This window comes from Oncorhynchus masou, chromosome 31 (assembly GCF_036934945.1).
Source record: "Oncorhynchus masou masou isolate Uvic2021 chromosome 31, UVic_Omas_1.1, whole genome shotgun sequence".
Taxonomy (NCBI): domain Eukaryota; kingdom Metazoa; phylum Chordata; class Actinopteri; order Salmoniformes; family Salmonidae; genus Oncorhynchus; species Oncorhynchus masou.
Genome location: NC_088242.1, coordinates 102008673 through 102297030, shown reverse-complemented (window position 1 = coordinate 102297030; position 288358 = coordinate 102008673). Strand labels below are relative to the sequence as shown.

General features: G+C 43.2%; 2 protein-coding genes and 1 non-coding gene across 3 annotated transcripts; all 3 read right to left on the bottom strand.

Annotated features, from left to right (window-relative positions):
- Window positions 1-49415: 49415 nt before the first annotated feature.
- Window positions 49416-50695, bottom strand: LOC135525088 (keratin-associated protein 16-1-like). The gene is made up of 2 exons (XM_064952842.1): window positions 49894-50695; window positions 49416-49846 (listed from the first exon to the last, which is right to left on the bottom strand). Exons 1-2 carry the CDS (start codon window positions 50693-50695, stop codon window positions 49416-49418), a joined length of 1233 nt encoding a protein of 410 aa, XP_064808914.1.
- atp10a (ATPase phospholipid transporting 10A) lies at window positions 50626-222621 on the bottom strand. Its single transcript, XM_064952702.1, has 21 exons — window positions 221868-222621; window positions 194148-194352; window positions 180759-180844; window positions 165903-166009; window positions 165015-165146; window positions 162733-162863; window positions 155779-156031; window positions 152584-152807; window positions 146352-146546; window positions 136322-136886; window positions 112619-112722; window positions 108150-108276; window positions 101308-101492; window positions 96273-96624; window positions 90156-90232; window positions 79961-80086; window positions 76543-76743; window positions 75212-75292; window positions 62997-63101; window positions 58060-58247; window positions 50626-53092 (listed from the first exon to the last, which is right to left on the bottom strand). Exons 1-21 carry the CDS (start codon window positions 222284-222286, stop codon window positions 52060-52062), a joined length of 4896 nt encoding a protein of 1631 aa, XP_064808774.1. The 5' UTR covers window positions 222287-222621; the 3' UTR covers window positions 50626-52059.
- Window positions 109261-109336, bottom strand: trnaa-ugc (transfer RNA alanine (anticodon UGC)). The gene has a single exon. It is a non-coding gene; the product is annotated as a tRNA-Ala (tRNA).
- Window positions 222622-288358: the final 65737 nt, after the last annotated feature.

The window sequence follows — 288358 nt, the reverse complement described above, 5'->3', positions numbered from 1 at the left end:
ATAGAGACAGTAGATCTAGCTGGTCTGTCATATTATAATAGAGACAGTAGATCTAGCTGGTCTGTCATATAATAGAGACAGTATATCTAGCTGGTCTGTCATAATATAATAGAGACAGTAGATCTAGCTGGTCTGTCATATTATAATAGAGACAGTAGATCTAGCTGGTCTGTCATAATATAATAGAGACAGTAGATCTAGCTGGTCTGTCATATTATAATAGAGACAGTAGATCTAGCTGGTCTGTCATATTATAATAGAGACAGTAGATCTAGCTGGTTTGTTATATTATAATAGAGACAGTAGATCTAGCTGGTCTGTCATAATATAATATTATTATTATATTATTATTAGCTGGTCTGTCATAATATAATAGAGACAGTAGATCGAGCTGCTCTGTCATATAATAATAGAGACAGTAGATCTAGCTGGTCTGTCATATTATAATAGAAACAGTAGATCTGGCTGGTCTGTCATATTATAATGAGACAGTAGATCTAGCTGGTCTGTCATATTATAATAGAGACAGTAGATCTAGCTGGTCTGTCATATTATAATAGAAACAGTAGATCTAGCTGGTCTGTCATAATATAATAGAGACAGTAGATCTAGCTGGTCTGTCATAATATAATAGAGACAGTAGATCTAGCTGGTCTGTCATATTATAATAGAGACAGTAGATCTAGCTGGTCTGTCATATTATAATAGAGACAGTAGATCTAGCTGGTCTGTCATAATATAATAGAGACAGTAGATCTAGCTGGTCTGTCATAATATAATAGAGACAGTAGATCTAGCTGGTCTGTCATAATATAATAGAGACAGTAGATCTAGCTGGTCTGTCATAATATAATAGAGACAGTAGATCTAGCTGGTCTGTCATATTATAATAGAGACAGTAGATCTAGCTGGTCTGTCATAATATAATAGAGACAGTAGATCTAGCTGGTCTGTCATAATATAATAGAGACAGTAGATCTAGCTGGTCTGTCATAATATAATAGAGACAGTAGATCTAGCTGGTCTGTCATAATATAATAGAGACAGTAGATCTAGCTGGTCTGTCATATTATAATAGAGACAGTAGATCTAGCTGGTCTGTCATATTATAATAGAGACAGTAGATCTAGCTGGTCTGTCATAATATAATAGAGACAGTAGATCTAGCTGGTCTGTCATAATATAATAGAGACAGTAGATCTAGCTGGTCTGTCATATTATAATAGAGACAGTAGATCTAGCTGGTCTGTCATATTATAATAGAGACAGTAGATCTAGCTGGTCTGTCATAATATAATAGAGACAGTAGATCTAGCTGGTCTGTCATAATATAATAGAGACAGTAGATCTAGCTGGTCTGTCATAATATAATAAAGACAGTAGATCTAGCTGGTCTGTCATAATATAATAGAGACAGTAGATCTAGCTGGTCTGTCATAATATAATAGAGACAGTAGATCTAGCTGGTCTGTCATAATATAATAGAGACAGAGATAGAGACAGTAATAGTAGCTAGATCTAGCTGGTCTGTCATATAATAGAGACAGTAGATCTAGCTGGTCTGTCATATTATAATAGAGACAGTAGATCTAGCTGGTCTGTCATATTATAATAGAGACAGTAGATCTAGCTGGTCTGTCATATTATAATAGAGACAGTAGATCTAGCTGGTCTGTCATATTATAATAGAGACAGTAGATCTAGCTGGTCTGTCATATTATAATAGAGACAGTAGATCTAGCTGGTCTGTCATATTATAATAGAGACAGTAGATCTAGCTGGTCTGTCATAATATAATAGAGACAGTAGATCTAGCTGGTCTGTCATATTATAATAGAGACAGTAGATCTAGCTGGTCTGTCATATTATAATAGAGACAGTAGATCTAGCTGGTCTGTCATATTATAATAGAGACAGTAGATCTAGCTGGTCTGTCATAATATAATAGAGACAGTAGATCTAGCTGGTCTGTCATAATATAATAGAGACAGTAGATCTAGCTGGTCTGTCATAATATAATAGAGACAGTAGATCTAGCTGGTCTGTCATAATATAATAGAGACAGTAGATCTAGCTGGTCTGTCATAATATAATAGAGACAGTAGATCTAGCTGGTCTGTCATATTATAATAGAGACAGTAGATCTAGCTGGTCTGTCATAATATAATAGAGACAGTAGATCTAGCTGGTCTGTCATAATATAATAGAGACAGTAGATCTAGCTGGTCTGTCATAATATAATAGAGACAGTAGATCTAGCTGGTCTGTCATAATATAATAGAGACAGTAGATCTAGCTGGTCTGTCATATTATAATAGAGACAGTAGATCTAGCTGGTCTGTCATATTATAATAGAGACAGTAGATCTAGCTGGTCTGTCATATTATAATAGAGACAGTATATCTAGCTGGTCATTCATAATATAATAGAGACAGTAGATTGAGCTGGTCTGTCATATTTTAATAGAGACAGTAGATCTAGCTGGTCTGTCATATTATAATAGAGACACAAGATCAAGCTGGTCCTTCATATTATAATAAAGACAGTAGATCTAGCTGGTCTGTCATATTTTCATAGAGACAGTAGATCTAGCAGGTCTGTCATATTATAATAGACAGTAGATCAAGCTGGTCTGTCATAATATAATAGAGACATAGAGACATAGAGACAGTAGATCGAGCTGGTCTCTCATATTATATTAGAGACAGTAGATCTACCTGGTCTGTCAAATTATAATAGAGACACTAGATCTAGCTGGACTGTCATAATACAATAGAGACAGACCAGCTAGAGACAGTAGATGTAGCTGGTCTCTTGTAATATAGTAGAGACAGTAGATCTAGCTGGTCTGTCATATTATAATAGAGACAGTAGATCTAGCTGGTCTGTCATATTATAATAGAGACAGTAGATCTAGCTGGTCTGTCATATTATAATAGAGACAGTAGATCTAGCTGGTCTGTCATATTATAATAGAGACAGTAGATCTAGCTGGTCTGTCATAATATAATAGAGACAGTAGATCGAGCTGGTCTGTCATATTATAATAGAGACAGTAGATCTAGCTGGTCTGTCATAATATAATAGAGACAGTAGATCTAGCTGGTCTGTCATATTATAATAGAGACAGTAGATCTAGCTGGTCTGTCATATTATAATAGAGACAGTAGATCTAGCTGGTCTGTCATATTATAATAGAGACAGTAGATCTAGCTGGTTTGTCATAATAATATAGAGACAGTAGATCTAGCTGGTCTGTCATAATATAATAGAGACAGTAGATCTAGCTTGTCTGTCGTAATATAATAGAGACATAGAAACAGCAGATCCAGCTGGTCTGTCATATTATAATAGAGACAGTAGATCTAGCTGGTCTGTCATATTATAATAGAGACAGTAGATCTAGCTGGTCTGTCATAATATAATAGAGACAGTAGACCTAGCTGGTCTGTCATATTATAATAGAGTCTAGATCTAGCTGGTCTGTCATATATAATAGAGACAGTAGATCTAGCTGGTCTGTCATAATATAATAGAGACAGTAGATCTAGCTGGTCTGTCATAATATAATAGAGACAGTAGATCTAGCTGGTCTGTCATATTATAATAGAGACAGTAGATCTAGCTGGTCTGTCATATTATAATAGAGACAGTAGATCTAGCTGGTCTGTCATAATATAATAGAGACATTAGATCTAGCTGGCCTGTCATAATATAATAGAGACAGTAGATCTAGCTGGTCCGTCATAATATAATAGAGACAGAGAGACAGTAGATCTAGCTGGTCTGTCATAATATAATAGAGACAGTAGATCTAGCTGGTCTGTCATATTATAATAGAGACAGTAGATCTAGCTGGTCTGTCATAATATAATAGAGACAGTAGATCTAGCTGGTCTGTCATAATATAATAGAGACAGTAGATCTAGCTGGTCTGTCATATTATAATAGAGACAGTAGATCTAGCTGGTCTGTCATATTATAATAGAGACAGTAGATCTAGCTGGTCTGTCATAATATAATAGAGACAGTAGATCTAGCTGGTCTGTCATAATATAATAGAGACAGTAGATCTAGCTGGTCTGTCATAATATAATAGAGACAGTAGATCTAGCTGGTCTGTCATAATATAATAGAGACAGTAGATCTTGCTGGTCTGTCATAATATAATAGAGACACTAGATCTAGCTGGACTGTCATAATATAATAGAGACAGACCAGCTAGAGACAGTAGATGTAGCTGGTCTCTCGTAATATAGTAGAGACAGTAGATCTAGCTGGTCTGTCATATTATAATAGAGACAGTAGATCTAGCTGGTCTGTCATATTATAATAGAGACAGTAGATCTAGCTGGTCTGTCATATTATAATAGAGACAGTAGATCTAGCTGGTCTGTCATATTATAATAGAGACAGTAGATCTAGCTGGTCTGTCATATTATAATAGAGACAGTAGATCTAGCTGGTCTGTCATATTATAATAGAGACAGTAGATCTAGCTGGTCTGTCATGGTCTGTATAATATCTATAGAGACAGTAGATCTAGCTGGTCTGTCATAATATAATAGAGACAGTAGATCTAGCTGGTCTGTCATAATATAATAGAGACAGTAGATCTAGCTGGTCTGTCATATTATAATAGAGACAGTAGATCTAGCTGGTCTGTCATATTATAATAGAGACAGTAGATCTAGCTGGTCTGTCATATTATAATAGAGACAGTAGATCTAGCTGGTCTGTCATAATATAATAGAGACAGTAGATCTAGCTGGTCTGTCATAATATAATAGAGACAGTAGATCTAGCTGGTCTGTCATAATATAATAGAGACAGTAGATCTAGCTGGTCTGTCATAATATAATAGAGACAGTAGATAATAGAGACAGTAGCTGGTCTGTCATAATATAATAGAGACAGTAGATCTAGCTGGTCTGTCATAATATAATAGAGACAGTAGATCTAGCTGGTCTGTCATAATATAATAGAGACAGTAGATCTAGCTGGTCTGTCATAATATAATAGAGACAGTAGATCTAGCTGGTCTGTCATAATATAATAGAGACAGTAGATCTAGCTGGTCTGTCATATATATAATAGAGACAGTAGATCTAGCTGGTCTGTCATAATATAATAGACAGTAGACAGTCATAGATAATAGAGACAGTAGATCTAGCTGGTCTGTCATATTATAATAGAGACAGTAGATCTAGCTGGTCTGTCATAATATAATAGAGACAGTAGATCTAGCTGGTCTGTCATATTATAATAGAGACAGTAGATCTAGCTGGTCTGTCATAATATAATAGAGACAGTAGATCTAGCTGGTCTGTCATATTATAATAGAGACAGTAGATCAAGCTGGTCTGTCATAATATAATAGAGACAGTAGATCTAGCTGGTCTGTCATATTATAATAGAGACAGTAGATCTAGCTGGTCTGTCATAATATAATAGAGACAGTAGATCTAGCTGGTCTGTCATATTATAATAGAGACAGTAGATCTAGCTGGTCTGTCATAATATATAGAGACAGTAGATCTAGCTGGTCTGTCATAATATAATAGAGACAGTAGATCTAGCTGGTCTGTCATAATATAATAGAGACAGTAGATCTAGCTGGTCTGTCATATTATAATAGAGACAGTAGATCTAGCTGGTCTGTCATAATATAATAGAGACAGTAGATCTAGCTGGTCTGTCATATTATAATAGAGACAGTAGATCTAGCTGGTCTGTCATAATATAATAGAGACAGTAGATCTAGCTGGTCTGTCATATTATAATAGAGACAGTAGATCTAGCTGGTCTGTCATATATAATAGAGACAGTAGATCTAGCTGGTCTGTCATAATATAATAGAGACAGTAGATCTAGCTGGTCTGTCATATTATAATAGAGACAGTAGATCTAGCTGGTCTGTCATAATATAATAGAGACAGTAGATCTAGCTGGTCTGTCATAATATAATAGAGACAGTAGATCTAGCTGGTCTGTCATATTATAATAGAGACAGTAGATCTAGCTGGTCTGTCATATTATAATAGAGACAGTAGATCTAGCTGGTCTGTCATATTATAATAGAGACAGTAGATCTAGCTGGTCTGTCATAATATAATAGAGACAGTAGATCTAGCTGGTCTGTCATATTATAATAGAGACAGTAGATCTAGCTGGTCTGTCATAATATAATAGAGACAGTAGATCTAGCTGGTCTGTCATATTATAATAGAGACAGTAGATCTAGCTGGTCTGTCATAATATAATAGAGACAGTAGATCTAGCTGGTCTGTCATATTATAATAGAGACAGTAGATCTAGCTGGTCTGTCATAATATAATAGAGACAGTAGATCTAGCTGGTCTGTCATATTATAATAGAGACAGTAGATCTAGCTGGTCTGTCATATTATAATAGAGACAGTAGATAATATAATAGAGCTGGTCTGTCATAATATAATAGAGACAGTAGATCTAGCTGGTCTGTCATAATATAATAGAGACAGTAGATCTAGCTGGTCTGTCATAATATAATAGAGACAGTAGATCTAGCTGGTCTGTCATATATAATAGAGACAGTAGATCTAGCTGGTCTGTCATATTATAATAGAGACAGTAGATCTAGCTGGTCTGTCATATTATAATAGAGACAGTAGATCTAGCTGGTCTGTCATATTATAATAGAGACAGTAGATCTAGCTGGTCTGTCATATTATAATAGAGACAGTAGATCTAGCTGGTCTGTCATATTATAATAGAGACAGTAGATCTAGCTGGTCTGTCATATTATAATAGAGACAGTAGATCTAGCTGGTCTGTCATAATATAATAGAGACAGTAGATCTAGCTGGTCTGTCATATTATAATAGAGACAGTAGATCTAGCTGGTCTGTCATATTATAATAGAGACAGTAGATCTAGCTGGTCTGTCATATTATAATAGAGACAGTAGATCTAGCTGGTCTGTCATATATAATAATAGAGACAGTAGATCTAGCTGGTCTGTCATAATATAATAGAGACAGTAGATCTAGCTGGTCTGTCATAATATAATAGAGACAGTAGATCTTGCTGGTCTGTCATAATATAATAGAGAGAGTAGATCTAGCTGGTCTGTCATAATATAATAGAGACAGTAGATCGAGCTGGTCTGTCATATTATAATAGAGACAGTAGATCTAGCTGGTCTGTCATAATATAATAGAGACAGTAGATCTAGCTGGTCTGTCATAATATAATAGAGACAGTAGATCTAGCTGGTCTGTCATAATATAATAGAGACAGTAGATCTAGCTGGTCTGTCATAATATAATAGAGACAGTAGATCTAGCTGGTCTGTCATAATATAATAGAGACAGTAGATCTAGCTGGTCTGTCATATTATAATAGAGACAGTAGATCTAGCTGGTCTGTCATAATATAATAGAGACAGTAGATCTAGCTGGTCTGTCATAATATAATAGAGACAGTAGATCTAGCTGGTCTGTCATAATATAATAGAGACAGTAGATCTAGCTGGTCTGTCATATTATAATAGAGACAGTAGATCTAGCTGGTCTGTCATAATATAATAGAGACAGTAGATCTAGCTGGTCTGTCATAATATAATAGAGACAGTAGATCTAGCTGGTCTGTCATAATATAATAGAGACAGTAGATCTAGCTGGTCTGTCATATTATAATAGAGACAGTAGATCTAGCTGGTCTGTCATAATATAATAGAGACAGTAGATCTAGCTGGTCTGTCATAATATAATAGAGACAGTAGATCTAGCTGGTCTGTCATAATATAATAGAGACAGTAGATCTAGCTGGTCTGTCATAATATAATAGAGACAGTAGATCTAGCTGGTCTGTCATATTATAATAGAGACAGTAGATCTAGCTGGTCTGTCATAATATAATAGAGACAGTAGATCTAGCTGGTCTGTCATATTATAATAGAGACAGTAGATCTAGCTGGTCTGTCATATTATATAATAGAGACAGTAGATCTAGCTGGTCTGTCATAATATAATAGAGACAGTAGATCTAGCTGGTCTGTCATAATATAATAGAGACAGTAGATCTAGCTGGTCTGTCATATTATAATAGAGACAGTAGATCTAGCTGGTCTGTCATATTATAATAGAGACAGTAGATCTAGCTGGTCTGTCATAATATAATAGAGACAGTAGATCTAGCTGGTCTGTCATAATATAATAGAGACAGTAGATCTAGCTGGTCTGTCATATTATAATAGAGACAGTAGATCTAGCTGGTCTGTCATAATATAATAGAGACAGTAGATCTAGCTGGTCTGTCATAATATAATAGAGACAGTAGATCTAGCTGGTCTGTCATATTATAATAGAGACAGTAGATCTAGCTGGTCTGTCATAATATAATAGAGACAGTAGATCTAGCTGTTCTGTCATATTATAATAGAGACAGTAGATCTAGCTGGTCTGTCATAATATAATAGAGACAGTAGATCTAGCTGGTCTGTCATATTATAATAGAGACAGTAGATCTAGCTGGTCTGTCATAATATAATAGAGACAGTAGATCTAGCTGGTCTGTCATAATATAATAGAGACAGTAGATCTAGCTGGTCTGTCATAATATAATAGAGACAGTAGATCTGTCATAATATAATAGAGACAGTAGATCTGGCTGGTCTGTCATATTATAATAGAGACAGTAGATCTAGCTGGTCTGTCATATTATAATAGAGACAGTAGATCTAGCTGGTCTGTCATATTATAATAGAGACAGTAGATCTAGCTGGTCTGTCATATTATAATAGAGACAGTAGATCTAGCTGGTCTGTCATATTATAATAGAGACAGTAGATCTAGCTGGTCTGTCATATTATAATAGAGACAGTAGATCTAGCTGGTCTGTCATATATAATAATATCTAGCTGGTCTGTCATAATATAATAGAGACCGTATATCTTGCTGGTCTGTCATAATGTAATCGAGACAGTACTCTTGCTGGTCTGTCATATTATAATAGAGACATTAGATCTAGCTGGTCTGTCATAATATAATAGAGAAATTAGATCTAGCTGGTCTGTCATAATATATTAGAGACAGTAGATCTAGCTGGTCTGTCATAATATAATAGAGACAGTAGATCTAGCTGGTCTGTCATAATATAATAGAGACAGTAGATCTAGCTGGTCTGTCATAATATAATAGAGACAGTAGATCTAGCTGGTCTGTCATAATATAATAGAGACAGTAGATCTAGCTGGTCTGTCATATTATAATAGAGACAGTAGATCTAGCTGGTCTGTCATAATATAATAGAGACAGTAGATCTAGCTGGTCTGTCATAATATAATAGAGACAGTAGATCTAGCTGGTCTGTCATAATATAATAGAGACAGTAGATCTAGCTGGTCTGTCATATTATAATAGAGACAGTAGATCTAGCTGGTCTGTCATATTATAATAGAGACAGTAGATCTAGCTGGTCTGTCATATTATAATAGAGACAGTAGATCTAGCTGGTCTGTCATATTATAATAGAGACAGTAGATCTAGCTGGTCTGTCATATTATAATAGAGACAGTAGATCTAGCTGGTCTGTCATAATTTAATAGAGACAGTAGATCTAGCTGGTCTGTCATAATATAATAGAGACAGTAGATCTAGCTGGTCTGTCATAATATAATAGAGACAGTAGATCTAGCTGGTCTGTCATAATATAAATAGAGACAGTAGATCTAGCTGGTCTGTCATATTATAATAGAGACAGTAGATCTAGCTGGTCTGTCATAATATAATAGAGACAGTAGATCTAGCTGGTCTGTCATAATATAATAGAGACAGTAGATCTAGCTGGTCTGTCATATTATAATAGAGACAGTAGATCTAGCTGGTCTGTCATATTATAATAGAGACAGTAGATCTAGCTGGTCTGTCATATTATAACAGAGACAGTAGATCAAGCTGGTCTGTCATATCATAGAGACAGTATATCTAGCTGGTCCGTCATATTATAATAGAGACAGTAGATCTAGCTGGTCTGTCATAATATAATAGAGACAGTAGATCTAGCTGGTCTGTCATATTATAATAGAGACAGTAGATCTAGCTGGTCTGTCATAATATAATAGAGACAGTAGATCTAGCTGGTCTGTCATATTATAATAGAGACAGTAGATCTAGCTGGTCTGTCATATAATATAATAGAGACAGTAGATCTAGCTGGTCTGTCATATTATAATAGAGACAGTAGATCTAGCTGGTCTGTCATAATATAATAGAGACAGTAGATCTAGCTGGTCTGTCATATTATAATAGAGACAGTAGATCTAGCTGGTCTGTCATAATATAATAGAGACAGTAGATCTAGCTGGTCTGTCATATTATAATAGAGACAGTAGATCTAGCTGGTCTGTCATAATATAATAGAGACAGTAGATCTAGCTGGTCTGTCATATTATAATAGAGACAGTAGATCTAGCTGGTCTGTCATATTATAATAGAGACAGTAGATCTAGCTGGTCTGTCATAATATAATAGAGACAGTAGATCTAGCTGGTCTGTCATAATATAATAGAGACAGTAGATCTAGCTGGTCTGTCATAATATAATAGAGACAGTAGATCTAGCTGGTCTGTCATATCATAGAGACAGTAGATCTAGCTGGTCTGTCATATTATAATAGAGACAGTAGATCTAGCTGGTCTGTCATAATATAATAGAGACAGTAGATCTAGCTGGTCTGTCATATTATAATAGAGACAGTAGATCTAGCTGGTCTGTCATAATATAATAGAGACAGTAGATCTAGCTGGTCTGTCATATTATAATAGAGACAGTAGATCTAGCTGGTCTGTCATAATATAATAGAGACAGTAGATCTAGCTGGTCTGTCATATTATAATAGAGACAGTAGATCTAGCTGGTCTGTCATATTATAATAGAGACAGTAGATCTAGCTGGTCTGTCATATTATAATAGAGACAGTAGATCTAGCTGGTCTGTCATAATATAATAGAGACAGTAGATCTAGCTGGTCTGTCATAATATAATAGAGACAGTAGATCTAGCTGGTCTGTCATAATATAATAGAGACAGTAGATCTAGCTGGTCTGTCATATTATAATAGAGACAGTAGATCTAGCTGGTCTGTCATATTATAATAGAGACAGTAGATCTAGCTGGTCTGTCATATTATAATAGAGACAGTAGATCTAGCTGGTCTGTCATAATATAATAGAGACAGTAGATCTAGCTGGTCTGTCATATTATAATAGAGACAGTAGATCTAGCTGGTCTGTCATATATAATAGAGACAGTAGATCTAGCTGGTCTGTCATATTATAATAGAGACAGTAGATCTAGCTGGTCTGTCATAATATAATAGAGACAGTAGATCTAGCTGGTCTGTCATATTATAATAGAGACAGTAGATCTAGCTGGTCTGTCATAATATAATAGAGACAGTAGATCTAGCTGGTCTGTCATATTATAATAGAGACAGTAGATCTAGCTGGTCTGTCATAATATAATAGAGACAGTAGATCTAGCTGGTCTGTCATATTATAATAGAGACAGTAGATCTAGCTGGTCTGTCATATTATAATAGAGACAGTAGATCTAGCTGGTCTGTCATAATATAATAGAGACAGTAGATCTAGCTGGTCTGTCATAATATAATAGAGACAGTAGATCTAGCTGGTCTGTCATATTATAATAGAGACAGTAGATCTAGCTGGTCTGTCATATTATAATAGAGACAGTAGATCTAGCTGGTCTGTCATATTATAATAGAGACAGTAGATCTAGCTGGTCTGTCATAATATAATAGAGACAGTAGATCTAGCTGGTCTGTTATATTATAATAGAGACAGTAGATCTAGCTGGTCTGTCATAATATAATAGAGACAGTAGATCTAGCTGGTCTGTCATATTATAATAGAGACAGTAGATCTAGCTGGTCTGTCATGTATATAATAGAGACAGTAGATCTAGCTGGTCTGTCATATTATAATAGAGACAGTAGATCTAGCTGGTCTGTCATATTATATAATAGAGACAGTAGATCTAGCTGGTCTGTCATATTATAATAGAGACAGTAGATCTAGCTGGTCTGTCATAATATAATAGAGACAGTAGATCTAGCTGGTCTGTCATATTATAATAGAGACAGTAGATCTAGCTGGTCTGTCATATTATAATAGAGACAGTAGATCTAGCTGGTCTGTCATATTATAATAGAGACAGTAGATCTAGCTGGTCTGTCATATTATAATAGAGACAGTAGATCTAGCTGGTCTGTCATAATATAATAGAGACAGTAGATCTAGCTGGTCTGTCATAATATAATAGAGACAGTAGATCTAGCTGGTCTGTCATAATATAATAGAGACAGTAGATCTAGCTGGTCTGTCATAATATAAGAGAGTAGATCTAGCTGGTCTGTCATATTATAATAGAGACAGTAGATCTAGCTGGTCTGTCATAATATAATAGAGACAGTAGATCTAGCTGGTCTGTCATAATATAATAGAGACAGTAAGTCTAGCTGGTCTGTCATATTATATTAGAGACAGTAGATCTAGCTGGTCTGTCATATATAATAGAGACAGTATTTCTAGCTGGTCTGTCATATATAATAGAGACAGTAGATCTAGCTGGTCTGTCATAATATAATAGAGACAGTAGATCTAGCTGGTCTGTCATTATAATAGAGACAGTAGATCTAGCTGGTCTGTCATATTATAATAGAGACAGTAGATCTAGCTGGTCTGTCATAATATAATAGAGACAGTAGATCTAGCTGGTCTGTCATATTATAATAGAGACAGTAGATCTAGCTGGTCTGTCATAATATAATAGAGACAGTAGATCTAGCTGGTCTGTCATATTATAATAGAGACAGTAGATCTAGCTGGTCTGTCATAATATAATAGAGACAGTAGATCTAGCTGGTCTGTCATATTATAATAGAGACAGTAGATCTAGCTGGTCTGTCATAATATAATAGAGACAGTAGATCTAGCTGGTCTGTCATAATATAATAGAGACAGTAGATCTAGCTGGTCTGTCATAATATAATAGAGACAGTAGATCTAGCTGGTCTGTCATATTATAATAGAGACAGTAGATCTAGCTGGTCTGTCATATTATAATAGAGACAGTAGATCTAGCTGGTCTGTCATAATATAATAGAGACAGTAGATCTAGCTGGTCTGTAGATCATAATATAATAGAGACAGTAGATCTAGCTGGTCTGTCATATTATAATAGAGACAGTAGATCTAGCTGGTCTGTCATATTATAATAGAGACAGTAGATCTAGCTGGTCTGTCATATTATAATAGAGACAGTAGATCTAGCTGGTCTGTCATAATATAATAGAGACAGTAGATCTAGCTGGTCTGTCATATTATAATAGAGACAGTAGATCTAGCTGGTCTGTCATAATATAATAGAGACAGTAGATCTAGCTGGTCTGTCATATTATAATAGAGACAGTAGATCTAGCTGGTCTGTCATAATATAATAGAGACAGTAGATCTAGCTGGTCTGTCATATTATAATAGAGACAGTAGATCTAGCTGGTCTGTCATATTATAATAGAGACAGTAGATCTAGCTGGTCTGTCATATTATAATAGAGACAGTAGATCTAGCTGGTCTGTCATAATATAATAGAGACAGTAGATCTAGCTGGTCTGTCATAATATAATAGAGACAGTAGATCTAGCTGGTCTGTCATAATATAATAGACAGTAGATCTAGCTGGTCTGTCATATTATAATAGAGACAGTAGATCTAGCTGGTCTGTCATAATATAATAGAGACAGTAGATCTAGCTGGTCTGTCATAATATAATAGAGACAGTAGATCTAGCTGGTCTGTCATAATATAATAGAGACAGTAGATCTAGCTGGTCTGTCATATTATAATAGAGACAGTAGATCTAGCTGGTCTGTCATATATATAATAGAGACAGTAGATCTAGCTGGTCTGTCATATTATAATAGAGACAGTAGATCTAGCTGGTCTGTCATAATATAATAGAGACAGTAGATCTAGCTGGTCTGTCATATTATAATAGAGACAGTAGATCTAGCTGGTCTGTCATATTATAATAGAGACAGTAGATCTAGCTGGTCTGTCATATTATAATAGAGACAGTAGATCTAGCTGGTCTGTCATAATATAATAGAGACAGTAGATCTAGCTGGTCTGTCATATTATAATAGAGACAGTAGATCTAGCTGGTCTGTCATATTATAATAGAGACAGTAGATCTAGCTGGTCTGTCATAATATAATAGAGACAGTAGATCTAGCTGGTCTGTCATAATATAATAGAGACAGTAGATCTAGCTGGTCTGTCATAATATAATAGAGACAGTAGATCTAGCTGGTCTGTCATATTATAATAGAGACAGTAGATCTAGCTGGTCTGTCATATTATAATAGAGACAGTAGATCTAGCTGGTCTGTCATAATATAATAGAGACAGTAGATCTAGCTGGTCTGTCATATTATAATAGAGACAGTAGATCTAGCTGGTCTGTCATAATATAATAGAGACAGTAGATCTAGCTGGTCTGTCATATTATAATAGAGACAGTAGATCTAGCTGGTCTGTCATATTATAATAGAGACAGTAGATCTAGCTGGTCTGTCATATTATAATAGAGACAGTAGATCTAGCTGGTCTGTCATAATATAATAGAGACAGTAGATCTAGCTGGTCTGTCATATTATAATAGAGACAGTAGATCTAGCTGGTCTGTCATATTATAATAGAGACAGTAGATCTAGCTGGTCTGTCATAATATAATAGAGACAGTAGATCTAGCTGGTCTGTCATAATATAATAGAGACAGTAGATCTAGCTGGTCTGTCATATTATAATAGAGACAGTAGATCTAGCTGGTCTGTCATAATATAATAGAGACAGTAGATCTAGCTGGTCTGTCATATTATAATAGAGACAGTAGATCTAGCTGGTCTGTCATAATATAATAGAGACAGTAGATCTAGCTGGTCTGTCATATTATAATAGAGACAGTAGATCTAGCTGGTCTGTCATAATATAATAGAGACAGTAGATCTAGCTGGTCTGTCATATTATAATAGAGACAGTAGATCTAGCTGGTCTGTCATAATATAATAGAGACAGTAGATCTAGCTGGTCTGTCATATTATAATAGAGACAGTAGATCTAGCTGGTCTGTCATAATATAATAGAGACAGTAGATCTAGCTGGTCTGTCATAATATAATAGAGACAGTAGATCTAGCTGGTCTGTCATAATATAATAGAGACAGTAGATCTAGCTGGTCTGTCATATTATAATAGAGACAGTAGATCTAGCTGGTCTGTCATATTATAATAGAGACAGTAGATCTAGCTGGTCTGTCATAATATAATAGAGACAGTAGATCTAGCTGGTCTGTCATAATATAATAGAGACAGTAGATCTAGCTGGTCTGTCATATTATAATAGAGACAGTAGATCTAGCTGGTCTGTCATAATATAATAGAGACAGTAGATCTAGCTGGTCTGTCATAATATAATAGAGACAGTAGATCTAGCTGGTCTGTCATATTATAATAGAGACAGTAGATCTAGCTGGTCTGTCATATTATAATAGAGACAGTAGATCTAGCTGGTCTGTCATATTATAATAGAGACAGTAGATCTAGCTGGTCTGTCATAATATAATAGAGACAGTAGATCTAGCTGGTCTGTCATATTATAATAGAGACAGTAGATCTAGCTGGTCTGTCATATTATAATAGAGACAGTAGATCTAGCTGGTCTGTCATAATATAATAGAGACAGTAGATCTAGCTGGTCTGTCATAATATAATAGAGACAGTAGATCTAGCTGGTCTGTCATATTATAATAGAGACAGTAGATCTAGCTGGTCTGTCATAATATAATAGAGACAGTAGATCTAGCTGGTCTGTCATATTATAATAGAGACAGTAGATCTAGCTGGTCTGTCATATTATAATAGAGACAGTAGATCTAGCTGGTCTGTCATAATATAATAGAGACAGTAGATCTAGCTGGTCTGTCATATATAATAGAGACAGTAGATCTAGCTGGTCTGTCATATTATAATAGAGACAGTAGATCTAGCTGGTCTGTCATAATATAATAGAGACAGTAGATCTAGCTGGTCTGTCATATTATAATAGAGACAGTAGATATAGCTGGTCTGTCATGGTCTGTATAATAGAGACAGTAGATCTAGCTGGTCTGTCATATTATAATAGAGACAGTAGATCTAGCTGGTCTGTCATAATATAATAGAGACAGTAGATCTAGCTGGTCTGTCATATTATAATAGAGACAGTAGATCTAGCTGGTCTGTCATAATATAATAGAGACAGTAGATCTAGCTGGTCTGTCATATTATAATAGAGACAGTAGATCTAGCTGGTCTGTCATAATATAATAGAGACAGTAGATCTAGCTGGTCTGTCATATTATAATAGAGACAGTAGATCTAGCTGGTCTGTCTATAATAGAGACAGTAGATCTAGCTGGTCTGTCATAATATAATAGAGACAGTAGATCTAGCTGGTCTGTCATATTATAATAGAGACAGTAGATCTAGCTGGTCTGTCATATTATAATAGAGACAGTAGATCTAGCTGGTCTGTCATAATATAATAGAGACAGTAGATCTAGCTGGTCTGTCATAATATAATAGAGACAGTAGATCTAGCTGGTCTGTCATATTATAATAGAGACAGTAGATCTAGCTGGTCTGTCATATTATAATAGAGACAGTAGATCTAGCTGGTCTGTCATATTATAATAGAGACAGTAGATCTAGCTGGTCTGTCATATTATAATAGAGACAGTAGATCTAGCTGGTCTGTCATAATATAATAGAGACAGTAGATCTAGCTGGTCTGTCATATTATAATAGAGACAGTAGATCTAGCTGGTCTGTCATAATATAATAGAGACAGTAGATCTAGCTGGTCTGTCATATTATAATAGAGACAGTAGATCTAGCTGGTCTGTCATATATATAATAGAGACAGTAGATCTAGCTGGTCTGTCATATTATAATAGAGACAGTAGATCTAGCTGGTCTGTCATATTATAATAGAGACAGTAGATCTAGCTGGTCTGTCATATTATAATAGAGACAGTAGATCTAGCTGGTCTGTCATAATATAATAGAGACAGTAGATCTAGCTGGTCTGTCATAATATAATAGAGACAGTAGATCTAGCTGGTCTGTCATAATATAATAGAGACAGTAGATCTAGCTGGTCTGTCATATTATAATAGAGACAGTAGATCTAGCTGGTCTGTCATAATATAATAGAGACAGTAGATCTAGCTGGTCTGTCATATTATAATAGAGACAGTAGATCTAGCTGGTCTGTCATAATATAATAGAGACAGTAGATCTAGCTGGTCTGTCATATTATAATAGAGACAGTAGATCTAGCTGGTCTGTCATAATATAATAGAGACAGTAGATCTAGCTGGTCTGTCATATTATAATAGAGACAGTAGATCTAGCTGGTCTGTCATAATATAATAGAGACAGTAGATCTAGCTGGTCTGTCATATTATAATAGAGACAGTAGATCTAGCTGGTCTGTCATAATATAATAGAGACAGTAGATCTAGCTGGTCTGTCATATTATAATAGAGACAGTAGATCTAGCTGGTCTGTCATAATATAATAGAGACAGTAGATCTAGCTGGTCTGTCATATTATAATAGAGACAGTAGATCTAGCTGGTCTGTCATATTATAATAGAGACAGTAGATCTAGCTGGTCTGTCATAATATAATAGAGACAGTAGATCTAGCTGGTCTGTCATAATATAATAGAGACAGTAGATCTAGCTGGTCTGTCATATTATAATAGAGACAGTAGATCTAGCTGGTCTGTCATATTATAATAGAGACAGTAGATCTAGCTGGTCTGTCATATTATAATAGAGACAGTAGATCTAGCTGGTCTGTCATAATATAATAGAGACAGTAGATCTAGCTGGTCTGTCATATTATAATAGAGACAGTAGATCTAGCTGGTCTGTCATAATATAATAGAGACAGTAGATCTAGCTGGTCTGTCATATTATAATAGAGACAGTAGATCTAGCTGGTCTGTCATAATATAATAGAGACAGTAGATCTAGCTGGTCTGTCATATTATAATAGAGACAGTAGATCTAGCTGGTCTGTCATAATATAATAGAGACAGTAGATCTAGCTGGTCTGTCATATTATAATAGAGACAGTAGATCTAGCTGGTCTGTCATAATATAATAGAGACAGTAGATCTAGCTGGTCTGTCATAATATAATAGAGACAGTAGATCTAGCTGGTCTGTCATAATATAATAGAGACAGTAGATCTAGCTGGTCTGTCATATTATAATAGAGACAGTAGATCTAGCTGGTCTGTCATAATATAATAGAGACAGTAGATCTAGCTGGTCTGTCATATTATAATAGAGACAGTAGATCTAGCTGGTCTGTCATAATATAATAGAGACAGTAGATCTAGCTGGTCTGTCATATTATAATAGAGACAGTAGATCTAGCTGGTCTGTCATAATATAATAGAGACAGTAGATCTAGCTGGTCTGTCATATTATAATAGAGACAGTAGATCTAGCTGGTCTGTCATAATATAATAGAGACAGTAGATCTAGCTGGTCTGTCATAATATAATAGAGACAGTAGATCTAGCTGGTCTGTCATAATATAATAGAGACAGTAGATCTAGCTGGTCTGTCATATTATAATAGAGACAGTAGATCTAGCTGGTCTGTCATAATATAATAGAGACAGTAGATCTAGCTGGTCTGTCATATTATAATAGAGACAGTAGATCTAGCTGGTCTGTCATATTATAATAGAGACAGTAGATCTAGCTGGTCTGTCATAATATAATAGAGACAGTAGATCTAGCTGGTCTGTCATAATATAATAGAGACAGTAGATCTAGCTGGTCTGTCATATTATAATAGAGACAGTAGATCTAGCTGGTCTGTCATAATATAATAGAGACAGTAGATCTAGCTGGTCTGTCATAATATAATAGAGACAGTAGATCTAGCTGGTCTGTCATATTATAATAGAGACAGTAGATCTAGCTGGTCTGTCATATTATAATAGAGACAGTAGATCTAGCTGGTCTGTCATATTATAACAGAGACAGTAGATCAAGCTGGTCTGTCATATCATAGAGACAGTATATCTAGCTGGTCCGTCATATTATAATAGAGACAGTAGATCTAGCTGGTCTGTCATAATATAATAGAGACAGTAGATCTAGCTGGTCTGTCATATTATAATAGAGACAGTAGATCTAGCTGGTCTGTCATATTATAATAGAGACAGTAGATCTAGCTGGTCTGTCATAATATAATAGAGACAGTAGATCTAGCTGGTCTGTCATATTATAATAGAGACAGTAGATCTAGCTGGTCTGTCATAATATAATAGAGACAGTAGATCTAGCTGGTCTGTCATATTATAATAGAGACAGTAGATCTAGCTGGTCTGTCATAATATAATAGAGACAGTAGATCTAGCTGGTCTGTCATATTATAATAGAGACAGTAGATCTAGCTGGTCTGTCATATTATAATAGAGACAGTAGATCTAGCTGGTCTGTCATATTATAATAGAGACAGTAGATCTAGCTGGTCTGTCATAATATAATAGAGACAGTAGATCTAGCTGGTCTGTCATATTATAATAGAGACAGTAGATCTAGCTGGTCTGTCATAATATAATAGAGACAGTAGATCTAGCTGGTCTGTCATAATATAATAGAGACAGTAGATCTAGCTGGTCTGTCATAATATAATAGAGACAGTAGATCTAGCTGGTCTGTCATATTATAATAGAGACAGTAGATCTAGCTGGTCTGTCATATTATAATAGAGACAGTAGATCTAGCTGGTCTGTCATATTATAATAGAGACAGTAGATCTAGCTGGTCTGTCATATTATAATAGAGACAGTAGATCTAGCTGGTCTGTCATAATATAATAGAGACAGTAGATCTAGCTGGTCTGTCATATTATAATAGAGACAGTAGATCTAGCTGGTCTGTCATATTATAATAGAGACAGTAGATCTAGCTGGTCTGTCATAATATAATAGAGACAGTAGATCTAGCTGGTCTGTCATAATATAATAGAGACAGTAGATCTAGCTGGTCTGTCATATTATAATAGAGACAGTAGATCTAGCTGGTCTGTCATATATAATAGAGACAGTAGATCTAGCTGGTCTGTCATAATATAATAGAGACAGTAGATCTAGCTGGTCTGTCATAATATAATAGAGACAGTAGATCAAGCTGGTCTGTCATATTATAATAGAGACAGTAGATCTAGCTGGTCTGTCATATTATAATAGAGACAGTAGATCTAGCTGGTCTGTCATAATATAATAGAGACAGTAGATCTAGCTGGTCTGTCATATTATAATAGAGACAGTAGATCTAGCTGGTCTGTCATATTATAATAGAGACAGTAGATCTAGCTGGTCTGTCATATTATAATAGAGACAGTAGATCTAGCTGGTCTGTCATAATATAATAGAGACAGTAGATCTAGCTGGTCTGTCATAATATAATAGAGACAGTAGATCTAGCTGGTCTGTCATAATATAGAGACAGTAGATCTAGCTGGTCTGTCATAATATAATAGAGACAGTAGATCTAGCTGGTCTGTCATATTATAATAGAGACAGTAGATCTAGCTGGTCTGTCATAATATAATAGAGACAGTAGATCTAGCTGGTCTGTCATATTATAATAGAGACAGTAGATCTAGCTGGTCTGTCATATTATAATAGAGACAGTAGATCTAGCTGGTCTGTCATAATATAATAGAGACAGTAGATCTAGCTGGTCTGTCATATTATAATAGAGACAGTAGATCTAGCTGGTCTGTCATAATATAATAGAGACAGTAGATCTAGCTGGTCTGTCATATTATAATAGAGACAGTAGATCTAGCTGGTCTGTCATATATAATAGAGACAGTAGATCTAGCTGGTCTGTCATATTATAATAGAGACAGTAGATCTAGCTGGTCTGTCATAATATAATAGAGACAGTAGATCTAGCTGGTCTGTCATATTATAATAGAGACAGTAGATCTAGCTGGTCTGTCATATTATAATAGAGACAGTAGATCTAGCTGGTCTGTCATATTATAATAGAGACAGTAGATCTAGCTGGTCTGTCATAATATAATAGAGACAGTAGATCTAGCTGGTCTGTCATATTATAATAGAGACAGTAGATCTAGCTGGTCTGTCATAATATAATAGAGACAGTAGATCTAGCTGGTCTGTCATATTATAATAGAGACAGTAGATCTAGCTGGTCTGTCATATTATAATAGAGACAGTAGATCTAGCTGGTCTGTCATAATATAATAGAGACAGTAGATCTAGCTGGTCTGTCATAATATAATAGAGACAGTAGATCTAGCTGGTCTGTCATAATATAATAGAGACAGTAGATCTAGCTGGTCTGTCATATTATAATAGAGACAGTAGATCTAGCTGGTCTGTCATATTATAATAGAGACAGTAGATCTAGCTGGTCTGTCATAATATAATAGAGACAGTAGATCTAGCTGGTCTGTCATATTATAATAGAGACAGTAGATCTAGCTGGTCTGTCATAATATAATAGAGACAGTAGATCTAGCTGGTCTGTCATATTATAATAGAGACAGTAGATCTAGCTGGTCTGTCATATATATAATAGAGACAGTAGATCTAGCTGGTCTGTCATATTATAATAGAGACAGTAGATCTAGCTGGTCTGTCATATTATAATAGAGACAGTAGATCTAGCTGGTCTGTCATATTATAATAGAGACAGTAGATCTAGCTGGTCTGTCATAATATAATAGAGACAGTAGATCTAGCTGGTCTGTCATATTATAATAGAGACAGTAGATCTAGCTGGTCTGTCATAATATAATAGAGACAGTAGATCTAGCTGGTCTGTCATATTATAATAGAGACAGTAGATCTAGCTGGTCTGTCATATTATAATAGAGACAGTAGATCTAGCTGGTCTGTCATATTATAATAGAGACAGTAGATCTAGCTGGTCTGTCATATTATAATAGAGACAGTAGATCTAGCTGGTCTGTCATATTATAATAGAGACAGTAGATCTAGCTGGTCTGTCATATTATAATAGAGACAGTAGATCTAGCTGGTCTGTCATAATATAATAGAGACAGTAGATCTAGCTGGTCTGTCATATTATAATAGAGACAGTAGATCTAGCTGGTCTGTCATATTATAATAGAGACAGTAGATCTAGCTGGTCTGTCATAATATAATAGAGACAGTAGATCTAGCTGGTCTGTCATAATATAATAGAGACAGTAGATCTAGCTGGTCTGTCATATTATAATAGAGACAGTAGATCTAGCTGGTCTGTCATATTATAATAGAGACAGTAGATCTAGCTGGTCTGTCATAATATAATAGAGACAGTAGATCTAGCTGGTCTGTCATAATATAATAGAGACAGTAGATCTAGCTGGTCTGTCATATTATAATAGAGACAGTAGATCTAGCTGGTCTGTCATATTATAATAGAGACAGTAGATCTAGCTGGTCTGTCATATTATAATAGAGACAGTAGATCTAGCTGGTCTGTCATATTATAATAGAGACAGTAGATCTAGCTGGTCTGTCATAATATAATAGAGACAGTAGATCTAGCTGGTCTGTCATATTATAATAGAGACAGTAGATCTAGCTGGTCTGTCATAATATAATAGAGACAGTAGATCTAGCTGGTCTGTCATAATATAATAGAGACAGTAGATCTAGCTGGTCTGTCATAATATAATAGAGACATAAAGACAGTAGATCGAGCTGGTCTGTCATATTATAATAGAGACAGTAGATCTAGCTGGTCTGTCATAATATAATAGAGACAGTAGATCTAGCTGGTCTGTCATAATATAATAGAGACAGTAGATCTAGCTGGTCTGTCATATTATAATAGAGACAGTAGATCTAGCTGGTCTGTCATATATAATAGAGACAGTAGATCTAGCTGGTCTGTCATATTATAATAGAGACAGTAGATCTAGCTGGTCTGTCATAATATAATAGAGACAGTAGATCTAGCTGGTCTGTCATATTATAATAGAGACAGTAGATCTAGCTGGTCTGTCATAATATAATAGAGACAGTAGTGAGCTGGTCTGTCATATTATAATAGAGACTGCAGATCTAGCTGGTCTGTCATAATATAATAGAGACAGTAGATCTAGCTGGTCTGTCATATTATAATAGAGACAGTAGATCTAGCTGGTCTGTCATAATATAATAGAGACAGTAGATCTAGCTGGTCTGTCATATTATAATAGAGACAGTAGATCTAGCTGGTCTGTCATAATATAATAGAGACAGTAGATCTAGCTGGTCTGTCATATTATAATAGAGACAGTAGATCTAGCTGGTCTGTCATAATATAATAGAGACAGTAGATCTAGCTGGTCTGTCATATTATAATAGAGACAGTAGATCTAGCTGGTCTGTCATATTATAATAGAGACAGTAGATCTAGCTGGTCTGTCATAATATAATAGAGACAGTAGATCTAGCTGGTCTGTCATAATATAATAGAGACAGTAGATCTAGCTGGTCTGTCATATTATAATAGAGACAGTAGATCTAGCTGGTCTGTCATATTATAATAGAGACAGTAGATCTAGCTGGTCTGTCATATTATAATAGAGACAGTAGATCTAGCTGGTCTGTCATAATATAATAGAGACAGTAGATCTAGCTGGTCTGTCATATTATAATAGAGACAGTAGATCTAGCTGGTCTGTCATAATATAATAGAGACAGTAGATCTAGCTGGTCTGTCATATTATAATAGAGACAGTAGATCTAGCTGGTCTGTCATAATATAATAGAGACAGTAGATCTAGCTGGTCTGTCATATTATAATAGAGACAGTAGATCTAGCTGGTCTGTCATATTATAATAGAGACAGTAGATCTAGCTGGTCTGTCATATTATAATAATAGAGACAGTAGATCTAGCTGGTCTGTCATAATATAATAGAGACAGTAGATCTAGCTGGTCTGTCATAATATAATAGAGACAGTAGATCTAGCTGGTCTGTCATATTATAATAGAGACAGTAGATCTAGCTGGTCTGTCATATATAATAGAGACAGTAGATCTAGCTGGTCTGTCATAATATAATAGAGACAGTAGATCTAGCTGGTCTGTCATATTATAATAGAGACAGTAGATCTAGCTGGTCTGTCATAATATAATAGAGACAGTAGATCTAGCTGGTCTGTCATATTATAATAGAGACAGTAGATCTAGCTGGTCTGTCATAATATAATAGAGACAGTAGATCTAGCTGGTCTGTCATATTATAATAGAGACAGTAGATCTAGCTGGTCTGTCATAATATAATAGAGACAGTAGATCTAGCTGGTCTGTCATATTATAATAGAGACAGTAGATCTAGCTGGTCTGTCATAATATAATAGAGACAGTAGATCTAGCTGGTCTGTCATATTATAATAGAGACAGTAGATCTAGCTGGTCTGTCATAATATAATAGAGACAGTAGATCTAGCTGGTCTGTCATATTATAATAGAGACAGTAGATCTAGCTGGTCTGTCATATTATAATAGAGACAGTAGATCTAGCTGGTCTGTCATAATATAATAGAGACAGTAGATCTAGCTGGTCTGTCATAATATAATAGAGACAGTAGATCTAGCTGGTCTGTCATATTATAATAGAGACAGTAGATCTAGCTGGTCTGTCATATTATAATAGAGACAGTAGATCTAGCTGGTCTGTCATATTATAATAGAGACAGTAGATCTAGCTGGTCTGTCATAATATAATAGAGACAGTAGATCTAGCTGGTCTGTCATATTATAATAGAGACAGTAGATCTAGCTGGTCTGTCATAATATAATAGAGACAGTAGATCTAGCTGGTCTGTCATATTATAATAGAGACAGTAGATCTAGCTGGTCTGTCATAATATAATAGAGACAGTAGATCTAGCTGGTCTGTCATATTATAATAGAGACAGTAGATCTAGCTGGTCTGTCATAATATAATAGAGACAGTAGATCTAGCTGGTCTGTCATATTATAATAGAGACAGTAGATCTAGCTGGTCTGTCATAATATAATAGAGACAGTAGATCTAGCTGGTCTGTCATAATATAATAGAGACAGTAGATCTAGCTGGTCTGTCATAATATAATAGAGACAGTAGATCTAGCTGGTCTGTCATATTATAATAGAGACAGTAGATCTAGCTGGTCTGTCATATTATAATAGAGACAGTAGATCTAGCTGGTCTGTCATATTATAATAGAGACAGTAGATCTAGCTGGTCTGTCATAATATAATAGAGACAGTAGATCTAGCTGGTCTGTCATATTATAATAGAGACAGTAGATCTAGCTGGTCTGTCATATTATAATAGAGACAGTAGATCTAGCTGGTCTGTCATATTATAATAGAGACAGTAGATCTAGCTGGTCTGTCATAATATAATAGAGACAGTAGATCTAGCTGGTCTGTCATATTATAATAGAGACAGTAGATCTAGCTGGTCTGTCATAATATAATAGAGACAGTAGATCTAGCTGGTCTGTCATAATATAATAGAGACAGTAGATCTAGCTGGTCTGTCATAATATAATAGAGACAGTAGATCTAGCTGGTCTGTCATATTATAATAGAGACAGTAGATCTAGCTGGTCTGTCATATTATAATAGAGACAGTAGATCTAGCTGGTCTGTCATAATATAATAGAGACAGTAGATCTAGCTGGTCTGTCATAATATAATAGAGACAGTAGATCTAGCTGGTCTGTCATATTATAATAGAGACAGTAGATCTAGCTGGTCTGTCATAATATAATAGAGACAGTAGATCTAGCTGGTCTGTCATATTATAATAGAGACAGTAGATCTAGCTGGTCTGTCATAATATAATAGAGACAGTAGATCTAGCTGGTCTGTCATATTATAATAGAGACAGTAGATCTAGCTGGTCTGTCATAATATAATAGAGACAGTAGATCTAGCTGGTCTGTCATATTATAATAGAGACAGTAGATCTAGCTGGTCTGTCATAATATAATAGAGACAGTAGATCTAGCTGGTCTGTCATATTATAATAGAGACAGTAGATCTAGCTGGTCTGTCATATTATAATAGAGACAGTAGATCTAGCTGGTCTGTCATATTATAATAGAGACAGTAGATCTAGCTGGTCTGTCATAATATAATAGAGACAGTAGATCTAGCTGGTCTGTCATATTATAATAGAGACAGTAGATCTAGCTGGTCTGTCATAATATAATAGAGACAGTAGATCTAGCTGGTCTGTCATAATATAATAGAGACAGTAGATCTAGCTGGTCTGTCATATTATAATAGAGACAGTAGATCTAGCTGGTCTGTCATATTATAATAGAGACAGTAGATCTAGCTGGTCTGTCATATTATAATAGAGACAGTAGATCTAGCTGGTCTGTCATATTATAATAGAGACAGTAGATCTAGCTGGTCTGTCATATTATAATAGAGACAGTAGATCTAGCTGGTCTGTCATAATATAATAGAGACAGTAGATCTAGCTGGTCTGTCATATTATAATAGAGACAGTAGATCTAGCTGGTCTGTCATATTATAATAGAGACAGTAGATCTAGCTGGTCTGTCATATTATAATAGAGACAGTAGATCTAGCTGGTCTGTCATAATATAATAGAGACAGTAGATCTAGCTGGTCTGTCATAATATAATAGAGACAGTAGATCTAGCTGGTCTGTCATAATATAATAGAGACAGTAGATCTAGCTGGTCTGTCATAATATAATAGAGACAGTAGATCTAGCTGGTCTGTCATAATATAATAGAGACAGTAGATCTAGCTGGTCTGTCATAATATAATAGAGACAGTAGATCTAGCTGGTCTGTCATATTATAATAGAGACAGTAGATCTAGCTGGTCTGTCATATTATAATAGAGACAGTAGATCTAGCTGGTCTGTCATAATATAATAGAGACAGTAGATCTAGCTGGTCTGTCATAATATAATAGAGACAGTAGATCTAGCTGGTCTGTCATAATATAATAGAGACAGTAGATCTAGCTGGTCTGTCATAATATAATAGAGACAGTAGATCTAGCTGGTCTGTCATAATATAATAGAGACAGTAGATCTAGCTGGTCTGTCATATTATAATAGAGACAGTAGATCTAGCTGGTCTGTCATATTATAATAGAGACAGTAGATCTAGCTGGTCTGTCATAATATAATAGAGACAGTAGATCTAGCTGGTCTGTCATAATATAATAGAGACAGTAGTCTGTCATATTATAATAGAGAGCAGGATCTAGCTGTCATAATATAATAGAGACAGTAGATCTAGCTGGTCTGTCATAATATAATAGAGACAGTAGATCTAGCTGGTCTGTCATATTATAATAGAGACAGTAGATCTAGCTGGTCTGTCATAATATAATAGAGACAGTAGATCTAGCTGGTCTGTCATATTATAATAGAGACAGTAGATCTAGCTGGTCTGTCATATTATAATAGAGACAGTAGATCTAGCTGGTCTGTCATAATATAATAGAGACAGTAGATCTAGCTGGTCTGTCATATTATAATAGAGACAGTAGATCTAGCTGGTCTGTCATATTATAATAGAGACAGTAGATCTAGCTGGTCTGTCATATTATAATAGAGACAGTAGATCTAGCTGGTCTGTCATATTATAATAGAGACAGTAGATCTAGCTGGTCTGTCATAATATAATAGAGACAGTAGATCAAGCTGGTCTGTCATATTATAATAGAGACAGTAGATCTAGCTGGTCTGTCATAGTAGATCTAGCTGGTCTGTCATAATAGAGACAGTAGATCTAGCTGGTCTGTCATAATATAATAGAGACAGTAGATCTAGCTGGTCTGTCATATTATAATAGAGACAGTAGATCTAGCTGGTCTGTCATAATATAATAGAGACAGTAGATCTAGCTGGTCTGTCATATTATAATAGAGACAGTAGATCTAGCTGGTCTGTCATAATATAATAGAGACAGTAGATCTAGCTGGTCTGTCATATTATAATAGAGACAGTAGATCTAGCTGGTCTGTCATATTATAATAGAGACAGTAGATCTAGCTGGTCTGTCATATTATAATAGAGACAGTAGATCTAGCTGGTCTGTCATAATATAATAGAGACAGTAGATCTAGCTGGTCTGTCATAATATAATAGAGACAGTAGATCTAGCTGGTCTGTCATAATTATAATAGAGACAGTAGATCTAGCTGGTCTGTCATAATATAATAGAGACAGTAGATCTAGCTGGTCTGTCATAATATAATAGAGACAGTAGATCAAGCTGGTCTGTCATAATATAATAGAGACAGTAGATCTAGCTGGTCTGTCATAATATAATAGAGACAGTAGATCTAGCTGGTCTGTCATATTATAATAGAGACAGTAGATCTAGCTGGTCTGTCATAATATAATAGAGACAGTAGATCTAGCTGGTCTGTCATAATATAATAGAGACAGTAGATCTAGCTGGTCTGTCATAATATAATAGAGACAGTAGATCTAGCTGGTCTGTCATAATATAATAGAGACAGTAGATCTAGCTGGTCTGTCATATTATAATAGAGACAGTAGATCTAGCTGGTCTGTCATAATATAATAGAGACAGTAGATCTAGCTGGTCTGTCATATTATAATAGAGACAGTAGATCTAGCTGGTCTGTCATAATATAATAGAGACAGTAGATCTAGCTGGTCTGTCATAATATAATAGAGACAGTAGATCTAGCTGGTCTGTCATATTATAATAGAGACAGTAGATCTAGCTGGTCTGTCATATTATAATAGAGACAGTAGATCTAGCTGGTCTGTCATATTATAATAGAGACAGTAGATCTAGCTGGTCTGTCATAATATAATAGAGACAGTAGATCTAGCTGGTCTGTCATATTATAATAGAGACAGTAGATCTAGCTGGTCTGTCATATTATAATAGAGACAGTAGATCTAGCTGGTCTGTCATAATATAATAGAGACAGTAGATCTAGCTGGTCTGTCATATTATAATAGAGACAGTAGATCTAGCTGGTCTGTCATATTATAATAGAGACAGTAGATCTAGCTGGTCTGTCATAATATAATAGAGACAGTAGATCTAGCTGGTCTGTCATAATATAATAGAGACAGTAGATCTAGCTGGTCTGTCATATTATAATAGAGACAGTAGATCTAGCTGGTCTGTCATAATATAATAGAGACAGTAGATCTAGCTGGTCTGTCATAATATAATAGAGACAGTAGATCTAGCTGGTCTGTCATAATATAATAGAGACAGTAGATCTAGCTGGTCTGTCATATTATAATAGAGACAGTAGATCTAGCTGGTCTGTCATATTATAATAGAGACAGTAGATCTAGCTGGTCTGTCATAATATAATAGAGACAGTAGATCTAGCTGGTCTGTCATATTATAATAGAGACAGTAGATCTAGCTGGTCTGTCATATTATAATAGAGACAGTAGATCTAGCTGGTCTGTCATATCATAGAGACAGTATATCTAGCTGGTCTGTCATATTATAATAGAGACAGTAGATCTAGCTGGTCTGTCATAATATAATAGAGACAGTAGATCTAGCTGGTCTGTCATAATATAATAGAGACAGTAGATCTAGCTGGTCTGTCATATTATAATAGAGACAGTAGATCTAGCTGGTCTGTCATAATATAATAGAGACAGTAGATCTAGCTGGTCTGTCATAATATAATAGAGACAGTAGATCTAGCTGGTCTGTCATAATATAATAGAGACAGTAGATCTAGCTGGTCTGTCATATTATAATAGAGACAGTAGATCTAGCTGGTCTGTCATATTATAATAGAGACAGTAGATCTAGCTGGTCTGTCATAATATAATAGAGACAGTAGATCTAGCTGGTCTGTCATATTATAATAGAGACAGTAGATCTAGCTGGTCTGTCATATTATAATAGAGACAGTAGATCTAGCTGGTCTGTCATATTATAATAGAGACAGTAGATCTAGCTGGTCTGTCATAATATAATAGAGACAGTAGATCTAGCTGGTCTGTCATATTATAATAGAGACAGTAGATCTAGCTGGTCTGTCATAATATAATAGAGACAGTAGATCTAGCTGGTCTGTCATAATATAATAGAGACAGTAGATCTAGCTGGTCTGTCAAAATTTAATAGAGACAGTAGAGCTAGCTGGTGTTCATAATATAATAGAGACAGTAGATCTAGCTGGTCTGTCATATTATAATAGAGACAGTAGATCTAGCTGGTCTGTCATAATATAACAGGGGCAGTAGAACTAGCTGGTCTGTCATATTATAATAGAGACAGTAGATCTAGCTGGTCTGTCATATATAATAGAGACAGTAGATCTAGCTGGTCTGTCATAATATAATAGAGACAGTAGATCTAGCTGGTCTGTCATAATATAATAGAGACAGTAGATCTAGCTGGTCTGTCATATTATAATAGAGACAGTAGATCTAGCTGGTCTGTCATAATATAATAGAGACAGTAGATCTAGCTGGTCTGTCATATTATAATAGAGACAGTAGATCTAGCTGGTCTGTCATAATATAATAGAGACAGTAGATCTAGCTGGTCTGTCATATTATAATAGAGACAGTAGATCTAGCTGGTCTGTCATAATATAATAGAGACAGTAGATCTAGCTGGTCTGTCATATTATAATAGAGACAGTAGATGTAGCTGGTCTGTCATAATATAGTAGAGACAGTAGATCAAGCTGGTCTGTCATATTATAATAGAGACAGTAGATCTAGCTGGTCTGTCATAATATAATAGAGACAGTAGATCTAGCTGGTCTGTCATAATATAATAGAGACAGTAGATCTAGCTGGTCTGTCATAATATAATAGAGACAGTAGATCTAGCTGGTCTGTCATATTATAATAGAGACAGTAGATCTAGCTGGTCTGTCAAATTATAATAGAGACAGTAGATCTAGCTGGTCTGTCATATTACACTAGAGACAGTAGATGTAGCTGGTCTGTCATAATATAATAGAGACAGTAGATCAAGCTGGTCTGTCATATTATAATAGAGACAGTAAATCTAGCTGGTCTGTCATATTATAATAGAGACAGTAGATCTAGCTGGTCTGTCATATTATAATAGAGACAGTAGATCTAGCTGGTCTGTCATAATATAATAGAGACAGTAGATCTAGCTGGTCTGTCATAATATAATAGAGACAGTAGATCTAGCTGGTCTGTCATATTATAATAGAGACAGTAGATCTAGCTGGTCTGTCATAATATAATAGAGACAGTAGATCTAGCTGGTCTGTCATATTATAATAGAGACAGTAGATCTAGCTGGTCTGTCATAATATAATAGAGACAGTAGATCTAGCTGGTCTGTCATATTATAATAGAGACAGTAGATCTAGCTGGTCTGTCATATTATAATAGAGACAGTAGATCTAGCTGGTCTGTCATATTATAATAGAGACAGTAGATCTAGCTGGTCTGTCATAATATAATAGAGACAGTAGATCTAGCTGGTCTGTCATATTATAATAGAGACAGTAGATCTAGCTGGTCTGTCATATTATAATAGAGACAGTAGATCTAGCTGGTCTGTCATATTATAATAGAGACAGTAGATCTAGCTGGTCTGTCATAATATAATAGAGACAGTAGATCTAGCTGGTCTGTCATAATATAATAGAGACAGTAGATGTAGCTGGTCTCTCGTAATATAGTAGAGACAGTAGATCTAGCTGGTCTGTCATATTATAATAGAGACAGTAGATCTAGCTGGTCTGTCATATTATAATAGAGACAGTAGATCTAGCTGGTCTGTCATATTATAATAGAGACAGTAGATCTAGCTGGTCTGTCATATATAATAGAGAACAGAGATAGCTGGTCTGTTATATTATAATAGAGACAGTAGATCTAGCTGGTCTGTCATATTATAATAAAGACAGTAGATCTAGCTGGTCTGTCATATTATAATAGAGACAGTAGATCTAGTTGTTCTGTCATATTATACTAGAGACAGTAGATGTAGTTGGTCTGTCATATTATAATAGAGACAGTAGATCTAGCTGGTCTGTCATATTATAATAGAGACAGTAGATCTAGCTGGTCTGTCATATTATAATAGAGACAGTAGATCTAGCTGGTCTGTCATATTATAATAGAGACAGTAGATCTAGCTGGTCCGTCATAATATAATAGAGACAGTAGATCTAGCTGGTCTGTCATAATATAGTAGAGACAGTAGATCTAGCTGGTCTGTCATATTATAATAGAGACAGTAGATCAAGCTGGTCTGTCATATATAATAGAGACAGTAGATCTAGCTGGTCTGTCATATTATAATAGAGACAGTAGATCTAGCTGGTCTGTCATAATATAATAGAGACAGTAGATCTAGCTGGTCTGTCATATTATAATAGAGACAGTAGATCTAGCTGGTCTGTCATATTATAATAGAGACAGTAGATCTAGCTGGTCTGTCATATTATAATAGAGACAGTAGATCTAGCTGGTCTGTCATATTATAATAGAGACAGTAGATCTAGCTGGTCTGTCATAATATAATAGAGACAGTAGATCTAGCTGGTCTGTCATATTATAATAGAGACAGTAGATGTAGCTGGTCTCTCATAATATAGTAGAGACAGTAGATCAAGCTGGTCTGTCATATTATAATAGAGACAGTAAATCTAGCTGGTCTGTCATATTATAATAGAGACAGTAGATCTTGCTGGTCCGTCATATTATAATAGAGACAGTAGATCTAGCTGGTCTGTCATAATATAATAGAGACAGTAGATCTAGCTGGTCTGTCATAATATAATAGAGACAGTAGATCAAGCTGGTCTGTCATATTATAATAGAGACAGTAGATCTAGCTGGTCTGTCATAATATAATAGAGACAGTAGATCTAGCTGGTCTGTCATATTATAATAGAGACAGTAGATCTAGCTGGTCTGTCATAATATAATAGAGACAGTAGATCTAGCTGGTCTGTCATATTATAATAGAGACAGTAGATCTAGCTGGTCTGTCATATTATAATAGAGACAGTAGATCTAGCTGGTCTGTCATATTATAATAGAGACAGTAGATCTAGCTGGTCTGTCATAATATAATAGAGACAGTAGATCTAGCTGGTCTGTCATAATATAATAGAGACAGTAGATCTAGCTGGTCTGTCATAATATAATAGAGACAGTAGATCTAGCTGGTCTGTCATAATATAATAGAGACAGTAGATCTAGCTGGTCTGTCATAATATAATAGAGACAGTAGATCTAGCTGGTCTGTCATAATATAATAGAGACAGTAGATCTAGCTGGTCTGTCATAATATAATAGAGACAGTAGATCTAGCTGGTCTGTCATATTATAATAGAGACAGTAGATCTAGCTGGTCTGTCATATTATAATAGAGACAGTAGATCTAGCTGGTCTGTCATAATATAATAGAGACAGTAGATCTAGCTGGTCTGTCATATTATAATAGAGACAGTAGATCTAGCTGGTCTGTCATATTATAATAGAGACAGTAGATCTAGCTGGTCTGTCATATTATAATAGAGACAGTAGATCTAGCTGGTCTGTCATAATATAATAGAGACAGTAGATCAAGCTGGTCTGTCATATTATAATAGAGACAGTAGATCTAGCTGGTCTGTCATAATATAATAGAGACAGTAGATCTAGCTGGTCTGTCATATTATAATAGAGACAGTAGATCTAGCTGGTCTGTCATAATATAATAGAGACAGTAGATCTAGCTGGTCTGTCATAATATAATAGAGACAGTAGATCTAGCTGGTCTGTCATAATATAATAGAGACAGTAGATCTAGCTGGTCTGTCATATTATAATAGAGACAGTAGATCTAGCTGGTCTGTCATAATATAATAGAGACAGTAGATCTAGCTGGTCTGTCATAATATAATAGAGACAGTAGATCTAGCTGGTCTGTCATAATATAATAGAGACAGTAGATCTAGCTGGTCTGTCATATTATAATAGAGACAGTAGATCTAGCTGGTCTGTCATAATATAATAGAGACAGTAGATCTAGCTGGTCTGTCATATTATAATAGAGACAGTAGATCTAGCTGGTCTGTCATAATATAATAGAGACAGTAGATCTAGCTGGTCTGTCATATTATAATAGAGACAGTAGATGTAGCTGGTCTGTCATAATATAGTAGAGACAGTAGATCAAGCTGGTCTGTCATATTATAATAGAGACAGTAAATCTAGCTGGTCTGTCATAATATAATAGAGACAGTAGATCAGCTGGTAGTCATATTATAATAGAGACAGTAGATCTAGCTGGTCTGTCATAATATAATAGAGACAGTAGATCTAGCTGGTCTGTCATAATATAATAGAGACAGTAGATCTAGCTGGTCTGTCATATTATAATAGAGACAGTAGATCTAGCTGGTCTGTCATAATATAATAGAGACAGTAGATCTAGCTGGTCTGTCATATTATAATAGAGACAGTAGATCTAGCTGGTCTGTCATAATATAATAGAGACAGTAGATCTAGCTGGTCTGTCATATTATAATAGAGACAGTAGATCTAGCTGGTCTGTCATATTATAATAGAGACAGTAGATCTAGCTGGTCTGTCATATTATAATAGAGACAGTAGATCTAGCTGGTCTGTCATAATATAATAGAGACAGTAGATCTAGCTGGTCTGTCATAATATAATAGAGACAGTAGATCTAGCTGGTCTGTCATAATATAATAGAGACAGTAGATCTAGCTGGTCTGTCATAATATAATAGAGACAGTAGATCTAGCTGGTCTGTCATAATATAATAGAGACAGCAGATCTAGCTGGTCTGTCATATATAATAGAGACAGTAGATCTAGCTGGTCTGTCACATATAATAGAGACAGTAGATCTAGCTGGTCTGTCATATTATAATAGAGACAGTAGATCTAGCTGGTCTGTCATAATATAATAGAGACAGTAGATCTAGCTGGTCTGTCATAATATAATAGAGACAGTAGATCTAGCTGGTCTGTCATATTATAATAGAGACAGTAGATCTAGCTGGTCTGTCATATTATAATAGAGACAGTAGATCTAGCTGGTCTGTCATAATATAAATGAGACAGTAGATCAGCTAGTCTGTCATATATAATAGAGACAGTAGATCTAGCTGGTCTGTCATATTATAACAGAGACAGTAGATCAAGCTGGTCTGTCATATCATAGAGACAGTATATCTAGCTGGTCCGTCATATTATAATAGAGACAGTAGATCTAGCTGGTCTGTCATAATATAATAGAGACAGTAGATCTAGCTGGTCTGTCATAATATAATAGAGACAGTAGATCTAGCTGGTCTGTCATAATATAATAGAGACAGTAGATCTAGCTGGTCTGTCATAATATAATAGAGACAGTAGATCTAGCTGGTCTGTCATATTATAATAGAGACAGTAGATCTAGCTGGTCTGTCATAATATAGTAGAGACAGTAGATCTAGCTGGTCTGTCATATTATAATAGAGACAGTAGATCTAGCTGGTCTGTCATATTATAATAGAGACAGTAGATCTAGCTGGTCTGTCATAATATAATAGAGACAGTAGATCGAGCTGGTCTGTCATATTATAATAGAGACAGTAGATCTAGCTGGTCTGTCATATTATAATAGAGACAGTAGATCTAGCTGGTCTGTCATATTATAATAGAGACAGTAGATCTAGCTGGTCTGTCATAATATAATAGAGACAGTAGATCTAGCTGGTCTGTCATAATATAATAGAGACAGTAGATCTAGCTGGTCTGTCATAATATAATAGAGACAGTAGATCTAGCTGGTCTGTCATAATATATAGAGACAGTAGATCTAGCTGGTCTGTCATAATATAATAGAGACAGTAGATCTAGCTGGTCTGTCATATTATAATAGAGACAGTAGATCTAGCTGGTCTGTCATATTATAATAGAGACAGTAGATCTAGCTGGTCTGTCATATTATAATAGAGACAGTAAATCTAGCTGGTCTGTCATATTATAATAGAGACAGTAGATCTAGCTGGTCTGTCATATTATAATAGAGACAGTAGATCTAGCTGGTCTGTCATAATATAATAGAGACAGTAGATCTAGCTGGTCTGTCATATTATAATAGAGACAGTAGATCAAGCTGGTCTGTCATATTATAATAGAGACAGTAGATCTAGCTGGTCTGTCATAATATAATAGAGACAGTAGATCTAGCTGGTCTGTCATAATATAATAGAGACAGTAGATTTAGCTGGTCTGTCATAATATAATAGAGACAGTAGATCTAGCTGGTCTGTCATATTATAATAGAGACAGTAGATCTAGCTGGTCTGTCATAATATAATAGCGACAGTAGATCTAGCTGGTCTGTCATATTATACTAGAGACAGTAGATGTAGCTGGTCTCTCATAATATAGTAGAGACAGTAGATCAAGCTGGTCTGTCATATTATAATAGAGACAGTAAATCTAGCTGGTCTGTCATATTATAATAGAGACAGTAGATCTAGCTGGTCTGTCATAATATAATAGAGACAGTAGATTTAGCTGGTCTGTCATATTATAATAGAGACAGTAGATCTAGCTGGTCTGTCATAATATAATAGAGACAGTAGATCTAGCTGGTCTGTCATATTATAATAGAGACAGTAGATCTAGCTGGTCTGTCATATTATAATAGAGACAGTAGATCTAGCTGGTCTGTCATATTATAATAGAGACAGTAGATCTAGCTGGTCTGTCATAATATAATAGAGACAGTAGATCTAGCTGGTCTGTCATATTATAATAGAGACAGTAGATCTAGCTGGTCTGTCATAATATAATAGAGACAGTAGATCTAGCTGGTCTGTCATATTATAATAGAGACAGTAGATCTAGCTGGTCTGTCATAATATAATAGAGACAGTAGATCTAGCTGGTCTGTCATATTATACTAGAGACAGTAGATGTAGCTGGTCTCTCATAATATAGTAGAGACAGTAGATCAAGCTGGTCTGTCATATTATAATAGAGACAGTAAATCTAGCTGGTCTGTCATATTATAATAGAGACAGTAGATCTAGCTGGTCCGTCATATTATAATAGAGACAGTATATCGAGCTGTTACGTGTTAACACAATATTGTTAATCAACCAGGTTGTTACTGAAACCCTTATAATATAATAGTAGCCTTATTTTTTATTAATGGCAATTCTGATTCCTAGGGTTGTTTTCACTACATACTATGGGATATTGGTGCTATGTCGGATTTGATGAGGGTTGCCAGATTGGAGCAAAAAAAATCAGAATTTGTCTTTTTTTTGTGGTATCGATGAAGGTATTTGATTGGGTGAGCTGATATAACTTGTATCATTATTACAGGGCTGTGAAACCCATGGCTTCAGACTGAGCATTTCTCACCATTTATTTACGGCATTTTCCAATTTATAGCAGGCAGTGTTCATGTATTTACAGTAGTGTGTTGATTAGTTATTGCTTTCTTCAGTGGAAATACAGAATATGTATAAAAATGCCAAATATACCAAAAGCTAAAATACTATTTATTTAACCATGTTAAATCATTACTGAAACATGACTACAAACTACAAACATTTAACCAGTTGAAGATAATGAATACATGACAACTAGATACAAATATTTAATTAAAAAAGAGTTAGCTATAACATGACTACAAACAAAGTGTGTGTGTGTATATGTGTGTTGGTGGGGGTGGGTATGTATGTATCATGGTGTACATTATAATTTCCCATCATAAAATGTATTAAAATACCTTCATCAATACCACAACAACAAAAAATAAAACAGAAAAACCTGTATTTTTTCTCCAATCTGACCACCCTCAGAACATTTGACATAGCCTTGTATAAAATGCATTATGAAAGAAATGGTGTAATGTACACAAACAAGTTGAGCCTTGTATTAAATGCATCAGGTAGAAAATTGTGTAAAGTAGGCTCCACGAAATATGTGTTAAGAAAATCGCGTAGGCCGACAAGTGACTACAAGTGCACCAGAATCCCAAAGTATGAAGGGAAAAGAAGCATAGAAAACAGTATTGGGGTGAATAAAAAACAAATCAATGTAAGGCTACTATTATACTATAATTACTGAGGTGACAACCTGGTTGATTAACAATATTGTGTTGTTAACACATTTGTTTTTTATAAACTCAGCAAAAAAAAGAAACATCCCTGTCTATCAAAGATAATTTGTAAAAATCCAAATAACTTCACAGATATTCATTGTAAAGGGTTTAAACACTGTTTCCCATGCTTGTTCAATTAACATTAAACAATTAATGAACATGCACCTGTGGAACGGTCGTCAAGGCACTAACAGCTTACAGACGGTAGGCAAATAAGGTCAGTTGTGAAAACTTAGGATACTAAAAAGGCCTTTCTACTGACTCCGAAAAAACACCAAAAGAAAGATGCCCAGGGTCCCTGCTCATCTGCGTGAACGTGCCTTAGGCATGCTGCAAGGAGGCATGAGGCCTGCAGATGTGGCCAGGGCAATACATTGCAATGTCCATACTGTGAGACGCCTAAGACAGCGCTACAGGGAGACAGGACGGACAGCAGATCGTCCTCGCAGTGGCAGACCATGTGTAACAACACCTGCACAGGATTGGTACATCCAAACATCACACCTGCGGGACAGGTACAGGATGGCAACAACAACTGCTGAGTTACACCAGGAACGCACAATCCCTCTGTCAGTGCTCAGACTGTCGGCAATAGTCTGAGAGAGGCTGGACTGAGGGCTTGTAGGTCTGTTGTAAGGCAGGTCCTCAACATACATCACTGGCAGCAACGTCGCCTATGGCCACAAACCCACCATCGCTGGACCAGACAGGACTGGCAAAATGTGCTCTTCACTGATGAGTCGAGGTTTTGTCTCACCAGGACTGATGGTTGGATTCGCGTTTATCGTTGAAGCATTACACCGAGGACTGTACTATGGAGCGGGATCGATTTGGAGGTGGAGGGTCCATCATGGTGTGGGCCGGTGTGTCACAGCATCATCGGACTGAGCTTGTTGTCATCCTTCCTCATGTGGTACCCTTCCTGAGGGCTCATCCTGACAGCATGACAATGCCACCAGTCATACTGCTCATTCTGTGCGTGATTTCCTGCAAGACAGGAATGTCAGTGTTCTGCCATTGCCAGCGAAGAGCCCGGATCTCAATCCCACTGAGCCCGTCTGGGACCTGTTGGATTGGAGGGTGAGGGCTTGGGCCATTCCCCACAGAAATGTCCGGGAACTTGCAGGTGCCTTGGTGGAAGAGTGGGGTAACATCTTACAACAAGAATTGGCAAATCTGGTGCAATCCATGAGGAGGAGACGCACTGCAGTACTTAAAACCCCGTCACCGGGATCAAAATTGACAACATCCTGTGATGTTGTCATCCGCGCCAAATTCAAATGACAAAATCGTAATATTAATGCAGCTGGTGGCCACATCAGATACTGACTGTTACTTTTGATTTTTACCCACCTTTTGTTCAGGGACACATTATTCCATTTCTGTTAGTCAGAAGTCTGTGGAACTTGTTCAGTTTATGTCTCAGTTGTTGAATCTTGTTATGTTCATACAAATATTTACACATGTTAAGTTTGCTGAAAATAAACGCAGTTGACAGTGAGAGGACATTTCCTTTTTTGCTGAGTTTATAAATAAATGTGGCAAAAAAAAAAAGACCGTTGCCCATCATGCATTGCTCAAATAACTTTCAAAAGATTATACTGAAGTTTGCCATCCCCCAAAAAGTAATTTCCTACAAATTCAGTCACACAAAATTGCACAAAATCTGCCTAAATACTTTTTGTACATATATATATAAAAGGGATACAACTTCTCTGCCACTGGAGCACCAGAGACCCATCCCAGATGGCACCCTATTCCCTTGATAGTGCACTTCTCCATAGGGCCTGTAGGGATGCCCATAGGACTCTGTTCGACTGGAGTACACCACTATAGGGAATAGGGAGCCATTTGGGATGCAAACCTTTTCGTCCCTGGGCTCAACTGGAATATGGATGGTCACATTGTTCCCCAGAGAACAGATACAGTGACTTCAGAAAGTATTCCACTTGACTTATTCCACATTTTCAGCCTGAATTCAGCATGGATTACTTTTCTTTTGGATTCCCCATTTTTACACAACACCCCATAATGACCAAGTGTAAACAAGTTTTTAGAAATGTTTACACATTTTTTGAAAATGAATTTAATAATAATATCTAATTCACATAAATATTCACACCCCTGAGTCAATACATCTTACAATCATCTTTGGCAGTGATTACAGCTGTGAGTATTTCTGGGTAAGTCTCGAAGAGCTTTGCACATCTGTATAGTTCAATATTTGCCCATTATTATTTTCAAAATTCTTCTTGACTTTCAAACCGATTTCAGTCAACTGCAGCTGCTCTGCTCAGAATTCAAACGCATCATCGGCATGTCATGTGTTGCTGACATGCTGTGTTGTTGTCTTAAATCTCTCTTTATGTAGTGTTGTCTCTTGTCATGATGTGTGTTCTGTCCTATATTTAAATTTATTTTGAATCCCAGGCCCGCGTCCCCACAGGAGGCCTTTTGCCTTTTGGTAGGCCATCATTGTAAATAAAAATTTGTTCTTAACTGACTTGCCTAGTTATAAAATTAAGGTTAAAAAAAAATACAAAGTTTGAGCCAAATGATGCCTCGTTCCTGGTTCTTCATGCGATGTGTGAAGTGGAATGAATCTGGGAGAACATATGCTACAATCCCCCTGAATCAAAATATAAATAAACAATATGACAATCTGCATACACATGCTCTTATTTTGTATCAGTTTTAAACATTTATTTTGAATTATATTGTGACAATTAAAACAAACAAGGTAATAAAAAATTATCACCAGAAGATCAGACAGACGGACAGCGAAACAATAACTGATGCACATACTGCATGAAGAACAACCCCCACATGAAGGTAAGAGACAACACAGAATGATGCCTTTAAAACAAGACCAGAACACTTAGAACAGAACAGTAACAATCATGTGAACAAGACAACAGTAACAACCATGTGAACAAGACAGCAGTAACAACCATGTGAACAAGACAGCAGTAACAACCATGTGAACAAGACAACAGTAACAACCATGTGAACAAGACAGCAGTAACAACCATGTGAACAAGACAACAGTAACAACCATGTGAACAAGACAGCAGTAACAACCATGTGAACAAGACAACAGTAACAACCATGTGAACAAGACAACAGTAACAACCATGTGAACAAGACAACAGTAACAACCATGTGAACAAGACAACAGTAACAACCATGTGAACAAGACAACAGTAACAACCATGTGAACAAGACGACAGTAACAACCATATGAAATGTAACAGGGAAAGAGTTACTTCTATGCCCTATTCCCTATATAATGCGCTTCTGATAAGAACTCTGGTTAAAAGTAGTGCACTATATAGACCAGGCATATGCAACCTTTGTCCCAGAGGGCATCAGCCACTTCATGTTTTTGATTGAAACGAACTGGAAGACCAGGTGTGATGAATTTAGGTAATCATGGATCAATTAACTCATTAGCTTAGTGTGGTGTCTAGTTGGAATAAAATCCTGCAGTACCTGCAGCACTCCAGCAACAGGATTGTCTCCTCCTGGTGTAGGGTCCAGGAACAGGGTTGTCTACTCCTGGTGTAGGGTCCAGGAACAGGGTTATCTACTCCTTGTGTGTAGGGTCCAGGAACAGGGTTGTCTACCCCTGGTGTAGGGTCCAGGAACAGGGTTGTCTACCCCTGGTGTATAGGGTCCAGCAAAAGGGTTGTCTACCCCTGGTGTATAGGGTCCAGGAACAGGGTTGTCTACCCCTAGTGCATAGGGTCCAGGAACAGGGTTGGTGACAGAGACAGAGGGAACCTGGCAACAGAGACGGATGGAACAGAGAGGGAGGGAACTTGGGAACAGAGACGGAGGGAACCTGGGAACAGAGACGAAGGGAACAGAGACAGAGGGAACAGAGACGGACTAACCTGGGAACAGAGACGGACTAACCTGGGAACAGAGACGGAGGGAACCAGGGAACAGAGACGAAGGGAACAGAGACAGAGGGAACAGAGACGGAGGGAACAGAGACGGAGGGAACAGAGACAGACTAACCTGGGAACAGAGACGGACTAACCTGGGAACAGAGACGGACTAACCTGGGAACAGAGACGGACTAAACTGGGAACAGAGACGGACTAACCTGGGAACAGAGACGGAGGGAACCTGGGAACAGAGACGGAGGGAACCTGGGAACAGAGACGGAGGGAACCTGGGAACAGAGACGGAGGGAACCTGGGAACAGAGACAGACTAACCTGGGAACAGAGACGGAGGGAACCTGGGAACAGAGACGGAGGGAACCTGGGAACAGAGACAGACTAACCTGGGAACAGAGACGGACTAACCTGGGAACAGAGACGGACTAACCTGGGAACAGAGACGGACTAACCTGGGAACAGAGACGGAGGGAACCTGGGAACAGAGACGGACTAACCTGGGAACAGAGACGGAGGGAACCTGGGAACGGAGACGGACTAACCTGGGAACAGAGACGGACTAACCTGGGAACAGAGACGGACTAACCTGGGAACAGAGACGGACTAACCTGGGAACAGAGACGGACTAACCTGGGAACAGAGACGGACTAACCTGGGAACAGAGACGGACTAACCTGGGAACAGAGACAGACTAACCTGGGAACAGAGACAGACTAACCTGGGAACAGAGACAGACTAACCTGGGAACAGAGACAGACTAACCTGGGAACAGAGACAGACTAACCTGGGAACAGAGACGGACTAACCTGGGAACAGAACAGACTAACCTGGGAACAGAGACGGAGGGAACCTGGGAACAGAGACGGAGGGAACCTGGGAACAGAGACGGACTAACCTGGGAACAGAGACGGACTAAACTGGGAACAGAGACGGACTAACCTGGGAACAGAACAGACTAACCTGGGAACAGAGACAGACTAACCTGGGAACAGAGACAGACTAACCTGGGAACAGAGACAGACTAACCTGGGAACAGAGACAGACTAACCTGGGAACAGAGACGGACTAACCTGGGAACAGAGACAGACTAACCTGGGAACAGAGACGGAGGGAACCTGGGAACAAACAGAGACGGACTAACCTGGGAACAGAGACAGACTAACCTGGGACTAACCTGGGAACAGAGACGGACTAACCTGGGAACAGAGACGGACTAACCTGGGAACAGAGACGGACTAACCTGGGAACAGAGACGGAGGGAACCTGGGAACAAACAGAGACGGACTAACCTGGGAACAGAGACAGACTAACCTGGGAACAGAGACGGACTAACCTGGGAACAGAGACGGACTAACCTGGGAACAGAGACAGACTAAACTGGGAACAGAGACGGACTAACCTGGGAACAGAGACAGACTAACCTGGGAACAGAGACGGACTAACCTGGGAACAGAGACGGACTAACCTGGGAACAGAGACGGACTAACCTGGGAACAGAGACGGAGGGAACCTGGGAACAAACAGAGACGGACTAACCTGGGAACAGAGACAGACTAACCTGGGAACAGAGACGGACTAACCTGGGAACAGAGACGGACTAACCTGGGAACAGAGACGGACTAACCTGGGAACAGAGACGGACTAACCTGGGAACAGAGACGGACTAACCTGGGAACAGAGACGGACTAACCTGGGAACAGAGACGGACTAACCTGGGAACAGAGACGGACTAACCTGGGAACAGAGACGGAGGGAACCTGGGAACAAACAGAGACGGACTAACCTGGGAACAGAGACAGACTAACCTGGGAACAGAGACGGACTAACCTGGGAACAGAGACGGACTAACCTGGGAACAGAGACGGACTAACCTGGGATCAGAGACAGACTAACCTGGGAACAGAGACAGACTAACCTGGGAACAGAGACGGACTAACCTGGGAACAGAGACGGACTAACCTGGGAACAGAGACAGACTAACCTGGGAACAGAGACGGACTAACCTGGGAACAGAGACGGACTAACCTGGGAACAGAGACGGACTAACCTGGGAACAGAGACGGACTAACCTGGGAACAGAGACGGACTAACCTGGGAACAGAGACGGACTAACCTGGGAACAGAGACGGACTAACCTGGGAACAGAGACGGACTAACCTGGGAACAGAGACGGAGGGAACCTGGGAACAGAGACGGAGGGAACCTGGGAACAGAGACGGAGGGAACCTGGGAACAGAGACGGACTAACCTGGGAACAGAGACGGACTAACCTGGGAACAGAGACGGACTAACCTGGGAACAGAGACGGACTAACCTGGGAACAGAGACGGACTAACCTGGGAACAGAGACAGACTAACCTGGGAACAGAGACGGACTAACCTGGGAACAGAGACGGACTAACCTGGGAACAGAGACGGACTAACCTGGGAACAGAGACGGAGGGAACCTGGGAACAGAGACGGACTAACCTGGGAACAGAGACGGAGGGAACCTGGGAACAGAGACGGACTAACCTGGGAACAGAGACGGACTAACCTGGGAACAGAGACGGACTAACCTGGGAACAGAGACGGACTAACCTGGGAACAGAGACGGAGGGAACCTGGGAACAGAGACGGAGGGAACCTGGGAACAGAGACTGAGGGAACCTGGGAACAGAGACGGAGGGAACCTGGGAACAGAGACGGAGGGAACCTGGGAACAGAGACGGACTAACCTGGGAACAGAGACGGACTAACCTGGGAACAGAGACGGACTAACCTGGGAACAGAGACGGACTAACCTGGGAACAGAGACGGACTAACCTGGGAACAGAACAGACTAACCTGGGAACAGAGACGGACTTTACACTCCTATCCAAACAAACACAGTCAAACAAAATGTACTACTGCATCGTGTCTGTTTAAAAAACATTAAGAAAAAAGATTCATTTATTTGTTATCCTTCTCAATTAACTGAACAATATGATGAAAATGTATGAAGAAATATATTTAATTCATCCAGTGTTAAGGCACACTTCCTGGCACATAAAGGAACATTTGATAAAGGCTGGTATGATTTATGAAAAGACAAAGGCAGCAAACAGTCGTTTTAAAAACATCAAGAAAACCATAGACTGCTTAAAACGTCCCTGCAATTCAGGAACACACACTTCCTTTATGTGTATTTGGCTTAAAGAGAGCATCACAATATGGACACTGACAACACTTTTGAGATGGTTTACCTTCATCTAAACTGAATAATATAATAACGTTGAGTAACAAAAGATTTGGCTTTGGTATGGTTGCAATTAACTCTTCCATTGGTATGGTTGCAATTAACTCTTCCATTGGTATGGTTGCAATTAACTCTTCCATTGGTATGGTTGCAATTAACTCTTCCATTGGTACGGTTGCAATTAACTCTTCCATTGGTATGGTTGCAATTAACTCTTCCATTGGTATGGTTGCAATTAACTCTTCCATTGGTATGGTTGCAATTAACTCTTCCATTGGTATGGTTGCAATTAACTCTTCCATTGGTATGGTTGCAATTTACTCTTCCATTGGTATGGTTGCAATTAACTCTTCCATTTCAATATTCTACAAGACAAACAGGAACATGTTTTGTTGTTGTAAGAATGTCACACAGAATCACCCATTTTACATCAACTGTGAAAAGGAAACCATCATTCAAAAATAGTTAAAAATCCACTTCTTGGTGTATTTTATGACTTGTTACAGAGTTCCCTGCATATTGGAATGTGACAGTTGATTACATTGAGGCTAAAGTAGGAAAACTAGCATCCACTTTGCAGCGATAATCTCAATAGCTCTAACTAATTAACTTTTAGTTCTCAATGGTACCCTATTCCCAATAAGTCCTGGTCAAATATAGGTCACTATACAGAGAATAGGGTGCCATTTGGGACACAACAACAGGTAACTCATAGGGGAAGACACAAGCAAGGAAGCAAAACACCAAACTAAATCTAACTTCTTTAGGAAAACAGCCCTAATGTTGGAAACAAACATCATTATGTTTTCATCCAGAGTCACGTGTATTTATTTTCTAGCATACTGTTAAAGGCACATTGCTTCTGAAAAGCAGACTCCTAAACAAGCAGGTAGCATTGGCTGCATCAAGTCATGCATCAAGTCCTGCTCACAGTACATTAAGGAGGAACACTGAAAGGCAGGAACCCTAGCGGTTAAGAGTGTTGGGCCAGTAACCGAAAGGTCGCTGGCTCGAATTGTTGTCCAGAGTTGTCCAGGGTCACCATCATTAATGGCTGATATCCCAGGCCTTGACCACACTCTGAGGCTGTGTCTCAGGGGGAGTTGTCCAGGGTCACCATCATTAATGGCTGATATCCCAGGCCTTGACCACACTCTGAGGCTGTGTCTCAGGGGGAGTTGTCCAGGGTCACCATCATTAATGGCTGATATCCCAGGCCTTGACCACACTCTGAGGCTGTGTCTCATGGCTGATATCCCAGGGGAGTTGTCCAGGGTCACCATCATTAATGGCTGATATCCCAGGCCTTGACCACACTCTGAGGCTGTGTCTCAGGGGAGTTGTCCAGGGTCACCATCATTAATGGCTGATATCCCAGGCCTTGACCACACTCTGAGGCTGTGTCTCAGGGGAGTTGTCCAGGGTCACCATCATTAATGGCTGATATCCCAGGCCTTGACCACACTCTGAGGCTGTGTCTCAGGGGGAGTTGTCCAGGGTCGCCATCATTAATGGCTGATATCCCAGGCCTTGACCCACTGACTCTGAGGCTGTGTTAATGGCTCAGGGGAGTCTTGTCCAGGGTCACCATCATTAATGGCTGATATCCCAGGCCTTGACCACACTCTGAGGCTGTGTCTCAGGGGAGTTGTCCAGGGTCACCATCATTAATGGCTGATATCCCAGGCCTTGACCACACTCTGAGGCTGTGTCTCAGGGGGAGTTGTCCAGGGTCGCCATCATTAATGGCTGATATCCCAGGCCTTGACCACACTCTGAGGCTGTGTCTCAGGGGAGTTGTCCAGGGTCACCATCATTAATGGCTGATATCCACAGTTTAATAATGACCACACTCTGAGGCTGTGTCTCAGGGGATGTCCAGGGTCGCCATCATTAATGGCTGATATCCCAGGCCTTGACCACACTCTGAGGCTGTGTCTCAGGGGGGGATTGTTAATGGCAGGGTCACCTGATCATTAATGGCTGTCACCACATTAATGGCTGATATCCCAGGTTGACCACACTCTGAGGCTGTGTCTCAGGTCACCATCATTAATGGCTGATATCCCAGGCCTGACCACACTCTGAGGGGAGTTGTCCAGGGTCACCATCATTAATGGCTGATATCCCAGGCCTTGACCACACTCTGAGGCTGTGTCTGTTGTCCAGGGTCACCATCATTAATGGCTGATATCCCAGGCCTTGACCACACTCTGAGGCTGTGTCCAGAGTTGTCCAGGGTCACCATCATTAATGGCTGATATCCCAGGCCTTGACCACACTCTGAGGCTGTGTCTCAGGGGGAGTTGTCCAGGGTCACCATCATTAATGGCTGATATCCCAGGGACCACACTCTGAGGCTGTGTCTCAGTTGTCCAGGGTCACCATCATTAATGGCTGTTCCCAGGTCCAGGGTCCACCATCATTAATGGCTGATATCCCAGGCCTTGACCACACTCTGAGGCTGTGTCTCAGGGGGAGTTGTCCAGGGTCACCATCATTAATGGCTGATATCCCAGGCCTTGACCACACTCTGAGGCTGTGTCTCAGGGGGAGTTGTCCAGGGTCGCCATCATTAATGGCTGATATCCCAGGCCTTGACCACACTCTGAGGCTGTGTCTCAGGGGGAGTTGTCCAGTTGTCCATGGCTGTACCAGGCGTCACCATCATTAATGGCTGATATCCCAGGCACTTGAGGCTGTGTCACACACCTCATTAATGGCTGATATCCCAGGGCTCTGAGGCTGTGTCTCAGGGGGAGTTGTCCAGGGTCACCATCATTAATGGCTGATATCCCAGGCCTTGACCACACTCTGAGGCTGTGTCTCAGGGGGAGTTGTCCAGGGTCACCATCATTAATGGCTGATATCCCAGGCCTTGACCACACTCTGAGGCTGTGTCTCAGGGGAGTTGTCCAGGGTCACCATCATTAATGGCTGATATCCCAGGCCTTGACCACACTCTGAGGCTGTGTCTCAGGGGAGTTGTCCAGGGTCACCATCATTAATGGCTGATATCCCAGGCCTTGACCACACTCTGAGGCTGTGTCTCAGGGGGAGTTGTCCAGGGTCACCATCATTAATGGCTGATATCCCAGGCCTTGACCACACTCTGAGGCTGTGTCTCAGGGGGAGTTGTCCAGGGTCACCATCATTAATGGCTGATATCCCAGGCCTTGACCACACTCTGAGGCTGTGTCTCAGGGGGAGTTGTCCAGGGGGGGCCTTGACCACACTCAGGCTGTGTCTCAGGGGGAGTTGCCATCATTAATGGCTGATATCCCAGGCCTTGACCACACTCTGAGGCTGTGTCTCAGGGGGAGTTGTCCAGGGTCAGGCCATCATTAATGGCTGATATCCCAGGCCTTGACCACACTCTGAGGCTGTGTCTCAGGGGAGTTGTCCAGGGTCACCATCATTAATGGCTGATATCCCAGGCCTTGACCACACTCTGAGGCTGTGTCTCAGAGGGAGTTGTCCAGGGTCACCATCATTAATGGCTGATATCCCAGGCCTTGACCACACTCTGAGGCTGTGTCTCAGGGGAGTTGGGATGTGCAAAAAATACATTTCCAATTCACATGTTTAATAATACAGTCTTGTACATGTGTGAAATAGAAGAAATAAACCCCCACCTAATTATTCTTATTAATAAGATTGAAGAGCAACGCCACTTTGGTACACAGTCAATAGGTTACATAGCTGAGGGGATGGATACGAAGCAGAACAGTAGCTCTGTGCTTCCCCTCCTATCAGAGAGAATAAACAAACTGATAACAGAAAGCCTGTGGTCTTGCTCTCTGGTTTCAAACAAACCCCTCCAGCATTCACATAACGGACAGCTTTCTTCCAAAATGATAATACACACAGAAAGTCCAGTTGTATAAACTCTATTCTCAATGTTTTTTTTTATATAAAGGCCCAGTGTAGTCAAAAACGTTTTTTACCAGCCAGTTTAATAGGTACAACACCATGTTCACAAAAGTGGATCACAACGGCAGCAGACACAACGGCAGCAGGCACACCGACAGCAGACACACCGGCAGCAGGCACACCGGCAGCAGGCACACCGGCAGCAGGCACACCGACAGCAGGCACACCGACAGCAGGCACACCGACAGCAGGCACACCGGCAGCAGACACACCGGCAGCAGACACACCGGCAGCAGACACACCGGCAGCAGACACACCGGCAGCAGACACACCGGCAGCAGACACACCGGCAGCAGACACACCGGCAGCAGACACACCGGCAGCAGACACACAGGCAGCAGACACACAGGCAGCAGACACACCGGCAGCAGACACACCGGCAGCAGACACACCGGCAGCAAACACACCGACAGCAAACACACCGACAGCAGGCAGCAGACACACCGACAGCCGACCGCAGACACACCGACAGCCGACCGCAGACACACTGGGCAGCAGGCACACGGGCAGCAGACACACCGACAGCAGACACACCGACAGCAGACACACCGACAGCAGGCAGCAGACACACCGACAGCAGACACACGGGCAGCAGACACACGGGCAGCAGACACACGGGCAGCAGACACACCGGCAGCAGACACACCGGCAGCAGACACACCGGCAGCAGACACACCGGCAGCAGACACACCGGCAGCAGACACACCGGCAGCAGACACACCGGCAGCAGGCACACCGGCAGCAGACACACCGGCAGCAGACACACCGGCAGCAGACACACCGGCAGCAGACACACAGGCAGCAGACACACAGGCAGCAGACACACAGGCAGCAGACACACCGGCAGCAGACACACCGGCAGCAGACACACCGGCAGCAGACACACCGGCAGCAGACACACAGGCAGCAGACACACCGGCAGCAGGCACACCGACAGCAGACACACCGACAGCAGACACACCGACAGCAGGCAGCAGACACACCGACAGCAGGCAGCAGACACACCGACAGCAGACACACGGGCAGCAGACACACGGGCAGCAGACACACGGGCAGCAGACACACGGGCAGCAGACACACGGGCAGCAGACACACGGGCAGCAGACACACGGGCAGAAGACACACCGACAGCAGACACACCGGCAGCAGGCAGCAGACACACGGGCAGCAGACACACCGACAGCAGACACACCGGCAGCAGACACACCGACAGCAGACACACCGACAGCAGACACACCGACAGCAGACACACCGGCAGCAGACACACCGGCAGCAGACACACCGGCAGCAGACACACCGGCAGCAGACACACCGGCAGCAGACACACCGGCAGCATTTTACGTCAGAATATGCTAAACGACCTAAGAGACTATGAGCGTGATATGATCGTCAGTGCCAGGCACGCCGGATCCAGTATCTCAGAAACGGCTGCCCTCCTGGGCTTTTCACACATGACAGTGTCTAGGGTTTACCAAGAATGGTGCGCAAACAAAAACATCCAATCAGCGACAGTCCTGTGGGTGAAAACAGCTCGTAGGTGAGAGGTCGAAGAACAACCGTGCAAGCTAAACAGGCGGGCCACAGACAGACAATTAACGACACAGTACAACAGTGGTGTGCAGAGCAGCATCTCGGAAACGCACAACTCCTCGGTCTTTGTCACGGATGGTTCTATTGCAACACCGGGTTCTACTCCCATCAGATAAAAACAAGAGGAAGAGGTTCCAGTGGGCAACAACACTGGACAATTTGAGGAGTGGAAGAATCGCCTGGTCGGGTCGAAACACGATTTCTGTAGTGTCATGCTCATGGCAGAGTCAGCATCCTGCCTGGTCTCAATGGTACAAGATGGCGCTGTGGGGAATGTTTTGCTGGCACACATTTAGGTCCCTTGATACCAATTGAGCAAAAGGATTGAACGCCACAGCATGTGACCATTGTTGCTGTCCAAACCCAATAGAGTATCTTTGGGATGAGAAGGAACAGGCCGCTGGCAGCATGAACGTACCGTCGTCCAATCAGCAGCAACTATGCGATGCCATCATCTCAGCATGGGCTGTGGAATGTTTCCAACACCTTTTAGAATCCATGCCCACAAAGAATTCAGGCTGTTCTGGAGGAAAAGGGGGGTCCGACTCAGTACTAAATGGGTGTACCTAATAAACTGTCCGGTGAGTGTATATTTCCATACTATGATATTGCAATAATACTGTGAAATTGTGAAAATTATAATAATGCCCTTTTAGTGTAAAAGCTGTTTGAAAAGACCGCCTTAAATTTCCGCCTGTTTTGGTGGGATGTCGTTTTGACCTGCCTGGTGACATCACCATGCGGTAAATTAGTTAACAGACCAATAAGAAAGAGTTCCAATATTCTCTCTATGCCAATAACATCTAGTTTTCAGTTTTCCCCTCCCCACTAAGACCACTCCCAGACAGTCCGAGCTAAATTCTTGCTTGAGAAATTGATATTTTTCTTTTTGACCCTTTTAATTGAAAACAATCACAGTTAAGGTAGTTAATTGTTACCCAGAAATGACTTGATATGGAGATGAAAGCGGCTGCTATTGGACCTAAAACATGTACATGAATAATGATGATAATAACTTTGATAAAATAAATCCTCTTGAAAAATAAAATTCAATAGAGCTATCATGTAAATCTGAGAAGAAGAATACATAGATATTAAGGCTATAATACATCATAGAGAGGTGGTTTGGAGCCACACGTTTTCTTTAGGACAGGTGGGCGTGGCCTGGGGGTGTTCTGGTCTGTCTGTAGGAGGGAGGAGCCTGTGGTCAGGTGGTCTGTGTGGCGTAGTGTCATGGTTCTCATAGTTCCATCTGTAGGCTGCAGACTGGGAACCATCAGCAGGGGGCAGAGTCAGTTGGATGGTCTCTGACTGGGTTGTGGTCAGAAGGGGTGTGGAGGTGATAAAGCTGGACAGATTTAGGTCCGAGGGATCAAGAACAGTAATGTCCTGACAGTCATTGTCCTGGGTGAGAGGAGCCTGAAGGTAATCTGGCCCGGCCCCTGCTCCAGCCATACTCCCAGCCCCTGCTCCAGCCATACTCCCAGCCCCTGCTCCAGCCATACTCCCAGCCCCTGCTCCAGCCATACTCCCAGCCCCTGCTCCAGCCATACTCCCAGCCCCTGTTCCAGCCATACTCCCGGCTCCAGCCATACTCCCAGCCCCTGCTCCAGCCATACTCCCGGCTCCTGCCATACTCCCAGCCCCTGCCATACTCCCAGCCCCTGCCATACTCCCAGCCCCTGCTCCAGCCATACACCCTGCCTCAGGCCGAGGAGCTTCTTTGGCTTTGGTATAAGGCAGAGTATCAGTCTCTGTGGAGGCCAGTGTGTACTGATCATCATCTTCAAGCCTCCTCTGACTGTCTCCAGGACTGCCAGAGCCCCAGCCCTTCCCCTGATCCTTCCCAGCCTCATCCCCCCGTAAGGACAGGTCCAGACGGCCCTCAGGACTCTTGGCCTGGCCCCTGGTGAAGCTGTACTGGTTTTGGGTGGAAGTGGCCCTGTGGCTGCAGTCTTTAGTCAAGGGTCCAGTGAAGGAAAGTGAAGACAGGAAGGGCGGTCTGAGATGCAGAAGTGACCCGGCCTGGACTCGGCTGAGACTGAGGATGTTTCTACGGGTGTCACTGGGCAGTTTGTCCAGCTGCCTGCCGACCTGGACTGGAGTGGGGAACAGAGAGCTCTGACACGCCCTGTAGAAGTATCTGAATGGAGAGCGAGAGAATGGAGAGGAGAAATGAGTCAGTGTGAGCCCTAAATGAAACCATACTCTCTATATAGTGCACTACTGAATAGAGTCCTATGGGCTGGCTACTTTTGAATAGAGCCTTATGGGCTGGCTACTTTTAAATAGAGCCCTATGGGCTGGCTACTTTTGAATAAAGTCCTATGCGCTGGCTAATTTGAAATAGAGCTCTATGGGTTGGCTACTTTTGAAGAGCCCTGTGGGCTGGCTACTTTTGAATAGAGCCTTATGGGCTGGCTACTTTTGAATAGAGCCCTATGGGCTGGCTACTTTTGAATAGAGCCCAATGGGCTGGCTACTTTTGAATAGAGCCCTATGGGCTGGCTACTTTTGAATAGAGCCCTATGGGCTGGCTACTTTTGAATAGAGTCCTATGCGCTGGCTACTTTGAAATAGAGCTCTATGGGTTGGCTACTTTTGAAGAGCCCTGTGGGCTGGCTACTTTTGAATAGAGCCTTATGGGCTGGCTACTTTTAAATAGAGCCCTGTGGGCTGGCTACTTTTGAATAGAGCCTTATGGGCTGGCTACTTTTGAATAGAGCCTTATGGGCTGGCTACTTTTGAACAGAGCCTTATGGGTTGGCTACTTTTAAATAGAGCTCTATGGGTTGGCTACTTTTGAAGAGCCCTGTTGGCTGGCTACTTTTGAATAGAGCTCTATGGGTTGGCTACTTTTAAATAGAGCTCTATGGGTTGGCTACTTTTGAAGAGCCCTGTTGGGCTACTTCTAAATAGAGCTCTATGGGTTGGCTACTTTTGAAGAGCCCTGTGGGTTGGCTACTTTTGAAGAGCCCTGTGGGCTGGCTACTTTTGAAGAGCCCTGTGGGCTGGCTGCCATTAGGGACAAAGTCCCAGACCAGACAGACCAAACAGACCACCATAGTCCCCGTGCCCAAGAACACTAAGGTAACCTGCCTTAGTGTATGTAGTCATGAAGTGCTTTGAAAGGCTGGTCATGGCTCACATCGACACCATTTTCCCAGAAACCCTAGACCCACTCCAATTTGCATACCGCCCAAACAGATCCACAGATGATGCAATCTCTATTGCACTCTACACTGCCCTTTCACACCTGGACAAAAGGAACACATACAGTTGAAGTGGGAAGTTTACATAAACTAGTTTTAATGACTCCAACCTAAGTGTTTAACCACTTCACAAATTTCTTGTTAACAAACTATAGTTTTGGCAAGTCGGTTAGGACATCTACTTTGTTCATGACACAGGTAATTTTTCCAACAATTGTTTACAGACAGATTATTTCCCTTATAATTCACTGTATCACAATCACAGTCAGAAGTTTACATACACTAAGTTGACTGCGCCTTTAAACAGCTTGGAACATTCCAGAAAAAAGATGTCATGGTTTTAGGAGCTTCTGATAGGCTAATTGACATAATTTGAGTAAATTGGAGGTGTACCTGTGGATGTATTTCAAGACCTACCTTCAAATTCAGTGCCTCTTTCCTTGATATCATGGGAAAATCAAAAGAAATCAGCCAAGACCTCAGAAAATAAATTGTAGACTTCCACAATACTGGTTCATCCGTGGGAGCAATTTCCAAATGCCTGAAGGTACCACTTTCATCTGTACAAACAATAGTACGCAAGTATAAACACCATGGGACCACGCAGCCATCTGTCTCCTAGAGACGCCATCTTTTTCCTAGAGACGCATTCTGTCTCCTAGAGATGAATGTACTTTGGTGCGAAAGGTGCAAATCAATCCCAGAACAACAGCAAAGGACCTTGTGAAGATGCTGGAGGAAACAGGTTCAAAAGTATCTATATCCAGAGTAAAACGAGTCCTATATCGACATAACCTGAAAGGCCGCTCAGCAAGGAAGAAGCCACTGCTCCAAAACCGCCATAAAAAAAGCCAGACTACGGTTTGCAACTGCACATGGGGACAAAGATTGCACTTTTTGGAGAAATGTCCTCTGGTCTGATGAAACAAAAATACAACTGTTTGTCCATAATTACCATTGTTATGTTTGGAGGAGAAAGGGGGAGGCTTGAAAGCTGAAGAACACCATCCCAACAGTGAAGCACGAGGGTGGCAGCATCATGTTGTGGGAGTGCTTTGCTGCAGGAGGGACTGGTGCACTTCACAAAATAGATGGCATCATGAGGACGGAAAATTATGTGGATATATTGAAGCAACATCCCAAGACAGTCAGGAAGTTAAAGCTTGGTCGCGAATGGGTCTTCCAAATGGACAATGACCCAAGCATACTTCCAAAGTTGTGGCAAAATGGCTTAACGACAATAGTCAAGGTATTGGAGGTATTGGAGTGGCCATCACAAAGCCCTGACCTCCATCCTATAGAAACTTTGTGGTTAGAACTAAAAAAGCATGTGCGAGCAAGGAGGCCTACAAACCTGACTCAGTTACACCAGCTCTGTCAGGAGGAATGAGCCAAAATTTACCCAACTTATTGTGGGAAGCTTGTGGAAGGCTACCCGAAATGTTTGACCCAAGTTAAGCAATTTAAAGGCAATGCTACCAAATACTAATTGAGTATACGGCAACTTCTGACCCACTGGGAATGTGATGAAAGAAATTAAAGCTGAAATAAATAATTCTCTCTACTATTATTCTGACATTTCACATTCTTAAATAAAGTGGTGATCCTAACTGACCAAAGACAGGGAATTTTTACATGGATTAAATGTCAGGAATTGTGAAAAACTGAGTTTAAATGTATTTGGCTGAGGTGTATGTAAACTACTGACTTCAGTTATATGTGAGAAGGCCCTCTCTGTTAATAATAATTATTTACAACCCTCCCATTATTATTTACAACCCTCCCATTATTATTATTTACAACCCCCCATTATTATTTACAACCCCCCATTATTATATACAACCCCCCATTATTATTTACAACCCCCCATTATTATATACAACCCCCCATTATTATATACAACCCCCCATTATTATATACAACCCCCATTATTATATACAACCCCCCATTATTATTTACAACCCCCCATTATTATATACAACCCCCATTATTATATACAACCCCCCATTATTATTTACAACCCCCCCATTATTATTTACAACCCCCCATTATTATTTACAACCCCCCATTATTATATACAACCCCCCATTATTATATACAACCCCCATTATTATTTACAACCCCCCCATTATTATTTACAACCCCCCCCCATTATTATATACAACCCCCCATTATTATATACAACCCCCCATTATTATATACAACCCCCCCATTATTATATACAACCCCCCATTATTATTTACAACCCCCCATTATTATATACAACCCCCCATTATTATATACAACCCCCCATTATTATATACAACCCCCATTATTATATACAACCCCCCATTATTATATACAACCCCCCATTATTATATACAACCCCCCCATTATTATTTACAACCCCCATTATTATATACAACCCCCATTATTATTTACAACCCCCCATTATTATTTACAACCCCCCATTATTATTTACAACCCCCCATTATTATATACAACCCCCCATTATTATATACAACCCCCCATTATTATATACAACCCCCCATTATTATATACAACCCCCCATTATTATATACAACCCCCCCCATTATTATATACAACCCCCCATTATTATATACAACCCCCCATTATTATTTACAACCCCCCATTATTATATACAACCCCCCATTATTATATACAACCCCCCCCCATTATTATATACAACCCCCCATTATTATATACAACCCCCCATTATTATATACAACCCCCCATTATTATTTACAACACCCCCCATTATTATTTACAACGCTCCCATTTTATATTTCTACTTTGCACATTCTTCCATTGCAGATCTACCATTCCAGTGTTTTACTTGCTATATTGTATTTATTTTGCTCCTTTGCACCCCATTATTTGTATTTCTACTTTGCACATTCTTCCACTGCAAATCTACCATTCCAGTGTTTTACTTGCTATATTGTATTTACTTTGCCACCATGGCCTTTTTTTGCCTTTACCTCCCTTATCTCACCTCATTTGCTCACATCGTATATAGACTTGTTTCTACTGTATTATTGACTGTATGTTTGTTTTACTCCATGTGTAACTCTGTGTCGTTGAAATAAAAAATATAAAAAATAAATAAATAATCAACATTCTCTGTATTTGATATGTGTCGAACTGCTTTGCTTTTTTGCCTACCTGGTTAAATAAAGGTGAAATTAAATAAATACAAAATAATCTATGCAGTCATTTTAACTCTACCTACATTACCTCGACTAACCGGTGACCCCACAATTGACTCTGTACTGGTACCCCTTGTATATATATGCCTCGCTATTTTACTGCAGCTGTTATTTGTTACTTTTCTTTTCTTTTCTATTTCTTTACACATATTTTTCTTTAAACTGCATTGTTGATTAAGGGCTTGTGAATAAGCATTTCACTGTGAGGTCTACTACACCTGTTGTATTCAGCATTTCACTGTTAGGTCTACTACACCTGTTGTATTCAGCATTTCACTGTAAGGTCTACTACACCTGTTGTATTCAGCATTTCACTGTAAGGTCTACTACACCTGTTGTATTCATCATTTCACTGTAAGGTCTACTACACCTGTTGTATTCAGCATTTCACTGTGAGGTCTACTACACCTGTTGTATTCAGCATTTCACTGTAAGGTCTACTACACCTGTTGTATTCAGCATTTCACTGTAAGGTCTACTACACCTGTTGTATTTGGCACGTGACAAATAACATTTGATTTGACATACACAGAGACAGACACACCAGACAGCGCACTGCGATAGAAATACCAGCTCCTTGGAATAAACATGAAAGGCTGTCATTAATAACATAGGACTCTTAAACAACAACCTGCACATCCCACATGTTCTCTCTCTCATACACACTCACACACCTCCCCCTTACTAACCTGGGCAGCAGGGCGGCTACAGGAGTGATGACACAGAGCAGGTAGAAGAGCGGTTCCCCCAGCAGTCTCTGCATGGTCCAGTAAGGGTTGGAGGGGGAGTAGCATGTGGGACAGGAAGCGTTGTAACACAGAGCCACAGTAAAGAACAGACCCACACTGAAGGTGATGGACACCCAGTTCATCCACGTCTGGAGGGAAAAAGAGGGGAGAGGAGGAAGAACAGGGAGAGGAGGGAAGAGGAGGGAGAGTACAGAAGAGAAGGAAGATGAGGGGAGAGGAGGAAGAGGGAGAGGAAGAAGATTAGGGGAGAGGAGAAAGAAGAGGGAGAAGACAGGAGAGGAGAGAGAAGACAGGAGAGGAGGGAGAAGACGGGATAGAAGGGAGAAGACAGGAGAGGAGGGAGAAGACAGGAGAGGAGGGAGAAGACAGGAGAGAAGGGAGAAGACAAGAGAGGAGGGAGAAGACAGGAGAGGAGGGAGAAGACAGGAGAGGAGGGAGAAGACAGGAGAGGAGGGAGAAGACAGGAGGAGGGATAAGAAAGGAGAGGAGGGAGAAGCGGGGAGAAGACAGGAGAGGAGGGAGAAGACGAGGGGAGTGGCGGAAGCGGAGGAATAGAGGAGAGAAAGAGGAGGAAGAGGGGAGAGGAACAAACGGAATTAGAGACTCAAAGCCAGATGAGTACACAGGATGCCAAACCACTGACTGACTATCCACCTACCTCGGATTGGTTCAAAGCGATACGCAGTGTGACGCGGTGCAGTGTGACGCGGTGCAGTGTGACGCGGTGCAGAGTGACCCGGTGCAGAGTGACCCGGTGCAGAGTGATGCGGTGCAGAGTGACGCGGTGCAGAGTGACGCGGTGCAGAGTGACGCGGTGCAGAGTGACCCGGTGCAGAGTGACACGGTGCAGAGTGACGTGGTGCAGAGTGACCCGGTGCAGAGTGACGCGGTGCAGAGTGACGCGGTGCAGTGTGACCCGGTGCAGAGTGACGCGGTGCAGTGTGACCCGGTGCAGAGTGCCCGGTGCAGAGTGCCCGGTGCAGAGTGACTCGGTGCAGAGTGACCCGGTGCAGAGTGACGCGGTGCGGTGTGACCCGGTGCAGAGTGACGCGGTGCAGTGTGACGCGGTGCAGAGTGACCCGGTGCAGAGTGACGCGGTGCAGTGTGACGCGGTGCAGAGTGACCCGGTGCAGAGTGACGCGGTGCAGAGTGACGCGGTGCAGAGTGACCCGGTGCACAGTGACCCTGGTGCAGAGTGACGCGGTGCAGAGTGACGCGGTGCAGATGATTGCAGAGTGACGCGGTGCAGAGTGACGCGGTGCAGAGGCGTGGTGCAGAGTGACCCTGTGCACAGTGACCCGGTGCAGAGTGACGCGGTGCAGAGTGACCCGGTGCACAGTGACCCGGTGCAGAGTGACCCGGTGCAGAGTGACCCGGTGCACAGTAACCCGGTGCACAGTGACCCGGTGCAGAGTGACCCGGTGCAGAGTGACCCGGTGCAGAGTGACCCGGTGCAGAGTGACCCGGTGCACAGTGACCCGGTGTAGACAGTATACAGAACGCACCAGCTGGACCGTGGGAGTGAAGGAGGGAGTACCAACTGTCAGCCTGATATACAGTCACTGACGCTGCAGTCTTCTGGTTCAATCTAACCAACGAGGGCTATATATGATTTAACAGTCTTCTGGTTCAATCTAACCAACGAGGGCTATATATGATTTAACAGTCTTCTGGTTCAATCTAACCAACGAGGGCTATATATGATTTAACAGTCTTCTGGTTCAATCTAACCAACGAGGGCTATATATGATTTAACAGTCTTCTGGTTCAATCTAACCAACGAGGGCTATATATGATTTAACAGTCTTCTGGTTCAATCTAACCAACGAGGGCTATATATGATTTAACAGTCTTCTGGTTCAATCTAACCAACGAGGGCTATATATGATTTAACAGTCTTCTGGTTCAATCTAACCAACGAGGGCTATATATGATTTAACAGTCTTCTGGTTCAATCTAACCAACGAGGGCTATATATGATTTAACAGTCTTCTGGTTCAATCTAACCAACGAGGGCTATATATGATTTAACAGTCTTCTGGTTCAATCTAACCAGCGAGGGCTATATATGATTTAACATATATGATTTAACAGTCTTCTGGTTCAATCTAACCAACGTGGGCTATATATGATTTAACAGTCTTCTGGTTCAATCTAACCAACGAGGGCTATATATGATTTAACAGTCTTCTGGTTCAATCTAACCAACGAGGGCTATATATGATTTAACAGTCTTCTGGTTCAATCTAACCAACGAGGGCTATATATGATTTAACAGTCTTCTGGTTCAATCTAACCAACGAGGGCTATATATGTTTTAACAGTCTTCTGGTTCAATCTAACCAACGAGGGCTATATATGATTTAACAGTCTTCTGGTTCAATCTAACCAACGAGGGCTATATATGATTTAACAGTCTTCTGGTTCAATCTAACCAGCGAGGGCTATATATGATTTAACAGTCTTCTGGTTCAATCTAACCAACGAGGGCTATATATGATTTAACAGTCTTCTGGTTCAATCTAACCAACGAGGGCTATATATGATTTAACAGTCTTCTGGTTCAATCTAACCAGCGAGGGCTATATATGATTTAATGATTTAACATATATGATTTAACAGTCTTCTGGTTCAATCTAACCAACGTGGGCTATATATGATTTAACAGTCTTCTGGTTCAATCTAACCAACGAGGGCTATATATGATTTAACAGTCTTCTGGTTCAATCTAACCAACGAGGGCTATATATGATTTAACAGTCTTCTGGTTCAATCTAACCAACGAGGGCTATATATGATTTAACAGTCTTCTGGTTCAATCTAACCAACGAGGGCTATATATGATTTAACAGTCTTCTGGTTCAATCTAACCAACGAGGGCTATATATGATTTAACAGTCTTCTGGTTCAATCTAACCAACGAGGGCTATATATGATTTAACATATATGATTTAACAGTCTTCTGGTTCAATCTAACCAACGTGGGCTATATATGATTTAACAGTCTTCTGGTTCAATCTAACCAACGAGGGCTATATATGATTTAACAGTCTTCTGGTTCAATCTAACCAACGAGGGCTATATATGATTTAACAGTCTTCTGGTTCAATCTAACCAACGAGGGCTATATATGATTTAACAGTCTTCTGGTTCAATCTAACCAACGAGGGCTATATATGATTTAACAGTCTTCTGGTTCAATCTAACCAACGAGGGCTATATATGATTTAACAGTCTTCTGGTTCAATCTAACCAACGAGGGCTATATATGATTTAACAGTCTTCTGGTTCAATCTAACCAACGAGGGCTATATATGATTTAACAGTCTTCTGGTTCAATCTAACCAACGAGGGCTATATATGATTTAACAGTCTTCTGGTTCAATCTAACCAACGAGGGCTATATATGATTTAACAGTCTTCTGGTTCAATCTAACCAACGAGGGCTATATATGATTTAACAGTCTTCTGGTTCAATCTAACCAACGAGGGCTATATATGATTTAACAGTCTTCTGGTTCAATCTAACCAACGAGGGCTATATATGATTTAACAGTCTTCTGGTTCAATCTAACCAACGAGGGCTATATATGATTTAACATATATGATTTAACAGTCTTCTGGTTCAATCTAACCAACGTGGGCTATATATGATTTAACAGTCTTCTGGTTCAATCTAACCAACGAGGGCTATATATGATTTAACAGTCTTCTGGTTCAATCTAACCAACGAGGGCTATATATGATTTAACAGTCTTCTGGTTCAATCTAACCAACGAGGGCTATATATGATTTAACAGTCTTCTGGTTCAATCTAACCAACGAGGGCTATATATGATTTAACAGTCTTCTAGTTCAATCTAACCAACGAGGGCTATATATGATTTAACAGTCTTCTGGTTCAATCTAACCAACGAGGGCTATATATGATTTAACAGTCTTCTGGTTCAATCTAACCAACGAGGGCTATATATGATTTAACAGTCTTCTGGTTCAATCTAACCAACGAGGGCTATATATGATTTAACAGTCTTCTGGTTCAATCTAACCAACGAGGGCTATATATGATTTAACAGTCTTCTGGTTCAATCTAACCAACGAGGGCTATATATGATTTAACAGTCTTCTGGTTCAATCTAACCAACGAGGGCTATATATGATTTAACAGTCTTCTGGTTCAATCTAACCAACGAGGGCTATATATGATTTAACAGTCTTCTGGTTCAATCTAACCAACGAGGGCTATATATGATTTAACAGTCTTCTGGTTCAATCTAACCAACGAGGGCTATATATGATTTAACAGTCTTCTGGTTCAATCTAACCAACGAGGGCTATATATGATTTAACAGTCTTCTGGTTCAATCTAACCAACGAGGGCTATATATGATTTAACAGTCTTCTGGTTCAATCTAACCAACGAGGGCTATATATGATTTAACAGTCTTCTGGTTCAATCTAACCAACGAGGGCTATATATGATTTAACAGTCTTCTGGTTCAATCTAACCAACGAGGGCTATATATGATTTAACAGTCTTCTGGTTCAATCTAACCAACGAGGGCTATATATGATTTAACAGTCTTCTGGTTCAATCTAACCAACGAGGGCTATATATGATTTAACAGTCTTCTGGTTCAATCTAACCAACGAGGGCTATATATGATTTAACAACTCCAAATGACTTGATTCACTGGAAATTCAGAAAGGCTTTTATTCAGCCCCCCAAAAAACTATGTCCAAAACTCTTCATTTAGTTTTCAAATTAATTGATTTACAAAGTAGCCCATATTCAAAATTTTGTAATTGAGGCTTTGAAAGTACTTGAAAATAAGTTGATTTAGACAATCAGTAAATTCATAGGAGTGTGTTCTTACCCAGGTCTTGGTCTCCAAGCCCAGGTGTATCAGTATAGTAAACAGAGCCAGGGTGGTGATGGGGGTTCCCCAGGTCAACAGGTCCACATCAGAGTCAGCATAGGCCTGGAGGAGATGGGCAGACAGACAAAGGGATCAGTGGTCTGTGTGTGAGAGAGAGAGATAGTAGAAGATGTCATGACAGGGTTATTACATATATGTTAAGTTCATCCATCAAAGTGCTCCAAAAGAAACCAATCCTAACTAACACAGTAGGGTATAAAGTAACCAATAATAACTCACACAGTAGGGTATAAAGTAACCAATCCTAACTAACGCAGTAGGGTATAAAGTAACCAATCCTAACTAACACAGTAGGGTATAAAGTAACCAATAATAACTCACACAGTAGGGTATAAAGTAACCAATAATAACTCACACAGTAGGGTATAAAGCAAACAATAATAACTAAAACAGTGGGGTATAAAGTAACCAATCCTAACTAACACAGTAGGGTATAAAGAAACCAATAATAACTCACACAGTAGGGTGTAAAGTAACCAATAATAACTCACACAGTAGGGTATAAAGTAACCAATCCTAACTCACACAGTAGGGTATAAAGTATCCAATAATAACTCACACAGTAGGGTATAAAGCAACCAATAATAACTAACACAGTAGGGTATAAAGTAACCAATAATAACTCACACAGTAGGGTATAAAGTATCCAATAATAACTAACACAGTAGGGTATAAAGTAACCAATCCTAACTCACACAGTAGGGTATAAAGTAACCAATAATAACTCACACAGGAGGGTATAAAGTAACCAATAATAACTCACACAGTAGGGTATAAAGCAACCAATAATAACTAACACAGTAGGGTATAAAGTAACCAATCCTAACTAACACAGTAGGGTATAAAGAAACCAATAAGAACTCACACAGTAGGATAAAAAGTAACCAATAATAACTCACACAGTAGGGTATAAAGCAACCAATAATAACTCACACAGTAGGGTATAAAGTAACCAATAATAACTCACACAGTAGGGTATAAAGTAACCAATAATAACTCACACAGTAGGGTATAAAGTAACTCACACAGTAGGGTATAAATAACCAATAATAACTCACACAGTAGGGTATAAAGTAACCAATAATAACTCACACAGTAGGGTATAAAGTAACCAATCCTAAACACAGTAGGGTATAAAGTAACCAACTAACTAACACAGTAGGGTATAAAGTAACCAATCCTAACTCACACAGTAGTATAAAGTAATCACACAGTAGGGTATAACCAATAATAACTAACACAGTAGGGTATAAAGTAACTTAACCAACTAACTAACACAGTAGGGTATAAAGTAACCAATAATAACTCACACAGTAGGGTATAAATAACCAATAACTCACACAGTAGGGTATAAAGTAACCAATAATAACTAACACAGTAGGGTATAAAGTAACCAATAATAACTAACACAGTAGGGTATAAAGTAACCTATAATAACTAACACAGTAGGGTATAAAGTAACCAATAATAACTCACACAGTAGGGTATAAAGTAACCAATAATAAACACAGTAGGGTATAAAGTAACCAATAACACTAACTAACACAGTAGGGTATAAAGTAACCAATAATAACTCACACAGTAGGGTATAAAGTAACCAATAATAACTCACACAGTAGGGTATATAAAAGTAACACAAGTAGGGTATAAAGTAACCAATAATAACTAACACAGTAGGGGTAACTCACACAGTAGGGTATAAAGTAACCAATAATAACTCACACAGTAGGGTATAAAGTAACCAATAATCACACAGTAGGGTATAAAGTAACCAATAATAACTCACACAGTAGGGTATAAAGTAACCAATAATAACTAACACAGTAGGGTATAAAGTAACCAATAATAAACCAGTAGGGTATAAAGTAACAATAATAACTCACACAGTAGGGTATAAAGTAACCAGTAATAAATAATCCTCACACAGTAGGGTATAAAGTAACAGTAGGGTATAAAGTAACCATAATAATAACTACACAGTAGGGTATAAAGTAACCAATCTAAACACAGTAGGGGTATAAAGTAACACAAGTAATAACTCTAACACAGTAGGGTATAAAGTAACCAATAATAACTCACACAGTAGGGTATAAAGTAACCAATAATAACTCACACAGTAGGGTATAAAGTAACCAATCCTAACTAACACAAGGGTATAAAGTAACCAATAATAACTCACACAGTAGGGTATAAAGTAACCAATCTAAACTCACACAGTAGGGTATAAAGTAACCAATAATAACTCACACAGTAGGGTATAAAGTAACCAATAATAACTAACACAGTAGGGTATAAAGTAACCAATAATAACTCACACAGTAGGGTATAAAGTAACCAATAATAACTCACACAGTAGGGTATAAAGTAACCAATAATAACTAACACAGTAGGGTATAAAGTAACCAATAATAACTCACACAGTAGGGTATAAAGTAACCAATAATAACACAGTAGGGTATAAATAACCAATCCTAACTCACACAGTAGGGTATAAAGTAACCAATAATAACTCACACAGTAGGGTATAAAGTAACCAATAATAACTCACACAGTAGGGTATAAAGTAACCAATAATAACTAACACAGTAGGGTATAAAGTAACCAATCCTAACTAACACAGTAGGGTATAAAGTAACCAATAATAACTCACACAGTAGGGTATAAAGTAACCAATCCTAACTCACACAGTAGGGTATAAAGTAACACACAGTAGGGTATAATAACTAACACAGTAGGGTATAAAGTAACCAATAATAACTAACACAGTAGGGTATAAAGTAACAATCTAACTCACACAGTAGGGTATAAATAACCAATAATAACTCACACAGTAGGGTATAAAGTAACCAACTAACACACAGTAGGGTATAAAGTAACCAATAATAACTCCAATAATAACACAGTAGGGTATAAAGTAACCAATAATAACTCACACAGTATAAAGTAACCAATAATAAACACAGTAGGGTATAAAGTAACCAATAACTAAACACAGTAGGGTATAAAGTAACCAATAATAACTCACACAGTAGGGTATAAAGTAACCAATCCTAACTCACACAGTAGGGTATAAAGTAACCAATAATAACTCACACAGTAGGGTATAAAGTAAACACAATAACCTAACTCACACAGTAGGGTATAAAGTAACCAATAATAACTCACACAGTAGGGTATAAAGTAACCAATAATAACTCACACAGTAGGGTATAAAGTAACCAATCCTAACTCACACAGTAGGGTATAAAGTAATAAACACAGTAGGGTATAAATCCTAACTCACACAGTAGGGTATAAAGTAACCAATAATAACTCACACAGTAGGGTATAAAGTAACCAATCCTAACTCACACAGTAGGGTATAAAGTAACCAATAACCAATAATAACTAACACAGTAGGGTATAAAGTAACCAATAATAACTCACACAGTAGGGTATAAAGTAACCAATCCTAACTCACACAGTAGGGTATAAAGTAACCAATAATAACTCACACAGTAGGGTATAAAGTAACCAATCCTAACTCACACAGTAGGGTATAAAGTAACCAATAATAACTAACACAGTAGGGTATAAAGTTAACACAGTAGGGTATAAAGTAACCAATAATAACTCACACAGTAGGGTATAAAGTAACCAATAATAACTCACACAGTAGGGTATAAAGTAACCAATAATAACTCACACAGTAGGGTATAAAGTAACCAATAATAACTAACAGTAGGGTATAAAGTAACCTAACTCACACAGTAGGGTATAAAGTAACCAATAATAACTCACACAGTAGGGTATAAAGCAACCAATAATAACTAACACAGTAGGGTATAAAGTAACCAATCCTAACTAACACAGTAGGGTATAAAGAAACCAATAAGAACTCACACAGTAGGATATAAAGTAACCAATAATAACTCACACAGTAGGGTATAAAGTAACCAATCTTAACTAACACAGTAGGGTATAAAGTAACCAATAATAACTCACACAGTAGGGTATAAATTAACCAATCCTAACTCACACAGTAGGGTATAAAGTAACCAATAATAACTCACACAGTAGGGTATAAATTAACCAATCCTAACTCACAGTAGGGTATAAAGTAGGGTATAAAGTAACCAATAATAACTCACACAGTAGGGTATAAAGTAACCAATAATAACTAACACAGTAGGGTATAAAGTAACCAATAATAACTCACACAGTAGGGTATAAAGTAACCAATCCTAACTCACACAGTAGGGTATAAAGTAACCAATAATAACTCACACAGTAGGGTATAAAGTAACCAATAATAACTCACACAGTAGGGTATAAAGTAACCAATAATAACTCACACAGTAGGGTATAAAGTAATCAATAATAACTCACACAGTTGGGTATAAAGTAACCAATAATAACTAACACAGTAGGGTATAAAGTAACCAATCCTAACTCACACAGTAGGGTATAAAGAAACCAATAAGAACTCACACAGTAGGATAAAAAGTAACCAATAATAACTCACACAGTAGGGTATAAAGTAACCAATCCTAACTCACACAGTAGGGTATAAAGTAACCAATCCTAACTCACACAGTAGGGTATAAAGTAACCAATAATAACTCACACAGTAGGGTATAAAGTAACCAATCCTAACTAACACAGTAGGGTATAAAGTAACCAATAATAACTCACACAGTAGGGTATAAAGTAACCAATCTAAACTCACACAGTAGGGTATAAAGTAACCAATAATAACTCACACAGTAGGGTATAAAGTAACCAATCCTAACTCACACAGTAGGGTATAAAGTAACCAATAATAACTCACACAGTAGGGTATAAAGTAACCAATCCTAACTCACACAGTAGGGTATAAAGTAACCAATAATAACTAACACAGTAGGGTATAAAGTAACCAATAATAACTCACACAGTAGGGTATAAAGTAACCAATAATAACTCACACAGTAGGGTATAAAGTAACCAATCCTAACTAACATTTACATTACATTTACATTTAAGTCATTTAGCAGACGCTCTTATCCAGAGCGACTTACAAATTGGTGAATTCACCTTAAGACATCCAGTGGAGCAGCCACTTTACAATAGTGCATCTACAGTAGGGTATAAAGTAACCAATAATAACTCACACAGTAGGGTATAAAGTCACCAATCCTAACTCACACAGTAGGGTATAAAGTAACCAATAATAACTCACACAGTAGGGTATAAAGTAACCAATAATAAGTCACACAGTAGGGTATAAATCAAACAATAATAACTAAAACAGTGGGGTATAAAGTAACCGATCCTAACTAACACAGTAGGGTATAAAGAAACCAATAATAACTCACACAGTAGGGTGTAAAGTAACCAATAATAACTCACACAGTAGGGTATAAAGTAATCAATCCTAACTCACACAGTAGGGTATAAAGTATCCAATAATAACTCACACAGTAGGGTATAAAGTAACCAATCTAAACTCACACAGTAGGGTGTAAAGTAACCAATAATAACTCACACAGTAGGGTATAAAGTAACCAATCCTAACTCACACAGTAGGGTATAAAGTAACCAATAATAACTCACACAGTAGGGTATAAAGTAACCAATAATAACTCACACAGTTAATAAAGTAACCATTTAAGTCAACAGACGCTCTTATCCACAGTACAAAGGGAATTCATAAGACATCCAGTGGAGCAGCCACTTTAAATAGTGCATCTACAGTAGGGTATAAAGTAACCAATAATAACTCACACAGTAGGGTATAAAGTCACCAATCCTAACTCACACAGTAGGGTATAAAGTAACCAATAATAACTCACACAGTAGGGTATAAAGTAACCAATAATAACTCACACAGTAGGGTATAAAGCAAACAATAATAACTAAAACAGTGGGGTATAAAGTAACCGATCCTAACTAACACAGTAGGGTATAAAGAAACCAATAATAACTCACACAGTAGGGTGTAAAGTAACCAATAATAACTCACACAGTAGGGTATAAAGTAATCAATCCTAACTAACACAGTATAAAGGGTAGGGTATAAAGTATCCAATAATAACTCACACAGTAGGGTATAAAGCAACCAATAATAACTAACACAGTAATAAAGTAACTCACACAGTAGGGTATAAAGCAACCAATAATAACTCACACAGTAGGGTATAAAGTAACCAATCCTAACTCACACAGTAGGGTATAAAGTAACCAATCCTAACTAACACAGTAGGGTATAAAGCAACCAATAATAACTCACACAGTAGGGTGTAAAGTAACCAATCCTAACTCACACAGTAGGGTATAGAGTAACCAATAATAACTCACACAGTAGGGTATAAAGCAACCAATAATAACTCACACAGTAGGGTATAAAGTAACCAATCCTAACTAACACAGTAGGGTATAAAGTAACCAATCCTAACTAACACAGTAGGGTATAAAGTAACCAATCCTAACTCACACAGTAGGGTATAAAGTAACCAATAATAACTCACACAGTAGGGTATAAAGCAACCAATAATAACTAACACAGTAGGGTATAAAGTAAACAATCCAAACTAACACAGTAGGGTATAAAGTAACCAATAATAACTCACACAGTAGGGTGTAAAGTAACCAATAATAACTCACACAGTAGGGTATAAAGTAACCAATCTTAACTAACACAGTAGGGTATAAAGTAACCAATAATAACTCACACAGTAGGGTATAAATTAACCAATCCTAACTCACACAGTAGGGTATAAAGTAATCAATAATAACTCACACAGTAGGGTATAAATTAACCAATCCTAACTCACACAGTAGGGTATAAAGTAACCAATAATAACTCACACAGTAGGGTATAAATTAACCAATCCTAACTCACACAGTAGGGTATAAAGTAACCAATAATAACTCACACAGTAGGGTATAAAGTAACCAATCCTAACTCACACAGTAGGGTATAAAGTAACCAATAATAACTCACACAGTAGGGTATAAAGTAACCAATAATAACTCACACAGTAGGGTATAAAGTAACCAATAATAACTCACACAGTAGGGTATAAAGTAATCAATAATAACTCACACAGTTGGGTATAAAGTAACCAATAATAACTAACACAGTAGGGTATAAAGTAACCAATCCTAACTAACACAGTAGGGTATAAAGTAACCAATAATAACTCACACAGTAGGGTATAAAGTAACCAATCCTAACTAACACAGTAGGGTATAAAGTAACCAATCCTAACTAACACAGTAGGGTATAAAGTAACCAATAATAACTCACACAGTAGGGTATAAAGTAACCAATCCTAACTCACACAGTAGGGTATAAAGTAACCAATAATAACTCACACAGTAGGGTATAAAGTAACCAATAATAACTAACACAGTAGGGTATAAAGTAACCAATCCTAACTAACACAGTAGGGTATAAAGTAACCAATAATAACTCACACAGTGGGGTATAAAGTAACCAATCTAAACTCACACAGTAGGGTGTAAAGTAACCAATAATAACTCACACAGTAGGGTATAAAGTAACCAATCCTAACTCACACAGTAGGGTATAAAGTAACCAATAATAACTCACACAGTAGGGTATAAAGTAACCAATAATAACTCACACAGTAGGGTATAAAGTAACCAATCTAACTAACATTTACATTACATTTACATTTAAGTCATTTAGCAGGCTCTTATATACAAAGTGAATTCACCTTCTGACATCCAGTGGAGCAGCCACTTTACAAACTGCATCTACAGTAGGGTATAAAGTAACCAATAATAACTCACACAGTAGGGTATAAAGTCACCAATCCTAACTCACAGTAGGGTATAAAGTAACCAATAATAACTCACACAGTAGGGTATAAAGTAACCAATAATAACTAACACAGTAGGGTATAAAGTAACCAATCCTAACTCACACAGTAGGGTATAAAGTAACCAATAATAACTCACACAGTAGGGTATAAAGTAACCAATAATAACTCACACAGTAAGGTATAAAGTCACCAATAATAACTCACACAGTAGGGTATAAAGTAACCAATCCTAACTCACACAGTAGGGTATAAAGTAACCAATCCTAACTAACACAGTAGGGTATAAAGTAACCAATAATAACTCACACAGTAGGGTATAAAGTAACCAATCCTAACTAACACAGTAGGGTATAAAGTAACCAATAATAACTCACACAGTAGGGTATAAAGTAACCAATAATAACTCACACAGTAGGGTATAAAGCAAACAATAATAACTAAAACAGTGGGGTATAAAGTAACCAATCCTAACTAACACAGTAGGGTATAAAGAAACCAATAATAACTCACACAGTAGGGTGTAAAGTAACCAATCCTGACTCACACAGTAGGGTATAAAGTAACCAATAATAACTCACACAGTAGGGTATAAAGTAAACAATAATAACTCACACAGTAGGGTATAAAGTAACCAATAATAACTCACACAGTAGGGTATAAAGTAACCAATAATAACTCACACAGTAGGGTATAAAGTAACCAATCCTAACTCACACAGTAGGGTATAAAGTAACCAATAATAACTCACACAGTAGGGTATAAAGTAAACAATCCTAACTCACACAGTAGGGTATAAAGTAACCAATAATAACTCACACAGTAGGGTATAAAGTAAACAATCCTAACTAACACAGTAGGGTATAAAGTAACCAATAATAACTCACACAGTAGGGTATAAAGTAACCAATAATAACTCACACAGTAGGGTATAAAGCAACCAATAATAACTAACACAGTAGGGTATAAAGTAACCAATCCTAACTAACACAGTAGGGTATAAAGTAACCAATAATAACTCACACAGTAGGGTATAAAGTAACCAATCTAAACTCACACAGTAGGGTGTAAAGTAACCAATAATAACTCACACAGTAGGGTATAAAGTAACCAATCCTAACTCACACAGTAGGGTATAAAGTAACCAATAATAACTCACACAGTAGGGTATAAAGTAACCAATAATAACTCACACAGTAGGGTATAAAGTAACCAATCCTAACTAACATTTACATTACATTTACATTTAAGTCATTTAGCAGACGCTCTTATCCAGAGCGACTTACAAATTGGTGAATTCACCTTCTGACATCCAGTGGAGCAGCCACTTTACAATAGTGCATCTACAGTAGGGTATAAAGTAACCAATAATAACTCACACAGTAGGGTATAAAGTCACCAATCCTAACTCACACAGTAGGGTATAAAGTAACCAATAATAACTCACACAGTAGGGTATAAAGTAACCAATAATAACTAACACAGTAGGGTATAAAGTAACCAATCCTAACTCACACAGTAGGGTATAAAGTAACCAATAATAACTCACACAGTAGGGTATAAAGTAACCAATAATAACTCACACAGTAAGGTATAAAGTCACCAATAATAACTCACACAGTAGGGTATAAAGTAACCAATCCTAACTCACACAGTAGGGTATAAAGTAACCAATCCTAACTAACACAGTAGGGTATAAAGTAACCAATAATAACTCACACAGTAGGGTATAAAGTAACCAATCCTAACTAACACAGTAGGGTATAAAGTAACCAATAATAACTCACACAGTAGGGTATAAAGTAACCAATAATAACTCACACAGTAGGGTATAAAGCAAACAATAATAACTAAAACAGTGGGGTATAAAGTAACCAATCCTAACTAACACAGTAGGGTATAAAGAAACCAATAATAACTCACACAGTAGGGTGTAAAGTAACCAATCCTGACTCACACAGTAGGGTATAAAGTAACCAATAATAACTCACACAGTAGGGTATAAAGTAAACAATAATAACTCACACAGTAGGGTATAAAGTAACCAATAATAACTCACACAGTAGGGTATAAAGTAACCAATAATAACTCACACAGTAGGGTATAAAGTAACCAATCCTAACTCACACAGTAGGGTATAAAGTAACCAATAATAACTCACACAGTAGGGTATAAAGTAAACAATCCTAACTCACACAGTAGGGTATAAAGTAACCAATAATAACTCACACAGTAGGGTATAAAGTAAACAATCCTAACTAACACAGTAGGGTATAAAGTAACCAATAATAACTCACACAGTAGGGTATAAAGTAACCAATAATAACTCACACAGTAGGGTATAAAGTAACCAATAATAACTCACACAGTAGGGTATAAAGTAAACAATCCTAACTCACACAGTAGGGTATAAAGTAACCAATAATAACTCACACAGTAGGGTATAAAGTAACCAATAATAACTCACACAGTAGGGTATAAAGTAACCAATCCTAACTCACACAGTAGGGTATAAAGTAACCAATCCTAACTAACACAGTAGGGTATAAAGTAACCAATCCTAACTAACACAGTAGGGTATAAAGTAACCAATCCTAACTCACACAGTAGGGTATAAAGTAACCAATAATAACTCACACAGTAGGGTATAAAGCAACCAATAATAACTAACACAGTAGGGTATAAAGTAAACAATCCAAACTAACACAGTAGGGTATAAAGTAACCAATAATAACTCACACAGTAGGGTGTAAAGTAACCAATAATAACTCACACAGTAGGGTATAAAGTAACCAATCCTAACTCACACAGGAGGGTATAAAGTAACCAATAATAACTCACACAGTAGGGTATAAAGCAACCAATAATAACTAACACAGTAGGGTATAAAGTAACCAATCCTAACTCACACAGTAGGGTATAAAGTAACCAATAATAACTCACACAGTAGGGTATAAAGTAACCAATAATAACTCACACAGTAGGGTATAAAGTAACCAATAATAACTCACACAGTAGGGTATAAAGTAATCAATAATAACTCACACAGTTGGGTATAAAGTAACCAATAATAACTAACACAGTAGGGTATAAAGTAACCAATCCTAACTAACACAGTAGGGTATAAAGTAACCAATAATAACTCACACAGTAGGGTATAAAGTAACCAATCCTAACTAACACAGTAGGGTATAAAGTAACCAATCCTAACTAACACAGTAGGGTATAAAGTAACCAATAATAACTCACACAGTAGGGTATAAAGTAACCAATCCTAACTCACACAGTAGGGTATAAAGTAACCAATAATAACTCACACAGTAGGGTATAAAGCAACCAATAATAACTAACACAGTAGGGTATAAAGTAACCAATCCTAACTAACACAGTAGGGTATAAAGTAACCAATAATAACTCACACAGTAGGGTATAAAGTAACCAATCTAAACTCACACAGTAGGGTGTAAAGTAACCAATAATAACTCACACAGTAGGGTATAAAGTAACCAATCCTAACTCACACAGTAGGGTATAAAGTAACCAATAATAACTCACACAGTAGGGTATAAAGTAACCAATAATAACTCACACAGTAGGGTATAAAGTAACCAATCTAACTAACATTTACATTACATTTACATTTAAGTCATTTAGCAGACGCTCTTATCCAGAGCGACTTACAAATTGGTGAATTCACCTTCTGACATCCAGTGGAGCAGCCACTTTACAATAGTGCATCTACAGTAGGGTATAAAGTAACCAATAATAACTCACACAGTAGGGTATAAAGTCACCAATCCTAACTCACACAGTAGGGTATAAAGTAACCAATAATAACTCACACAGTAGGGTATAAAGTAACCAATAATAACTAACACAGTAGGGTATAAAGTAACCAATCCTAACTCACACAGTAGGGTATAAAGTAACCAATAATAACTCACACAGTAGGGTATAAAGTAACCAATAATAACTCACACAGTAAGGTATAAAGTCACCAATAATAACTCACACAGTAGGGTATAAAGTAACCAATCCTAACTCACACAGTAGGGTATAAAGTAACCAATCCTAACTAACACAGTAGGGTATAAAGTAACCAATAATAACTCACACAGTAGGGTATAAAGTAACCAATCCTAACTAACACAGTAGGGTATAAAGTAACCAATAATAACTCACACAGTAGGGTATAAAGTAACCAATCCTAACTCACACAGTAGGGTATAAAGAAACCAATAATAACTCACACAGTAAGGTATAAAGTCACCAATAATAACTCACACAGTAAGGTATAAAGTCACCAATCCTAACTCACACAGTAGGGTATAAATAATAACTCACACAGTAGGGTATGAAGAAGCAGACCAGGCTTTGGTAGAAGGCATCTATCATGGTCATCCAGAACATATATGGCTTGTATTCCTGAAACACAAACATGAGCATTTCACATCATAAACAACACGCTCAGAGCAGCAGCCACCAAGCAGGTGTGTTCTAAAACAGAACCAGCTGGGTATGGTGTCCCTGTTGGACCACAGCCAGCTGGGTATGGTGTCCCTGTTGGACTGGAGCCAGCTGGGTATGGTGTCCCTGTTGGACCACAGCCAGCTGGGTATGGTGTCCCTGTTGGACCACAGCCAGCTGGGTATGGTGTCCCTGTTGGACCACAGCCAGCTGGGTATGGTGTCCCTGTTGGACCACAGCCAGCTGGGTATAGTGTCCCTGTTGGACCACAGCCAGCTGGGTATGTGTCCCTGTCCGTAGCCAGCTGGGTATAGTGTCCCTGTTGGACCACAGCCAGCTGGCTACCTGTTGGACCACAGCCAGCTGGGTATGGTGTCCCTGTTGGACCACAGCCAGCTGGGTATGGTGTCCCTGTTGGACCACAGCCAGCTGGGTATGGTGTCCCTGTTGGACCACAGCCAGCTGGGTATGGTGTCCCTGTTGGACCACAGCCAGCTGGGTATAGTGTCCCTGTTGGACCACAGCCAGCTGGGTATGGTGTCCCTGTTGGACCGTAGCCAGCTGGGTATGGTGTCCCTGTTGGACCACAGCCAGCTGGGTATGGTGTCCCTGTTGGACCACAGCCAGCTGGGTATGGTGTCCCTGTTGGACCACAGCCAGCTGGGTATGGTGTCCCTGTTGGACCACAGCCAGCTGGGTATGGTGTCCCTGTTGGACCGCAGCCAGCTGGGTATAGTGTCCCTGTTGGACCACAGCCAGCTGGGTATGGTGTCCCTGTTGGACCACAGCCAGCTGGGTGTGATGTCCCTGTTGGACCGTAGCCAGCTGGGTATAGTGTCCCTGTTGGACCACAGCCAGCTGGGTATGGTGTCCCTGTTGGACCATAGCCAGCTGGGTATGGTGTCCCTGTTGGACTGTAGCCTATAATTTCCACTTGTTGTCTATTCCATTTGCACAACAGCATGTGAAATTTATTGTCAATCAGTGTCGCTTCCTAAGTAGACAGTTTGAGTTCATAGAAGTGTGATTGACTAGGAGTTACATTGTGTCGTTTAAGTGTTCCCTTTATTTTTTTGAGCAGTGTATTTACTTTACACATCAACGTGGCTGTTCGGACCTCTGAGTTCTGCTCGTTCATGTAGAGCTAACGTAGTTCTAATCTAACACTAGTTATGAACACCATATCATCTATCACTAGTTATTAACACCTCTGAGTTCTGTCCGTTCATGTAGAGCTGAGGCAGTTCTTGGAGGGTCTCTGAGGATACATCTTTATCCAGGGTCCCGGTGATGAGTTGAGGGAAGGCAGAGAACATGAGGTTGAAGAAGATCAGATACCACTGGTCTATCATGGCTGACCCAGAGAAACCACAGTAGAACTGGTACCAGAAGATCAGCGCTACGAACATCTGGGGAGGACAGAGAGGGAGATGGGGAGACGAAGAGAGGGAAGGAGAGAGAGAGGGAAGGAGAGAGGTAGGGAGGGGAGAGGAAGGAGAGAGAGAGGGAGGGCGAGGGAGGGAGGGAGGGGGAGAGGAAAGAGAGAGAGGGAGGGTGAGGAAGAGGGAGAAGGACAGAGAGAGGGAGAGAGAGGAAGAGCGAGAAGGAGAGAGAGAGTGAGGGAAAGGGGGAGAGGTAGAGGGAGAAGGAGAGCGAGAGGGAGAGAGAAGGAGAGAGGGAGAGAGAAGGAGAGAGGTAGGGAGAGAGGAATAGAGGGAAGGAGAGAGAGGGAGAGAGGAATAGGGAGGGAAGAGAGAGAGAGAGAGAGAGAGAGAGAGAGAGAGGGAGAGAGATGAGTCGACTGACAGAGGTTCTACAGCTGTTCAGTCTGGGGGCTGGAAATAAATGTACAGCTCTTTCAGGGTACCACTGCAGTCTCGGCCCGGACCAGTCTCGGCCCACTGCAGTCTCGGCCCGGACCAGTCTAGGCCCGGACCAGTCTCGGCCCGGACCAGTCTCGGCCCACTGCAGTCTCGGCCCACTGCAGTCTCGGCCCGGACCAGTCTCGGCCCACTGCAGTCTCGGCCCTGACCAGTCTCTGCCCTGACCAGTCTCGGCCCTGACCAGTCTCGGCCCACTGCAGTCTCGGCCCACTGCAGTTTCGGCCCACTGTAGTCTCGGCCCACTGTAGTCTCGGCCCGGACCAGTCTCGGCCCACTGCAGTCTCGGCCCGGACCAGTCTCGGCCCTGACCAGTCTCGGCCCACTGCAGTCTCGGCCCGGACCAGTCTCGGCCCTGACCAGTCTCGGCCCGGACCAGTCTCGGCCAACTCACAAATTCAGAACTATATTTCTAATGCTGATTGATTTGTAGATTTGGGCCTTTTTTTTGTGTGACCAACTTTTAATTTAGTTTGTCATTTTACAGAATCGGGTAATTGATGTCTTCACTACTATTTTACAATGTAGAAAAACCCTGGAATGATTATCTGTGTCCAAACTGTTGACTGTTTTGTGTGACGTCATCTTCATAAGTTACACTGCCAGAGTTGCTGAAAAAAATAACTGCCTCCCAATAGCCAATGTTTGCCCATTAAATCGCTACTGACTGGCTGTATCTTGCTTGTTGACATACTGTGTACGTAGAGCTTGTCTAAATAGCTGCATGCAGGCTAACTCCCCTCCTGAAAATAATATTGCCTGTCATGCTTACGTTTGCTTCGATTACTGTTCAAGACAAAGAACTACAAAATGGCAGCAGAGTCACGGAGTCAATGAGCGCTGAGCAGAAAGGACTCGGAGAGGGGGGAAGAGGCCAGCGGATCGAAAAATATGTATATCTTTATAGAGAAAATGACAGAAGTGCAGCTCATTTATCCTGATGATGTTGGCGGTTTCATGTCTGTTTATTCAATGTTCTTTATGACGAGGATCTGTTCTGTATGTGAACCTGTATAACTATGTACAGTTGAACATTCAATACCTGATCGCCATATCAAGCCAAGTTGATTTAGTGTAGGTTGTTAAAAACAGGGCCAAAAATACACATACAGTTAAAGTCGGAAGTTTACATACACATTAGCCAAATTCATTTAATCTCAGTTTTTCACAATTCCTGACATTTAATCAAGGTCAAAAATTGCCTGACTTAAATCAGTTAGGATCACCACTTCATTTTAAGAATGTGAAATGTCAGAATAATTGCAGAGAGAATGATTTATTTCAGCTTTTATTTTCTTTCATCACATTCCCAGTGGGTCAGAAGTTTACATACACTCAATTAGTATTTGGTAGCATTGCCTTTAAATTGCTTAACTTGGGTCAAACATTACGGGTAGCCTTCCACAAGCTTCCCACAATAAGTTGGGTGAATTTTGGCCCATTCCTCCTGACAGAGCTGGTGTAACGGAGTCAGGTCTGTAGGCCTTTTTCAGTTCTGCCCACAAATGTTCTATAGGATTGAGGTCAGGGCTTTGTTATGGCCACTCCAATACCTTGACTTTGTTGACCTTAAGCCATTTTGCCACAACAATGGAAGTATGCTTGGGGTCATTGTCCATTTGGAAGACCCATTTGCAACCAAGCTTTAACTGATGTCTTGAGATGTTGCTTCAATATATCCACATAATTTTTCCTCCTCATGATGCCATCTATTTTGTGAAGTGCACCAGTCCCTCCTGCAGCAAAGCACCCCCACAACATGATGCTGCCACCCTCGTGCTTCACGGTTGGGATGGTGTTCTTCGGCTTGCAAGCATCCCCTTTTTCCTCCAAACATAACGATGGTCATTATGGCCACACAGTTCTATTTTTGTTTCATCAGACCAGAGGACATTTCTCCAAAAAGTACGATCTTTGTCCCCAGTGCAGTTGCAGACCGTAGTCTGGCTTTTTTTATGGCAGTTTTGGACCAGTGGCTTCTTCCTTGCTGAGCGGCCTTTCAGGTTATGCCGATATAGGACTCGTTTTACTGTGGATATCGATATTTGTACCTGTTTCCTCCAGCATCTTCACAAGGTCCTTTGCTGTTGTTCTGGGATTGATTTGCACTTTTCGCACCAAAGTACGTTCATCAGTAAGAGACAGAACGCCTCTCCTTCCTGAGCGGCATGATGGCTGCGTGGTCCCATGGTGTTTATACTTGTGTACTATTGTTTGTACAGATGAACGTGGTACCTTCAGGCGTTTGTAAATTGCTCCCAAGGATGAACCAGACTTGTGGAGGTCTACAATTTTTTTCTGAGGTCTTGGCTGATCTCTTTTAATTTTCCCATGATGTCAAGCAAAGAGGAACTGAGTTTGAAGGTAGGCCTTGAAATACATCCACAGGTACACCTCCAATTGACTCAAATGATGTCAATTAGCCCATCAGAAGCTTCTAAAGCAATGACATCATTTTTGGGAATTTTCCGAGCTGTTTAAAGGCACAGTCAACTTAGTGTATGTAAACTTCTGACCCACTGGAAATGTGATACAATCCTTTGACCACCAAATGTCAGCAGTCATTTCCTGTTCATTTCCTGACTGTTCTCAATGTTGTATTGAACCCCAGCAGACGATCGCAAGTCCAAACATTACTTTTAGCTGTGTGTGTGTGTGTGTGTGTGTGTGTGTGTGTGTGTGTGTGTGTGTGTGTGTGTGTGTGTGTGTGTGTGTGTGTGTGTGTGTGTGTGAGAGAGAGACTCACAGCGTTCTTGTAGAAGAAGTACAGTATCATGTTGGCCAGTCTGGAGTAACACCAGTGACCATGGACCAGCAGGAGCTTCTGAAGGTTCCGGAAACGCGGTAGGGCAAAGTCGCTAGCCATCACAGCCTGTAGTGAGAGAGACACACAGAATACTCAGAGAGAGGGAGAGACACACACAGAATACTCAGAGAGAGAGAGACAAACACAGAATATTCAGAGAGAGAGAGACACACACAGAATACTCAGAGAGAGAGAGACAAACACAGAATACTCAGAGAGAGAGAGAGAACACACAGAATACTCAGAGAGAGAGAGACACACACAGAATACTCAGAGAGAGAGAGAGACAAACACAGAATACTCAGAGAGAGAGAGACACACACAGAATACTCAGAGAGAGAGAGAGAGACACAAAATACTCAGAGAGAGAGAGAGACACAGAATACTCAGAGAGAGAGAGACAAACACAGAATACTCAGAGAGAAAGAGACACACACAGAATACTCAGAGAGAGAGAGAGAGAGAGAGAGAGAGACACAAAATACTCAGAGAGAGAGAGAGAGACACACAAAATACTCAGAGAGAGAGACACACACAGACTACTCAGAGAGAGAGAGAGACACAGAATACTCAGAGAGAGAGAGACACAGAATACTCAGAGAGAGAGACACACAGAATACTCAGAGAGAGAGAGACACACAGAATACTCAGAGAGAGAGAGAGACACACAGAATACTCAGAGAGAGAGAGAGACACAAAATACTCAGAGAGAGAGACACACACACAGAATACTCAGAGAGAGAGACACACAGAATACTCAGAGAGAGAGAGAGACACACAGAATACTCAGAGAGAGAGAGAGACACACACAGAATACTCAGAGAGAGACACACAGAATACTCAGAGAGAGAGAGAGAGACACACAGAATACTCAGAGAGAGAGACACACAGAATACTCAGAGAGAGAGACACACAGAATACTCAGAGAGAGAGACACACAGAATACTCAGAGAGAGAGAGACACACAGAATACTCAGAGAGAGAGAGACACACAGAATACTCAGAGAGAGAGAGAGAGACACACACAGAATACTCAGAGAGAGAGAGAGACACACACAGAATACTCAGAGAGAGAGAGACACACACAGAATACTCAGAGAGAGAGACACACACAGAATACTCAGAGAGAGAGACACACAGAGAGAGAGAGAGACACACACAGAATACTCAGAGAGAGAGAGAGAGAGAGAGACACAGAATACTCAGAGAGAGAGAGACACACACAGAATACTCAGAGAGAGAGACACACAGAATATTCAGAGAGAGAGACACACACAGAATACTCAGAGAGAGAGAGACACACTCAGAATACAGAATACTCAGAGAGAGAGACACACAGAATACTCAGAGAGAGAGAGACACACAGAATACTCAGAGAGAGAGACACACAGAATACTCAGAGAGAGAGAGACACACAGAATACTCAGAGAGAGAGAGACACACACATAATACTCAGAGAGAGACACACAGAATACTCAGAGAGAGACACACAGAATACTCAGAGAGAGACACACAGAATACTCAGAGAGAGAGAGAGACACACAGAATACTCAGAGAGAGAGAGAGAGACACACAGAATACTCAGAGAGAGAGAGACACACAGAATACTCAGAGAGAGACACACAGAATACTCAGAGAGAGAGACACACAGAATACTCAGAGAGAGAGAGAGACACACACAGAATACTCAGAGAGAGAGAGACACACAGAATACTCAGAGAGAGAGAGACACACAGAATACTCAGAGAGAGAGACACACAGAATACTCAGAGAGAGAGACACACAGAATACTCAGAGAGAGAGAGAGACACACAGAATACTCAGAGAGAGAGACACACACAGAATACTCAGAGAGAGAGAGACACACAGAATACTCAGAGAGAGAGAGAGACACACACAGAATACTCAGAGAGAGAGACACACACAGAATAGACACACAGAATACTCAGAGAGAGAGACACAGAATACTCAGACAGAGAGACACACAGAGAGAGAGAGACACACAGAATACTCAGAGAGAGAGAGAGACACACAGACTCACACACAGAATACTCAGAGAGAGAGAGAGAGAGACACACAGAATACTCAGAGAGAGAGAGACACACACAGAATACTCAGAGAGAGAGAGACACACAGAATACTCAGAGAGAGAGAGACACACAGAATACTCAGAGAGAGAGAGACACACAGAATACTCAGAGAGAGAGAGACACACAGAATACTCAGAGAGAGAGAGAGACACACAGAATACTCAGAGAGAGAGACACACAGAATACTCAGAGAGAGAGACACACACAGAATACTCAGAGAGAGAGAGAGACACACAGAATACTCAGAGAGAGAGAGAGAGAGACAGACAGAATACTCAGAGAGAGAGAGACACACACAGAATACTCAGAGAGAGAGACACACACACAGAATACTCAGAGAGAGAGAGACACACAGAATACTCAGAGAGAGAGACACACAGAATACTCAGAGAGAGAGAGAGACACACACAGAATACTCAGAGAGAGAGAGACACACAGAATACTCAGAGAGAGAGACACACAGAATACTCAGAGAGAGACACACAGAATACTCAGAGAGAGAGACACACAGAATACTCAGAATACTCAGAGAGAGAGACACACAGAATACTCAGAGAGAGAGAGACACACAGAATACTCAGAGAGAGAGAGAGACACACAGAATACTCAGAGAGACAAAATAGAGAGAGACACACAGAATACTCAGAGAGAGAGACACACAGAATACTCAGAGAGAGACACACAGAATACTCAGAGAGAGAGAGACACAGAATACTCAGAGAGACACACAGAATACTCACACACAGAATACTCAGAGAGAGACACACAGAATACTCAGAGAGAGAGAGACACACAGAATACTCAGAGAGAGAGAGACACACACAGAATACTCAGAGAGACACACAGAATACTCAGAGAGAGACACACAGAATACTCAGAGAGAGAGAGACACACAGAATACTCAGAGAGAGAGACACACAGAATACTCAGAGAGAGAGAGACACACAGAATACTCAGAGAGAGAGAGAGACACACAGAATACTCAGAGAGAGAGAGACACACAGAATACTCAGAGAGAGAGAGACACACAGAATACTCAGAGAGAGAGAGACACACAGAATACTCAGAGAGAGAGACACACAGAATACTCAGAGAGAGAGACACACAGAATACTCAGAGAGAGAGACACACAGAATACTCAGAGAGAGAGAGACACACAGAATACTCAGAGAGAGAGAGAGACACACAGAATACTCAGAGAGAGAGAGACACACAGAATACTCAGAGAGAGAGAGACACACACAGAATACTCAGAGAGAGAGAGAGACACACAGAATACTCAGAGAGAGAGAGAGACACACAGAATACTCAGAGAGAGAGAGACACACAGAATACTCAGAGAGAGAGAGAGAGAGACACACAGAATACTCAGAGAATAAGAGAGAGACACACACAGAATACTCAGAGAGAGAGACACACACAGAATACTCAGAGAGAGAGAGACACACAGAATACTCAGAGAGAGAGACACACAGAATACTCAGCGAGAGAGAGAGACACACAGAATACTCAGAGAGAGAGAGACACACAGAATACTCAGAGAGAGAGACACACAGAGAGACACACACAGAATACTCAGAGAGAGAGAGAGAGAGACACACAGAATACTCAGAGAGAGAGAGAGAGAGACACACAGAATACTCAGAGAGAGAGACACACACAGAATACTCAGAGAGAGAGAGAGAGAGACACACAGAATACTCAGAGAGAGACACACACACAGAATACTCAGAGAGAGAGACACACAGAATACTCAGAGAGAGAGAGAGAGACACACAGAATACTCAGAGAGAGAGAGACACACACAGAATACTCAGAGAGAGAGACACACACAGAATACTCAGAGAGAGAGAGACACACAGAATACTCAGAGAGAGAGAGACACACACAGAATACTCAGAGAGAGACACACAGAATACTCAGAGAGAGAGACACACAGAATACTCAGAGAGAGAGAGACACACAGAATACTCAGAGAGAGAGAGACACACAGAATACTCAGAGAGAGAGAGAGAGAGACACAGAATACTCAGAGAGAGAGAGAGACACACAGAATACTCAGAGAGAGAGACACACACAGAAATACTCAGAGAGAGAGAGAGAGACACACAGAATACTCAGAGAGAGAGACACACAGAATACTCAGAGAGAGAGACACACACAGAATACTCAGAGAGAGAGACACACACAGAATACTCAGAGAGAGAGAGAGACACACAGAATACTCAGAGAGAGAGAGACACACACAGAATACTCAGAGAGAGAGAGACACACACAGAATACTCAGAGAGAGAGAGACACACAGAATACTCAGAATACTCAGAGAGAGAGAGACACACAGAATACTCAGAGAGAGAGACACACAGAATACTCAGAGAGAGAGAGAGAGACACACAGAATACTCAGAGAGAGAGACACACAGAATACTCAGAGAGAGAGAGAGAGAGAGACACACAGAATACTCAGAGAGAGAGAGACACACAGAATACTCAGAGAGAGAGACACACAGAATACTCAGAGAGAGAGACACACAGAATACTCAGAGAGAGAGACACACAGAATACTCAGAGAGAGACACACACAGAATACTCAGAGAGAGAGAGACACACAGAATACTCAGAGAGAGAGAGACACACAGAATACTCAGAATACTCAGAGAGAGAGACACACAGAATACTCAGAGAGAGAGACACACACAGAATACTCAGAGAGAGAGAGACACACACAGAATACTCAGAGAGAGAGAGACACACAGAATACTCAGAGAGAGACACACAGAATACAGAGAGAGAGAGACACACAGAATACTCAGAGAGAGAGAGACACACAGAATACTCAGAGAGAGACACACAGAGAGAGAGACACACAGAATACTCAGAGAGAGAGACACACAGAATACTCAGAGAGAGAGAGACACACAGAATACTCAGAGAGAGAGAGACACACACAGAATACTCAGAGAGAGAGACACACACACAGAGAGACACACAGAGAGAGAGACACACACAGAATACTCAGAGAGAGAGAGAGACACACAGAATACTCAGAGAGAGAGAGACACACAGAACACACAGAATACTCAGAGAGAGACACACACAGAATACTCAGAGAGAGAGAGACACACAGAATACTCAGAGAGAGAGAGACACACAGAATACTCAGAGAGAGAGAGAGACACACACATAATACTCAGAGAGAGAGACACAGAATACTCAGAGAGAGACACACAGAATACTCAGAGAGAGAGAGACACACAGAATACTCAGAGAGAGAGAGACACACACAGAATACTCAGAGAGAGAGAGACACACACAGAATACTCAGAGAGAGAGACACACACAGAATACTCAGAGAGAGAGAGACACACAGAATACTCAGAGAGAGAGAGACACACACAGAATACTCAGAGAGAGACACACAGAATACTCAGAGAGAGAGAGACACACAGAATACTCAGAGAGACAGAGAGACACACAGAATACTCAGAGAGAGAGAGACACACACAGAATACTCAGAGAGAGAGAGACACACAGAATACTCAGAGAGAGAGACACACAGAATACTCAGAGAGAGAGACACACAGAATACTCAGAGAGAGAGAGAGACACACAGAATACTCAGAGAGAGAGAGAGACACACAGAATACTCAGAGAGAGAGAGACACACAGAATACTCAGAGAGAGAGAGACACACAGAATACTCAGAGAGAGAGAGACACACAGAATACTCAGAGAGAGAGAGAGACACACAGAATACTCAGAGAGAGAGAGACACACAGAATACTCAGAGAGAGAGAGACACACAGAATACTCAGAGAGAGAGAGACACACAGAATACTCAAAGAGAGAGAGAGAGACACACAGAATACTCAGAGAGAGAGACACACAGAATACTCAGAGAGAGAGAGAGACACAGAATACTCAGAGAGAGAGACACACACACAGAATACTCAGAGAGAGAGAGAGACACACACAGAATACTCAGAGAGAGACACACAGAATACTCAGAGAGAGACACACAGAATACTCAGAGAGAGAGAGACACACACAGAATACTCAGAGAGAGAGACACACACAGAATACTCAGAGAGAGAGACACACACAGAATACTCAGAGAGAGAGAGACACACAGAATACTCAGAGAGAGAGAGAGAGAGAGAGACACAGAATACTCAGAGAGAGAGACACACACACAGAATACTCAGAGAGAGAGAGACACACAGAATACTCAGAGAGAGAGAGACACACAGAATACTCAGAGAGAGAGACACACACAGAATACTCAGAGAGAGACACACACAGAATACTCAGAGAGAGAGAGACACACAGAATACTCAGAGAGAGAGAGACACACAGAATACTCAGAGAGAGAGAGAGACACACAGAATACTCAGAGAGAGAGACACACACAGAATACTCAGAGAGAGAGAGAGACACACAGAATACTCAAAGAGAGAGAGACACACAGAATACTCAGAGAGAGAGAGAGACACACAGAATACTCAGAGAGAGAGAGACACACAGAATACTCAGAGAGACAGAGAGACACACAGAATACTCAGAGAGAGAGAGACACACACAGAATACTCAGAGAGAGAGACACACAGAATACTCAGAGAGAGAGAGACACACAGAATACTCAGAGAGAGAGAGACACAGAATACTCAGAGAGAGAGAGACACACAGAATACTCAGAGAGAGAGAGAGAGACACAGAATACTCAGAGAGAGAGACATACACACAGAATACTCAGAATACTCAGAGAGAGAGACACACACAGAATACTCAGAGAGAGAGAGACACACAGAATACTCAGAGACACACAGAATACTCAGAGAGAGACAGAGACACACAGAATACAGAATACTCAGAGAGAGAGAGACACAGAATACTCAGAGAGAGAGACACACAGAATAGTCAGAGAGAGAGAGAGACACACAGAATAGTCAGAGAGAGAGAGACACACAGAATACTCAGAGAGAGAGAGAGACACACAGAATACTCAGAGAGAGAGAGACACACACACAGAATACTCAGAGAGAGAGAGAGACACACACAGAATACTCAGAGAGAGACACACAGAATAGTCAGAGAGAGAGAGACCCGACAGATGTGGATGTAAGGACATCTCCATAGATAACGGCTGTTTCCTGCTGTTTGGGGTGTTTTAGTGTGTGTGTGTGTGTAGTCAGGGGGGGGGGATGAGGCTCTGAATCACTGCTGTTTGGGATGTTTTAGTGTGTGTGTGTGGGGGGGGGACATTGCTGATTTTAGGATCTAGTTTCAACCTCCTGCCAAATGTATGACCATATTAGAGACACATATTTCTCTCAGATTACACAGACCCCCCCCCCAATAATTTGAAAACAAATCCAAATTTGGTAACCTCCCATACAGTTGAAGTCGGAAGTTTAGATACACCTTCGCCAAATACATTTAATCCTAGTAAAGTTTCTCTGTCTTCGGTCAGTTAGGATCACCGCGTTATTTTACAGATGTGAAGTGTAGAGAGAATGATTATTCTGTTCCGACAGAAACCACCTTCATTGTGACGGGCCTGAATGTGTCTGAACCGTCCCAGTGCTTCTCCTTCCGATAGGGCGCTTCCCCCTTTAATTACATTTTAAATTGCCAGCATCAGCTGCACAAAAAGTGGGGTTTGTGATGGTGGTGTGAATGAGGAAGTGTTCAACCCTCAGTTCCGAAGCTTCTTCACTCCGTTTGTTTTGTTGTATTTCAAAGTGCTGCTTTGTAGCCTTGTCTCAAGTTTAACCAGGATCGGATCATTGCCTCCTTTGGACTTCACATCTCAGTTGGTCTCTGCTGATTCTTCGTGGCCTTTTCTCCGCTGGAGATCTGTTAGCGGATCGGATTGTCTGACTGACCGACTGACTACTACTTTTTAGCACACGGTATTTAATTTGTTTGAGTGTGATTTATACCGTATTGATTTGTGGTCAGTTGCAATTGAAGACTACTGCGATATGATACTTTATGGTTGTGTGGTAAAAGAGTTTGACATTTTGATTGTATGATTAATACTGGGTTTACGCTACACTTGTATGAACGGACAAACATTGCGTGACGAAGGTCACTTGAGTTCCCTGAACTCCTTTACTGGGCTGGACTCTTTTAGGCCCGAGGTACAGGACATTTCTGGAGGAACCAGAACTCATTGTTATATTATTATATGTGTGTGTAATCATTGATGTTGTTTCCAATGTTTTAAGGGTTTATGAAAAGTATATTTCCATCCTGACTTTTACATAAGTCCTTTGTATTGGTGGAGACTTGAAGGACCAGATGGGACTCATTCCCTCCCAAACTAAAAGGACAAATCTATATTTTCTCTGGTCGGCACCACCCATCTGTCACCACCCATCTGTCACCTCTAACAAACAATAACCTCAAGTCACAACCGTTCCACCATGTTCCCTCCCTTCCTCCTGTCCTTCCCCCTGTCCTTTTTCCTGTCCTTCCCCCTGTCCTTTTTCCTGTTTCCCCCTGTCCTTCCTCCTGTCCTTCCTCCTGTCCTTCCTCCTGTCCTTCCTCCTGTCCTTCCTCCTGTCCTTCCCCCTGTCCTTCCCCCTGTCTTTCCTCCTGTCCTTCCCCCTGTCCTTCCTCCTGTCCTTCCCAGTCCTTCCTCCTGTCCTTCCCCCTGTCCTTCCTCCTGTCCTTCCTCCTGTCCTTCCTCATCCCTCATTCCTTTATATATTTTATCATCCTCTCTCCTTATCTACTCCTCCTCTTCCACTGTGGTTTTCCTCCTCTGTCCTCTCTCTTCCTCTGTGGTTCTCCTCTGTGGTTCTCTCCTCTCTGGTTCTCCTCCTCTCTGGTTCTCCTCCTCTCTGTCCTATCTTCCTCTGTGGTTCTCCTCCTCTCTGGTTCTCCTCCTCTCTGTCCTATCTTCCTCTGTGGTTCTCCTCCTCTCTGGATCTCCTCCTCTCTGTCCTCTCTTCCTCTGTGGTTCTCCTCCTCTCTGGATCTCCTCTCTGTCCTATCTTCCTCTGTGGTTCTCCTCCTCTCTGGATCTCCTCCTCTCTGGTTCTCCTCCTCTCTGTCCTATCTTCCTCTGTGGTTCTCCTCCTCTCTGTCCTCTCTTCCTCTGTGGTTCTCCTCCTCTCTGGATCTCCTCCTCTCTGTCCTCTCTTCCTCTGTGGTTCTCCTCTCTGGATCTTCTCCTCTCTGTCCTCTCTCCTCTGTGTTTCTCCTCCTCTCTGGATCTCCTCCTCTCTCCTCTCTGGATCTCCTCCTCTCTGTCCTCTCTCCTCTGTGTTTCTCCTCCTCTCTGGATCTCCTCCTCTCTGGATCTCCTCCTCTCTCCTCTGTAGATCTCCTCCTCTCTGGATCTCCTCCTCTCTGTCCTCTCTCCTCTGTGTTTCTCCTCCTCTCTGGATCTCCTCCTCTCTGTCCTCTCTCCTCTCTGGTTCTCCTCCTCTCTGGATCTCCTCGTCTCTGGATCTCCTCCTCTCTCCTCTGTAGATCTCCTCCTCTCTGGATCTCCTCCTCTCTGGATCTCCTCCTCTCTCCTCTGTAGATCTCCTCCTCTCTGGATCTCCTCCTCTCTGTCCTCTCTCCTCTCTGGATCTCCTCCTCTCTGTCCTCTCTCCTCTGTGTTTCTCCTCCTCTCTGGATCTCCTCCTCTCTGTCCTCTCTCCTCTCTGATTCTCCTCCTCTCTGGATCTCCTCGTCTCTGGATCTCCTCCTCTCTGGATCTCCTCCTCTCTGGATCTCCTCCTCTGTCCTCTCTCCTCTCTGATTCTCCTCCTCTCTGGATCTCCTCCTCTCTGGATCTCCTCCTCTCTGGTTCTCCTCCTCTCTGGATCTCCTCCTCGCTGGTTCTCCTCCTCTCTGGATCTCCTCCTCAGTCCTCTCTCTTCCTCCTTGTCTCCCCATCTCTCCTCCTCCCTCGGCTCCCCCCTCTTTTCCCACTCCTCATCCCCTCCTCATGCTCTCACTGTCTCTATAGTCTCTCCTTTCTGTCTCCACCTCCCACCCTCCCTCCGTCCTCTCCCCCTTTAAGGCCCAGCTCATGTTTCTCTTTACCTGCATGCCCTCTTGTCCTGAGATGCCGACGCCCACATCAGCCACCTGAATCATGCTGACATCATTAGCCCCATCACCTGAGATTAATGAGATGGGGGGAGAGAGAGAGAGGGGAGAGAGAGGAAGGGGGAGGAGGGAGGGAGGGAGAGGGGGGGGAGAGAGGGGATGGGAGGAGGGAGGGAGAGGGGGGGGTGAGGGGGATGGAAGGAGGGGGAGGGAGAGAGGGGTGAGGGGGATGGGAGGAGGGAGGGAGAGGGGGGGGGAGGGGGATGGGAGGAGGGGGAGGGAGAGGGGGAGGGGGATGGGAGGATGGAGGGGGAGGGAGAGGGGGAGAGGGGGGGGAGGGGAGAGGGGGAAGGGGATGGGAGGAGGGGAGGGAGAGGGGGAGGGGGAGGGGGAGGGGGGAGGGGGGGGGAGAGGGGGGGATGGGAGGAGGGAGGGAGAGGGATGGGAGAGGGGGAGAGGGGGATGGGAGGGAGGGAGGGGAGGGAGGGAGAGGGGGGGAGAGGGGGATGGGAGGAGGGAGGGAGAGGGGGAGAGGGGGATGGGGGAAGGGAGAGGGGGAGGGGGATGGGAGGAGGGAGGGAGAGGGGGAGAGGGGGATGGGAGGAGGGAGGGAGAGTGGGAGGGAGAGAGAGAGACACACTCAGTAAGAGGAGCTAGTAGCTCCCAACCACTTGTCCTCTGTACTCCACCTTGGTGCTAAAACAGCAAAACAGGTGAAGACCCCCACCAGCACCACCAGTAACAGTCAGTAAACAGGGGAAGACCCCCACCAGCACCACCAGTAACAGTCAGTAAACAGGGGAAGACCCCCACCAGCCCCACCAGTAACAGTCAGTAAACAGGGGAAGACCCCCACCAGCACCACCAGTAACAGTCAGTAAACAGGTGAAGACCCCCACCAGCACCACCAGTAACAGTCAGTAAACAGGGGAAGACCCCCACCAGCACCACCAGTAACAGTCAGTAAACAGGGAAGACCCCACCAGCACCACCAGTAACAGTCAGTAAACAGGGAAGGGAAGACCCCCCCAGCATCAGCAGTAACAGTCAGTAAACAGGGGAAGACCCCCATCAGCAGTAACAGTCAGTAAACAGGGGAAGACCCCCATCAGCAGTAACAGTCAGTAAACAGGGGAAGACCCCCATGAGCAGTAACAGTCAGTAAACAGGGGAAGACCCCCATCAGCACCACCAGTAACAGTCAGTAAACAGGGGAAGACCCCCATCAGCACCACCAGTAACAGTCAGTAAACAGGGGAAGACCCCCATCACCAGTAACAGTCAGTAAACAGGTGAAGACCCCCACCAGCACCACCAGTAACAGTCAGTAAACAGGGGAAGACCCCCACCAGCACCACCAGTAACAGTCAGTAAACAGGGGAAGACCCCCACCAGCACCACCAGTAACAGTCAGTAAACAGGTGAAGACCCCCACCAGCACCACCAGTAACAGTCAGTAAACAGGGGAAGACCCCCACCAGCACCACCAGTAACAGTCAGTAAACAGGGGAAGACCCCCATCAGCAGTAACAGTCAGTAAACAGGGAAGACCCCACCAGCAGTAACAGTCAGTAAACAGGGAAGACCCCATCAGCAGTAACAGTCAGTAAACAGGGGAAGACCCCCATCAGCAGTAACAGTCAGTAAACAGGGGAAGACCCCCATCAGCAGTAACAGTCAGTAAACAGGGAAGACCCCATCAGCAGTAACAGTCAGTAAACAGGGGAAGACCATCAGCAGTAACAGTCAGTAAACAGGGAAGACCCCATCAGCAGTAACAGTCAGTAAACAGGGAAGACCCCATCAGCAGTAACAGTCAGTAAACAGGGGAAGACCCCCACCACCAGTAACAGTCAGTAAACAGGGGAAGACCCCCATCACCAGTAACAGTCAGTAAACAGGTGAAGACCCCCACCAGCACCACCAGTAACAGTCAGTAAACAGGGGAAGACCCCCATCACCAGTAACAGTCAGTAAACAGGGGAAGACCCCCATCAGCAGTAACAGTCAGTAAACAGGGGAAGACCCCCATCAGCAGTAACAGTCAGTAAACAGGGGAAGACCCCCATCAGCAGTAACAGTCAGTAAACAGGGGAAGACCCCCACCAGCACCACCAGTAACAGTCAGTAAACAGGGGAAGACCCCCATCAGCAGTAACAGTCAGTAAACAGGGGAAGACCCCCATCAGCAGTAACAGTCAGTAAACAGGGGAAGACCCCCATCAGCAGTAACAGTCAGTAAACAGGGGAAGACCCCCATCAGCACCACCAGTAACAGTCAGTAAACAGGGGAAGACCCCCATCAGCACCACCAGTAACAGTCAGTAAACAGGGGAAGACCCCCATCACCAGTAACAGTCAGTAAACAGGTGAAGACCCCACCAGCACCACCAGTAACAGTCAGTAAACAGGGGAAGACCCCCACCAGCACCACCAGTAACAGTCAGTAAACAGGGGAAGACCCCCACCAGCACCACCAGTAACAGTCAGTAAACAGGGGAAGACCCCCACCAGCACCACCAGTAACAGTCAGTAAACAGGGGAAGACCCCCACCAGCACCACCAGTAACAGTCAGTAAACAGGGGAAGACCCCCACCAGCACCACCAGTAACAGTCAGTAAACAGGGGAAGACCCCCATCAGCAGTAACAGTCAGTAAACAGGGGAAGACCCCCACCAGCAGTAACAGTCAGTAAACAGGGGAAGACCCCCATCAGCAGTAACAGTCAGTAAACAGGGGAAGACCCCATCAGCAGTAACAGTCAGTAAACAGGGGAAGACCCCCATCAGCAGTAACAGTCAGTAAACAGGGGAAGACCCCCATCAGCAGTAACAGTCAGTAAACAGGGGAAGACCCCCATCAGCAGTAACAGTCAGTAAACAGGGAAGACCCCCATCAGCAGTAACAGTCAGTAAACAGGGGAAGACCCCCATCACCAGTAACAGTCAGTAAACAGGGGAAGACCCCCATCAGCAGTAACAGTCAGTAAACAGGGGAAGACCCCCATCAGCAGTAACAGTCAGTAAACAGGGGAAGACCAGCAGTAACGACAGTCAGTAAACAGGGGAAGACCCCCATCAGCAGTAACAGTCAGTAAACAGGGGAAGACCCCCACCAGCAGTAACAGTCAGTAAACAGGGGAAGACCCCATCAGCAGTAACAGTCAGTAAACAGGGGAAGACCCCATCAGCAGTAACAGTCAGTAAACAGGGGAAGACCCCCATCAGCAGTAACAGTCAGTAAACAGGGGGAAGCACCACCAGTAACAGTCAGTAAACAGCAGTAACAGTCAGTAAACAGGGGAAGACCCCCATCAGCAGTAACAGTCAGTAAACAGGGGAAGACCCCCACCAGCAGTAACAGTCAGTAAACAGGGGAATACACTACAGCTTCATAGAGGAAACAGTTCCCTCAAAGGTTCCTGTACTTACAAACAGCGGAGTGTGAATGTGGTTGGTGAAGTATGACTTATAGCTGAGTGTGAATGTGGTTGGTGAAGTATGACTTTTATAGCGGAGTCTGAATGTGGTTGGTGAAGTATGACTTTTATAGCTGAGTCTGAATGTGGTTGGTGAAGTATGACTTATAGCTGAGTGTGTATGTGGTTGGTGAAGTATGACTTATAGCGGAGTGTGAATGTGGTGGGTGAAGTATGACTTATAGCTGAGTGTGAATGTGGTTGGTGAAGTATGACTTATAGCTGAGTGTGAATGTGGTTGGTGAAGTATGACTTATAGCTGAGTCTGAATGTGGTTGGTGAAGTATGACTTATAGCTGAGTGTGAATGTGGTTGGTGAAGTATGACTTATAGCTGAGTGTGAATGTGGTTGGTGAAGTATGACTTATAGCTGAGTGTGAATGTGGTTGGTGAAGTATGACTTATAGCTGAGTGTGAATGTGGTTGGTGAAGTATGACTTATAGCTGAGTGTGAATGTGGTTGGTGAAGTATGACTTATAGCTGAGTGTGAATGTGGTTGGTGAAGTATGACTTATAGCTGAGTGTGTATGTGGTTGGTGAAGTATGACTTATAGCTGAGTGTGAATGTGGTTGGTGAAGTATGACTTATAGCTGAGTGTGAATGTGGTTGGTGAAGTATGACTTATAGCTGAGTGTGAATGTGGTTGGTGAAGTATGACTTATAGCTGAGTCTGAATGTGGTTGGTGAAGTATGACTTATAGCTGAGTGTGTATGTGGTTGGTGAAGTATGACTTATAGCTGAGTGTGAATGTGGTTGGTGAAGTATGACTTATAGCTGAGTGTGAATGTGGTTGGTGAAGTATGACTTATAGCTGAGTCTGAATGTGGTTGGTGAAGTATGACTTATAGCTGAGTGTGAATGTGGTTGGTGAAGTATGACTTATAGCTGAGTGTGAATGTGGTTGGTGAAGTATGACTTATAGCTGAGTGTGTATGTGGTTGGTGAAGTATGACTTATAGCTGAGTATGACTTTGAATGTGGTTGGTGAAGTATGACTTATAGCTGAGTGTGTATGTGGTTGGTGAAGTATGACTTATAGCTGAGTGTGAATGTGGTTGGTGAAGTATGACTTATAGCTGAGTGTGAATGTGGTTGGTGAAGTATGACTTATAGCTGAGTGTGCATGTGGTTGGTGAAGTATGACTTATAGCTGAGTGTGAATGTGGTTGGTGAAGTATGACTTATAGCGGAGTGTGAATGTGGTTGGTGAAGTATGACTTATAGCTGAGTGTGAATGTGGTTGGTGAAGTATGACTTATAGCTGAGTGTGAATGTGGTTGGTGAAGTATGACTTATAGCTGAGTGTGTATGTGGTTGGTGAAGTATGACTTATAGCTGAGTGTGAATGTGGTTGGTGAAGTATGACTTTTATAGCTGAGTGTGAATGTGGTTGGTGAAGTATGACTTATAGCTGAGTGTGTATGTGGTTGGTGAAGTATGACTTATAGCTGAGTGTGAATGTGGTTGGTGAAGTATGACTTATAGCTGAGTGTGTATGTGGTTGGTGAAGTATGACTTATAGCTGAGTGTGTATGTGGTTGGTGAAGTATGACTTATAGCTGAGTGTGAATGTGGTTGGTGAAGTATGACTTATAGCTGAGTGTGAATGTGGTTGGTGAAGTATGACTTATAGCTGAGTGTGCATGTGGTTGGTGAAGTATGACTTATAGCTGAGTGTGAATGTGGTTGGTGAAGTATGACTTATAGCTGAGTGTGTATGTGGTTGGTGAAGTATGACTTATAGCTGAGTGTGAATGTGGTTGGTGAAGTATGACTTATAGCTGAGTGTGCATGTGGTTGGTGAAGTATGACTTATAGCTGAGTGTGTATGTGGTTGGTGAAGTATGACTTATAGCGGAGTGTGAATGTGGTTGGTGAAGTATGACTTATAGCTGAGTGTGTATGTGGTTGGTGAAGTATGACTTTTATAGCGGAGTGTGAATGTGGTTGGTGAAGTATGACTTATAGCTGAGTGTGAATGTGGTGGGTGAAGTATGACTTTTATATCTGTGTATGTGGGGGTGAAGTATGACTTTTATATCTGTGTATGTGGTGGGTGAAGTATGACTTTTATATCTGTGTATGTGGGGGTGAAGTATGACTTTTATATCTGTGTATGTGGTGGGTGAAGTATGACTTTTATAGCTGTGTAAGAATTTGAGAGAATTGCGAGAATGCCAAGAGTGTGAAAAGCTGTCATCAAGGCAAAGGATGGCTACTTTGAAGAATCTCAAATATATGTTGATTTGTTTAACACTTTTCTGGTTACTACATGATTCCATATGTGTTATTACATAGTGTTGATGTCTTCACTACTATTCTACAATGTTGAAAATAGTAAAAATACAGAAAAACCCTTGAATGAGTAGGTGTGTCTCTGTAACCGTTAAAAGATTCTATATATATATATATATTTTTTTTAACTTTGTTGAACTAGACTGGTACATACCTATAGCCAGCGTTGACGAACTAGACTGGTACATACCTATAGCCAGCGTTGAGGAACTAGACTGGTACATACCTATGGCCAACGTTGAGGAACTAGACTGGTACATACCTATAGCCAGCGTTGAGGAACTAGACTGGTACATAACTGTGGGCAGCGTTGAGGAACTAGACTGGTACATACCTATGGCCAGTGTCATGACCTTCAGTTTGTTCCGGACCAGTTTAACCACCATACTCTTCTGCAGCGGTGTGGAGCGACAGCAGAGGACTGAACGACAGCTCCTCGCCACCGCCAGGAACTTCTCATCGAGGGTGCTGTCCAGCGCGTAGGCCAGCGTCCGCCCGTCAATCACCAAACCCAGCCGGTGCACCAGGAAGGACTGGGTCTGGGAGGGGGAGGGGGGGGGAGGAGGAGGAGGGGGGAAGGAGTAGGCTGGAGCGTAGTCTTTCTGAAAGGATCTGGAAGGATCCGAGGACAGGAACTTAGCCTGGATGTAGTGTAGACTCTCCTCTAGAAGGACTGCCATCGCCTCCTGTTGCAGAGACCGACAGGGCAGAGAGGGAGAGAGACAGGCAGAGAGGGGGAGAGAGAGAGACAGGCAGAGAGGGGGAGAGAGAGACAGGCAGAGAGGGGGAGAGAGAGACAGGCAGAGAGGGGGAGAGAGAGACAGGCAGAGAGGGGGAGAGAGAGACAGGCAGAGAGGGGGAGAGAGAGACAGGCAGAGAGGGAGAGAGAGAGACAGGCAGAGAGGGAGAGAGAGAGACAGGCAGAGAGGGGGAGAGAGAGAGACAGGCAGAGAGCGAGAGAGACAGGCAGAGAGGAGAGGGAGAGAGAGAGACATGCAGAGAGGGAGAGAGAGAGAGACAGGCAGAGAGGGAGAGAGAGAGACAGGCAGAGAGGGAGAGAGAGAGACAGGCAGAGAGGGAGCGAGAGAGACAGGCAGAGAGGGAGAGAGAGAGAGACAGGCAGAGAGGGGGAGAGAGAGACAGGCAGAGAGCGAGAGAGAGAGAGACAGGCAGAGAGGAGAGGGAGAGAGAGAGAGACAGGCAGAGAGGGAGAGAGAGAGACAGGCAGAGAGGGAGAGAGAGAGACAGGCAGAGAGGGAGAGAGAGAGAGAGACAGGCAGAGAGGAGAGAGAGAGAGACAGGCAGAGAGGGAGAGATACAGGCAGAGAGAGCGAGAGACAGGCAGAGAGGGAGAGAGAGAGAGACAGGCAGAGAGAGCGAGAGACAGGCAGAGAGGGAGAGAGAGAGAGGCAGAGAGAGAGAGACAGGCAGAGAGGGAGAGAGAGAGAGACAGGCAGAGAGAGAGAGACAGGCAGAGAGGGAGAGAGAGAGAGGCAGGCAGAGAGAGCGAGAGACAGGCAGAGAGGGAGAGAGAGAGGCAGAGAGAGAGAGACAGGCAGAGAGGGAGAGAGAGAGACAGGCAGAGAGGGAGAGAGAGAGAGACAGGCAGAGAGGGAGAGAGACAGGCAGAGAGGGAGAGAGAGAGAGAGGCAGAGAGGCAGAGACAGGCAGAGAGGGAGAGAGACAGGCAGAGAGGGAGAGAGAGAGAGACAGGCAGAGAGGGAGAGAGACAGGCAGAGAGGGAGAGAGACAGGCAGAGAGGGAGAGAGAGAGAGAGAGAGAGGCAGAGAGGCAGAGAGAGAGGGAGGCAGAGAGAGAGGGAGGCAGGCAGAGAGAGAGAGAGAGAGACAGGCAGAGAGGGAGAGAGAGAGACAGGCCGAGAGGGAGAGAGAGAGACAGGCCGAGAGGGAGAGAGAGAGGGAAAGCGAGAGAGACAGGCAGAGAGGGAAAGAGAGAGACAGGCAGAGAGGGAGAGAGACAGGCATAGGATCAGAGAGAGACAGACAGGGAGAGAGAGAGAGGCATGGGGTCAGAGAGACAGAGGGAGAGAGACCGGCATAACAGTAGTAGAAGCTCTCCTCCAGTTAGATGGTGCTGCAGTGGATACAAGCAGTTTTACAAGGCTCCTGATCAATTCAGTTTATTTTAGACTGATCTTAATTATTTTGGTACATAATGTCTCTGCCATAATTTCCTATGTATGAAAACAACTTCTGGACATTAGAACATCGATCACTAACCACAATTTGGATGTAAATTTCTACTTTAACGGAGTAGGCAGGACATTCTTCTTACTCCGAAACAGGCCCTAATACCCGGGACTTGAAAGAGGAAGTGACGGAGCAAGACACTACGTTGGCGAGTAAATAAACTGCCTCTACCTGATTGTCCGTTTGCTAATGGAATGTACAATGACTAGAGAATAAACTGGATGAGCTCCGCTCAAGACTATCCTATCAACAGGACCTGAAGAATTGTAATATTCTGCTTCACGCAGGACACGGATAGAATTATAGTGAAGACATAAACTATGAAATAACACATATGGAATCATGTTGTTACTAAAGAAGTGTTCAACAAATCAAAATACATTTAATTTGTGAAATGCATTTCCTTCTTGATGTGTTTGAGCCAATCAGTTATGTTGTGACAAGGTAGGGGGGGTATACAGAAGAAGGTATTTTACGAAATAAAGCTAAGTCCAAATAATGGCAAGAACAGCTCAAATAAGCAAAGAGAAATGACAGTCCATCATTACTTATCCCAGTCTGCTGTCCCCACATGCTTCAAGATGGCCACCATTGTTCCTGTACCCAAGAAGGCAAAGATAACTGAACTAAATCACTATCGCCCCGTAGCACTCACTTCTGTCATCATGAAGTGCTTTGAGAGACTAGTCAAGGATCATATCACCTCCACCCTACCTGACACCCTAGACCCACTTCAGTTTGAATACCGGGCTGTGTCACCGCCTGGTACGGCAACTGCACCGCCCAAAACCGCAGGGCTCTCCAGAGGGTAGTGAGGTCTGCACAACGCATCACCGGGGGCAAACTACCTGCCCTCCAGGACACCTACACCACCCGATGTTACAGGAAGGCCATAAAGATCATCAAGGACATCTACCACCCGAGCCACTGCCTGTTCACCCCGCTATCATCCAGAAGGCGAGGTCAGTACACGTGCATCAAATCTGGAACCGAGAGACTGAAAAACAGCTTCCATCTCAAGGCCATCAGACTGTTAAACAGCTTCTATCTCAAGGCCATCAGACTGGTAAACAGCTTCTATCTCAAGGCCATCAGACTGTTAAACAGCTTCTATCTCAAGGCTATCAGACTGGTAAACAGCTTCTATCTCAAGGCCATCAGACTGGTAAACAGCTTCTATCTCAAGGCTATCAGACTGGTAAACAGCTTCTATCTCAAGGCCATCAGACTGTTAAACAGCTTCTATCTCAAGGCCATCAGACTGGTAAACAGCCATCACTAACTCAGAGAGGCTGCTGCCTACATTGACACCCAATCACTGGCCACTTTAATAAATGGATCACTAGTCAATAGTCACATAATGCCACTTTAATAATGCTTACATATCTTACATCATATGTATATACTGTACTCTATACCATCTACTGCACCTTGCCTATGCCGCTCGGCCATCGCTCATTCATATATTTATATGTACATATTCTCATTCACCCCTTTAGATTTGTGTGTATTAGGTAGTTGTTGTGGAATTGTTAGATTATTACTGCACTGTCAGAACTAGAAGCACAAGCATTTCGCTATCCTCGCATTGACATCTGCTAACCATGGGTATGTGACCAATAACATCTGCTAACCATGTGACCATTAACATCTGCTAACCACGTGACCAATAACATCTGCTAACCATGTGACCAATAACATCTGCTAACCATGTGTCCAATAACATCTGCTAACCATGTGACCATCAACATCTGCTAACCATGTGTCCATTAACATCTGCTAACCACGTGACCAATAACATCTGCTAACCATGTGACCATTAACATCTGCTAACCATGTGACCATTAACATCTGCTAACCATGTGACCAATAACATCTGCTAACCATGTGACCAATAACATCTGCTAACCATGTGACCAATAACATCTGCTAACCATGTGACCAATAACATCTGCTAACCATGTGACCATTAACATCTGCTAACCATGTGACCAATAACATCTGCTAACCACGTGACCAATAACATCTGCTAACCATGTGACCAATAACATCTGCTAACCATGTGACCAATAACATCTGCTAACCACGTGTCCATTAACATCTGCTAACCATGTAACCATTAACTGATCTGATCTGGAGGACTCACTAAACAGAGAACATCCCTGGTCATCCCTACTGCTTCTGATCTGGAGGACTCACTAAACAGAGAACATCCCTGGTCATCTACTGCCTCTGATCTGGAGGACTCACTAAACAGAGAACATCCCTGGTCATCCCTACTGCCTCTGATCTGGAGGACTCACTAAACAGAGAACATCCCTGGTCATCACTACTGCCTCTGATCTGGAGGACTCACTAAACAGAGAACATCCCTGGTCATCTACTGCCTCTGATCTGGAGGACTCACTAAACAGAGAACATCCCTGGTCATCCCTACTGCCTCTGATCTGGAGGACTCACTAAACAGAGAACATCCCTGGTCATCACTACTGCCTCTGATCTGGAGGACTCACTAAACAGAGAACATCCCTGGTCATCTGCTGCCTCTGATCTGGAGGACTCACTAAACAGAGAACATCCCTGGTCATCCCTACTGCCTCTGATCTGGAGGACTCACTAAACAGAGAACATCCCCGGTCATCCCTACTGCCTCTGATCTGGAGGACTCACTAAACAGAGAACATCCCTGGTCATCTGCTGCCTCTGATCTGGAGGACTCACTAAACAGAGAACATCCCCGGTCATCCCTACTGCCTCTGATCTGGAGGACTCACTAAACAGAGAACATCCCCGGTCATCCCTACTGCCTCTGATCTGGAGGACTCACTAAACAGAGAACAACCCTGGTCATCCCTACTGCATCTGATCTGGAGGACTTTCTAAACAGAGAACATCCCCGGTCATCCCTACTGGCGGACTCACTAAACACACATGCATCCTTTGTAAATGATGTCTGAGTGTTGGAGCCCCTGGCTCAAGTATGACAAGTGGGTACTTTTTCCACCACTGGCATTGAGTGTGATGATCTCACCTGAGAGCCAGCGTTGAGTGTGATGATCTCACCTGAGAGCCAGCGTTGAGTGTGATGATCTCACCTGAGAGTCAGCATTGAGTGTGATGATCTCACCTGAGAGTCCGCGTTGAGTGTGATGATCTCACCTGAGAGTCCGCGTTGAGTGTGATGATCTCGTCGTCAGGTTCCAGCAGCTTGCAAGCGTAGGCGATGTTGATGGCTGTCTCCTGTTTGTCCCCCGTCAGAACCCAGATCTGGAGCCCTGCCTTCCGCAGCGACGCAATGGTCTCTGGGACACCATCTTGTAGACGGTCCTCTACACCCGTTGCTCCTAGAAAACCATACAAATATCAACAGCTGCTGCATTAAAACATAATCTTTGATGAGGTCTTCAGGGGCCATCAGTGTTGAAGGTATGCAGTACCAGTATGAACCTCCCTGGGGCCTCATTCAACACCAAAGTTTGGTATTTCTCCATTTTGAATTTGACAGGATAGTGTGCTGTGCGTATCTTCACACAAATCTCAAATCATGTGTACGCACAACTTCTAGTGGTGGATGAACTGTATTGCAAGCCAACATTGTTATTTTGGGGGAATAGAGGAGTTTGATGCACCTGGAGTATAATAATGGTAGGCTAATAGACGCATTAAAACGTAGGCCTGAGGCCTCCCGAGTGGAGCAGTGGCCTAATGAAAACATTCAAACAGAGGCCTGAGGCCTCCCGAGTGGAGCAGTGGCCTAATGAAAACATTCAAACAGAGGCCTGAGGCCTCCCGAGTGGAGCAGTGGCCTAATGAAAACATTAAAACAGAGGCCTGAGGCCTCCCGAGTGGAGCAGTGGCCTAATGAAGACATTCAAATGTAGGTCTGAGGCCTCCCGAGTGGAGCAGTGGCCTAATGAAAACATTCAAACGTAGGCCTGAGGCCTCCCGAGTGGAGCAGTGGCCTAATGAAAACATTCAAACGTAGGCCTGAGGCCTCCCGAGTAGAGCAGTGGCCTAATGAAAACATTCAAACAGAGGCCTGAGGCCTCCCGAGTGGAGCAGTGGCCTAATGAAGACATTCAAATGTAGGTCTGAGGCCTCCCGAGTGGAGCAGTGGCCAAATGAAAACATTCAAACGTAGGCCTGAGGCCTCCCGAGTGGAGCAGTGGCCTAATGAAAACATTCAAACAGAGGCCTGAGGCCTCCCGAGTGGAGCAGTGGCCTATTGAAAACATTCAAACAGAGGCCTGAGGCCTCCCGAGTGGAGCAGTGGCCTAATGAAAACATTCAAACAGAGGCCTGAGGCCTCCCGAGTGGAGCAGTGGCCTAATGAAAACATTCAAACAGAGGCCTGAGGCCTCCCGAGTGGAGCAGTGGCCTAATGAAAACATTCAAACGTAGTCCTGAGGCCTCCCGAGTGGAGCAGTGGCCTAATGAAAACATTAAAACGTAGGCCTGAGGCCTCCCGAGTGGAGCAGTGGCCTAATGAAAACATTCAAACAGGCCTGAGGCCTCCCGAGTGGAGCAGTGGCCTAATGAAGACATTCAAATGTAGGTCTGAGGCCTCCCAGGAGGTGGCCAAATGAAAACATTCAAACGTAGGCCTGAGGCCTCCCGAGTGGAGCAGTGGCCTAATGAAAACATTCAAACAGAGGCTTGAGGCCTCCCGAGTGGAGCAGTGGCCTAATGAAAACATTCAAACAGAGGCCTGAGGCCTCCCGAGTGGAGCAGTGGCCTAATGAAGACATTCAAATGTAGGTCTGAGGCCTCCCGAGTGGAGCAGTGGCCTAATGAAGACATTCAAATGTAGGCCTGAGGCCTCCCGAGTGGAGCAGTGGCCTAATGAAAACATTCAAACAGAGGCCTGAGGCCTCCCGAGTGGAGCAGTGGCCTAATGAAAACATTCAAACGTAGGCCTGAGGCCTCCCGAGTGGAGCAGTGGCCTAATGAAAACATTAAAACGTAGGCCTGAGGCCTCCCGAGTGGAGCAGTGGCCTAATGAAAACATTCAAACAGGCCTGAGGCCTCCCGAGTGGAGCAGTGGCCTAATGAAAACATTAAAACGTAGGCCTGAGGCCTCCCGAGTGGAGCAGTGGCCTAATGAAAACATTCAAACAGAGGCCTGAGGCCTCCCGAGTGGAGGAGTGGCCTAATGAAAACATTCAAACAGAGGCCTGAGGCCTCCCGAGTGGAGCAGTGGCTTAATGAAAACATTCAAACAGAGGCCTGAGGCCTCCCGAGTGGAGCAGTGGCCTAATGAAAACATTCAAACAGAGGCCTGAGGCCTCCCGAGTGGAGCAGTGGCCTAGTGAAAACATTAAAACGTAGGCCTATTTTTTTTGCTAATGTATGATGGGGGTCCCTGGTTTTCCTGTGAGGGGGTCCCTGGTTTTCCTGTGAAGGGGTCCTTGGGCATAAGAGTTTGATGACCCCCTGGTCTGAACCATAACCATATTGCTGGACATGTCTCTTTTTCTGACTGGTTTATTATCAGGCTTCTACCATCTATCCAATCAACAGCCAACCATGTACCATCTATCCATTCAACAGCCAACCATGTACCATCTATCCATTCAACAGCCAACCATGTACCATCTATCCATTCAACAGCCAACCATGTACCATCTATCCAATCAACAGTCAACCATTTACTATTTATCCAATCAACAGCCAACCATGTACCATTTATCCAATCAACAGCCAACCATGTACCATCTATCCATTCAACAGCCAACCATGTACCATCTATCCATTCAGCAGCCAACCATGTACCATTTATCCATTCAGCAGCCAACCATGTACCATTTATCCAATCAACAGCCAACCATGTACCATCTATCCATTCAACAGCCAACCATGTACCATCTATCCATTCAACAACCAACCATGTACCATCTATCAATTCAACAGCCAACCATGTACCATCTATCAATTCAACAGCCAACCATGTACCATCTATCCATTCAACAGCCAACCATGTACCATCTATCCATTCAAAAGCCAACCATGTACCATTTATCCAATCAACAGCCAACCATGTACCATTTATCCAATCAACAGCCAACCATGTACCATCTATCCATTCAACAGCCAACCATGTACCATCTATCCATTCAACAGCCAACCATGTACCATCTATCCATTCAACAGCCAACCATGTACCATTTATCCAATCAACAGCCAACCATGTACCATTTATCCAATCAACAGCCAACCATGTACCATCTATCCATTCAACAGCCAACCATGTACCATCTATCCATTCAACAACCAACCATGTACCATCTATCCATAAAAACAGCCAACCATGTACCATCTATCCATTCAACAGCCAACCATGTACCATCTATCCATTCAAAAGCCAACCATGTACCATTTATCCAATCAACAGCCAACCATGTACCATTTATCCAATCAACAGCCAACCATGTACCATCTATCCATTCAACAGCCAACCATGTACCATCTATCCATTCAACAGCCAACCATGTACCATCTATCCATTCAACAGCCAACCATGTACCATCTATCCAATCAACAGTCAACCATGTACCATCTATCAATTCAACAGCCAACCATGTACCATCTATCCATTCAACAGCCAACCATGTACCATCTATCCATTCAACAGCCAACCATGTACCATTTATCTAATCAACAGCCAACCATGTACCATTTATCCAATCAACAGCCAACCATGTACCATCTATCCATTCAACAGCCAACCATGTACCATTTATCCATTCACCACCTATCATGTACCATTTATCCATTCAACAGCCAACCATGTACCATTTATCCATTCAACAGCCAACCATGTACCATTTATCCAATCAACAGCCAACCATGTACCATTTATCCATTCAACAGCCAACCATGTACCATTTGTCCATTCAATAGCTGTTCAGGAGTCTTATGGCTTGGGGGTAGAAGCTGTTTAGAAGCCTCATGGACCTAGACTTGGCACTCCGGTACCGCTTGCCATGCGGTAGCAGAGAGAAGAATCTATGACTAGGGTGGCTGGAGTCTGAATTTGTATGTCCTTCCTCTGATACCGCCTGGTATAGAGGTCCTGGTTGGCAGGTTCTTCAAAGTAGCCACCCTTTGCCTTGATGACATCTTTGCATACTCTTGGCATTCTCTCACCAGCTTCATGAGGTAGCCACCTGGAATGCTAAACTCTGGTGCCCAAACACTAGGCATGTCCTGGAGCTGTTGGAGAACAGACTAGTGTCACTCAGCCACATATAATTCACACTGGCACAAACAACCTGAGGACCCAGCAGGAAAGTGTGGCCACAGCACTCACAGGAGTGATTGAAAAAGCTTCTTCCACTTTCCCCAATGCACAAGTGGTTATCTCCACCCTGCTACCACAAAAGGGCTTTCACCTTGTCACCTTGCCATACAGTGGGTGAATGCAAGCATTTCCCAGGACTGTGCCTCAAAACCTAATGTCTACCTGGCCCACCACTCCACCCTGGACTTGAATATCCCCTCTACAAGGCAGCAGTCCCTACCTGGCCCACCACTCCACCCTGGACTTGAATATCCCCCTCTACAAGGCAGCAGTCCCTACCTGGCCCACCACTCCACCCTGGACTTGTATATCCCCTCTACAAGGCAGCAGTCCCTACCTGGCCCACCACTCCATCCTGGACTTGAATATCCCTCTCTACAAGGCAGCAGTCCCTACCTGGCCCACCACTCCACCCTGGCCTTGAATATCCCCCTCTACAAGTCAGCAGTCCCTACCTGGCCCACCACTCCACCCTGGACTTGTATATCCACCTCTACAAGGCAGCAGTCCCTACCTGGCCCACCACTCCACTCTGGACTTGTATATCCACCTCTACAAGGCAGCAGTCCCTACCTGGCCCACCACTCCACCCTGGACTTGTATATCCCCCTCTACAAGGCAGCAGTCCCTACCTGGCCCACCACTCCACCCTGGCCTTGTATATCCACCTCTACAAGGCAGCAGTCCCTACCTGGCCCACCACTCCACTCTGGACTTGTATATCCACCTCTACAAGGCAGCAGTCCCTACCTGGCCCACCACTCCACCCTGGACTTGAATATCCCCTCTACAAGGCAGCAGTCCCTACCTGGCCCACCACTCCACCCTGGACTTGAATATCCCCTCTACAAGGCAGCAGTCCCTACCTGGCCCACCACTCCACCCTGGCCTTGTATATCCCCTCTACAAGGCAGCAGTCCCTACCTGGCCCACCACTCCACCCTGGCCTTGTATATCCCCTCTACAAGGCAGCAGTCCCTACCTGGCCCACCACTCCACCCTGGACTTGAATATCCCCCTCTACAAGGCAGCAGTCCCTACTTCTGACAGGACCATGTAGGACGTACCCCTCACACAGGAGCAAGACACCCCATCCCGACCGTATTGATGGGGTTCTGAGTGATGGTTTACCATAGCTGTGGTATGTGTGTGGCAATGGCGGAATAACATTAAAACTCGTTAACGATGATCGATGGTGCTGGTTGTCTTTGCTCGCTGTAACTAACAAAGTTATACAGGAGTTACAGGAGTGGAAATCGTGTTTTTTCTGTGAATGTTGGAGTTGATGTGCAATGGATGTAATCAAGCCCCCAGAGGTGTTGAGCCTGGATGTTGTTATCAAGCCCCCAGAGGTGTTGAGCCTGGATGTTGTTATCAAGCCCCCAGAGGTGTTGAGCCTGGATGTTGTTATCAAGCCCCCAGAGGTGTTGAGCCTGGATGTTGTTATCAAGCCCCCAGAGGTGTTGAGCCTGGATGTTGTTATCAAGCCCCCAGAGGGTTGAGCCTGGATGTTGTTATCAAGCCCCCAGAGGTGTTGAGCCTGGATGTTGTTATCAAGCCCCCAGAGGTGTTGAGCCTGGATGTTGTTATCAAGCCCCCAGAGGTGTTGAGCCTGGATGTTGTTATCAAGCCCCCAGAGGTGTTGAGCCTGGATGTTGTTATCAATGCCCCCAGAGGTGTTGAGCCTGGATGTTGTTATCAAGCCCCAGAGGTGTTGAGCCTGGATGTGAGCCTGGATGTTATCAAGCCCCCAGAAGTGTTGAGCCTGGATGTTGTTATCAAGCCCCCAGAGGTGTTGAGCCTGGATGTTGTTATCAAGCCCTCAGAGTGTTGAGCCTGGATGTTGTTATCAAGCCCCCAGAGGTGTTGAGCCTGGATGTTGTTATCAAGCCCCCAGAGGTGTTGAGCCTGGATGTTGTTATCAAGCCCCCAGAGGTGTTGAGCCTGGATGTTGTTATCAAGCCCCCAGAGTGTTGAGCCTGGATGTTGTTATCAAGCCCCCAGAGTGTTGAGCCTGGATGTTGTTATCAAGCCCCCAGAGGTTTTATGTACCGGAGGACTTTGGTAAGGCCGTCATCGTAAAAAATAATTTGTTCTTAACTGAATTACCTCGTTAAATAAAGGTTAAAACATTTTCTTAAACAACCTTCATGAACACAACCAAATTATTATTTTAGCAATAGCATATATGAAATGTATTAATTACACTGTTAGAATATTGCAGTCAGAGTGACTGCTAGCTAGCTTGAAGGGGGGTCCTTTGAGGCCCAGTGGATCTAGAGTTAAGGGTGGGGGGTCCGTGGAGGCCCAGCGGTCCTAGTGTTAAGGGTGGGGGGTCCTTTGAGGCCCAGTGGACCTAGTGTTAAGGGTGGGGGGTCCGTGGAGACCTAGCGGTCCTAGTGTTAAGGGTGGGGGGTCCGTGGAGGCCCAGCGGTCCTAGTGTTAAGGGTGGGGGGTCCGTGGAGGCCCAGTGGTCCTAGTGTTAAGGGTGGGGGGTCCGTGGAGGCCCAGCGGTCCTAGTGTTAAGGGTGGGGGGTCCGTGGAGGCCCAGCGGTCCTAGTGTTAAGGGTGGGGGGTCCGTGGAGGCCCAGCGGTCCTAGTGTTAAGGGTGGGGGGTCCGTGGAGACCTAGCGGTCCTAGTGTTAAGGGTGGGGGGTCCGTGGAGGCCCAGCGGTCCTAGTGTTAAGAGTAACAACTTTACCTAATAGATGCAGGTTAATCTCCAGTCTCAGAGCAGACTGAAACAGCAGCTCTTCTCTTCCCTGTATGGCCGTCTCTGCCTCCAGATGATGTCGCAACCAGACAGCATACTCCTCCTTAGTCATAACCTGCCACAGACAGACACAGACAAACAGAGACACAGACAAACAGACAGACAGAGACCCAGACAAACAGACAGACAGACAGACACAGACAAACAGAGACACAGACAAACAGACAGACACAGACAGACAGAGACACAGACAAACAGAGACACAGACAAACAGACAGACAGAGACACAGACAAACAGACAGACAGACAGACAGACACAGACAGACAGAGACACAGACAGACAGAGACACAGACAGACAGACAGACAGACACAGACAAACAGAGACACAGACAAACAGACAGACAGAGACACAGACAAACAGACACAGACAGACAGACAGACAGACAGAGACACAGACAGACAGAGACACAGACAGACAGAGACACAGACAGACAGAAACACAGACAAACAGAGACACAGACAGACAGAGACACAGACAGACAGACAGACAGACAGACAGACAGACAGACAGAGACACAGACAGACAGAGACACAGACAGACAGAGACACAGACAGACAGAGACACAGACAGACAGAGACACAGACAGACAGAAACAGACAAAAAAATACTAATTTTTTATATTTATTTATCAGGGAGTCATACTGAGACCAAGGTGTATTTTACATAAATGACAGAAAACACACACATCAAAATATAAAAACCAAATGCGAGCCGAAAGAAAAACACGGTCATAGAAAAACACACATTCATCTGTAATAAAGTCCTCAAAATCAGATTTCTGAATTGACCTAGAGGCACCAGAACATCCCATTTAAGAATATTTTGAAGATTGTTCCACAACTAAGGTGCAGGAAAACTACAAGCTGATTTACCAGGATTTTCCAGAGTTAGCCAGCCCTGAGACCTGGGTTGGTAAACTTGTATGTCTATAGTTTAGTAATGATGTTATAATAATAATAATAATATATCCCATTTAGCAGACGCTTTTGTCCAAAGCGACTTACAAGTCGGCTGGGGCCACTACTTTTACATATGGGTGGTCCTAGCGGGAATCGAACCCACGACGCTTGGCGTTGCAAGCGCCATGCTCTACCGACTGAGCCACACAGGACCCCACAGACAGTTACAGTGGGAGTTTTACAAAAAGGGCTTTATAAATGAAAACATAGCGACGTATCAACCTAGGTGACATCACAGAGGACCAACCAACTGTCTGATAGAGAATGTGGTGATTACATCACAGAGGACCAACCAACTGTCTGATAGAGAATGTGGTGATGACATCACAGAGGGCCAACCAACTGTCTGATAGAGAATGTGGTGATGACATCACAGAGGGCCAACCAACTGTCTGATAGAGAATGTGGTGATGACATCAAAGAGGGCCAACCAACTGTCTGATAGAGATTGTGGTGATGACATCACAGAGGGCCAACCAACTGTCTGATAGAGAATGTGGTGATGACATCACAGAGGGCCAACCAACTGTCTGATAGAGAATGTGGTGATGACATCAAAGAGGGCCAACCAACTGTCTGATAGAGATTGTGGTGATGACATCACAGAGGGCCAACCAACTGTCTGATAGAGAATGTGGTGATGACATCACAGAGGGCCAACCAACTGTCTGATAGAGAATGTGGTGACATATAATCATCAGGTTAGGAGGAGTACATGGGCCTCCTTCCAGACCCTGGGGATAGTACCAGGTATAGTCATCAGGTTAGGAGGAGTACATGGGCCTCCTTCCAGACCCTGGGGATAGTACCAGATATAGTCATCAGGTTAGGAGGAGAACATGGGCCTCCTTCCAGACCCTGGGGATAGTACCAGGTATAGTCATCAGGTTAGGAGGAGTACATGGGCCTCCTTCCAGACCCTGGGGATAGTACCAGATATAGTCATCAGGTTAGGAGGAGTACATGGGCCTCCTTCCAGACCCTGGGGATAGTACCAGATATAGTCATCAGGTTAGGAGGAGTACATGGGCCTCCTTCCAGACCCTGGGGATAGTACCAGGTATAGTCATCAGGTTAGGAGGAGTACATGGGCCTCCTTCCAGACCCTGGGGATAGTACCAGATATAGTCATCAGGTTAGGAGGAGTACATGGGCCTCCTTCCAGACCCTGGGGATAGTACCAGGTATAGTCATCAGGTTAGGAGGAGTACATGGGCCTCCTTCCAGACCCTGGGGATAGTACCAGGTATAGTCATCAGGTTAGGAGGAGTACATGGGCCTCCTTCCAGACCCTGGGGATAGTACCAGATATAGTCATCAGGTTAGGAGGAGTACATGGGCCTCCTTCCAGACCCTGGGGATAGTACCAGATATAGTCATCAGGTTAGGAGGAGTACATGGGCCTCCTTCCAGACCCTGGGGATAGTACCAGATATAGTCATCAGGTTAGGAGGAGTACATGGGCCTCCTTCCAGACCCTGGGGATAGTACCAGGTATAGTCATCAGGTTAGGAGGAGTACATGGGCCTCCTTCCAGACCCTGGGGATAGTACCAGGTATAGTCATCAGGTTAGGAGGAGTACATGGGCCTCCTTCCAGACCCTGGGGATAGTACCAGATATAGTCATCAGGTTAGGAGGAGTACATGGGCCTCCTTCCAGACCCTGGGGATAGTACCAGGTATAGACATCAGGTTAGGAGGAGTACATGGGCCTCCTTCCAGACCCTGGGGATAGTACCAGGTATAGTCATCAGGTTAGGAGGAGTACATGGGCTCCTCCTCTTCCAGACCCTGGGGATAGTACCAGGTATAGTCATCAGGTTAGGAGGAGTACATGGGCCTCCTTCCAGACCCTGGGGATAGTACCAGGTATAGTCATCAGGTTAGGAGGAGTACATGGGCCTCCTTCCAGACCCTGGGGATAGTACCAGATATAGTCATCAGGTTAGGAGGAGTACATGGGCCTCCTTCCAGACCCTGGGGATAGTACCAGGTATAGTCATCAGGTTAGGAGGAGTACATGGGCCTCCTTCCAGACCCTGGGGATAGTACCAGGTATAGTCATCAGGTTAGGAGGAGTACATGGGCCTCCTTCCAGACCCTGGGGATAGTACCAGGTATAGTCATCAGGTTAGGAGGAGTACATGGGCCTCCTTCCAGACCCTGGGGATAGTACCAGATATAGTCATCAGGTTAGGAGGAGTACATGGGCCTCCTTCCAGACCCTGGGGATAGTACCAGATATAGTCATCAGGTTAGGAGGAGTACATGGGCCTCCTTCCAGACCCTGGGGATAGTACCAGGTATAGTCATCAGGTTAGGAGGAGTACATGAAATTAATCAAGCATATCAGGTTAGGAGGAGTACATGGGCCTCCTTCCAGACCCTGGGGATAGTACCAGGTATAGTCATCAGGTTAGGAGGAGTACATGAAATTAATCAAGCATATCAGTCCAAGTGGAGTAATTTATTACGTCAATCTTAAGCAAGGCATCCAGCACATCAGACAGGAAATTGTTTAAATCTAAAAAAAAAGATTCACTAAAATGTTGACGGGTTAACTATCGAGTCAGCTGGAGGCTGGCAGAGGGAAGAGCAGTCGATTGACTGTCCAGGGTCAATTAAACTACTGTTTCTCTCGAGCCTGTCGTGATAAAATTATGATTAAAAGCTTCACTTATCCCATTCTTCTCAGTTATGTTGCCAGAGCCAGACAGAACTTGCTTAGGCAGGGGAAGAAGAGGAATGTGTAAGCTTGGAGGCATTCAATTGACTTACCAGGGTCAATTAAAACCAACGTTTCTGTCAAATGAAAAGCCGAGATGAAATGATTAAAAGCATCACTTATCCCATTCTTCTTCGTTAAGATACCAGACGCGAGATAGTACATCTGTTTCTCAATTGTCTGACTGTTTTCCAGTCCACGACAGAATGTTTTCCAGTCCACGACAGAATGTTTTCCAGTCCACGACAGAATGTTTTCCAGTCCACGACAGAATGTTTTCCAGTCCACTACAGAATGTTTTCCAGTCCACGACAGAATGTTTTCCAGTCCACGACAGAATGTTTTCCAGTCCACGACAGAATGTTTTCCAGTCCACTACAGAATGTTTTCCAGTCCACTACAGAATGTTTTCCAGTCCACTACAGAATGTTTTCCAGTCCACTACAGAATGTTTTCCAGTCCACGACAGAATGTTTTCCAGTCCACGACAGAATGTTTTCCAGTCCACGACAGAATGTTTTCCAGTCCACTACTGAATGTTTTCCAGTCCACTACTGAATGTTTTCCAGTCCACTACAGAGTCAGTTCTCCTTGCTTTAGGCCCAGGCCCTGATTTCTCATCTGTTTGAGTTTAATGATGTAAATAGTTTCAAAATAAAAGTCCTATTAGTTGTTGAAGATGTATTGTCGTATTGCTGAAGCTGCGTTACCTTTTTTGCGATGCAGAGAGTACGAAGACCATCAGCAGCATAGAGGTTCAGGTAATTCTGGGTCTTGTATAGGATCTTTCTTTGGCGTTTCCCTTTGGAATCATCTGAAAAGTGAAAGATGAATGAATTAAACAAATGGAAGTTTGCATCAACATCAACTCCCTTTAATGTATCTGCAGGAAGGTTACTTCACACATCACTAAACATTTAGGAAACTTCTAAAGTACTATTCAGTAACAGTTTCCTCTATAACGTCACCTCAACCAGTCCACACGCTGCTTCTGACTCAGCTCTGAGAGTCGGGTTTCAACTGAGACTATTCATTTCGCTGTAATTAGAGTCATTCCCTCCCTGTTCAATCGAGGCTCTGGCATCCAGAAGTTTCAGTGGTATGACAACATTTCTTCTTGTCCATTTGGTCAAGTCAAAATATGATAGCTTTGCTACAGTGAACCTATTGTCAACTTAGCTTGGTCCCAGATCTGTTTGTGCTGTCTATAGTGTTTTCTGTAAGTAAGTGGCCAAATATAAAAGTAGCCAGCCAGGGAGTTCTGGGATGTAGGAGTCCGGGGGGGACATGCCCCTGAAATAGTTTGTGCAGAACGACCTCCTCTGGTACATTCTAACGCCTTGATTTCATCTGAAATACACAGCTAAATGATTGAACACTTTAACGACTTTATCAGACTGGTAAAATGAGTAAGAAGACAATTGAAATAAGTGAAAAGGTATGAATTCAGTGTGTTAGTTGTTTTGGATATTGTAAAGGCGTTCTTTTGTTGTTGAAGGAGAGTCGGACCGAAATGCAGCGTGTAAGTTACTCATGTTTAATGAATGAAGACAAAACGAACGAACTAACACGAATAACTAAATAAATACAAAAAAACAACAAACAGAACGAAACCTAATACAGCCTGCCTGACTGGTGCAACCTACACAGAGACAGGGACAATCACCCACGAAATGCAAAGCGAAAAACAGGCTACCTAAATATGGTTCCCAATCAGCGACAACGAGAAGCACCTGACTCTGATTGAGAACCGCCTCAGGCAGCCAACCTAATTAACACACACACACACACACCCCTAACCAGCTACAATCCCAACTACTACACAACCCCAATAAGAAAATACAATACAAAATAACCCCATGTCACACCCTGGTCTGACTAACTAATAAACTAAAACACACAATACTAAGACCAAGGCGTGACAGATATTGTCTTGGCGACTATGATCAGGACAACTTTCTGAGTTATAGAACATGAAAAGCTTTTTTTAATATTAAATCTCAAGATTAAATTCATATTTACAGTGTTACTGCAAGGAATGAATTGCCAAGTGTGACATTAGCATTTATCGGTTTTCTTTTATAAAATGTTGGACCAGAATGAGGCTCTCTCTCTACTACCCTATTGTTCCTGCAGTGAGGATTCAACATCTTCATCGAATGTTTCCATATTTATCTGCAGATAATAGTCAAAAACTCTGTCTGGAGGCCTCACGGGAGCCTCGCGTATATATATCATATATATTGATGTTTTGTATGACACAAATATATGGTGGCCTCTGCTTATTGGCTGCTTATTCAAGCCAAACCGTTTTTTTACTGGGGCGGGGGGGCTTAGTAGCTCAGTCTTGGTCTCCACTTACTGTTGAGAGTTATATTAAAATAAATGACACAACGTGTAATTTCTACATTTGGTTATGTATCAACAGTCCCTTAACAAGCCCATGTCAGGTTTAGATTGGTAAGTCAGTCTAGTGGCCAGCTATCTAAACCTAGTAGTTTAGCATGGTCAAACTAATGATCCCATTGACCATTAGTTATATACTGAACAAAAAACTACAAATATAGAAATGCAAGAGGCTGAGGCACAGAGTAGGACTATTCAGAGCTGGGTTGGGGGCCTATTCAGAGCTGGGTTGGGGGCTGAGGGGCTGAGGCACAGGGTAGACTTATTCAGAGCTGGGCTGAGGGCTGAGAGGCCTATTCAGAACTGGGCTGAGGGCTGAGAGGCCTATTCAGAGCTGGGTTGGGGGCTGAGGGGCCTATTCAGAACTGGGCTGAGGGCTGGGGGCCTATTCAGAGCTGGGTTGGGGGCCTATTCAGAGCTGGGTTGGGGGCCTATTCAGAGCTGGGTTGGGGGCCTATTCAGAGCTGGGCTGAGGGCTGAGAGGCCTATTCAGAGCTGGGCTGAGAGGCCTATTCAGAGCTGGGTTGGGGGGCCTATTCAGAGCTGGGCTGGGGGGCCTATTCAGAGCTGGGCTGGGGGGCCTATTCAGAGCTGGGCTGAGAGGCCTATTCAGAGCTGGGTTGGGGGCCTATTCAGAGCTGGGCTGGGGGCTGAGGGGCCTATTCAGAGCTGGGTTGGGGGCTGGGGGGCCTATTCAGAGCTGGGTTGGGGGCCTATTCAGAGCTGGGTTGGGGGCTGGGGGGCCTATTCAGTGCTGGGTTGGGGGCTGAGGCACAGGGTAGAACTATTCAGAGCTGGGTTGGGGGATCCGTAAAAATCCTTGGATCGAGATGGCATATAAATGTGAAGCATCCTGTTGGCATTTCCAGTCACCCCCAAATATGGTGATGAGAGGAAGCCAAGTGGCTGGCCATTGGGAAAGATGGATTTTGGCCGACATTCTGCAAGTGTTCTCATCTATCAAACATTTAATCTCAACCCAGTTCTCTCTTACCAAATCTTGAATCGGTTACGACCAGAGTGAACTAAGTTTTGTAGAGTGCAAGGGGCAAATTGAGTTATTGCACACGGGCACTTCGGGGGAGAACACATTCTCTAACGGAAATATGTGAATACGTGCCATAACGAGCCAATCTCGCCAGCTCCTCTCTGCCCACCTCCTGGTTTATTCTGCTCCCATTGGAAACAACAGGCTGTAGTTCATCTTGGGTTAGATATAAACAAATATTTGACACTATTCAGAGGAGCTGGGCTTGGGGTGAGACTGAGAACTCTGTCCCAAAAGACTTGCCTCACTCTATAAACTAAACTACAAAATGGTCCCACACATCCTGAAGATTGGCTACAGAGGACCGTTGAAATGATGGACGTTCAGTACGCTCTAACACCTAGGTTGTGTCCCAAATGGCAACCCCTTATGGGCCCTGGTCAAAAGTAAAGAACTATTTAGGGAATAGGGTGCCATTTGGGACTGGAAAAATCAATATCATCGTTCACAAATGAATCCAGGATTGTTTCAGAGTAACTGAGTAAAGATGCCAGAATAAAAAAGCACCACTTTCTCTTGATTTACGGCGGTTATCAAGGTCCTTTATTCAAGGTGATACAATGATAACTTTCTACCACAGTTCAACCTGACTTCATTAATGAAGAGCATTCACACAGGTCCAATACTGAATACATTATTGCAGGGTAAGGACAAAGTTTTTGATTCATCACAGAAACCCTGTTGCATTTACTGGCAGGGTCACACTGAATGGGGTACCATGTCTTAAAAAGCGTGTCACAACTGCTCACTCAATACTGACTTGCTAAGCAACCATGGACAGGTGTCTAGTGACGGTGTGTACACAGAATTAGTGAAAAAGTGCCTCTGAAGCTCTTTGCGTTCCTGGCTGACTAACAACGTGTGTGTGCGTGTGTGTAGACCTTCGCCCTTAAGGATTTTTAGACCTACTCTACTATATATTTCCCTCTTACAACAGCCAGAAATAAACCTGCTGGGCCTCATTCTCTATATAAGGAATAAACCTACTGGGCCTCATTCTCTATATCAGGAATAAACTTGCTGGGCCCCATTCTCTATATCAGGAATAAACCTACTGGGCCTCATTCTCTATATCAGGAATAAACCTGCTGGGCCTAATTCTCTATATCAGGAATAAACCTGCTGGGCCTCATTCTCTATATCAGGAATAAACCTGCTGGGCCTCATTCTCTATATCAGGAATAAACCTACTGGGCCTCATTCTCTATATCAGGAATAAACCTGCTGGGCCTAATTCTCTATATCAGGAATAAACCTGCTGGGCCTCATTCTCTATATCAGGAATAAACCTGCTGGGCCTCATTCTCTATATCAGGAATAAACCTGCTGGGCCTCATTCTCTATATCAGGAATAAACCTGCTGGGCCTCATTCTCTATATCAGGAATAAACCTGCTGGGCCTCATCCCCTCTATCAGGAAGGAACCTGTAACGGGTTTCTTCTACCTCCTTCTCTGACGAAGAGGTGGAATAAGGATCGGACCAAAATGCAGCGTGATTCGTTCGATACATCTTTAATGATGAAAAAACACGAACAATACAAAACAACAAACGTCGAAAACCGAAACAGCCCTGACTGGTGCAACAAACACAGAGACAGGAACAATCACCCACAAACACACAGTGAAACCCAGGCTACCTAAATATGGTTCCCAATCAGAGACAACGATAATCACCTGACTCTGATTGAGAACCGCCTCAGGCAGCCATAGACTAATCTATACACCCCACACAACCCCAAGACGAAACACACTACAAATAAACCCATGTCACACCCTGGCCTGACTCAATAAATGAAGATAAACATAATAAATATAGACCAGGGCGTGACAGAACCAGGCGGGCCTCATCCCCTCTATCAGGAAAGAACCAGGAGGGCCTCATCCCCTATATCTGCAAGGAACCAGGAGGGCCTCATCCCCTATATCTGCAAGAAACCAGGCGGGCCTCATCCCCTATATCTGCAAGGAACCAGGCGGGCCTCATCCCCTATATCTGCAAGGAACCAGGAGGGCCTCATCCCCTCTATCAGGAAGAAACCAGGCGGGCCTCATCCCCTATATCTGGAAGGAACCAGGCGGGCCTCATCCCCTATATCAGGAAGGAACCAGGAGGGCCTCATCCCCTATATCAGGAAGGAACCAGGCGGGCCTCATCCCCTATATCTGCAAGGAACCAGGAGGGCCTCATCCCCTATATCTGCAAGGAACCAGGCGGGCCTCATCCCCTATATCTGCAAGAAACCAGGAGGGCCTCATCCCCTATATCTGGAAGGAACCAGGCGGGCCTCATCCCCTATATCAGGAAGGAACCAGGAGGGCCTCATCCCCTATATCTGCAAGGAACCAGGAGGGCCTCATCCCCTATATCTGGAAGGAACCAGGCGGGCCTCATCCCCTATATCTGGAAGGAACCAGGCGGGTCTCATCCCCTATATCAGGAAGGAACCAGGCGGGCCTCATCCCCTCTATCAGGAAGGAACCAGGAGGGCCTCATCCCCTATATCTGGAAGGAACCAGGCGGGCCTCATCCCCTATATCAGGAAGGAACCAGGCGGGCCTCATCCCCTATATCAGGAAGGAACCAGGCGGGCCTCATCCCCTATATCTGCAAGGAACCAGGAGGGCCTCATCCCCTATATCAGGAAGGAACCAGGCGGGCCTCATCCCCTATATCTGGAAGAAACCAGGCGGGCCTCATCCCCTATATCTGGAAGGAACCAGGAGGGCCTCATCCCCTATATCTGGAAGGAACCAGGAGGGCCTCATCCCCTATATCAGGAAGGAACCAGGAGGGCCTCATCCCCTATATCTGGAAGGAACCAGGCGGGCCTCATCGCCTATATCTGGAAGGAACCAGGCGGGTCTCATCCCCTATATCTGGAAGGAACCAGGCGGGCCTCATCCCCTATATCAGGAAGGAACCAGGAGGGCCTCATCCCCTATATCTGCAAGGAACCAGGCGGGCCTCATCCCCTATATCTGCAAGGAACCAGGCGGGCCTCATCCCCTATATCTGCAAGGAACCAGGAGGGCCTCATCCCCTATATCTGGAAGGAACCAGGCGGGCCTCATCCCCTATATCTGGAAGGAACCAGGCGGGCCTCATCCCCTATATCTGCAAGGAACCAGGAGGGCCTCATCCCCTATATCTGGAAGGAACCAGGCGGGCCTCATCCCCTATATCTGGAAGGAACCAGGCGGGCCTCATCCCCTATATCTGGAAAGAACCAGGAGGGCCTCATCCCCTATATCTGGAAGGAACCAGGCGGGCCTCATCCCCTATATCTGCAAGAAACCAGGAGGGCCTCATCCCCTATATCAGGAAGGAACCAGGAGGGCCTCATCCCCTATATCAGGAAGGAACCAGGCGGGTCTCATCCCCTATATCTGGAAGGAACCAGGCGGGCCTCATCCCCTCTATCAGGAAGGAACCAGGCGGGCCTCATCCCCTCTATCAGGAAGGAACCAGGCGGGCCTCATCCCCTATATCAGGAAGGAACCAGGAGGGCCTCATCCCCTATATCAGGAAGGAACCAGGCGGGCCTCATCCCCTATATCAGGAAGGAACCAGGAGGGTCTCATCCCCTATATCTGCAAGGAACCAGGAGGGCCTCATCCCCTATATCTGGAAGGAACCAGGCGGGTCTCATCCCCTATATCAGGAAGGAACCAGGAGGGCCTCATCCCCTATATCTGCAAGGAACCAGGCGGGCCTCATCCCCTATATCTGGAAGGAACCAGACGGGCCTCATCCCCTATATCAGGAAGGAACCAGGCGGGCGTCATCCCCTATATCTGGAAGGAACCAGGCGGGCCTCATCCCCTATATCTGCAAGGAACCAGGCGGGCCTCATCCCCTATATCTGCAAGGAACCAGGCGGGCCTCATCCCCTATATCTGTAAGAGAATTCACCCCCGTAGTGGACAAAAATGAATGGCAAATTATTGGCATAGGACAAACCATGTACACATTGGCCAATACCACCCAAAGCGGCGTTGATTCATGCAAAGTTTACTTCTATTGCCATATGGGTATTGCCAGTTGTAACACTTCAAAAATCCAACAGGTGGCGATTGCACTCCACCATGGTTTTTCATATTGATATTGGACTCCAAGTCAACATCCAAAAGCCAAATTTTGAAAAAATGAATTTTTTGAAAAAAACGTATCACCCCTTAAAAAAGTGCTTTCTGGACCGTTTTTCGAAATTCTTTCGCTTTTTTTGACAATTACACATGTATAAGAACTGTATGAAAATACTTTTGTCCAATTTTATTATCATAATTTTTTTAATTTTTTTACTTGCGCATATTGCATATGTTTTGTCCATCTGCAATATGATTTCATAGGAAGTCAGAAGTCAAAAGTCAAAAATTATTAAATTTCATAAACTTCACACACCCCTAAAAAAGTGCTTTCTGGACCGTTTTTCGAAAATTTTTCTCATTTTGTGTCAGTTACACACGTATAAGAACTGTATCAACATACTTTAGTCATATTTTATTATCATAATTTTTTTTTTTTTTTTTACTTGCGCATATTGCATGTGTTTTCTCCATCTGCAATATGATTTCATAGGAAGTCAGAAGTCAAAAGTCAAAAATTATTAAATTTCATAAAAAACTTCACACACCCCTAAAAAAGTGCTTTCTGGACCGTTTTTCGAAATTTTTTCGAATTTTGTGTCAGTTACACACGTATAAGAACTGTATCAACATACTTTAGTCATATTTTATTATCATAATTTTTATTTTTTTTACTTGCGCATTATTGCATGTGTTTTGTCCATCTGCAATATGATTTCATAGGAAGTCAGAAGTCAAAAGTCAAAAATTATTAAATTTCATAAAAAACTTCACACACCCCTAAAAAAGTGCTTTCTGGACCGTTTTTCGAAAAAATTTTCGAATTTTGTGTCAGTTACACAAGTATAAGAACTGTATCAACATACTTTAGTCATATTTTATTATCATAATGTTTTTTTTTTTTTTTTGCTTGTGCATAAGGCATATGTTTTGTGGGGGCCAAATGTCATAATAAATTTGACATGCTCAAAAATCCTTCAGAAATGCAAAATTGACTGGCCTGATGAACTCGGGATGGCCGGGCAGTGATTGTTGTTCCTTTCAATCACTCGTGGTGTTGATTTCATCATGTCCATTTGTTTATGTTTTCTCACTTTTGCAAAGTCACTGTGCATTTGCCATATGGTTAACTGGGCATTCACCATCACCAATTTGTCATGCCATAAAAATCATGCAGGAATGCCAAATTGACTGGCCCGATGACCTCGGGATGGCTGGGCAGTGATACTGGTACCTCTCCATCGCTCGTTTGGGCTGATTTCAGAATGTCGCTTTTGGTGATGGTACCTCACCGCTTAAACATATTGCTAATGGACAAGAGTCACCTGCAAGTCACCGTCCATCAGTCAATTTGATATCATTCAAAGCTAACTATTGGAGGCACTGTCAGTCTCTACGCACCCCAATGATACGTCCCTCAATCCATGTTGTGTATCTGTGTGATTTAGTTTTCCTTTGAATTTTTATGGGAAAAATGACTGATTTACAGTTCATGGGGGTTGCCTAATCATATATATGAAGTTTTGGAAAGATCTGATATTTTTAACCCCTCCAAACAGCCCATGAGACACCAATTATGGCACTTCCGGTTGGCACAGGAAGCTGTAACTCAACATACATCCTCATTGGGGTATTCCATTAGAGAATCCTGAGTTTTAAGTCTTTACCATGAAAACTGACTGATTTACACAGGGTTCAATGCACTATGTCCATCAAATTGCAGGCAGTGTATGGGTATACACTTTTAGGGCGATTTGAACCACTTCCGGTTGGTCCAGGAAGCTTAGAATCGACACAGGTAGACCTTATAGTGGTCTGATGGACTGGTACCAAAGACAGGTTCATACAGCATTCATAACCCATAAAGACTCCAGGTTGTATTTAGTGGAGCAGCCAATGTATTCCTATGGGGAGAGAAGTCAATGAACACTGTTTTTATGTAAACACCTTCTTTTGACTGTGAAGGGTTAATGTCACACGGTCAAGGATAGGCTTGGACAGATCAGGAGGACCTTAGGAACAGTCCTGTGGTTGAATTGTCTTTCTAAACCTAACGGTTCCGCCGCTGTCACCCAAAATCAAATGACGTACTGGTGAAGGCTTCATATTGGGCCTATTTTTCTCATGGTCGCGCGCTCAGACCGAGCGAGCTACGGTCAAGCGGGGCACCTCGTTGGACTCGGCACAGTCTGGACACTATGGTCATGCCATTGTTTGTGTTGATTTCAGAATGTCCATTTGGTCATGTTTTCTCACTTTTGCAAAGTCACTGTGCATTTGCCATATGGTTAACTGGGCAGTCACCATCACCAATTTGTCATGCCATAAAAATCATGCAGGAATGCCAAATTGACTGGCCCGATGACATAGGGATGTCTGGGCAGTGATACTGGTACCTCTCCATCGCTCGTTTGGGTTGATTTCAGAATGTCGCTTTTGGTGATGGTACCTCACTGTTAAAACATATTGCAAATGTTCCTTACTTTTGCAAAGTCACTGAAAATTTGTGCAGGAATGCCAAATTGACTGGCCCGATGAACTCGGGATGTCTTGGCAGTGATTCTGGTACCTCTCCATCACTCGTTAGGGTTGATTCCAGAATGTCCATTTGGTGATTTTTCTCACTCTTTCAAAGTCACTGTGCATTTGCCATATGGTTAACTGGGCAGTCACCATTACCAATTTGTCATGCTATAAAAATCACGCAGGAATGCCAAATTGACTGGCCCGATGACCTCGGGATGGCTGGGCAGTGATACTGGTACCTCTCCATGGCTCGTTTGGGTTGATTTCAGAATGTCGCTTTTGGTGATGGTACCTCACTGTTAAAACATATTGCAAATGTTCCTTACTTTTGCAAAGTCACTGAAAATTTGTGCAGGAATGCCAAATTGACTGGCCCGATGAAGTCGGGATGGCTTGGCAGTGATTCTGGTACCTCTCCATCACTCGTTAGGGTTGATTCCAGAATGTCCATTTGGTGATTTTTCTCACTCTTTCAAAGTCACTGTGCATTTGCCATATGGTTAACTGGGCAGTCACCATTACCAATTTGTCATGCCATAAAAATCATGCAGGAATGCCAAATTGACTGGCCCGATGACCTCGGGATGGCTGGGCAGTGATACTGGTACCTCTCCATCGCTCGTTAGGGTTGATTCCAGAATGTCCATTTGGTGATTTTTCTCACTCTTTCAAAGTCACTGTGCATTTGCCATATGGTTAACTGGGTAGTCACCATTACCAATTTGTCATGCTATAAAAATCATGCAGGAATGCCAAATTGACTGGCCCGATGACCTCGGGATGGCTGGGCAGTGATACTGGTACCTCTCCATCGCTCGTTTGGGTTGATTTCAGAATGTCGCTAATGGTGATGGTACCTCACTGTTAAAACATATTGCAAATGTTCCTTACTTTTGCAAAGTCACTGAAAATTTGTGCAGGAATGCCAAATTGACTGGCCCGATGAACTCGGGATGGCTTGGCAGTGATTCTGGTACCTCTCCATCACTCGTTAGGGTTGATTCCAGAATGTCCATTTGGTGATTTTTCTCACTCTTTCAAAGTCACTGTGCATTTGCCATATGGTTAACTGGGCAGTCACCATTACCAATTTGTCATGCCATAAAAATCATGCAGGAATGCCAAATTGACTGGCCCGATGACATAGGGATGTCTGGGCAGTGATACTGGTACCTCTCCATCGCTCGTTTGGGTTGATTTCAGAATGTCGCTTTTGGTGATGGTACCTCACCGCTTAAACATATTGCTAATGGACAAGAGTCACCTGCAAGTCACCGTCCATCAGTCAATTTGATATCATTCTGACACCAAACTGATACAAACTGACACCAAACCCACTTTTCCCAACTCATTTAGGAGCCAAGTATAACATACTTCAGAGCTGGCCCAAAATTCACAAGGCCTTCGGTACAAAACATTAAAAAACCATAAAACACATAGTTACTTTCTAGCTGCGGGGCCAGTTCGGACATTATGTGTAGTCCTATGTGAGGCGACCCCGAATCCCGAGTTTCGGCTCGATAGGTAATTTGGTGTCTGAGTAAAAGCCTAATTGGTGCTGAAAATCCACTTTTTTCCATGCCTTGCTACGGGGTCCTTGAATGAGCTATCGGACCGAGATGTTGGGTTCTGTCTCTATGGGCCGAGACGGTCACAATGCACCTAGTCTTGTGTCTCTGGGACATTTCTAAATGTCGCCATTTTCGTAATGGTCAAAATGAATTGAAGTCATTGCAAATGTTCGACGCTGTTTCTCGGTCCGAGAACATTCTAGAGCGCCGTAACTCACCACGCACTATCTACCTGAGGTCTAGAACAGGATTCTAAAGTTTCGGAACTCTAGGTCTGACGGTTCTTTTTTAGCTCGAACAAAGCTAACTATTGGAGGCACTGTCAGTCTCTACACACCCCAATACGTCCCTCCATCCAAGTTGTGTATCTGTGTGATTTATTTTTCCTTTGAATTTTTATGGGAAAAATGACTGATTTACAGTTCATGGGGGTTGTCTAATCACACATATGAAGTTTTGGACAGATCTGATTTTTTTAACCCTTCCAAACAGCCCCTGAGACACCAATTATGGCACTTCCGGTTGGCACAGGAAGCTATAAATACACACATGTCTTGACTGACATAGAAACCTAGGGAATCCTGAGTTTTAAGTCTTTAAGTTGAGAATTGACTGATCTACACAGGGTTGAATAATGCAGAGGCCTCGGCACCTTTCGAGGTGATGTACATCCAAATACCTTTTGGGTCAATTTAACCACTTCCGGTTGCTCCAGGAAGCTTAGAATCGACACAGGTAGACCTCATAGTGGTCTGATGGAATGTCATAGAAGACAGGTTCATACAGCATTCATAACCCATATAGACTCCAGGTTGTATTTAGGGGAGCAGGCAATGTATTCCTATGGGGAGAGAAGTCAATGCACACTGTTTTTTTGTAAACACCTTCTTTTAACTGTGAAAGGTTAATGCCACACAGTCAAGGTTAGGCTTGCACAGATCGGGAGGACCTTAGGAACAGTCCTGTGTTTGAATTGTCCTTCTAAACCTAACGGTTCCGCCGCTGTCACCCAAAATCCAATGACATTGTGGTGCAGGCATCATTGTGGGCCTATTTTTCTCATGGTCGCTGCGCTCAGACCGAGCGAGCTACGGTCAAGCGGGGCACCTCGTTGGACTCGGCACGGCCTTGGGATTATGTTTATGCCATTGCCTGCTCTCTGTGTCTTTAAACACCACGCTTTGTCACTCCATCCTTGCTGTGTGTGTGTGTGAGAGCTTTTCTTTGACATCTGTTGGGAAAAATGACTGATTTACAGTTCATGGGGGTTGTCTAATCACACAGATGAAGTTTTGGACAGATCTGATTTTTTTAACCCTTCCAAACAGCCCCTGAGACACCAATTATGGCACTTCCGGTTGGCACAGGAAGCTATAAATACACACATGTCTTGACTGACATAGAAACCTAGGGAATCCTGAGTTTTAAGTCTTTAAGTTGAGAATTGACTGATCTACACAGGGTTGAATAATGCAGAGGCCTCGGCACCTTTCGAGGTGATGTACATCCAAATACCTTTTGGGTCAATTTAACCACTTCCGGTTGCTCCAGGAAGCTTAGAATCGACACAGGTAGACCTCATAGTGGTCTGATGGAATGTCATAGAAGACAGGTTCATACAGCATTCATAACCCATATAGACTCCAGGTTGTATTTAGGGGAGCAGGCAATGTATTCCTATGGGGAGAGAAGTCAATGCACACTGTTTTTATGTAAACACCTTCTTTTGACTGTGAAGGGTTAATGTCACACGGTCAAGGATAGGCTTGGACAGATCAGGAGGACCTTAGGAACATTCCTGTGGTTGAATTGTCTTTCTAAACCTAACGGTTCCGCCGCTGTCACTCAAAATCAAATGACGTACTGGTGCAGGCTTCATATTGGGCCTATTATTCTCATGGTCGCTGCGCTCAGACCGAGCGAGCTATGGTCAAGCGGGGCACCTCGTTGGACTCGGCACAGTCTGGACACTATGGTGATGCCATTGTTTGTGTTGATTCCAGAATGTTCATTTGGTCATGTTTTCTCACTTTTGCAAAGTCACTGTGCATTTGCCATATGGTTAACTGGGCAGTCACCATCACCAATTTGTCATGCCATAAAAATCATGCAGGAATGCCAAATTGACTGGCCCGATGACATAGGGATGGCTGGGCAGTGATTTTGGTACCTCTCCATCGCTCGTTTGGGTTGATTTCAGAATGTCGCTTTTGGTGATGGTACCTCACTGTTAAAACATATTGCAAATGTTCCTTACTTTTGCAAAGTCACTGAAAATTCGTGCAGGAATGCCAAATTGACTGGCCCGATGAACTCGGGATGGCTGGGCAGTGATTCTGGTACCTCTCCATCGCTCGTTTGGGTTGATTTCAGAATGTCGCTTTTGGTGATGGTACCTCACCGCTTAAACATATTGCAAATGTTCCTTACTTTTGCAAAGTCACTGAAAATTTGTGCAGGAATGCCAAATTGACTGGCCCGATGAAGTCGGGATGGCTTGGCAGTGATTCTGGTACCTCTCCATCGCTCGTTAGGGTTGATTCCAGAATGTCCATTTGGTGATTTTTCTCACTCTTTCAAAGTCACTGTGCATTTGCCATATGGTTAACTGGGCAGTCACCATCACCAATTTGTCATGCTATAAAAATCATGCAGGAATGCCAAATTGACTGGCCCGATGACCTCGGGATGGCTGGGCAGTGATTTTGGCACCTCTCCATCGCTCGTTTGGGTTGATTTCAGAATGTCGCTTTTGGTGATGGTACCTCACCGCTTAAACATATTGCAAATGTTCCTTACTTTTGCAAAGTCACTGAAAATTTGTGCAGGAATGCCAAATTGACTGGCCCGATGAAGTCGGGATGGCTTGGCAGTGATTCTGGTACCTCTCCATCACTCGTTAGGGTTGATTCCAGAATGTCCATTTGGTGATTTTTCTCACTCTTTCAAAGTCACTGTGCATTTGCCATATGGTTAACTGGGCAGTCACCATTACCAATTTGTCATGCTATAAAAATCACGCAGGAATGCCAAATTGACTGGCCCGATGACCTCGGGATGGCTGGGCAGTGATACTGGTACCTCTCCATGGCTCGTTTGGGTTGATTTCAGAATGTCGCTTTTGGTGATGGTACCTCACTGTTAAAACATATTGCAAATGTTCCTTACTTTTGCAAAGTCACTGAAAATTTGTGCAGGAATGCCAAATTGACTGGCCCGATGAAGTCGGGATGGCTTGGCAGTGATTCTGGTACCTCTCCATCACTCGTTAGGGTTGATTCCAGAATGTCCATTTGGTGATTTTTCTCACTCTTTCAAAGTCACTGTGCATTTGCCATATGGTTAACTGGGCAGTCACCATTACCAATTTGTCATGCCATAAAAATCATGCAGGAATGCCAAATTGACTGGCCCGATGCCATAGGGATGTCTGGGCAGTGATACTGGTACCTCTCCATCGCTCGTTTGGGTTGATTTCAGAATGTCGCTTTTGGTGATGGTACCTCACCGCTTAAACATATTGCTAATGGACAAGAGTCACCTGCAAGTCACCGTCCATCAGTCAATTTGATATCATTCTGACACCAAACTGATACAAACTGACACCAAACCCACTCTTCCCAACTCATTTAGGAGCCAAGTATAACATACTTCAGAGCTGGCCCAAAATTCACAAGGCCTTCGGTACAAAACATTAAAAAACCATAAAACACATAGTTACTTTCTAGCTGCGGGGCCAGTTCGGACATTATGTGTAGTCCTATGTGAGGCGACCCCGAATCCCGAGTTTCGGCCCGATAGGTCATTTGGTGTCCGAGTAAAAGCCTAATTGGTGCTGAAAATCCACTTTTTTCAATGCCTTGCTACGGGGTCCTTGAATGAGCTATCGGACCGAGATGTTGGGTTCTGTCTCTATGGGCCGAGACGGTCACAATGCACCTAGTCTTGTGTCTCTGGGACATTTCTAAATGTCGCCATTTTCGTAATGGTCAAAATGAATTGAAGTCATTGCAAATGTTCGACGCTGTTTCTCGGTCCGAGAACATTCTAGAGCGCCGTAACTCACCACGCACTATCTACCTGAGGTCTAGAACAGGATTCTAAAGTTTCGGAACTCTAGGTCTGACGGTTCTTTTTTAGCTCGAACAAAGCTAACTATTGGAGGCACTGTCAGTCTCTACACACCCCAATACGTCCCTCCATCCAAGTTGTGTATCTGTGTGATTTATTTTTCCTTTGAATTTTTATGGGAAAAATGACTGATTTACAGTTCATGGGGGTTGTCTAATCACACATATGAAGTTTTGGACAGATCTGATTTTTTAACCCTTCCAAACAGCCCCTGAGTCACCAATTATGGCACTTCCGGTTGGCACAGGAAGCTATAAATACACACATGTCTTGACTGACATAGAAACCTAGGGAATCCTGAGTTTTAAGTCTTTAAGTTGAGAATTGACTGATCTACACAGGGTTGAATAATGCAGAGGCCTCGGCACCTTTCGAGGTGATGTACATCCAAATACCTTTTGGGTCAATTTAACCACTTCCGGTTGCTCCAGGAAGCTTAGAATCGACACAGGTAGACCTCATAGTGGTCTGATGGAATGTCATAGAAGACAGGTTCATACAGCATTCATAACCCATATAGACTCCAGGTTGTATTTAGGGGAGCAGGCAATGTATTCCTATGGGGAGAGAAGTCAATGCACACTGTTTTTTTGTAAACACCTTCTTTTAACTGTGAAAGGTTAATGCCACACAGTCAAGGTTAGGCTTGCACAGATCGGGAGGACCTTAGGAACAGTCCTGTGTTTGAATTGTCCTTCTAAACCTAACGGTTCCGCCGCTGTCACCCAAAATCCAATGACATTGTGGTGCAGGCATCATTGTGGGCCTATTTTTCTCATGGTCGCTGCGCTCAGACCGAGCGAGCTACGGTCAAGAGGGGCACCTCGTTGGACTCGGCACGGCCTTGGGATTATGTTTATGCCATTGCCTGCTCTCTGTGTCTTTAAACACCACGCTTTGTCACTCCATCCTTGCTGTGTGTGTGTGTGAGAGCTTTTCTTTGACATCTGTTGGGAAAAATGACTGATTTACAGTTCATGGGGGTTGTCTAATCACACAGATGAAGTTTTGGACAGATCTGATTTTTTTAACCCTTCCAAACAGCCCCTGAGACACCAATTATGGCACTTCCGGTTGGCACAGGAAGCTATAAATACACACATGTCTTGACTGACATAGAAACCTAGGGAATCCTGAGTTTTAAGTCTTTAAGTTGAGAATTGACTGATCTACACAGGGTTGAATAATGCAGAGGCCTCGGCACCTTTCGAGGTGATGTACATCCAAATACCTTTTGGGTCAATTTAACCACTTCCGGTTGCTCCAGGAAGCTTAGAATCGACACAGGTAGACCTCATAGTGGTCTGATGGAATGTCATAGAAGACAGGTTCATACAGCATTCATAACCCATAAAGACCCCAGGTTGTATTTAGGGGAGCAGGCAATGTATTCCTATGGGGAGAGAAGTCAATGCACACTGTTTTTTTGTAAACACCTTCTTTTAACTGTGAAAGGTTAATGCCACACAGTCAAGGTTAGGCTTGCACAGATCGGGAGGACCTTAGGAACAGTCCTGTGTTTGAATTGTCCTTCTAAACCTAACGGTTCCGCCGCTGTCACCCAAAATCAAATGACATTGTGGTGCAGGCTTCATTGTGGGCCTATTTTTCTCATGGTCGCTGCGCTCAGACCGAGTGAGCTACGGTCAAGCGGGGCACCTCGTTGGACTCGGCCCTGCCTTGGGATTATGTTTATGCCATTGCCTGCTCTCTGTGTCTTTAAACACCACGCTTTGTCACTCCATCCTTGCTGTGTGTGTGTGTGAGAGCTTTTCTTTGACATCTGTTGGGAAAAATGACTGATTTACAGTTCATGGGGGTTGTCTAATCACACATATGAAGTTTTGGACAGATCTGATTTTTTTAACCCTTCCAAACAGCCCCTGAGACACCAATTATGGCACTTCCGGTTGGCACCGGAAGCTATAAATAAACTCATATCCTCATTGGGGTATGCCTTTACAGAATCCTGAGTTTTAAGTCTTTACATTAAGAACTGAGTTATTTACGGAGGGTTTAGTGAGTGTGTGTTATTTCAGAAAATCATAGAAAATCACAGAAATGTCGCAGAGCTCCGCAGCACATTTTAAAAATACTCGTATGAACACCCTGCAACTGGATCTGTAACCGTTGAAAAAAAAAACACCTATATCTGAACATCACGATCTGGTCACCGTACGATTTCTCGTAAATGACGATAGATAAATGGCCGATTTTTTTTTTATTCACACCGGAGGCTCCTTGACTTTGACGTGAAGTGAAAAAATCTTTTCTCTATTTTCATTTTGGACCTTTAATCCCAGAAATATGGCCATAACTCAAAAACCGTTGAGGCCTAGACGCCATCTTGTTCGGGGCCATCTTCCCATAATGCCAAACCTACGCTCACCAAGTTTCGGCTTCGAAATATTTTCAGTTTTCGAGATATGGCACGTCGTGATTCGGGATGTTTTGTCCAATAGCAATATGATTGCTTATGCCCTCTTGTGGGATATTCCGGCATAGCGCAAAAATGGGCTAAAATTTGTTTATTTTATTAAACGAAAACCGAATGTCCGACAAAGTTCATTTGATGACTTCCCGGTAGGTCTGGCCCTACCGCTCGGCCCGACGCCGTCCCCGAATTTCTAAAATGTTTTCGGACGTCTAGTAAGGGACCGTACAGTTCCAATAGGGACTTTCTCACTAACCATACGGTGATTGTCGAAATGTTCCCTTAAGGTATGCAAGGAACCAGGCGGGCCTCATCCCCTATATCTGGAAAGAACCAGGAGGGCCTCATCCCCTATATCTGGAAGGAACCAGGAGGGCCTCATCCCCTATATCTGGAAGAAACCAGGCGGGCCTCATCCCCTATATCTGCAAGGAACCAGGCGGGCCTCATCCCCTATATCTGGAAGGAACCAGGCGGGCCTCATCCCCTATATCTGGAAGGAACCAGGAGGGCCTCATCCCCTATATCTGGAAGGAACCAGGAGGGCCTCATCCCCTATATCTGGAAGGAACCAGGCGGGCCTCATCCCCTATATCCGGAAGAAACCAGGCGGGCCTCATCCCCTATATCTGCAAGGAACCAGGAGGGCCTCATGCCCTATATCTGGAAGGAACCAGGCGGGCCTCATCCCCTATATCAGGAAGGAACCAGGAGGGCCTCATCCCCTATATCAGGAAGGAACCAGGAGGGCCTCATGCCCTATATCTGGAAGGAACCAGGAGGGCCTCATCCCCTATATCAGGAAGGAACCAGGCGGGCGTCATCCCCTATATCAGGAAGGAACCAGGAGGGCCTCATGCCCTCTATCAGGAAGGAACCAGGCGGGCCTCATCCCCTATATCAGGAAGGAACCAGGCGGGCGTCATCCCCTATATCAGGAAGGAACCAGGCGGGCCTCATCCCCTCTATCAGGAAGGAACCAGGCGGGCCTCATCCCCTATATCTGGAAGGAACCAGGAGGGCCTCATGCCCTATATCTGGAAGGAACCAGGAGGGCCTCATCCCCTATATCAGGAAGGAACCAGGCGGGCCTCATCCCCTCTATCAGGAAGGAACCAGGAGGGCCTCATCCCCTATATCAGGAAGGAACCAGGCGGGCCTCATCCCCTATATCAGGAAGGAACCAGGCGGGCCTCATCCCCTATATCTGCAAGGAACCAGGAGGGCCTCATCCCCTATATCTGGAAGGAACCAGGCGGGCCTCATCCCCTGTATCAGGAAGGAACCAGGAGGGCCTCATCCCCTATATCAGGAAGGAACCAGGCGGGCCTCATCCCCTATATCTGGAAGGAACCAGACGGGCCTCATCCCCTATATCTGGAAGGAACCAGGCGGGCCTCATCGCCTATATCAGGAAGGAACCAGGCGGGCCTCATCCCCTATATCAGGAAGGAACCAGGAGGGCCTCATCCCCTATATCAGGAAGGAACCAGGAGGGCCTCATCCCCTATATCTGGAAGGAACCAGGCGGGCCTCATCGCCTATATCAGGAAGGAACCAGGCGGGCCTCATCCCCTATATCTGGAAGGAACCAGGAGGGCCTCATCCCCTATATCTGGAAGGAACCAGGCGGGCCTCATCGCCTATATCAGGAAGGAACCAGGCGGGCCTCATCCCCTATATCTGGAAGGAACCAGGCGGGCCTCATCCCCTATATCCGGAAGGAACCAGGAGGGCCTCATCCCCTATATCAGGAAGGAACCAGGCGGGCCTCATCCCCTATATCAGGAAGGAACCAGGCGGGCCTCATCCCCTATATCTGGAAGAAACCAGGCGGGCCTCATCCCCTATATCAGGAAGGAACCAGGCGGGCCTCATCCCCTATATCAGGAAGGAACCAGGCGGGCCTCATCCCCTATATCTGGAAGGAACCAGGCGGGCCTCATCCCCTATATCAGGAAGGAACCAGGCGGGCCTCATCCCCTATATCAGGAAGGAACCAGGCGGGCCTCATCCCCTATATCTGCAAGGAACCAGGCGGGCCTCATCCCCTATATCTGCAAGAAACCAGGAGGGCCTCATCCCCTATATCAGGAAGGAACCAGGCGGGCCTCATCCCCTATATCTGGAAGGAACCAGGCGGGCCTCATCCCCTATATCTGCAAGGAACCAGGCGGGTCTCATCCCCTATATCAGGAAGGAACCTGTTGGTTCATTGAATATCCCTTTGAGCATGGTGAAGTTATTAATTACACTTTGGATGGTGTATCAATAAACCCAGTCACTACAAAGATACAGTTGTCCTTCCTAACTCAGTTGCCGGAGAGGAAGGAAACTGTTCAGGGATTTCACCATTTGGCCAATGGTGACTTTTAAAACTGTCACAGAGTTTAATGGCTGTGATAAGAGAAAACTGAGGATGGATCAACAACATTGTAGTTACTCCACAATACTCCACTCTGTCAATTCCCTAATTGACAGAGTGAAAAGTAGTAAGCCTGTACAGAATAAAAATATTCCAAAACATGCATCCTGTTTGCAACAAGGCACTAAAGTAATAATGCTAAATACAGTTGAAGTCGGAAGTTTACATACATCTTAGCCAAATACATTTAAACTCCGTTTTTCACAATTCCTGACATTTAATCCTAGTAAAAATGTTCTGTCTTATGTCCGTTAAGATCACCACTTTATTTTAAGAATGTGAAAGGTCACAATAATAGTAGAAAGAATGATTTATTTAATCTTTTATTTCTTTCATCACATTCCCAGTGGGTCAGAAGTTTACATACACTCAATTAGTATTTGGTAGCATTGACTTTAAATTGTTTAACTTGGGTCAATCACTTCAGGTAGCCTTCCACAAGCTTCCCACAATAAGTTGGGTGAATTTTGGCCCATTCCTCCTGACAGAACTGTTGTAACTGAGTCAGGTTTGTAGGCCTCCTTGCTCGCACACGCTTTTTCAGTTCTGCCCACAAATTTTCAATAGGATGGAGGTCAGGGCTTTGTGATGGCCACTCCAAAACCTTGACTTTGTTGTCCTTTAGCCATTTTGCCACAACTTTGGAAGTATACTTGGGGTCAGTGTCCATTAGGAAGACCCATTTGCAACCAAGCTTTAACGTCTTGACTGATGTCTTGAGATGTTGCTTCAATATATCCACATAACTTTACTTCCTCAAGATGCCATCTATTTTGTGAAGTGTAATAGTCCCTCCTGCAGCAGAGGACCCCCACAACATGATGCTGCCACACTCGTGCTTCAAGGTTGGGATGGTGTTCTTCTGCTTGCAAACCTCTCCCTTTTTCCTCCAAACATAACGATGGTCATTATGGCCAAACAGTTCTATTTTTGTTTCATCAGACCAGAGGGCATTTCTCCAAAAAGTATGATCTTTGTCCCCATGTGCAGTTTGCAAACCGTAGTCTGGCTTTTTATTGTGGTTTTGGAGCAGTGGCTTCTTTGCTGAGTGGCCTTTCAGGTTATGTTGATATAGGACTCGTTTTACTGTGGATATAGATACTTTTGTACCTGTTTCCTCCAGCATCTTCACAAGGTCTTTTGCTGCTGTTCTGGGATTGATTTGCACTTTTCGCACCAAAGTACGTTCATCTCTAGGAGACAGAACGCGTCTCCTTCCTGAGCAGTATGACGTCTGCGTGTTTATACTTGTGTACTATTGTTTGTATAGATGAACGTGGTACCTTCAGGCGTTTGGATATTGCTCTCAAGGATGAACCACACCTGTGGAGGTCTACAATTTTCTTGGCCGATTTCTTTTGATTTCCCCATGATGTCAAGCAAAGAGGCACTGAGTTTGAAGGTAGGCCTTGAAATACATCCACAGGTACACCTTCAATTGACTCAAATGATGTCAATTAGCCTATCAGAAGCTTCTAAAGCCATGACAATTTTTTCTGGAATTTTCCAAGCTATTTAAAGGCACAGTCAACTTAGTGTATCTAAACTTCTGACCCATTGGAATTGTGATAGTGAATTATAAGGGAAATAATCTGTCTGTAATCAATTGTTGGAAAAATTACTTGTGTAAAGTAGATGTCCTAACCGACTTGCCAAAACTATAGTTTGTTAACTTATTGGTGACATTGGGGCAGTATTGAGTATCTTGGATGAATAAGGTGCCCAGTGTAAACTGCCTGCTACTCTGTTCCAGATGTGAATATATGCATATTATTAGTAGTATTGGATAGAAAACACTCTGAAGTTTCTAAAACTGTTTGAATGATGTCTGTGAGTATAACAGAACTCATATGGCAGGCAAAAACCTGAGAAAAATCCAACCAGGAAGTGAGAAAACTGAGGCTTGTAGTTTTAATTTTTAAACTCAGCCCCTATTGTAGATACAGTGGGATATTGCTTATGTTGCACTTCCTAAGGCTTCCACTAGATGTCAACCGTCTTTAGAAACTTTTGAGGATTCTACTATAAAGGAGGGGCTCATGAGAGCTGTTTGAGACAGTGGTCTGGCAGAGTGCCTTGGGCCCATGACACGCGGTCACGAGAGAGTTAGCTCTCGTTCCATTGCTTTTCTACAGACAATGGAATTCTCCGGTAGGAACATTATTGAAGATTTATGTTAAAAACATCCTAAAGATTGATTCTATACTTAGTTTGGCATGTTTCTACGACCTGTAATATAACTTTTTGAACTTTTCGTCCAACGTTGGCGCGACCTGAACGCGCGTTTGGATCTATTTACCAAACACCCGAACAAAAGAGGCTATTTGGACATAAATGATGGACATTATCAAACAAATCAAACATTTATGGTGGAACTGAGATTCCTGGGAGTGCATTCTGATGAAGATCATCAAAGGTAAGTGAATATTTATAATGCTATTTCCGAGTAATGTTGACTACCCAATATGGCGGGTATCTTTTTGTCTGCTTGTAGTCTGAAAGCTGTACTCAGATTATTGCATGGTATGCTTTTTCTGTAACTAGATGTGGCTCTCTGCAAAATCAATGTTGTAGAACTACTGAACGTAACGCGCCAATGTAAAATGAGATTTTTTTTATATAAATATGAACTTTAGCGAACAAAACATACATGTATTGTGTAACATGAAGTCCTATGAGTGTCATCCGATGAAGATCATCAAAGGTTAGTGATTCATTTGATCTCTTTGTGCTTTTTGTGACTCCTCTCTTTGGCTGGAAAAATGGCTGGATTTTTCTATGGCTTGGTGGTGACCTAACATAATTGTTTGTGGTGCTTTCGCTGTAAATCCTTTTTGAAATCAGACACTGTGGTTGGATTAACGAGAATTGTATCTTTAAAATGGTGTAAGATACTTGTATGCTTGAGGAATTGTAATTATGAGCTTTTTGCTGTTTTGAATTTGGCGCCCTGCACTTTCACTAGCTGTTGGCGAGGTGGGACGCTAGTGTCCCACATATCGCAGAGAGGTTAACAAGAAATTTGTGGTGTGGTTGAAAAACGAGTTTTAATGACTCCAACCTAAGTGCATATAAACTTCTGACTTCAACTGTATCTCCTCAGTACCACCCCTGGACAGAATTAAGGCCTGGGGAGTTTTTCAGGATAAAAAGAAACAGAATGGAGCTAAGCTCAGGCAAAATCCTAGAGGAAAACCTATTTCAGTCTGCTTTCCAGACACTAGGAGATGAATTCACCTTTCAGCAGGACAAAAACCTAAAACACAAGGCCAAATCTACACTGGAGTTGCTAAACAAGAAGACAGTGAATGTTCCTGAGTGGCCGAGCTACAGTTTTGACTTAAATCTACGGCAAGACTTTACAATGGTTGCCTAACAATGATCGGCAACCAATATAAGCAAGAATAAGTTTCGGAAAGAATAATGCTCAAATATTGTACAATCCAGGTGTGCAAAACTCTTAAGTGACTTACCCAGAAAGACAGCTGGAATCGCTACCAAAGGTGCTTTTACAAAGTATTGACTCAGGTGTGTGAATACTTAAATATTCTATTCCATATAATATAATATTCTAAAAACATGTTTAAACTTTGTCATAATGAGGTGTGCAGATGGTGACAAGTTGTTTTCAATACAGGCTGTATAACAACAAAATGTGGAATAAGGCAAGGGGTATGTTTACTTTCTGAAGGCACTGTAGGTGAGATTCTACCTAATAAAGTCATGCATCATAGTGACCAGTCCCCCTAACACCCATCCCCTGTCCTGCTGTGATGTCCTCTTACCTGTAGATGGCAGTGTGATGAGGTCCATGATGACAGAGTCAGCTCCTTTAGTGTAGACGGTGATCTGATCTGTTAGCGGGTGTCTCACCACCACAGACATCCTCTTTCTGGTGGAGTCAAACCCCAGAGTGTGGAGCAGCTCAAAGCTTAGCTTCCCCAGGTCAGGTAGCTCCACCGTCACCTGATCTGGTAGCCGGCCAACCAGAGAACACTTGTAGGCACGCGCCGCATACACCAGGGCAGCCTCGTCAGGTGACTCTGCCTCGTAGCGGAGCTCTCCTTCCTCTAGGGCCCCGGGCTCTCCCTCGGTAGTGTGAGGAGGGACGGGGGAGAAGGCATGTTCCAAACCCACCGGACCTCCAAGGTGATGCTCCTCATCTAATTTAGTCAGGGTGCTCTCGGCGGAGGGGGAGGAGAGGACACTGGAACATTCACGGTGGGAGGAGCGGTTGAGGCTGGAAGAGCTGCTACTGTTGGAGTTGGAGGTGAGACGGCTGGAGGTAAAGCGCTTGATGAAGTCCTCGATAGTCTTCACTGGGGACTTTAGCCCAAACCTCATCCGCACCTGAGAGAGAGGGACAGGGGGTTGGAAACATTAGCCCAAACCTCATCCGCACCTGAGACAGAGGGACAGAGGGTTGGAAACATTAGCCCAAGCCTCATCCGCACCTGAGACAGCGGGACAGAGGGTTGGAAACACTAGCTCAAATCTCATCCACACCTGAGACAGAGGGACAGAGGGTTGGAAACATTAGCCCAAGCCTCATCCGCACCTGAGACAGAGCGACAGAGGGTTGGAAACACTAGCTCAAATCTCATCCACACCGGAGAGAGGGAGGGAGACAGAGGGAGAGAGACCGCTACTAAAGTCTCCCTCGGGTGCTGAGGGACAGCACAAGGCATCTGGCCACAGTTAAGGCCAACTCTTAGGCATACAGTCTGGCATAAAACCCTGATGGCCTGGCTGAGGCACAAGGGCATTGGGTGAATAAGACCGTTACTAAAGGACAAGGGAAACAAACGAGAAACAGTAGGAAAGTGAAATGGCTCTATATCTAAGATGTGACCATTCTACATCTCCATGTCTAGATGTGACTATTCTAGATCTCCATGACTAGACGTGACGGGAAGGGAGCAGTGTGTGTGAGCGAGAGCGAGAGAAAGAGAGAGAGAGAGAGAGAGTGTGTTTTTGTGGAATAGACAGAGTGGTGTATGTTAACTGAAGAGTAAATGTTTCATTCAACATGACATACAGATCATTATGTAGTGTTGTCCCCTGACTGACCCAATGACATACAGGTCATTATGTAGTGTTACCTGACTGACATACAGATCATTATGTAGTGTCTCCTGACTGACACAATGACATACAGGTCATTATGTAGTGTTGTCCCCTGACTGACATACAGATCATTATGTAGTGTTGTCCCCTGACTGACACACAGATCATTATGTAGTGTTGTCCCCTGACTGACATACAGGTCATTATGTAGTGTTGTCCCCTGACTGACATACAGGTCATTATGTAGTGTTGTCCCCTGACTGACATACAGATCATTATGTAGTGTTGTCCCCTGACTGACATACAGATCATTATGTAGTGTTGTCCCCTGACTGACATACAGGTCATTATGTAGTGTTGTCCCCTGACTGACATACAGATCATTATGTAGTGTTGTCCCCTGACTGACATACAGATCATTATGTAGTGTTGTCCCCTGACTGACACACAGATCATTATGTAGTGTTGTCCCCTGACTGACATACAGATCATTATGTAGTGTTGTCCCCTGACTGACATACAGATCATTATGTAGTGTTGTCCCCTGACTGACATACAGGTCATTATGTAGTGTTGTCCCCTGACTGACATACAGATCACTGACATACAGGTCATTATGTAGTGTTGTCCCCTGACTGACATACAGGTCATTATGTAGTGTTGTCCCCTGACTGACATACAGGTCATTATGTAGTGTTGTCCCCTGACTGACACAATGACATACAGGTCATTATGTAGTGTTGTCCCCTGACTGACATACAGATCATTATGTAGTGTTGTCCCCTGACTGACACAATGACATACAGGTCATTATGTAGTGTTGTCCCCTGACTGACATACAGATCATTATGTAGTGTTGTCCCCTGACTGACATACAGATCATTATGTAGTGTTGTCCCCTGACTGACATACAGATCATTATGTAGTGTTGTCCCCTGACTGACATACAGATCATTATGTAGTGTTGTCCCCTGACTGACATACAGGTCATTATGTAGTGTTGTCCCCTGACTGACATACAGATCATTATGTAGTGTTGTCCCCTGACTGACATACAGATCATTATGTAGTGTTGTCCCCTGACTGACATACAGATCATTATGTAGTGTTGTCTCTTGACTGACACAATGACATACAGATCATTATGTAGTGTTGTCCCCTGACTGACATACAGGTCATTATGTAGTGTTGTCCCCTGACTGACATACAGGTCATTATGTAGTGTTGTCCCCTGACTGACACACAGATCATTATGTAGTGTTGTCCCCTGACTGACATACAGATCATTATGTAGTGTTGTCCCCTGACTGACACAATGACATACAGGTCATTATGTAGTGTTGTCCCCTGACTGACACAATGACATACAGATCATTATGTAGTGTTGTCCCCTGACTGACACACAGATCATTATGTAGTGTTGTCCCCTGACTGACATACAGATCATTATGTAGTGTTGTCCCCTGACTGACATACAGATCATTATGTAGTGTTGTCCCCTGACTGACATACAGATCATTATGTAGTGTTGTCCCCTGACTGACATACAGATCATTATGTAGTGTTGTCCCCTGACTGACATACAGGTCATTATGTAGTGTTGTCCCCTGACTGACATACAGATCATTATGTAGTGTTGTCCCCTGACTGACATGACAGATCATTATGTAGTGTTGTCCCCTGACTGACACAATGACATACAGATCATTATGTAGTGTTGTCCCCTGACTGACATACAGGTCATTATGTAGTGTTGTCCCCTGACTGACACAATGACATACAGATCATTATGTAGTGTTGTCCCCTGACTGACACAATGACATACAGATCATTATGTAGTGTTGTCCCCTGACTGACATACAGATCATTATGTAGTGTTGTCCCCTGACTGACACAATGACATACAGGTCATTATGTAGTGTTGTCCCCTGACTGACATACAGGTCATTATGTAGTGTTGTCCCCTGACTGACATACAGATCATTATGTAGTGTTGTCCCCTGACTGACATACAGATCATTATGTAGTGTTGTCCCCTGACTGACATACAGATCATTATGTAGTGTTGTCCCCTGACTGACATACAGGTCATTATGTAGTGTTGTCCCCTGACTGACATACAGATCATTATGTAGTGTTGTCCCCTGACTGACATACAGATCATTATGTAGTGTTGTCCCCTGACTGACATACAGATCATTATGTAGTGTTGTCTCTTGACTGACACAATGACATACAGATCATTATGTAGTGTTGTCCCCAGACTGACATACAGATCATTATGTAGTATTGTCCCCTGACTGACACAATGACATACAGATCATTATGTAGTGTTGTCCCCTGACTAACATACAGATCATTATGTAGTGTTGTCTCTTGACTGACACAATGACATACAGATCATGATGTAGTGTTGTCCCCTGACTGACATACAGATCATTATGTAGTGTTGTCCCCTGACTGACATGCAGATCATTATGTAGTGTTGTCTCCTGACTGACATACAGATCATTATGTAGTGTTGTCCCCTGACTGACATACAGATCATTATGTAGTGTTGTCTCCTGACTGACACAATGACATACAGATCATTATGTAGTGTTGTCCCCTGACTGACATACAGGTCATTATGTAGTGTTGTCCCCTGACTGACATACAGATCATTATGTAGTGTTGTCCCCTGACTGACATACAGATCATTATGTAGTGTTGTCCCCTGACTGACATACAGATCATTATGTAGTGTTGTCCCCTGACTGACACAATGACATACAGGTCATTATGTAGTGTTGTCCCCTGACTGACATACAGATCATTATGTAGTGTTGTCCCCTGACTGACATACAGATCATTATGTAGTGTTGTCCCCTGACTGACATACACATCATTATGTAGTGTTGTCCCCTGACTGACATACAGATCATTATGTAGTGTTGTCCCCTGACTGACATACAGATCATTATGTAGTGTTGTCTCTTGACTGACATACAGATCATTATGTAGTGTTGTCCCCTGACTGACACAATGACATACAGATCATTATGTAGTGTTGTCCCCTGACTGACACCATGACATACAGATCATTATGTAGTGTTGTCCCCTGACTGACATACAGATCATTATGTAGTGTTGTCCCCTGACTGACACAATGACATACAGGTCATTATGTAGTGTTGTCCCCTGACTGACATACAGATCATTATGTAGTGTTGTCCCCTGACTGACACAATGACATACAGGTCATTATGTAGTGTTGTCCCCTGACTGACATACAGGTCATTATGTAGTGTTGTCCCCTGACTGACACAATGACATACAGATCATTATGTAGTGTTGTCCCCTGACTGACATACAGATCATTATGTAGTGTTGTCTCTTGACTGACACAATGACATACAGGTCATTATGTAGTGTTGTCCCCTGACTGACATACAGGTCATTGTGTAGTGTTGTCCCCTGACTGACATACAGATCATTATGTAGTGTTGTCCCCTGACTGACATACAGATCATTATGTAGTGTTGTCCCCTGACTGACATACAGGTCATTGTGTAGTGTTGTCCCCTGACTGACATACAGATCATTATGTAGTGTTGTCCCTGACTGACTGACATACAGATCATTATGTAGTGTTGTCCCCTGACTGACATACAGATCATTATGTAGTGTTGTCCCCTGACTGACACAATGACATACAGGTCATTATGTAGTGTTGTCCCCTGACTGACATACAGGTCATTATGTAGTGTTGTCCCCTGACTGACATACAGATCATTATGTAGTGTTGTCCCCTGACTGACATACAGATCATTATGTAGTGTTGTCCCCTGACTGACATACAGGTCATTATGTAGTGTTGTCCCCTGACTGACATACAGATCATTATGTAGTGTTGTCCCCTGACTGACATACAGATCATTATGTAGTGTTGTCCCCTGACTGACATACAGATCATTATGTAGTGTTGTCCCCTGACTGACACAATGACATACAGATCATTATGTAGTGTTGTCCCCTGACTGACATACAGATCATTATGTAGTGTTGTCCCCTGACTGACATACAGGTCATTATGTAGTGTTGTCCCCTGACTGACATACAGATCATTATGTAGTGTTGTCCCCTGACTGACATACAGATCATTATGTAGTGTTGTCCCCTGACTGACATACAGATCATTATGTAGTGTTGTCTCTTGACTGACACAATGACATACAGGTCATTATGTAGTGTTGTCCCCTGACTGACATACAGGTCATTGTGTAGTGTTGTCCCCTGACTGACATACAGATCATTATGTAGTGTTGTCCCCTGACTGACATACAGATCATTATGTAGTGTTGTCCCCTGACTGACATACAGGTCATTATGTAGTGTTGTCCCCTGAATGACATACAGATCATTATGTAGTGTTGTCCCCTGACTGACATACAGAACATTATGTAGTGTTGTCCCCTGACTGACATACAGATCATTATGTAGTGTTGTCCCCTGACTGACACAATGACATACAGATCATTATGTAGTGTTGTCCCCTGACTGACATACAGATCATTATGTAGTGTTGTCCCCTGACTGACAAAATGACATACAGGTCATCATGTAAGTAGTAATGTGGAATACTGCTGGATTTCATCATGTATTAATAAGTAGTAATGTGGAATACTGCTGGATCTCATCATGTATTAATAAGTAGTAATGTGGAATACTGCTGGATTTCATCATGTAAGTAGTATTGTGGAATACTGCTGGATCTCATGTAATAGTATTGTGGAATACTGCTGGATTTCATCATGTAAGTAGTATTGTGGAATACTGCTGGATCTCATCATGTAATAGTATTGTGGAATACTGCTGGATTTCATCATGTAAGTAGTAATGTGGAATACTGCTGGATCTCATCATGTATTAATAAGTAGTAATGTGGAATACTGCTGGATTTCATCATGTAAGTAGTATTGTGGAATACTGCTGGATCTCATGTAATAGTATTGTGGAATACTGCTGGATTTCATCATGTAAGTAGTATTGTGGAATACTGCTGGATCTCATCATGTAATAGTATTGTGGAATACTGCTGATTTCATCATGTAAGTAGTATTGTGGAATACTGCTGGATTTCATCATGTAAGTAGTATTGTGGAATACTGCTGGATCTCATCAAGTAAGTAGTAATGTGGAATACTGCTGGATTTCATCATGTAAGTAGTATTGTGGAATACTGCTGGATTTCATCATGTATTAATAAGTAGTAATGTGGAATACTGCTGGATTTCATCATGTAAGTAGTATTGTGGAATACTGCTGGATCTCATGTAATAGTATTGTGGAATACTGCTGGATTTCATCATGTAAGTAGTATTGTGGAATACTGCTGGATCTCATCATGTAATAGTATTGTGGAATACTGCTGGATTTCATCATGTAAGTAGTATTGTGGAATACTGCTGGATTTCATCATGTAAGTAGTATTGTGGAATACTGCTGGATCTCATCAAGTAAGTAGTAATGTGGAATACTGCTGGATTTCATCATGTAAGTAGTATTGTGGAATACTGCTGGATTTCATCATGTATTAATAAGTAGTAATGTGGAATACTGCTGGATTTCATCATGTAAGTAGTATTGTGGAATACTGCTGGATTTCATCATGTAAGTAGTAATGTGGAATACTGCTGGATTTCATCATGTAAGTAGTATTGTGGAATACTGCTGGATTTCATCATGTAAGTAGTATTGTGGAATACTGCTGGATCTCATCAAGTAAGTAGTAATGTGGAATACTGCTGGATTTCATCATGTAAGTAGTAATGTGGAATACTGCTGGATTTCATCATGTATTAATAAGTAGTAATGTGGAATACTGCTGGATTTCATCATGTAAGTAGTATTGTGGAATACTGCTGGATTTCATCATGTAAGTAGTATTGTGGAATACTGCTGGATTTCATCATGTAAGTAGTAATGTGGAATACTGCTGGATTTCATCATGTATTAATAAGTAGTAATGTGGAATACTGCTGGATCTCATCATGTATTAATAAGTAGTAATGTGGAATACTGCTGGATTTCATCATGTAAGTAGTAATGTGGAATACTGCTGGATTTCATCATGTATTAATAAGTAGTAATGTGGAATACTGCTGGATTTCATCATGTAAGTAGTAATGTGGAATACTGCTGGATTTCATCATGTACTAATAAGTAGTAATGTGGAATACTGCTGGATCTCATCATGTATTAATAAGTAGTAATGTGGAATACTGCTGGATTTCATCATGTAAGTAGTATTGTGGAATACTGCTGGATCTCATGTAATAGTATTGTGGAATACTGCTGGATTTCATCATGTAAGTAGTATTGTGGAATACTGCTGGATCTCATCATGTAATAGTATTGTGGAATACTGCTGGATTTCATCATGTAAGTAGTAATGTGGAATACTGCTGGATTTCATCATGTAAGTAGTATTGTGGAATACTGCTGGATTTCATCATGTAAGTAGTATTGTGGAATACTGCTGGATCTCATCAAGTAAGTAGTAATGTGGAATACTGCTGGATTTCATCATGTAAGTAGTATTGTGGAATACTGCTGGATTTCATCATGTATTAATAAGTAGTAATGCGGAATACTGCTGGATCTCATCATGTAAGTAGTAATGTGGAATACTGCTGGATCTCATCATGTAAGTAGTAATGTGGAATACTGCTGGATTTCATCATGTAAGTAGTATTGTGGAATACTGCTGGATTTCATCATGTAAGTAGTATTGTGGAATACTGCTGGATCACCTTCCGGAGACACCTGAAACCCCACCTCTTCAAGGAATACCTAGGACAGGATAAAGTGATTTAGATGCACTATTGTAAAGTGGCTGTTCCACTGGATGTCAGAAGGTGAATTCACCAATTTGTAAGTCGCTCTGGATAAGAGCGTCTGCTAAATGACTTAAATGTAAATGTAAATCTCATCATGTAAGTAGTAATGTGGAATACTGCTGGATTTCATCATGTAAGTAGTATTGTGGAATACTGCTGGATTTCATCATGTATTAATAAGTAGTAATGTGGAATACTGCTGGATTTCATCATGTATTAATAAGTAGTAATGTGGAATACTGCTGGATCTCATCATGTAATAGTATTGTGGAATACTGCTGGATTTCATCATGTAAGTAGTATTGTGGAATACTGCTGGATTTCATCATGTAAGTAGTAATGTGGAATACTGCTGGATCTCATCATGTATTAATAAGTAGTAATGTGGAATACTGCTGGATCTCATCATGTATTAATAAGTAGTAATGTGGAATACTACTGGATCTCATCATGTATTAATAAGTAGTAATGTGGAATACTGCTGGATTTCATCATGTAATAGTATTGTGGAATACTGCTGGATTTCATCATGTAAGTAGTAATGTGGAATACTGCTGGATCTCATCATGTAATAGTATTGTGGAATACTGCTGGATTTCATCATGTAATAGTATTGTGGAATACTGCTTATGCCTGTTGCCAGCGCCTCCAAACATGGATCTATCAATGCAAAGCTGTTGCTGGGTATTCCGCGATTAGAAACTATGAAGCAAAACAACAGAAATAAAGCATAAAACTCACTCATATGCTCATACTTGACTTTTGACTACTCTTATTCACTAATGCAAATGTAATGCTTGCACTGTAGAGCCCTGCAAACGTGGATCTATAGTACTGTAGAGCCCTGCAAACATGGATCTATAGCACTGTAGAGCCCTGCAAACATGGATCTATAGTACTGTAGAGCCCTGCAAACATGGATCTATAGCACTGTAGAGCCCTGCAAACATGGATCTATAGTACAGTAGAGCCCTGCAAACGTGGATCTATAGTACTGTAGAGCCCTGCAAACATGGATCTATAGCACTGTAGAGCCCTGCAAACATGGATCTATAGTACAGTAGAGCCCTGCAAACGTGGATCTATAGCACTGTAGAGCCCTGCAAACATGGATCTATAGCACTGTAGAGCCCTGCAAACATGGATCTATAGCACTGTAGAGCCCTGCAAACGTGGATCTATAGCACTGTAGAGCCCTGCAAACATGGATCTATAGCACTGTAGAGCCCTGCAAACATGGATCTATAGCACTGTAGAGCCCTGCAAACGTGGATCTATAGCACTGTAGAGCCCTGCAAACATGGATCTATAGCACTGTAGAGCCCTGCAAACATGGATCTATAGTACAGTAGAGCCCTGCAAACATGGATCTATAGTACAGTAGAGCCCTGCAAACATGGATCTATAGCACTGTAGAGCCCTGCAAACGTGGATCTATAGCACTGTAGAGCCCTGCAAACATGGATCTATAGCACTGTAGAGCCCTGCAAACATGGATCTATAGTACAGTAGAGCCCTGCAAACGTGGATCTATAGCACTGTAGAGCCCTGCAAACATGGATCTATAGCACTGTAGAGCCCTGCAAACATGGATCTATAGCACTGTAGAGCCCTGCAGACTTGGATCTATAGCACTGTAGAGCCCTGCAAACGTGGATCTATAGTACCGTAGAGCCCTGCAGACTTGGCTGGTGAAAGACATTCTTACCCACCAATACCTAAATCTACCCGCGGGTGGCGCTATGGAACGCTTTCAACACCTTGTAGAGTCTGATGCCCCGACGAATTGAGGCTGTTCTGAGGGCAAAAGAGGATGCAACTCAATATCAGCAAGGTGTTCCTAATGTTTTGTACAGTCAGTGACTACCTTCTGCCGAGGCTGATTGGGTGATGACACCACCACTGTGTTACAGATGGTGAGGGCGATGAAGAAGTCGATGATGTCCGTGAGGTCAGAGGGCAGCTGAGAGAGGGACTGGCTGTGGAACCTCTTGAAGGTCATCTGGCTGCTGCAGTGGTTGACCTTCTCCAGGAGCTGAGGGTCAGGGGTGATGTCCTTCTCCTGTTGAAGAGAGAGAGTAGGTTCAGAAGAATGTTTTTTGCATTTAACCCACCACGAGAAACCTACACACAGAAACATAGCCCAGGATCAGCTATGCCTTCTTCAAGGGAACAACAGAAGAAAAAGGCATCGAGGATAATTACATTCCCACCAGATTTGACTTGTCTGACTTGTAACAAACAACCCTCTCCATCATGCTGCTGCCCTCTCCAACATGCTGCTGCCCTCTCCAACATGCTGCTGCCCTCTCCAACATGCTGCTGCCCTCTCCAACAATGCTGCTGCCTTCTCCAACAATGCTGCTGCCCTCTCCAACATGCTGCTGCCCTCTCCAACATCATGCTGCTGCCTTCTCCAACAATGCTGCTGCCCTCTCCAACATGCTGCTGCCCTCTCCAACATCATGCTGCTGCCCTCTCCAACATCATGCTGCTGCCCTCTCCAACAATGCTGCTGCCCTCTCCAACAATGCTGCTGCCCTCTCCAACAATGCTGCTGCCCTCTCCAACAATGCTGCTGCCCTCTCCAACATGCTGCTGCCCTCTCCAACAATGCTGCTGCCCTCTCCAACAATGCTGCTGCCCTCTCCAACATGCTGCTGCCCTCTCCAACAATGCTGCTGCCCTCTCCAACAATGCTGCTGCCCTCTCCAACAATGCTGCTGCCCTCTCCAACAATGCTGCTGCCCTCTCCAACAATGCTGCTGCCCTCTCCAACATCATGCTGCTGCCCTCTCCAACATCATGCTGCTGCCCTCTCCAACAATGCTGCTGCCCTCTCCAACAATGCTGCTGCCCTCTCCAACAATGCTGCTGCCCTCTCCAACATCATGCTGCCCTCTCCATCATGCTGCCCTCTCCAACCTCTTGGCTACCTGCTGCCCTCTGGTCATACTGTAGATCCCCCCAAACTCAACTATGGACCTTCGAAGCCAGTTCCACTGCTTCTCACCCCCCCTCCATTCTCCCTCTATTCAGGGACTGATTTAGACCTGGGACACCAGGTGAGTGCAATAAATGGTCAGGTAAAAAAAAAAACATCAGTACTCTGAACCTAAGAGTAAGATTGGAATTCCCCTGCTGTAGCCGATAGACACAGCTCTGAGCAATGTGTTTTAGTAAGGACCATGGAGCTGCTGAATGCAGTGTTTTGAGTAATAATGGAGTAGTAAGGACCATGGGGCTGATGAATGCAGTGTGTTGTAGTAAGTACCATGGGGCTGATGAATGCAGTGTGTTGAGTAATAATGGAGTAGTAAGTACCACGGGGCTGCTGAATGCAGTGTGTTGGGTAATAATGGAGTGGTAAGTACCATGGGGCTGCTGAATGCAGTGTGTTGAGTAATAATGGAGTAGTAAGTACCATGGGGCTGCTGAATGCAGTGTGTTGAGTAATAATGAAGTAGTAAGTACCACGGGGCTGCTGAATGCAGTGTGTTGTAGTAAGTACCATGGGGCTGCTGAATGTAGTGTGTTGAGTAATAATGGAGTAGTAAGTACCACGGGGCTGCTGAATGCAGTGTGTTGGGTAATAATGGAGTGGTAAGTACCATGGAGCTGCTGAATGCAGTGTGTTGAGTAATAATGAAGTAGTAAGTACCATGGAGCTGCTGAATGCAGTGTTGAGTAATAATGGAGTAGTAAGGACCATGGAGCTGCTGAATGCAGTGTGTTGTAGTAATTTTACATTTACATTTAAGTCATTTAGCAGACGCTCTTATCCAGAGCGACTTACAAATTGGTGAATTCACCTTCTGACATCCAGTGGAACAGCCACTTTACAATAGTGCATCTAAATCATTAAGGGGGGGGGGGGGTGGTGAGAAGGATTACTTATCCTATCCTAGGTATTCCTTGAAGAGGTGGGGTTTCAGGTGTCTCCGGAGTAATGACCATGGAGCTGCTGAATGCAGTGTGTTGTCGTAAGGACCATGGAGCTGCTGAATGCAGTGTGTTGTCGTAAGGACCATGGGGCTGCTGAATGCAGTGTGTTGTAGTAAGGACCATGGAGCTGCTGAATGCAGTGTGTTGTCGTAAGGACCATGGGGCTGCTGAATGCAGTATTGAGTAGTAAGGACCATGGAGCTGCTGAATGCAGTGTGTTGAGTAATAATGGAGTAGTAAGTACCATGGGGCTGATGAATGCAGTGTGTTGAGTAATAATGGAGTAGTAAGTACTATGGAGCTGCTGAATGCAGTGTGTTGAGTAATAATGGAGTAGTAAGGACCATGGAGCTGCTGAATGCAGTGTGTTGTAGTAAGTACCATGGGGCTGCTGAATGCAGTGTGTTGGGTAATAATGGAGAGGTAAGTACCATGGGGCTGCTGAATGCAGTGTGTTGAGTAATAATGGAGTAGTAAGTACCATGGAGCTGCTGAATGCAGTGTGTTGAGTAATAATGGAGTAGTAAGGACCATGGGGCAGCTGAATGCAGTGTGTTGTAGTAAGTACCATGGGGCTGATGAATGCAGTGTGTTGAGTAATAATGGAGTAGTAAGTGCAATGGGGTTGCTGAATCCAGTGTGTTGGGTAATAATGGAGTAGTAAGTACCATGGGGCTGCTGAATGCAGTGTGTTGAGTAATAATGGAGTAGTAAGTACCATGGGGCTGCTGAATGCAGTGTGTTGAGTAATAATGGAGTAGTAAGTACTATGGAGCTGCTGAATGCAGTGTGTTGAGTAATAATGGAGTAGTAAGGACCATGGAGCTGCTGAATGCAGTGTGTTGTAGTAAATACCATGGGGCTGCTGAATGCAGTGTGTTGGGTAATAATGGAGAGGTAAGTACCATGGGGCTGCTGAATGCAGTGTGTTGAGTAATAATGGAGTAGTAAGTACCATGGAGCTGCTGAATGCAGTGTGTTGAGTAATAATGGAGTAGTAAGGACCATGGGGCAGCTGAATGCAGTGTGTTGTAGTAAGTACCATGGGGCTGATGAATGCAGTGTATTGAGTAATAATGGAGTAGTAAGTACCATGGGGCTGCTGAATGCAGTGTGTTGTAGTAAGTACCATGGGGCTGCTGAATGCAGTGTGTTGAGTAATAATGGAGTAGTAAGTACCATGGGGCTGCTGAATGCAGTGTGTTGAGTAATAATGGAGTAGTAAGGACCATGGAGCTGCTGAATGCAGTGTGTTGTAGTAAGTACCATGGGGCTGCTGAATGCAGTGTTGAGTAATAATGGAGTAGTAAGTACCATGGGGCTGCTGAATGCAGTGTGTTCAGTTATAATGGAGTAGTAAGTACCATGGGGCTGCTGAATGCAGTGTGTTGAGTAATAATGGAGTAGTAAGGACCATGGGGCTGATGAATGCAGTGTGTTGAGTAATAATGGAGTAGTAAGTACCATGGGGCTGCTGAATGCAGTGTTGAATAATAATGGAGTAGTAAGTACCACGGGGCTGCTAAATGCAGTGTGTTGGGTAATAATGGAGTGGTAAGTACCATGGGGCTGCTGAATGCAGTGTGTTGAGTAATAATGGAGTAGTAAGTACCATGGGGCTGCTGAATGCAGTGTGTTGAGTAATAATGGAGTAGTAAGTACCATGGGGCTTCTGAATGTAGTGTGTTGAGTAATAATGGAGTAGTAAGTACCATGGGGCTGCTGAATGCAGTGTGTTGAGTAAAAATGGAGTAGTAAGTAACATGGAGCTGCTGAATGCAGTGTGTTGAGTAATAATGGAGAGGTAAGTACCATGGGGCTGCTGAATGCAGTGTGTTGTAGTAAGGACCATGGAGCTGCTGAATGCAGTGTGTTGTCGTAAGTCCCATGGAGCTGCTGAATGCAGTGTGTTGTCGTAAGGACCATGGGGCTGCTGAATGCAGTATTGAGTAGTAAGTACCATGGGGCTGCTGAATGCAGTGTGTTGTAGTAAGGACCATGGAGCTGCTGAATGCAGTGTGTTGAGTAATAATGGAGTAGTAAGTACCATGGAGCTGCTGAATGCAGTGTTGAGTAATAATGGAGTAGTAAGGACCATGGAGATGCTGAATGCAGTGTGTTGTAGTAAGTACCATGGGGCTGATGAATGCAGTGTGTTGAGTAATAATGGAGTAGTAAGTACCTTGGAGCTGCTGAATGCAGTGTGTTGAGTAATAATGGAGTAGTAAGGACCATGGAGCTGCTGAATGCAGTGTGTTGTAGTAAGTACCATGGGGCTGCTGAATGCAGTGTGTTGGGTAATAATGGAGAGGTAAGTACCATGGGGCTGCTGAATGCAGTGTGTTGAGTAATAATGGAGTAGTAAGTAACGTGGAGCTGCTGAATGCAGTGTGTTGAGTAATAATGGAGTAGTAAGGACCATGGGGCTGCTGAATGCAGTGTGTTGTAGTAAGTACCATGGGGCTGATGAATGCAGTGTGTTGAGTAATAATGGAGTAGTAAGTACAATGGAGCTGCTGAATGCAGTGTGTTGATTAATAATGGAGAAGTGAGAACCATGGGGCTGCTGAATGCAGTGTGTTGTAGTAAGTACCATGGGGCTGCTGAATGCAGTGTGTTGAGTAATAATGGAGTAGTAAGTACCATGGGGCTGCTGAATGCAGTGTGTTGAGTAATAATGGAGTAGTAAGGACCATGGAGCTGCTGAATGCAGTGTGTTGTAGTAAGTACCATGGGGCTGCTGAATGCAGTGTGTTGTAGTAAGTACCATGGGGCAGATGAATGCAGTGTGTTGAGTAATAATGGAGTAGTAAGTACCATGGGGCTGCTGAATGCAGTGTGTTGTAGTAATAATGGAGTAGTAAGGAACATGGAGCTGCTGAATGCAGTGTTGAGTAATAATGGAGTAGTAAGTACCATGGGGCTGCTGAATGCAGAGTGTTGAGTAATAATGGAGAGGTGAGTACAGTGGTACTGCTGAATGCAGTGTGTTGAGTAATAATGGAGTAGTAAGTACCATGGGGCTGCTGAATACAGTGTGTTGTAGTAAGGACCATGGAGCTGCTGAATGCAGTGTGTTGAGTAATAATGGAGTAGTAAGTACCATGGGGCTGCTGAATGCAGTGTGTTGAGTAATAATGGAGTAGTAAGTACCATGGGGCTGCTGAATGCAGTGTGTTGTAGTAAGTACCATGGGGCTGCTGAATGCAGTGTGTTGAGTAATAATGGAGTAGTAAGTACCACGGGGCTGCTGAATGCAGTGTGTTGTAGTAAGTACCATGGGGCTGCTGAATGCAGTGTGTTGTAGTAAGTACCATAGAGCTGCTGAATGCAGTGTGTTGAGTAATAATGGAGTAGTAAGTACCATGGGGCTGCTGAATGCAGTGTGTTGTAGTAAGGACCATGGGGCTGCTGAATGCAGTGTGTTGAGTAATAATGGAGTAGTAAGTACCATGGGGCTGCTGAATGCAGTGTGTTGAGTAATAATGGAGTAGTAAGTACCATGGGGCTGCTGAATGCAGCGTGTTGTAGTAAGTACCATGGGGCTGCTGAATGCAGCGTGTTGAGTAATAATGGAGTAGTAAGTACCATGGGGCTGCTGAATGCAGTGTGTTGAGTAATAATGGAGAGGTAACTACAGTGGTACTGCTGAATGCAGTGTGTTGAGTAATAATGGAGTAGTAAGTACCATGGGGCTGCTGAATGCAGAGTGTTGTAGTAAGTACCATGGGGCTGCTGAATGCAGTGTGTTGTAGTAAGTACCATAGAGCTGCTGAATGCAGTGTGTTGAGTAATAATGGAGTAGTAAGTACCATGGGGCTGCTGAATGCAGTGTGTTGAGTAATAATGGAGTAGTAAGTACCATGGGGCTGCTGAATGCAGTGTGTTGTAGTAAGGACCATGGGGCTGCTGAATGCAGCGTGTTGTAGTAAGGACCATGGGGCTGCTGAATGCAGTGTTGAGTAATAATGGAGTAGTAAGGACCATGGGGCTGCTGAATGCAGTGTGTTGTAGTAAGGACCATGGGGCTGCTGAATGAAGTGTTGAGTAATAATGAAGTAGTAAGGACCATGGGGCTACTGAATTCAGTGTGTTGTAGTAAGGACCATGGGGCTGCTGAATGCAGTGTTGAGTAATAATGGAGTAGTAAGTACCATGGGGCTGCTGAATGCAGTGTGTTTGGATAGGATGCTGGCCCTCTTGGCTTCGGCCCGGCTGCCAGTCCTGCGATGGGACTTGGTGCTCTGGGAGCGCAGCACCACCTTGGCAGCACTCTGGTTGCTGGTGACGCTGTCCCGTCTGGGCAAGGTGCCACTGTGGGACGTACAGTCCTCCTCCTCTGAGTCCACCAGGTCCTGGTACATGGCCAGACGCCTCGCTGGGGAGGACAGACAACACAAAATATTATAATACAAAGCTGCTACTAGAATCCAAACTTCCTCAATCCTAGATAAACAACAACAGTGTGATCTACCAGACTGCAGTGCGAGATGGGTTATATTCATTACGTCACGCAAAGTAACACGTTAAATTTTTTTGCAGTTAGTCCCACCCTGTTTCATTCTGTTTAGTGTCTAATGAATACACCCCAGGCCTCCCTCACTGTTCACGTCGTGGCAGTACTATCTTCTAACCCTACAGTACGGTCTCACCATAACCCTACAGTACTATCTTCTAATCCTACAGTACTATCTTCTAAACCTACAGTACTATCTTCTAACCCGACAGTACTATCTTCTAACCCTGCAGTACTATCTTCTAACCCTACAGTACTATCTTCTAACCCTACAGTACTATCTTCTAACCCTGCAGTACTATCTTCTAAACCTACAGTACTATCTTCTAACCCTAGAGTACTATCTTCTAACCCTGCAGTACTATCTTCTAACCCTGCAGTACTATCTTCTAACCCTGCAGTACTATCTTCTAACCCTACAGTACTATCTTCTAACCCTACAGTACGGTCTCACCATAACCCTACAGTACTATCTTCTAACCCTACAGTACGGTCTCACCATAACCCTGCAGTACTATCTTCTAACCCTGCAGTACTATCTTCTAACCCTACAGTACTATCTTCTAACCCTACAGTAGGGTCTCACCATAACCCTGCAGTACTATCTTCTAACCCTGCAGTACTATCTTCTAACCCTGCAGTACTATCTTCTAACCCTACAGTACGGTCTCACCATAACCCTACAGTACTATCTTCTAACCCTACAGTACTATCTTCTAACCCTGCAGTACCATCTTCTAACCCTGCAGTACTATCTTCTAACCCTACAGTACGGTCTCACCATAACCCTGTACTCTCACCATAACCCTAACCCTAACAGTACTATCTTCTAACCCTACAGTACTATCTTCTAACCCTGCAGTACTATCTTCTAACCCTGCAGTACTATCTTCTAACCCTACAGTACGGTCTCACCATAACCCTGCAGTACGGTCTCACCATAACCCTGCAGTACTATCTTCTAACCCTGCAGTACTATCTTCTAACCCTGCAGTACTATCTTCTAACCCTGCAGTACTATCTTCTAACCCTACAGTACTATCTTCTAAACCTGCAGTACTATCTTCTAACCCTGCAGTACTATCTTCTAACCCTGCAGTACTATCTTCTAACCCTGCAGTACTATCTTCTAACCCTACAGTACTATCTTCTAACCCTACAGTACTATCTTCTAACCCTACAGTAGGGTCTCACCATAACCCTACAGTACTATCTTCTAACCCTACAGTACGGTCTCACCATAACCCTGCAGTACTATCTTCTAACCCTGCAGTACTATCTTCTAACCCTGCAGTACTATCTTCTAACCCTACAGTACTATCTTCTAACCCTACAGTACTATCTTCTAAACCTGCAGTACTATCTTCTAACCCTGCAGTACTATCTTCTAACCCTGCAGTACTATCTTATAACCCTGCAGTACTATCTTATAACCCTACAGTACTATCTTCTAACCCTATTGTACGGTCTCACCATAACCCTACAGTACCATCTTCTAACCCTACAGTAGGGTCTCACCATAACCCTACAGTACTATCTTCTAACCCTACAGTACTATCTTCTAACCCTACAGTACTATCTTCTAACCCTGCAGTACTATCTTCTAAGCCTACAGTACAGTCTCACCGTAACCCTACAGTCTCACCGTAACCCTACAGTCTCACCGTAACCCTACAGTCTCTCCGTAACCCTACAGTCTCTCCGTAACCCTACAGTCTCAGTAACCCTACAGTCTCACCGTAAACCTAGAACCCTAGAGTCTCAGTAACTCTACAGTCTCTTAACCCTAGAGTCTCTAACCTAGAGTCTCACCGTAACCCTAGAGTCTCACCGTAACCCTAGAGTCTCATCTAGAGTCTCTAACCCTAGAGTCTCAGTAACCCTAGAGTCTTAACCCTAGAGTCTCACCGTAACCCTACAGTCTCACCGTAACCCTACAGTCTCTCCGTAACCCTACAGTCTCTCCGTAACCCTACAGTCTCACCGTAACCCTACAGTCTCACCGTAACCCTAGAGTCTCACCGTAACCCTAGAGTCTCACCGTAACCCTACAGTCTCTCCGTAACCCTAGAGTCTCACCGTAACCCTAGAGTCTCAGTAACCCTAGAGTCTCGTAACCCTAGAGTCTCACCGTAACCCTAGAGTCTCACCGTAAACCTAGAGTCTCACCGTAACCCTAGAGTCTCACCGTAACCCTAGAGTCTCACCGTAACCCTAGAGTCTCACCGTAACCCTAGAGTCTCACCGTAACCCTAGAGTCTCACCGTAACCCTAGAGTCTCACCGTAACCCTACAGTCTCACCGTAACCCTAGAGTCTCACCTAACCCTAGAGTCTCACCGTAACCCTAGAGTCTCACCGTAACCCTAGAGTCTCACCGTAACCCTAGAGTCTCACCGTAACCCTAGAGTCTCACCGTAACCCTAGAGTCTCACCGTAACCCTAGAGTCTCACCGTAACCCTAGAGTCTCACCGTAACCCTAGAGTCTCACCGTAACCCTAGAGTCTCACCGTAACCCTAGAGTCTCAGTCTCCGTAACCCTAGAGTCTCACCGTAACCCTAGAGTCTCACCGTAACCCTAGAGTCTCACCGTAACCCTAGAGTCTCACCGTAACCCTAGAGTCTCACCGTAACCCTAGAGTCTCACCGTAACCCTAGAGTCTCACCGTAACCCTAGAGTCTCACCGTAACCTAGAGTCTAACTAGAGTCTCACCGTAACCCTACAGTCTCACCGTAACCCTACAGTCTCACCGTAACCCTAGAGTCTCACCGTAACCCTACAGTCTCACCGTAACCCTACAGTCTCACCGTAACCCTAGAGTATGGTCTCACCGTTGGCATCATGACTGTACTCCACCCCGGCCACCGTACATCTCCTGAACACCATCTTGTTCTCTGTGAGTGTTCCGGTCTTGTCAGAGAAGATGTACTGCATCTGCCCAAGGTCTTCGGTGATGTTCAGAGCTCGACACTGCAGATGAGAGTCAGTCTCCTCATCGTACAGGTCTTGGTCCTGATGGATGAAATACACCTGACAGATCTTCACAATCTCTATGGACACGAACAGCGAGACGGGGATCAGGACCTAAAGACGGAAGAGATTCTATTACCGAGACGTCTTTTGAAGGGAGACAACAACAAGAGCAGGAAACCCAACACAGTCATGTCTAGCTCTGACAGGACAGATTACAGAGTCTGAGAATGTGTTCCAAATTCAACCCTATTCCCTACATAGTGCACTACTTAGGACCAGTGCCCTATTCCCTATATAGTGCACTACTTTAGACCAGCACCCTATTGCCTATACAATGCACTACTTAGGACCAGCGCCCTATTCCCTATATAGTGCTCTACTTAGGACCAGCGCCCTATTCCCTACAGTGCTCTACTTAGGACCAGCGCCCTATTCCCTACATAGTGCTCTACTTCACACCAGCGCCCTATTCCCGACATAGTGCTCTACTTCAGACCAGCGCCCTATTCCCTACATAGTGCTCTACTTCAGACCAGCGCCCTATTCCCTACATAGTGCTCTACTTCAGACCAGCGCCCTATTCCCTACATAGTGCTCTACTTCAGACCAGCGCCCTATTCCCTACATAGTGCTCTACTTCAGACCAGCGCCCTATTCCCTACATAGTGCTCTACTTCAGACCAGCGCCCTATTCCCTACATAGTGCTCTTCACACCAGCGCCCTATTCCCGACATAGTGCTCTACTTCAGACCAGCGCCCTATTCCCTACATAGTGCTCTACTTCACACCAGCGCCCTATTCCCTACATAGTGCTCTACTTCACACCAGCGCCCTATTCCCTACATTGTGCTCTACTTCAGACCAGCGCCCTATTCCCTACATAGTGCTCTACTTCACACCAGCGCCCTATTCCCTACATAGTGCTCTACTTCAGACCAGCGCCCTATTCCCTACATAGTGCTCTACTTCAGACCAGCGCCCTATGGACCATTTGGGCAACATCCCGTCTTTGGTGTAAACATTGTAAAAATCATTGTGGTGACTTGTAACTGACAGGGATGTGAAGGGAGACATCTACAATGGAAGAAAAGTATGTGAACCATTTGGAAGAACCTGGATTTCTGCATAAATTTGTCATAAAATGTGATCTGACCAGTCACAACAGACACACAGTGTGCTTAAACTAATAACACACAAATTGTATTTCTCGTCTATATTGAATACATAATTTAAACATTCACAGTGTAGGTTGGGAAAAGTATGTGAACTCCGAGGCTAATTGGAGTCAGGAGTCCACTAACCTGGAGTCCAATCATTGAGACGAGATTGGAGATGTTGGTTAGAGCTGACCTGCCCTATTCCAAACACTCCTAAAATTTGAGTTGGCTATTCACAAGAAGCACTGCCTGATGTGAGCCATCCACCGATCAAAAAGAGATCTAAGACCGAAGATTAAGAAGGAGGGTCAACCAGTTATTAAATCCAAGGTTTCACATACTTTTCCCACCCTGCACTGTGAATGTTTACACGGTGTGTTCAATAAAGACATGAACATATAATTGTGTGTGTTATTAGTTTAGGCAGACTGGTGTTTGTCTATTGTTGTGACCTAGATGAAGATCAGATAAAATGTTATGACCAATTTAAGCAGAAATCCAGGTGATTCCAAAGGGTTCACATACCTTTTCTTGCTGCTGTATCTTATCAACACATACCACAGATTCCATTTCACACAAAAACAGAGCTTTGTGGGAGACTAAGCTTGAGGTGGCTTGTGACTGACAAGGTTGTAGACGGAGACATTTACGTGACGAACACCTTAAGACATAGACAACACCGTCATATCTTATAACTCCGATAGAAGATGTACATTTATCTGGAGACATTTATTGAACTTTGTGCTGCTGGTACATGGGGACATTAAGGGTTCTACCATACTAAGGGGACATTAAGGGTTCTACCATACTATGGGGACATTAAGGGTTCTACCATACTAAGGGGACATTAAGGGTTCTACCATACTAAGGGGACATTAAGGGGACATTCAGGGTTCTACCATACTAAGGGGACATTAAGGGGACATTCAGGGTTCTACCATACTAAGGGGACATTAAGGGTTCTACCATACTAAGGGGACATTAAGGGTTCTACCATACTAAGGGGACATTAAGGGTTCTACCATACTAAGGGGACATTAAGGGTTCTACCATACTAAGTGGACATTAAGGGTTCTACCATACTAAGGGGACATTAAGGGTTCTACCATACTAAGGGGACATTAAGGGTTCTACCATACTAAGGGGACATTAAAGGTTCTACCATACTAAGGGGACATTAAGGGTTCTACCATACTAAGGGGACATTAAAGGTTCTACCATACTAAGGGGACATTAAGGGTTCTACCATACTAAGGGGACATTCAGGGTTCTACCATACTAAGGGGACATTCAGGGTTCTACCATACTAAGGGGACATTAAAGGGTTCTACCATACTAAGGGGACATTAAGGGTTCTACCATACCAAGGGGACATTAAGTAGAGGGCATTCAGCGGGTTCTGGGGCCACCCATATGTAAAAGTAGGGACATTAAGGGTTCTGGACCATACTAAGGGATATATTATTAAGGGTTCTACCATACTAAGAGGACATTAAGGGTTCTACCATACTAAGGGGACATTAAGGGTTCTACCATACTAAGGGGACATTAAGGGTTTCTACCATACTATTGTAAAATAATAGCGAAGAAATCAAAACTATGAAATAATATGTAGAAACCAAAAAAAGTGTAACACAAATCCTAATATATTTTATATTTGAGGTTCTTCAAAGTAACCACCCTTTGCATTGATGACAGCTTTGCACTTTTGGCATTCTCTCAACTAGCTTCATGAGGTAGTCACCTGGAATGCATTTCAATTAACAGGCGTGCCATGTTAATGTTAATTTTTATTTCCTTCTTAATGTGTTTAAGCCAATCAGTTGTGTTGTGAAAAGGTAGGGTTGGTATACAGAAGATAGCCCTATTTGGTAAAAGACCAAGTCCATATTATGTCAAGAACAGCTCAAATAAGCAAAGAGAAATGACAGTCCATCATTACTTTAAGACATGAAGGTCAGCCAATACGGAAAATTAAGAACTTTGAAAGATTCTTCAAGTGCAGTCACAAAAACCATCAGGAAAGGAAGACCCAGAGTTACTTCTTCTGCAGAGGATAAGGTCATTAGAGTTACCAGCCTCAGAGATTGCAGGCCAAATAAATGGTTCACAGATTTCAAGCAACAGACTTGTCTCAACATCAACTGTTCAGAGGAAAACAGGTGAATCAGGTCTTCATGGTCAAATTGCTGCAAAGAAACCACTACTAAAGGACACCAAAAGAAGAGACTTGCTTGGACCAAGAAACATGAGCAATGGACATTAGACTGGTGGAAATCTGTCCTTTGGTCTGATGAGTCCAAATTTGAGACTTTCGGTTCCAACTGCCGTTGTCCTTGTCAGACACAGAGTAGGTGAACGGATGATCTCCACTTTGCTGGTGACACTGTCTGTGAATTATTTACAATATGTCGTGACATGACATCATTCATGTGATGACTGTTATTTATCGAATAATTACCTACTATGTTTAATTGACACACGATTCAATGAAATAATTTAACAATTAATTCATTAGGAATATTAGGGCACCATGTTTAAAGAGTGACCATCTCCCGGCTTAATCTAAAGATATATAGTTTTTTCTCTTATATCAATAAATAAATTATTCATTATTACATCTCGTTCTGAACACAGCATAATTCTTGATAATTGATGAATCAGCGATACACAATTTGGCTTAATTATTTTTTTACTAACTAACTAAATCCTCACACAGAATACGTAAACACACACAGCACAGGTTATTGATTCCATTCATAACACAATGATAACAGGTCCCTAGTGGACTAACAAAAACATGACCGTTTGGTTATGCAATGGAAGGGATGGGATGGGTAGGTAAGGAGAGGGGGAGACAAAGAGACAACTTATTGTACATACATTAGGAAACTAACCTCACTGTAGCCAGACTATTTAGCACCCTAACAACTGCTCATTCGGATTACAAATGCAATATATATTTACGCATAGATGTCTTTCTCTGTTGTCTTTGTTGAAACCACTCAATCCATCTATGGGGAGTAGTTTGGTGTAATTCTCTGGTTGTCCACCAGGGGTCACAATGTCCTTAGTTATAGGCTTTTTTTGTCTTAGAATGGATATTTCAGGTGTACCACACGGTGGTGAGGGGGAAATGATCTACACTCTCGTCTTTGGTTGAATGTACCCATACCCAGTTGCAGACTGAATGTTTGGTCTCGTGTCTTTACCTTCTTCAATCGTCGAGAGTTTCAGAGGGTCTTAGTCACCGCTCCACGCTGTCTGATCTTGTAGTTTGGACCATTTCAGCGTGTGGACCACATCCTCACATTCTCTGGTCTCAATGGTTGATTATTCAGGGTACAGCTAGGACTACTTTACATGCCGGCATGTTTTGGTCTAATGTAAATGTCGTTAGCGAGTCCTTTTAAGCACTCTGGTCGGAAGGGCGGTTCCATCATGTTGACATGAACTCTGAGCTCACGTGGGCGTCGCTACTGACTGGGCACAAGTTTCCATGTAACACAATTCTCATTTAGAAGGCTAAGAGTGGCTACTTTGAAGAATCTCAAATATATTTTGATTTGTTGAACAATGTTTCTGGTTACTACATATTTCCACATGTGTTATTTCATAGTTTTGATGTCTTCACTATAATTCTACAATGTAGAAAATAGTACAAATAAAGAAAAACCCTTGAGTAGGTGTGTCCCAACTGTTGACTGCTGCTGTATGACCTTCTCTATCTAGTGCAGTTGGAACAGTGGTCGGTTGTGAGGGAATATATCAATGTCCTCTATGTTGTTCGTTTATACGATGGGACTGAATTTAAATGTGGATGGGATCCTGTTAATGGAAGGTGATGCAAAAGGATAAATGTTCAACCTGGATGGACAATAAAGTTCTATTCTATAACCTACTGCCAAATGTATGATCATACTAGAGAGACATATTTCCCTCAGATTACCCAGACCCACTAAGACCTTAGAAAACAAATCCAATTTTGATAAACTCCCATATTTATTGGGTGAATCACAGCAGCAAGATGTGCCCTGTTGCCACAAGAAAAGGTCAACCAGTGAAGAACAAACACCATTGTAAATACAACCCATATTTATGTTTATTTATTTTCCCTTTTGTAGTTTAACTATTTGCACATTGATACAACACTGTATATAGGCATAATATAACATTTGAAATGTCTCTATTCTTTTAAAACTTTTGTGAGTGTAATGTTTACTGTTAATTTCCAAATAGTTTATTTCCCTTTTCTTTGTCTAATTCCCTTTGGCAATACACCGAGTACACCAGACATTAGGAACACCTTCCTAATATGGAGTTGCACCCTCCCACCTCCCTTTGCCGTCAGAACAGCCTCAGTTTGACAGGGCATGGACTTCGGAAGGCGTCGAAAGCGTTCCACAGGGATGCTGGCCCATGTCGACTCCAATGCTTCCCACAGTTGTGTCAAGTTGGCTGGATGTCCTTTGGGTGGTGGACCATTCTTGATACACACAGGAAACTGTTGAGTGTGAAAAACCCAGCAGCGTTGCAGTTCTTGACATAGTCAAACGGGTGTGACAGGCACCTACTACCATACCCTGTTCAAAAGGCACTCAAATCTTTTTATTCACCCTCTGAATGACACACACACACAATCCGTGTCTAATTGTCTCAAAGCTTAACAATCCTTCTTCAACCCGTCTCCTCTCCTTCATCTACACTGATTGAAGTGGATTTAACAGGTGGCATCAATAAGGGATCATAGCTTTCACCTGGATTCACCTGGTCAGTCTGTCATGGAAAGAGCAGGTATTGGCCCGACCAACCAGTGCTCCCGCACATTGGCTAACCGGGCTATCTGCATTGTGTCCCACAACCCACCAACCCCTCTTTTACACTACTGCTACTCTCTGTTCATAATATATGCATAGTCACTTTAACCATATCTACATGTACATACTACCTCAATCAGCCTGACTAACCAGTGTCTGCATGTAGCCTCGCTACTGTATATAGCCTCTCTACTGTATATAGCCTCTCTACTGTATGTAGCCTCACTACTGTATGTAGCCTCTCTACTGTATGTAGCCTCTCTACTGTATATAGCCCCTCTACTGTATATAGCCTCTCTACTGTATATAGCCTCTCTACTGTATATAGCCTCTCTACTGTATATAGCCTCTCTACTGTATATAGCCTCTCTACTGTTATATAGCCTCTCTACTGTATATAGCCTCTCTACTGTATATAGCCTCTCTACTGTATATAGCCTCTCTACTGTATATAGTCTCTCTACTGCATATAGCCTCTCTACTGTTATAACCTCTCTACTGTATATAGCCTCTCTCCTGTATATAGCCTCTCTACTGTATATAGCCTCTCTACTGTATATAGCCTCTCTACTGTATATAGCCTGTCTTTTTACTGTTGTTTTATTTCTTTACTTACCTATTGTTCACCTAATACCTTTTTTGCACTATTGGTTAGAGCCTGTAAGGAAGCATTTCACTGTAAGGTCTACAGCTGTTATATTCAGCGCACGTGACAAATAACCATTAATTTGATTTATTCTTAATGTGTTGTACACTCAGTGTATGTTTTCCATGCCAATAAAGCCCATTGGTCGAGAGGGAGTGAGAGCGAATTGAAGAGAATAGAGAGGGCCGTACCTGAAAGACGATGACCATGGTGAGGAAGAGATAGATGGCAGACAGGACAGGTGACAGCTCGGCTCCTTCAGGACTAAGGACATCAAAACCGGCTCTCTTATCTCCGTACTGATACATCCACAAGCCATGACCTAACACAACAAGGTCAAAGGTAATTATCGACTAACATCCACAACCCTGGAGAATCAACAGGTCAATTAGGTCAAATCAATTAAATCAAATTCAGGTCAGGTCATGACAGCTAGAAAATATGTGGCCTTGTTACAGGCTGTCATGTATATATTCTACGTCCATGTTTGTGGCCTTGTTACAGGCTGTCATGTATATATTCTACGTCCATGTTTGTGGCCTTGTTACAGGCTGTCATGTATATATTCTACGTCCATGTTTGTGGCCTTGTTACAGGCTGTCATGTATATATTCTACGTCCATGTTTGTGGCCTTGTTACAGGCTGTCATGTATATATTCTACGTCCATGTTTGTGGCCTTGTTACAGGCTGTCATGTAGATATTCTACGTCCATGTTTGTGGCCTTGTTACAGGCTGTCATGTAGATATTCTACGTCCATGTTTGTGGCCTTGTTACAGGCTGTCATGTATATATTCTACGTCCATGTTTGTGGCCTTGTTACAGGCTGTCATGTAGATATTCTACGTCCATGTTTGTGGCCTTGTTACAGGCTGTTATGTAGATATTCTACGTCCATGTTTGTGGCCTTGTTACAGGCTGTCATGTATATATTCTACGTCCATGTTTGTGGCCTTGTTACAGGCTGTTATGTATATATTCTACGTCCATGTTTGTGGCCTTGTTACAGGCTGTCATGTAGATATTCTACGTCCATGTTTGTGGCCTTGTTACAGGCTGTTATGTAGATATTCTACGTCCATGTTTGTTGATTGAGTTTAAACACTGTTTCCCATGCTTGTTCAATGAACATTAAACAATTAATGAATATGCACCTGTGGAACGGTCGTTAAGACACTAACAGCTTACAGACGGTAGGTAATTAGGGTCACAGTTATGAAAACTTAGGACACTAAAGAGGCCTTTCTGCTGACTCTGAAAAACACCAAAAGAAAGATGCCAGGGTCCCTGCTCATCTGCGTGAACGTGCCTTAGGCATGCTGCAAGGAGGCATGAGGCCTGCAGATGTGGCCAGGGCAATACATTGCAATGTCCATACTGTGAGACGCCTAAGACAGCGCGACAGGGAGACAGGACGGACAGTTGATCGTCCTCGCAGTGGCAGACCACGTGTAACAACACCTGCACAGGATCGGTACATCCAAACATCACACCTGTGGGACAGGTACAGGATGGCAACAACAACTGCTGAGTTACACCAGGAACACACAATCCCTCCATCAGTGCTCAGACTGTCTGCAATAGGCTGAGAGAGGCTGGACTGAGGGCTTGTAGGTCTGTTGTAAGGCAGGTCCTCACCAGACATCACCAGCAACAACGTCGCCTATGGGCACAAACCCACCATCGCTGAACCAGACAGGACTGGCAAAAAGTGCTCTTCACTGAGGAGTCAAGGTTTTGTCTCACCAGGGGTGATGGTCGGATTCGCATTTATCGTCAAAGGAATGAGCGTTAGACCTGTACTCTGAAGTGGGATCGATTTGGAGGTGGAGGGTCCGTCAGGGTCTGGGGCGGTGTGTCACAGCATCATCAGACTGAGCTTGTTGTCATTGCAGGAAAACTCAACGCTGTGCGTTACAGGGAAGACATCCTCCTCCCTCATGTGGGACACTTCCTGCAGGCTCATGTTACTTTTGATTTTGACCCCCCCATTGTTCAGGGACAAAATCAATCACTTGCTCAGTTTAGGTCTCAGTTATTTGAAAGTCAGTTAAGAACATTCTTATTTTCAATGACGGCCTAGGAACAGTGGGTTAACAGCCTGTTCAGGGGCAGAACGACAGATTTGAACCTTGTCTGCTCGGGGATTTGAACTTGCAACCTTTCGGTTCCTCGCCCAATGCTCTTACCACTACTCTGCCTCTGTTGTTGGTTCTTGTCATGTTCACAGAAATATTTACACCTGTTAAGCTGAAAATAAACGCAGTTGACAGTGAGGACGTTTCTTTTTTTTGTTTGTTGCCGAGTTTAATAACGTCCCGTATGTTGGAACTCTTTCAAAAACAGGAGTCCGTTTTGTAGGGGACATCCTCTACGTGCCAATAGATTTCCACAGGACTGTCTTACTTAAACCCCTTCAGCTCTTTGGGGAATGTAGTTTAACCCACAGCGGAAATATATTGCGATACGTACCGATAGCAGAGAACAGGCACATGACCAATAGGATGATGACGCACCAGCCCACGTCCACGTTCATCTGTTTCTCCAGTTTACTGCGTTTGTAGCGGGGGCCATTGTTGTTCAGCATGGCTTTAGTCTCATGACCTACAACACAACTGGCTGTTAACATACAGTTCATACAGGACAGGGCCAGAATCCACAAAGCAGCTCAGAGTAGGTGCTGGTCTCAGATCAGTTTTCCTTCTAGATCATAATGAATAGGATCATATGGACAGATCTTAGATCAGTTTTCCTTCTAGATCATAATGAATAGGATTATATGGACAGATCTTAGATCAGTTTTTCTTCTGGATCATGATGAATAGGATCATATGGACAGATCTTAGATCAGTTTTCCTTCTAGATCATAATGAATAGGATTATATGGACAGATCTTAGATCAGTTTTTCTTCTAGATCATAATGAATAGGATCATATGGACAGATCTTAGATCAGTTTTTCTACTAGATCAAAATGAATAGGATCATATGGACAGATCTTAGATCAGTTTTTCTTCTAGATCATAATGAATAGGATCATATGGACAGATCTCAGATCAGCACTCCGCCTCAGACACTATGAATATGGAGCCAGACAGGGTGTGAAACAGAGGCTCCTCCTCTCCTTGCTCGCTTCTAAACCCCATTGGAGGAGATGATCGGTTAAGGTCGCGCCTCGCTAACCTTTTCCTCCAATGCGTTTTGAGAAGGAGGTGAGAGGATGAGAGGAACTGAGGAAAGACTAATTTGAGAGAGAGCCAGGGTGTATATCGGGCTGCCTTACCTCCTTGACCGTGTCCTCCAATGCATTGTGATTGGGAGGTAAGGAGGTAAGGAGAAAGGAAAGAGCCGGGGTGTTTACCTGCATAGATGACGATCCCCACACACTCCTCTGTATTGCGGATGGTACAGCCCCTCAGCAGCAAGTTGTCTTTGTACAGGCCATCTCTCCTTCCACTGCGATGGGTACTGTTCACAGACAAGACACAGAGCATTCAATATCACTGAATGACTAGGAAACACAAAATGTACATATGATCAATTCATCTAGAATAATCTGCATATTATAAAAAGACCTTTGACTGCAAAGGTACCATCAACAGATACTGAAGGGAAATCAACACGTAACACTCCTCTGAACTCAGACCACCTGTGTGTGTGTGTGTGTGTGTGTGTGTGTGTGTGTGTGTGTGTGTGTGTGTGTGTGTGTGTGTGTGTGTGTGTGTGTGTGTGTGTGTGTGTGTGTTGCACTGAACAACTCGATAGATCTTCATGCTGCAATGCATTGTGGTCTTTCCTTAGAAGCCACTTCACACTGTAGTAGTCAGTAACTCTATAGAGTCTGTAGTAGTCAGTAACTCTATAGAGGCTGTAGTAGTCAGTAACACTATAGAGGCTGTAGTAGTCAGTAACTCTATAGAGACTGTAGTAGTCAGTAACACTATAGAGGCTGTAGTAGTCAGTAACTCTATAGAGGCTGTAGTAGTCAGTAACTCTATAGAGTCTGTAGTAGTCAGTAACACTATAGAGGCTGTAGTAGTCAGTAACACTATAGAGGCTGTAGTAGTCAGTAACACTATAGAGGCTGTACTAGTCAGTAACACTATAGAGGCTGTAGTAGTCAGTAACACTATAGAGGCTGTAGTAGTCAGTAACACTATAGAGGCTGTAGTAGTCAGTAACACTATAGAGGCTGTAGTAGTCAGTAACACTATAGAGGCTGTAGTAGTCAGTAACTCTATAGAGGCTGTAGTAGTCAGTAACTCTATAGAGGCTGTAGTAGTCAGTAACACTATAGAGGCTGTAGTAGTCAGTAACACTATAGAGGCTGTAGTAGTCAGTAACACTATAGAGGCTGTAGTAGTCAGTAACTCTATAGAAGCTGTAGTAGTCAGTAACACTATAGAGGCTGTAGTAGTCAGTAACTCTATAGAGGCTGTAGTAGTCAGTAACTCTATAGAGTCTGTAGTAGTCAGTAACACTATAGAGGCTGTAGTAGTCAGTAACACTATAGAGGCTGTAGTAGTCAGTAACACTATAGAGGCTGTACTAGTCAGTAACACTATAGAGGCTGTAGTAGTCAGTAACACTATAGAGGCTGTAGTAGTCAGTAACACTATAGAGGCTGTAGTAGTCAGTAACACTATAGAGGCTGTAGTAGTCAGTAACTCTATAGAGGCTGTAGTAGTCAGTAACACTATAGAGGCTGTAGTAGTCAGTACACTCTATAGAGGCTGTAGTAGTCAGTAACTCTATAGAGGCTGTAGTAGTCAGTAACACTATAGAGGCTGTAGTAGTCAGTAACACTATAGAGGCTGTAGTAGTCAGTAACACTATAGAGGCTGTAGTAGTCAGTAACACTATAGAGGCTGTAGTAGTCAGTAACACTATAGAGGCTGTAGTAGTCAGTAACACTATAGAGGCTGTAGTAGTCAGTAACACTATAGAGGCTGTAGTAGTCAGTAACACTATAGAGGCTGTAGTAGTCAGTAACACTATAGAGCCTATAGTAGTCAGTAACACTCTATAGAGGCTGTAGTAGTCAGTAACACTCTATAGAGGCTGTAGTAGTCCGTAACACTCTATAGAGGCTGTAGTAGTCAGTAACACTCTATAGAGGCTGTAGTAGTCAGTAACACTGTTCTCTACAGTAACTCTATAGAGGCTGTAGTAGTCAGTAACACTATAGAGGCTGTAGTAGTCAGTAACACTATAGAGGCTGTAGTAGTCAGTAACACTATAGAGACTGTAGTAGTCAGTAACATTCTATAGAGTCTGTAGTAGCCAGTAACATTCTATAGAGCCTGTAGTAGTCAGTAATACTGTTCTCTACAGTAACTCTATAGAGGCTGTAGTAGTCAGTAACACTCTATAGAGGCTGTAGTTGCCAGTCATACTATAGAGGCTGTAGTAGTCAGTAACACTATAGAGGCTGTAGTAGTCATTAACACTATAGAGGCTGTAGTAGTCAGTAACACTATAGAGGCTGTAGTAGTCAGTAACACTATAGAGGCTGTAGTAGTCAGTAACACTATAGAGGCTGTAGTAGTCAGTAACACTATAGAGGCTGTAGTAGTCAGTAACACTATAGAGGCTGTAGTAGTCAGTAACACTCTATAGAGGCTGTAGTAGTCAGTAACACTCTATAGAGGCTGTAGTAGTCAGTAACACTCTATAGAGGCTGTAGTAGTCAGTAAACTCTATAGAGGCTGCTAGTCAGTAACTCTATAGAGGCTGTAGTAGTCAGTAACTCTATAGAGGCTGTAGTAGTCAGTAACACTATAGAGGCTGTAGTAGTCAGTAACACTATAGAGGCTGTAGTAGTCAGTAACACTATAGAGGCTGTAGTAGTCAGTAACACTATAGAGGCTATAGTAGTCAGTAACACTCTATAGAGGCTGTAGTAGTCAGTAACACTCTATAGAGGCTGTAGTAGTTCTCTACAGTAACACTCTATAGAGGCTGTAGTAGTCAGTAACTATAGAGGCTGTAGTAGTCAGTAACTCTATAGAGGCTGTAGTAGTCAGTAACACTATAAAGGCTGTAGTAGTCAGTAACACTATAGAGACTGTAGTAGTCAGTAACATTCTATAGAGCCTGTAGTAGTCAGTAACACTATAGAGGCTGTAGTAGTCAGTAACACTATAGAGGTCTACTATAGAGGCTGTAGTAGTCAGTAACACTATAGAGGCTGTAGTAGTCAGTAACACTATAGAGGCTGTAGTAGTCAGTAACACTATAGAGGCTGTAGTAGTCAGTAACACTATAGAGGCTGTAGTAGTCAGTAACACTATAGAGGCTGTAGTAGTCAGTAACACTATAGAGGCTGTAGTAGTCAGTAACACTCTATAGAGGCTGTAGTAGTCAGTAACACTATAGTTCTGTAGTAGTCAGTAACACTATAGAGGCTGTAGTAGTCAGTAACACTATAGAGGCTGTAGTAGTCAGTAACACTATAGAGGCTGTAGTAGTCAGTAACACTATAGAGACTGTAGTAGTCAGTAACATTCTATAGAGACTGTAGTAGCCAGTAACATTCTATAGAGCCTGTAGTAGTCAGTAATACTGTTCTCTACAGTAACTCTATAGAGGCTGTAGTAGTCAGTAACACTCTATAGAGGCTGTAGTTGCCAGTCATACTATAGAGGCTGTAGTAGTCAGTAACACTATAGAGGCTGTAGTAGTCAGTAACACTATAGAGGCTGTAGTAGTCAGTAACACTATAGAGGCTGTAGTAGTCAGTAACACTATAGAGGCTGTAGTAGTCAGTAACACTATAGAGGCTGTAGTAGTCAGTAACACTATAGAGGCTGTAGTAGTCAGTAACACTATAGAGGCTGTAGTAGTCAGTAACACTATAGAGGCTGTAGTAGTCAGTAACACTCTATAGAGACTGTAGTAGTCAGTAACACTATAGAGGCTGTAGTAGTCAGTAACACTATAGAGGCTGTAGTAGTCAGTAACACTATAGAGGCTGTAGTAGTCAGTAACACTATAGAGGCTGTAGTAGTCAGTATACTGTTCTCTACAGTAACTCTATAGAGGCTGTAGTAGTCAGTAACATTCTATAGAGTCTGTAGTGCCAGTCAGTAACATTCTATAGAGGCTGTAGTAGTCAGTAACACTATAGAGGCTGTAGTAGTCATTAACACTATAGAGGCTGTAGTAGTCAGTAACACTAGTTCTCTAGTCAGTAACACTATAGAGGCTGTAGTAGTCAGTAACACTCTAGAGGCTGTAGTAGTCTGTAACACTATAGAGGCTGTAGTAGTCAGTAACACTATAGAGGCTGTAGTAGTCAGTAACACTATAGAGGCTGTAGTAGTCAGTAACACTCTATAGAGGCTGTAGTAGTCAGTAACACTATAGAGGCTGTAGTAGTCAGTAACACTATAGAGGCTGTAGTAGTCAGTAACACTATAGAGGCTGTAGTAGTCAGTAACACTCTCTAGACCTTAGTACAGTAACACTCTATAGAGGCTGTACTAGTCCGTAACACTCTATAGAGGCTCTGATAGTAACCTTACTATAGAGGCTCTCTAGTCAGTAACTCTATAGACCTTAGTAAGTAACACTATATCCCTCTGAGTAGTAACACTTACTAAGAGTCATTAACCCTCTGAGGCTGTAGTAGTCAGTTACTATAGAGGCTGTAGTGTCAGTAACCTATGATATACAGTTACTAAGACTCTCTAGTCAGTAACCTCTATATACCTTAGTAAGTAACACTCTATAGAGGCTGTAGTAGTCAGTAACCTGTTCTCTACAGTAACTCTCTAGAGGCTCTGTAGTAGTAACCTATAGAGGCTGTAGTTCAGTAACACTATAGAGGCTGTAGTAGTCAGTAACACTATAAAGACTCTAGTAGTCATAACATTCTATAGAGACTGTAGTCCCTCCAGTAACATTCTATAGAGCCTAGTAACCCTCTATATACTGTTCTCTAAGACTCTATAGATCCCTGTAGATATAACACTCTATAGAGGCTGTAGTTCAGTCATACTATAGAGGCTGTAGTAGTCAGTAACACTATAGAGGCTGTATATCAGTAACACTATAGAGGCTGTAGTAGTCAGTAACACTATAGAGGCTGTAGTAGTCAGTAACACCTCTAGTAGTCAGTAACACTATAGAGGCTACCCTCATAACACTATAGAGGCTGTATAGTCAGTAACACTATAGACTCTAGTCAGTAACACTCTATAGTAGTAGTAACACTATAGAGGCTGTAGTAGTCAGTACACTTCCTAGAGGCTGTATCCCTCTACCTTACTGTAGAGTCAGTCTATCTATAGAGGCTCTAGTATCATAACACTATAGACTCTCTATCCCTCAATAACTTATAAGACTGTACCCTCATAACCTATAGAGACTGTCTAGCCAGTAACATTCTATAGAGCCTGTAGTAGTCAGTAATACTGTTCTTACTAACTCTATCCCTCTGATATCAGTAACTTCTAAGAGGCTGTAGTTGCCAGTCATACTATAGAGGCTGTAGTAGTCAGTAACACTATAGAGGCTCTATAGTCCTCTATAGAGGCTGTAGTAGTCAGTAACACTATAGAGGCTGTAGTAGTCAGTAACACTATAGAGGCTGTAGTAGTCAGTAACACTATAGAGGCTGTAGTAGTCAGTAACACTATAGAGGCTGTAGTAGTCAGTACACACTTAGAGGCTGTAGTAGTAAGTAACACTATAGAGGCTGTAGTAAGTTTAACACTCTATAGAGGCTGTAGTAGTCAGTAACACTTATGAGGCTGTAGTAGTCAGATCAAGCATAGTCACTTTATAGAGGCCATAGTTTGTTACTATGAGGCTGTAGTAGTCAGTAACACTATAGAGGGTGTAGTTCAGTAACACTATAGCAAGTAACACTATAGAGGCTGTAGTTGTCATTAACATCATATCTGTAGTAGTCAGTAACACTATAGAGGCTGCCAGTAGGTAATCCAGTTACAGTAACACTATAGAGGCTATAGTAGTCAGTAACACTCTATAGAGGCTGTAGTAGTCAGTAACACTCTATAGAGGCTGTAGTAGTCAGTAACACTGTTCTCTACAGTAACTCTATAGAGGCTGTAGTAGTCATGTAACAGTCTATAGAGGCTGTAGTAGTCAGTTATAGAGGCTGTAGTAGTGTAACACTATAAAGACTGTAGTAGTCAGTAACATTCTATAGAGACTGTAGTAGCCAGTAACATTCTATAGAGCTGTAGTAGCAGTAATACTGTTCTCTACAGTAACTCTATAGAGGCTGTAGTAGTCAGTAACACTTATAGAGGCTGTAGTTGTGCAGTCATACTATAGAGGCTGTAGTAGTCAGTAACACTAGAGGTTAGTAGTCAGTAACACTATAGAGGCTGTAGTAGTCAGTAACACTATAGAGGCTGTAGTAGTCAGTAACACTATAGAGGCTGTAGTAGTCAGTAACACTATAGAACTGTAGTAGTCAGTAACACTATAGAGGCTGTAGTAGTCAGTAACACTATAGAGGCTGTAGTAGTCAGTAACACTCTATAGAGACTGTAGTAGTCAGTAACACTATAGAGGCTGTAGTAGTCAGTAACACTATAGAGGCTGTAGTAGTCAGTAACGCTATAGAGGCTGTAGTAGTCAGTAACACTATAGAGGCTGTAGTAGTCAGTAACACTATAGAGGCTGTAGTAGTCAGTAACACTATAGAGACTGTAGTAGTCAGTAACTTCTATAGAGACTGTAGTAGCCAGTAACATTCTATCAGGAGTATTCATAATACTGTTCTCTACAGTAACTCTATAGAGGCTGTAGTAGTCAGTAACACTCTATAGAGTAGTTGCCAGTCATACTATAGAGGCTGTAGTAGTCAGTAACACTATAGAGGCTGTAGTAGTCATTAACACTATAGAGGCTGTAGTAGTCAGTAACACTATAGAGGCTGTAGTAGTCAGTAACACTAGAGGCTGTAGTAGTCAGTAACACTATAGAGGCTGTAGTAGTCAGTAACACTATAGAGGCTGTAGTAGTCAGTAACACTCTATAGAGGCTGTAGTAGTCAGTAAACTCTATAGAGGCTGTAGTAGTCCGTAACACTCTATAGAGGCTGTAGTAGTCAGTAACACTCTATAGAGGCTGTAGTAGTCAGTAACTCTATAGAGGCTGTATTAGTCAGTAATCTATAGAGGCTGTAGTAGTCAGTAACACTATAGAGGCTGTAGTAGTCAGTAACACTATAGAGGGTGTAGTAGTCAGTAACACTATAGAGGCTGTAGTAGTCTGTAACACTATAGAGGCTGTAGTAGTCATTAACACTATAGAGGCTGTAGTAGTCAGTAACACTAGAGAGGCTGTAGTAGTCAGTAACACTATAGAGGCTGTAGTAGTCAGTAACACTATAGAGGCTATAGTAGTCAGTAACACTCTATAGAGGCTGTAGTAGTCAGTAACACTCTATAGAGGCTGTAGTAGTCAGTAACACTGTTCTCTACAGTAACTCTATAGAGGCTGTAGTAGTCAGTAATGGGATAGAGGCTGTAGTAGTCAGTAACACTATAGAGGCTGTAGTAGTCAGTAACACTATAAAGACTGTAGTAGTCAGTAACATTCTATAGAGACTGTAGTAGCCAGTAACATTCTATAGAGCCTGTAGTAGTCAGTAATACTGTTCTCTACAGTAACTCTATAGAGGCTGTAGTAGTCAGTAACACTCTATAGAGGCTGTAGTTGCCAGTCATACTATAGAGGCTGTAGTAGTCAGTAACACTATAGAGGCTGTAGTAGTCAGTAACACTATAGAGGCTGTAGTAGTCAGTAACACTCTAGAGGCTGTAGTAGTCAGTAACACTATGCTGTAGTAGTCAGTAACACTATAGAGGCTGTAGTAGTCAGTAACACTATAGAGGCTGTAGTAGTCAGTAACACCTAGAGGCTGTAGTAGTCAGTCCTCTATAGAGACTGTAGTAGTCAGTAACACTATAGAGGCTCCTAGTAGTCAGTAACACTATAGAGGCTGTAGTAGTCAGTAACACTATAGAGGCTGTAGTAGTCAGTAACACTATAGAGGCTGTAGTAGTCAGTAACATTCTATAGAGACTGTAGTGGTGTAACATTCTATAGAGTCTGTAGTAGTCAGTAACATTCTATAGAGTCTGTAGTAGTCAGTAACACTATAGAGGCTGTAGTAGTCAGTAACACTATAGAGACTGTAGTAGTCAGTAACACCTAGAGACTGTAGTAGAGTAACACTGTTGTCTACAGTAACTCTATAGAGGCTGTAGTAGTCTATATGTTCTGTAACACTATAGAGGCTGTAGTAGTCAGTAACACTATAGAGGCTGTAGTAGTCAGTAACACTATAGAGGCTGTAGTAGTGTAACATCTATAGAGGCTGTTGTGTCAGTAACACTCTCCTGTAGTCAGTAACACTATAGAGGCTGTAGTAGTCAGTAACACTATAGAGGCTGTTGTAGTTAACAATCTATAGAGGCTATAGTAGTCAGTAACACTATAGAGGCTGTAGTAGTCAGTAACACTGTAGAGTCTGTAGTAGTCAGTAACTCTTTCTAGTCAGTAACTTAGTAACACATATCCCTCTTACTAAGACTCTATCCCTCTATACCTAACTAAGACTCTCTGTCCCTCTGATATACCTTACTAAGACTCTCTATCCCTCTGATATACCTTACTAAGACTATAACCCTCTGATATACCTTACTAAGACTCTCTGTCCCTCTGACATACCTTACTAAGACTCTCTATCCCTCTGATATACCTTACTAAGACTCTCTGTCCCTCTGATATACCTTCCTAAGACTCTCTGTCCCTCTGATATACCTTCCTAAGACTCTCTGTCCCTCTGATATACCTTCCGAAGACTCTCTATCCTCTACCTTACTAAGACTCTCTTCCATCTGATAACCTTCCTAAGACTCTCTGTCCCTCTGATATACCTTACTAAGACTAACCCTCTGATATACCTTACTAAGACTCTCTATCCCTCTGATATACCTTACTAAGACTCTCTATCCCTCTACCTTACTAAGACTCTCTATCCCTCTGATATACCTTACTAAGACTCTCTATCCCTCTACCTTACTAAGACTCTCTATCCCTCTGATATACCTTACTAAGACTATAACCCTCTGATATACCTTCCTAAGACTCTATATCCCTCTGATATACCTTACTAAGACTATAACCCCTGATATACCTTCCTAAGACTCTCTATCCCTCTACCTTACTAAGACTCTCTATCCCTCTGATATACCTTACTAAGACTCTCTATCCCTCTAATATACCTTACTAAGACTATAACCCTCTGATATACCTTACTAAGACTCTCTATCCCTCTACCTTACTAAGACTCTCTATCCCTCTACCTTACTAAGACTCTCTATCCCTCTGATATACCTTACTAAGACTCTCACCTCTATCCCTCTGATATACCTTAACAAGACTCTCTATCCCTCTACCTTACTAACACTATAACCCTCTGATATACTTTACTAAGACTGGGCGGTATACCGGGGTATTTGGAAATACCACAGGATCGATTTTCAATATTGTAAATACCGTTTAAACTATTTTAAGTTTTTTTTATAATACATTTTAATATTTGTAGCTACTTAAGTAAATACCTGCAGTCAACTTGTGCTATGCCTTAGAAGATCAAGCATATCACTTTCAATTCACTGGTCACCATGTTTGTTATTATGAAGCTTACCGGTAATCCCCAGTCACGTGGGGTTTGTTTACATGCAAACAACGGCAAGTGACTGGAGCTTTGTGATTCCATCACTATCGTGCAGCATGCGCCAGTGGATCCAGTTACAGTATGGAATTCACAACTACATTTTTGCCAGCTAGATATCTTAGACTATTATGTTAACAGTCTAAAATGTGCTATATGCTCTGCAGTTGTGCATTTGGTTTGCTAATTTATTAGTTAGTTGGCTATCTAGCTATGTGGTTAGCTTCTTTCAAAATCAAGCTTCGCTTGGTAACAGCAGAGAATCCCCTCCTGGATCAAGAGCCTTGCTGGCGAGTATTTGTTTTGTGCAGCAAGCTGTATGTGTGGCATTGTTAAGTTCCTTGTATGGTTTAGATCAGAGACTGTAGAAAATTATTTGCAATGCGCTCGTTAGCACTCTCAATGGGATTTTACTTGAACTTGTTAGCATTGCTAACCATCAGATGACAGTGCCTCAGTGGGGTGTTCAGTGCCGGTATGACCGAATATCCCGGTTTGGCACAAGGTCGGTATGAAACAACCACGATATTGTAGTAGTGACTTCTATGGTAGTGAAGCCCTCAGTCATCAGGATATTCATCCCATTACCACCATCCCCGATCCTTACATCCCACCTCAAGATATAACTTTAAAAGCTTATCAGAAATCATCTAGGGAAAGTCACGGGACTGGAGCCTACGGGACTGGATCTTTGGGGTACGGGACTGGATCACTACGGGACTGGATCTTTGGGTATGGGACTGGATCTTTGGGGTACGGGACTGGATCTTTGGGGTACGGGACTGGATCTTTGGGGTACGGGACTGGATCCGGGACTGGATCTTTTGGGTACGGGACTGGATCTTTTCACACTCCAGGGACTGATCTTTCCACGGGACTGGATCTTTGGCCTCCGGAACTGGATCTTTCCACGGGACTGGATCTTTGCGGGACTGGATCTTTCCACGGGACTGGATCTTTGGGGCGGGACTGGATCTTTGCGGGACTGGATCACTCCAGCGGGACTGGATCTTTGCCTCCGGGACTGGATCTTTGGGGTGCGGGACTGGATCTTTCCAACGGGACTGGATCTTTGGGGCGGGACTGGATCCAACACTCGGGACTGGATCTTTGGGTACGGGACTGGATCAGCGGGACTGGATCTTTGGGTCCGGGACTGGATCTTTGGGGCGGGACTGATCTTTGGGGTCGGGACTGGATCTCGGGACTGGATCTTTGGGGCGGGACTGGATCTTTCCAACGGGACTGGATCTTTGCCGGGACTGGATCTTTGGGGTACGGGACTGGATCACTCGGGACTGGATCTTTGCCTGCCGGGACTGGATCTACGGGACTGGATCTTTTGCCTGGATCTTTTCCGGGACTGGATCCTGCGGGACTGGATCTTTGGGGTCCACGGGACTGGATCTTTGCCTGGCCTGCCTACGGGACTGGATCTTTCCGGGACTGGATCTTTGCCTGCGGGACTGGATCTCGGGACTGGATCTTTGCGGGACTGGATCTTTGGGGTCAACGGGACTGGATCTTTGCGGGACTGGATCTTTGCCTCGGGACTGGATCTTTGGGGTACGGGACTGGATCTTTGGGGTACGGGACTGGATCTTTGGGGTACGGGACTGCCTACGGGACTGGAGCCTGCCTGCCTGCGGGACTGGATCTTTCCAGCGGGACTGGATCTTTGGGGTACGGGACTGGATCTTTGGCCTACGGGACTGGATCTTTGGGGTGCGGGACTCAACACGGGACTGGATCTTTGGGGTACGGGACTGGATCTTTGGGGTACGGGACTGGATCTTTGGGGTGCGGGACTGGATCAACGGGACTGGATCTTTGGGTGCATCCCAAATGGCACCCTATTTCCTCTATACTGCACTCCAGCCGGTCCTGGCCTGCCTCCAACACACTCAGCCCGCCTGCCTATTACCAGTCACACTCCAGCCGTCCCTGCCGTCCAACACTGATGTGATCTTCCTGTCTCCAACACTCCAGCTTGGGTTGTGCCGTGCCGGAGATCTTTGCCTGCCTGCCTCAGGATGGTAAGTTGGTCCAAGATATCCCCTAGTGGTGCCTGCCTGGCAAAGTGGGTGGGGTTATATCCTTCCTGTTTGGCCCTGTCCTGTCCTCGGATGGGGCCACAGTGTCTCCTGAGCCTGCCTGTCTCAGCCTCCAGTATTTATGCTGCAGTAGTTTATGCCTGTCGGGGGGCTAGCCTCAGTTTGTTATATCTGGAGTACCTGCCTGTCCTGTTCGGTGTCTGTGTGAACCAGCCTGCCTGCTAATTCTCTCTTTATCTCTTTCAGCCTGCCTAGGACCATGCCCCAGGACTACCTGACATGATGACTCCTTGTTGTCCCCAGTCCACCTGGCAATGCTGCTGCTCCAGTTTCAAATGTTCTGCCTTATTATTATTGGACCATGCTGGTCATTTATGAACATTTGAACATCTTGGCCATGTTCTGTTATAATCTCCACCTGGCACAGCCGATGAGGACTGGCCACCCAACATAGCCTGGTTCCTCTCTAGGTTTCTTTCTTCTTAGGTTTTGGCCTTTCTAGGGAGTTTTTCCCAGCCTGCCTGCTTCTACACCTGCATTGCTTGCTGTTTGGGGTTTTAGGCTGGCTCCAGTTTCTGTACAGCACTTTGAGATATCAGTTGATGTACGAAGGGCTATATAAATCAATTTGATTTGATTTGATGACAGAGGGGTGGTTAGTCTCAGAGATGTAAAACACTGTTCAGTCTCCGGGTAAGCTGCTGCTTCTCAAATGCTAATTGAGCATGTAGTGTGGTGTGTCCCCCATGGTGATACTCCAGCCTCCTGACTGCCTCCAACACTCCAGCCTCCTGTCTGCCTCCACCACTCCAGCCTCCTGCCTGCCTCCACCACTCCAGCCTGCCTGCCTGCCTCCTGCCACTCCACCACCACTCCAGCCTGCCTCCAACACAAAGCCTGCCTGCCTCCAACACAAAGCATGCCTGCCTCCAACACTACAGCCTGCCTGCCAGCCTCCACCACTCCAGCCTGCCTGCCTGCCTCCACCACTACAGCCTGCCTGCCTGCCTCCACCACTACAGCCTGACTGCCTGCCTCCACCACTACAGCCTGACTGCCTGCCTGCACCACTCCAGCCTGACTGCCTGCCTCCAACACTACAGCCTGACTGCCTGCCTCCACCACTACAGCCTGACTGCCTGCCTCCACCACTACAGCCTGACTGCCTGCCTCCACCACTACAGCCTGACTGCCTGCCTCCACCACTACAGCCTGACTGCCTGCCTCCACCACTACAGCCTGACTGCCTGCCTGCACCACTCCATAGCCTGCCTCCACCACTCCAGCCTGCCTGCCTCCACCACTACAGCCTGTCTGCCTCCAACACCACAGCCTGCCTGCCTCCAACACCACAGCCTGCCTGCCTCCAACACCACAGCCTGCCTGCCTCCAACACTCCAGCCTGCCTGCCTGCCTGCCTCCAACACTCCAGCCTGCCTGCCTGCCTCCAACACCACAGCCTGCCTGCCTCCAACACTCCAGCCTGCCTGCCTCCAACACTCCAGCCTGCCTGCCTCCAACACTCCAGCCTGCCTGCCTCCAACACTCCAGCCTGCCTGCCTCCAACACTCCAGCCTGCCTGCCTCCAACACTCCAGCCTGCCTGCCTGCCTCCAACACTCCAGCCTGCCTGCCTGCCTCCACCACTCCAGCCTGCCTGCCTGCCTCCACCACTCCAGCCTGCCTGCCTGCCTCCACCACTCCAGCCTGCCTGCCTGCCTCCACCACTCCAGCCTGCCTGCCTGCCTCCACCACTCCAGCCTGCCTGCCTGCCTCCAACACTCCAGCCTGCCTGCCTCCAACACTCCAGCCTGCCTGCCTGCCTCCAACACTCCAGCCTGCCTGCCTGCCTCCAACACTCCAGCCTGCCTGCCTGCCTCCAACACTCCAGCCTGCCTGCCTGCCTCCAACACTCCAGCCTGCCTGCCTGCCTCCAACACTCCAGCCTGCCTGCCTGCCTCCAACACTGCAGCCTGCCTGCCTGCCTCCAACACTCCAGCCTGCATGCCTGCCTCCAACACTCCAGCATGCCTGCCTGCCTCCAACACTCCCATGCCTGCCTCCAACACTCCAGCCTGCCTGCCTCCAACACTCCAGCCTGCTGCCTGCCTCCAACACTCCAGCCTGCATGCCTGCCTCCAAACTCCAGCCTGCCAGCCTGCCCTCCAGCCTGCCTGCCTGCCTCCAACACTCCTGCCTGCCTGCCAACACTCCAGCCTGCCTGCCTGCCTGCCTCCAACACTCCAGCCTGCCTGCCTGCCTCCAACACTCCAGCCTGCCTGCCTGCCCTCCAGCCTGCCTGCCTCTGCCTCCAACACTCCAGCCTGCCTGCCTCCAACACTCCACTCCAGCCTGCCTGCCTCCAACACTCCAGCCTGCCTGCCTCCAACACTCCAGCCTGCCTCCTGCCTCCAACACTCCAACACTCCAGCCTGCCTCCAACACTACAGCCTGCCTGCCTCCAACACAGACAGGCAGGTGGTGGTAATGGTAATGGTAGTGGTAGTAGTAGTAGTAGTAGTGGTGGTAGTAGTGTTGGTGGTGGTAATGGAAGTAATAATGGTAGTAATGGTGGTAATGGTAATGGTGGTAATGTTAGTGGTAGTAGTAATGGAAGTAATGGTGGTGGTAGTAGTAATGGTGGTGGTAATGGTAGTGGTAATGATAGTGGTGGGAGTGGTAATGATAAAGGTAGAAGTGGTAGTGGTGGCAGTGGTGATAGTAGTGGTGGTGGTGATAGTGGTGGTAGTGATAGTGGTGATGGTAGTGGTAGTGGTGATAGTAGTGGTGGTAGTTATAGTGGTGGTGGTAGTGATGGTAGTGATAGTGGTGGTAGTGATGGTGATGGTAGTGATAGTGGTGGTAGTGATGGTGATGGTAGTGATGGTGGTGGTGGTGATGGTATGGTGGTGGTGATAGTAGTGGTGGTGGTGATGGTAGTGGTGGTAGTGATGGTAGTGGTGGTAGTGATAGTGGTGGTAGTGATAGGGGTGGTAGTGATAGGGGTGGTAGTGATAGTGGTAGGGGTGGTAGTGGTAGTAATGGTGGTAATGGTAGTGGCACTCTATTGCCTATATAGTGCGCAGGGTCAAAAGTAGTGCACTACTGTATAGGGAATAGGGTGCCACTTGAGACAAAGCCAGTGTGCGGGTCAAAAACATCCATTCCTCCAGTTAGTTTGATTCCAGTTCCTAATGAACTTTTAACCACCATCATATCTGCACAATGCAGAAAAAGCAGCTGGAACAGATGACCAGATGTAATTCATTATGATTAAATGCAGCTCACTGAAGTAGTTTTTATCCATATGATGTCTATCAATATTAAAATAACCTCCCTCTGTAATAAAAAGTCAAGACACGATGAAGAAGAAGAGTAGGAGAAGGTAAGAGTAGGAGAAGGTAAGAGTAGTATAAACGTAAGAATGAAGGCGTACTCACATGTAGCCACGGAACCTGGCCAGGTCATTGTTAGGCTTCTCACATTCTATGACGCTGTTGTATTTGGACGGGTCAAAATCACAATCCTGTAGAACAATACACATTTTACTTAGCAATTCTGTCCTTTATTAAAAACAACTAACCTCTTTGATATAAGCATGTCTATTCATCAATAAACCACATCTCTTCTGTAGGTCATTTCATTTTCATTGATTTCTAAATGGAATCCAAAATGTGTACAAGTGAGAGTGAGATCGAGGCAGAGTCGTCAGAACCAGAGAAAACAGGCCTGTAATTCACAAAGAGTCCTAGAGAAGGAGTGCTGATCTAGGATCAGGTACTCCCTGTCCATATAATCCTATTTATTATGATCCCAGATAAAACTGATCCTAAATCAGCACTCATACTCAGACTGTGAATACAGCCCCTGGTCTCTCAGATGGTAAAGGTTATATAGGGTAGAAGAGGAATCATCATGACCAAAGCATTCTTATCAAATTGGTGTGAGACCTGAGCAAACAATAAAGCTAGTGTCAGTGTCCCGAGAAGCTTGTCAAAATGCAACGCTAGTCTGTGTGGAATGTTGGTTAACATGGAAAGCATCATTAGGTTCTAGAATCTTCATGACAAAGGTCAGAGGTCGACTCTATGGTTACTTCTTAAAAGGCCCAGTTTAGTCAAAAATGTGATTTGCCTGTGTCTTATATACAGTATATTTCCACACTAAGGTTGGAGTAATACTGTGAAAATGACAATGCCCTTTTTAGTGTAAGAGCTGTTTGAAAGAACTACCTGAATTGTCAGCCTGTTTTGGTTGGATGGAGTTTTCGCTTGCCTGGTGACATCACCATGCGGTAAATTTTTAATAGACCAATAAGAAAGAGTTGTCAAACTGTGCCAATAACAGCTAGTTTTCATTATATCCCCTTCCCACTCAGACCACTTCCAGACAGTCCTAGCAACAAAAAAATCTCTTGCTTGAGAAATTGCTCTTTGCTAAGAAGGGGGGTCAAAAGAAGTGCTCCGTGTAGGGAACAGGGTGCCATTTGGGATGTAGTCTCTTCATCACATTGAAGGAGTGAGCTACAGTCAACTCCCAAACAAATAATATTTTAGTTATGGCGAGACAATACCGGTGGATGTGACTTTTCACACCTTTGTAGGGCTGTAACGGACATGTCATTTTGGATGACGCCAGCCAAATGACCACGGGCATCGTAATACCCATTCAAATGCTCCGGACTGCATGTAAAATGGGGTTGAAACCAAATGAATAGAACGGGAATTCCCTTTCAAGTCAAGGATGTCATAATGGGTGGACAGGCGGCCATCGTGAGTGTACCGAAGCAGGAAGTCAAATCCATGCTGTGATTTGTTGATTCAACTCAACTAACATTACATTGGACGAGCCACATCAGTTTTTTTTTTTAAATCACTTGAATGAACATTCTACATTACCATGGAAATGATTGCATCACAATACCAGGCAGCCATTGAGCGTGTACCCATGAGTTTACCAGGCAAATTTCCAGGGTTAGAGGTTACAACTTTCAAGCCCATTTTATTTCTGTGTGTGTTGCGGCTACTGCTGCATTGTGGGGCACATTGCCTATGCAGCAGGAAGACGTGTTTCCTTGTTTCAGCAAGGAGAAACAAAGTTTCATCAAGGTGTTAAAATCCATTCCAATTTAATTTGTCACATGCTTGGTAAACAACAGGTGTAGAGTAACAATGAAATGGTACTGACGGGCCCTTCTCAACACTGCAGAGAGAAATAATATAGAAAAATAATAATAAACAAGTATAACTCGTACCAGGTAATAAACATGGCTATATACAGGAAGTACCAGGTAATAACATGGCTATATACAGGAAGTACCCGGTAATAACATGGCTATATACAGGAAATACCAGGTAATAACATGGTTATATACAGAGAGTACCAGGTAATAACATGGTTATATTTAGGAAGTACCAGGTAATAACATGGCTATATACAGGGAGTACCAGGTAATAACATGGCTATATACAGGAGTACCAGGTAAATGGCTATATACAGGAAGTACCAGGTAATAACATGGTTATATACAGGAAGTACCAGGTAATAACATGGCTATATACAGGAAGTACCAGGTAATAACATGGCTATATACAGGGAGTACCAGGTAATAACATGGCTATATACAGGGAGTACCAGGTAATAACATGGTTATATACAGGGAGTACCAGGTAATATCATGGCTATATACAGGGAGTACCAGGTAATAACATGGTTATATACAGGAAATACCAGGTAATAACATGGTTATATACATGGAGTAAGAGGTAATAACATGGCTATATACAGTGAGTAACAGGTTATATACAGGGAGTACCAGGTAATAACATGCTTGGTAAACAACAGGTGTAGAGTAACAATGAAATGGTACCGACGGGCCCTTCTCAACACTGCAGAGAAATAATATAGAAAAATAACAATTAACAAGTATAACTCATACCAGGTAATAACATGGCTATATACAGGAAGTTCCAGGTAATAACATGGCTATATACAGGAAGTACCAGGTAATAACATGGCTATATACAGGAAGTGCCAGGTAATAACATGGCTATATACAGGAAGTACCAGGTAATAACATGGCTATATACAGGAAGTACCAGGTAATAACATGGCTATATACAGGAAGTACCAGGTAATAACATGGCTATATACAGGAAGTACCAGGTAATAACATGGCTATATACAGGAAATACCAGGTAATAACATGGCTATATACAGGAAATACCAGGTAATAACATGGCTATATACAGAAAGTACCAGGTAATAACATGGCTATATACAGGAAGTACCAGGTAATAACATGCTTGGTAAAGAACAGGTGTAGAGTAACAATGAAATGGTACTGACGGGCCCTTCTCAACACTGCAGAGAGAAATAATATAGAAAAATAACAATAACAGGTATAACTCGTACCAGGTAATAACATGGCTATATACAGGAAGTACCAGGTAATAACATGGCTATATACAGGAAGTACCAGGTAATAACATGGCTATATACAGGAAGTACCAGGTAATAACATGGCTCCATACAGGAAGTACCAGGTAATAACATGGCTATATACAGGAAGTACCAGGTAATAACATGGCTATATACAGGAAGTACCAGATAATAACATGGTTAAATACAGGAATTACCAGGTAATAACATGGCTATATACAGGAATTACCAGGTAATAACATGGTTATATACAGGAAGTACCAGGTAATAACATGGTTATATACAGGAAGTACCAGGTAATAACATGGCTATATACAGGAAGTACCAGGTAATAACATGGCTATATACAGGAAGTACCAGGTAATAACATGGCTATATACAGGAGCACCAGGTAATAACATGGCTATATACAGGAAGTACCAGGTAATAACATGGCTATATACAGGAAGTACCAGGTAATAACATGGCTATATACAGGAAGTACCAGGTAATAACATGGCTATATACAGGAAGTACCAGGTAATAACATGGTTATATACATGGAGTACCAGGTAATAAATGGCTATATACAGTGAGTAACAGGTTATATACAGGGAGTACCAGGTAATAACATGCTTGGTAAACAACAGGTGTAGAGTAACAATGAAATGGTACTGACGGGCCCTTCTCAACACTGCAGAGAGAAATAATATAGAAAAATAATAATAAACAAGTATAACTCGTACCAGGTAATAACATGGCTATATACAGGAAATACCAGGTAATAACATGGCTATATACAGGAAGTACCAGGTAATAACATGGCTATATACAGGGAGTACCAGGTAGTAACATGGCTATATACAGGGAGTACCAGGTAATAACATGGCTATATACAGGAAGTACCAGGTAATAACATGGCTATATACAGGAAGTACCAGGTAATAACATGGCTATATACAGGAAGTACCAGGTAATAACATGGCTAAATACAGGAAGTACCAGGTAATAACATGGCTATATACAGGAAGTACCAGGTAATAACATGGTTATATACATGGAGTAAGAGGTAATAACATGGCTATATACAGTGAGTAACAGGTTATATACAGGGAGTACCAGGTAATAACATGCTTGGTAAACAACAGGTGTAGAATAACAATGAAATGGTACTGACGGGCCCTTCTCAACACTGCAGAGAGAAATAATATAGAAAAATAATAATAAACAAGTATAACTCGTACCAGGTAATAACATGGCTATATACAGGAAATACCAGGTAATAACATGGCTATATACAGGAAGTACCAGGTAATAACATGGTTATATACAGGAGTAACAGGTAATAACATGGCTAAATACAGGGAGTAAGAGGTAATAACATGGTTATATACAGGGAGTACCAGGTAATAACATGGCTAAATACAGGGAGTAAGAGGTAATAACATGGCTATATACAGGTACCAGGTAACCTTGGTAAACAACAGTATAGATAATACACAGTAGCAGCAGCAGCGTGTGATGAGTCAACAGGATAGATAATACACAGTAGCAGCAGCAGCGTGTGATGAGTCAACAGGATAGATAATACACAGTAGCAGCAGCGTATGTGATGAGTCAATACAGGATAGATAATACACAGTAGCAGCAGCAGCAGCGTATGTGATGAGTCAACAGGATAGATAATACACAGTAGCAGCAGCGTGTGATGAGTCAACAGGATAAATAAGACACAGTAGCAACAGCGTGTGATGAACTTTTTGAGTTTGGGTTGCAGGAAGCAAATTTCTGCTTGAAAAAAAGCTAGCCTTGGCTTTTCTAACTCCCTGTGTATATTGATTTCTAGCTTCCCTGAAAAGTTGCATATCACGGGGCTGTTCGATGCTAATGCAGAACGCCATAGGATGTTTTTGTGTTGGTTAAGGGCACTCAGGTCTGGAGAGAACCAAGGGCTATATCTGTTCCTGGCAATGATCGCTGAGATCCTAGTTGAAGACAGCAGAGGTGTATTTTGAGGGCATGTTGGTTAGGATGAGATCTATGAGGGTGCCTGTGTTTAATGATTTGGGGTTGTACCTGGTAGGTTCATTGATAATTTGTGTGAGATTGAGGGCATTAAGCTTAGATTGTAGGATGGCCGGGGTGTTAAGCATGTCCCAGTTTAGGTCACCTAACAGTACGAGCTCTGAAGATAGATGGGGGGGGGGCAATCAATTCACATATCAGGTGTCCAGGGCACAGCTGGGGGCTGAAGTTGGTCTATAGAAAGCGGCAATGGTGAGAGACTTGTTTCTGGAAAGGTGGATTTTTAAAAGTACAAGCTCAAGTTGTTTGGGCACAGACCTGAATAGTAAGACAGAACTCTGCAGGCTAACTCCGCACCCTTCGCACCCTCAGTTATATCTTGTCGGAAAATGTTATAGTTGGGGATGGACATTTCAAGGTTTTGGTGGTCTTCCTAAACCAGGATTCAGACATGGCTAAGACATCCGGGTTGGCAAAGTGTGCTAAGGCAGTGAATAAAACAAACTTAGGGAGGAGGCTTCTAAAGTTAACATGCATGAAACCAAGGCTTTTACGGTTACAGAAGACAACAAATGAGAGCACCTGGGGAGTGGGAGTGGAGCCAGGAACTGCAGGGCCTGATTCACCTCTATCATCAGAGGAGGAGTAGGATGAGGGTACGGCTAAAGGCTATAATGTAACGGCGTTCTTCGTTTGTCGCAAGAAAGTCGGACCGAAATGCAGCGTGTTGGTTACTCATGTTTTTAATAGAACAAATGACGATACATGAAATAACAAAGAAAAAACAACAAACGGAACGTGAAAAAAACCTATACAGCCTGTCTGGTGCACACTAACACAGAGACAGGAACAATCACCCACGAAATACAAAGTGAAAACCAGGCTACCAAAATACGGTTCCCAATCAGAGACAACGAGAATCACCTGACTCTGATTGAGAACCGCCTCAGGCAGCCAAGCCTATACAACACCCCTACTCAGCCGCAATCCCAAATACTACAAACCCCAATACGAAAATACAATACATAAACCCATGTCACACCCTGGCCTAACCAAATATATAACGAAAACACAAAATAAAATGACCAAGGCGTGACATATAAGAACAGGTTCTTACAAGTCCTGAATTACGTCCACAGCATAGATCCAGGATTCCCTTCCTGGTGAAACAGTTCGACACATTTCTTATCCCACTTTCTACTCTGAAAGGCACATTGCCAATAATCTATAGTCAAATTTGATCTCATTAAACAATATTAAATCCTCATGGCAGGAGGAACTGGGCGAAGAAATATCTGATGAACTATGGGAAGGGGCACTCAAAAGGCTATAGAGCTCTTCTATATACGCGCTTGACACGGTCTCATTCAATGCAAAATTTACAAGGATGTGAACCCTAATTGTGTACAATGTAATCCTGCTAATCACGTACACATGTTTTGGTGTTGCCCATTTCTTGTTGGTTTCTGGAAAGACATCTTTAACACACTCTCAGAATTAAGCGGGAAACACAGATCGAGCCAGACCCTTTCATAGCCCTATTTGTGGTTTCCTTACCCACAATACAACTGACCAAAATGAACAAGGATGTAACTGCCTTTGTCACTATGATAGCGAGACGATTCATTTGACTTAGATGGGAATTCTCTATACCCCCATCTCATGCTCTTTGGATTAAATCCATTTTGAATTTCATAGCTGGAAAAAATTCAACACACTCAATGGGTCTCAAGACAAAATCTATGCAATGTGGGCTCCCTTCTTTTCTAATGTTAAACGGCTACATTTCCCTGCAGTTCCAGTGTGATGTACAGTATATATATATATATTGGTGATGTAAGAGGCCTGGTATGTGTATAAATCAAATCAATTTTTATTGGTCACATACACATGGTTAGCAGATGTTAATGTGAGTGCAGTGAAATGCTTGTGCTTGCTTCTAGTTTTGACCATTCAGTAAAATCTAACAAGTAATCTAACAATTTCCAAACGAATACCTAATACACACACGTGTAAAGGAATGAATAAGAATATGTCAATATAAATATATGAATGAGTGATGGTACAGAACGGCATAGGCAAGATGCAGTAGATGGTATAGAGTACAGTATATACATATGAGATGAGTAATGTAGGGTATGTAAACATTATATAAAGTAGCATTGTTTAAAGTGGCTAGTGATACATGTATTACATAAAGATGGCAAGATGCAGTAGATGGTATAGAGTACAGTATATACATATGAGATGAGTAATGTAGGGTATGTAAACATTATATAAAGTGGCATTGTTTGAAGTGATACATTTATTAGAGCCAATTTTGAATTATTAAAGTGGCTAGAGATTTGAGTCAGTATGTTGGCAGCAGGCACTCAATGTTAGTGATGGCTGTTTAACAGTCTGATGGCCTTGAGATTGAAAAAACAGCTTCTGTCTCTCGGTTCCTGCTTTGATGCACCTGTACTGACCTCACCTTCTGGATGATAGCGGTGTGAACAGGCAGTGGCTCGGGTGGTTGTTGTCCTTGATTATCTTTTTGGCCTTCCTGTGACATCGGGTGGTGTAGGTGTCCTGGAGGGCAGGTAGTTTGCCCCGGTGATGCGTTGTGCAGACCTCACTACTACCCTCTGGAGAGCCTTACTGTTGTGGGAGGAGCAGTTGCCGTACCAGGAGGTGATACAGCCCGACAGGATGCTCTCGATTGTGCACCTGTAAAAGTTTGTGAGTGTTTTTGGTGATAAGACAAATTTCTTCAGCCTCCTGAGGTTGAAGAGGCGCTACTGCGCCTTCTTCACCACACTGTCTGTGTGGGTAGATCATTTCAGTTTGTCCGTAATGTGTACGTCGAGGAACTTAAAACTTTCCACCTTCTCCACTACTGACCCACCGATGTGGATAGGGGGTGCTCAGATTGGTCGGACCAGCGTTGACCGGTGTTTCCTGTTTTAGTTTCTGTCTATCGGCTGGGAGCAACAAAATGGAGTCGTGGTCAGATTGGTCGAAACGAGGGAGGGCTTTGTATGCGTCGCAGAAGTTAGAGTAACAATGACCAGAATTTTCCCAGCCCGGGTCGCACATTCGATATGCTGTTAAATGTTGGAGTCTTGTTTTCAGATTAGCCTTGTTAAAAACCCCAGCTACAATAAATACAGCCTCAGGATATGTGGTTTCCAGTTTACATAGAGTCCACTGAAGATCTTTCAGGGCCGTCGAGGTGTCTGCTTGGGGGATGTACACAACTGATTATAATTGAAGAGAATTCTCCTGGTAGATAATGCCGTCGGCATTTGATTGTAAGGAATTCTCGGCGGTGAACAGAAGGGGCAGACGGAGCGGTCTTCTGGTCACACCATGGCTCCGTAAACGGGCACACGCCCCCACCATCGTTGCTTACCAGAGTATACTACTTGTTTCAATGTCAGTCTCTTGACAACAAGGTAGCGAAATCCAAGTATCAAGGGTTGCCTTCCAGAGAGACATCAGAGATTGTAACATTCTCTGTTTCACGGAAATATGGCAACTCGGGATACGTTATCAGAGTCGGTACAGCTACCTGGTTTCTTTCAGAGACCGACAGAAACAAGCATCTCTCTGGTAAGAAGAATGGTGTGGGCGTATGCCTTATGTTTAACGGAGCCATGGTGTGATCATAACAACATACAGGAACTCAAGTCCTTTTGTTCACCTGAGGGTCGGCTACTGGGATCAGATCCAATGTCCTAGGTGGTGGTCCGAACAGAGGATCCACTTCGGGAAAGTCATATTCCTGGTCGTAATATTGGTAAGTTGACGTTGCTCTTATATCCAATAGTTCTTCCCGGCTGTATGTAATAAGACTTGAGATTTCCTGGGGTAATAACAGTGTAATAAATACATAAAAAATATATGCATAATTTCCTAAGAATGCGAAGCGAGGCGGCCATCTGTCGGCGCCTATCCTTGCGGTATAGACGGATGTTAAGGACTGTATTATCTGTGCTTGTTAACAACTGTATTGAAAAAAAAATTTATTTCTATTTTTTATGTCTCACTCTGTTTTGCTGTATTGTTGTCTTTGATGTGTTGTTTTATATTACTACCAAATAACTTACAAGTGCAATTATTTTGTAAATGCTGGTGTTGTAAATTCAATAAACAAAGTAAAAAATATATGTTTTAAATAGTTAAGAAAAATCAACAAAAACATGCCAATTTGAAAAATAAGCCAGGAGTTGTTTGAGCCAGAATAAAGATGACTTTCGAGTGTATAAAAGCAACAGATACCATTAATAAGAAGGGGCTAGAAGTGTCTTATATGGTGAGCTACCGAGTGGCTAGGACAGGCAGGCCTCATACTATTGTGGAGGACTTAATTCTCCCTGCTGCCACAGATATGGCTGGGTCAATGCTGGGGGAAAAGGCCCAAGAAAGTATACAGACAATGACTTCATCAAACAACACTGTTTCCCGGCGCATCAGTGACATGGCAGGAGATGTTTTGAAACAATTACTGCTTCACATACAAGCCAGTGAATTCTATGCGTTTACAGCAGGATGAGTCAACAAACATAGCGGGCCTGGCACAGCTCCTGGTATATGTCCGTTACGTTTACGGGGGTTAATTAAGGATCCTCTTCTGCAAACCACTGGATACCAGGACAACAGGAGAGGATATTTTTAAAGTTTTGTGACATCAAATGGACTTTGGTGGTCAAGATGTGTTGGTATCTGTACTGACGGAGCAAAAGCCATGACAGGGAGACATAGTGAAGTGGTAACGCACGTGCAAGCAGTTGCTCCCGACACCACTTGGGTACACTGCAGCATCCACTGAGAGGCTCTTGGGTCCACTGCAGCATCCACCTAGAGGCTCTTGGGTACACTGCAGCATCCACTGAGAGGCTCTTGGGTACACTGCAGCATCCACTGAGAGGCTCTTAGGTCCACTGCAGCATCCACCGAGAGGCTCTTGGGTCCACTGCAGCATCCACCGAGAGGCTCTTGGGTACACTGCAGCATCCACCTAGAGGCTCTTGGGTACACTGCAGCATCCACCTAGACGCTCTTAGGTCCACTGCAGCATCCACCGAGAGGTTTTGGGTACACTGCAGCATCTACCTAGAGGCTCTTGGGTACACTGCAGCATCCACCGAGAGGCTCTTGGGTAAACTGCAGCATCCACTGAGAGGCTCTTGGGTACACTGCAGCATCCACCGAGAGGCTCTTGGGTACACTGCAGCATCCACCGAGAGGCTCTTGGGTACACTGCAGCATCCACTGAGAGGCTCTTGGGTACACTGCAGCATCCACCGTAGGCTCTTGCTCCCAAGGGAATACCTGACAGCTTGAAAGACGTTTTGGACACTATAGTGAAAATGGTTAACTTTGTTAAAACAAGGCCCCTGAACTCTTGTGTATTTTCTGCATTATGCAATGATTGGGCACTTGACCATGATCGCTTTTACAACATACAGAAGTGGGGTGTATCGACACCTATTTTTAACGACTGGCTTAAAGTTCTTTTTGATGTTTTTTCTCGCCTGAATGTTCTGAATCTGGGATTACAGGGACTCTATTTTTTATTTTTTTCAACTTTATTTAACCAGGCAAGTCAGTTAAGAACAAATTCTTATTTTCAATGACGGCCTAGGAACAGTGGGTTAACTGCCTGTTCAGGGGCGGAACGACAGATTTGTAACTTGTCAGCTCGGGATTTGAACTTGCAACCTTCCGGTTACTAGCCCAATGCTCTAACCACTAAGCTACCCTGCCCCCAGGGCGTCAGAACTCTATTCAATGTGCGGGACAAAATTGAGGCTATGATTAAGAAGTTGGAGCTCTTCTCTGTCTGCATTAAAACTGGTTAGAATTTCTGCCTGACTGACGGGCCCAAAGTAAACCTCCTGTTACTCAGTCCCAGAAGCCAGGATATGCATATAATTGGTACCATTGGTTGGAAAACACTTTGAAGTGTGTAGAAATGTTACAATAATGTATGAGACTATAACACAATTGATATGGTAGAAGGAATTCAAAGAAAAACCAACCAAAATTATATTTTTTCAGATCCCATGCTCTTACAATGGAAAGCTATGGGTCCTATGCAATTCCATCTCCCAGATTGCAATTCCTATGGCTTCCACTAGATGTCAACAGTCTGTTCGAAGTTATAGAATTATTTCTTCCAAAACAAGGAAGAATTGAGAAGATTGAGTTGAGTTGAGTTGAATTGAGTTTTGGTACTCATAGTTGGAAATCAGTCTCTGGGCGCGTGACGAAGAGGACGCACACTTGCTAATTTTATTTTTTTATTGAACAAACTTTTTCCGTATGAAACATTATAGTTAATTTACATTTTAGGGTACGTGAGGATTGACTAGAAACGTAGTTTGACTGGTCCGCAGTTTTAGGAAGCTGGGGACCACCCATCTGTGTTTGATTGTTAAATGTAAGGTCTCACCAGGTCTAGGAAGCTGGGGACCACCAGTCTGTGGTTGATTGTTAAATGTATAGTCTCACCAGGTCTAGGAAGCTGGGGACCACCAGTCTGTGGTTGATTGTTAAATGTATAGTCTCACCAGGTCTAGGAAGCTGGGGACCACCAGTCTGTGGTTGATTGTTAAATGTATAGTCTCACCAGGTCTAGGAAGCTGGGGACCACCAGTCTGTGGTTGATTGTTAAATGTATAGTCTCACCAGGTCTAGGAAGCTGGGGACCACCAGTCTGTGGTTGATTGTTAAATGTATAGTCTCACCAGGTCTAGGAAGCTGGGGACCACCAGTCTGTGGTTGATTGTTAAATGTATAGTCTCACCAGGTCTAGGAAGCTGGGGACCACCAGTCTGTGGTTGATTGTTAAATGTATAGTCTCACCAGGTCTAGGAAGCTGGGGACCACCAGTCTGTGGTTGATTGTTAAATGTATAGTCTCACCAGGTCTAGGAAGCTGGGGACCACCAGTCTGTGGATGATTGTTAAATGTATAGTCTCACCAGGTCTAGGAAGCTGGGGACCACCAGTCTGTGGTTGATTGGACTCACCAGGTCTAGGAAGCTGGGGACCACCAGTCTGTGGTTGATTGTTAAATGTATAGTCTCACCAGGTCTAGGAAGCTGGGGACCACCAGTCTGAGGTTGATTGTTAAATGTATATAGTCTCACCAGGTCTAGGAAGCTGGGGACCACCAGTCTGTGGTTGATTGTTAAATGTATAGTCTCACCAGGTCTAGGAAGCTGGGGACCACCAGTCTGTGGTTGATTGTTAAATGTATAGTCTCACCAGGTCTAGGAAGCTGGGGACCACCAGTCTGTGGTTGATTGTTAAATGTATATAGTCTCACCAGGTCTAGGAAGCTGGGGACCACCAGTCTGTGGTTGATTGTTAAATGTATAGTCTCACCAGGTCTAGGAAGCTGGGGACCACCAGTCTGAGGTTGATTGTTAAATGTATAGTCTCACCAGGTCTAGGAAGCTGGGGACCACCAGTCTGAGGTTGATTGTTAAATGTATAGTCTCACCAGGTCTAGGAAGCTGGGGACCACCAGTCTGTGGTTGATTGTTAAATGTATAGTCTCACCAGGTCTAGGAAGCTGGGGACCACCAGTCTGTGGTTGATTGTTAAATGTATAGTCTCACCAGGTCTAGGAAGCTGGGGACCACCAGTCAGAGGTTGATTGTTAAATGTATATAGTCTCACCAGGTCTAGGAAGCTGGGGACCACCAGTCTGAGGTTGATTGTTAAATGTATAGTCTCACCAGGTCTAGGAAGCTGGGGACCACCAGTCTGTGGTTGTTGTTAAATGTATAGTCTCACCAGGTCTAGGAAGCTGGGGACCACCAGTCTGTGTTTGATTGTTAAATGTATAGTCTCACCAGGTCTAGGAAGCTGGGGACCACCAGTCTGTGGTTGATTGTTAAATGTATAGTCTCACCAGGTCTAGGAAGCTGGGGACCACCAGTCTGTGGTTGATTGTTAAATGTATAGTCTCACCAGGTCTAGGAAGCTGGGGACCACCAGTCTGTGGTTGATTGTTAAATGTATAGTCTCACCAGGTCTAGGAAGCTGGGGACCACCAGTCTGTGGTTGATTGTTAAATGTATAGTCTCACCAGGTCTAGGAAGCTGGGGACCACCAGTCAGAGGTTGATTGTTAAATGTATATAGTCTCACCAGGTCTAGGAAGCTGGGGACCACCCGTCTGTGGTTGATTGTTAAATGTATAGTCTCACCAGGTCTAGGAAGCTGGGGACCACCAGTCTGTGGTTGATTGTTAAATGTATAGTCTCACCAGGTCTAGGAAGCTGGGGACCACCAGTCTGAGGTTGATTGTTAAATGTATATAGTCTCACCAGGTCTAGGAAGCTGGGGACCACCCGTCTGTGGTTGATTGTTAAATGTATAGTCTCACCAGGTCTAGGAAGCTGCTGACCACCCGTCTCTGTTTGAGGTTGGTCTCTCCATCCAGGGTAGCTGTCTCGATGTGGACCAGGCGGTCCGGGTCGCTGGAACTGAGCAGTAGAACATCTGCAGGCAGGATCTCATTACAGCGCAGTCTAATGAAATCCCCAACACGCGCCTCCTTCCAGAACCGCTCCATGTACTGGTGCTCTGGCCTAGAGGAACAAGACAGGGGACAGTTATCCAGAAGGCCTGTTATTATGAATTGAAAACTGGTCAATGTGTGGAGAAATTCTGGATACAAATAAGACGAACTTCAACATTTAAGAATTAAACAATGTTTAAGAGAGAGACCAAAACGACTCTTCATAATAATCAAATCAAACTTTGTCACATGCGTCAAAAACAACAGGTGTCGACTTTCCCTTGAAATGCTTACAAGCCCTCAACCCTTTACCAAGTAGACTAAAATAAAGTAATAATAAAAAGTAACACAATAAGAAAAACAATAACGAGACCATATACAGGGTGTTACGGTACAGAGTCAATGTGGAGGCTATATACAGGGGGCACCGGTACAGAGTCAATGTGGAGGCCATATACAGGGGACACCGGTACAGAGTCAATGTGGAGGCTATATACAGGGGCACCGGTACAGAGTCAATGTGGAGGCTATATACAGGGGCACCGGTACAGAGTCAATGTGGAGGCTATATACAGGGGGCACCGGTACAGAGTCAATGTGGAGGCTATATACAGGGGTACCGGTACAGAGTCAATGTGGAGGCTATATACAGGGGGCACCGGTACAGAGTCAATGTGGAGGCTATATACAGGGTATTACGGTACAGAGTCAATGTGGAGGCTATATACAGGGGTACGGTACAGAGTCAATGTGGAGGCTGTATACAGGGGGCACCGGTACAGAGTCAATGTGGAGGCTATATACAGGGGCACCGGTACAGAGTCAATGTGGAGGCTATATACAGGGGGCACCGGTACAGAGTCAATGTGGAGGCTATATACAGGGGGCACCGGTACAGAGTCAATGTGGAGGTTATATACAGGGTGTTACGGTACAGAGTCAATGTGGAGGCTATATACAGGGTATTACGGTACAGAGTCAATGTGGAGGCTATATACAGGGGTACCGGTACAGAGTCAATGTGGAGGCTATATACAGGGGGTACCGGTACAGAGTCAATGTGGAGGCTATATACAGGGGTACCGGTACAGAGTCAATGTGGAGGCTATATACAGGGGTACCGGTACAGAGTCAATGTGGAGGCTATATACAGGGGTACCGGTACAGAGACAATGTGGAGGCTATATACAGGGGTACCGGTACAGAGTCAATGTGGAGGCTATATACAGCGGGTACCGGTACAGAGACAATGTGGAGGCTATATACAGGGGGTACCGGTACAGAGTCAATGTGGAGGCTATATACAGGGGCTACCGGTACAGAGACAATGTGGAGGCTATATACAGGGGCTACCGGTACAGAGACAATGTGGAGGCTATATACAGGGGGCACCGGTACAGAGTCAATGTGGAGGCTATATACAGGGTGTACCGGTACAGAGTCAATGTGGAGGCTATATACAGGGTGTACCGGTACAGAGTCAATGTGGAGGCTATATACAGGGGGCACCGGTACAGAGTCAATGTGGAGGCTATATACAGGGGGTACCGGTACAGAGTCAATGTGGAGGCTATATACAGGGGGTACCGGTACAGAGTCAATGTGGAGGCTATATACAGGGGGTACCGGTACAGAGTCAATGTGGAGGCTATATACAGGGGCACCGGTACAGAGACAATGTGGAGGCTATATACAGGGGGCACCAGTACAGAGTCTCTGTGGAGGCTATATACAGGGGGCACCGGTACAGAGTCAATGTGGAGGCTATATACAGGGGCACCGGTACAGAGTCAATGTGGAGGCTATATACAGGGGGCACCGGTACAGAGTCAATGTGGAGGTTATATACAGGGTGTTACGGTACAGAGTCAATGTGGAGGCTATATACAGGGTATTACGGTACAGAGTCAATGTGGAGGCTATATACAGGGGGTACCGGTACAGAGTCAATGTGGAGGCTATATACAGGGGTACCGGTACAGAGTCAATGTGGAGGCTATATACAGGGGGTACCGGTACAGAGTCAATGTGGAGGCTATATACAGGGGGTACCGGTACAGAGTCAATGTGGAGGCTATATACAGGGGCTACCGGTACAGAGACAATGTGGAGGCTATATACAGGGGTACCGGTACAGAGTCAATGTGGAGGCTATATACAGGGGGTACCGGTACAGAGACAATGTGGAGGCTATATACAGGGGGTACCGGTACAGAGTCAATGTGGAGGCTATATACAGGGGCTACCGGTACAGAGACAATGTGGAGGCTATATACAGGGGCTACCGGTACAGAGACAATGTGGAGGCTATATACAGGGGGCACCGGTACAGAGTCAATGTGGAGGCTATATACACAGTGTACCGGTGCAGAGTCAATGTGGAGGCTATATACACAGTGTACCGGTACAGAGTCAATGTGGAGGCTATATACAGGGGGTACCGGTACAGAGTCAATGTGGAGGCTATATACAGGGTACCGGTACAGAGTCAATGTGGAGGCTATATACAGGGGGTACCAGTACAGAGTCAATGTGGAGGCTATATACAGGGGATACCGGTACAGAGTCAATGTGGAGGCTATATACAGGGGCTACCGGTACAGAGACAATGTGGAGGCTATATACAGGGGTACCGGTACAGAGTCAATGTGGAGACTATAAACAGGGTATTACGGTACAGAGTCAATGTGGAGGCTATATACAGGGGGTACCGGTACAGAGTCAATGTGGAGGCTATATACAGGGGCTACCGGTACAGAGACAATGTGGAAGCTATATATAGGGGGTACCGGTACAGAGTCAATGTGGAGACTATATACAGGGGGTACGGTACAGAGTCAATGTGGAGGTTATATACAGGGGGTACCGGTACAGAGTCAATGTGGAGGCTATATACAGGGGGCACCGGTACAGAGTCAATGCGGAGGCTATATACAGGGGGTACCGGTACAGAGTCAATGTGCAGGCTATATACAGGGGGTACCGGTACAGAGTCAATGTGGAGGCTATATACAGGGGCTACCGGTACAGAGTCAATGCGGAGGCTATATACAGGGGGCACCGGTACAGAGTCAATGCGGAGGCTATATACAGGGGCTACCGGTACAGAGACAATGTGGAAGCTATATACAGGGGGTACCGGTACAGAGTCAATGTGGAGACTATATACAGGGGTACCGGTACAGAGTCAATGTGGAGGTTATATACAGGGGTACCGGTACAGAGTCAATGTGGAGGCTATATACAGGGGGCACCGGTACAGAGTCAATGTGGAGACTATAAACAGGGTATTACGGTACAGAGTCAATGTGGAGGCTATATACAGGGTATTACGGTACAGAGTCAATGTGGAGGCTATATACAGGGGCTACCGGTACAGAGACAATGTGGAGGCTATATACAGGGGGTACCGGTACAGAGTCAATGTGGAGGTTATATACAGGGGTACCGGTACAGAGTCAATGTGGAGGCTATATACAGGGGCTACCGGTACAGAGTCAATGTGGAGGCTATAAACAGGGTATTACGGTACAGAGTCAATGTGGAGGCTATATACAGGGGCTACCGGTACAGAGTCAATGTGGAGGCTATATACAGGGGCTACCGGTACAGAGACAATGTGGAGGCTATATACAGGGGGTACCGGTACAGAGTCAATGTGGAGGTTATATACAGGGGTACCGGTACAGAGTCAATGTGGAGGCTATATACAGGGGGCACCGGTACAGAGTCAATGTGGAGGCTATATACAGGGGCTACCGGTACAGAGTCAATGTGGAGGCTATATACAGGGGTACCAGTACAGAGTCAATGTGGAGGCTATATACAGGGGGCACCGGTACAGAGTCAATGTGGAGGCTATATACAGGGGGCACCGGTACAGAGTCAATGTGGAGGCTATATACAGGGGTACCGGTACAGAGTCAATGTGGAGGCTATATACAGGGGCACTGGTACCGAGTCAGTGTGCAGGGGTACAGGCTAGTTGAGGTAATCTGTACATGTCGGTGGGGGCGAAGTGACCTCATCATTGTCAGTGATTTAATTTATATATATGTACATGGGGTGTGAATAATTTTGAAATAACACATATGGAATCATAAAGTAAACAAAAAAGGTGTTAAATAAAATAGTAAACGTATTTTAAGTATTTTAGATTCTTCAAAGTAGCCACCCTTTGCCTTGATGACATCTTTGCACACAAGGCACTCAGCTTCATGAGGTAGTCACCTGGAATGCTTTTCCAACCGTCTTGAAGGAGTTCCCACATATGCTGAGCACTTGTTGGCTGCTTTTCCTTCACTCTGTGATCCAACTCATCCCAAACCATCTCAATTGGGATGAGGTCAGGTGATTGTGGAGGCCAGGTCATCTGATGCAGCACTCCATCACTCTCCTTATTGGTCAAATAGCCCTTACACAGCCTGGATGTGTGTCGGGTCATTGTCCTGTTGAAAAACAAATGATAGTCCCCCTAAACCCAAACCAGATGGGATGGCGTATTGCAGAATGTTGTAGTAGCCATGGTGGTTAAGTGTGCCTTAAATTCTAAATAAATCACTGTCAGTGCCACCCAGCAAAGAACCATCACACCACCTCCTCCATGCTTCACGGCGGGAACCACACATGCTCAAATTTGGACTCATCAGACCAAAGGACAGATGTCCATTGCTCGTGTTTCTTGGCCCAAGCAAATCTGTTATTATTATTATTCTGAGGTTGGTATCTCTAATGAAGTTATCCTCTGCAGCAGAATGATGGCATATCCCAGCTGATTCACGCAGTCTCCTCTGAACAGTTGATGTTGACATGTGTCTGTTACTTGAACTCTGTGAATCATCTACTTGGGCTGCAATTTCTGAGGCTGGTAACTCTAATGAACTTATCCTCTGCAGCAGAGATAACTTCCTCTGAAGGCAGAAGGCAGGGTCGATTTGACTGACAGATTCCTTGTTCCTCTGAAGGCAGGGTCGATATGACTGCCCGGAGTCTTTGTCTGCAGGACAGAGAACTGGACAGAAAACCCTCCCTCTCGTTTGTTCTTCCCACCTTCCCTCCTCAACCGACCTTGGTAACCTTCCCTCCTCAACCTTCCCTCCTAACATTTACCCTTCCCCTGGTAACTCCCCCTCCTCACCCCTCCCCTGGTAACTCCCCCTCCTCAAATCAGAGTTAATTTTATGTGCTCTAGAGAGCATATACTCAGTTTTTCCTGCATTCAATACTAATTTCAGGTCAATAACATTGTTCTGTAATACATTGAAGGCAGACTGTAGTTCAGATAGCGCCTGGTCAACCTTGGGGTCAAACACAACATCATCAGCATACAAGTGGAGATAAAACGTTTTTTTATTTTTTTACAGACAAGTCGATATTGTTAATGTAAACAGTAAAAAGTACAGGACCCAGAATGGCCTCCTTCAGGTCACCTTTCGCAATATCCAGAAAACCTGGTTTAACACCATCAGCAGATACACATCGAGTTGTACATCTGTCATTATTAAACCAGTTTAAACCAACTCAACATAAAAGAGTGGTTCAAGTCAAAAAACGTGTTTTATAAATTGTACAACTGCTGATGAAACTAAAACTGGAAAAGTGTGATTCTATTGTAATCAGTGTTATTTCCAAAAAGTTGCGGTTTCAAAATACAATCTACATAGGACCTTCTAATCAGCAGTTTTTGTATGGGCGGGGGTTGTTTGTTTGTGGTGACATCACCACGCTGTGAATTGATTAATAGACCAATAACAAACAGCGTTCCAACCCACACTGACAATAGCAGACCGTTTTTGGTTTTCCCCAGCCCACTCAGACCACTCCCATGCAGTACTCGTCTTGCTAAAAAAAGAAGCTATTTTTTCCCCCATTTTAATGGAAATCTATTACAATAAGATACTTGATTGTTACCCAAAATTGATTTTGATACGGATATTTAAAATGTAAAAAAAACACTGCATTTTGGCATTTTAAAGAAAACTGGGCAAATACGCAGAAAATATTCAGCATTCTTGTTCCTCTGGAACTTGCAACTGTCTGAACTCCAGCCAAGGAAAACAGGCTGCAATATCAAAGGAAATAATATCAAACCCGTAAAATATCAAACCAGGAAATAATATCAAACCAGGAAATGATATCAAACCAGGAAATAATATCAAACCAGGAAATGATATCAAACCAGAAAATGATATCAAACCAGGAAATGATATCAAACCAGGAAATGATATCAAACCAGGAAATGATGTCAAACCAGGAAATGATATCAAACCAGGAAATGATATCAAACCAAATCAAAACAGCTGTGATCGTTTATATAAACGGATCTAAAAGCCACACAAAGCACAGGATTGGGTAACAATGTCATGCATCAACACCTGCTTGAGTCTGGTCCTCAACAGGAAATCATAGGTATTTCTATTGTCACTGGAAAGCTACTAGGTGATTACGTCTTTCTAAACTCAGCTGGGGAGAATTCAGTCAGTGTGTCACTCAATAAATAAATCAGGAGTGACAATGTGCTTAACAAGTCACATAATGAGTTGCATAATAGTGTTGAACAACTACCTCATCTCTGTACCCCACACATACATATAATTGTAAGGTCCCTCAGTCAAGCAGTGAATATCAAACACAGATTCAACACAGTTGCCAGAGAAGAAGGAACCCGCTCAGGGATTTTACCATGAGGCCAATGGTAACTTTCAAACATTTGCAGAGTTCAATGGCTGTGATAGAACATTGAGGATGGATTCACAACATTGCTCCATAATACTAACCTACTTGACAGAGTGAAGATAAGAACGTCTATACAGAATAAAATTATTCCAAAACATGCATCCTGTTTGCAGTAAGGCACTAAAGTAATACCGTAAAACATTTGGCAAAGCAATTCACTATTTGTCCTGAATACAAAGTGTTGTGTTATATTGGAGTTGCCCCAAACATGTCACTGAGTACCACTTTCCATATTTTCAAGCATAGTGGTGGCTGCATCATGTTTTGGGTATGTTTGTAATCATTAAGAACTGGGGAGTTTTTCAGGATAAAAAATAAATGGAATGGAGCTAAGCTCAGGGCAAATCCTAGAGGAAAACCTGGTTCAGTCTGCTTTCCAGACACTAGGAGATTAATTCAGGACAATAACCTAAAACAGAAGGCCAAATCTACACTGGAGTTGCTTACCAAGAAGACAGTGAATGTTTCTGAGAGGCCTAGTTACAGTTGACTTAAATCTACTTGAAAATCTATGGCAAAACTTCATAATGGTTGGATAGCAATGACCAACTTGACAGAGCGTGTCTTTGAACGGGGTATGGTAGTAGGTGCCAGGCGCACCGGTTTGTGTGTGTCAAGAACTGCAACGCTGCTGGGTTTTTCCACACTCAACAGTTTCCTGTGAGTATAAAGAATGGTCCACCACCCAAAGGACAACCAGCCAACTTGACAACTGTGGGAAGCATTGGAGTCAACATGGACCAGCATCCCTGAGGGACGCTTTCACCACCTTGCAGAGTCCATGGCACAACGAATTGAGGCTGTTCTGACGTCAAACAGGGGGCAACTCAATATTAGGAAGGTCTAAATCAAAACCTGTTGGCTTAATCTGTGTCTGGGAAACCGACGACGTTTTGATATATGATCAAGTCTAAGCCAAGTCCGTGACTGGCTCCTAGCATCTCTAGTTTCCACTGGCTTTTATCAAGAACCAGGTGTCTGACAACAAAAACACTAAGCCAGATCAGAGAGGCCACGAACCTCAGCCAGGTCAATCTGAAGTTATGAGGGGAAAAAACCTATAAATACATCCCGGCAGTAAGGGAAGGGGAGAAACATCCCGGCAGTAAGGGAAGGGGAGAAACATCCCGGCAGTAAGGGAAGGGGAGAAACATCCCGGCAGTAAGGGAAGGGGAGAAACATCCCGGCAGTAAGGGAAGGGAGAAACATCCCGGCAGTAAGGGAAGAGGAGAAACATCCCGGCAGTAAGGGAAGAGGAGAAACATTCTCTGTTTGACAGGTTCACTGTCCATTCCTCCATTCTTTGTATATGATCATATGTTTGATTATTCTGGACTTGTGGCTACACTGTAAAGTTAATGGAACTGAGTATTTTAAAACATACACCCATATTTTCTGACAAGCACCACTGTCATAAATTCATAGAATGTTTTGAAATGACTTATAGTAAAGCATTTGTAAAAAAAAGGCAATACAGAGTGGGAAAGAGTCCTTGTGTTTGGACAAGAAATAGACACTGCAGTAAATAAAACCTAATAAAAACATCAGTCTTGTCCAGGACCAGAGTCTACACAAACCAGGAACTATAGTCAAGAGAGATACAGTAGGCAGTAGGACCTGCCAACATTCACTTTGAACTGGACTGTGTTTACAGGCAGTAAGGGCCTGAATCATTCACTTTGAACTGGACTGTGTTTACAAGCAGTAGGGCCTGTCATCATTCACTATGAACTGGACTGTGTGTTAACAGGAAGTAGGGCCTGTCATCATTCACATGAACTGGACTGTGTTTACAGGCAGTAGGGCCTGTCATCATTCCCTATGAACTGGACTGTGTGTTTACAGGCATTTGTAGGACCTGCCATCATTCACTTTGAACTGGTCCTGTGTGTTTACAGGCAGTAGGGCCTGCCATCATTCACTTTGAACTGGAGTGTTTACAGGAAGAGGGCCTGTCATCATTCACTATGAACTGGACTGTGTGTTGACAGGCAGTAGGGCCTGTCATCATTCACTATGAACTGACTGTGTTTACAGGCAGTAGGGCCTGTCATCATTCCCTATGAACTGGACTGTGTTTACAGGCAGTAGGGCCTGTCATCATTCACTATGAACTGGACTGTGTGTTTACAGGCAGTAGGGCCTGTCATCATTCACTATGAACAGGACTGTGTGTTTACAGGAAGTAGGGCCTGTCATCATTCACTATGAACTGGACTGTGTGTTTACAGGCAGTAGGGCCTGTCATCATTCACTTTGAACTGGACTGTGTGTTTACAGGCAGTAGGGCCTGCCATCATTCACTATGAACTGGACTGTGTGTTTACAGGCAGTAGGGCCTGTCATCATTCACTTTGAACTGGACTGTGTGTTTACAGGCAGTAGGGCCTGTCATCATTCACTTTGAAATCGACTGGTGTTTACAGGCAGAGGGCCTGCCAACATTCACTATGAACTGGACTGTGTGTTTACAGGCAGTAGGGCCTGCCAACATTCACTATGAAATGGACTGTGTGTTTACAGGTAGTAGGGCCTGTCATCATTCACTATGAACTGGACTGTGTGTCTCAGTAGTAGGGCCTGTCATAATTCACTATGAACTGGACTGTGTGTTTACAGGCAGTTAGGGCCTGCCAACATTCACTATGAAATGGACTGTGTGTTTACAGGTAGTAGGGCCTGTCATCATTCACTATGAAATGGACTGTGTGTCTACAGGTAGTAGGGCCTGTCATCATTCACTATGAACTGGACTGTGTGTTTACAGGCAGTAGGGCCTGTCATCATTCACTATGAAATGGACTGTGTGTTTACAGGTAGTAGGGCCTGCCAACATTCACTATGAACTGGACTGTGTGTCTACAGGTAGTAGGGCCTGTCATAATTCACTGAACTGGACTGTGTGTTTACAGGCAGTAGGGCCTGTCATCATTCACTATGAACTGGACTGTGTGTGTTTACAGGCAGTAGGGCCTGCCAACATTCACTATGAAATGGACTGTGTGTTTACAGGTAGTAGGGCCTGTCATCATTCACTATGAACTGGACTGTGTGTTTACAGGCAGTAGGGCCTGTCATCATTCACTATGAAATGGACTGTGTGTTTACAGGTAGTAGGGCCTGCCAACATTCACTATGAACTGGACTGTGTGTCTACAGGTAGTAGGGCCTGTCATCATTCACTATGAACTGGACTGTGTGTTTACAGGCAGTAGGGCCTGTCATCATTCACTATGAACTGGACTGTGTGTTTACAGGCAGTAGGGCCTCCCAACATTCACATGAAATGGACTGTGTGTTTACAGGTAGTAGGGCCTGTCATCATTCACTATGAACTGGACTGTGTGTCTACAGGTAGTAGGGCCTGTCATAATTCACTATGAACTGGACTGTGTGTTTACAGGTAGTAGGGCCTGTCATCATTCACTATGAACTGGACTGTGTGTTTACAGGCAGTAGGACCTGTCATAATTCACTATGAACTGGACTGTGTGTCTACAGGTAGTAGGGCCTGTCATAATTCACTATGAACTGGACTGTGTGTTTACAGGTAGTAGGGCCTGTCATCATTCACTATGAACTGGACTGTGTGTCTACAGGTAGTAGGGCCTGTCATAATTCACTATGAACTGGACTGTGTGTTTACAGGCAGTAGGGCCTGTCATCATTCACTTTGAACTCGACTGTGTGTTTACAGGAAGTAGGGCCTGCCAACATTCACTATGAACTGGACTGTGTGTTTACAGGCAGTAGGGCCTGCCAACATTCACTATGAAATGGACTGTGTGTTTACAGGTAGTAGGGCCTGTCATCATTCACTATGAACTGGACTGTGTGTCTACAGGTAGTAGGGCCTGTCATAATTCACTATGAACTGGACTGTGTGTTTACAGGCAGTAGGGCCTGCCAACATTCACTATGAAATGGACTGTGTGTTTACAGGTAGTAGGGCCTGTCATCATTCACTATGAAATGGACTGTGTGTCTACACCAGTAGGGCCTGTCACATTCACTATGAACTGGACTGTGTGTTTACAGGTAGTAGGGCCTGTCATCATTCACTATGAAATGGACTGTGTCTACAGGTAGTAGGGCCTGTTATGAACTGGACAAATATTCTACAGGCAGTAGGGCCTGTCATAATTCACTATGAACTGGACTGTGTGTTTACAGGTAGTAGGGCCTGTCATCATTCACTATGAAATGGACTGTGTGTTTACAGGCAGTAGGGCCTGTCATCATTCTATGAACTGGACTGTGTGTCATTACAGGTAGTAGGGCCTGTCATAATTCACTATGAACTGGACTGTGTGTCTACAGGTGATTTACAAGTAGGGCCTGTCAACATTCACTATGAACTGGACTGTGTGTCTACAGGTAGTAGGGCCTGTCATCATTCACTATGAACTGGACTGTGTGTTACAGGTAGTAGGGCCTGTCATAATTCACTATGAACTGGACTGTGTGTTTACAGGTAGTAGGGCCTGTCATCATTCACTTTGAACTCGACTGTGTGTTTACAGGCAGTAGGGCCTGTCATCATTCACTATGAACTGGACTGTGTGTCTACAGTAGTAGGGCCTGTCATCATTCACTATGAACTGGACTGTGTGTTTACAGGTAGTAGGGCCTGTTATCATTCACTATGAACTGGACTGTGTGTTTACAGGCAGTAGGACCTGCCATCATTCACTATGAACTGGACTGTGTGTTTACAGGCAGTAGGGCCTGTCATCATTCACTATGAACTGGACTGTGTGTTTACAGGCAGTAGGGCCTGTCATCATTCACTATGAACTGGACTGTGTGTTTACAGGTCAAGTAGGGCCTGTCATAATTCACTATGAACTGGACTGTGTGTTTACAGGTAGTAGGGCCTGTCATAATTCACTATGAACTGGACTGTGTGTTTACAGGTAGTAGTCCTCTTACATTTGGGAACTTCACAGTCCTATTGATGAACAACCAGTTAAAATCAACAACCATGTCAGTTCCACTCTCTCCCTCAGTTATACACATCAACAACCATGAACAGGTCGGCTCTCTCTCCCTCAGTTATACACATCAACAACCATGAACAGGTCGGCTCTCTCTCCAAAAAGATAACATATGACACATCAGTTATAACCAACAATGAAAAGGTCGGCTCTCTCTCCCTCAGTTATACACATCAACAACCATGAAAAGGTCGGCTCTCTCTCCCTCAGTTATACACATCAACAACCATGAAAAGGTAAGCTCTCTCTCCCTCAGTTATACACATCAACAACCATGAACAGGTCGGCTCTCTCTCCCTCAGTTATACACATCAACAACCATGAAAAGGTCGGCTCTCTCTCCCTCAGTTATACACATCAACAACCATGAAAAGGTCGGCTCTCTCTCCCTCAGTTATACACATCAACAACCATGAACAGGTCGGCTCTCTCCCTCAGTTATACACATCAACAACCATGAAAAGGTCGGCTCTCTCTCCCTCAGTTATACACATCAACAACCATGAACAGGTCGGCTCTCTCTCCCTCAGTTATACACATCAACAACAACAAGATAAACAACTAATGTTAGCTAGAGCAAGATGAGCTAAAACCTAACGAGGGAACATTCACTTTTTAAGCTCAACTCAGCAAAAAAAAAAACCTTCCCTTTTTCAGGTCCCTGTCTTTCAAATATAATTCGTAAAAATCCAAATAACTACACAGATCTTCATTGTAAAGGGTTTCCCATGCTTCCATGAACCATAAAGAATTAATGAACATGCACCTGTGGAACGGTCGTTAAGACACTAACAGTTTACAGACGGTAGGCAATTAATGTCACAGAAAACTTAGGACACTAAAGAGGCCTTTCTACTGACTCTGAAAAACACCAAAAGAAAGATTCCCAGGGTCGCTGCTCATCTGCGTGAACGTGCCTTAGGCATGCTGCAAGGAGGCATGAGGACTGCAGATGTGGCCAGGACAATAAACTGCAATGTCCATACTGTGAGACGCCTAAGACAGCGCTACAGGGAGACAGGACGGACAGCTGATCATCCTCACAGTGGCAGACCACGTGTAACAACACCTGCACAGGATCAGTACATCCCAACATCACACCTGCGGGACAGGTACAGGATGACAACAACAACTACCTGAGTTACACCAGGAAAGCACAATCCCATCAGTGCTCAGACTCTCCGCAATAGTCTGAGAGAGGCTGGACTGAGGGCTTGTAGGCCTGTTGTCAGGCAGATCCTCATCAGACATCACCGGCAACAACGTGGCCTATGAGCACAAACCCACCATTGCTGGACCAGACAGGACTGGCAAAAAGTGCTCTTCACTGACGAGTCACGGTTTTGTCGCACCAGGGGTGATGGTCGGATTCGCATTTATCGTCGAAGGAATGAGCGTTACACCGAGGCCTGTACTTTGAAGCGGGATCGATTTGGAGGTGGAGGGTCCGTCATGGTCTGGGGTGGTGTGTCACAGCATCATCGGACTGAGGTTGTTGTCATTGCAGGTAATCTCAACGCTGTGTGTTACAGGGAAGACATCCTCCTCCCTCATGTGATACCCTTCCTGCAGGCTCATCCTGACATGACCTCCACCAGCCATACTGCTCATTCTGTGCAGTGATTTCCTGCAAGACAGGAATGTCAGGGTTCTGCCATGGCCAGCAAAGAGCCCGGATCCCAATCCCATTGAGCATGTCTGGGACCTGTTGGATCGGAGGGTGAGGGCTAGAGCCATTCCTCCCAGAAATGTCCGGGAACATGCAGGTGCCTTAGTGGAAGAGTGGGGTAACATCTCACAGCAAGAACTGGCAAATCTGGTGCAGTCCATGAGGAGGAGATGCACTGCAGTACTTAATGCAGCTGGTGGCCACACCAGATACTGACTGTTACTTTTGATTTTGATCCCCCCCTTTGTTCAGGGACACATTATTCAATTTCTGTTAGTCACATGTCTGTGGAACTTGTTCAGTTCATGTCTCATTTGTTGAATCTTGTTATGTTCATACAAATATTTACACATGTTAAGTTTGTTGAAAATGTAACGCAGTTGACAGTGAAAGGACATTATTTTTTTGCTGAGTTTAGTAGATGACTCAAGTGTTGAGTCATTTATGCTCTCGTGTGTCTTATTCGGCCCACAGTTTGACACGTGCGCTAGCCTATGAGTCGCGTTATGACTGACTTGTGATCATTTCCCTTGCTAGTTCGACTGCATTGACATTCCCAGCCATAGTTACAGTCATCTGTTTTAGTTCAAAATATTGAGTCATTGAAACTGAAACAGTGCATCCTCAATGAAGGCAGCAAACAATGTACCAGGCCAGCTGTGATTTACAACCTGACAGCAATATATTTTAGACTACCAAGTATTGGTGAATTATATTAGTCATGCATTGAACTACATCCATCTATTCTACCAACAATGTCTCTGTGTCCTGTCCTGTCATGTTGAGTCAAATAGAACCCTGAACCACAAACAGTCAAATAGAACCCTGAACCACAAACAGTCAAATAGAACCCTGAACCATAAACAGTCAAATAGAACACTGAACCATAAACAGTCAAATAGAACCCTGAAGCCCTGAACATAAACAGTCAAATAGAAGTCAAATAGAAGCCTGAACCACAAATAGAACCCTGAACCATAAACAGTCAAATAGAACCCTGAACCACAAACAGTCAAATAGAACCCTGAACCACAAACAGTCAAATAGAACCCTGAACCACAAACGGTCAAATAGAACCCTGAACCACAAACAGTCAAATAGAACCCTGAACCATAAACAGTCAAATAGAACCCTGAACCATAAACAGTCAAATAGAACCCTGAACCACAAACGGTCAAATAGAACCCTGAACCATAAACAGTCAAATAGAACCCTGAACCATAAACAGTCAAATAGAACCCTGAACCATAAACAGTCAAATAGAAGCCTGAACCATAAACAGTCAAATAGAACCCTGAACCATAAACAGTCAAATAGAACCCTGAACCATAAACAGTCAAATAGAACCTATTTTTAGAGCCGCCTACGAAGTTGGTTTTGTAGCATAAACAGGGAATTTGATATTTTTGAATGATATTATGATTGTCTTTTTGTTTCACCTCTGCAAAGTAGTTAAAACGCTGTCAGTTCCACTTGAAATGAGACCGGCTTAGTGTATAATGACAGTCGTTATCGGGCCTGGGTGGGTTCTGGGTGGTGCGGATTTACAGTTAAAGAACTCACTTCATTTCTCGCAAAAGATAAATATGATCATTTTAGGTAAAAAAAATGTTTATCCTTTTAGACTTCTAGTTATTTATGTCAGGAATCAAAAGTACCATGATCCAACCACCTGCTACTGAAATCACCATCAATCTTATTTCCTTAAATATGGGCCTGTTACACAGATTAAGCCTCGTCCTCAATTTAAAAGACTTTGACTGGAGAAATAGTGATAATCCAGCCGCTATAGGCTTATATTATTGAAACAGTATTTTAGCAGGGAGTCCCATTGAGATCTGGGCCCTAGATGATCTCCAATATCACAATAAGTGTCGCCTGGTTTAGACAGGGGAAATCTTGCACAATATTAGATGTTTTCCATTCAGACCGATATTCCTGGTCATAGATGAACAATGTTTAACCAGGGCCCGGGAGGCCGTCCCTAAAACGATCCACAATCTCACAGTGAGATGTTTAGAATCAAAATCTTTAGTATCAAAGTAACAGGAGTCACAGAGCAAAACCCAATTATGTCCAAGGTTGAGAACAGGTCTAGCTCAAATAGAGGCCTTAAACACTGCTCCTTTTGATTCCTGTGGACCATGGCCTATACCAGCCAGACCCACAGTGATGCTTTTCATTCGGGAAATGCAGGCCCTCTAGACAGCACAGGGAATCGGGAAATGCAGGCCCTCTAGACAGAATCGGGAAATGCAGGCCCTCTAGACAGCACAGGAATCGGGAAATGCAGGCCCTCTAGACAGCACAGGGAATCGGGAAATGCAGGCCCTCTAGACAGCACAGGGAATCGGGAAATGCAGGCCCTCTAGACAGCACAGGGAATCGGGAAATGCAGGCCCTCTAGACAGCACAGGGAATCGGGAAATGCAGGCCCTCTAGACAGCACAGGGAATCGGGAAAAGGCCCTCTAGACAGCACAGGGAATCGGGAAATGCAGGCCCTCTAGACAGCACAGGGAATCGGGAAATGCAGGCCCTCTAGACAGCACAGGGAATCGGGAAATGCAGGCCCTCTAGACAGCACAGGGAATCGGGAAATGCAGGCCCTCTAGACAGCACAGGGAATCGGGAAATGCAGGCCCTCTAGACAGCACAGGGAATCGGGAAATGCAGGCCCTCTAGACAGCACAGGGATTCAGGGAAATGCAGGCCCTCTAGACAGCACAGGGAATGGGGAAATGCAGGCCCTCTAGACAGCACAGGGAATCGGGAAATGCAGGCTCTCTAGACAGCACAGGGATTCGGGAAATGCAGGCTCTCTAGACAGCACAGGGAATCGGGAAATGCAGGCCCTCTAGACAGCACAGGGAATCGGGAAATGCAGGCCCTCTAGACAGCACAGGGAATCGGGAAATGCAGGCTCTCTAGACAGCACAGGGATCGGGAAATGCAGGCCCTCTAGACAGCACAGGGAATCGGGAAATGCAGGCTCTCTAGACAGCACAGGGAATCGGGAAATGCAGGCCCTCTAGACAGCACAGGGAATCGGGAAATGCAGGCCCTCTAGACAGCACAGGGAATCGGGAAATGCAGGCTCTCTAGACAGCACAGGGAATCGGGAAATGCAGGCTCTCTAGACAGCACAGGGAATCGGGAAATGCAGGCCCTCTAGACAGCACAGGGAATGGGGAAATGCAGGCCCTCTAGACAGCACAGGGAATCGGGAAATGCAGGCTCTCTAGACAGCACAGGGAATCGGGAAATGCAGGCCCTCTAGACAGCACAGGGAGTCGGGAAATGCAGGCTCTCTAGACAGCACAGGGAATCGGGAAATGCAGGCTCTCTAGACAGCACAGGGAATGGGGAAATGCAGGCTATCTAGACAGCACAGGGAATGGGGAAATGCAGGCCCTCTAGACAGCACAGGGAATCGGGAAATGCAGGCTCTCTAGACAGCACAGGGAATCGGGAAATGCAGGCCCTCTAGACAGCACAGGGAATCGGGAAATGCAGGCCCTCTAGACAGCACAGGGAATCGGGAAATGCAGACTCAGTAGACAGCACAGGGAATCGGGAAATGCAGGCCCTCTAGACAGCACAGGGAGTCAGGAAATGCAGGCTCTCTAGACAGCACAGGGAATCGGGAAAAGGCCCTCTAGACAGCACAGGGAATCGGGAAATGCAGGCTCTCTAGACAGCACAGGGAATCGGGAAATGCAGGCTCTCTAGACAGCACAGGGAATCGGGAAATGCAGGCTCTCTAGACAGCAGGGAATCGGGAAATGCAGGCTCTCTAGACAGCACAGGGAATCGGGAAATGCAGGTCTCTAGACAGCACAGGGAATCGGGAAATGCAGGCTCTCTAGACAGCACAGGGAATCGGGAAATGCAGGCCCTCTAGACAGCACAGGGAATCGGGAAATGCAGGCTCTCTAGACAGCACAGGGAGTCAGGAAATGCAGGCCCCTAGACAGCACAGGGAATCGGGAAATGCAGGCTCTCTAGACAGCACAGGGAATCGGGAAATGCAGGTCTCTAGACAGCACAGGGAATCGGGAAATGCAGGCCCTCTAGACAGCACAGGGAATCGGGAAATGCAGGCCCTCTAGACAGCACAGGGAATCGGGAAATGCAGGCCCTCTAGACAGCACAGGGAATCGGGAAATGCAGGCCCTCTAGACAGCACAGGGAGTCAGGAAAATAAAAATGAAGACATCCACATATGAAACCTTTCAAGGAAATCAATGGTTGAATGACTTCCCAGTGATCGTGTTGAGAGATAGATATCAGACCTAGATTGTGTCCCAAATGGCACCCTGGTCTAAAGTAGTGCAATGTGGGTCGTAAAACCACAGTCCACAGGGTCAACCCTACAGTCCACAGGGGTCAACCCTACAGTCCACAGGGGTCGTAACCCTACAGTCCACAGGGGTCGTAACCCTACAGTCCACAGGGGTCGTAACCCTACAGTCCACAGGGGTCGTAACCCTACAGTCCACAGGGTCGTAACCTACAGTCCACAGGGGTCGTAACCCTACAGTCCACAGGGGTCGAACCCTACAGTCCACAGGGGTCGAACCCTACAGTCCACAGGGGTCGAACCTACAGTCCACAGGGTCGTAACCCTACAGTCCACAGGTCAACCCTACAGTCCACAGGGGTCGAACCTACAGTCCACAGGGGTCGAACCCTACAGTCCACAGGGGTCGTAACCCTACAGTCCACAGGGGTCACCCCCAGTCCACAGGGTCGTAACCCTACAGTCCACAGGGGTCGTAACCCTACAGTCCACAGGGTCGTAACCCTACAGTCCACAGGGGTCGTAACCCTACAGTCCACAGGGGTAACCCTACAGTCCACAGGGTCGTAACCCTACAGTCCACAGGGGCCGTGAACCCTACAGTCGTAACCCTACAGTCCACAGGGGTCGTAACCCTACAGTCCACAGGGGTCGTAACCCTACAGTCCACAGGGGTCAACCCTACAGTCCACAGGGGTCAACCCTACAGTCCACAGGGGTCAACCCTACAGTCCACAGGGGTCAACCCTACAGTCCACAGGGGTCAACCCTACAGTCCACAGGGGTCAACCCCACAGTCCACAGGGGTCAACCCTACAGTCCACAGGGTCAACCCTACAGTCCACAGGGTCAACCCTACAGTCAGGGGCCGTAACCCTACAGTCCACAGGGGCCGTAACCCTACAGTCAACCCTACAGTCCACAGGGGGTAACCCTACAGTCCACAGGGCGTAACCCTACAGTCCACAGTCCAGTCCACAGGGGTCGCAACCCTACAGTCCACAGGGGTCAGGGTAACCTACAGTCCACAGGGGTCAACCCTACAGTCCACAGGGGTCGTAACCCTACAGTCCACAGGGGTCAACCCTACAGTCCACAGGGGTCAACCCTACAGTCCACAGGGTCAACCCTACAGTCCACAGGGGTCAACCCTACAGTCCACAGGGGTCAACCCCAGTAACCCTACAGTCCACAGGGCCGTAACCCTACAGTCCACAGGGGTCGTAACCCTACAGTCCACAGGGGTCAACCCTACAGTCCACAGGGGTCGTAACCCTACAGTCCACAGGGGTCAACCCTACAGTCCAACCCTACAGTCCACAGGGGTCAACCCTACAGTCCACAGGGGTAACCCTACAGTCCACAGGGGTCAACCCTACAGTCCACAGGGGTACTTAACCCTACAGTCCACAGGGGTCGTAACCCTACAGTCCACAGGGGTAACCCTACAGTCCACAGGGGCCGTAACCCTACAGTCGAACTACAGTCCACAGTCCACAGGGTCGTAACCCACAGTCCACAGGGTCGTGAACCCACAGTCCACAGGGGTCAACCCTACAGTCCACAGGGGTCGTAACCCTACAGTCCACAGGGGTCGTAACCCTACAGTCCACAGGGTTGTAACCCTACAGTCCAAGGGGTCAACCCTACAGTCCACAGGGTCGTAACCCTACAGTCCACAGGGGTCAACCCTACAGTCCACAGGGTCGCAACCCTACAGTCCACAGGGTCGTAACCCTACAGTCCACAGGGTCGTAACCCTACAGTCCACAGGGTCAACCCTACAGTAACCCTACAGTCCACAGGGGTCAACCCTACAGTCCACAGGGGTCGTAACCCTACAGTCCACAGGGCCGTAACCCTACAGTCCACAGGGGTCGTAACCCTACAGTCCACAGGGGTCGACCCTACAGTAAAGCGTTTATGTCAAGGTTAGTTCAACAGAAAAAAGTGTGATTGGCATTACAGTAACATAATTTTGTCCCCCATGATGAAATCAGGAGGGGAATGTAGATTGATCGGTCTCCGTCTGTTCGACTTTTGAACGTTAGTCACACTCGATCTCAGATAGCGCTGGCCTGATTTTGAGAGGGATAACTGGGCCCAAAATCTGTCTTCTCCAGCAGGTGGCTCACCAAGCAGGGAGTTGTGTGAAGGTCAATAAGAGAGGATCGAATTCAGTTCACAAAAAAATGTAATAGTTTATTTGCTACGTGTGGCTTATTTGATCTAATATAAATGTTTTGCCTAGGTTGTTATGAGTGTGTTGGTAAGTAGGACAGGGAGTGGATTAGCTAGAGACTGGCAGTAGGACAGGGAGTGGATTAGATAGAGACTAGCAGTAGGACAGGGAGTGGATTAGATAGAGACTGGCAGTAGGACAGGGAGTGGATTAGCTAGAGACTGGCAGTGGGACAGGGAGTGGATTAGCTAGAGACTGGCAGTAGGACAGGGAGTGGATTAGCTAGAGACTGGCAGTAGGACAAGGAGTGCATTAGATAAAGAGACTGGCAGTAGGACAGGGAGTGCATTAGATAAAGAGACTGGCAGTAGGACAGGGAGTGCATTAGATAAAGACACTGGCAGTAGGACAGGGAGTGGATTAGCTAGAGACTGGCAGTAGGACAGGGAGTGTATTAGATAAAGAGACTGGCAGTAGGACAGGGAGTGTATTAGATAAAGAGACTGGCAGTAGGACGGAGTGAATTAGCTAGAGACTGGCAGTAGGACAGGGAGTGCATTAGATAAAGAGACTGGCAGTAGGACAGGGAGTGCATTAGATAAAGAGACTGGCAGTAGGACAGGGAGTGTATTAGATAAAGAGACTGGCAGTAGGACGGAGTGAATTAGCTAGAGACTGGCAGTAGGACAGGGAGTGCATTAGATAAAGAGACTGGCAGTAGGACAGGGAGTGTATTAGATAAAGAGACTGGCAGTAGGACGGAGTGAATTAGATAGAGACTGGCAGTAGGACAGGGAGTGCATTAGATAAAGAGACTGGCAGTAGGACAGGGAGTGCATTAGATAAAGAGACTGGCAGTAGGACGGAGTGAATTAGATAGAGACTGGCAGTAGGACAGGGAGTGCATTAGATAAAGAGACTGGCAGTAGGACAGGGAGTGCATTAGATAAAGAGACTGGCAGTAGGACAGGGAGTGCATTAGATAAAGAGACTGGCAGTAGGACAGGGAGTGCATTAGATAAAGAGACTGGCAGTAGGACAGGGAGTGTATTAGATAAAGAGACTGGCAGAAGGACGGAGTGAATTAGCTAGAGACTGGCAGTAGGACAGGGAGTGCATTAGATAAAGAGACTGGCAGTAGGACAGGGAATGCATTAGATAAAGAGACTGGCAGTAGGACAGGGAGTGTATTAGATAAAGAGACTGGCAGTAGGACAGGGAGGATTGAATTAGCAGGGAGTGCATTAGATAAAGAGACTGGCAGTAGGACAGGGAGTGCATTAGATAAAGAGACTGGCAGTAGGACAGGGAGTGCATTAGATAAAGAGACTGGCAGTAGGACAGGGAGTGCATTAGATAAAGAGACTGGCAGTAGGACAGGGAGTGCATTAGATAAAGAGACTGGCAGTAGGACAGGGAGTGCATTAGATAAAGAGACTGGCAGTAGGACAGGGAGTGAATTAGATAAAGAGACTGGCAGTAGGACAGGGAGTGCATTAGATAAAGAGACTGGCAGTAGGACAGGGAGTGCATTAGATAAAGAGACTGGCAGTAGGACAGGGAGTGCATTAGATAAAGAGACTGGCAGTAGGACAGGGAGTGCATTAGATAAAGAGACTGGCAGTAGGACAGGGAGTGTATTAGATAAAGAGACTGGCAGTAGGACAGGGAGTGCATTAGATAAAGAGACTGGCAGTAGGACAGGGAGTGCATTAGATAAAGAGACTGGCAGTAGGACAGGGAGTGCATTAGATGCATTAGATAAAGAGACTGGCAGTAGGACAGGAAGTGCATTAGATAAAGAGACTGGCAGTAGGACATGGAGTGCATTAGATAAAGAGACTGGCAGTAGGACAGGGAGTGCATTAGATAAAGAGACTGGCAGTAGGACAGGGAGTGCATTAGATAAAGAGACTGGCAGTAGGACAGGGCGTGTCTTAGATAAAGAGACTGGCAGTAGGACAGGGAGTGCATTAGATAAAGAGACTGGCAGTAGGACAGGGAGTGCATTAGATAAAGAGACTGGCAGTAGGACAGGGCGTGTCTTAGATAAAGAGACTGGCAGTAGGACAGGGAGTGTATTAGATAAAGAGACTGGCAGTAGGACAGGGAGTGCATTAGATAAAGAGACTGGCAGTAGGACAGGGAGTGTCTTAGATAAAGAGACTGGCAGTAGGACAGGGAGTGCATTAGATAAAGAGACTGGCAGTAGGACAGGGAGTGGATTAGCTAGAGACTGGCAGTAGGACAGGGAGTGCATTAGATAAAGAGACTAGCAGTAGGACAGGGAGTGGATTAGCTAGAGACTGGCAGTAGGACAGGGAGTGCATTAGATAAAGAGACTGGCAGTAGGACAGGGAGTGCATTAGATAAAGAGACTGGCAGTAGGACAGGGAGTGTATTAGATAAAGAGACTGGCAGTAGGACAGGGAGTGGATTAGCTAGAGACTGGCAGTAGGACAGGGAGTGCATTAGATAAAGAGACTGGCAGTAGGACATGGAGTGCATTAGATAAAGAGACTGGCAGTAGGACAGGGAGTGGATTAGCTAGAGACTGGCAGTAGGACAGGGAGTGGATTAGCTAAAGAGACTGGCAGTAGGACAGGGAGTGGATTAGCTAAAGAGACTGGCAGTAGGACAGGGAGTGGATTAGCTAGAGACTGGCAGTAGGATAGGGAGTGCATTAGATAAAGAGACTGGCAGGAGGACAGGGAGTGGATTAGATAAAGAGACTGGCAGTAGGATAGGGAGTGCATTAGATAAAGAGACTGGCAGGAGGACAGGGAGTGGATTAGATAAAGAGACTGGCAGTAGGATAGGGAGTGCATTAGATAAAGAGACTGGCAGGAGGACAGGGAGTGTCTTACTGACTTTATTGTCCCCATGATGAAATGTTGTAGAAGTGCCATGTACACATTTAAATACAAAACCAAATTGACAATAAAACATTCATAACAGTTAAATACCAATATAAAAAAAATAATTAAAGACTAGCCTGCTGGCCTTACTGAGTCGATAGGAACATTAGCCCGAGCTATATAGGAGGGATATCACACCTGGCACAAATGATTGTCTAGTTGTGTTTTTCCTGCTGAGGGGTGCCCTATACCCGCGCCCAGAGGGGAGTAGTTCAAAGTCCGGGTACAGGGGGTGGCTTGGGTCGAAAATGATTGTGGGCTTTGGGGAGGGCCCTGACCTTAAAGATCTCATCCAAGCCTGTCTGTTTGACTCCAAATACCTTGGGGAGGGTCCTGACCTTAAAGATCTCATCCAGGCCTGTCTGTTTGACTCCAAGTACCTTGGGGAGGGCCCTGACCTTAAATATCTCATCCAGGCCTGTCTGTTTGACTCCCAGTACCTTGGGGAGGGTCCTGACCTTAAAGATCTCATCCAGGCCTGTCTGTTTGACTCCTAGTACCTTGCTGAGGAACCTGACCTTAAAGATCTCATCTAGGCCTGTCTGTTTGACTCCCAGTACCTTGGGGAGGGCCCTGACCTTAAATATCTCATCCAGGCCTGTGTGTTTGACTCCAAGTACCTTGGGGAGGGCCCTGACCTTAAATATCTCATCCAGGCCTGTCTGTTTGACTGCCAGTACCTTGGGGAGGGTTCTGACCTTAAAGATCGCATCCAGGCCTGTCTGTTTGACTCCTAGTACCTTGCTGAGGGCCCTGACCTTAAAGATCTCATCCAGGCCTGTCTGTTTGACTCCAAGTACCTTGGGGAGGGCCCTGACCTTAAATATCTCATCCAGGCCTGTCTGTTTGACTCCAAGTACCTTGGGGAGGAACCTGACCTTAAAGATCTCATCCAGGCCTGTCTGTTTGACTCCAAGTACCTTGGGGAGGGCCCTGACCTTAAAGATCTCATCCAGGCCTGTCTGTTTGACTCCAAGTACCTTGGGGAGGGCCCTGACCTTAAATATCTCATCCAGGCCTGTGTGTTTGACTCCAAGTACCTTGGGGAGGGCCCTGACCTTAAATATCTCATCCAGGCCTGTGTGTTTGACTCCAAGTACCTTGGGGAGGGCCCTGACCTTAAATATCTCATCCAGGCCTGTCTGTTTGACTGCCAGTACCTTGGGGAGGGTTCTGACCTTAAAGATCGCATCCAGGCCTGTCAGTTTGACTCCCAGTACCTTGGGGCTCTTTGTGGTTGAATCTGTGTTTGAAATTCACTGTTTGACTGAGGGACCTTACAGTTAATTGTATGTGTGGGATAGAGAGATGAGGTAGTCATTCAAAAATCATGTTGAACACTATTATTGAACACAGAGTGAGTCCATGCAACTTATTCTGTGACTTGTTCAGCACATTTTACTCCTGAACTTATTTAGGCTTGACATAAACAAAGGGGTTGAATACTGATTGACTCAAGACATTTCAGCTTTTCGTTTTTGATTCATTTGTAAACTAAATGAAAAACATAATACCACTGTGACATGATGGAGTATTGTATAGGCCAGTGACACAACAATTGAATTGAACACTTTTTTTAAATTCAGGCTGTAACACAACATGTGGAAAAAGTCAAGGGGTGTGAATACTTTCTGAAGGCGCTGTAGTTTCTACAAGTAGACAATGAAAGCACATCAAATGTATGCTGTACCCTAGACATCCAATGTTGCCATTAGACATGTCTATGTCGTGCATTGTGGACACAACAGCCATGGAACCGTCAACTCCCCTCTCCCAGCTAACACAGTGGATCTGGCCCAATTCCTCATTGCTATCTGGGATGGGTCCCAAGAGCACTAATTTCCCTGTATGCTTGAAAACCTGAGGGTAGTTCAACACCATTATGTTTATTTAGGGAATACAATTATAACATGGGTTTAGGTATAAAGTTAGCTACATAGTGTTGAAGGTCCTGTAGTGATGAAGACTTTGTCATGGGCCTTAAAACTCTGCTGTAAAATGATAAAATATATAGAAAGGTGGAACTGACAACAGTAGCAGTAATTGTATCCGTTTGATTGAAATATACTTTTTTACTCAACAGACCACCAGCACACCAGTACATCTTCTGTGGCAGCCTTGTACCCTAAAGAAGGCTACTTATTGAACACGGCGCATAGGCTACTTATTGAACACAACGCATAGGCTACTTATTGAACACAGCGTATAGGCTACGTATTAAACACAGCGTATAGGCTACTTATTAAACACTGCGCATAGGCTACTTATTGAACACGGCGCATAGGCTACTTATTGAACACTGCGCATAGGCTACGTATTGAACACAGCGCATAGGCTACTTATTGAACACTGCGCATAGGCTACTTATTGAACACAGCGCATAGGCTACTTATTGAACACTGTGCATAGGCTACGTATTGAACACGGCGCATAGGCTACTTATTGAACACGGCGCATAGGCTACTTATTGAACACGGCGCATAGGCTACTTAATGAACACTGCGCATAGGCTACTTATTGAACACTGCGCATAGGCTACGTATTGAACACAGCGCATAGGCTACTTATTGAGCACAGCGCATAGGCTACTTATTGAGCACAGCGCATAGGCTACTTATTGAACACAGCGTATAGGCTACTTATTAAACACAGCGTATAGGCTACTTATTAAACACAGCGTATAAACTACTTATTAAACACAGCGTATAGGCTACTTATTAAACACAGCGTATAGGCTACTTATTAAACACAGCGTATAGGCTACTTATTGAACACAGCGTATAGGCTACTTATTAAACACAGCGTATAGGCTACTTATTAAACACAGCGTATAAACTACTTATTGAACACAGCGTATAGGCTACTTATTGAACACAGCGTATAGGCTACTTATTAAACACAGCGTATAGGCTACTTATTAAACACAGCGTATAGGCTACTTATTAAACACAGCGTATAAACTACTTATTGAACACAGCGTATAGGCTACTTATTGAACACAGCGTATAGGCTACTTATTAAACACAGCGTATAGGCTACTTATTGAACACAGCGTATAAACTACTTATTGAACACAGCGTATAGGCTACTTATTAAACACAGCGTATAGGCTACTTATTAAACACAGCGTATAGGCTACTTATTAAACACAGCGTATAGGCTACTTATTAAACACAGCGTATAAACTACTTATTGAACACAGCGTATAGGCTACTTATTGAACACAGCGTATAGGCTACTTATTAAACACAGCGTATAGGCTACTTATTAAACACAGCGTATAGGCTACTTATTAAACACAGCGTATAAACTACTTATTGAACACAGCGTATAAACTACTTATTGAACACAGCGTATAGGCTACTTATTAAACACAGCGTATAGGCTACTTATTAAACACAGCGTATAGGCTACTTATTAAACACAGCGTATAGGCTACTTATTAAACACAGCGTATAGGCTACTTATTAAACACAGCGTATAAACTACTTATTGAACACAGCGTATAAACTACTTATTGAACACAGCGTATAGGCTACTTATTAAACATAGCGTATAGGCTACTTATTAAACACAGCGTATAGGCTACTTATTAAACACAGCGTATAGGCTACTTATTAAACACAGCGTATAGGCTACTTATTAAACACAGCGTATAGGCTACTTATTAAACACAGCGTATAGGCTACTTATTAAACACAGCGTATAGGCTACTTATTAAACACAGCATATAGGCTACTTATTAAACACAGCGTATAGGCTACTTATTAAACACAGCGTATAGGCTACTTATTAAACACAGCGTATAAACTACTTATTAAACACAGCGTATAAACTACTTATTAAACACAGCGTATAGGCTACTTATTAAACACAGCGTATAGGCTACTTATTAAACACAGCGTATAAACTACTTATTGAACACAGCGTATAGGCTACTTATTGAACACAGCGTATAGGCTACTTATTAAACACAGCGTATAGGCTACTTATTAAACACAGCGTATAGGCTACTTATTAAACACAGCGTATAGGCTACTTATTAAACATAGCGTATAGGCTACTTATTAAACACAGCGTATAGGCTACTTATTAAACACAGCGTATAGGCTACTTATTAAACACAGCGTATAGGCTACTTATTAAACACAGCATATAGGCTACTTATTAAACACAGCGTATAAACTACTTATTAAACACAGCGTATAGGCTACTTATTAAACACAGCGTATAAACTACTTATTAAACACAGCGTATAGGCTACTTATTAAACACAGCGTATAGGCTACTTATTAAACACAGCGTATAGGCTACTTATTAAACACAGCGTATAGGCTACTTATTAAACACAGCGTATAAACTACTTATTAAACACAGCGCATAGGCTACTTATTAAACACAGCGTATAGGCTACTTATTAAACACAGCGTATAGGCTACTTATTAAACACAGCGTATAGGCTACTTATTGAACACAGCGTATAAACTACTTATTAAACACAGCGTATAGGCTACTTATTAAACACAGCGTATAGGCTACTTATTAAACACAGCGTATAAACTACTTATTAAACACAGCGTATAGGCTACTTATTAAACACAGCGTATAGGCTACTTATTAAACACAGCGTTTAGGCTACTTATTAAACACAGCGTATAGACTACTTATTGAACACAGCGTATAGGCTACTTATTGAACACAGCGTATAAACTACTTATTAAACACAGCGTTTAGGCTACTTATTGAACACAGTTTATATAATCCGTAGGATAAATACTGTACCTGCTATAGACCAAACAATCCATGTGGTTGATTTCTTTATCGGATCTGTGTCTTCTGTAATCCTCCCAAAGGTCTTTGATGGCAGTGACAGACAAGATGAAGACCACTGGTGCCAGGGCCAGCTGTGGTTGGAAAGCATTACAAACTGGAACAAAATTCAGCAGGGCGATGAACACGAAGTATACGTTGGCAAACCTATGGAACTGCTCGAACAGATTTTTCGGCAGAAAAGAGAGAAGAGTATATTTTGTGGTTTTAATCTCATTGTCTGAATAGTGTCTATTTGGGTTGTCCTCGCCTTTGGTTCGATCATATAAAATGTTAGAATGAACAGTCCGTGTTTTGTGCTCTTTCTTGGTCTTTTTCCTCTGTTTCTTCACGTTCACCACTTCGGTTTCTCCAATCTTCTCTCGCGCCATACTTTGCCTCAAACTCTCCCAAACTTTTCCTTTTCTTTTTTTAACGTTTTTTAAACATAGAAATGTCCTATGTAATTATGGAGCTCCATACCCTCAGAATGACATTGTATTATTCTCTGTTTTCACGCTAATCTCTTATTTACTATCATCTACCTCGATTTCCCGTATTCAGACGAAAGCATTATAATATTAACATGTTTTCATTTTGCCGTTTAGAGATGCTTCGGAAAGCTAGAGGGCATAGTTGTGAAGAACATAACTTTTGCCGTTCAGTCGGTGAGTTGTAGAACACATGGATAGACTTTGACTTTGGGATGTCGTGGCAAAGTCCGTGGCCATGTGTTTAAAAAGCATGGGATCTGTGCAGATTGTGCGCAGAGAGAGAGAGGAGGGGACACAGGGCCGTCACTACTGACACGGTCTGACCCCCACGCTCCTCCCTCTCCCCAAACAGCACTTTTTACATCGTCTGGGTGGAAGTGCCACGCGGCCCGACGCGGTATAATTTGAGTTCAAACTGTCCTACCTGGAAGTTAAAGTACTATCCGTCTCTGTCCAAACACAAAATCCTCATGTTGGATGATCTATGGATGATGAGATTGTGTCAAGAGATAAACTATTTCATAATTAAACGTTTCCAACTGGGCACAGAGTTCAGTCTAGTTTTGATTTACATTTGATTGAGTTGTCAACTAAGGTGAATAATATAATTACATCAACAAAACATTTCACCATCTCATTGGATTTAGGTTAAAAAAAAGAAATGCCCTTATGTTGATGACTTTTTACAAAATCTAATTATTCAATGTCATTAAATATATTTTTTTGGTGGGGGGGGGGGGTTGAAATGATATAGAAACAACATTGATTCAACCAGCTTTTGCGTCGTGGGTAATTTTTTTAAAGTTTTGTTTATTAGGCATAGATCAGGGATGGAAAACTCAAGGTAAAAAAGTAGAAAACCCAGGGTGCCATTTTGAAATGTGGTTGTGCATTAACAGTTTCTCTTACTACATCAGTCTCTGATATTCACTCAAGTAGCCCATTTCAGCTATCATTTTTTAGATTAGTAAATTAGTCTAGTGGCCAGCTATAATAATTAAGGCCAAATTAGAGCCTGGGTGGCTCCCATTGATTTTTGTTGGTCGGTCTCACTGAGATATCATATTAAAAACTGCAAACATTTCTCTCCAACCTATTGAGAAATGTGTAGAAATGAGCTATTGTACTATTAACCCCATGAAAATAACAAAAAGTTTTTTTTTAAATACAACCGTGGCACTATGATGAGTTCAGATATGTTGTGGCCTCCAACCCTATCAAAGTTACCCATCCCTGGCCGACAGAAACCCACTCTGGGGACTTTTTTACATTTAACATTTACATTTAAGTCATTTAGCAGACGCTCTTATCCAGAGCGACTTACAAATTGGACTTCCAAAATAGGCAGAAGCTAAATGGTATTTGTTTCGTCATGTTGTTTTGAAATCCAGTATTTCAACCAAAATTCAAGGACCATTAAATATTAGTTTCTCTGCATTTTTTTTTGGGGGGGGGGGCAATCATGTCCTTTGTTTTGCTTCCTGACAGTGGATGTAGGTTTACATGGCCAATTTGAAAAGGCCACAATTAATCAGAATTCTACACCACATGATCTGAGGCCATTATGGAACTCATACCTGTTGATGATCATTGTACGAGACGGCCAGTGCCAGGTGTCAACCATGGGTTGCAGTGTATTGTAATTACTCTGCAATGTGAAGCCAATTGTTATTTGCAGGCCTGTCTGTTTCAAGTTTTAATGTCACTGTAACGGCAGATCTCCTCTTCGTCTGAGGAGGGATCGGACCAAGATGCAGCGTGGAACACTCGAACAAAAACAATAACGTGAAATCCACACACACACACACACACACACACACACACACACACACACACACACACACACACACACACACACACACACACACACACAACGAAACACTACCGTGTGGTGACAAACACCCACACACCAACAGTGAAACCCAGGCAACCTAAGTATGATTCTCAATCAGAGACAACTAATGACACCTGCCTCTGATTGAGAACCATACTAGGCTGAAACAGAAACAAAACATAGAAAAACAAACATAGACTGCCCACACCAACTCACGCCCTGACCATACTAAATAAATACAAAACAAAGGAACTAAAGGTCAGAACGTGACAGTCACATGCACAATTACAGTGAAATTACTTTCTTGCAAACTCATAACCCAAAAATTCAATAATCAATAAATGTATTATTGTTTAAAAAATAGATAAATAAGAATAAGAAATATGAAAAACACAGTAAGTAAATAAGTAAGCATATAATAAACAGGAAATATTTTACAAGTCAGTTCAGTACTATATTAACAATGTACAGGGATACTGGAGTGGTGGAGGTAGATATGTATAGGGGGAAGGAGACAGGGATACTGGAGTGATGGAGGTAGATATGTATAGGTGGAAGGAGACAGGGATACTGGAGTGATGGAGGTAGATATGTATAGGGGGAAGGAGACAGGGATACTGGAGTGATGGAGGTAGATATGTATAGGGGGAAGGAGACAGGGATACTGGAGTGATGGAGGTAGATATGTATAGGGGGAAGGAGACAGGGATACTGGAGTGATGGAAGATATGTATAGGGGGAAGGAGACAGGGATACGGGAGTGATGGAGGTAGATATGTATAGGGGGAAGGAGACAGGGATACGGGAGTGATGGAGGTAGATATGTATAGGGGGAAGGAGACAGGGATACGGGAGTGATGGAGGTAGATATGTATAGGTGGAAGGAGACAGGGATACTGGAGTGATGGAGGTAGATATGTATAGGGGGAAGGAGACAGGGATACGGGAGTGATGGAGGTAGATATGTATAGGGGGAAGGAGACAGGGATACGGGAGTGATGAAGGTAGATATGTATAGGGGGAAGGAGACAGGGATACTGGAGTGATGGAGGTAGATATGTATAGGGGGAAGGAGACAGGGATACGGGAGTGATGGAGGTAGATATGTATAGGTGGAAGGAGACAGGGATACTGGAGTGATGGAGGTAGATATGTATAGGGGGAAGGAGACAGGGATACTGGAGTGATGGAGGTAGATATGTATAGGGGGAAGGAGACAGGGATACTGGAGTGATGGGGGTAGATATGTATAGGGGGAAGGAGACAGGGATACTGGAGTGATGGAGGTAGATATGTATAGGGGGAAGGAGACAGGGATACTAGAGTGATGGAGGTAGATATGTATAGGGGGAAGGAGACAGGGATACTGGAGTGATGGAGGTAGATATGTATAGGGGTAAGGTGACTATATACAGGGTCAGTACCATATTAACAATGTACAGGGATACTGGAGTGGTGGAGGTAGATATGTATAGGGGGAAGGGGACAGGGATACTGGAGTGATGGAGGTAGATATGTATAGGATACAGGGATACTAGAGTGATGGAGGTAGATATGTATAGGGGGAAGGGGACAGGGATACTGGAGTGATGGAGGTAGATATGTATAGGATATGTGATGGAGGTAGATATGTATAGGGGGAAGGGGACAGGGATACTGGAGTAATGGAGGTAGATATGTATAGGGGTAAGGTGACTATATACAGGGTCAGTACCATATTAACAATGTACAGGGATATGGAGGTAGATATGTATAGGGGTAAGGAGACAGGGATACTGGAGTGATGGAGGTAGATATGTATAGGGGGAAGGGGACAGGGATACTGGAGTGATGGAGGTAGATATGTATAGGGGGAAGGAGACAGGGATACTGGAGTGATGGGGGTAGATATGTATAGGGGGAAGGAGACAGGGATACTGGAGTGATGGGGGTAGATATGTATAGGGGTAAGGAGACAGGGATACTGGAGTGATGGAGGTAGATATGTATAGGGGGAAGGAGACAGGGATACTGGAGTGATGGAGGTAGATATGTATAGGGGGAAGGAGACAGGGATACTAGAGTGATGGAGGTAGATATGTATAGGGGGAAGGAGACAGGGATACTGGAGTGATGGAGGTAGATATGTATAGGGGTAAGGTGACTATATACAGGGTCAGTACCATATTAACAATGTACAGGGATACTGGAGTGGTGGAGGTAGATATGTATAGGGGGAAGGGGACAGGGATACTGAAGTGATGGAGGTAGATATGTATAGGATACAGGGATACTAGAGTGATGGAGGTAGATATGTATAGGGGGAAGGGGACAGGGATACTGGAGTAATGGAGGTAGATATGTATAGGGGTAAGGTGACTATATACAGGGTCAGTACCATATTAACAATGTACAGGGATATGGAGGTAGATATGTATAGGGGGAAGGGGACAGGGATACTGGAGTGATGGAGGTAGATGACAAGACAACAGGATATAAGGTAAAGAGAGTGGCAGTAGTATGTGAGTGTATAGGAGTGTGTGTGTGTAGAGTCAGTATAATTGTATGTCCATATTACATGTGTTCAGGTGACAGAGTGTTTGACAACTAACAAAATAGCTACACGGACTGAGTAAGCCTACCCATGTCAGAGACGCAAACTCGGTCTCAACCTTTAAGTCTTTACTGAAGACTCATCTCTTCAGTGGGTCATATGATTGAGTGTAGTCTGGCCCAGGAGTGGGAAGGTGAACGGAAAGGTTCTAGAGCAACGAACCACCCTTGCTGTCTCTGCCTGGCCGGTTCCCCTCTTTCCACTGGGATTCTCTGCCTCCAACCCTATTACAGGGGCTGAGTCACTGGCTTACTGGGGCTCTCTCATGCCGTCCCTGGGAGGGGTGCGTCACCTGAGTGGGTTGAGTCACTGATGTGATCATCCTGTCTGGTCACACACTTTCTCTCTTTCTTTCTCTCTCTCGGAGGACCTGAGCCCTAGGACCATGCCTCAGGACTACCTGACATGATGACTCCTTGCTGTCCCCAGTCCACCTGGCCGTGCTGCTGCTCCAGTTTCAAATGTTCTGCCTTATTATTATTGGACCATGCTGGTCATTTATGAACATTTGAACATCTTGGCCATGTTCTGTTATAATCTCCACCTGGCACAGCCAGAAGAGGACTGGCCACCCCACATAGCCTGGTTCCTCTATAAGTTTCTTCCTAGGTTCAGGCCTTTCTAGGGAGTTTTTCCTAACCACCGTGCTTCTACACCTGCATTGCTTGCTGTTTGGGTTTTTAGGCTGGGTTTCTGTACAGCACTTTGACATATCAGCTGATGTACGAAGGGCTATATAAATAATTTTGATTTGATTTGATTTGTCTTTAGCTACACGGACTGAGTAAACCTTGTGTCTTTAGCTACACGGACTGAGTAAGCCTTGTGTCTTTAGCTACACGGACTGAGTAAGCCTTGTGTCTTTAGCTACACGGACTGAGTAAACCTTGTGTCTTTAGCTACACGGACTGAGTAAACCTTGTGTCTTTAGCTACACGGACTGAGTAAACCTTGTGTCTTTAGCTACACGGACTGAGTAAACCTTGTGTCTTTAGCTACACGGACTGAGTAAGCCTTGTGTCTTTAGCTACACGGACTGAGTAAGCCTTGTGTCTTTAGCTACACGGACTGAGTAAACCTTGTGTCTTTAGCTACACGGACTGAGTAAACCTTGTGTCTTTAGCTACACGGACTGAGTAAACCTTGTGTCTTTAGCTACACGGACTGAGTAAACCTTGTGTCTTTAGCTACACGGACTGAGTAAACCTTGTGTCTTTAGCTACACGGACTGAGTAAACCTTGTGTCTTTATTGCCATTTTATTTCTGCGCTTTCTTAGCTACACACACACAGGGCCCTACACACACACACAGGGCCCTACACACACACACACACACACACACACACACACACACACACACACACACACACACACACACACACACACACACACACACACACACACACACACACACACACACACACACACACACACACACACACACACACACACACGGCCCTACACACACACACAGGGCCCTACACACACACACAGGGCCCTACACACACACACAGGGCCCTACACACACACACACAGGGCCCTACACACACACACACAGGGCCCTACACACACACACACACACTACACACACGCGGAGCCCTACACGCTACACACACTGATACTCCAACACACACACAGGGCCCTACACACTACACACACTGATACTCCAACACACAATCTTATTGGTTGGGAATAGAAGCTGTTCATGAGCATGTTAGTGTGAGACTTGATTAACCGGTACCTCTCGCCATGCGGCAGCAGAGAAAATAGTCTATGGCTCGGGTGGTTGGGGTCTTTGACGACTTTCTGGGTCTTCTTTTCACACCGCCTGATATTGAGGTCCTGGATGGCAGGGACCTCGCGCCTTCTTCACGACTGTGTGTGTTTTGACCATTTTAAGTCTTTAGTGATGTGGCCACCGAGGAACTTGAAGCTGTCTACCTGCTCCACTGCAGCCCCTTGGATGTGGATGCGGGAGTGTTTCCTGTAGTCCACGATCAGCTCCTTGGTCTTACTGACGTTGAGGGAGAGGTTGTTGTCCCAGCAACACACTGCCAGGTCACTGACCTCCTCCCTATAGGCTGGCACATTATCGTTGGTGATCAGGCCTACCACGTGGTTTCCTCATCAATTGATGGTGTTAGAGTTGTGGGTGAACAGGTAGTACAGGAGTGGACTAAGCACACACCTCTGTGGGGCCCCTGGGGAGCGAGTGACCGGTCAAGCACCGTGCCTTCAGTGCGCATCCACAGCCCGGTGCGCTCTGTGCAAGCTCCCCGCAGGGGCCGTGCTAGAGTGGGCATTCAGCCAGGACGGATTGTGCCGGCTAAGCGTTCCTGGCCTCAGGTTGTCCTGCGCACGGTGTCCCCGGTTTGCCAGCACAGCCCAGTGCGGCCTGTTTCAGCTCCCAGCACATGCCGGGCTACGGGGGGTATCCAGCCAGGACGAGTTGTGCGTTCAGGGCCTCCGGTGCCCTTCCACGATCCGGTGTGTCCTGTTCCGGCTCTACGCACTATGCCTCCAGTGCACCGTCATAGCCCAGTGCGTCCTGTGCCAGCTCTCCACACTCACCGAGCTAAAGGGAGTATCCAGCCAGGACGTGTTGTGTCAGTTCCATTCACGAGGCTGCCAGTACGTCTCCTCAGTCCGGTGAGACCTGTTCCGGCTCCACGTACGAAGCCTCCAGTGATGATCCATGGCATGAAGCCTCCAGTGATGATCCATGGCACAAAGCCTCCAGTGATGATCCATGGCCTGAAGCCTCCAGTGATGATCCATGGCCTGAAGCCTCCAGTGATGATCCATGGCAAGGAGCATCCAGTGATGATCCATGGCACGAAGCCTCCAGTGATGATCCATGGCAAGGAGCCTCCAGTGATGATCCATGGCAAGGAGCCTGCAGCGACGATCCACGGTCCAGTTCCTCTGGCAAAGATTCACGGTCCGGAGTCCCCGGAGACAAGCCACGGTTCGGTTCCACAGAAGCGGAGGGATCAGCGTAGGGAGCGGGGGATACGCCCCGAACCGGAGCCGCCACCAAGGGTAGATGCCCACCTTGACACTCCCCTATAGGTTCAGGTTTAGGCCGGGATTCCGCACCTTCGGGGGGGAGGGCGTTTTATTTCTCTATTTGGTTAGGTCAGGGTGTGATTTGGGGTGGGCATTCTATGTTGTCTAGGGTAGGCAACAACATCTCCACCCCGCTGATCCTCAACACTGGGGCCCCACAAGGGTGCGTTCTGAGCCCTCTCCTGTACTCCCTGTTCACCCACGACTGCGTGGCCACGCACGCCTCCAACTCAATCATCAAGCCCTCACCTCCTACAGGGAGGAGGTGAGGGCCCTCGGAGTGTGGTGTCAGGACAATAACCTCACACTCAACGTCAACAAAAGTAAGGAGAAGATTGTGGACTTCAGGAAACAGCAGAGGGAACACCCCCCTATCCACATCGATGGAACAGTAGTGGAGAGGGTAGTAAGTTTTAAGTTCCTCGGCATACACATCACAGACAAACTGAATTGGTCCACCCACACAGACAGCATCGTGAAGAAGGCGCAGCAGCGCCTCTTCAACCTCAGGAGGCTGAAGAAATTTGGCTTGTCACCAAAAGCACTCACAAACTTCTACAGATGCACAATCGAGAGCATCCTGGCGGGCTGTATTACCGCCTGGTACGGCAACTGCTCCGCCCACAACCGTAAGGCTCTCCAGAGGGTAGTGAGGTCTGCACAACGCATCACCGGGGGCAAACTACCTGCCCTCCAGGACCCCTACACCACCCGATGTTACAGGAAGGCCATAAAGATCATCAAGGACAACAACCACCCGAGCCACTGCCTGTTCACCCCGCTATCATCCAGAAGGCGAGGTCAGTACAGGTGCATCAAAGCTGGGACCGAGAGACTGAAAAACAGCTTCTATCTCAAGGCCATCAGACTGTTAAACAGCCACCACTAACATTGAGTGGCTGCTGCCAACACACTGACTCAACTCCAGCCACTTTAATAATGGGAATTGATGGGAAATGATGTAAAATATATCACTAGCCACTTTAAACAATGCTACCTAATATAATGTTTATATACCCTACATTATTCATCTCATATGTATACGTATATACTGTACTCTATATCATCTACTGCATCTTTTTGTAATATATGTATCACTAGCCACTTTAACTATGCCACTTTATTTACATACTCATCTCATATGTATATACTGTACTCGATACCATCTACTGTATCTTGCCTATGCTGCTCTGTACCATCACTCATTCATATATCTTTATGTACATATTCTTTATCCCCTTAAACTTGTGTGTATAAGACAGTAGTTTTGGAATTGTTAGTTAGATTACTTGGTTATTACTACATTGTCGGAACTAGAAGCACAAGCATTTCGCTACACTCGCATTAACATCTGCTAACCATGTGTATGTGACAAATAAGATTTGATTTGTATGTTTCCCAATCAGAGGCAGCTGTCTATCGTTGTCTCTGATTGGGAATCACACTTAGGCACCTTTTTCCCACCTGTGTTTGTGGGTAGTTATTTTCTGTTTTATTTTTTTTATAATAAAAGAAATCATGACCACTTTTCACGCTGCGCTTTTATCCACTCCTTCCAACGACAGGCGACACTTATGAGTCATCTAATCACTTATGAGACACTGTTTTCCAGGGAGGGAGGCCAGGAAGCTCCATGTTGTGTTGTATTCTCTCTCTCTCTCTCTCTCTCTCTCTCTCTCTCTCTCTCTCTCTCTCTCTCTCTCTCTCTCTCTCTCTCTCTCTCTCTCTCTCTCTCTCTCTCTCTCTCTCTCTCTCTCTCTCTCTCTCTCTCTCTCTCTCTCTCTCTCTCTCTCTCTCTCTCTCTCTCTCTCTCTCTCTCTCTCTCTCTCTCTCTCTCTCTCTCTCTCTCTCTCTCTCTCTCTCTCTCTCTCTCTCTCTCTCTCTCTCTCTCTCTCTCTCTCTCTCTCTCTCTCTCTCTCTCTCTCTCTCTCTCTCTCTCTCTCTCTCTCTCTCTCTCTCTCTCTCTCTCTCTCTCCTCTCTCCCCCCCCGCTAAGGCTGCTTTATTTGATATTTGATATTAAAGATCCAAATTGGACTGCGTGGGGCCTCCTGACTGGCGAAGCGTTGTAAGGCACTGCATCACAGTGTTGAGGGTCATTACCGGTCGTGACCGTGAGTCCCATAGGGCGGTGCACAATTGGCCCAGCATCGGCTGGATTAGGGGAGGCTTTGGCTGGGGTGCTTTACTTGGCTCATCAAGCTCTCGGATCTCCTTTTGGCGGTTCGGCTGGCTTCCAGGTTTAACCAGCAGGTGTTAAGAAGCACGGTTTGGCGGGTCATGTTTCGGAGGACACGTGACTCGACCTTCGCCTCTCCCGAGCCCGTTGGGGAATTGCAGCGATGAGACAAAAAAAATACAAAATGAATAAATGATGAATTGGGCTGCGTGTCTAAACGCAATCAGAGTGTATGCTATGAGGGGGAAATTCCTGCAGCTGTGAGAGAGAGGGTGATATATATTACCATTCATTTTATACAGTACTTTTAGTATTGCAGTACATTACATTTACATTTACATTTAAGTCATTTAGCAGACGCTCTTATCCAGAGCGACTTACAAATTGGTGAATTCACCTTCTGACATCCAGTGGAACAGCCACTTTACAATAGTGCATCTAAATCATTAAGGGGGGTGGTGAGAAGGATTACTTATCCTATCCTAGGTATTCCTTGAAGAGGTGGTGATGATTGAAGAGGAAGGTGGTGATTGACTCCGCTGTCCTGGCGTCGTGAGGGAGTTTGTTCCACCATTGGGGGGCCAGAGCAGCGAACAGTTTTGACTGGGCTGAGCGGGAACTGTACTTCCTCAATGGTAGGGAGGCGAGCAGGCCAGAGGTGGATGAACGCAGTGCCCTTGCTTGGGTGTAGGGCCTGATCAGAGCCTGGAGGTACTGCGGTGCCGTTCCCCTCACAGCTCCGTAGGCAAGCACCATGGTCTTGTAGCGGATGCGAGCTTCAACTGGAAGCCAGTGGAGAGAGCGGAGGAGCGGGGTGACGTGAGAGAACTTGGGAAGGTTGAATACCAGACGGGCTGCGGCGTTCTGGATGAGTTGTAGGGGTTTAATGGCACAGGCAGGGAGCCCAGCCAACAGCGAGTTGCAGTAATCCAGACGGGAGATGACAAGTGCCTGGATTAGGACCTGCGCCGCTTCCTGTGTGAGGCAGGGTCGTACTCTGCGGATGTTGTAGAGCATGAACCTACAGGAACGGGCCACCGCCATGATGTTGGTTGAGAACGACAGGGTGTTGTCCAGGATCACGCCAAGGTTCTTAGCGCTCTGGGAGGAGGACACAATGGAGTTGTCAACCGTGATGGCGAGATCATGGAACGGGCAGTCCTTCCCCGGGAGGAAGAGCAGCTCCGTCTTGCCGAGGTTCAGCTTGAGGTGGTGATCCGTCATCCACACTGATATGTCTGCCAGACATGCAGAGATGCGATTCGCCACCTGGTCATCAGAAGGGGGAAAGGAGAAGATTAATTGTGTGTCGTCTGCATAGCAATGATAGGAGAGACCATGTGAGGTTATGACAGAGCCAAGTGACTTGGTGTATAGCGAGAATAGGAGAGGGCCTAGAACAGAGCCCTGGGGGACACCAGTGGTGAGAGCGCGTGGCGGAGACAGATTCTCGCCACGCCACCTGGTAGGAGCGACCTGTCAGGTAGGACGCAATCCAAGCGTGGGCCGCGCCGGAGATGCCCAACTCGGAGAGGGTGGAGAGGAGGATCTGATGGTTCACAGTATCGAAGGCAGCCGATAGGTCTAGAAGGATGAGAGCAGAGGAGAGAGAGTTAGCTTTAGCAGTGCGGAGCGCCTCCGTGATACAGAGAAGAGCAGTCTCAGTTGAATGACTAGTCTTGAAACCTGACTGATTTGGATCAAGAAGGTCATTCTGAGAGAGATAGCGGGAGAGCTGGCCAAGGACGGCACGTTCAAGAGTTTTGGAGAGAAAAGAAAGAAGGGATACTGGTCTGTAGTTGTTGACATCGGAGGGATCGAGTGTAGGTTTTTTCAGAAGGGGTGCAACTCTCGCTCTCTTGAAGACGGAAGGGACGTAGCCAGCGGTCAGGGATGAGTTGATGAGCGAGGTGAGGTAAGGGAGAAGGTCCCCGGAAATGGTCTGGAGAAGAGAGGAGGGGATAGGGTCGAGCGGGCAGGTTGTTGGGCGGCCGGCCGTCACAAGAAGCGAGATTTCATCTGGAGAGAGAGGGAGAAAGAGGTCAGAGCACAGGGTAGGGCAGTGTGAGCAGAACCAGCGGTGTCGTTTGACTTAGCAAACGAGGATCGGATGTCGTCGACCTTCTTTTCAAAATGGTTGACGAAGTCATCTGCAGAGAGGGAGGAGGGGGGGGGGGGGGAGGAGGATTCAGGAGGGAGGAGAAGGTGGCAAAGAGCTTCCTAGGGTTAGAGGCAGATGCTTGGAATTTAGAGTGGTAGAAAGTGGCTTTAGCAGCAGAGACGGAGGAGGAAAATGTAGAGAGGAGGGAGTGAAAGGATGCCAGGTCCGCAGGGAGGCGAGTTTTCCTCCATTTCCGCTCGGCTGCCCGGAGCTCTGTTCTGTGAGCTCGCAATGAGTCGTCGAGCCACGGAGCGGGAGGGAGGACCGAGCCGGCCTGGAGGATAGGGGACATAGAGAGTCAAAGGATGCAGAAAGGGAAGAGAGGAGGGTTGAGGAGGCAGAATCAGGAGAAAGGTTGGAGAAGGTATGAGCAGAGGGAAGAGATGATAGGATGGAAGAGGAGAGAGTAGCGGGGAGAGAGAGCGAAGGTTGGGACGGCGCGATACCATCCGAGTAGGGGCAGTGTGGGAAGTGTTGGATGAGAGCGAGAGGGAAAAGGATACAAGGTAGTGGTCGGAGACTTGGAGGGGAGTTGCAATGAGGTTAGTGGAAGAACAGCATCTAGTAAAGATGAGGTCGAGCGTATTGCCTGCCTTGTGAGTAGGGGGAAGGTGAGAGGGTGAGGTCAAAAGAGGAGAGGAGTGGAAAGAAGGAGGCAGAGAGGAATGAGTCAAAGGTAGACGTGGGGAGGTTAAAGTCGCCCAGGACTGTGAGAGGTGAGCCGTCCTCAGGAAAGGAGCTTATCAAGGCATCGAGCTCATTGATGAACTCTCCGAGGGAACCTGGAGGGCGATAAATGATAAGGATGTTAAGCTTGAAAGGGCTGGTAACTGTGACAGCATGGAATTCAAAGGAGGCGATAGATAGATGGGTAAGGGGAGAGAGAGAGAATGACCACTTGGGAGAGATGAGGATCCCGGTGCCACCACCCCGCTGACCAGAAGCTCTCGGGGTGTGCGAGAACACGTGGGCGGACGAAGAGAGAGCAGTAGGAGTAGCAGTGTTATCTGTGGTGATCCATGTTTCCGTCAGTGCCAGGAAGTCGAGGGACTGGAGGGAGGCATAGGCTGAGATGAACTCTGCCTTGTTGGCCGCAGATCGGCAGTTCCAGAGGCTACCGGAGACCAGGAACTCCACGTGGGTCGTGCGCGCTGGGACCACCAGATTAGGGTGGCCGCGGCCACGCGGTGTGGAGCGTTTGTATGGTCTGTGCAGAGAGGAGAGAACAGGGATAGATAGACACATAGTTGACAGGGTACAGAAGAGGCTACGCTAATGCAAAGGAGATTGGAATGACAAGTGGACTACACGTCTCGAATGTTCAGAAAGTTAAGCTTACGTAGCAAGAATCTTATTGACTAAAATGATTGAAATGATACAGTACTGCTGGAGTAGGCTAGCTGGTAGTGGCTGCGATGTTGACACTACACTAATCAAGTCGTTCCGTCGAGTGTAATAGTTTCTACAGTGCTGCTATTCGGGGCTAGCTGGCTAGCTAGCAGGTTGATTGCGTTACGTTACCTTAAAAGAGCGACAATAGCTGGCTAGCTAACCTAGAAAATCGGTCTAGGCTACACAATTGTCTTAGATACAAAGACGCCTATGTAGCTAGCTAGCTACGATCAAACAAAACAAACCGTTGTACTGTAATAGTTACTACAGTGCTGCTATTCGGGGGCTAGCTGGCTAGCTACGTTAAAAGAACGACAATAGCTGGCCAGCTAACCTAGAAAATCGCTCTAGACTACACAATTGTCTTAGATACAAAGACGGCTATGTAGCTGGCTAGCTACGATCAAACAAATCAAACCGTTGTACTGTAATGAAGTGAAATGAAAATGTGATACTACCTGTGGAGCGACGCGGAATGTTGACCGGGTAGTTGGAGTTCAATTCGGTAGAGGTTGGCTAGCTGTTGGCTAGCTAGCTAGCAGCATTTCCTACGTTAGGACGACAAATAGCTGGCTAGCTAACCTCGGTAAATTAAGATAATCACTCTAAGTCTACACACTCTAAACTGCACAATTATCTTGAATACGAAGACAGCGAAGACAACTATGTAGCTAGCTGACACTACGCTAATCGAGTCGTTCAGTTGAGTGTAATAGTTTCTACAGTGCTAGTGGACAGTGGATGTTAGCTAGCTGCTTAGCTAGCTGCTGGGCAGATACGTTAGGACGACGAAATACGATAATTATGCAATTGTCGTTGATACAAAGACGGCTATGTAGCTAGCTAAGAAGAAATTGCTAAGATTAGACAAATCAAACCGTTGTACTATAACGAAATGTAATGAAAAGTTATACTACCTGCGGACCGAAGTGTAGATGCGACCGCTCGCTCCAACCGGAACCGGAACATAGCAGTGATGTTCATAAATGACATGGTCAAATAATAATAATCATAGGCAGAACAGTTGAAACTGGAGCAGCAGCACGGCCAGGTGGACTGGGGACATGGTCCTAGGGCTCAGGTCCTCCGAGAGAGAGAAAGAAAGAAAGAGAATTAGAGAGAGTATACTTAAATTCACACAGGACACCGGATAGGACAGGAGAAGTACTCCAGATATAACAAACTGACCCTAGCCCCCCGACACATAAACTACTGCAGCATAAATACTGGAGGCTGAGACAGGAGGGGTCAGGAGACACTGTGGCCCCATCCGAGGACACCCCCGGACAGGGCCAAACAGGAAGGATATAACCCCACCCACTTTGCCAAAGCACAGCCCCCACACCACTAAAGGGATATCTTCAACCACAAACTTACCATCCTGAGACAAGGCCGAGTATAGCCCACAAAGATCTCCGCCACGGCACAACCCAAGGGGGGACGCCAACCCAGACAGGAAGATCACATCAGTGACTCAACCCACTCAAGTGACGCACCCCTCCAAGGGACGGTATGAAAGAGCCCTAGTAAGCCAGTGACTCAGCCCCTGTAATAGGGTTAGAGGCAGAGAATCCCAGTGGAAAGAGGGGAACCGGCCAGGCAGAGACAGCAAGGGCGGTTCGTTGCTCCAGAGCCTTTCCGTTCACCTTCACACTCCTGGGCCAGACTACACTCAATCATATGACCCACTGAAGAGATGAGTCTTCAGTAACGACTTAAAGGTTGAGACCGAGTTTGCGTCTCTGACATGGGTAGGCAGACCATTCCATAAAAATGGAGGTCTATAGGAGAAAGCCCTGCCTCCAGCTGTTTGCTTAGAAATTCTAGGGACAATTAGGAGGACTGCGTCTTGTCACCGTAGCGTACATGTAGGTATGTACGGCAGGACCAAATCAGAGAGATAGGTAGGAGCAAGCACATGTAATGCTTACTCCCAGGGGGGCCCCCAGGACTGAGAAAGCTTTCTGCCACTGGGACACTCAGGACTGAGAAAGACTACTCCCAGGGTGGCCCCTGGTCAAGACTACCCCCCCTGGGAGTAGTCTTTCTCAGTCCTGGGGGCCCCCTGGGAGTAGTCTTTCTCAGTCCTGGTCCTGGGGGCCCCCAGGACTGAGAAAGACAACTCCCAGGGGGGCCCCCAGGACCAGGACTGTGAAAGACTACTCCCAGGTGCATCAGACAGAGACAGAGACAGGAGGGAAGGAGACAGGGAGTTAAATACAAGTTGGGGACATCACAGGGGTCAAACTAAGGGTTGGTAACATCAGAGTCAGAACAAGGGCTGGTAACATGACCAGGATCAATATAAGTGTTGGTAATATCACCAGGGTCAAAATAATGGTTGGTAACATCACCAGGGTCAAAATAATGGTTGGTAAAATCACCAGGGTCAAAATAAGGGTTGGTAACATCACCAGGGTCAAAATAAGGGTTGGTAACATCACCAGGGTCAAAATAAGGGTTGGTAACATCACCAGGGTCAGAATAAGGGTTGGTAACATCACCAGGGTCAAAATAAGGGTTGGTAACATCACCAGGGTCAAAATAAGGGTTGGTAGCATCAACAGGATCAAAATAAGGGTTGGTAACATCACCAGGGTCAAAATAAGGGTTGGTAACATCACCAGGGTCAAAATAAGGGTTGGTAACATCACCAGGGTCAAAATAAGGGTTGGTAACATCACCAGGGTCAAAATAAGGGTTGGTAACATCACCAGGGTCAGAATAAGGGTTGGTAACATCACCAGGGTCAAAATAAGGGTTGGTAACATCACCAGGGTCAGAATAAGGGTTGGTAACATCACCAGGGTCAAAATAAGGGTTGGTAACATCACCAGGGTCAAAATAAGGGTTGGTAACATCAGCAGGATCAAAATAATGTTTGGTATTATCACCAGGGTCAAAAAAAGGGTTGGGTAACATCACCAGCATCAAAATAAGGGTTAGTAACATCATCAGGGTCAACATAAGGGTTGGTAATATCACCAGGGTCAACATAAGGGTTGGTAACATCACCAGGGTCAAAATTGTTATTTTATTTTTTTATTTTTTATTTTACCTTTATTTAACTAGGCAAGTCAGTTAAGAACAAATTCTTATTTTCAATGACGGCCTAGGAACAGTGGGTTAACTGCCTGTTCAGGGGCAGAACCTTCAAGTTACTAGCCCAATGCTCTAACCACTAGGCTACCCTGCCGCCCCAATATAAGGGTTGTAAAATCATCAGGGTCAAAATAAGCATTGGTAATATCACCAGGGTCAAAATAAGGGTTGGTAACATCACCAGGGTCAACATAAGGGTTGGTCATCACCTGGGTCAGAATAAGGGTTGTAACATCACTGAGAGTTAAATAAGGGTTGGTAACATCAGGGTCAAACTAAGGGTTGGTAACATCATCAGAGTCAGAACAAGGGCTGGTAACATGACCAGGATCAATATAAGTGTTGGTAATATAACCAGGGTCAAAATAATGGTTGGTATTATCACTGGGGTTATAAGGGTGGGTAATATCACTGGGGGTTAAAGAAGGGTTGGTAAAATCAACAGTGTCAAAATAAGGGTTGGTAACATCACCAGGGTCAAAATAAGGCTTTGTAACCTTATCAAGGTCAAAATAAGGGTTGGTATTATCACTGGGGGTTAATTAAGGGTTGGTAACACCAGGGTCAAAATAAGGGTTGGTAAAATCACCAGGGTCAAAATAAGGGTTGGTAATATCATTGGGGGTTGAATAAGGGTTGGTAACATCATCAGTGTCAGAATAAGGGTTGGTAACATCACCAGGGTCAACATAAGGCTTTGTAACCTCATCAGGGTCAAAATAAGGGTTGGTAATATCACTGGGGGTGAAATAAGGGTTGGTAACATCATCAGTGTCAAAATAAGGGTTGGTAACATCACCAGGGTCAAAATAAGGGTTGGTAACATCACCAGGGGTTAAATAAGGGTGGGTAACATCACTTGGGGTATAAGGCTTGGTACCATCACCAGGGGTTAAATAATGGTTTGTAACATCACTGGGGGTATAAGGGTTGTAACAACACCAGGGGTTAAATAAGGGTTGGTAACATCACCAGGGGTTAAATAAGGGTTGTTAACATCACCAGGGTCAAAATAAGGGTTGGTAACATCACCAGGGTCAAAGAAGGGTTGATAACATCATCAGGGTCAAAATAAGGGTTGGTAATATCATAAGGGTTGGTAACATTACTGTGGTCAAAATAAGGGTTGGTAACATCACCAGGGTCAAAATAAGCATTGGTAACATTACTGGGGTCAAAATAAGGGTTGGTAACATTACTGGCGTCAAACTAAGGGTTGGTAACATCACCAGGGTCAAAATAAGGGTTGGCAACATCACCAGGGTCAAAATAAGGTTTGGCAACATCACCAGGGTCAAAATAAGGGTTGGTAACAACACCAGGGTCAAAATAAGCATTGGTAACATCACTGGGGGTTACATAAGGCTTGGTAAAATCACCAGGGTCAAAATAAGGGTTGGTAACATCACCAGGGGCAAAATAAGCATTGGTAACATCTCCAGGGTCAAAATAAGGGTTGGTAACATCATCAGGGTCAAAATAAGGGTTGGTAATATCATCAGGGTCAAAATAAGGGTTGTTAATATCACTGGGGGTTACATAAGGGTTGGTAAAATCATCAGGGTCAAAATAAGGATTGGTAATATAACTGGGGGTTGAATAAGGCTTGGTAACATGATCCGTGTCAAAATAAGGCTTGGTAACATCACCAGGGTCAAAATAAGCGTTGGTAACATCAACAGGGACAAAATAAGCGTTGGTAACATCAACAGGGTCAATATAAGGGTAGGTAATAACACTGGGGGATAAATAAGGGTTGGTAACATCAAAAGAGGTCAAAAAGAGGTCAAAATAAGGGTTGGTAAAATCACCAGGGTCAAAATAAGGGTTGGTAACATTACTGTGGTCAAAATAAGGGTTGGTAACATCAGTGTCAAAATAAGCGTTGGTAACATCAAAAGAGGTCAAAATAAGGGTTGGTAAAATCACCAGGGTCGAAATAAGGGTTGGTAACATTACTGTGGTCAAAATAAGGGTTGGTAACGTCACCAGGGTCAAAATAATGGTTGGTAACATTACTGGGGTCAAAATAAGGGTTGGTAACATTACTGGGGTCAAAATAAGGGTTGGTAACATTACTGGGGTCAAAATAAGGGTTGTGTCACGCCTTGGTCTTAGTATTGTGTGTTTTAGTTTATTAGTTAGTCAGACCAGGGTGTGACATGGGGTTATTATGTATTGTATTTTCGTTTTGGGGTTTGTAGTGTTTGGGATTCTAGTTGATTAGGGGTGTGTGTGGTGTTAATTAGGTTGACTGCCTGAGGCGGTTCTCAATCAGAGTCAGGTGCTTCTCGTTGTCGCTGATTGGGAACCGTATTTAGGTAGCCTGTTTTTCGCTTTGCATTTCGTGGGTGATTGTCCCTGTCTCTGTGTAGGTTGCACCAGTCAGGCTGTATTAGGTTTCGTTCTGTTAGTTGTTTTTTTTGTATTTATTAAGTTATTCGTGTTAGTTCGTTTGTTTTGTCTTCTTTAAATAAACATGAGTAACTTACACGCTGCATTTCGGTCCGACTCTCCTTCAACTAAACAAGAACGCCGTTACAGAATCACCCACCAAACTCGGACCGAGATAGTGTCAACAGGCAGGAGCAGCGCAAAGAAGAGCCACGCTAAGTGGAGCCTCGTTATAAGGATTTCTGGACATGGGAGGAAATCCTGGACGGAAGAGGACCCTGGGCTAAACCAGAAGAGTGTAGCCGCCCTAAAGCGCAGCAGGCGAAGAGTAAACAGGAGCAGCGTGTCAACAGGCAGGAGCAGCGCGTCAACAGGCAGGAGCAGCGCAAACGGGAGCTACACGAGAAACAACAGAAGCAGCTTCAGTGGGAGAGGCTACACCATTTGGAGAATTGGACATGGGAGGAGGAACTGGACGGAAAAGGACCCTGGGCTCAGCCTGGTGATTATCGCCTCCCCAAGGAAGAATTAGAAGCGGCTAAAGCGGAGAGGCGCAAATATGAGGAGGCAGCACGGCGATGTGGATGGAAGCCCGAAAAGCAGCCCCAAATTCTTTTTGGGGGGGGCTATCAGGGGGAGTTGCTGAGTCAGGAGATAGACCTGAGTCAACTCTCCCTGTTTATTGTGAAGAGCCAAGGAGGAGGTCAGAACCAGTGTTGGAGGTGAGCGAAGCAGAGACTGAAGGAGTTAATGGGAAAATTGGAGGAGAGTCTAATGAAGGAGTTGCTCGTTTGGTGCTTTAGATATAATATTCGGCCGACGGAGCGTGTCGGGGATTTGATGGCACCTGGGTCAGCACTCCATACTAGTCCTGAGGTGCGTGTTAGTCGGCTGGTGGAAAGTGCGCCAGCCTCACGCACTAAGCCTCCTGAGTACCAGCCTAGCCTTGCACGTCCTGTGCCAGTCCTGCATTCAGGCTCTTCAGTACTCCTTCACGGTCCAGTCCATCCTGTGTCACCTTCACACACCAGTCCTCCGGTAGTAGCTCCTCACACCAGGCTTCCTGTGCCTGTCCTTTATCCAGAACCACCTCCACACCCCAGCCCTCCAGTAGCAGCTCCCCGCACTAGGCTTCCTGTGCGTGTCCTCGGCCAAATACCACCAGTGCCAGAACCACGCATCAGGCCTTCAGTGCGCCTCGCCTGTTCAGCGCTTTCTCCCTCTCCTGCGCTGTCGGAGTCTCCCGTTTATTCAGCGGTTCTAGAGCCTTCCTCCTCTACAGCGCTGCCGGAGCCTCCTGTTTGTATAGAGCAGCCTGAGCTGCCAGTCTAACATTAAGCAGCCAGAGCTGTCAGTTTGTATAGAGCAGCCTGAGCTGTCAGTCTACATTGAGCAGCCTGAGCTGTCAGTTTGCATAGAGCAGCCTGAGCTGCCAGTCTACCTTGAGCAGCGAGAGCTGTCAGTTTGCATAGATCAGCCTGAGCTGCTAGTCTGCATGGAGCAGCTAGTCTGCATGGAGCAGCCAGAGCAGCCAGTCTGCAAAGAGCTGCCAGTCTGCATGGAGTTGCCAGTCTGCATGGAGCTGCCAATCTGCAAGAAGCCGCCAGAGCTGTCAATCTGCATGGAGCAGCCTGAGCCGTCAGTCAGCATGAAGCAGCCAGATCTGCCAGTCAGCCAGACCATTCCAGTCAGCCAGACTCTTCCAGATCTGCCAGTCAACCAGACTCTTCCAGATCTGCTAGTCTGCATGGAGTTGCCAGTCTGCATGGAGTTGCCAGTCTGCATGGAGTTGCCAGTCTGCATGGAGCTGCCAATCTGCAGGAAGCCGCCAGAGCCGTCAGTCAGCATGGAGCAGCCAGATCTGCCAGTCAGCCAGACTCTTCCAGATCTGCCAGTCAGCCAGACTCTTCCAGATCTGCCAGTCAGCCAGACTCTTCCAGATCTGCCAGTCAGCCAGACTCTTCCAGATCTGCCAGTCAGCCAGACTCTTCCAGATCTGCCAGTCAGCCAGACTCTTCCAGATCTGCCAGTCAGCCAGACTCTTCCAGATCTGCCAGTCAGCCAGACTCTTCCAGATCTGCCAGTCAGCCAGACTCTTCCAGATCTGCCAGTCAGCCAGACTCTTCCAGATCTGCCAGTCAGCCAGACTCTTCCAGATCTGCCAGTCAGCCAGACTCTTCCAGATCTGCCAGTCATCCAGACTCTTCCAGATCTGCCAGTCATCCAGACTCTTCCAGATCTGCCAGTCATCAAGACTCTTCCAGATCTGCAAGTCAACAAGGATCCGCCAGTAAACCAGGATCCGCCAGTCAGCCAGGATCCGCCAGTCAGCCAGGATCCGCCAGTCAGCCAGGATCTGCCGGATTCAACTTCCTGGCTGGGCTTCATCTCAGTACTGGGCTTTTTCTCAGTGATGGGCTGCCCCTAAGTCCCGAGCTGCCCCTCAGTCCCGAGCTGCCCCTCAGTCCCGAGCTGCCCCTCAGTCCCGAGCTGCCCCTCAGTCCCGAGCTGCCCCTCAGTCCCGAGCTGCCCCTCAGTCCCGAGCTGCCCCTCAGTCACGAGCTGCCCCTCAGTCACGAGCTGCCCCTCAGTCACGAGCTGCCCCTCAGTCACGAGCTGCTCTTCTATTATGTAGGGTTCTGGGTGAGGACTATTCGGCCATGGTCGGCGGTTAGGGTGGATTATCTATGGACGCGAAGGGGAGGAACATTGACATTTTTGAAGTGGGGTCCACGTCCGGAGCCGGAACCGCCACCATGGACAGATGCCCACCCGGACCCTCCCTATGGTTTTGAGGTGCGTTCGGGAGTCCGCACCTTAGGGGGGGTTCTGTCACGCCTTGGTCTTAGTATTGTGTGTTTTAGTTTATTAGTTAGTCAGACCAGGGTGTGACATGGGGTTATTATGTATTGTATTTTCGTTTTGGGTTTTGTAGTGTTTGGGATTCTAGTTGATTAGGGGTGTGTGTGGTGTTAATTAGGTTGGCTGCCTGAGGCGGTTCTCAATCAGAGTCAGGTGCTTCTCGTTGTCGCTGATTGGGAACCGTATTTAGGTAGCCTGTTTTTCGCTTTGCATTTCGTGGGTGATTGTCCCTGTCTCTGTGTAGGTTGCACCAGTCAGGCTGTATTAGGTTTCGTTCTGTTACTTGTTTTTTTTGTATTTATTACGTTATTCGTGTTAGTTCGTTTGTTTTGTCTTCTTTAAATAAACATGAGTAACTTACACGCTGCATTTCGGTCCGACTCTCCTTCAACTAAACAAGAACGCCGTTACAGGTTGGTAACATTACTGGGGTCAAAATAAGGGTTGGTAACATCACCAGGGTCAAAATAAGGGTAGGCAACATCACCAGGGTCAAAATAAGGTTTGGCAACATCACCAGGGTCAAAATAAGGGTTGGAAACATCACCAGGCTCAAAATAAGGGTTGGTAATATCCCCAGGGTCAAAATAAAGGTTGGCAACATCATCAGGGTCAAAATAAGGGTAGGGATTATCACTGGGGGTTAATTAAGGGTTGGTAACACCAGGGTCAAAATAAGGGTTGGTAAAATCACCAGGGTCAAAATAAGGGTTGGTAATATCATTGGGGGTTGAATAAGGGTTGGTAACATCATCAGTGTCAAAATAAGGGTTGGTAACATCACCAGGGTAAAAATAAGGCTTTGTAACCTCATCAGGGTCAAAATAAGGGTTGGTAATATCACTGGGGGTGGGATAAGGGTTGGTAACATCACCAGGGGTTAAATAAGGGTGGGTAACATCACTTGGGGTATAAGGCTTGGTACCATCACCAGGGGTTAAATAATGGTTTGTAACATCACTGGGGGTATAAGGGTTGTAACATCACCAGGGGTTAAATAAGGGTTGTTAACATCACCAGGGTCAAAATAAGGGTTGGTAACATCATCAGGGTCAAAATAAGCATTGGTAACATCACCAGGGTCAAAGAAGGGTTGGTAACATCACCAGAGTCAAAGATGGGTTGGTAACATCACTGGGGGTTACATAAGGGTTGGTAAAATCACCAGGGTCAAAATAAGGGTTGGTAACATCACCAGGGTCAAAATAAGCATTGGTAACATCACCAGGGTCAAAATAAGGGTTGGTAACATCATCAGGGTCAGAATAAGGGTTGGTAATATCATCAGGGTCAAAATAAGGTTTGATAATATCACTGGGGGTTACATAAGGGTTGGTAATATCATCAGTGTCAAAATAAGGGTTGGTAACATCAACAGGGTCAAAATAAGGCTTTGTAATATCACTGGGGGTTAAATAAGGGTTGGTAAAATCATCAGGGTCAAAATAAGCGTTGGTAACATCAACAGGGTCAATATAAGGGTAGGTAATAACACTGGGGGATAAAAAAGGGTTGATAACATCATCAGTGTCAAAATAAGCTTTGGTAACATCAAAAGAGGTCAAAATAAGGGTTGGTAACATCACCAGGGTCAAAATAAGGGTTGGTAACATCACCAGGGTCAAAATAAGCATTGGTAACATCACCAGGGTCAAAATAAGGGTTGGTAACATCATCAGGGTCAAAATAAGTGTTGGTAATATCATCAGGGTCAAAATAAGGGTTGGTAATATCACTGGGGGTTACATAAGGGTTGGTAACATCGTCAGTGTCAAAATAAGGGTTGGTAACATCACCAGGGTCAAAATAAGGGTTGGTAACAACAACAGGGTCAAAATAAGGGTTGGTAATAACACTGGGGGATAAAAAAGGGTTGATAACATCATCAGTGTCAAAATAAGCTTTGGTAACATCAAAAGAGGTCAAAATAAGGGTTGGTAACATCACCAGGGTCAAAATAAGGGTTGGTAACATCACCAGGGTCAAAATAAGGGTTGGTAATATAACTGGGGGTTGACTAAGGCTTGGTAACACGATCCGTGTCAAAATAAGGGTTGGTAACATCACCAGGGTCAAAATAAGGCTTGGTAACATCAAAAGAGGTCAAAATAAGGGTTGGTAAAATCACCAGGGTCAAAATAAGGGTTGGTAACATTACTGTGGTCAAAATAAGGGTTGGTAACATCACCAGGGTCAAAATAATGGTTGGTAACATTACTGGGGTCAAAATAAGGGTTGGTAACATTACTGGGGTCAAAATAAGGGTTGGTAACATTACTGGGGTCAAAATAAGGGTTGGTAACATTACAGGGTCAAAATAAGGGTTGGTAACATTACTGGGGTCAAAATAAGGGTTGGTAACATTACTGGGGTCAAAATGAGGGTTGGTAACATTACTGGGGTCAAAATGAGGGTTTGTAACATTACTGGGGTCAAAATAAGGGTTGGTAACATCACCGGGGTCAAAATAAGGGTTGGTAACATCACCAGGGTCAAAATAAGGGTTGGTAACATCACCAGGGTCAAAATAAGGCTTGGTAACATCACCAGGGTCAAAATAAGCGTTGGTAACATCACCAGGGTCAAAATAAGGGTTGGTAATATCACTGGGGGTTAAATAAGGGTTGGTAAAATCATCAGGGTCAAAATAAGGGTTGGTAACATTACTGGGGTCAAAATAAGGGTTGGTAACATTACTGGGGTCAAAATAAGGGTTGGTAACATCACCAGGGTCAAAATAAGGGTTGGTAACATTACTGGGGTCAAAATAAGGGTTGGTAACATTACTGGGGTCAAAATAAGGGTTGGTAACATTACTGTGGTCAAAATAAGGGTTGGTAACATCACCAGGGTCAAAATAAGGGTAGGCAACATCACCAGGGTCAAAATAAGGTTTGGCAAAATCACCAGGGTCAAAATAAGGGTTGGTAATATCCCCAGGGTCAAAATAAGGGTTAGTAACATCACCAGGGTCAAAATAAGGGTAGGCAACATCACCAGGGTCAAAATAAGGTTTGGCAACATCACCAGGGTCGAAATAAGGGTTGGAAACATCACCAGGGTCAAAATAAGGGTTGGTAATATCCCCAGGGTCAAAATAAGGGTTGGCAACATCATCAGGGTCAAAATAAGGGTAGGGATTATCACTGGGGGTTAATTAAGGGTTGGTAACACCAGGGTCAAAATAAGGGTTGGTAAAATCACCAGGGTCAAAATAAGGGTTGGTAATATCATTGGGGGTTGAATAAGGGTTGGTAACATCATCAGTGTCAAAATAAGGGTTGGTAACATCACCAGGGTAAAAATAAGGCTTTGTAACCTCATCAGGGTCAAATAAGGGTTGGTAATATCACTGGGGGTGGGATAAGGGTTGGTAACATCACCAGAGGTTAAATAAGGGTGGGTAACATCACTTGGGGTATAAGGCTTGGTACCATCACCAGGGGTTAAATAATGGTTTGTAACATCACTGGGGGTATAAGGGTTGTAACATCACCAGGGTTAAATAAGGGTTGGTAACATCACCAGGGGTTAAATAAGGGTTGTTAACATCACCAGGGTCAAAATAAGGGTTGGTAACATCACCAGGTTCAAAATAAGCATTGGTAACATCACCAGGGTCAAAGAAGGGTTGGTAACATCACCAGGGTCAAAGATGGGTTGGTAACATCACTGGGGGTTACATAAGGGTTGGTTAAATCATCAGGGTCAAAATAAGGGTTGGTAATATAACTGGGGGTTGAATAAGGCTTGGTAACATGATCCGTGTCAAAATAAGGGTTGGTAACATCACCAGGGTCAAAATAAGCGTTGGTAACATCAACAGGGTCAATATAAGGGTAAGTAGTAACACTGGGGGATAAATAAGGGTTGGTAATATCATCAGTGTCAAAATAAGCGTTGGTAACATCAACAGGGTCAATATAAGGGTAGGTAATAACACTGGGGGATAAAAAAGGGTTGATAACATCATCAGTGTCAAAATAAGCGTTGGTAACATCAAAAGAGGTCAAAATAAGGGTTGGTAACATCACCAGGGTCAAAATAAGCGTTGGTAACATCAACAGGGTCAATATAAGGGTAGGTAATAACACTGGGGGATAAATAATGGTTGGTAATATCATCAGTGTCAAAATAAACGTTGGTAAAATCACCAGGGTCAAAATAAGGGTTGGTAACATTACTGGGGTCAAAATAAGGGTTGGTAACATTACTGGGGTCAAAATAAGGGTTGGTAACATCACCAGGGTCAAAATAAGGTTTGGAAACATCACCAGGATCAAAATAAGGGTTGGTAATATCCCCAGGGTCAAAATAAGGGTTGGTAACATCATCTGGGTCAAAATAAGGGTTGGTAACATCACCAGGGTCAAAATAAGGGTTGGTAACATCACCAGGGTCAAAATAAGCATTGGTAACATCACCAGGGTCAAAATAAGGGTTGGTAACATCATCAGGGTCAAAATAAGCTTTGGTAACATCAAAAGAGGTCAAAATAAGGGTTGGTAACATCACCAGGGTCAAAATAAGGGTTGGTAACATCACCAGGGTCAAAATAAGCATTGGTAACATCACCAGGGTCAAAATAAGGGTTGGTAACATCATCAGGGTCAAAATAAGTGTTGGTAATATCATCAGGGTCAAAATAAGGGTTGGTAATATCACTGGGGGTTACATAAGGGTTGGTAACATCGTCAGTGTCAAAATAAGGGTTGGTAACATCACCAGGGTCAAAATAAGGGTTGGTAACAACAACAGGGTCAAAATAAGGGTTGGTAATAACACTGGGGGATAAAAAAGGGTTGATAACATCATCAGTGTCAAAATAAGCTTTGGTAACATCAAAAGAGGTCAAAATAAGGGTTGGTAACATCACCAGGGTCAAAATAAGGGTTGGTAACATCACCAGGGTCAAAATAAGGGTTGGTAATATAACTGGGGGTTGACTAAGGCTTGGTAACACGAGTCAAAATAAGGGTTGGTAACATCACCAGGGTCAAAATAAGGTTGGTAACATCAAAAGAGGTCAAAATAAGGGTTGGTAAAATCACCAGGGTCAAAATAAGGGTTGGTAACATTACTGTGGTCAAAATAAGGGTTGGTAACATCACCAGGGTCAAAATAATGGTTGGTAACATTACTGGGGTCAAAATAAGGGTTGGTAACATTACTGGGGTCAAAATAAGGGTTGGTAACATTACTGGGGTCAAAATAAGGGTTGGTAACATTACTGGGGTCAAAATGAGGGTTGGTAACATTACTGGGGTCAAAATGAGGGTTTGTAACATTACTGGGGTCAAAATAAGGGTTGGTAACATCACCGGGGTCAAAATAAGGGTTGGTAACATCACCAGGGTCAAAATAAGGGTTGGTAACATCACCAGGGTCAAAATAAGGCTTGGTAACATCACCAGGGTCAAAATAAGCGTTGGTAACATCACCAGGGTCAAAATAAGGGTTGGTAATATCACTGGGGGTTAAATAAGGGTTGGTAAAATCATCAGGGTCAAAATAAGGGTTGGTAACATTACTGGGGTCAAAATAAGGGTTGGTAACATTACTGGGGTCAAAATAAGGGTTGGTAACATCACCAGGGTCAAAATAAGGGTTGGTAACATTACTGGGGTCAAAATAAGGGTTGGTAACATTACTGGGGTCAAAATAAGGGTTGGTAACATTACTGTGGTCAAAATAAGGGTTGGTAACATCACCAGGGTCAAAATAAGGGTTGGTAACATCACCAGGGTCAAAATAAGGTTTGGCAAAATCACCAGGGTCAAAATAAGGGTTGGTAATATCCCCAGGGTCAAAATAAGGGTTAGTAACATCACCAGGGTCAAAATAAGGGTAGGCAACATCACCAGGGTCAAAATAAGGTTTGGCAACATCACCAGGGTCGAAATAAGGGTTGGAAACATCACCAGGGTCAAAATAAGGGTTGGTAATATCCCCAGGGTCAAAATAAGGGTTGGCAACATCATCAGGGTCAAAATAAGGGTAGGGATTATCACTGGGGGTTAATTAAGGGTTGGTAACACCAGGGTCAAAATAAGGGTTGGTAAAATCACCAGGGTCAAAATAAGGGTTGGTAATATCATTGGGGGTTGAATAAGGGTTGGTAACATCATCAGTGTCAAAATAAGGGTTGGTAACATCACCAGGGTAAAAATAAGGCTTTGTAACCTCATCAGGGTCAGAATAAGGGTTGGTAATATCACTGGGGGTGGGATAAGGGTTGGTAACATCACCAGAGGTTAAATAAGGGTGGGTAACATCACTTGGGGTATAAGGCTTGGTACCATCACCAGGGGTTAAATAATGGTTTGTAACATCACTGGGGGTATAAGGGTTGTAACATCACCAGGGGTTAAATAAGGGTTGGTAACATCACCAGGGGTTAAATAAGGGTTGTTAACATCACCAGGGTCAAAATAAGGGTTGGTAACATCACCAGGTTCAAAATAAGCATTGGTAACATCACCAGGGTCAAAGAAGGGTTGGTAACATCACCAGGGTCAAAGATGGGTTGGTAACATCACTGGGGGTTACATAAGGGTTGGTTAAATCATCAGGGTCAAAATAAGGGTTGGTAATATAACTGGGGTGTTGAATAAGGCTTGGTAACATGATCCGTGTCAAAATAAGGGTTGGTAACATCACCAGGGTCAAAATAAGCGTTGGTAACATCAACAGGGTCAATATAAGGGTAAGTAGTAACACTGGGGATAAATAAGGGTTGGTAATATCATCAGTGTCAAAATAAGCGTTGGTAACATCAACAGGGTCAATATAAGGGTAGGTAATAACACTGGGGGATAAAAAAGGGTTGATAACATCATCAGTGTCAAAATAAGCGTTGGTAACATCAAAAGAGGTCAAAATAAGGGTTGGTAACATCACCAGGGTCAAAATAAGCGTTGGTAACATCAACAGGGTCAATATAAGGGTAGGTAATAACACTGGGGGATAAATAATGGTTGGTAATATCATCAGTGTCAAAATAAACGTTGGTAAAATCACCAGGGTCAAAATAAGGGTTGGTAACATTACTGGGGTCAAAATAAGGGTTGGTAACATTACTGGGGTCAGTAAGGGTTGGTAACATCACCAGGGTCAAAATAAGGTTTGGAAACATCACCAGGATCAAAATAAGGGTTGGTAATATCCCCAGGGTCAAAATAAGGGTTGGTAACATCATCTGGGTCAAAATAAGGGTTGGTAATATCACTGGGGGTTAAATAAGGGTTGGTAACATCATCAGTGTCGAAATAAGGGTTGGTAAAATCACTGGGGGTTAAATAAGTGTTGGTAACAACACCAGGGTCAAAATAAGGGTTGGTAAAATCACCAGGGTCAAAATAAGGGTTGGTAAAATCACTGGGGGTGAAATAAGGGTTGGTAACATCATCAGTGTCAAAATAAGGGTTGGTAACATCACCAGGGTCAAAATAAGCATTGGTAACATCACCAGGGTCAAGATAAGCATTGGTAACATCATCAGGGTCAAAATAAGCATTGGTAATGTCACTGGGGGTTAAATAAGGGTTGGTAACATCATCAGTGTCAAAATAAGGGTTTGTAACATAACCAGGGTCAAAATAAGGGTTGGTAATATCACTGGGGGTTCAATAAGGGTTGGTAACATCACCAGGGTCAAAACATGGGTTGGTAACATCATCAGGGTCAAAATAAGGGTTAGTAAAATCACTGGGGGTGAAATAAGGGTTGGTAACATCATCAGGGTCAAGATAAGCATTGGTAACATCATCAGGGTCAAAATAAGCATTGGTAACGTCACTGGGGTTAAATAAGGGTTGGTAACATCATCAGTGTCAAAATAAGGGTTTGTAACATCATCAGGGCCAAAGAAGGGTTGGTAATATCACTGGGGGTTCAATAAGGGTTGGTAACAACACCAGGGTCAAAATAAGGGTTGGTAAAATCACCAGGGTCAAAATAAGGGTTGGTAAAATCACTGGGGGTGAAATAAGGGTTGGTAACATCATCAGTGTCGAAATAAGGGTTGGTAATATCACTGGGGGTTAAATAAGGGTTGGTAACAACACCAGGGTCAAAATAAGGGTTGGTAAAATCACCAGGGTCAAAATAAGGGTTGGTAAAATCACTGGGGGTGAAATAAGGATTGGTAACATCAGTTTCAAAATAAGGGTTGGTAACATCACTGGGGGTTCAATAAGGGTTGGTAACATCACCAGGGTCAAAATAAGGGTTGGTAACATCATCAGTGTCAAAATAAGGGTTGGTAACATCACCAGGATCAGAATAAGGGTTGGTAATATCCCCAGGGTCAAAATAAGGGTTGGTAACATCATCTGGGTCAAAATAAGCGTTGGTAACATCAACAGGGTCAATATAAGGGTAGGTAATAACACTGGGGGATAAAAAAGGGTTGATAACATCATCAGTGTCAAAATAAGCGTTGGTAACATCAAAAGAGGTCAAAATAAGGGTTGGTAACATCACCAGGGTCAAAATAAGCGTTGGTAACATCAACAGGGTCAATATAAAGGTAGGTAATAACACTGGGGGATAAATAATGGTTGGTAATATCATCAGTGTCAAAATAAGCGTTGGTAACATCACCAGGGTCAAAATAAGGTTTGGAAACATCACCAGGATCAAAATAAGGTTTGGTAATATCCCCAGGGTCAAAATAAGGGTTGGTAACATCATCTGGGTCAAAATAAGGGTTAGTAATATCACTGGGGTTTAAATAAGGGTTGGTAACATCATCAGTGTCAAAATAAGGGTTTGTAACATCACCAGGGTCAAAATAAGGGTTGGTAATATCACTGGGGGTTCAATAAGGGTTGGTAACATCACCAGGGTCAAAACATGGGTTGGTAACATCATCAGGGTCAAAATAAGGGTTGGTAACATCATCAGGGCCAAAGAAGGGTTGGTAATATCACGGTGGGTTCAATAAGGGTTGGTAACATCATCACTGTCAAAATAAGGGTTGGTAATATCACTGGGGGTTAAATAAGGGTTGGTAACAACACCAGGGTCACTATAAGGGTTGGAAACATCACCAGGATCAAAATAAGGGTTGGTTATATCCCCAGGGTCAAAATAAGGGTTGGTAATATAACTGGGGGTTAAATAAGGGTTGGTAACATCATCAGTGTCCAAATAAGGGTTGGTAATATCACTGGGGGTTAAATAAGGGTTGGTAACAACACAAGGGTCAAAATAAGGGTTGGTAAAATCACCAGTGTCAAAATAAGGGTTGGTAAAATCACTGGGGGTGAAATAAGGGTTGGTAACATCAGTTTCAAAATAAGGGTTGGTAACATCACCGGGGGTTCAATAAGGGTTGGTAACATCACCAGGGTCAAAATAAGGGTTGGTAACATCATCAGTGTCAAAATAAGGGTTGGTAACATCACCAGGATCAGAATAAGGGTTGGTAATATCCCCAGGGTCAAAATAAGGGTTGGTAACATCATCAGGGCCAAAGAAGGGTTGGTAATATCACTGGGGGTTCAATAAGGGTTGGTAACATCATCACTGTCAAAATAAGGGTTGGTAACATCATCAGTGTCGAAATAAGGGTTGGTAATATCACTGGGGGTTACAAAAAGGTTGGTAACATCAGTGTCAAAATAAGGGTTGGTATAACATCACTGGGGGTTCAATAAGGGTTGGTAACATCATCAGGGTCAAAATAAGGGTTGGTAATATCACTGGGGGTTCAATAAGGGTTGGTAACATCACCAGGGTCAAAATAAGGGTTGGTAACATCATCAGTGTCAAACTAAGGGTTGGTAACATCATCAGGGTCAAAATAAGCGTTGGTAACGTCAAAAGAGGTCAAAATAAGGGTTGGTAACATCACCAGGGTCAAAATAAGGGTTGGTAACATCACCAGGGTCAAAATAAGCATTGGTAACATCACCAGGGTCAAAATAAGGGTTGGTAACATCATCAGGGTCAAAATAAGGGTTGGTAATATCATCAGGGTCAAAATAAGGGTTGGTAATATCACTGGGGGTTACATAAGGGTTGGTAACATCGTCAGTGTCAAAATAAGGGTTGGTAACATCACCAGGGTCAAAATAAGCGTTTTTAATATCACTGGGGGTTAAATAAGGGTTGGTAAAATCATCAGGGTCAAAATAAGGGTTGGTAATATAACTGGGGGTTGAATAAGGCTTGGTAACATGATCCGTGTCAAAATAAGGGTTGGTAACATCACCAGGGTCAAAATAAGGGTTGGTAACATCACCAGGGTCAAAATAAGCGTTGGTAACATCAACAGGGTCAATATAAGGGTAGGTAATAACACTGGGGGATAAATAAGGGTTGGTAACATCATCAGTGTCAAAATAAGCGTTGGTAACATCAAAAGAGGTCAAAATAAGGGTTGGTAACATCACCAGGGTCAAAATAAGGGTTGGTAACATCACCAGGGTCAAAATAAGCATTGGTAACATCACCAGGGTCGAAATAAGGGTTGGCAACATCATCAGGGTCAAAATAAGGGTTGGTATTATCACTGGGGGTTAATTAAGGGTTGGTAGCACCAGGGTCAAAATAAGGGTTGGTAAAATCACCAGGGTCAAAGTAAGGGTTGGTAATATCACTGGGGGTTAAATAAGGGTTGGTAACAACACCAGGGTCAAAATAAGGGTTGGTAAAATCACCAGGGTCAAAATAAGGGTTGGTAAAATCACTGGGGGTGAAATAAGGGTTGGTAACATCATCAGTGTCAAAATAAGGGTTGGTAACATCACCAGGGTCAAAATAAGCATTGGTAACATTACTGGGGTCAGAATAAGGGTTGGAAACATCACCGGGATCAAAATAAGGGTTGGTAATATCCCCAGGGTCAAAATAAGGGTTGGTAACATCATCTGGGTCAAAATAAGGGTTGGTAATATCACTGGGGGTTAAATAAGGGTTGGTAACATAATCAGTGTCGAAATAAGGGTTGGTAATATCACTGGGGGTTAAATAAGGGTTGGTAACAACACCAGGGTCAAAATAAGGGTTGGTAAAATCACCAGGGTCAAAATAAGGGTTGGTAAAATCACTGGGGGTGAAATAAGGGTTGGTAACATCATCAGTGTCAAAATAAGGGTTGGTAACATCACCAGGGTCAAAATAAGCATTGGTAACATCACCAGGGTCAAGATAAGCATTGGTAACATCATCAGGGTCAAAATAAGCATTGGTAACATCACTGGGGGTTAAATAAGGGTTGGTAACATCATCAGTGTCAAAATCAGGGTTTGTAACATCACCAGGGTCAAAATAAGGGTTGGTAATATCACTGGGGGTTCAATAAGGGTTGGTAACATCACCAGGGTCAAAACATGGGTTGGTAACATCATCAGGGTCAAAATAAGGGTTGGTAACATCATCAGGGCAAAAGAAGGGTTGGTAATATCACTGGGGGTTCAATAAGGGTTGGTAACATCATCACTGTCAAAATAAGGGTTGGTAACATCACCAGGGTCACTATAAGGGTTGGAAACATCACCAGGATCAAAATAAGGGTTGGTAATATCCCCAGGGTCAAAATAAGGGTTGGTAACATCATCTGGGTCAAAATAAGGGTTGGTAATATAACTGGGGGTTAAATAAGGGTTGGTAACATCATCAGTGTCGAAATAAGGGTTGGTAATATCACTGGGGGTTAAATAAGGGTTGGTAACAACACCAGGTTCAAAATAAGCATTGGTAACATCACCAGGGTCAAAGAAGGGTTGGTAACATCACCAGGGTCAAAGATGGGTTGGTAACATCACTGGGGGTCAACATAAGGGTTGGTTAAATCATCAGGGTCAAAATAAGGGTTGGTAATATAACTGGGGGTTGAATCTTGGTAACATGGTGTCAAAATAAGGGTTGGTAACATCACCAGGGTCAAAATAAGCGTTGGTAACATCAACAGGGTCAATATAAGGGTAAGTAGTAACACTGGGGGATAAATAAGGGTTGGTAATATCATCAGTGTCAAAATAAGCGTTGGTAACATCAACAGGGTCAATATAAGGGTAGGTAATAACACTGGGGGATAAAAAAGGGTTGATAACATCTGGGGGTTAAATAAGGGTTGGTAAAATCACCAGGGTCAAAATAAGGGTTGGTAAAATCACTGGGGGTTCAATAAGGGTTGGTAACATCACCAGGGTCAAAATAAGGGTTGGTAACATCATCAGTGTCAAAATAAGGGTTGGTAACATCACCAGGGTCAAAATAAGCATTGGTAACATTAATGGGGTCAAAATAACGGTTGGTAACATTACTGGGGTCAGAATAAGGGTTGGAAACATCACCAGGATCAAAATAAGGGTTGGTAATATCCCCAGGGTCAAAATAAGGGTTGGTAACATCATCTGGGTCAAAATAAGGGTTGGTAATATCACTGGGGGTTAAATAAGGGTTGGTAACATCATCAGTGTCGAAATAAGGGTTGGTAATATCACTGGGGGTTAAATAAGGGTTGGTAACAACACCAGGGTCAAAATAAGGGTTGGTAAAATCACCAGGGTCAAAATAAGGGTTGGTAAAATCACTGGGGGTGAAATAAGGGTTGGTAACATCATCAGTGTCAAAATAAGGGTTGGTAACATCACCAGGGTCAAAATAAGCATTGGTAACATCACCAGGGTCAAGATAAGCATTGGTAACATCATCAGGGTCAAAATAAGCATTGGTAACATCACTGGGGGTTAAATAAGGGTTGGTAACATCATCAGTGTCAAAATAAGGGTTTGTAACATCACCAGGGTCAAAATAAGGGTTGGTAATATCACTGGGGGTTCAATAAGGGTTGGTAACATCACCAGGGTCAAAACATGGGTTGGTAACATCATCACTGTCAAAATAAGGGTTGGTATTATCACTGGGGGTTAATTAAGGGTTGGTAGCACCAGGGTCAAAAGAAGGGTTGGTAAAATCACCAGGGTCAAAATAAGGGTTGGTAATATCATTGGGGGTCAAAATAAGGGTTGGTAATATCATTGGGGGTCAAAATAAGGGTTGGTAACATCATCAGTGTCAAAATAAGGGTTGGTAACATCATCAGGGTCAAAATAAGGGTTGGTAACATCACTGGGGTCAAAATAAGGGTTGGTAACATCACCAGGGGTTAAATAAGGGTGGGTAACATCATTTGGGGTATAAGGCTTGGTACCATCACCAGGGGTTAAATAATGGTTTGTAACATCACTGGGGGTATAAGGGTTTTAACATCACCAGGGGTTAAATAAGGGTTGGTAACATCACCAGGGGTTAAATAAGGGTTGTTAACATAACCAGGGTCAAAATAAGGGTTGGTAACATCACCAGCGTCAAAATAAGCATTGGTAACATCACCAGGGTCAAAGAAGGGTTGGTAACATCACTGGGGGTTACATAAGGGTTGGTAACATCACCAGGGTCAAAATAAGCATTGGTAACGTCACCAGGGTCAAAACATGGGTTGGTAACATCATCAGGGTCAAAATAAGGGTTGGTAACATCATCAGGGTCAAAGAAGGGTTGGTAATATCACTGGGGGTTCAATAAGGGTTGGTAACATCATCACAGTCAAAATAAGGGTTGGTAACATCACCAGGGTTACATAAGGGTTGGTAAAATCACCAGTGTCAAAATAACGGTTGGTAACATCACCAGGGTCAAAATAAGCATTGGCAACGTCACCAGGGTCAAAACATGGGTTGATAACATCATCAGGGTCAAAATAAGGGTTGGTAACATCATCAGGGCCAAAGAAGGGTTGGTAATATCACTGGGGGTTCAATAAGGGTTGGTAACATCACCAGGGTCACAATAAGGGTTGGAAACATCACCAGGATCAAAATAAGGGTTGGTAATATCACCAGGGTCAAAATAAGGGTTGGTAACATCTGGGTCAAAATAAGGGTTGGTAATATCACTGGGGGTTAAATAAGGGTTGGTAACATCATCAGTGTCGAAATAAGGGTTGGTAATATCACTGGGGGTTAAATAAGGGTTGGTAACAACACCAGGGTCAAAATAAGTGTTGGTAAAATCACTGGTGGTGAAATAAGGGTTGGTAACATCAGTTTCAAAATAAGTGTTGGTATAACATCACTGGGGGTTCAATAAGGGTTGGTAACATCACCAGGGTCACAATAAGGGTTGGAAACATCACCAGGATCAAAATAAGGGTTGGTAATATCCCCAGGGTCAAAATAAGGGTTGGTAAAATCACCAGGGTCAAAATAAGGGTTGGTAAAATCACTGGGGGTTAAATAAGGGTTGGTAAAATCACCAGGGTCAAAATAAGGGTTGGTAATATCCCCAGGGTCAAAATAAGGGTTGGTAACATCATCTGGGTCAAAATAAGGGTTTGTAATATCACTGGGGGTTAAATAAGGGTTGGTAACATCATCAGTGTCGAAATAAGTGTTGGTAATATCACCAGGGTCAAAATAAGGGTTGGTAACATCACTGGGGTCAAAATAAGGGTTGGTAACATCATCAGTGTCGAAATAAGGGTTGGTAATATCACTGGGGGTTAAATAAGGGTTGGTAACAACACCAGGGTCAAAATAAGGGTTGGTAAAATCACCAGGGTCAAAATAAGGGTTGGTAAAATCTCTGGGGGTTCAATAAGGGTTGGTAACATCACCAGGGTCAAAATAAGGGTTGGTAACATCATCAGTGTCAAAATAAGGGTTGGTAACATCACCAGGGTCAAAATAAGCATTGGTAACATTAATGGGGTCAAAATAACGGTTGGTAACATTACTGGGGTCAGAATAAGGGTTGGAAACATCACCAGGATCAAAATAAGGGTTGGTAATATCCCCAGGGTCAAAATAAGGGTTGGTAACATCATCTGGGTCAAAATAAGGGTTGGTAATATCACTGGGGGTTAAATAAGGGTTGGTAACATCATCAGTGTCGAAATAAGGGTTGGTAATATCACTGGGGGTTAAATAAGGGTTGGTAACAACACCAGGGTCAAAATAAGGGTTGGTAAAATCACCAGGGTCAAAATAAGGGTTGGTAAAATCACTGGGGGTGAAATAAGGGTTGGTAACATCATCACTGTCAAAATAAGGTTTGGTAACATCATCAGTGTCGAAATAAGGGTTGGTAATATCACTGGGGGTTAAAAAAGGGTTGGTAACATCAGTTTCAAAATAAGGGTTGGTATAACATCACTGGGGGTTCAATAAGGGTTGGTAACATCATCAGGGTCAAAATAAGGGTTGGTAATATCACTGGGGTCAAAATAAGGTTTGGTAACATCATCAGTGTCAAACTAAGGGTTGGTAATATCATCAGGGTCAAAATAAGGGTTGGTAATATCACCAGGGACAAAATAAGGGTTGGTAACATCATCAGGGTCAAAATAAGGGTTGGTAATATCAACAGGGTCAAAATAAGGGTTGGTAATATCACTGGGGGTTAAATAAGCATTGGTAACATCACCAGGGTCAAAATAAGGGTTGGTAACATCATCAGGGTCAAAATAAGGGTTTGTAACATTACCAGGGTCAAAATAAGGGTTTGTAACATTACCAGGGTCAAAATAAGCGTTGGTAATATCACTGGGGGTTAAATAAGGGTTGGTAAAATCATCAGGGTCAAAATAAGGGTTGGTAATATAACTGGGGGTTGAATAAGGCTTGGTAACATGATCCGTGTCAAAATAAGGGTTGGTAACATCACCAGGGTCAAAATAAGCGTTGGTAACATCAACAGGGTCAATATAAGGGTAAGTAGTAACACTGGGGGATAAATAAGGGTTGGTAATATCATCAGTGTCAAAATAAGCGTTTGGTAACATCAACAGGGTCAATATAAGGGTAGGTAATAACACTGGGGGATAAATAAGGGTTGGTAATATCATCAGTGTCAAAATAAGCGTTGGTAACATCAACAGGGTCAATATAAGGGTAGGTAATAACACTGGGGGATAAAAAAGGGTCTGCTAAATGACTTAAATGTAAATGTAATGTAATAACATCAGTGTCAAAATAAGCGTTGGTAAATAAGGTCAAAATAAGGGTTGGTAACATCACCAGGGTCAAAATAAGGTTGGTAATATAACTGGGGTCAAAATAAGGCTTGGTAACATCACCAGGGTCAAAACATGGGTTGGTAACATCACCAGGGTCAAAATAAGGCTTGGTAACATCACCAGGGTCAAAATAAGCGTTGGTAACATCACCAGGGACAAAATAAGCGTTGGTAACATCAACAGGGTCAAAATAAGCGTTGGTAACATCACCAGGGACAAAATAAGAGTTGGTAACATCAACAGGGTCAATATAAGGGTAGGTAATAACACTGGGGGATAAATAAGGGTTGGTAACATCATCAGTGTTAAAATAAGCGTTGGTAACATCAAAAGAGGTCAAAATAAGGGTTGGTAAAATCACCAGGGTCAAAATAAGGGTTGGAAACATCACCAGGCTCAAAATAAGGGTTGGTAATATCCCCAGGGTCAAAATAAGGGTTGGCAACATCATCAGGGTCAAAATAAGGGTAGGGATTATCACTGGGGGTTAATTAAGGGTTGGTAAAATCATCAGGGTCAAAATAAGGGTTGGTAATATAACTGGGGGTTGAATAAGGCTTGGTAACATGATCCGTGTCAAAATAAGGGTTGGTAACATCACCAGGGTCAAAATAAGGGTTGGTAACATCACCAGGGTCAAAATAAGGGTTGGTAACATTACTGGGGTCAAAATAAGGGTTGGTAATATCATCAGGGTCAAAATAAGGGTTGGTCATATCACTGGGGGTTACATAAGGTTTGGTAACATCATCAGTGTCAAAATAAGGGTTGGTAACATCACCAGGGTCAAAATAAGCGTTGGTAATATCACTGGGGGTTAAATAAGGGTTGGTAAAATCACCAGGGTCAAAATAAGGGTTGGTAATATCACTGGGGGTTAAATAAGGGTTGGTAAAATCACCAGGGTCAAAATAAGGTTTGGAAACATCACCAGGATCAAAATAAGGGTTGGTAATATCCCCAGGGTCAAAATAAGGGTTGGTAACATCATCTGGGTCAAAATAAGGGTTGGTAATATCACTGGGGGTTAAATAAGGGTTGGTAACATCATCAGTGTCGAAATAAGGGTTGGTAATATCACTGGGGGTTAAATAAGGGTTGGTAACAACACCAGGGTCAAAATAAGGGTTGGTAAAATCACCAGGGTCAAAATAAGGGTTGGTAAAATCACTGGGGGTGAAATAAGGGTTGGTAACATCATCAGTGTCAAAATAAGGGTTGGTAACATCACCAGGGTCAAAATAAGCATTAGTAACATCACCAGGGTCAAGATAAGCATTGGTAACATCATCAGGGTCAAAATAAGCATTGGTAACATCACTGGGGGTTCAATAAGGGTTGGTAACATCACCAGGGTCAAAACATGGGTTGGTAACATCATCAGTGTCAAAATAAGGGTTGGTAACATCACCAGGGGTTAAATAAGGGTGGGTAACATCACTTGGGGTATAAGGCTTGGTACCATCACCAGGGGTTAAATAATGGTTTGTAACATCACTGGGGGTATAAGGGTTGTAACATCACCAGGGGTTAAATAAGGGTTGGTAACATCACCAGGGGTTAAATAAGGGTTGTTAACATAACCAGGGTCAAAATAATGGTTGGTAACATCACCAGGATCAAAATAAGCATTGGTAACATCACCAGGGTCAAAGAAGGGTTGGTAACATCACTGGGGGTTACATAAGGGTTGGTAAAATCACCAGGGTCAAAATAAGGGTTGGTAACATCACCAGGGTCAAAATAAGCATTGGTAACGTCACCAGGGTCAAAACATGGGTTGGTAACATCATCAGGGTCAAAATAAGGGTTGGTAACATCATCAGGGTCAAAATAAGTGTTGGTAATATCACCAGGGTCAAAATAAGGGTTGGTAACATCACTGGGGGTTACATAAGGTTTGGTAACATCATCAGTGTCAAAATAAGGGTTGGTAACATCACCAGGGTCAAAATAAGCGTTGGTAATATCACTGGGGGTTAAATAAGGGTTGGTAAAATCATCAGGGTCAAAATAAGGGTTGGTAAAATAACTGGGGTCAAATAAGGCTTGGTAACAGGGTCAAAATAAGGCTTGGTAACATCACCAGGGTCAAAATAAGCGTTGGTAACATCAACAGGGTCAATATAAGGGTAGGTAATAACACTGGGGGATAAATAAGTGTTGGTAATATCATCAGGATCAAAATAAGCGTTGGTAATATCACTGGGGGTTAAATAAGGGTAGGTAACAACACCAGGGTCAAAATAAGGGTTGGTAAAATCACCAGGGTCAAAATAAGGGTTGGTAAAATCACTGGGGGTGAAATAAGGGTTGGTAACATCATCAGTGTCAAAATAAGGGTTGGTAACATCACCAGGGTCAAAATAAGCATTGGTAACATCACCAGGGTCAAGATAAGCATTGGTAACATCATCAGGGTCAAAATAAGCATTGGTAACATCACTGGGGGTTCAATAAGGGTTGGTAACATCACCAGGGTCAAAACATGGGTTGGTAACATCATCAGGGTCACAATAAGGGTTGGTAATATCATTGGGGGTTGAATAAGGGTTGGTAACATCATCAGTGTCAAAATAAGGGTTGGTAACATCATCAGGGTCAAAATAAGGGTTGGTAACATCACTGGGGTCAAAATAAGGGTTGGTAACATCACCAGGGATTAAATAAGGGTGGGTAACATCACTTGGGGTATAAGGCTTGGTACCATCACCAGGGGTTAAATAATGGTTTGTAACATCACTGGGGGTATAAGGGTTGTAACATCACCAGGGGTTAAATAAGGGTTGGTAACATCACCAGGGGTTAAATAAGGGTTGTTAACATAACCAGGGTCAAAATAAGGGTTGGTAACATCACCAGGATCAAAATAAGCATTGGTAACATCACCAGGGTCAAAGAAGGGTTGGTAACATCACTGGGGGTTACATAAGGGTTGGTAAAATCACCAGGGTCAAAATAAGGGTTGGTAACATCACCAGGGTCAAAATAAGCATTGGTAACGTCACCAGGGTCAAAACATGGGTTGGTAACATCATCAGGGTCAAAATAAGGGTTGGTAACATCATCAGGGTCAAAGAAGGGTTGGTAATATCACTGGGGGTTCAATAAGGGTTGGTAACATCATCACTGTCAAAATAAGGGTTGGTAACATCACCAGGGCTACATAAGGGTTGGTAAAATCACCAGGGTCAAAATAACGGTTGGTAACATCACCAGGGTCAAAATAAGCATTGGTAACGTCACCAGGGTCAAAACATGGGTTGATAACATCATCAGGGTCAAAATAAGGGTTGGTAACATCATCTGGGTCAAAATAAGGGTTGGTAATATCACTGGGGTTAAATAAGGGTTGGTAACATCATCAGTGTCAAAATAAGGGTTGGTAATATCACCAGGGTCAAAATAAGGGTTGGTAACATCACTGGGGTCTCAATAAGGGTTGGTAACATCATCAGTGTCGAAATAAGGGTTGGTAATATCACTGGGGGTTAAATAAGGGTTGGTAACAACACCAGGGTCAAAATAAGGGTTGGTAAAATCACCAGGGTCAAAATAAGGGTTGGTAAAATCACTGGGGGTTCAATAAGGGTTGGTAACATCACCAGGGTCAAAATAAGGGTTGGTAACATCATCAGTGTCAAAATAAGGGTTGGTAACATCACCAGGATCAAAATAAGGGTTGGTAACATCACCAGGGTCAAAATATGCATTGGTAACATTACTGGGGTCAAAATAACGGTTGGTAACATTACTGGGGTCAAAATAAGGGTTGGTAACATCACCAGGGTCAACATAAGCATTGGTAACATCACTGGGGGTTACATAAGGGTTGGTAAAATCACCAGGGTCAAAATAAGGGTTGGTAACATCATCAGGGTCAAAATAAGGGTTGGTAATATCATCAGGGTCAAAATAAGGGTTGGTCATATCACTGGGGGTCAAAATAAGGTTTGGTAACATCATCAGTGTCAGGGTCAAAATAACTGGGGGTTGAATAAGGGTAACATCATCCTGGGGTCAAAATAAGGCTTGGTAACATCACCAGGGTCAAAATAAGCGTTGGTAACATCAACAGGGTCAATATAAGGGTAGGTAATAACACTGGGGGATAAATAAGTGTTGGTAATATCATCAGTGTCAAAATAAGCGTTGGTAATATCACTGGGGGTTAAATAAGGGTAGGTAACAACACCAGGGTCAAAATAAGGGTTGGTAAAATCACCAGGGTCAAAATAAGGGTTGGTAAAATCACTGGGGGTGAAATAAGGGTTGGTAACATCATCAGTGTCAAAATAAGGGTTGGTAACATCACCAGGGTCAAAATAAGCATTGGTAACATCACCAGGGTCAAGTAAGCAAACATCAAGGGTCAAAATAAGCATTGGTAACATCACTGGGGGTCAAAATAAGGGTTGGTAACATCACCAGGGTCAAAACATGGGTTGGTAACATCATCAGGGTCACAATAAGGGTTGGTAATATCATTGGGGGTTGAATAAGGGTTGGTAACATCATCAGTGTCAAAATAAGGGTTGGTAACATCATCAGGGTCAAAATAAGGGTTGGTAACATCACTGGGGTCAAAATAAGGGTTGGTAACATCACCAGGGGTTAAATAAGGGTGGGTAACATCACTTGGGCTATAAGGCTTGGTACCATCACCAGGGGTTAAATAATGGTTTGTAACATCACTGGGGGTATAAGGGTTGTAACATCACCAGGGGTTAAATAAGGGTTGGTAACATCATCAGTGTCAAAATAAGGGTTGGTAACATCATCAGGGTCAAAATAAGGGTTGGTAACATTACTGGGGTCAAAATAAGGGTTGGTAACATTACTGGGGTCAAAATAAGGGTTGGTAACATCACCAGGGTCAAAATAAGGTTTGGAAACATCACCAGGATCAAAATAAGGGTTGGTAATATCCCCAGGGTCAAAATAAGGGTTGGTAACATCATCAGTGTCGAAATAAGGGTTGGTAATATCACTGGGGGTTAAATAAGGGTTGGTAACAACACCAGGGTCAAAATAAGGGTTGGTAAAATCACCAGGGTCAAAATAAGGGTTGGTAAAATCACTGGGGGTGAAATAAGGGTTGGTAACATCATCAGTGTCAAAATAAGGGTTGGTAACATCACCAGGGTCAAAATAAGCATTGGTAACATCACCAGGGTCAAGATAAGCATTGGTAACATCATCAGGGTCAAAATAAGCATTGGTAACATCACTGGGGGTTCAATAAGGGTTGGTAACATCACCAGGGTCAAAACATGGGTTGGTAACATCATCAGGGTCAAAATAAGGGTTGGTAATATCATTGGGGGTTGAATAAGGGTTGGTAACATCATCACTGTCAAAATAAGGGTTGGTAACATCATCAGGGTCAAAATAAGGGTTGGTAACATCACTGGGGTCAAAATAAGGGTTGGTAACATCACCAGGGGTTAAATAAGGGTGGGTAACATCACTTGGGGTATAAGGCTTGGTACCATCACCAGGGGTTAAATAATGGTTTGTAACATCACTGGGGGTATAAGGGTTGTAACATCACCAGGGGTTAAATAAGGGTTGGTAACATCACCAGGGGTTAAATAAGGGTTGTTAACATAACCAGGGTCAAAATAAGGGTTGGTAAAATCACCAGGGTCAAAATAAGGGTTGGTAACATCACCAGGGTCAAAATAAGCATTGGTAACGTCACCAGGGTCAAAAAGGGTTGGTAACATCATCAGGGTCAAAATAAGGGTTGGTAACATCATCAGGGTCAAATAAGGGTTGGTAATATCACTGGGGGTTCAATAAGGGTTGGTAACATCATCACTGTCAAAATAAGGGTTGGTAACATCACCAGGGTTACATAAGGGTTGGTAAAATCACCAGGGTCAAAATAAGGGTTGGTAACATCACCAGGGTCAAAATAAGCATTGGTTCACCAGGGTCAAAACATGGGTTGATAACATCATCAGGGTCAAAATAAGGGTTGGTAACATCATCTGGGTCAAAATAAGGGTTGGTAATATCACTGGGGGTTAAATAAGGGTTGGTAACATCATCAGTGTCGAAATAAGTGTTGGTAATATCACCAGGGTCAAAATAAGGGTTGGTAACATCACTGGGGTCAAAATAAGGGTTGGTAACATCATCAGTGTCGAAATAAGGGTTGGTAATATCACTGGGGGTTAAATAAGGGTTGGTAACAACACCAGGGTCAAAATAAGGGTTGGTAAAATCACCAGGGTCAAAATAAGGGTTGGTAAAATCACTGGGGGTTCAATAAGGGTTGGTAACATCACCAGGGTCAAAATAAGGGTTGGTAACATCATCAGTGTCAAAATAAGGGTTGGTAACATCACCAGGGTCAAAATAAGCATTGGTAACATCACTGGGGGTTACATAAGGGTTGGTAAAATCACCAGGGTCAAAATAAGGGTTGGTAACATCATCAGGGTCAAAATAAAGGTTGGTAATATCATCAGGGTCAAAATAAGGGTTGGTCATATCACTGGGGGTTACATAAGGTTTGGTAACATCATCAGTGTCAAAATAAGGGTTGGTAACATCACCAGGGTCAAAATAAGCGTTGCTAATATCACTGGGGGTTAAATAAGGGTTGGTAAAATCATCAGGGTCAAAATAAGGGTTGGTAATATAACTGGGGGTTGAATAAGGCTTGGTAACATGATCCGTGTCAAAATAAGGCTTGGTAACATCACCAGGGTCAAAATAAGCGTTGGTAACATCAACAGGGTCAATATAAGGGTAGGTAATAACACTGGGGGATAAATAAGTGTTGGTAATATCATCAGTGTCAAAATAAGCGTTGGTAAAATCACCAGGGTCAAAATAAGGGTTGGTAACATTACTGGGGTCAAAATAAGGGTTGGTAAAATCACCAGGGTCAAAATAAGGGTTGGTAAAATCACTGGGGGTCAAAATAAGGGTTGGTAACATCATCAGTGTCAAAATAAGGGTTGGTAACATCACCAGGGTCAAAATAAGGGTAACATCAAAATAAGCATTGGTTGGTCAAAATAAGCATTGGTAACATCACTGGGGGTTCAATAAGGGTTGGTAACATCACCAGGGTCAAAACATGGGTTGGTAACATCATCAGGGTCAAAATAAGGGTTGGTAATATCATTGGGGGTCAAAATAAGGGTTGGTAAATCATCACTGTCAAAATAAGGGTTGGTCAAAATAAGGGTTGGTAACATCACTGGGGTCAAAATAAGGGTTGGTAACATCACCAGGGGTTAAATAAGGGTGGGTAACATCACTTGGGGTATAAGGCTTGGTACCATCACCAGGGGTTAAATAATGGTTTGTAACATCACTGGGGGTATAAGGGTTGTAACATCACCAGGGGTTAAATAAGGGTTGGTAACATCACCAGGGGTTAAATAAGGGTTGTTAACATAACCAGGGTCAAAATAAGGGTTGGTAAAATCACCAGGGTCAAAATAAGGGTTGGTAACATCACCAGGGTCAAAATAAGCATTGGTAACGTCACCAGGGTCAAAACATGGGTTGGTAACATCATCAGGGTCAAAATAAGGGTTGGTAACATCATCAGGGTCAAAGAAGGGTTGGTAATATCACTGGGGGTTCAATAAGGGTTGGTAACATCATCACTGTCAAAATAAGGGTTGGTAACATCACCAGGGTTACATAAGGGTTGGTAAAATCACCAGGGTCAAAATAACGGTTGGTAACATCACCAGGGTCAAAATAAGCATTGGTAACGTCACCAGGGTCAAAACATGGGTTGATAACATCATCAGGGTCAAAATAAGGGTTGGTAACATCATCTGGGTCAAAATAAGGGTTGGTAATATCACTGGGGGTTAAATAAGGGTTGGTAACATCACCAGGGTCAAAATAAGGGTTGGTAACATCACTGGGGTCAAAATAAGGGTTGGTAACATCACTGGGGTCAAAATAAGGGTTGGTAACATCATCAGTGTCGAAATAAGGGTTGGTAATATCACTGGGGGTTAAATAAGGGTTGGTAACAACACCAGGGTCAAAATAAGGGTTGGTAAAATCACCAGGGTCAAAATAAGGGTTGGTAAAATCACTGGGGTTCAATAAGGGTTGGTAACATCACCAGGGTCAAAATAAGGGTTGGTAACATCATCAGTGTCAAAATAAGGGTTGGTAACATCACCAGGGTCAAAATAAGCATTGGTAACATCACTGGGGGTTACATTAGGGTTGGTAAAATCACCAGGGTCAAAATAAGGGTTGGTAACATCATCAGGGTCAAAATAAAGGTTGGTAATATCATCAGGGTCAAAATAAGGGTTGGTCATATCACTGGGGGTTACATAAGGTTTGGTAACATCATCAGTGTCAAAATAAGGGTTGGTAACATCACCAGGGTCAAAATAAGCGTTGCTAATATCACTGGGGGTTAAATAAGGGTTGGTAAAATCATCAGGGTCAAAATAAGGGTTGGTAATATAACTGGGGGTTGAATAAGGCTTGGGTCAAAATAAAACATCACCAGGGTCAAAATAAGCGTTGGTAACATCACCAGGGTCAAAATAAAGGTAAGGGTTGGTAAACACTGGGGGATAAATAAGGTTGGTAATATCATCAGTGTCAAAATAAGCGTTGGTAAAATCACCAGGGTCAAAATAAGGGTTCATTACTGGGGTCAAAATAAGGGTTAAGGGTTGGTAACATCACCAGGGTCAAAATAAGGTTTGGAAACATCACCAGGATCAAAATAAGGGTTGGTAATATCCCCAGGGTCAAAATAAGGGTTGGTAACATCATCTGGGTCAAAATAAGGGTTGGTAATATCACTGGGGGTTAAATAAGGGTTGGTAACATCATCAGTGTCGAAATAAGGGTTGGTAATATCACTGGGGGTTAAATAAGGGTTGGTAACATCACCAGGGTCAAAATAAGGGTTGGTAAAATCACCAGGGTCAAAATAAGGGTTGGTAAAATCACTGGGGTGAAATAAGGGTTGGTAACATCATCAGGGTCAAAATAACGGTTGGTAACATCACCAGGGTCAAAATAAGCATTGGTAACATCACCAGGATCAAAATAAGGGTTGGTAATATCACTGGGGGTTCAATAAAGGTTGGTAACATCATCACTGTCAAAATAAGGGTTGGTAACATCACCAGGGTCACAATAAGGGTTGGAAACATCACCAGGATCAAAATAAGGGTTGGTAACATCCCCAGGGTCAAAATAAGGGTTGGTAACATCATCAGTGTCGAAATAAGGGTTGGTAATATCACTGGGGGTTAAATAAGGGTTGGTAACATCATCAGTGTCGAAATAAGGGTTGGTAATATCACTGGGGGTTAAATAAGGGTTGGTAACATCACCAGGGTCAAAATAAGGGTTGGTAATATCACTGGGGGTTAAATAAGGGTTGGTAACAACACCAGGGTCAAAATAAGGGTTGGTAATATCACTGGGGGTTAAATAAGGGTTGGTAACATCATCAGTGTCGAAATAAGGGTTGGTAATATCACTGGGGGTTAAATAAGGGTTGGTAACAACACCAGGGTCAAAATAAGGGTTGGTAAAATCACCAGGGTCAAAATAAGGGTTGGTAACATCATCAGGGTCAAATTAAGGGTTTGTAACATCACCAGGGTCAAAGAAGGGTTGGTAATATCACTGGGGGTTCAATAAGGGTTGGTAACATCACCAGGGTCAAAACATGGGTTGGTAACATCATCAGGGTCAAAATAAGGGTTGGTAACATCATCAGGGTCAAAATAAGGGTTGGTAATATCCCCAGGGTCAAAATAAGGGTTGGTAACATCATCACTGTCAAAATAAGGGTTGGTAACATCACCAGGGTCACTATAAGGGTTGGAAACATCACCAGGATCAAAATAAGGGTTGGTAATATCCCCAGGGTCAAAATAAGGGTTGGTAACATCATCAGTGTCGAAATAAGGGTTGGTAAAATCACCAGGGTCAAAATAAGGGTTGGTAAAATCACCAGGGTTGGTAACATCATCAGTGTCAAAATAAGGGTTGGTAACATCACCAGGGTCAAAATAAGCATTGGTAACATCACCAGGGTCAAGATAAGCATTGGTAACATCATCAGGGTCAAAATAAGCATTGGTAACATCACTGGGGGTTCAAAATAAGGGTTGGTAACATCACCAGGGTCAAAATAAGGGTTGGTAACATCATCAGGGTCAAAATAAGGGTTGGTAACATCACCAGGGTCAAAATAAGGGTTGGTAATATCACTGGGGGTCAAAATAAGGGTTGGTAACATCACCAGGGTCAAAATAAGCGTTGGTAATATCAAAATAAGGGTTGGTAACATCATCAGGGTCAAAATAAGGGTTGGTAATATCACTGGGGGTTAAATAAGGCTTGGTTGGTAACATCTTGGTAACATCACCAGGTTCAGCGTTGGTAACATCAACAGGGTAACACTGGGGGAAAATAAGGGTTGGTAATATCATCAGTGTCAAAATAAGCGTTGGTAAAATCACCAGGGTCAAAATAAGGGTTGGTAACATTACTGGGGTCAAAATAAGGGTTGGTAACATTACTGGGGTCAAAATAAGGGTTGGTAACATCACCAGGGTCAAAATAAGGTTTGGAAACATCATCTGGGTCAAAATAAGGGTTGGTAATATCACTGGGGGTTAAATAAGGGTTGGTAACATCATCAGTGTCGAAATAAGGGTTGGTAATATCACTGGGGGTTAAATAAGGGTTGGTAACAACACCAGGGTCAAAATAAGGGTTGGTAAAATCACCAGGGTCAAAATAAGGGTTGGTAAAATCACTGGGGGTTCAATAAGGGTTGGTAACATCACCAGGGTCAAAACATGGGTTGGTAACATCATCAGGGTCAAAATAAGGTTTGGAAACATCACCAGGATCAAAATAAGGGTTGGTAATATCACTGGGGGTTAAATAAGGGTTGGTAAAATCACCAGGGTCAAAATAAGGGTTGGTAAAATCACTGGGGTCAAAATAAGGGTTGGTAACATTACTGGGGTCAAAATAAGGGTTGGTAACATCACCAGGGTCAAAATAAGGTTTGGAAACATCACCAGGATCAAAATAAGGGTTGGTAATATCCCCAGGGTCAAAATAAGGGTTGGTAACATCACTGGGGTCAAAATAAGGGTTGGTAACATTACTGGGGTCAAAATAAGGGTTGGTAACATCACCAGGGTCAAAATAAGGTTTGGAAACATCACCAGGGTCAAAATAAGGGTTGGTAATATCCCAGGGTCAAAATAAGGGTTGGTAACATCATCTGGGTCAAAATAAGGGTTGGTAATATCACTGGGGGTTAAATAAGGGTTGGTAACATCATCAGTGTCGAAATAAGGGTTGGTAATATCACTGGGGGTTAAATAAGGGTTGGTAACAACACCAGGGTCAAAATAAGGGTTGGTAAAATCACCAGGGTCAAAATAAGGGTTGGTAAAATCACTGGGGGTTCAATAAGGGTTGGTAACATCACCAGGGTCAAAACATGGGTTGGTAACATCATCAGGGTCAAAATAAGGGTTTGTAACATCACCAGGGTCAAAATAAGGGTTGGTAATATCACTGGGGGTTCAATAAGGGTTGGTAACATCACCAGGGTCAAAACATGGGTTGGTAACATCATCAGGGTCAAAATAAGGGTTGGTAACATCATCAGGGCCAAAGAAGGGTTGGTAATATCACTGGGGTTTAAATAAGGGTTGGTAATATCATCACTGTCAAAATAAGGGTTGGTAACATCACCAGGGTCACTATAAGGGTTGGAAACATCACCAGGATCAAAATAAGGGTTGGTAATATCCCCAGGGTCAAAATAAGGGTTGGTAACATCATCAGTGTCGAAATAAGGGTTGGTAAAATCACTGGGGGTGAAATAAGGGTTGGTAACATCATCAGTGTCAAAATAAGGGTTGGTAACATCACCAGGGTCAAAATAAGCATTGGTAACATCACCAGGGTCAAGATAAGCATTGGTAACATCATCAGAGTCAAAATAAGCATTGGTAACATCACTGGGGGTTCAATAAGGGTTGGTAACATCAAAACATGGGTTGGTAACATCATCAGGGTCAAAATAAGGGTTTGTAACATCACCAGGGTCAAAATAAGGGTTGGTAATATCACTAGGGGTTACATAAGGGTTGGTAACATCATCAGTGTCAAAATAAGGGTTGGTAACATCACCAGGGTCAAAATAAGCGTTGGTAATATCACTGGGGGTTAAATAAGGGTTGGTAAAATCATCAGGGTCAAAATAAGGGTTGGTAATATAACTGGGGGTTGAATAAGGCTTGGTAACATGATCCGTGTCAAAATAAGGCTTGGTAACATCACCAGGGTCAAAATAAGCGTTGGTAATATCACTGGGGGTCAAAATAAGGGTTGGTAACATCATCAGGGTCAAAATAAGGGTTGGTAATATAACTGGGGGTTGAATAAGGCTTGGTAACATGATCGTGTCAAAATAAGGCTTGGTAACATCACCAGGGTCAAAATAAGCGTTGGTAACATCAACAGGGTCAGGTAATAACACTGGGGGATAAATAAGGGTTGGTAATATCATCAGTGTCAAAATAAGCGTTGGTAAAATCAGGGTCAGGGTCAAAATAAGGGTTGGTAACTGGGGGTTAAATAATGGTAAAATCATCAGGGTCAAAATAAGGGTTGGTAAATCATCACATAAGGGTTGGGGTCAAAATAAGGGTTGGTAACATCACCAGGGTCAAAATAAGCGTTGGTAATATCACTGGGGGTTAAATAAGGGTTGGTAAAATCATCAGGGTCAAAATAAGGGTTGGTAATATCACTGGGGGTTACATAAGGGTTGGTAACATGATCCGTGTCAAAATAAGGCTTGGAAACATCACCAGGATCAAAATAAGGGTTGGTAACATCATCAGTGTCGAAATAAGGGTTGGTAATATCACTGGGGGTTAAATAAGGGTTGGTAACATCATCAGTGTCGAAATAAGGGTTGGTAATATCACTGGGGGTTAAATAAGGGTTGGTAACAACACCAGGGTCAAAATAAGGGTTGGTAAAATCACCAGGGTCAAAATAAGGGTTGGTAAAATCACTGGGGGTCAAAATAAGGGTTGGTAACATCACCAGGGTCAAAAAGGGTTGGTAACATCATCAGGGTCAAAATAAGGGTAACATTCAATAAGGGTTGGTAACATCACAGGGTCAAAACAGGGTTGGTAACAGGGTCAAAATAAGGGTTGGTAAATATCCACTGGGGGTTCAATAAGGGTTGGTAACATCACCAGGGTCAAAACATGGGTTGGTAACATCATCAGGGTCAAAATAAGGGTTGGTAACATCATCAGGGCCAAAGAAGGGTTGGTAATATCACTGGGGTTTAAATAAGGGTTGGTAATATCATCACTGTCAAAATAAGGGTTGGTAACATCACCAGGGTCACTATAAGGGTTGGAAACATCACCAGGATCAAAATAAGGGTTGGTAATATCCCCAGGGTCAAAATAAGGGTTGGTAACATCATCAGTGTCGAAATAAGGGTTGGTAAAATCACTGGGGGTGAAATAAGGGTTGGTAACATCATCACTGTCAAAATAAGGGTTGGTAACATCACCAGGGTTACATAAGGGTTGGTAAAATCACCAGGGTCAAAATAAGCGGTTGGTAACATCACCAGGGTCAAAATAAGCATTGGTAAATCAAGGGTTGGGGTAACATCATCAGGGTCAAAATAAGGGTTGGTCCAGGGTCAAAATAAGGGTTGGTAATATCACTGGGGGTTAAATAAGGGTTGGTAACATCATCAGTGTCAAAATAAGGGTTGGTAACATCACCAGGGTCAAAATAAGGGTTGGTAACATCACTGGGGTCAAAATAAGGGTTGGTAACATCATCAGTGTCGAAATAATCACTGGGGGTTAAATAAGGGTTGGTAACAACACCAGGGTCAAAATAAGGGTTGGTAAAATCACCAGGGTCAAAATAAGGGTTGGTAAAAATAAGGGTTGGTAACATCATCAGGGTCAAAATAAGGGTTGGTAACATCATCAGGGTCAAAATAAGGGTTTGTAACATCACCAGGGTCAAAATAAGGGTTGGTAACATCACTGGGGTCAAAATAAGGGTTGGTAACATCACCAGGGTCAAAACATGGGTTGGTAACATCATCAGGGTCAAAATAAGGGTTGGTAACATCATCAGGGCCAAAGAAGGGTTGGTAATATCACTGGGGTTTAAATAAGGGTTGGTAATATCATCACTGTCAAAATAAGGGTTGGTAACATCACCAGGGTCACTATAAGGGTTGGAAACATCACCAGGATCAAAATAAGGGTTGGTAATATCCCCAGGGTCAAAATAAGGGTTGGTAACATCATCAGTGTCGAAATAAGGGTTGGTAAAATCACTGGGGGTGAAATAAGGGTTGGTAACATCATCAGTGTCAAAATAAGGGTTGGTAACATCACCAGGGTCAAAATAAGCATTGGTAACATCACCAGGGTCAAGATAAGCATTGGTAACATCATCAGAGTCAAAATAAATTGGTAACATCACTGGGGGTTCAATAAGGGTTGGTAACATCACCAGGGTCAAAACATGGGTTGGTAACATCATCAGGGTCAAAATAAGGGTTTGTAACATCACCAGGGTCAAAATAAGGGTTGGTAATATCACTAGGGGTTACATAAGGGTTGGTAACATCATCAGTGTCAAAATAAGGGTTGGTAACATCACCAGGGTCAAAATAAGCGTTGGTAATATCACTGGGGGTTAAATAAGGGTTGGTAAAATCATCAGGGTCAAAATAAGGGTTGGTAATATAACTGGGGGTTGAATAAGGCTTGGTAACATGATCCGTGTCAAAATAAGGCTTGGTAACATCACCAGGGTCAAAATAAGCGTTGGTAATATCACTGGGGGTTAAATAAGGGTTGGTAAAATCATCAGGGTCAAAATAAGGGTTGGTAATATAACTGGGGGTTGAATAAGGCTTGGTAACATGATCCGTGTCAAAATAAGGCTTGGTAACATCACCAGGGTCAAAATAAGCGTTGGTAACATCAACAGGGTCAATATAAGGGTAGGTAATAACACTGGGGGATAAATAAGGGTTGGTAATATCATCAGTGTCAAAATAAGCGTTGGTAAAATCACCAGGGTCAAAATAAGGGTTGGTAACATTACTGGGGTCAAAATAAGGGTTGGTAATATCACTGGGGGTTACATAAGGGTTGGTAACATCATCAGTGTCAAAATAAGGGTTGGTAACATCACCAGGGTCAAAATAAGCGTTGGTAATATCACTGGGGGTTAAATAAGGGTTGGTAAAATCATCAGGGTCAAAATAAGGGTTGGTAATATCACTGGGGGTTACATAAGGGTTGGTAACATGATCCGTGTCAAAATAAGGCTTGGAAACATCACCAGGATCAAAATAAGGGTTGGTAACATCATCAGTGTCGAAATAAGGGTTGGTAATATCACTGGGGGTTAAATAAGGGTTGGTAACATCATCAGTGTCGAAATAAGGGTTGGTAACATCACTGGGGGTTAAATAAGGGTTGGTAAAATCACCAGGGTCAAAATAAGGGTTGGTAACATCACCAGGGTCAGGGGGTAAAATCACTGGGGGTGAAATAAGGGTTGGTAACATCATCAGTGTCAAAATAAGGGTTGGTAACATCATCAGGGTCACTGGGGGTTCAATAAGGGTTGGTAACATCACCAGGGTCAAAACATGGGTTGGTAACATCATCAGGGTCAAAATAAGGGTTTGTAACATCACCAGGGTCAAAATAAGGGTTGGTAATATCACTGGGGGTTCAATAAGGGTTGGTAACATCACCAGGGTCAAAACATGGGTTGGTAACATCATCAGGGTCAAAATAAGGGTTGGTAACATCATCAGGGCCAAAGAAGGGTTGGTAATATCACTGGGGTTTAAATAAGGGTTGGTAATATCATCACTGTCAAAATAAGGGTTGGTAACATCACCAGGGTCAAATAAGGGTTGGTAACATCACCAGGATCACCAGGGTCAAAATAAGGGTTGGTAACATCATCAGTGTCAGGGGGTCAAAATAAGGGTTGGTAACATCATCAGTGTCAAAATAAGGGTTGGTAACATCACCAGGGTCAAAATAAGCATTGGTAACATCACCAGGGTCAAGATAAGCATTGGTAACATCATCAGGGTCAAAATAAGCATTGGTAACATCACTGGGGGTTCAATAAGGGTTGGTAACATCACCAGGGTCAAAACATGGGTTGGTAACATCATCAGGGTCAAAATAAGGGTTTGTAACATCACCAGGGTCAAAATAAGGGTTGGTAATATCACTAGGGGTTAAATAAGGGTTGGTAACATCATCAGGTCAAAATAAGGGTTGGTAACATCACCAGGGTCAAAATAAGGGTTGGTAATATCACTGGGGGTTAAATAAGGGTTGGTAAATCATCAGGGTCAAAATAAGGGTTGGTAACATCACTGGGGTCAAAATAAGGTTGGTAACATCATGGGGGTCAAAATAAGGGTTGGTAACATCACCAGGGTCAAAATAAGGGTTGGTAATATCACTGGGGGTCAAAATAAGGGTTGGTAACATCATCAGGGTCAAAATAAGGGTTGGTAACATCACCAGGGTCAAAATAAGGGTTGGAAACATCACCAGGATCAAAATAAGGGTTGGTAATATCCCTGGGGTCAAAATAAGGGTTGGTAACATCATCAGTGTCAAAATAAGGGTTGGTAAAATCACTGGGGGTCAAAATAAGGGTTGGTAACATCACAGTGTCAGGGGGTAAAATCAAGGGTTGGTAACATCACCAGGGTCAAAATAAATTGGGTTGGTCAAAATAAGCATTGGTAACATCACTGGGGGTCAAAATAAGGGTTGGTAACATCACCAGGGTCAAAACATGGGTTGGTAACATCATCAGGGTCAAAATAAGGGTTGGTAACATCACCAGGGTCAAAATAAGGGTTGGTAACATAACATCATCAGGGTCAAAATAAGGGTTGGTAACATCACCAGGGTCAAAATAAGGTTGGTAATATCACTGGGGGTTAAATAAGGGTTGGTAAATCATCAGGGTCAAAATAAGGGTTGGTAATATAACTGGGGGTTGAATAAGGCTTGGTAACATGATCCGTGTCAAAATAAGGCTTGGTAACATCACCAGGGTCAAAATAAGCGTTGGTAATATCACTGGGGGTTAAATAAGGGTTGGTAAAATCATCAGGGTCAAAATAAGGGTTGGTAATATAACTGGGGGTTCAATAATAATCCGTGTCAAAATAAGGTTGGTAACATCACCAGGGTCAAAATAAGCGTTGGTAACATCAACAGGGTCAATATAAGGGTAGGTAATCACTGGGGGATAAATAAGGGTTGGTAATATCATCAGTGTCAAAATAAGCGTTGGTAAAATCACCAGGGTCAAAATAAGGGTTGGTAACATTACTGGGGTCAAAATAAGGGTTGGTAATATCACTGGGGTTAAATAAGGGTTGGTAACATCATCAGGGTCAAAATAAGGGTTGGTAACATCACCAGGGTCAAAATAAGGGTTGGTAATATCACTGGGGGTTAAATAAGGGTCAAAATAAGGTTGGTAAAATCATCAGGGTCAAAATAAGGGTTGGTAATATCAAATAAGGGTTGGTAACATGATCCGTGTCAAAATAAGGCTTGGAAACATCACCAGGATCAAAATAAGGGTTGGTAACATCATCAGTGTCGAAATAAGGGTTGGTAATATCACTGGGGGTTAAATAAGGGTTGGTAACATCATCAGTGTCGAAATAAGGGTTGGTAATATCACTGGGGGTTAAATAAGGGTTGGTAACAACACCAGGGTCAAAATAAGGGTTGGTAAAATCACCAGGGTCAAAATAAGGGTTGGTAAAATCACTGGGGGTGAAATAAGGGTTGGTAACATCATCAGTGTCAAAACATGGGTTGGTAACATCATCAGGGTCAAAATAAGCATTGGTAACATCACTGGGGGTTCAATAAGGGTTGGTAACATCACCAGGGTCAAAACATGGGTTGGTAACATCATCAGGGTCAAAATAAGGGTTTGTAACATCACCAGGGTCAAAATAAGGGTTGGTAATATCACTGGGGGTTCAATAAGGGTTGGTAACATCACCAGGTTCAAAACATGGGTTGGTAACATCATCAGGGTCAAAATAAGGGTTGGTAACATCATCAGGGCCAAAGAAGGGTTGGTAATATCACTGGGGTTTAAATAAGTAATATCATCACTGTCAAAATAAGGGTGGTAACATGGTCACTATAAGGGTTGGAAACATCACCAGGATCAAAATAAGGGTTGGTAATATCACCAGGGTCAAAATAAGGGTTGGTAACATCATCAGTGTCGAAATAAGGGTTGGTAAAATCACTGGGGGTCAAAATAAGGGTTGGTAACATCATCAGTGTCAAAATAAGGGTTGGTAACATCACCAGGGTCAAAATAAGGGTTGGTAACATCACCAGGGTCAAAATAAGGGTTGGTAACATCATCAGGGTCAAAATAAGTGGTTAACATCACTGGGGGTTCAATAAGGGTTGGTAACATCACCAGGGTCAAAAAATGGGTTGGTAACATCATCAGGGTCAAAATAAGGGTTGGTAACATCACCAGGGTCAAAATAAGGGTTGGTAATATCACTGGGGGTTAATAAGGGTTGGTAACATCATCAGTGTCAAAATAAGGGTTGGTAACATCACCAGGGTCAAAATAAGCGTTGGTAATATCACTGGGGGTTAAATAAGGGTTGGTAAAATCATCAGGGTCAAAATAAGGGTTGGTAATATAACTGGGGGTTGAATAAGGCTTGGTAACATGATTGTCAAAATAAGGTTGGTAACATCACCAGGGTCAAAATAAGGGTTGGTAACATCAACAGGGTCAAAATAAGGGTTGGTAACATCACTGGGGGATAAATAAGGGTTGGTAATATCAAGTGTCAAAATAAGGGTTGGTAAAATCACCAGGGTCAAAATAAGGGTTGGTAACATCACCAGGGTCAAAATAAGGGTTGGTAATATCACTGGGGTCAAAATAAGGGTTGGTAACATCATCAGTGTCAAAATAAGGGTTGGTAACATCACCAGGGTCAAAATAAGGGTTGGTAATATCACTGGGGGTTAAATAAGGGTTGGTAACATCATCAGGGTCAAAATAAGGGTTGGTAATATAAGGGTTGGTAACATCACCAGGTCAAAATAAGGGTTGGAAACATCACCAGGATCAAAATAAGGGTTGGTAACATCATCTGGGTCAAAATAAGGGTTGGTAATATCACTGGGGGTTAAATAAGGGTTGGTAACATCATCAGTGTCGAAATAAGGGTTGGTAATATCACTGGGGGTTAAATAAGGGTTGGTAACAACACCAGGGTCAAAATAAGGGTTGGTAAAATCACCAGGGTCAAAATAAGGGTTGGTAAAATCAAAATCAGTGTCAAAAATGGGTTGGTAACATCATCAGGGTCAAAATAAGCATTGGTAACATCACTGGGGGTTCAATAAGGGTTGGTAACATCACCAGGGTCAAAACATGGGTTGGTAACATCATCAGGGTCAAAATAAGGGTTTGTAACATCACCAGGGTCAAAATAAGGGTTGGTAATATCACTGGGGGTTCAATAAGGGTTGGTAACATCACCAGGGTCAAAACATGGGTTGGTAACATCATCAGGGTCAAAATAAGGGTTGGTAACATCATCAGGGCCAAAGAAGGGTTGGTAATATCACTGGGGGTTAAATAAGGGTTGGTAACATCATCACTGTCAAAATAAGGGTTGGTAACATCACCAGGGTCAAATAAGGGTTGGAAACATCACCAGGATCAAAATAAGGGTTGGTAATATCCCCAGGGTCAAAATAAGGGTTGGTAACATCATCAGTGTCGAAATAAGGGTTGGTAAAATCACTGGGGGTGAAATAAGGGTTGGTAACATCATCAGTGTCAAAATAAGGGTTGGTAACATCACCAGGGTCAAAATAAGGGTTGGTAACATCACCAGGGTCAAATAAGCATTGGTAACATCATCAGAGTCAAAATAAGGGTTGGTAACATCACTGGGGGTTAAATAAGGGTTGGTAACATCACCAGGGTCAAAATATGGGTTGGTAACATCATCAGGGTCAAAATAAGGGTTGGTAACATCACCAGGGTCAAAATAAGGGTTGGTAATATCACTAGGGGTTAAATAAGGGTTGGTAACATCATCAGTGTCAAAATAAGGGTTGGTAACATCACCAGGGTCAAAATAAGGGTTGGTAATATCACTGGGGGTCAAAATAAGGGTTGGTAAAATCATCAGGGTCAAAATAAGGGTTGGTAATATCACCAGGGTCAAATAAGGGTTGGTAACATGATCCGTGTCAAAATAAGGGTTGGTAACATCATCAGGGTCAAAATAAGGGTTGGTAATATCACTGGGGGTTAAATAAGGGTTGGTAAAATCATCAGGGTCAAAATAAGGGTTGGTAATATAACTGGGGGTTGAATAAGGCTTGGTAGGGTGTCAAAATAAGGGTTGGTAACATCACCAGGGTCAAAATAAGGGTTGGTAACATCAACAGGGTCAAAATAAGGGTAGGTAATAACACTGGGGGATAAATAAGGGTTGGTAACATCATCAGGGTCAAAATAAGGGTTGGTAATATCACCAGGGTCAAAATAAGGGTTGGTAACATCATCAGTGTCAAAATAAGGGTTGGTAATATCACTGGGGGTTAAATAAGGGTTGGTAACAACACCAGGGTCAAAATAAGGGTTGGTAAAATCACCAGGGTCAAAATAAGGGTTGGTAAAATCACCAGGGTCTAAACAAGGGTTGGTAACATCATCAGGGTCAAATTAAGGGTTTGTAACATCACCAGGGTCAAAGAAGGGTTGGTAATATCACTGGGGGTTCAATAAGGGTTGGTAACATCATCACTGTCAAAATAAGGATTGGTAACATCACCAGGGTCACTATAAGGGTTGGAAACATCACCAGGATCAAAATAAGGGTTGGTAATATCCCCAGGGTCAAAATAAGGGTTGGTAACATCATCAGTGTCGAAATAAGGGTTGGTAATATCACTGGGGGTTAAATAAGGGTTGGTAACATCATCAGTGTCGAAATAAGGGTTGGTAATATCACTGGGGGTTAAATAAGGGTTGGTAACAACACCAGGGTCAAAATAAGGGTTGGTAATATCACTGGGGGTTAAATAAGGGTTGGTAACAACACCAGGGTCAAAATAAGGGTTGGTAATATCACTGGGGGTTAAATAAGGGTTGGTAACATCATCAGTGTCGAAATAAGGGTTGGTAATATCACTGGGGGTTAAATAAGGGTTGGTAACAACACCAGGGTCAAAATAAGGGTTGGTAAAATCACCAGGGTCAAAATAAGGGTTGGTAACATCATCAGGGTCAAATTAAGGGTTTGTAACATCACCAGGGTCAAAGAAGGGTTGGTAATATCACTGGGGGTTAAATAAGGGTTGGTAACATCACCAGGGTCAAAACATGGGTTGGTAACATCATCAGGGTCAAAATAAGGGTTGGTAACATCATCAGGGCCAAAGAAGGGTTGGTAATATCACTGGGGTTTAAATAAGGGTTGGTAATATCATCACTGTCAAAATAAGGGTTGGTAACATCACCAGGGTCACTATAAGGGTTGGAAACATCACCAGGATCAAAATAAGGGTTGGTAATATCCCCAGGGTCAAAATAAGGGTTGGTAACATCATCAGTGTCGAAATAAGGGTTGGTAAAATCACTGGGGGTGAAATAAGGGTTGGTAACATCATCAGTGTCAAAATAAGGGTTGGTAACATCACCAGGGTCAAAATAAGCATTGGTAACATCACCAGGGTCAAGATAAGCATTGGTAACATCATCAGAGTCAAAATAAGCATTGGTAACATCACTGGGGGTTCAATAAGGGTTGGTAACATCACCAGGGTCAAAACATGGGTTGGTAACATCATCAGGGTCAAAATAAGGGTTTGTAACATCACCAGGGTCAAAATAAGGGTTGGTAATATCACTGGGGGTTACATAAGGGTTGGTAACATCATCAGTGTCAAAATAAGGGTTGGTAACATCACCAGGGTCAAAATAAGCGTTGGTAATATCACTGGGGGTTAAATAAGGGTTGGTAAAATCATCAGGGTCAAAATAAGGGTTGGTAATATAACTGGGGGTTGAATAAGGCTTGGTAACATGATCCGTGTCAAAATAAGGCTTGGTAACATCACCAGGGTCAAAATAAGCGTTGTAACATCACAGGGTCAATATAAAGGTAATCACTGGGGGATAAATAAGGGTTGGTAATATCATCAGTGTCAAAATAAGCGTTGGTAAAATCACCAGGGTCAAAATAAGGGTTGGTAACATTACTGGGGTCAAAATAAGGGTTGGTAATATCACTGGGGGTTACATAAGGGTTGGTAACATCATCAGTGTCAAAATAAGGGTTGGTAACATCACCAGGGTCAAAATAAGCGTTGGTAATATCACTGGGGGTTAAATAAGGGTTGGTAAAATCATCAGGGTCAAAATAAGGGTTGGTAATATCACTGGGGGTTACATAAGGGTTGGTAACATGATCCGTGTCAAAATAAGGCTTGGAAACATCACCAGGATCAAAATAAGGGTTGGTAACATCATCAGTGTCGAAATAAGGGTTGGTAATATCACTGGGGGTTAAATAAGGGTTGGTAACATCATCAGTGTCAAAATAAGGGTTGGTAACATCACCAGGGTCAAAATAAGGGTTGGTAACATCACCAGGGTCAAGATAAGCATTGGTAACATCATCAGGGTCAAAATAAGCATTGGTAACATCACTGGGGGTTCAATAAGGGTTGGTAACATCACCAGGGTCAAAACAGGGTCAAAATAAGGGTTTGTAACATCACAGGGTCAAAATAAGGGTCAAAATAAGGGTTGGTAACATCAGGTCAGGGTCAGGGTCAAATAAGGGTTGGTAATATCACTGGGGGTCAAAATAAGGGTTGGTAATATCATCAGTGTCAAAATAAGGTTGGTAAAATCACCAGGGTCAAAATAAGGGTTGGTAACATTTGGGGTCAAAATAAGGGTTGGTAACATCACCAGGGTCAAAATAAGGTTGGAAACATCACCAGGTCAAAATAAGGGTTGGTAATATCCCCAGGGTCAAAATAAGGGTTGGTAACATCATCTGGGTCAAAATAAGGGTTGGTAATATCACTGGGGGTTAAATAAGGGTTGGTAACATCACCAGGGTCAAAAAGGGTTGGTAACATCATCAGGGTCAAAATAAGGGTTTGTAACATCACCAGGGTCAAAATAAGGGTTGGTAATATCACTGGGGGTTAAATAAGGGTTGGTAACATCACCAGGGTCAAAATAAGGGTCAAAATAAGGGTTGGTAACATCATCAGGGTCAAAAAGGGTTGGTAATATCACTGGGGGTTAAATAAGGGTTGGTAACATCATCACTGTCAAAATAAGGGTTGGTAACATCAGGGTCACTATAAGGGTTGGTCAAAATAAGGGTTGGTAAACAGGGTCAAAATAAGGGGGTAACATCAAAATAAGGGTTGGTAACATCATCAGGGTCAAAATAAGGGTTTGTAACATCACCAGGGTCAAAGAAGGGTTGGTCAATAAGGGTTGGTAACATCACCAGGGTCAAAACATGGGTTGGTAACATCATCAGGGTCAAAATAAGGGTTGGTAACATCATCAGGGCCAAAGAAGGGTTGGTAATATCACTGGGGTTTAAATAAGGGTTGGTAATATCATCACTGTCAAAATAAGGGTTGGTAACATCACCAGGGTCACTATAAGGGTTGGAAACATCACCAGGATCAAAATAAGGGTTGGTAATATCCCCAGGGTCAAAATAAGGGTTGGTAACATCATCAGTGTCGAAATAAGGGTTGGTAAAATCACTGGGGGTGAAATAAGGGTTGGTAACATCATCAGTGTCAAAATAAGGGTTGGTAACAGGGTCAAAATAAGCATTGGTAACATCACCAGGGTCAAAATAAGCATTGGTAACATCATCAGGTCAAAAATTGGTAACATCACTTTCAATAAGGGTTGGTAACATCACCAGGGTCAAAAATGGGTTGGTAACATCATCAGGGTCAAAATAAGGGTTTGTAACATCACCAGGGTCAAAATAAGGGTTGGTAATATCACTAGGGGTTACATAAGGGTTGGTAACATCATCAGTGTCAAAATAAGGGTTGGTAACATCACCAGGGTCAAAATAAGGGTTGGTAATATCACTGGGGGTTAAATAAGGGTTGGTAAAATCATCAGGGTCAAAATAAGGGTTGGTAATATAACTGGGGGTTGAATAAGGCTTGGTAACATGATCCGTGTCAAAATAAGGTTGGTAACATCACCAGGGTCAAAATAAGCGTTGGTAACATCAACAGGGTCAATATAAGGGTTGGTAATATCACTGGGGGATAAATAAGGGTTGGTAATATCATCAGGGTCAAAATAAGGGTTGGTAAAATCACCAGGGTCAAAATAAGGGTTGGTAACATTACTGGGGTCAAAATAAGGGTTGGTAATATCACTGGGGGTCAAAATAAGGGTTGGTAACATCATCAGGGTCAAAATAAGGGTTGGTAACATCACCAGGGTCAAAATAAGGTTGGTAATATCACTGGGGGTTAAATAAGGGTTGGTAAAATCATCAGGGTCAAAATAAGGGTTGGTAAATCACTGGGGGTTACATAAGGGTCAAAATAAGGCTTGGAAACATCACCAGGATCAAAATAAGGGTTGGTAACATCATCAGTGTCGAAATAAGGGTTGGTAATATCACTGGGGGTTAAATAAGGGTTGGTAACATCATCAGTGTCAAAATAAGGGTTGGTAACATCACCAGGGTCAAAATAAGCATTGGTAACATCACCAGGGTCAAGATAAGCATTGGTAACATCATCAGGGTCAGGGTCAAAATAAGGGTTGGTAACATCACCAGGGTCAAAATAAGGGTTGGTAACATCATCAGGGTCAAAATAAGGGTTTGTAACATCACCAGGGTCAAAATAAGGGTTGGTAACATCACCAGGGTCAAAATAAGGGTTGGTAACATCACCAAGGTCAAAATAAGCGTTGGTAACATCAACAGGGTCAATATAAGGGTAGGTAATAACACTGGGGGATAAATAAGGGTTGTTAATATCATCAGTGTCAAAATAAGCGTTGGTAAAATCACCAGGGTCAAAATAAGGGTTGGTAACATTACTGGGGTCAAAATAAGGGTTGGTAACATCACCAGGGTCAAAATAAGGTTTGGAAACATCACCAGGATCAAAATAAGGGTTGGTAATATCCCCAGGGTCAAAATAAGGGTTGGTAACATCATCTGGGTCAAAATAAGGGTTGGTAATATCACTGGGGGTTAAATAAGGGTTGGTAACATCACCAGGGTCAAAACATGGGTTGGTAACATCATCAGGGTCAAAATAAGGGTTGGTAACATCACCAGGGTCAAAATAAGGGTTGGTAATATCACTGGGGGTTCAATAAGGGTTGGTAACATCATCAGGGTCAAAATAAGGGTTGGTAACATCATCAGGGCCAAAGAAGGGTTGGTAATATCACTGGGGGTTCAATAAGGGTTGGTAACAACACCAGGGTCAAAATAAGGGTTGGTAAAATCACCAGGGTCAAAATAAGGGTTGGAAACATCACCAGGATCAAAATAAGGGTTGGTAATATCCCCAGGGTCAAAATAAGGGTTGGTAACATCATCAGTGTCGAAATAAGGGTTGGTAATATCACTGGGGGTTAAATAAGGGTTGGTAACATCAACAGGGTCAATATAAGGGTAGGTAATAACACTGGGGGATAAATAAGGGTTGGTAATATCATCAGTGTCAAAATAAGTGTTGGTAAAATCACCAGGGTCAAAATAAGGGTTTGTAACATCACCAGGGTCAAAATAAGGGTTGGTAATATCACTGGGGGTTACATAAGGGTTGGTAACATCATCAGTGTCAAAATAAGGGTTGGTAACATCACCAGGGTCAAAATAAGCGTTGGTAATATCACTGGGGGTTAAATAAGGGTTGGTAAAATCATCAGGGTCAAAATAAGGGTTGGTAATATAACTGGGGGTGAATAAATAAGGGTTGGTAACATCACCAGGGTCAAAATAAGCGTTGGTAACATCAACAGGGTCAATATAAGGGTAGGTAATAACACTGGGGGATAAATAAGGGTTGGTAATATCATCAGTGTCAAAATAAGCGTTGGTAAAATCACCAGGGTCAAAATAAGGGTTGGTAACATTACTGGGGTCAAAATAAGGGTTGGTAACATCACCAGGGTCAAAATAAGGTTTGGAAACATCACCAGGATCAAAATAAGGGTTGGTAACATCATCTGGGTCAAAATAAGGGTTGGTAAATATCACTGGGGGTTAAATAAGGGTTGGTAACATCACCAGGGTCAAAACATGGGTTGGTAACATCATCAGGGTCAAAATAAGGGTTTGTAACATCACCAGGGTCAAAATAAGGGTTGGTAATATCACTGGGGGTTCAATAAGGGTTGGTAACATCACCAGGGTCAAAACATGGGTTGGTAACATCATCAGGGTCAAAATAAGGGTTGGTAACATCATCAGGGCCAAAGAAGGGTTGGTAATATCACTGGGGGTTCAATAAGGGTTGGTAACATCATCACTGTCAAAATAAGGGTTGGTAACATCACCAGTGTCACTATAAGGGTTGGAAACATCACCAGGATCAAAATAAGGGTTGGTAATATCCCCAGGGTCAAAATAAGGGTTGGTAACATCACCAGGGTCAAAATAAGCGTTGGTAATATCACTGGGGGTTAAATAAGGGTTGGTAAAATCATCAGGGTCAAAATAAGGGTTGGTAAATAACTGGGGGTTGAATAAGGCTTGGTAACATGATCCTGGGGTCAAAATAAGGGTTGGTAACATCACCAGGGTCAAAATAAGGTTGGTAACATCAACAGGGTCAAATAAGGGTTGGTAATATCACTGGGGGATAAATAAGGGTTGGTAATATCATCAGTGTCAAAATAAGGGTTGGTAACATCACCAGGGTCAAAATAAGGGTTGGTAACATTACAGGGTCAAAATAAGGGTTGGTAACATCACCAGGGTCAAAATAAGGTTTGGAAACATCACCAGGATCAAAATAAGGGTTGGTAATATCCCCAGGGTCAAAATAAGGGTTGGTAACATCATCTGGGTCAAAATAAGGGTTGGTAATATCACTGGGGGTTAAATAAGGGTTGGTAACATCATCAGTGTCGAAATAAGGGTTGGTAATATCACTGGGGGTTAAATAAGGGTTGGTAACAACACCAGGGTCAAAATAAGGGTTGGTAAAATCACCAGGGTCAAAATAAGGGTTGGTAAAATCACTGGGGGTGAAATAAGGGTTGGTAACATCATCAGTGTCAAAATAAGGGTTGGTAACATCACCAGGGTCAGAATAAGCATTGGTAACATCAGGGTCAGAATAAGCATTGGTAACATCATCAGGGTCAAAATAAGCATTGGTAACATCACTGGGGGTTCAATAAGGGTTGGTAACATCACCAGGGTCAAAACATGGGTTGGTAACATCATCAGGGTCAAAATAAGGGTTTGTAACATCACCACTGTCAAAATAAGGGTTGGTAATATCACCAGGGACAAAATAAGGGTTGGTAACATCATCAGGGTCAAAATAAGGGTTGGTAATATCAACAGGGTCAAAATAAGGGTTGGTAATATCACTGGGGGTTAAATAAGCATTGGTAACATCACCAGGGTCAAAATAAGGGTTGGTAACATCATCAGGGTCAAAATAAGGGTTTGTAACATTACCAGGGTCAAAATAAGGGTTTGTAACATTACCAGGGTCAAAATAAGCGTTGGTAATATCACTGGGGGTTAAATAAGGGTTGGTAAAATCATCAGGGTCAAAATAAGGGTTGGTAATATAACTGGGGGTTGAATAAGGCTTGGTCAGTGTCAAAATAAGGGTTGGTAACATCACCAGGGTCAAAATAAGCGTTGGTAACATCAACAGGGTCAATATAAGGGTAAGTAGTAACACTGGGGGATAAATAAGGGTTGGTAATATCATCAGTGTCAAAATAAGCGTTTGGTAACATCAACAGGGTCAATATAAGGGTAGGTAATAACACTGGGGGATAAATAAGGGTTGGTAATATCATCAGTGTCAAAATAAGCGTTGGTAACATCAACAGGGTCAATATAAGGGTAGGTAATAACACTGGGGGATAAAAAAGGGTCTGCTAAATGACTTAAATGTAAATGTCATGTAATAACATCAGTGTCAAAA

What these genes read in the sequence shown, in the direction of transcription:
- LOC135525088 (XM_064952842.1), bottom strand. Translation starts at nt 50,695, where the DNA reads ATGCTGCCGGTGTGTCTGCTGCCGGTGTGTCTGCTGCCGGTGTGTCTG. An exon ending in TGTCGGTGTGTCTGCTGTCG is followed by an intron (nt 49,847 to 49,893) that starts GTGTGTCTGCTG and finishes CCTGCTGCCCAG; the next exon opens with TGTGTCTGCGGTCGGCTGTC.
- atp10a (XM_064952702.1), bottom strand. Translation starts at nt 222,286, where the DNA reads ATGGCGCGAGAGAAGATTGGAGAAACCGAAGTGGTGAACGTGAAGAAA. An exon ending in GGTCATGACACTGGCCATAG is followed by an intron (nt 90,233 to 96,272) that starts GTATGTACCAGT and finishes CATTAATCTCAG; the next exon opens with GTGATGGGGCTAATGATGTC. An exon ending in CAGGACAAGAGGGCATGCAG is followed by an intron (nt 80,087 to 90,155) that starts GTAAAGAGAAAC and finishes CTCTCACTACAG; the next exon opens with GCTGTGATGGCTAGCGACTT.